At 39.4% G+C, this 288,358-nt stretch overlaps 2 protein-coding genes across 2 annotated transcripts in view; one reads left to right on the top strand and one right to left on the bottom strand.

Moving 5' to 3' along the window:
• Positions 1-106,812: 106,812 nt before the first annotated feature.
• Positions 106,813-266,450, bottom strand: TMEM135 (transmembrane protein 135). Its single transcript, XM_059838523.1, has 15 exons — positions 266,222-266,450; positions 256,016-256,143; positions 250,485-250,577; positions 231,285-231,318; positions 197,991-198,056; positions 166,057-166,103; positions 125,110-125,151; positions 123,726-123,872; positions 121,512-121,581; positions 117,426-117,593; positions 114,746-114,809; positions 113,967-114,043; positions 112,286-112,384; positions 110,769-110,836; positions 106,813-109,226 (listed from the first exon to the last, which is right to left on the bottom strand). The coding sequence occupies exons 1-15, from the start codon at positions 266,360-266,362 to the stop codon at positions 109,094-109,096; spliced, it is 1,377 nt and encodes a 458-aa protein (XP_059694506.1). The 5' UTR covers positions 266,363-266,450; the 3' UTR covers positions 106,813-109,093.
• An 18,874-nt stretch (positions 266,451-285,324) lies between these two features.
• FZD4 (frizzled class receptor 4) overlaps positions 285,325-288,358 on the top strand; it is a 6,087-nt gene continuing 3,053 nt past the window's right edge. The window contains exons 1-2 of the mRNA XM_059838522.1: positions 285,325-285,619; positions 286,866-288,358. The exon at positions 286,866-288,358 is cut by the window's right edge and continues 3,053 nt beyond it. Coding sequence (XP_059694505.1) covers positions 285,359-285,619; positions 286,866-288,194 — 1,590 coding nt within the window. The 5' untranslated portion in view covers positions 285,325-285,358 and the 3' untranslated portion in view covers positions 288,195-288,358. The remainder of the gene's footprint in view (positions 285,620-286,865) is intronic.

Genomic DNA, 288,358 nt, shown 5'->3' with positions numbered 1-288,358 from the left:
GCAGAAAAAAACCTGCTCATTGATGTAAAAGGGTTTTGTAAATAAGGCCAGAAGAAAAATAAAAAATCTTTTTCCTGAATATCAGTCATAGGGATCCAAATCAGAGTTAGTGAAATTTGAACCTTTTCATCCCTATCCAAGAGGAATAAATGCAGGACAGCTTTGCTAGCTACTCCTGCCAGCCAGACATGCCAGAGCAAGGACATAAAAGCTAACAGAAACAAAACGCACACCAGTGTATTTCATAGATCTAGGGAAGAAATGTGCTGCTAGGAAATTATTATTATAAATAATAATTCCAGCTTCTCAAAATTTCATTTCACATCTTGGTATTAATCTGGTTTATAAAATTTTCCAAATTTTTGATTTCCCTAGAATTTTTACTTTCCTTATCTCCTACAGCTTTTGTTTTGTTTGTGGGGTTTTTTTTAAGGAGCAAATATTTGTATTTAGAATTTAAAATGGTACATAAATCTCTTAAACATTGTTAACAACTGCAATAAGACAATTTGTTCAGTCCTGTTAATTAAACTTGGAGCTCATTACACCTGACAGAAATGGTATCTGGAATCTACAGAGGTTTATTTGAGATTACCGTGAAGAAGAAAGATTGTCCAAAACCTGGATTATTACCCTGCATTTCAGATGACAGATTCAGATCCTCAAAGTACACAGGATTCAGACAGGCTGATACAAAGGTATTCAAAGAGAGGACTTACTTTGAAACTTAAGACAAAAAATAGTTATACTTCATCTGGCAAAACTGACCTTAATTGACTCTGACAGGCAATTCTGCAGTTTTTGAGACTTCTTCAAATGAGCATTCGCACAGATGAGGAGTGTTCACCAATCTTCCAGTGAACACTATTCCACCAATTTCATAGGGTGGGATCTCATTTAACTGTCTCACTTATTTGTTTTGCAAGCATCTTGTCATGTGCTGGTTTTAAGAAAAAAGAAAAACAAGGGGTTTTTTTGACATGATTCACCTGAGCATTATTTAAAAATTATTTTGCAGGAGATCAGGAGAGCAATTCCTCTCCACTCATAGAATCACAGAATCACAGAATGATTTCAGTAGGAAGGGACTTTAAAGTCACCTAGATCCAAACTCCCTGACATGAGTGGTACCCTCCACTAGGAGAGGTTGCTCAAAGCCCCATCCAACCTGGCCTTGAACACTTCCAGGGATGAAGTATCCACACTGTCTCACACTGGGAAATGCACCAATGCCTCACCACCCTCATGGTGAAGAATTTCTTTCTTAGATCTAATCTCAACATACCTCTTATAGTTTAAAGGTCATTCCCCCATATGCTATCACTCATGCCCTTGTCAAAAGTCCTTCCAGCTCTCTTGTATTCCCTCTAGGTGCTGGAAGATGCTGGTTCTCTTCTCTAGGCCGAACAGTCCCAACTCTCTCAGCCAGTCTCAATAGGAGAAGTACTCCAGCCTCTAAGCATCCTCCTGGTCTTTACTTCCTCCAACAGGTCCGTGTCCTTCTTACACTGGGGCTCCCAGAGCTGGATGCAGCATTCCAGGTGGGGTCTCACCAGCACAGAGCAGAGGGACAGAGTCCCCTCCGTCACCCTGCTGACCACGCTGCTTTGGATACAGCTCAGGACAGGGGTGGCTTTGTGAGCTGCAGTTGCACATTGCTGGGACATGCTGAGCCTCTCCTGAGCCAACAGCCCCAGGTCTTTATCCCCAGGGCTGCTCTCAAAACCTCCTCTGCATGTTTGCTTGGGATTGTCCCAACCCACACGCAGGACCTGGCACTTGCCCTTCTATTGAACTGTTGAACTTCATGAGATTCACACAGGCTCACCTTTCAAGCCTGTCCAGGTCCCTCTTGAAGGCATCTCTTCCCTCCACTGTGTCAGCTGCACCACAGAGCTTGGTGTGGTTGGCAAAGCTGCTGAGGGTGCCCTCAATCCACTGTTCACGTCAACGACAAAGACGTTAAAGAGCACCAGTCCCAATAATAATTCCCAAGGAATTCCACTTGTCACTAATGTCCACTTGAACATCAAGATATTAAACACAACTCTGAGTGTGATTTGCCCTCAGAGAAAGCTGTGTGTTTCTTGCTGTTCCAGTTCAGGAAAGGGCTCTTCAATTCAAAACAAAATGATGCATTGTGTCAGTCTTCCAGACCCAGATCCCTAACCATAATGTGCAAGTGACACTACCATCCATGCATTTGCACTCTTAAAAAGACACCATATAAGCCAGCTCATACTGAACCAGCACAAGGTAAAGAGAGGGAGGTGTACTGATGGGCAAGAGGGAATTAAGAGCAAAGAATGGGAAAAATACCCTAAGATTACAACTTGCAGCAATGGGAAATGGGATATATACTCTGTAAGAAAAGCTGTATCAATACTGGTCAGTAAAAGACCCTCAAGTCACTTTGAGAGTCATGTCTCTTTTATCCTTAACTAAGAAATAATTCCTCTAGTGTCTCTTCTATTTTCTATGTGTTCAAGAGTCCTTTTGAAACCTGCCTTGGAAGGCAGCCAACAAGTCTCTGCCACTGTGCAGAGGATCTGCAGCTGAATACCAATTGATTTCACTGTGTAATACACTGAGGCTTGATCTATCCACCCAATGCAGAAGAGGAGACTGAACTCTTAGTAACTTGCTTTGATAAAGTGAACATCATGAAGTAGAAGACTGGGACTAGTTGATATGAATTATCTTTGCCATCCAAATGGCACAACTCAGACATCCTGAGAGAGCTCTGGTAGCTCTGTTATTGTCCTTATAGTTATAGTGTAGTTCAAACCAGCAAAAAATTTTGTCTCTCACAATCAGAGGGCTGCAATACATAGCAGATTGTAGAAAAGATCCTATAAAACATAGGAAACGGTAGGCTGTAGATAAGGGACAGGGGAAAAAGTCCTTCAGCTACCTTTGCTTCTTCAGTTTATCATGGAAATTTTCTTGCCTGAGTAGCAAACTCACCTTCTAATAACACTGTCATGTGAGATATAAATGTGCCATGCTGAGACCACAGGCCATCTTCTCCTTTTGTAAGATCAAGGCTTTCTGACAGACTTCTGCAAGTTCATACAGAGCCAGGTATCACTCAGCCACATTCAACCACAGAGCAAGGGAAAAGACAACAGAGCATTCTTGTTCCATTGTAGGTTCAATCTACATGTCAGCTACATAATGTCTTGCAGCCAGGGGTTGTCTGTGAATAAAAATCCAAATGAAAAGAGAACATAGGGAAGTAGAAGGTCACTCTTGGGTCAACAGGCACAGTCTAAGCTCATAGACCTTTTTGCACCTCAATTTGGATATCTAAGCATAGTATTTCTCCACCTCAGAAGGGTGCTGGAGTGAAGAGCACAGAGAAGGATGCAGCTGGAGCAAGGTGCACACAGACAAGCCCTGCTACCTTGAGGAAGTCTTAAACAGGAGCTTGACCACTCATTAATCATCATTAGTCTTCACTGGGGACTTTATAGTTTCTCAGATTTTGTTGAATGTTCTGCTAGCATTTCCTCCAAAATCACTAACATACAACTTTCAGTTATAGAATTAGTTGAGCCACATTCTCTCATTTGCAATTATTTGAGAGTCAACAATATCTATTCATCCTGGAATGTGCTCAGATAATAATTATCATTCTTGATTAGTTTAAAATCTGACATGCAACTCTAAATGAAAACCATCATCCATTTTGTCCATAATAGATGTGAGATGCAATAAAGAAAAGCAGTTTGCAGAAATGAACACAGACAATTTCAAACTTCAACCCCAAATGTCTTGCATGTTATTCTGGCAGGAGAAAAAAAAGACCAAAAAAAAATTGGAAACTTTTAAAAAAAAAATGGTAGACGCAAGTTCCCAAGGAAAAGTAAAGAGCATTCCATCCTATTGTAGATCACTTACAGAAATTCCTAAAGTGAGCCTCATATTTCTCATATTTATGCAACACCAAGAGTTTCCCTGCTCTTCATCATTCCAGTATGTCAGAATGTTAGGGTATTTTATAGAAAGTGACTGGCTGACCTGTGCTTTCCTTTGGGTTTATCAGGAAACAGGATTTCTTCTTCTTTTCAAGGCTGCCTAAGGTAGTTCCTAAGTGACACAGGGATTTCCCAGTGGCTCATCTCAGTCTGCATGCTACAGATCTGGTGTAAGAATCCCAGGCAATACAGTCCCGGAGAAAAGAATGGTGGAGAGCAGATTTGCATCAAAGCCTTCTCCAAGCTCAAGAGTGGTCCAACCCAACATGCAAAAAGCCAGTCAAAAATATAATAGGAGGCCTGAACAAGGAGCTCCTGACCAAAGTTCAACATAGAAAGGAAGCATTCAAGCAGCATCAGATCAACCAGGAGGAATATTCAGATACTGCCCAGACACACAGATAAGGATTGAGAAAAACTAAAGCTGGAGCTGAATCTGGCAAAGGACAAGAAGAACAGTAAGAAAAGTTTCTACAGCTCTATAAACAGCAGAAGAAAGATTATGGAAAACTTGTGCTTCAGTATTTACTGGTAGAAGTGGACTTTGGGAATCTCAGACCCTGAGACAAAATAAATAATCTAGATAAGGCAAGACCCTCAATGGAGGGGAAACAGGTCAGGTAACACTTAAACTGGACATACATAAGTCCATGGAAACTAATGATAGCTGAGAAGCCCTTTGATGATATTGTGAGGCTGCTCCTGCTGTGGTAGTCCAGGCAACTGGAGGAATTTCTTAAGGACTGGCGGAAAGCAAATGTCACTCCTATCTTCAAGAACAGCAAGAAGGAGGATCCAGAGAAGTACAGACAGTCAGCCTCACTTTGATCCTTGGGAAGGTGATGGAGCACTTCCAAATTTGTTTAGCACAAGTAGGTGACTGTGAGTTGTCAGCACAAATTTATGAAGGGAAAATCGTGCCTGAACAAAAAGAGCCTTCCATAAGAAGATGAGTATCTTAGAGGATAAGGGGAGAGCAGTGTATATTCTTCATTTTGATTCTAGCAAAACCAAGCCTCCTATAACTTAGTGACAGATGAACAGATGAAGCATAGACTAGACAAATGGACAGCAACGTGGGCAGAAAACTGTTATCAAGTGCCAGGCTGAAAATGTTATGGTCATCAGGATGGTGTCCACTGGAGGCCGCATATTATTGGTGTACCTCAGGGCTGGTACTGAAGCAAAAACTGATCACCATCTTCACAAATGACCCATAAAATGGGACAGACTGCATCCTCAGCAGGTTTTTAGGGGATTCAAAAATGGAAGGAGCATTTGATGCACTGGAAGGTTGTGCTTCCATGCAGAGAGGCCTCAACAAGGTGGAGAAATTGCCCAATATGTAACAGGGTGAAATGCAGCTTTGCAGAGGCAAGACATTGAATATGAACCAGAATTGGGCAGTTGTGACAAAGAAAATCAACAGCATAATGTGATGCTTTAGGTAGAGCATTACCAGAAGGTGAAGGGAGGGGATCTTCCCCTGCTACTCAGCACTGGTAAGACACTTGGAGTACTGGATCCAGGGGTCCTCAACACAACAAAGACTGGAGTAAGGTTAGTAAAAGTCTTTCAGGAATTGGAGCACCTGCCATGCAAGGAGACATCAAGAGAGCTGGGACTGTTCAGCCTGTAAAACAGAAGGCTCTGGGGCATCTTTTCAGTGTCTATAAATAACTGATGGAGTGGAACAATGAAGATGCAATCAACCTCTCCTCAGTGAGGACCAGTTACAGGACAAGAGGCAATGGGTACAAATTAAAAATAAGGAAAATTCAATCTAAGCATATTTTTTAATTTTTTTTTACTTTGAGGAGAGAAAAGCACTAGTACATGTTGCCCAGGCAGTCTGTGTTTGAATAATACTTTGGGAGATCCTTTGTTTCTTACTGTACATGGTTCTGTCCAAGCTGTTCCACTTGACCTTACTTTGAGCAGAGGGTAGGGCAAGGCGATCTGCAGAAGTCACTTCCTACATCAGCAATTTTTCAACTCTGTAATTCTATATGAAGTCATATTCACACCACCAGGTTTTCAAGGCATTACATGTCTGTCCCTAACAACACAAGGCCAAGCAGTTTTCACAAGTACCAGTACAATACAAAACCTGCTATGCCCTTGGAAAAAATCAGGCTCACATCTCCCCAGACAGGAGGGAAGTGAACCCAGCTTTTCCACATCCTATGTGGTTTCCTAACAGATGGGCCAGAAGGTTAGTGCCAACGCAGGAAATTGAACATAGAGTTTATTCCCAAGCCTATTTCTTTGTGTCCTTCTAAGTGGAAAGAGCTGGACTCTGGAGGGTGATGGAGAGCAATGGTAAACAAGCTGTTGCTGTGCATTGCCCTCTGAAAAAGTGTATTTTTAAGAATAGTTCTGCTCTGTCCCCAGTAGTACATGAGGTACTTTAATGAGGCTTTCCAAGAGCTATTGTTTCTGCCAAGCTTCATGTCCTACATTTGCATACCCTGGCATTTACAATGCTTTGAAAATTAAGAAGTAAAAAGTACTGCCCTTTGCAAATCCTAAATCTGGCTATACACTAACAGCTTTCAGCCTGCAGGCTCACAGCACTGTCATGGACAGAAATAGCCAAGACAAGTAGCACCCTGATCATTTAGAGAAGAGGCAAATCTGATGAGCTGCAAGGAAGAATCAGGTGCTTGATGGGCTTTTGGGTGCTGTTGAGCTGATGGATGACAAACTGATTCTACAGCAGAGGCATTAGGGGAGGTGGAGTAAGGAAAAGAGGGAGGAAATTCTGCAGCATGGGACTGTGACCATATTGGTGACTATGCAAAAAAATGTTGGTTGAGATTTCTATAACCTTTTTCTCTTCTCTGGCCATAGAAGGTAGAGGAAGGGCAAAAGGAAATGAATTCTTCAGTTATAAATAAAAACAGAAAGGTAGCATGAAGATTACATTACTCCAAGGTAAAATTAAATTATCTACCGTGTTCTTACTGAATAGGGTGTTCTAATATAGAGCCCTGACTCAGATTTTAAAAGCAGCTTGTACCAAAAAGAAGGAAGATAGCAGTCAATGATTTTACAAGGTCATTATAGAAAGACTTGGAAATACCATTAAGCTTCAAATGAAAACAAAGAAGTAATTTAGAAGATTGCTTTCTTTCTTGTTGTTCTTTTAAATGCATGCTGTTGGGAAACCTCATCATGCACTGGCGGTGTTATAAAGGTGATAAACAGGCCAGATTACCCTGAGGCTTCTGCTGGATTTCACAGGCACCAAAGGAAAATTCCTTCACTTTCCACAGACCTTGTAACACTTTACCTAAGCTTCAAATGGATTTTTGAACACTGCTTTTCCACAAGAATTTGGATGAGCTGAAGAGATTTTAAAGGATCTCAGTGAGAATGATCTGTTGGATTGGTCAGTTGTCCTCAAATACATGTGAAAGAACTACAAATCAGACGAATTGCTGAATGAAAGAATGAATCTCAGAATGGTTTGAGTCAGAAGGGACCTTAAAGATCATCTAGGTGCATCCCTCTATGGTATGGGCAGGGCCACATTCCGTTAGACCAGGTTGCTCAAAACCCCATCCAACCCAGCAGAACACTGCCAGCAGTGGGGAGACCCAATTTCTCTAAGCAACCCGTTCCACTATTCTCATGGTAAAGAATTTTTTCCCAATATCTATTCCAAATCTACACTCTTTCAGTTTAAGCCTTTCTTACATGATCTAAGTCTTCTTCATGTCCCCTATGGATAAAACAAAACAATATTTTTCCCCCTCCCCCTGCAGGCATTTTCACACGCGACAAAATTTAAAAGTAGCATTTAGTTCACAGACCAGGGAGAAAACTTCAAAATGCAATTCTGTAAACCAGACCTTAATTTCCCCGTAAGATCTTGTTCTCTACATTATCTGCATATGAACCCTGAAAGCAGTCTGATGTTCACCATTGCTAAACCAGATGATACCAGCAGAGTCAGCTCAATGCCACCAAATCCAGTGAACTCAGATAATACACACAGGAAATATTTTTCAATTTTAAATTATGATACAAAAGTTATTCAGAATGTTTTATCCAGTTCTCTGGCAGCCTATTTTGATCTTTTCCACCTCATCCTAATGCATCAAGATTTAAATGACTAAAAGGAGATTTAAGCTGTTAGCAGACCCACCAGACAAATGTTCATTAAGCCATGGAGGATTTAAGGCGTGGCTATCTTCCATGGACAAAAATGTAACAGGATGATGAATTATCCTGCTCAGGGGTTTGCATTTGTTTTCCCAATGAACACGCTTTAAATTGCTGGTAGGAGAAGGTTTTGCTGAAACAGACAGGTGACATTAACACAACAGAATATTACTGTCAGTGGTGGAAATTTTTGTCTTTATCTTTGTACTCTATTCCTGCATATATGTATAGGGGTTTTTTCTTCTTTAAGAAGCTTTAAACTTTAAGGAGTTTAGGAAACTCTTTAAGTTTTAACTAAAACAAGTGTTGTATTAAATAAATATTTCAACAGGTTGTGGAGTAGTAACCTTAAGAAACTCTTACAGTATTTTGGTTTTACCTTCACTGCATAAAAAAATTTGCCATGGCATCATTTTCCCTACCTAAAATTTAAATGAACTTTCCACCACAAAGTGGAAAGGCTCTGCATTATCAGGAATAAAAGAGGGCTTTGTTCACTTTTTCCAACCAGATAATTAGATGGGAGTTTTTTAATCAGCTCCTCTTCACCTTCTTACAGCACCTTCATTGCCTATGCTGGACACAGTTCAGCCTCATTTCTCAGCCAAACTCTGGCCTGATGCCTCAGCACAGCCCTTTGGGCAGCTCACTGCCACCCTCAAAGATCCTCCCAACATTCCACACAGGCTCACACTAAGGCAATATGAAACAACTTCTGTCTCATTAAAAAGGCTGCTGCAAATAGAAATTATGCACTTATTGTAACATAAAATCCCATCATTATAAACTTGTATGGTGTGTCTACTGAAGCACACCTGAAACCTTAAAAATATTGTCTTCTCGCCAGAGTAGCACTTTATGACCTGCTGCAAGCTGGGTGTCTTTAAAAAACTGTTTGAACTTTTAGAAACTGTTTGAACTTTTTTTTGAACTGTTTGAAACATTTAGAGAACTATGTCTCTCTTGCCTGGATTATTTGAACTATACTCTCCTTACAGGAAAGCATGCCTGCTACTGTGCTATTGTTCAGTGCCTAGCAAAACAGGCACCCCCGTGTGCCACAGGGTTGAACTCTGTATTCAGCTGCTCCTTGTCAAGGCACAGTCTACATGTTGAACTGCTACAGCACTGAAAGAGGCTCTTTAGTGCCACAGGCACAACTCAAAACAAACAGAGGCTGAACTGTCCCCCACAGGGTTTGTGCTTTATGGCTCTGTGCATCATTTTGGCTAAACTGTTGACTGGAAAATATTTCTGAGCCTTCAAGATTCCCCTGACATGCTTTTTAAAAATAAACTAACTAGAACTCATGATCTTTCCTCACAGCACAAAGCCCTTCACTTTAAAATGCAGCCTACAAACAATACTAAAAGATACTTTTTTCAGGTGAGATGTACAATCAGCTGGGAGTTGTCAATTTATTTGATTTGCTTCCACCACTTGGTATATTCAGGTGCAAGCCTGAGCATAGGTCATCTTTACGATCATATTTTAAAAATGATTGAATTTGACTCAGAATTTTTAACAGATGTAGTTTTGGTAAAATCCCAGGAAAATATCCTGTAGTTTGCTGAGTGAGAGCTAGTCCATGCCATGGTTTGTGCCTCTACTAACCCCTATTCTCCATCCCACCCTTTTGTTATTCCTTTAAATTGAAAAAGACACAACTTCAATTGCCCAGTGGAAGAGGACCTGATAAGCATATTATTTCAAGAAGAAAGTGACCCCAAGAAGGTCTCTCCAGTCTTAATGAGGAAAGAAGGGTACCCTAGCTCCATGGAACCCATAGCTCAAAGAAACTCCCTACAGAATTTTTACTCCTGAGGTGGAATTGGTGTGGTGATACACAATATTTCAAAAGGCAGTTGGGCTAACTGCATTCACAGGCTCCTTTTACTAAATTTGGTAGAATTTATCTCAAAATTTGATTAGAAAGAAGGATAAATAGGCCTTCTTCCCCTAATCATATCAACATGAGAGTCACAAAACTCTCCATTCCTGTTTGTGGGTAGAGTTTGCCCTTACACTTTGCCATAATTTTAACAATTTGCAGTTCATTCTAAATGAAAGAAAAAAGAAGAAGTAGTCCAATGTATTTGGACACAAAGTGGATTTTTATAGTTCCCAGGTAGCTTGAGTATTACCCAGAGCAGAGGGCAATCGCTTATGGTTTTATGGTCCAAACAAACCTTTAAATAAGACCAAAAATAGAAGATACTTTTATTGTATGTCCTCTACTGATTCCTTACAGTAGCATTTTCAAAAGGACCTATGTTTGTTCAGCAGCTCTGAGAACACTGGAGACTCATTCACATTTCTTCTGATCCTCAGTCATAGTATAACATCTCCAATATTACAGAACGCTTTCTATTTGAGCCTTGCTCACCTTCTAGATCACTATTTCAAAAGAGCAATGTCAGGGTGAATTTTTCCAGATCAAAACCTGTTACTGTGTCCTTACAGCCACAAAAAGAAGGCCTGGATATCATACACCATGATTACAGTGTCAGCCTCAAACTGCAAGGAGTCTTGTAGCAAAGTAAAAGGGATGCTCTTAACCCCTGAAATGCTGTGCTGTGGGTCAGAAGCACTCTCCAAACTACTTGGAGAGCTCTCAGTTCCTCCCTGTTCCTGGGGAATAGAAAACATGGGCACTGCTTCATATACACCAAAGAAAAAGCTATTCTATTCCAGCAAGGACAAGAGAAAATACAAAGCTGCAAAATACACATAGGCAAGGAAACAAAGGTAAAATGAGAAACCTTAGGAGATACCACCCATTGTTGAGGTTTTCTTCAAACAGCTGAATGAAGAAAGTTCTTCTTACCAACACCCTTCTGTATGTAGCTCTCTGGAAGAGACCAGGGAGGGTGGCCAGTGACCACAGACATGGTTACTCACCTGATTCACAGAGCATCTCTCTGTCCTCTATGTACATCTTTTTTAAGGTCCTACTCTCTTTTGATCTACTGTGTCCCTGGGATATTGGAAACGATGGAAGTTACATTGATAAATCTTAGTGGAGACTTGCCTTCCTTTCCTTTTCCAGTTAAATCCAGTAGTAAACAACCCTTGTATATCCAGGCTGCTAATCCAGACCTTTACCTGGACTGAACAGCTGTGTAACAGTGACTTGGGAAGGCAAATGTCATAACTCTGAATGTCTCCCCATTCCTTTTATTCTTTCCCCGGCTCTATATGCTGAGCATGGTGCAATACGGTATGGAGCATCCCTGTACTCCAGGGGGATCTCAAACCCAGTCAGTGGGGGTCAGCTATCCCAGCTGTGTCCCCTCCCAACTCCTTGTGCACGCCCAGCCTCCTCACTGGTGGGGTGGGGTGAGGAGCAGAAAAGATTTTGTATCCATGTAAAAACGGCTCAGCAGTAATGTAAATATCCCTGTGTTATCAACATTGTTTCCAACACGAATCCAAATCATAGTAGCAGAGCAGCTACTATGGAAAAAAAATAGCCCTATCCTAGCCAAACTAGCACACTAAATTACACATTTTCCTTTAGTTTGCCATATGTATGTATAACTTCTCTAGTGCTCAGATAGGCACAGGAAAAGGGTAAAATGCACACATACATCCTAACAGCTAAGTAAACTCAGAGACAAGCCAGAAGAACATAAGAACAGTAATACAGAAGGCAGATAATGTTTCAACATCTCTAAGACAAATAAAGTTTTGGAGATCATCTCCTAAAATCAACCTTATCCTTCAAATCTGCTTATAAAAGCAAAGAGAACAAGATTTTTCATTCCAAGAGGCGTTGAAATTACACAGTGCCCAGCAACTTAAAAAAAAGGAAAACAGTTGTGTCTGAATTCTAGTCTCTTTACAAGACTAAGCCCTGAAAATACAGTGACAAAATGCTGCCAAATATCTGTGGGGGTTTTAGCCTTAACCTGGTAACTGCAGGCTGTTTCAAAGCAGCACATGCTCAAAACTGCGAGAAGGGGATGGAGGATTAGATCTTCACTCAGCTCATACCCACTGAGATGTCCTGGACAGGCAAGCAAAAAGAAATGAACAGTCTCAGAAAGGTGCAGCTCCAAATCCATTGAAGATGTTACACCAGTCTACAGTACATGGCACTGGTTCAGTCTTTCAAGTTTCTTCACTGTCTCCCCTCAACACGAAAGCAAACTCCTTCCCATGACTCACTGGGCTGCTACCTTGGGATGTGAGGGTTTCTTCGTATCTATTAAGCCTGACCTGAGGGGTAGTGCAAGTAGAAAGTTTACTTTGCTTTCTTTAGGATTTTGGATAGTCTCTTGTAGCTCACTTTTTCCAGTCACAGAACTTGGCCTCAGGCTCACAACAGAACAAGTTTCCTTGACAAACTCTATATGTCTTGGATGTATATATATAAAATAGAATCTATTTTTTCTTCCTTACAGAAGCATGAAATGCCTGTTTTAATTACTAAAGAGGTCTGGTAGGCCAGAATACATTAAAATGAACCTTGGACTTTACACTAGAACATTCCAACTGTGTCCCACAGGTCCATGGTGCATTGCACCAGTGCTACTGGCAGAACTTTGACAATGGCTATTGGAGTAGTCACATTTCTGCCAGTCCATTTAGCTGGTCTTTCTGCCACTTGCTCTCACCCTTGCCTCTTCCAGGCACAGAGCACTAAGACTCATTTTTTCTCTCAAGTCAAAACTCATTCCCCAAAGTAGAAAATACAAAAACTCTCTCCTAGACTGAGGGTCTGGAAAATCGCAGAATTTCAGTTTGTCACTAAGTATCTTTGTAGAAACTTTGATCAAGAGTTGTTATCAGTCACTTTTTAGAATCACAGAGTCACAGACTGCTTGGAGTTGGAAGGGATCTTAAAGGTCATCTAGTTCCAAACCTCCAGCTGTGGACAGGGATGCCACTCATGCAGGGCCCCATCCAACCTGGGCCTTGAACACTTCAGGAATGGGGCATCCAACACCTTTCTTTTAGACATGGACACAAATCTTTCTGCCCTAAAATCCCACCACAGTCAGATCAACAACAGCATTCAGATTTTACCTCTCTACTTTAAGGAAATGCTAACACGCAGTAGCATAGGGTGCCCTGCAGCAAGACAGTGGTATCCATGGGATCAATTTTCCATGCTCCAACCATGTGCTGAGAAAATTCATTCAGTTCACTGTAAAAGCACCCTGTGAAATTAGGATTGAAAGCTCATGTCAAGACGCCCTACACATTCCCAGGCATCTGGGAAATCATAGATGCCCACAAACTCTGGGACATTGGAGCAACTGTGTTGTGTAACACACCATTTGATAGACTGCTTTTACTGAGCTACACGGCAATTTCTACCATAACTGCACCAGCAAGGCTCCTGCTGTGTCTCTGCTGTGGCTATCCACTCTCCTCAGCTGTTAGCCTTGGCTTGTAGTCTGGCCCACGCCAGCCAACACTCTTCCAGACATATGCAGGATGTAGTTTGGGGAATAGCACAGGACAGGGTCTGTACCCAGTGGGGAGCAGATAGGTTTTTATTCTGCTCTGGACAAAAGAGGAAAGAAGACATGCCATAACTCTTGTTTCCAGGACTTGAGACAGGATCCTGGTTCATTTTATTTTAAGCATGAGACCATGTGTGCATGGACCAAGCGTAAAGCTTGGTACAAATTGTTCCAAATTTACTCAGAAAGAAGCCATCTATGCAGTCCAATCTCAGTACTTCTCCTGTAGCCAAAGAAGGCCATGTCATAAAGTACCTAGAAAATGAGATTTTTATCTTTCTCAAAAGCAGAACAGCAAAACACACCTGATAACCATTTCGCACAACCACACATTTCTGTTCATATCAGCTGAGGCTCTGCCTTTTTTAACAAATCTCATTAAAATTAGAACTTCAAGCATATTTCACTTGTGACTGGCCGTGTCTTATGGTCACTTCACCTTCTTTGTTCCAGAAGTGTTGTCTACAGTGCTTGGTATGATCCTCTCTCTCTCTCAGTATGCAAAAACCATCCAATACTGGACCTACTCTGGTTATTGACACATCTATATTGACAAAGAGGCCTTTCTTCCCAGACAGTCTCTTTTGGAACCAAAACTGAAGTTTTATCAGCCACCATCCCAGGCCCTTTTATTCCAAAATTTCACTAGCAAAATACTTTCTTGAAAGTGCCCTTTCATGTCTCCACATAGAATCATAGAATAGGCCACACTGGAAGAGACCTCGAAGGATAATTTCATCCAATCCTTTGTGGGAAAGGAAGCCTAGTTGAGATTATCTACTGCCTTGTCCAATCATGTCTTGAAAATGTCCAGTGAAATACATGGGACAAGAAGACCAGGCTAAATGATCAAAATCTTTCCCCTATCCTTAAAAATAATCTAAATTCCACGAAGCATCTTAGGGGAAGTTTTCCCACAGAAAAGCCCTAGAAATCTGTTGTAACACACTGCAGGATCTCCCAAAGAACTGCACTGTAATTCAAGGCTGTAGGAAGCCAGGCCCTTGTAGCCTGTCTCTGGAACTGTTTTTTCCACCACAGCAGCCCAGAACCACGGAAACACAAAATTATCACCTTCCCTTTGTTGTCTTTTAGCAGCAGCATAGATTCTGCCTAAATATCTGCTTACATACAAACCTCCAGTAAAAGAACAGCAGCAAAATATTTATGACTCTCTGGTATAAAGTTAATTAGCCATTTGTCTGCCATTCTATAACTCCCTAATTTAACACCATTTCTTTGGGTGATGATTTGGGACAATATTAACTGGATAGCCCATAAGCCTTTTGTGAATTATCTGGTGCAAGCACTTAGCTAATATGTTTTACCTCTAACTCAGTTAGGTCTCCATAGTAATTGCTGTTTACACAGTATGTTTGCTAACTCAGGATAATATTCTTTTCATGTGATTCTTCAAAATTAGGCTAATATGATACCAAGATTATTAATTTTCATTGAAATGCTACAAAAAGCCTATTAAAGCACTGGACATCAGCCTAATAGCAATAATATATATTCCTTTGCTCTCTCAGGATCTGAAGTGGACAAAATGGCCATTGATAATAGATGCTCTATTCAGATGAATAACTGAATGGGGCAGTCTTTTAAATACAAGAGAAATCTGAAGTGATACAAGTGTTTTATTCATTACCATAAGGGCTGGATTTCTATCCAAGTGGCACTACTAAAAGGAGAACAGAAATCACGATAGACTGCCTCCAGCAATGTGATATCCACCTGGATCTGACCTCTGTGGACAAGGAGCTGCACCATCTGACTGCTGCTGAGGTCTGAGGTTCTGAGCACTCATTTAAAATAAAATATTACCTACTACACAGAGGCTCAGCTGTGGCCTGACCCTGCTACTCAAGACCCTCTACCAGCCCAGAGCTGGAATAACTCTTGTCCAGAGGCCAAGATGGAAAAGGTATAAATAGCTTGGAGCTCCTTCTGCCCTTAACTGGTTCAAGTTCAATGAAGTTAATGGTAAATGGATTTATATCTGAGGATGACCTGGCCCTGAGAATCTTAGAAAGTCACACACACCCTATCTAGACACAATGAATTATCTGGTTTTCTCAGACATTTTGTTTGGTATGGATAGCCACAGTTGTGTTCACTCTGCCTTTAGATTAAAAGTTGTTCAGGCAAGGACACAAGGACTTTGCCATCAGTTCAGGCCCACTGAGAGGAAATAAAACAGCTTAGATTGCTAAAGAACAAAATAAAACTGCAAGGGACAAGGCCCAAGTGACTGTATTGTGAGCCTGGAGAATACCTTAAGGGAGAGTTCCAGGGATGGCACAAAGGAAGCCCCAAGAAGAGGCCTGGTGTTACTTTCCTTAATTTTCTAGAGCCTCAACCACTCCTGAAACCAGAATGAGACAAGGCTCCTAAAGCTGTTGTTTTCAACAACCCACATATTTTAATGGAACCTCGTGAAATAGTTTTATATTTCAAGAAGACTGTTTATTTTGATCTTTGAAGCAAGAGATTAGTCAACAGAATTTACTGCTGGGTAAGTTGACTTCATCAGATATTGCTACTTTTATTTCCAGCCTTCACAAACAAGCCAGCAATAGTTTAATTTATGCACATAGATATTTGTTTTCTATCCTTTAAATCTTATATAGAATTTCTGAAAGGATTGCCTACAGTCGTGAAAGCTTGAAAAACAGCCCTTTTTGCATGGGCATGTAGCATAAGAGTAAAAACTAAGTGCCTCAGTAAAAAGCATGGATCATTTTTATTGATTTTAAAAATGGAAAAACCTCAAAAACTGACTGCATAGGGCTTGTTATATATAAAGATGTACAATAAAAATATTTAATTTGTTATTACTGTCTATTATTACATACTCATTACTTATATTCATAACAAATATTTTTCCAAGTCATCCACTCTCTTTAATGTGCTTCTCCAAAACAGTTTTGTATACACTTAGTCAGCTATAGTGTCAGTGTATAGTCAGTGTATACTCAGTCACTTCCCTTTTTTTAATCATTTATTTTTAAATGTGTTAATTTATTTTTAAATAGAGGATTACGGTTTTTAGCAGACTCTGAAAGATGTGGTTTCACTGGGGCTGTGGGACAACTAAAGCAATAGATTCAATAAGGGTAGAGTGGTGAGATACCTACCAGAGTTCTCTAGGTACAGACCTGGTGCATGTTGAAGAAAAAGATCAGTCCATTTCCTTTTATGACCCCTTTCCAGCTTCATTCTGTTTCCGTAGGTGCATAGTTAAATAGAAAAGGAATGTTGCGTGACTTAATTTAAGGAAATTATCAGGTATTTGTCTCTAACCTCAGCAAGAATGGAATGAGTATAGAGCTCCTGGTGTGTGCCCTTCCTGCAAACACCCAAACTCTCTACAGATTTTCCTTCTCAAGATCTTTTCACATAAGTAGATTTTCAGATTGTTTCTTTCCTCTTGTGACTTGCCTTAGGCAAGGAGCATTTTCAGATATTCAGAGGCTTCAACAGCAGAACAGAGATTTCCTATTTATTTATTGCCTTTATAAGCACAGATACATAATCTCAGCTCCCTTATCTTAACATCTTGATTAATCCCTTTTTCTTATTTAAGGGGCTCTAATCCGCAATCTGAGAAATAATTAGTCCGTCCAGGAGCCGCTTTCTGAGAAGGTGCACTTTGGAGTTCTATCTCGTGTTGCAGCCTCCTTCTGGCTCTGTCGTGTAGAGTCCTAACAACAGCTCTGTGTGCTTTGGATACACATACATTTCTACACCGTTGGGGTTTCTTTCTCAAGAGAGTCACAACAAAAGAAAGCCTGTTTTCAGACAGGGATTTCTCAAAATTTAGGGAAAACTATAAAAACGGACTTCTTAATTTCTAGGAATCCAAAGCAGAGGTTAGAATAAAGCCTAGTTTTTCAAATTTGCATTTAAAAAAGGAGAAAAAATCACAACAAATAATTCCCTTGTCACATTAGATGCTAGTTAAAATGCAGAGTGTGCAGTTCCAAAGTGTTGGCATTATTTGTATTTTTTCTTGTATAAATTCCCCTTAGGCAATTCATTACAAGGTTTGGTATTCACTTTTTAAAATGCTGTGCAAGTTTATGCTGCCATTATACTAAATGTTGCTATGCAGCTTAAAAAGCATACCTTGAAAGCATGAGAAGTTCTGTCCTACCAGCTGCAAGCTAGCAGAAAATGCTACATCATCTCCCTAATTATCAGCTATGCTCTAGGCTGCCCTTGGAGACTGCAGCTGAGATGGGCTATATGATGCCCAAGCCTTACACCTCATGGGCAATTTTTTCAGCTAACAAGCCACTTGTAAAGTATTTGAGGGAAAGGGTCTGTCCTTACCTCTTGTGGCAGCTGTCTGTTTTTAATCTGAATTTCAGTTCTGGAGGGTCTCGTGCCTGCTGAGAGGTGCCTGGCACTTGCTGAGGAAGATGACTGGACCCAGCTGCAAGGGAGTGACAAAGGTCAAAGGAGTTTAGGTAAGCTTAGTAAATCTCTAACCCCTCCAGTGTGAGAAACTCTGTTTAAGCTTAGGGAAGGACACAAGGTGCATAGGAAATCTTCTGATCAGGTTGGGAAGTGTGCAGTGATTTTAGAGTACAAAAATCACAAAATTAAGTAGGAGTTGAGAAGTCTTTCAGTTTCTTTAGCATCAGTTTGGTCATAGACACCTACTCTGTCTTCAGAAATCAGTCCAGCCCTCTGCAGTGCAGTCTCAAAGCATCCCTTTGCTTTGAAGTCAGACCCTGAGGGGAAGGGTGGCTAAAAAACCTGCAGAAAGACGAGGCCATCTCTCTCATTTTTAGTAGCTTAGCAGTAAGGGAACTTGCCAAGATAAGGAGTGTGGTTATTATCCCAGTCTGTCTTCAAGGATTTGAAATTTTCACCTTCTAGGCAACTGTTCTTATCGCTGGGATAAACCTTACCTGCAGAATTTGCCAAAACCCTCTAGCAGATTGTTTCACTTTGATGATTCTATAAGTGCACATTAAAGAGAGAAACGGTGTGACATAAATTACACATTTGCTACATCTGTAAATAAAACTTCTCTTCCCCCCATCCCCAGGTGACGCTTCTCCACAAGGCAATAACCTAGCTCATGCTTCTCTAGCTCATTAAATATCAAACTACTCTACTAAAGTAAAATAGTTTTTATAGACTGGATAGGAAAAAAAAACCCTTTGGTGCACAAGGCTGTGGCTCAGGTTGCTGGTGATACTGCTTCCTATCCTCTGAGGCCAGAAAATATCAAAATCACACATCCTCATTACTTAGCACGGTGAGAAAATTCCATCTTGCAGCCACCTCCTCTTGCAGCTGGCAAGCCTGACCCAGTCTCCCAGTATGCATCCAAATCCTTATGAGTGAAGTGGATTTCATAGGTGTATTCCCCCAGCTGGTGGTAGGCTCAGACATTTTCCTCTTTACAGGGCTGGCTCTGGTGGGATATCACATCTTCTCATGCAGCTTCCACCAGGTTAAAAGGCTGATGAAAGCAGCAGAGTAGTGCTTACCAAGTTGCAGTGTAATTCCTCTTGCAGATGTAAGTTCTGCCAGGATCCCTTCTGCATTTTGGTCTTACCAATGAAATCTGCAATCTGTTCCAAAAGCACCCCAGGTTTTACCAGACCTAATCAGTGGTCTGTGTCTGGTATCTAATGTACCTCGTTCATTCCCTTTCCTCTTATCAGGATGCTGCTCTGAATACTTTCAAGACCATAAATTTCATGGAGGATACAGATGATTGTATAAAACCATCTGGACTTGCCAGGTGGTAGAGTATACATTAATCAGCTAAAGAGAGTAGTTTCTTTATGACCATTGTCACTTATCAGGAAACTTCAGATTCATCATATTTTATCAAATAAAATTTCTGTAATTCTATTCCTTAATCCTAATGCTTAGTTTGAAAGGTCTACAGGAATAGTCACAAAAAACAGCATAAAAGCCAGGATTAAAATTGACTGTGAAATTGAAATTCATCTCTTTATGACTTTGTTGAGTCTCTAACACAAAACTTACATTATTTTTTTTTCACCTATATCTCATCTGCTGGCTGCTATGTACAGCACTCCTTAATCAGATATTTAATGGTCTATTTTTTCTTTGCTCTGGAAGGTAAGCAGTCCCATGAATGCTTTGCTTTCAGATCACAGAGCACTTTAAACTAAAGAAAACTCTACTTCTCAGCTGAGCTTGAGCAGCTGGCAGACAGAAGTTATGGAGACAGCAGCAGTTTTCCTGGAGGGCAGTGTCAATAAAAAAAAAGAGCAGGATATTGTTTCCCAATAAACAAGCCCACAAATAAAGATGACTTAAGTTCCCATTTCAGCCTCCCTCATACCTTCTTCTGCTTCAACCACTGCTTTGACCAGCAAAAGTCAAGAGCGTGGGCACTATTGGTAGATAAATCCACTGGGAATGATGCAAATCGAAAACAGGACATTCATTATGGAAATCATGGAGCTACAAAGCTACTTGTACACTGGAGGGCTGCTACCACTCAGGCAAAAAGGTAAAACTTCTTGATTAGATAGATCTCTTGATTGCTGTTCTTGATTAGATAGCTGGGGGGAGAGGGGGGAGGAAAAAGCAAATTTTTTTTCTCAACTCAGGGCTATCTGGGCTCTCCTTATCCCAGTGTTTATGAACAGCTGTTACCTAGCTCTATCCTAGCTAGCCACAATGCCTTAGCTAATGCAAGGTAGTCTTTTATTAAATTGGGGGATATTTTCCTATAGACCATAATATCTTTCTACCATTTCTCTCAAAAAGCAAAATCTCAGAACCAAAAAGGCAAGGTGCCACCTTCTCAGCTCCCAGGACAGTTTGATCAAGGATTGCACACACCCAGCTTCTGCCTGTTTTGTTCCTATCAGTATTCTGGGGTACATGCACCAAAAACAGACACACAAGCCTGCAGAAAAAGGTATGCATGCCAAGATAGTATGGCTAGGAGCATGGAAGCTGATATTCCTTGGTGGCCAGCTTCACACAGACTTCAATTACTACTGATGATCTGCATGCACCGTTTGCACCAGCAGGGATCTGCTTACAAATTAATGGTGTTCAGGTTGCCTTAGGAGGCAATCTAGAGTAAGGATATGAGACACTGAGAACCCACTTGGTTCTCCACAAGATCATCCTTGAAGGTATGTGCTATCCCTTACAAATCCTTTAGAAACTTCCCCATGTTTCCTTACCCTGAAAGTGGGTTTTCTCCCAGAAAGGAATATGGAAGAATTATTCCTTTGAGAAGTGGTTCTGTTTGAAGAAATCTACAATTCTGACAATTTGAGCTGAATGTAACTGGCTGGAAATATGAGAAATGCGAACTTAAGATGACTTTGGCAATTAGAACCCACTGGCTTCTAAGGACACATGCTACTGAGAATAAAATTTCTGCTTTGGGTGTTGCATGTACCTATTCTCTTGAGTGTGCCATGGGTTTACTGTATGCTTTGATAGCCTTGAAGACTGAACGTCTTTCATCCAATTTCACATCTAACTGAAACACCATCAGTCCAGAGGCACAGTGAGAACTGAAATGTTTCTGAACTCCTCTCCTGCAGAGGACAGAAAAGGTTTGATGAAGGTCTTCACAAATTCCAAAAGGCAAGACAGTCTGCTTGAAAAGAAGCCTTTGCTTGAGATATTGGTTTTATTTTGAGTTTGTTGGTTTTTTGGATTTTATTTTTGCTGCAGCAGACAGAAAAAGACAAGTTTTTCCAGAAGGAAAGTTTTGTCGACAGAAACAATATATTTTATTAAGCCAAATGTTATAGCTAGAAAAAAAAAGGCAAGCACATTTCAGGAGTACGAAGAACTGAAGAAAGTTTATGTACCTTAAAGCTTGCCATCTGTTCTAATAGAAGATATTTCATCTCCTTACAATCCTTCTCTTGTTTATAACCTTGGAGCATCATAAGCATGCAAAAATTTATATTTATTTGATATGAAAAATCTCTCTGTAATAGAATAGCCAGTAGGCCTCTGGGAAATAAGCTGAATTGATTTATAGAGAAAAAGTTAATGCTTTTTTTTATTATTATTTACAGAACTAACTTGGGCCCAGGATCTAGCTATTTGCTTGGTTGGTTGATATTTTACAGTGGAATGCTTGCTCTTTCTATGATGTTAGAGTCAAATCTACTCAAGGTTGGAGTTATCACCCATTAAAACCCTGCCACAAAAGTTGCTTTCTCACAAATAGATGATTTTCTAAAATCAACATTTTTCTGACCAAAAGGAATCTCTCTCAAAAAAATTTCATCCAACTCTTTGTCTGTCTGTGGAGGGAGACAAAAATTATTAATAATACCAAAAAAAAAAAAAAAAAAACAGAAAGCTGGAGAAAAGATAATGCTAGAAACAAAGCATTGTGATGCACATAATAATTTCTGTCAGCCTGGACTAGGGAGTGGGAAGAAAGATTTAAGAAAAAGTAGAAAAACAGCTCTCATTAGTGAGTAGGCAATTTCCAGAATAAAGGGCTCTTGAAAACAGCTGTGAAGGGTTGACCCTGGCTGGACACCATGTGCCCACCAGCATTGCTCTGTCCCTCCTTGGCATGGTAGGGGAAAAAAATAAAACTAAATTCACAAGGATGGAGATAAGGACAGGGAGAGGTCACTCACCAATTACCATCATGGGCAAAACAGACTCGACTTTAGCTCAATTCATTGCCAATAAAATCGGAGTAAGGTAACAAAAAATAACAGCTAAATCTTAAAAACATCTTTCCTAAAAACTCCTCCCCTGCAGCAGCTCAGGGGCACAGGGAGTGGGGGCTGTGGTCAGTCCATCACACATTGTCTCTGCTGCTCCTCTCTCAGGAGAGGATTCCTTCCACTCTTCCCCTGCTCCAGCTTCAGCTCCCTCCCACAGGAGACAGTCCTCAACACACTGCTCCAGTGTGAGTCTCACAAGCTTCCCAAGGGGTCACAGCCTCCTTCAAGTTTCCACTTGCTCCAGCATGGGATGCTCCAGGGGCTGCAGGTGGATCCCTGCTCCACCCTGCACCTCCATAGGCTACAGGGGGATCTCAGCTCCAGCACCTGGAGCACCTCCTGCCCCTCCCTTCTGCACTGACCTCAGGGTCTGCAGGGCTGTTCCTGTGATACATTCTCATTCCTCTGCTCTGGCTGCTGTTGCCCAGAAATTTTTCCCCCTTCTTAAGTCTGTTACCTCAGAGTGCTTCCACCGTTGGTGCTGGGCTCAGCCTTGGCCTGTGGTGGGTCTGTCCTGGATCTGGCTGGCATCAGACAAGAGAGAAGTTTCCAGCAGCTCCTCACAGAAGACACTTCTGCAGTCCCACACTACCAAAACCCAATCTAATACCTGGCTTGAATTAAAAGGGGAAAAGGGGATTTAAATCAGATCATGACTATAGAGTTCTCTCATAAAGGATGTAATTGCATAAGGCTGTTGTAAGGTGATGAGAAGCATAAGAGAATATTGGCTAAATTTTTAAAATAGAAGGAAAAACCACACCAAACATAAAAAGTGGGATTTAGCCCTTCAACAGACATCTTAAAGAGACTCCAAGTTAACTCTTAGAATCTCCTTTCCTCCATGGCTCTGAAGAACAATTTCACTTTCTTTTCAAGAATGCAGAAAATAAAAACTGCACTGTCCCACATTGTTTAGATACCTGTAAGAACTCTTCCATCTGCTGCCAAGTTTTCCCTGATGAGTCGCCTTCATAAATCAGCCTCATTTTTCATTTGACTTTTCACCTGTCTGATCGTGACAATAAGCTGCATCTGTTTTTACAGCTGCTGCCAGGTGCCACAGAGGTACAGCTCTACCCCTGACTGGGTGGGGAGTACTTTGGGGGTCAGATGATGAGACTAAGCTTTCAGGTCCAGGCAATTTGCTTTGACATTCCTGTCATTAAAATGAGAATACAGAATAAAAAAAGGAGGGGAGGCTGCAGAAGTGGAAGGGATGTGACAATGACACAAAATTTCCTGAGGATACAAAGGGAGGAATTAGAAGAGCCAACCACAGCTAAGGGGAAAGGAGGTGCTCAGGCACCCCAAAGACTGCAGTCCTAGCATGCAGCCATGCTGAAAACATGACTTTTGCCAGGTATCATTTCTTTTCCTTAACTTTGAGTACCAAGATGTTTTAAGCAGCATGATTCCCTATGGTCAGAGGGATAAAAAAAATTAACTTCTTACCTTTGACTTGGAACTAGGACAATTTTCCTGAATTATCAAAGTCTCTATGAAGTTTCCCTGTTTATTCTGTCTCTCTCTGTAACTGACTCTAGACCCTAAGTCCCTTGTGTGTGGTTCACACTGATAAAATTATTTTATATAGTTTTATTTAGCAATGATGAAAGCTTGTTTTTATCCCAATATTTGCCCTTAGCAGACATCAAGCCCAGTACACTTAGCCTTGATTCCAGGGCAAATTTCAGGAAGTGAAGCTGCAGCTGGCTGTTTCCACATACCCCATGCTGCTGCTGAGTGCAAGGTGGCAGCTATGGAGAAATGTGTGGGTCAGGTAGTGTCACTTCTCCATGTCTTCTCTGTCCACTTGACCCCTTTTTCCCTTACAGTGACAATTTCCTCTCCAGCAGGTTAGTCCTGGGGAGTTTTGAATGTCACCAAGAGCTTTATGGAATACTGCACATTTTGATGCACCCGTGCAGTACAAGGAGCCTCTTCCCATCTGAGGTCAGGCTGATTCCCTTACACATTTCACAGGAAATTCTCCTAATTACTGAAATTCTTTTGGTCTGTTTTTTACTGGGTGGTTTTTTTTTTTTTTGGGGGGGGTGGTTTTTTTTGCTTTTCAAGTCTGTTATTTGAATTTTAGGTATTGGTTGGAAAACATTCCAGAAGATTTTTAGTTGCCCCCCCTCTCCTTTTATTGCTCACTGAAATGTAAATGGCAAGAAACACCAGCCTGTCATATAGAACAAGACATCCCAGCTTATGTCTCCTCTTGACTCCTTATTATCTGGCATCCCACAGGCTGGAAGCCTTTTCTGCTATTCCAGTCTGTTGTAGAGGTTGCATCTTCATTATTATTTTGACTTTTTATCTGCATTTTCTCTCCACAAGCTCAAACTGACAAGTTATTTCTGAATATAAAAATATGGCATATGAATATGCTTATTTTAACACATAGATTTCTTTAACTATTTCTTTTCTCTTTTCCCTTCTTTTATTTTTTTTTTTTATTTCATAGGATTCATCCTCACATTAGCTGGCAAGATACTTCTGTAAATTTTCTTTACAGGTAAGAGAAGGAGATGACAGTTTTTTCCATGCAAGCACAGACTCCTGTTCAGCCCTCACTTATTCTGTATGGATTACAGGGAGAGCTGATTCAGCCAGCTCAGTCTACATGTCTGACTCTCAGACTGCTAATGTTAAATGCATCTCACTCTCTTCCTGGTAAAACTAATCTCCAAAACTGAAAAATCAACACTTACTAATTTTTTTTTTTTTAGTTAAATTTTATCTCCACTGGGGTTTTTCGATTATTATTTTTTTTAGTGCAAGTCTAAGGATGCATATGGATAAGGATTCGATTTGGATGAGTTCTTTGCTTAAGCAGGAGCTTAGGTACTATTCCAACAGAGCCACAAGTACTTGCATAGCTGCAATAGGATGAACATTGTCTCTTTAGCTGCTGCTGATAGAGATCAAGAACACCACTGTCTGATTGACTGTTTTTGAAAACAGGCTGCAACCAAAAAAAGTAAAGCAGAAGAGGCTTTACTCAGTGTTCCTATTACCAACATCTAATTCTAATAATCTTCAAAATAATCATCAAGGTTGAAACAGTAGTTTAAGTTCCTTCTACACCTGACAGAGATGCCTGACAGGTATCTCCATAGAACATTTTTCCAGCACTAGTCTTAGGAAGAGATGGCATGGCCCTCATACACTTTTGCTTTTCTTCCTCAACTGCAGAAGGAAGCACAACAGCTTCTTCAGGCAAGCTATCCAATTTTTAAGTAACTAAAGTTAGATAAGACAAATTTTAGTTTAACTAGCAGGCATAGTCCATTAGCTATACTTTCATTAAAAAGTATTTACTTAATTCCCTTAGTGCAGCATCTCATAATCCATGTCACCGTTTTGGACAGACCATGTGAGCAACAGCAAAAGGAGAGCTCAGGCATCAAACACGACTGAATGGATTCTGTGGCAAATAAACTCAGAAAATGCCCTTGTACAATAAGCAACCTGAGACAGTGACACAGTCCTAGGGTGTTGAGCATCACAGCAATGTCTCCCATACGTTTCAGTGGGATTGGGATATTTTCACTTCAATGTATTCAACTTTAAAGTGAGAGTACCTAAAAGAGCTGATGGTTGGAGCATGTTGCTCAACAATAATTTACCTCACACAGAATTATTGCTGTGTGGAATAGCGCACAAAAATACCTAAGTCGCTGCAGTTTCAGAAGGCTTGAGAGAAATCTGCTCTTTTTGGGGAAATTGCGACATCTGCTGGTTTTGAAGGACAAACCCAGAAATGCTTCATCATTACCGCTTTCAGAAGAGGCACACTGTGTGAGGGACGGCACAGATGTGACTTTGGAGACACAAACAGTGGTGACAGCGTTGCAAGGCATCAAGACGGGAGTTGAGATTTTGCAAACACAGTAAAGTCATCAAGGGTTAATAAAAATTGAAGATCAGCTTCACAAAAAGGTTTCACAAAACATCACAGATCACTGGAGTCTGACAGAATTACTCTCAAGACATCGGAAGTCAATACTCAGAAAGAAAGTTTAAGTTCAATTTTCTGTGTTTTCTGTTGTTCTCCTACAATTGCACACATAAATATAATTTAACACTGCATTCAAAACATAAACTCTTCAGTTCTGCAGTGAGAAGAAAAATCTTGCAGGGAGAAGTAATAGAAAGCAACCAATGGCTAACAACTTTTGCCAGTAGATATTTACTAATTAGAAAAACGATATCACAATGCACTAGGAGTGCTGGCCTGTTCTCAGGTGCCTGTTTTTAAATAAATGGTAAAAACCAGAACAATCATGAATGCAATCTTTAAAGATATGTTACTTTTCACAAGTAAGGGAGTATGAGTTTGACAGGCTCTGAATTATTCTGCAGAACTCTATTTACACTTGCACATCTCCCAGCATCTGCTGCTTTATTTCAAACGTGTGTGGAGCAATCTATTCATAAACTGTGTGCACAGTCATAATAATAAACCACTTTTGAACATTTACAGTGAGAGATGGCAAATAAAGACAAGAGGAAGTTGAATTTTTAAGTATGGAAATTAACACTGGAAATAAAAGTTTTCCCTTCCCCTTGACAGCCTAAAATCTGGACCATTCTTCTCAGCTTAGAATTAAACTTAAATAGTGTTCAGTGCTTTTTAAGTTGACCTCCAGATTGCTTTATATTTGAAGTATAATATATCCAACATGGCAAAGAGGAGTCAGGTACAGTCATGGTTGCAGGAAAATAGATTATTTTCTTATCCATTCAGGGTATAATGAACAAAAGTATGTTTGTCACCCTCGGCAATGTGCCTAGAGCTGGGGTCCTTAAGGAACAGAGGGCTTGTGCAAAATCTGCTACTGTTTAACAGACCTCAGCAGCACTGATTTCTAAACCAGAAAATTAACAGAAGGCTGCAAAGAATGAAATGTCTCCAACTGTATCCATCAAGCATTCCAATAAATTTGTCAGCATATTCTTGACATAGACCAGATAAAACATAAAGTTGACAGTGACAGAGTGCCAGCACCTGAGACACCAAAACAGGGGGTTTTTTTCTGCATTCTTTTCAGCAGTTTGTTTTAAAGAAACCCTGCAACAGGAGGAGAAAATAAGAAAGACTAGAGAAAAAACTTCAAAATGTCAGTACCCAGAATTATGCCCAGATGTTCAATAGGAAACCAGTCACTAAAAACGTGGAATTGGCACCATTGTATTTTGATATACAGCAGAGAAACACTTCCAAGGCAGAGCTGGCAAAGGACTAGCATCTGCTACATGCTAATTAACACTTTGAACACAGCATTGCAGGTGGCTGAAACAGAGCAATGCAAACCTGGAGCATACAGCATGCTGAGCCTCGCTCCACTGGGAGGGATCTTGCTCCCTCCCTCCCTCCTCGCTGCAGAATCCATTCCAGAGCTGCCTGCAGTCTTTTGCATTTGTCTGCTTCTTCACTGCCTTGACAGCCAGTATTATAGTTATTTAGATGTTGTGTAACTGTATTACTTAATGTTTGCACAGTGCTTTGAATATGTGAATTGCTATCCAGCTATTCAGTGTTATTATTTCCATTAGGATGAACCATAAAAGCATACTGAAAAAGACAGTGCTTAAGTTTAATAACCTCCTTTAAAAAGGAAGAGCAAATCCATGAGGTCTTGTCAAGATGTTCCACTACCTAAATATTTGAAATTGTACCTGCATTTGCATTACACACACACACACACTTGGACATGCTATTTCAAAGGTCATATACTGGTTTAACTAGTCCTTTGGTTTATTACAATCAAAGAGAAAATATAAAACCCTACACCATTGATATAATAAAGATTTAATTAAGTTAAAATTTAATAGCATATCTTAATGACAGTATTAAGAACACTAACTTTGGAAATCAAAATTAATGACATTCTTTGATGTTGCTCTGTCTTGACTTTGTATTTTGTACAGGTCAGACTAGTTTTATCAATTCAGGGAAATAAGGCAGAAAGGTTGTTCAAATGTAATCATGCTATTAACATTTTAAAGACAAAAATTGTAATGTGTATACTGTAACCAAAGTAAAACTACTTTTCTAATTCCAGGATAATTGTTAAAAAGAGTAATGCCTCTCAGTTTAAAACTAAGCATATGATGAATTGCATCAGTAGGACTACAGTAGTATAGACTAATATTTCATGGCAGCTTGACTTGCTATATCAAGAATTCTGTGGGTTTGAAAAGCTGCATAGTCAATCAATTAAAAAAAAAAAAACCCAAACAAAACACCACAAACAACTGTTTTCTGGCCATATGGGCATAGATAATTCCAGTCCTCCCAGAGATTTATCTCAAAAATAAACACTAGCTAGAATAAAGTTTCCTAATTCCTAATTTCCTAATTAAAAGTAATTAGGACGGAATTAATTGAAAAGACACTCCAAAGAAGACTGGTAATAGTTGTGGTGGATACAGAAGCATCTATGTTTGCACAGAGAGTTTTTTATAATGAATGGGAAAAAAGAACAAACCTACTTGCTAGAAGCCGGTCCATTTCTCCCAGCTGTAGCTTTTAATTTAATGAGTTATCTTTCTCTTTACAATGCATGCCTCATTTAAAAAGATTGATAGATTAATATTACTGCAGTGATAGCTTCAAAGAACATGTCACATCTGATGACAAGGTATGTTTTCTTTAAAGATGAAATCAAATGAAACATTTGCTTTTTAACACACAATCTGAGGGTCTCAGTTCACATTTGTTGGTTCAGAGGAAGTCTGGAAGTACCCATGGGTTGAGCATTCTAACAAAATGTCAGGCAAGATAGAGATTGTGAAAAAAAAGTTGGGTTTCATCAGTATATAGTCCAAATTTTTTGGACTATGGGCTTAGAGAATTAATCAATGTTTGAGAAAAAGGATTAATCTGAGACTCATGTTGGTACCTCCATCCTGCTGAACCAGTCACTAGAGTCTCTGTTACAGCCAATAAAGGAAAATGGGCACTCTTAGAGATAATTTATCCCAACGTAGATTGCAAAATGAAATAGACAGACCTCCATATGGAGAGACTGGAATGAATAGTAAAATTATGAGACTAATAGATTCCACATTGGCTCTAATACTGTTACCACTAATTAATTGTCATGGTTGTGTGTCTAGAAGAGAAAACAAAACATCTTGAACATTTCTGTGTTGCCTTCCTCTCACCACCTCAGTTAACAGAAAGAACAGTCTTTGAAGAGGAAAGGCAAGGACCTTAAATCCCTGCATGAGGCTATCTTGGTGGCTGTAAATTTATTCAGGAAATAGAAACTGCAGTTTAACATCCCATCCCTGGCTCTCCCAGCTCTCCTCGCTTAGCTACTTGGCATTTCCCTAGGCCAAGAACCCTTGGGAAAATGCCCTGGCTAAGGGAAGACATCCAGGAGAACAGAACAGCTTCTCCTCTTTCATCATTTTGAAGGAAATAGGGAAAAAAATTTCCCTAAAGGTCAAAGCAAAAATAATTTATAAAAACCCAAACCCAAACACACAGAAAAAGAGCTCTGTAGTGAGCAGAATCTTCAGATTTGCTCCTCCAGCCTCGCCTCTGAAGCTTCCTTTCATCAGATCAATGAGATGGCTGATACATAAACACCATTGCTGCCTCTATCCTTGGATCCTTCAGCCTCCATTCTCCTTCTGTTATCGCCCTGTTTGTCAGATTTGTTCATTGAACACATCCAGAAGGAAAGACAGGGTGAATGAAGCCTGAGCCATTATGAGGCTGTTTCCAGCCACCCTCTTCACTCAGCTTGTTAGCTCTGCTTTCTGGACCTCCCCTTGTGTTTCTTCCCTAATCACTCTGTTGGCCTCTGGGCGTGGACTGGCTCTCACAAGTGAAATCCCTGTTGTTGGACAAAAGGGTAGAATGGGGAAAGCTCAAACCCTGGACCTGTAAACATCCACATCACCTACTATTTACTCCTGATTCTTACCTTCCTTTCAGTAGCAATGTAGATGTGAGCACAGTGTCCATGAAATCCTTGGTATGACAATATAGATTGCTTCATAAGCTCTGCCTGAACAAATATTCCATGCAGGGAATTCTGAAGAGCTCGTCCTTCCTTGCAGAGCCTTACATGTTCACTTCTAAATGAAACCCTTGGCAGCCTTGCATATCTGCCAGAGAATCTCTGCACAGCAAAAAGCACATTGTGGTTCCTCCCATGGCTGAAGGTCACACCTCAACTGGTTAAGGAAGAGAAGTATGTTCTTCCAGATGCTTTTCATCCACAATTTCAGTATGGGCTGAGGAAACCTCTGTCTTTTTCTTAGACTAAATTCTCTGAAACAGCAATAAGCTGTTGAAATTCAAGTCAGAACTTCTATCAAAGATATGACTTCAGCGTGCTCAAGACACTGTCTGGGGACAGCCAAAAAGGACGAGTATTTTGCTGCTCTTCTGGCACCTCCAGGAAGACTAATGAATCCATCATGGGAAGGTCAGAAAAGGCAGCACCGTATCACTTCCAAGTCACTGCCACAGCAACACAGTAATTATTTTAATCTCAAAATTTCTCCTTCAGCTTTTTAATTGATTGAGCAGCTGCCCCTGGCAGCCATGCAAGAGAGGTTTGGGTTGAAATAATTTAGCAATGTGGAAGGATGGAGCAAAGCAAGTGGAGGGAGAGATGAAGGGGGAAGCTGTAGTTTAAAGTATATAAAGTTACACACTTTATTTCCTCCACACCCATGATTGGAGGAAGTTAGAAGGAACATCCTTGTTGCAGAAAGAGTTCCTCTGAGAACAGATAATCAGAGAAAGCTGTCATTTATCAAGTCACTCTGGCTGTCACTGTGCTGCTATTAACTCTGACTCAGTTCTAGCATTTCTGCACCAAATTATATTATCACCAACCCTGTGGAAATTATCGTTTCTCTGTCATATCAAAAAATTATCAAATACATGTTATTCCTTTTTTCTAAATAGTTTCTGCTATTTGGTTTAGAAGCAAGCAGGAAATAAAGAAGCAGGAGGGAGACAGTTCTGAGAGCACTGAACTGCAAACACAAATGTTTGTTGTAGAGAGATGCTTATGTAGGGTGGGCAGGTATGAAGAAAAAGTGACATTTATAAAAAAGCACTGATGGTCAACTTGAAGATGCCCATTGCAGAGGGGTTGGACTAGATGATCTTAAAGGTTCCTTCCAACCCAAGCCATGCAAGTATTCTGTGATCAGTCAGGTGGTTCTGAGGTAGCCCTGAGGTGGCACATTTTGCAATGCCCATTTTACTTTTAAGGCAAAATGAAGGAATGGTGTCCAATTACCCCTTTCTACAAACTGTCCCTAAGGAGAGTTGTACCTCTGCTTTCAGAGTAGGGAAATATTCTCAACAGCAACATAATCTCCAACATTTCGGGGCTCAGTAAAGTGAAATGCATTTTTCACTAGGTAACAGTAGGATTGGAATAAATATACCAGTTTCTTCTCAGCATGCCCGTGTGAGTTGAAGCATAAGACAGATTCTGCCTAGATTCTGACTCTGAAATGTATATTAAAACTCTTTAGATGTCATCAGTAACTAATATAAATGTTAAGCCAATGATTGGTATAGAGAGCTTTAAAATCTTAATTCATAAAGCAGATTATTGCAGCAATTAGCCTACAAACAAATTTTGTAGTGAAGAATCAGCCAGGTATTCTTCCAACTACCGATAAGGTTAAGGTCCAAAGAACATGATGAAAGGTTTCCTGGTGAGGCAGAGTCAAAGTTCAGATTGTTGAATGACAGCTGTGCAAGCTGTTTTTTACACTAGCTCTGCAGAGGAAAGTACTAGACAAGTACAATGCCAAAATTTGGAAGGTATGTATCAGCCAATCTCCTACCTTTGTAGATTGCTGCTCCAAATATCTCCCTGAGGCTACTGTTCTTCTCTTATTTCCCATTCTTATTGCTGCACCCTAGTACCTCTAGTTCAACCCTGTCTATGAGCTACAAGAACCAGAGATTTTCAAATTCCAAGGTGCATCAGAAAGCTGCAATTATGCAGTGATGCCTAGGACACTGCCAGTGCAAAAGAAATCGTATTCTCTTTGAAGGGCTGCTGAAGGAGAAATACAGTCCTTTATCACACAGAAATGCACTAAGCTGTCTCCTGGCAGCCCATTGCTTTACATTGGATGTTGCATCATTAGTCTTGTCTTCTCAAAACACTCAGAAAGCAGAAAGAGTGAATTCCGCAGTATCCTAAGGAATTTTACAGACAAGCAATTGACCTGTTATTATTGTGATGGCATGGAGCTTTACGTCCCACCGGACACATGGTTGTCAGTAGGTCTTAGCAGGAGAGCAGCTGCTGTCTCCTTTGGAGCTGGCACACCATGCCCTCTCCTGGAGCCCAGAGTACTCCTTTGCTCCTGAAAGAAATTATTTCACTTCTGTCAGCTGGCTAGGATGAGAAAATAGTTAGGAATATGGTGGGTGTTTCACCACATATTTGGTTCGTATGAGATATTTCCGTATAGAGGGAAAAAACATGGCTTAACATAGAATCTATAAAAGAAGGTTATATAACCTTCCCACCAATACAACAGTTCATTTTATCTATTTTCAGGCTTAAGAGAAATACTTTTGTTCCTTATCATTCATGTCTCTCTATAAATTTGTCAGTGGGAATGTGACAGTGTCACTCACTCAAAGGCAGCACTATCCCAAGGAACATTTTGCAAATGTTACATCACAGGAAAAATAAGTACCTGACAAACCCCATCCTTAGAGAGGTCACTCGCTGTGTAGAAGCAGAGACACCTTCCAATGCAATCAGTTGTCTAAGGATTTTTCCAGAAATAAGTCTCACAGAGCCCTGACAACGTTTGGTGCTGTACAGCTGAGGCCTAAGATGCAGTCTATGTCTAAAATCATTAAGGAACTTTGAGATAAAAGTTGTGTTCAACACTTAATGCTTCATAGTTCTGGACAATCTTGAGCCCTATGGTATATTTTCGTATTTCATTTTGAATGTATTTAATTTATTTAAATAATAATGCTGCTACTTAGCATATGTGTGTACACACATATTGATATATATGCATATATATGAGTATATATATAGGGTGTGTTGGTACTGACTACTGACTTGCTGAGAATCCTTCCTCAGCATGTTATGATTTTAGCAAAGGCTGTGAAAGAAAGACAAAAAGATGGAGTGACAAAATCTCATGTCAAAGAATTTTCTTTTGTAGGATTGAAAGGACGGGGAGTAGATTATTATAAAGACTGGAAACAGAATTTAAAATAAAATAGAAAGAAAGGGATAGGAAATTAGATTTTTGAGCTAAATATGCTGTCTCCTTTTCCTTAAAGGCTATCAAAAAGTTCACAAGATGGATGGTTTATATTTCAGACAGTAACACTTTTAACAGTTTCTCCAAAATACATCTCTACCCCGAAGCGTACATTTTCTCTCTCTTTTATTCAAATAGGAAACAAAATTGATTCTGACTGCATGACTAGAAGATGACTGCAGTGAAAAACTCCAGTGACAGTAAAACAGCAACCTTTAAGTGCCTCAACATATTAGTGAACTCACAGATTTGAATCGGTCTCTTTGCTATTACTTGCATTTAAAGAGTTTCATGGTCATTTTTCAAAGCAAAAAATGGGTCCTGAGCACTGTTATATCCCATAACCCCAACACTGAAACAATAAAAGAGATTTCTGAAACAGCTAAGTGCCTGCTCAAGGAACTAGGAGATTAAGACCATAATCCAGCGTGCAGATGGTTCTTAATTCTGACAAAGCTGTAATTTCCATGTTCCTTTCTCCTCTGGTGATCTTAGGGCATTTTTGAGGGGGGAGTGCCATCCCCTTCTCCACCTTTTACACATCTGGCTGCAGTTCAGGGCAGTTTTGCAGAAAGCCCATCTGCCTGTTTCTAAGTAAAAACATATTTCCATGTCCTTTCATGATAATTTAAGGGTGTTGAGCAACACTCCCTATATCTTATCCCTGCCTACATTTCCAGTTACAACACACGTATCCAGAAAGAGACACCTGTTAGCATAGTTAAACTGCATGCAGCAGTAGACTGGAACTAGCTCTACTAGAAAGCTACTTGAGGGAAATTCCTTATTCCTGCCCCAAATTGCTCCTTTGTCCAGAATTAATTTACATAAAATTGGAAAATCATCTGGGGAGAGCCTTCATAAACATTTTGGTTAAAAACCTTTATCTTCACTGATGGCGTATTCAAACTTCCAGTAATGTTTGGCTCACACCTTTGATAAGAACTTTAATAGAAAGACCTTTCACATAATGTGTTTGAGTCACAAAGAGAGAAATGAAGCATTTACAGGGCAAACAATAATACATATTTTTCACTGTACTTACTGTATATTTAACATTTTCTGTCATTGTTTGTAAAACTCACAGTACCAGGGCTGTTCCAACAGTTGAACTTTACTCAATGACTTTGTCAACTTCATTGTCTTTCAGCACTAGTCAAATATTCTCAATTAATTTTAGAGTAATGGGAATTTTGGAAAGCAAAGATTGTGGTGAATATTTGATGAAGTAATGGTATGTCAACAGTCTAAGCATGGCTTGATTATGGAAATGAAATTTAGGGAGGGAATTAAACTATTAAAGCAGAAAATGTCTAATTAAATGGAAACCATGCATTAACTTCACTTACTCTTTACACAAGAAGTATTTTTCAAGTCCTATTTAAGTAGTATTATACACCAACATATAATTAAAAATCGAATACAACCTTCAAATTATAAAAGGCATCCCACTTTCAACAGGAAATAGCAGCCCACTTTTAACAGAAAAAACAACATATGTGGGTGATTTCTATTAACTGAAACAAATATTTTCACTTCCAAAATGTATTTGATGTTTTGTGTTCAGCATACAGAACACAGAACAGACTTCAAGGAAAAAGTGAAAGCAATAAGAAAATGCATTCACAACTGTATGAAGTATTTACAATCTTCTAGATAGCAGAGGAAATGCCTTCAGCTCCTGAATGTTTCATAAACATCAGCATGCATATTCTGTAAAGTTTATACCCAAAAGCTCATCATCTGCATCATCACTGAGTCATTTACTGGATGCCACTCTCCCAGTTAACACATTTCAATAATTCAGTCCCAAATCAGGAACAATTGGACAAGATTTGCATTTACAAAGGATCCTGAATAGAAGAAAGTCAGTCTGCAGATAGCTCGGGCACTGATGGCAATGCTTGCCAGCCCCTAATGCCAGTGACAGGGATGACAGATTGGCCACCTTGTTTTCCAGCAGAAGATCATAGAATCATAGAATTTTAGAATCAAAGAAGCCTAGAACGGTTTGGGTTGGAAGGGACCTTAAAGACCATCTCATTCCAACACCCCTGCCTAGGGTGGGGATACCCTTCAGCAGACCAGGTTGCTCAGAGCCCCATCCAGCCTGCCCAGCCAGGGATGGGGCATCCACAGCTTCCCTGGGCAACTGTGCCAGTGCCTCACCACCCTCTGATGGATTCCTCACGATATACATTGCACCCCTGTATGTTAGGTTGCTTCATCCTGATGCCCAGTTTTGTCCTGAAACGAGACAAACAATTCAAATATTCTATCAGCAGTCCTTGTGCCACTGTAACGTCCCAGAGGCCGAATGGCAGTATAGGATGGTGGTGAGGCTGATCAAACAAAGAACAGAGACAGGTTCCCTGTCTCATCCTGTTTTTGATCACTGAAAGAAAAACACAGGGATTGTTTATTTCATTAGGAATAATTTTTCCAAGGAGAAAAAAACCTTTGTTCACATTTGATAAGTGATTTCAGGTGTAAAAAGATCCCTGAAAATAAAAGAAAATTAATTGTTTCTTCTTTTTTTAGGTGAAGAAATGTGATGTTTTCAATTTAAAACCCTTTTTAAAAATTCTATTTTTGTTTTTATATGTCATTTTATTACCAAGTGGAAAACTTGATTGCGTGAATATCAAAGCAAAAATTCTGTTAGAATTACATATTTTTCATCTGCTTACAATCTAACTACCACACAGGCCACTCAGACTAGCTAAAGATGGGAGACAGCTAGTCAGCAATTGCAGTTTTCTAGCATTTTAAATTTTCCCAGGCTAATTTCCAAGCATGAACACAAGTGATTGAAAAGATCTTAAGAGTGAGACCTCTGACCACATCATGAACATGTCCTACCCAAATCTGACACGCCTGAGGGACACCTCAAAAGAATTTGCTTGAAAATTTAACACTTGCTGCAAAAAGGTTTTCAATGTTTAAGTTCAATTAATTTCTGACTGGTTGTTTGGTAATTTCATGCATCATCCTAAATAGCCTGACAATACTATATTCTTGTTAAAACTACCTGGAACTCATCCCACAGCACACACAGAAACAAAAGCTGACGGCAAATTCTTCTCAGAACACCTGTAAAATCAGGAACATGAATAACTAAACATCAGAATAGCACCATTATTTTTAAAATTGTTCTAGCTGGCTAGTATAATTACCCGTGTCACCACAAACCAATTTTTCCAGTGGAGTTTGCATCTCCAGATCAGCACTAAAGTGCTGAGTATAGCTAACACATTTGGGACATCAGGGAATTTAAAGACTGAGAAAAGCTGTTGAGGAGAGAAAGTAATGGTGTTTAATACCAAATGAGATCAAAAGAAACCCATCAGTATGAAATGGGCTGTGTAGAATATCTCCCAGTATGGCAATTGCATTAATGAGTAGGCAGTTTCATGAAGCCAAGTTGTTACAGACACTGGACTGTGATACTAATTGCACCCTATGAAATATAAACAACTCAGAAATGTAGGAAAGCTGCTCTAAATCCTGCAGCCAGCTAACATGTAGATTCTGATTCACTAGGAAGATAATGGTGTGAATTTCCTTGCTCCCCAGGTTCTGACACGGGAGAGTTAACATGCATGGATGAACAAGAAAAGGGGTCAGTGAAATACCTTTGCTAATGTGGGGAAGAGTTCTTCAGCTCTGGAGCAGAAAGCCAGGTCAATCATGCACGATTCAGGACATCTTATGATGGTAAAAGGACCTGAACACAGGAAATTCAGACCTAGGATTTGGCAAGATACAGGTAGGAACTGCAATTCACTCTCTGCGAGCTGTAAGAGACTTTCTGACTCTTAACACCTCTGTACATGGCCTGTGCAACATCTGCAAAACAAACCAAATCTATCCAAAAACTTCTTCTGTGAGCATAACACACTTCCAGCAGCACATGGGTGAAGCTGTTACAACTGCATGGTCTCAGCATAGCCAGACTGAGGAAAGATTGTTACTCCCTTAGACCCTTCTTTTGTGGCACTTTGAAGTCCCAGTAGACCTTTGCTCTTGCCTCTTAGAGACTGACACATGGTTTCTGAGACCTACAGGATAGGGAAATTGTTTTAAATTAAAACAGGGTCAATTTAGACTAGATATGAGGGAGAGGTCTTTTGTAATGAGGCCAGCACACATTGCCCAGGGAATGCTGGATATCCCATCCCTGAAAACATTCAAAGTCATGTTGGACTGGGTCCTGAGTAACCTCTTCTAGTTGAAGATGTCTCTGCTCCTGGCAGGGAAGTTGAACAACATGGTCTTTAAAGGCCCCTTCCAACCCAAACTATTGTGTGATTCTATGATTCTACGTTGCTGCAGATCTGTTTTCAGCTGCTTGAGCTCAACAAGTACACAAGGACGCCACCAGCAGAACTAAAAAACTGTTCAGGACAAGGAGTCAAGCCAGAGGAGATCAGGAAGGAGGAAGACTAGGATTTCTCTAGAATTACTCTGTCACAGTTCATTCTGACCTGAGGCCACAATTTTCTCCCTTTCTTGTCATTATATTAGTTTTGCTGGTTATTTTTATGGAGCAAATTTCTTCCTTGCCCATTGAAATGATTGGCAAAGTATATGTAGCCTGTAAGGAGACTCCATCTCCATTCACTTCCCCTTTTTGGAAAGGAACACATCACCTGCTTTCTCTTTGCATTGCAACAAAAATGCTGTAGGAAAATGCAAAGGGAAAAGAAGAATCTTCTCTGGATAAATGTCCATATTGCATCCTTAATATGACATATGAAATACTGTGTATATAATTGATGGCTCTAAAAGCTACCCCTACATTTCAGTATTGTCTTGCTGTTGCCAAGGAGCCTTCTTGTAAATGCTTGCTTTTGGAAAATGTAGTGACAAGACACTTTCCAGGTTTCCATGACTGCTGCAGTGTTTAATTTATTTTGATTAATTCTGTGTTTACATCTTTTGTGACCCCTCCTCTGAGAATCCACCTAGCCTATGCTGATCTCCAAAATCTGATTGGGAATTTCATGTTACAGTATTTGTCTAAAGAAAAAAAAAAAAGTGGGGGGAAGGGGGGGGGGCATTTGATTTTGTCATTCTTCCCCCTGAAAGATTTGTGAAGTACAGGATATAACTATAGCAGATGTGAATAAGAAACAGAGCTCCCAAGTCAGCTATGTTGTACAGTTATTTCACTGGAATAAGAGGAGCTTTTCCTTTCATTGCCTCATCATAGTTTGTTCCAGCTCTTGGCTAGTATTTCCTGTAAACCTCATAGACCCAAATGAACCACAGAAGAAAAGACAGACAGTTTTCCCCTCCATTCAGCAAAACACAGAGAGCCCTTAGTGCTAACAAAATTAAAACCTGTGATTCAATTCCTTTGAACAACTTTCTCAAATTTATCTTCTCACTTCATGTCTTCCCTTTCATATTTGACATTTGACATTCTTTTAGTTGTAGCTCTAATTTCAACTACATGGCTAAAACACTGGGTGTGTCTTTTTAATCATCCTTAGTCATGAACCAGCTGAAAAGATTCCTACAATGGGTGAACCACACAAAACTTACACCTGCAAAAATGCTTGTTCATTGCAGATTTCCTCTCTGGTCACGTGTGTGAGTACAAACCCATGTTAGCAGATGTTGTCCCTGACAGCCACGTAGTTTGAAAGCTGCTTGAGATTTCCTAAGAGCATTTTCTTCAAAGTAAAAAAAATAAAAGTAGAAGCAAAGAGAAGTCTGTTGTCTTCCTCTCCAGTCTGTTTTCAAAGGCCATGACACTCAACTATTCCTGCACTGAAGCATAGTAATGAGGAGGCTTCTCCCATCTGGCCTTAGCTGATTCAGACATATCTTTCCGTCTTCTGGCTTTTCACCCCAGCTCATTACATGAGAAGAGGAAGTTGTGCAGGTTACTAACTTTCCAGTCTGATTTTTGTGTGAACTTTGACAATGGATAAGGATCTGCCTAGGCTTTAAAATTGACTGGAAAAGTCCATTCTCCTGTGAAGAGAACCAGCCTTTGCCCCTTCTATGCATTTTTACAATGACTTTTGGGGACATATAATTCAGAAGGAATCAATTCATTGATTTTTACAAAATTTTTGCTGTTTTAAATAGAAGCTCATTTGAAAGGCAAAATATGCATAGTTGCAGTGATTTCTGGTTTTCCTCTTTACTACTTCTGGGTTTCTTCCTTTACTGCTGTGTCTCCTCCATTTCCTATGTCCCTCTGTTTAAATATGAAGTTAAATAGTTTCCAGATGCAATTTTACTGCTCCCTTACCCACATATTGAAAACTAAAAGACACTGTAGAATCCCTGTTGAGGCACCACTATCAATAAGTTTGGCAAATAACTGCCATAAAGCTTTTTTATTGCTCTGCTGATTTAAAAAGTAAGTCATGGAGAACCAAATGATGTGCAATTATGGTTTAGTAGTAATAGATTCACTTTGGGGGTGTCGTGATATGTCTTGAGAACCTTTGTTTAAAATGTTCATAAAAGCACACAGGATACAGTTTGGCAAGTGAAACCTTTCATGGGCTGTAAAGTCTGTGCCTTAATCCAGTTATATTTGTGTGATAAACAAGGCTGCTGAGAAAAATCACACCATGTTTATTCCTAAAGCAAAATACTTGTACAAATTTACTTTGATTTTCTTTAACCTTTCAGTAAAGTCAGTTTGCACCTTTTTGGTTTGTAATAACAAGATAAAAAAAAAAAACCTTCCAGATTTTGCATTTCATGTTGAAGCTAATTTGATGCCTCTGTCAGAGATTATTTACACCTAGAACTCAGAGTAAAATGACAGACTCTCAAAGGCTTAAATGAAAGAGTTTATCTTTCTAATTCTAAATTTTAAATGCAGGAAAAGTTTAAGATTCAAAGTCACCTATGTCAATCTGTCTAACAAATTGTTAGTCTCTCTCATAGTTTTTTTCCATAACAACTTTATTCCTCCCTTTAAACAAAATGGAAAAGAATTTGGATTTTATGGTCCAGACACACTATATTTTTACTGGATATCAAATATTCTTGAAGCTTACCTTGGACCAGGTAAGGCTTTTGGAAACAGAGTATGAACCATAATACCAAAATGGATGGAAAACATTAATTTCTGCATGCAAAATTTTTCATGTAAACCCCATATTTCTGCATGTATTCTTAGAATGGTAACAAGTACACCTGATCAGTGTAAATGAGGTCAGAACTCAGGTCAGGGAGTAAACCAGTTCCCTTCAAAACCATGCAGTACATCGGGATTTGCATAGATGAAGAAGATTATATTGGGCAAGTAATTTTCAAAACCAGGGGAAAGTAAGAATGATCTAAACATGAGGTTTTAAAAGGAAAAAAAAAATTACTAGAAATTGGCAAACTGGTAAAAAAACCATTTAGTAACAACTTCAGCCCTCCTAAAATCCCCATCTGTGTGCCCAAGGAAGGGCAGAGGAAGCCAGTTACCTGCCCACAGCTCCTCCTCAGGAAGGTTGCTCTCTAGACCTGCACTCCAGACCTCTTGCCTTGCACAGTTTTGCCCCAGGCAGGACATGGCAGCCCCTTGGCCCCCAGCTTCACTCATACAAGAGCATATAACCTGAAAAGTCCAGATTTTTGCCTTTCCCTTTTATTGCTTCTTCAATTCACTTTTTTCCACACTCAGCCCAGTCTCAGGTCACTGCAACAGTTGAGCCATTCCTTATTCTCCAGATGAACACCAACTCTTGCTGTATGACACCAGCTGGATTCTCCCTTAACAAGACCATGGTCACATGGCATCCACTTATTTTGCAGTGCAAGTTCAATCAGCACTGGCTTGACCCAAGGTGAAAATTGTAGCAAAAGCCTGTAGCTGCTGTCAGAGAAGTATTTCTGCTATGTCAATGATGCTTTTGCTACTTGCTATCAGGAAGGATCAAAAAAAATCCCTTCTCTTCAGTCTGAAACCCTTCACTTCAGCAGCTTTTGCCTTCCCTTTTGCTATTGCACTCAAAAATGCTCAGTTTTTTAAAGAAAGGACTCCTTTTCCTTGGAAACACATTCCTAGCCTCCCCAAACACTCCTGATTTTCTCATTTGCAGTCATTTGAATGAAATTAGCCACTGCTACAGGAATCTTTCAACATCTGGCATTTAAGGAAAATAGCATAGCAGGAGACAGAAAACACTTTTACAATTTCTTTTAGAGTAGAAAACTCTGGTCTTTGAAAGAAGTGCTTACCATGTTGAAGATCAGATGAGGTCTCAGCTTCCAGTACAAGTCACATCCTTTACACTGGGATTATAGAGACCTGTCTTAAAGTCTAGATGCTGCCATGGAAACTGTCTACATTCTTCTACTCAGTGGGAAAAGTATTCGGCAAAAATTTCTGTTCCAAACATATTTTTATTCTATCTCAACCCATTGAGGCTATAAAATGGAATGGGCACAGCTCCTTGAGATGGTCATGAGGAGTTGCAGTAGCAGGATGCAACCTGCTTAGGCCACCTCCCATAGTGAGATGTGGAGACACATGCATTTGATGACATCATTTTGCACATAGATGTCTATATGAATAAGTCACTAACAAATGATGTAATGAGAGAGGCAGGATCACAAAATACTCACATGGTTTGTAATAAATTACAAAATTCGTATGTAGGGCCAGGTGGAGATTTCCCAATTGGACCATTAAACGTGTTTGTCCTGATAGTCCCAAGTCAGACCACAGTAGAACACAGGTGAGAAGAACACCTTCTCATTTCTCATCCATCAAGGCCCGTGAAATTAGAAGAAATAACATAGTGCAATAGATAAAAAAGCTATTAATAGTCCACAAGAGAGAAACTCACATTGCTGAGTGGACAGTTTGGCATAAATATTCTTTTCAATCTCGAATTCCTGGGAGCCTGTGGAAAAAGCTATTGACTAGATAGAGATGAAGTATAAGTAATTTCATTATGTACAATTTTATGCTTAGCATCTGGAGATTATTCTGTCTCCAAAGTAAGAAACTCATATATGACAACAATGAACAGTGAATCTGATTCTCATCTTCATTAAATTATGTCTTCATTGCTATAATTTCAGTCTATTTTTTCTCCTGATATTCAGTCATACTAATATCAGCTGATTCAGGATGTGAATAGCTAATTAGATTTGCACGACTTCATGCATCTTAAAGAGGGAGCTGAAATTTGCCTGAATTTCTCTTAAAATAAAAAAAAGTAATGCTAAAAGAGTCGAGATGTACTGCTCTGTAAATAAAGCTTGTTTTCATATTCTAATCAAGTGGAATAGACAGTTTTGTGCCTCCTGAGTAACTGTATGATTTAGGTTACTGACTGGTTTCATTAAAGGTCAAGAGACAACTTCCTTTTGTGGCACTGAAATATTAGAGAAGTTAATTTGTGAATCACAGTCTTTGGTCTGATAGCCTCCATCACCATACATGTGGAGCAGCTAGAGGTGTTATCTTCTACAGATACTTGTCCAGCTATCCCACCACCCCATTGTATAAAATCTCTTGTCTGTCTTGCTGATCAGGGTCTATTAAAAATACTGAATGACAGCAATTTGAATCAGAATTAAGCATTTGGAGTGACAAGGCAAAGTTGGTTTGGACCTCAAGGTATACAGTGAATGTTGAATACCACTGCCAGGTCAGACAAACAAATGCTTTAATCTGCTAACTCAAGATATATGGCAGTGAATAGGTCAGGCCATACACAGAGTGAGTTTCATTCTGTTTCTGTCTCCCTCTCTGAAGTTTCAGGAGTACTTGTTTTCTTTCCAGCCAACTCACCTCAAAGCTTGTAGTCAAAGCAAGTACCGAACTCACAGAAGTTTGCACTAATTTGCCTTGAAGGGTGGTATAAATTTAATTGAAAACAAAGACTTTTTGGAAACATTTATCATAGAATCATAGATCTGTTAAATTTGGGAAAGATCTCCAAGATCATAGAGTCCAACTTCTATTTTCTGAAAACACTGTCTTTCCTTGAGATGGGATAAGGATTTGTCATTAGTTCTGTTCACCACAGACCTTAAGATTTGTATCATTGCTAATTGTGTGAACATAAGACCTTCTGCAATTGTATCAGCATCATAATTTAGCTACTTTGTTCTCACACAGACAAGAATCTAATTTTAAGAACAGGTGTTCCAATTACCGTATAATTTATGTGATGACACTTCAACATTATTTTGGATTATAGCAATTAAGTTACAATCCTAGTCCTTCCAGTGGTCACAGCGGTAATACCACTGACATCAACAGAAGTCAGATGAGATCCAAAGGGAGTGGCAGAGCCTTGTTTGCCTGGGCATCACTTCTACCAAGAGAAGTTTTCATACTCATGCCTAATTCATTTCCTGTAAACAGTCAAACTCCAAGTACATAGGCAAAATGGAAAAGTTCCTGATTCCGTTTACTGGTGTGGTTTGAAGGTGAATTGACTGCATTTAAACTGGTGTAAGATCCATCCAGGGCCCATTTCTTCATTACCTGGACTGTTCCCCCTCCACAAGCCTAGTACCCTCTACACTACACCATTCCTTCTTTTGAGATGCAGTGACAAGGGACACGTTGTGCCAGCTCAGCCATCCTGCTGCCCATTATCATAGGCTGAGCTGTGGCTGAATGTCTCAGCCTTCCCATTTCTGATTTACAGTGCATCCCCTAGGTCTGCAACCTGACAGTCATAAATAAGAAGTCAAAAATAAATAAGTCAATATCAGTCAAAACATATTTCAGTTTCTAGTCGCATATATCATTCCCTCAGCCATCTTCTTCCCCACATTTCCCCTACTAATTTTTCCTGAATTGAGATTGCACACAGCTGTAATGCTAATGTCACTTCAGACTAACCTCAGTCCATTCCCCAAAGATCTTGCTTGTTCCTTCCCTGTCAAGGTTGACATTACACAAAAATGGTAGGCCTGAATAAGACTGAAGGTTCATCTCTCTGACACCCTGACAGGTACATGGCCTCCAACAATTTCTGAGATTTTTTTGACATTCAGGTTCCTAAATATGAGTGCCTGCTGCTACTTCAGATCCCTGTGTGCGTTCTTCTTGGCAACCAGCTGTTTCTTCAGGAGGTCACTGCTCTTCCACAGATCCTGTGGCATATTTTTCAACTCCAGGCAGATGTGTCATGTATTTTAAGGTATCTATTTCTCACAATAAATCCCAGAAGTCATGCCTCTGTGTTCAATGATCTTTGATAAATTTCTGGCCTATGTATTAGTCTACTCTTTTTAATTACACAGTTTTAACCCTAATCTCTAGGAGGTTCACAAGTTTTAAGAAAAATTGCATGCTTTTGTTGGTTATGAATTTGCTATTGCAGTTAATCTAAGCTGAAGCAAAGGTCTCTTGCAGCCATAGGACAGATGCACACGGGTATAGTTAATGCTTGCTTGCCTTAAACCCATACCTAGCCACACTAAAATACCATCACCATCCTCAACAAAGCATATTGTCACATAGCAGTGTATTACAAGGCAAGTTAAAATTTAAATAATAGCCATAACTGCAAAAAAACAGTGGTGACTTGAGATAAGGCTTCAACAATGGGATGCACAAAAAAACACGTGCAAGAACTAAAATCTACAAGAGGAGAACTAAGGATGTACAGTGGGCAGGAAGGGTATCCAATAGAACTAGAATTCCTGTACAATAAGCAAAACTCCAACAAGACTTCATCCCAAAACCAAAATATCAAGATGAGAACATCTCCCTTTTCGTTTTGGGCATGGAGCAGAAAAACCTCAAACTTCAAGGATGGATGAGATAAAACAGGAAACACAGCCCACTTCCATTCTGGCTTTCCACATCAGAGAGCTTTAAGGATCATCAGAAACTGTAGCCATCAAACTGAAACAGCACCAGTTCTGCATGTATACTCACAGCTATAGCTCAGGATAAGCTTATAAGAAAATTTTGTTCTAGATGTGGTGATAATGAAATTCTTTTCAATGTCATTGATGATTATACAGACCTCCCACTCTTGTCTATGTTTAAAGAGCTCCTGCCTATTTATCTGTTCAAAATATGGAGGAAAATTTTTAATTTTAAGCATCTACAACTTTTCCTAAGCATGTTTCAGTTCTACTACAGCCTTTTAAGGTGGAGGAAATAGAATTGCTAAAATTTCAACTCACCATGGCCCAAGTAGAGACATAACAACATCCATAGCTACCCATTCTGTTATTTCCTTCCTAATTCCTAACAGCTGACTCGCTGTTTTGGCTGCTTACAGTGTTTCTTGCGGCCAAGGCAGAACAGGCTTTTCTGTGTGGCACTGTGAAGTTAATTGCTGCTGTTTCACAGGGTTTGTATATCATATTGCATGGACACCTCCAATACACAGATGAAGTTAAGATTTTTTTTTTTTTTTTTTTTTTTTTGTGTAGGATTAACCTACACAAACCTTCAGTTGCAAGTAAATTAAAACGTGATTTTTGCTTAATTAAATCACTATTAGAGCTCAGTTATTCTCCCTGAACTTGACTATAATGGAGGGAGAAAGAAAAGAGATATTTAGAAAGGACCATAACTTTTTGAGAGTGTTCATATAACACTACAGAGAAAAAGGGGCTTGGGCTTTTTAAATATCATTCTGGCTGTATTTTGGGATACAAACAGTACCATAGCCCCTTACAATGAAAAAGTAATTCATGTAAGTGAGACCAAGAGGTGTATTTATGTTCCTTTTCATTGCTGGTTTTAATACACAGTTCCTTTTGGGGTTTGCTTGGTTTCTTTGAGTCTCAGTTCTCCACAGGATTCCCAGGATTCAGCACTCTGTTATAGCTTACTTTATTATTCTTCCCACTGCTCTGCTGGCTGTAGGAGTTCAATACTGCTAAGTTCTAAATTACTGTTCATTATGGAAAATGTGTGAAGAAAAAAAAAACCAGAAAAACCTGGTCACAACAGAGGTTGTAGAATTCTGCATGCACAATCTATCAATTCCAATAATAGTATATTCTTGCCCTTGATAGCCACCATGATATGAAGTTACTCTGGATTTCCTTTTTCTCTGGTGTCTTTGCAGTGTTACAAATTTAGAGTTTTAGATACCTAGAATTAAGATTTTTTTTCCTATCTTTATGCTTCTGCAGGACTAAGAAGTATTGGTACCTTGTGCTTAACTTAATTTTAGATATTTTGAAGGTTTATTTAGCAACAGCAATAAAAAGGTATACGTAGATATGTCAAGATTGTAATCAAACATTAGGGATACTCATGAGTGTAGAGATTTTATGGATCAAGTGATATAAATATATGTAATGAAAGGATACTGTGGAAATTGAGTTTAAACAGCCTGTTTCTCCTAGAGCATAAATTGCTGCTATTCAAGCTGAGTAAAAAAGGAAGATATCAATCCCTAATGAAAAAATTCATCAGTTCTTCAGGATCTTATTAGCACAATTTAGGTTTCAATTCTATGAGACTTCAGGAAGATTTAGATAAAATATCACACAGTAAGTTCCCTGAAATGTAAATATTTCTACAGTATTTGTTTTGCTTCTCTTTACCAAAGATGAAAATCAGTTTATCTGCAATATTTGAGTGGAGTAGTTTATCACCTTGCTCCCTGAGCCAGACAGTCACTGACATTCTCATTTTCCCATAGCTGACAATAATTTACCACATTTGTCACTCCCGCTGATTTTACTAGCTGTGGATCTAATATTTCCACCTTGATACAAGCAGAAATCCTCCAGGTCACCCAAGTAATGACTGATAAACAGAGCCCTCCATAACTTCAGGCGTAAACAGGTTTTTATTCTATAAATAGTCATATATAAATATACAAAATATTATATACATACATACATCCCCATATTTTACTGAAAATTGTCATTTTTCTCTTATGTATCTATTTCACTACCAATCAGCCTCCTGGCTACAACAAACCAATTCCCTTTGCCTCCTAGCATTTGTTTTCAGGGGCACAGAACAGCTCTGTGCTGCTGGGAGTGCACTGACGTGCTTGCAATGTGCATATTTAGCTCAGTTCAGCACAGTCAGTGTAGCCCAGCTGGGTGCCTTGTGCCTTGAGCAGCCCTAAGCACACAGCAAGAACTTCAGCCATTATCTTAGAGTTTGATTATTTTATTGACTTTTTTTTGGTGCCTTGAAGAAGGTTCTTTGATGTGGGAGATCAGGGGAATGCATGGATTGCTGCCGAGGGTGGGCCATGAGCCAGTTTTTATTCTGTCAGAATGGACAATCCCTGGTGAAAGCTGCCCAGAGAGGCTCCATCCTTGGAGATACCAGAACCTGTCAAGACACAGCTCTATATGACCCTACCTAGAGCAGAGGGTGGTTTGGACTAGACAATCTGAAGAAGTATTTCATCAACAATTCTGTGGTGCTATTAAATGTTCTACAACAGCCATCCCCAAAAGAGCTACTGCACCACGGAGTGCACTCTGGAGTTGGGGTTTATATTCCTATCCTTACTCCCAGGAAGGGAAAACATCTGATGGAGCTGGATGGAAGAAGTACCACAACACCACACCAGGTGCTGTTAAACACTGCTCACTGTCATAACTCAGACCACAGTAATTTTTTGAAGGGAAATGAGATTTTTTCAAACAATTCAGGATCTGACTCCGACTGAAAGCAACAGGAAGAAAGTTCTTTCCTTCTCTTTGGGAATTAATTCTCACCATAAAATAGAGTGAGTGGAAACACTTCAGATCAGGTTGTAGATACCTAACATCTTAGTCTCATCTCTGTGTTTAGCCTGTGCCTTTATCCTTACATCTGTGCAACAGTTCTAAGACACAAGGAGCTCTGAATAACGTAGTCTTTGCCAGATGACAGAAGAACAGTGGGTTTTTCTGCCTTCAGATGCTGCAGTCCCGTTCTGCAGCATCACACAATATTCATCTCGTGTCTGAACAGCACCTCACCCAATCCAAAACTGTCAGGTTAAAACCCTGATTTTTGAACCATCAACATCTACCCAACATCTCTTCACAACCTCTTCTCTCCAAACTTGACTTTTTCATGTTAACGCAGGAACAGGACACTTAGAACTATCTACCAGCATCAACTGCTGTTACCCTAGAGATGGTGCCTTATGGTAGCAACATAAATGTGACACAACACCGATGGCACTGCTGCCCTCCAGTCATGTCTTTGTAGATATGCAGCACCCACTGACCCAATTTCCATAGCTTTGGCTTTGTCTTGGGCACCCTGTCTATACACAGGAAGGTCATTTCAGTAATGACAATGAAATGTCTTCACACTTCAGGAAGCTGGGAAGATTTGGAGAACCCTGTGTTCTCTCTTGCTTCTGCTTTTGGGGTTGGTTGGTGCAGGTAAAGCAAGAAGAACTCCTTCATCATGCCTTTCATGGGTAAGCTAAGCTGTTTCCCTTTCATGCTGATGGGAACTGAGGTAGTGAGTGAAGGAAAACTTGTCTCTCTTGTTCACAGATGAACAACACATGCACGTCCTGTGTTTGAGTATTTTCAAGCTCTTTCTAAAAATAAGTGATAAAACAAAACAACTTGCTTACTTGCCTTAAGATTAAACACAGGCACAACCAGAATTTCACAAAAAATTATTCATACCATCAATTTTTAACTGAGATTAATTGACCTTTCAGTACTGTGAACTAGTAAGGCTTTCAAAGAACGGTACAGTATTAATTAGAAAGGGGAGCTCTCAATGGTTGCTAAGAAACAAGTATATATTTGTGATCACTTTTTTACCCTTGGCAGCAAGGCCTTGTCATAGATTCAAGAATGTTTCTCAGAACAAATCCCTGTTGTTTTCAATTAGCAGGCTAAGAATTTAAAATCTAGTTGCTGATTAGTATAACAAGACAGGAGGAGGTATGTCTGCTGAAGTAAAGATATAGAATCACAAGTTCTATCTATATTAAAGGTTTAAACATGACATGCAGGTCCAGGCATGCTGAATTAGCAGGTCCACAGCATGGTTTTCATCTAGGTCTGCTAACAATCTCACAGGGAAAAGCAAGGCATGGATATAGGGGTACCATGACCAAGCAACTCTTCCAGCATGCAGCTCAGATTCAATCACCCTCCTTTAGGACATCCAAGACAGCTTTGTCATGCTGACTGGCTTCTGGGCTAGCAATGGTCACCAGCCTGCTCCAGCTGCAGCTACAGGATAGCCATAGAAATCTGAAAAAGTCAAAGAATAGATAACAATCAAAAACCAAATAAACTATTGAAAGATGAGACACTTTAACACCTTTACAATTTTACCTCAAAAATTACTCTTTAATTTTTTTTCAAATGACATCTCAGATATGATTGTCTTTGTGGTGTGCAATTGCACTTCTGTATCTTAAATGTTCCCTAGTCTATTGCAATGAAAACAACCCCTTCAAATCCTGCACAGCATTCTGTTTATGTGAATTGTTGCCTTTACTGCCATGTAGCCACTTCCCATGGGTGAAGTTAGGAATGTGCTGAAGCATTTACAGAACTTAATGGACTACATAGGAATATGGGAAATCAACTGCATCCAGAGCACTTCCAAAACGTGAAGACTAATAAAACTAAAAAACCCTAGAGATCTCTTTTTTTATTTTCCTTGGAAAGGCTTGCAAGTAACAAAAGAGCAAGATTTTTAAACAAAAACATGACATTCATAATAACGTTCCTTTTAAAACAGTCTCTGCATTTAAAGAATGACCTTCAGCTTTTATGAAAGATATTTTTTTCAGGGCCCTGCGCAGATTGATTTTTGATACAGAACCAAAAAATCCAAAGTTTGAAGCTAAACTGAAAATAAGCAAGTTATAAATCACACAGGAAGGTGGTGAGAGGGAAGTACCTGGATCATTTGGGAAGCTGATCTCAAAGAATCACAGAAGTTTGAGAACAATCTTAAAGACAGTGATTCAGGACCTTGCCCTGGTTAACTTAGTGATAAAAATACCAGAGAGATTCCTTAATCAGAGGCTGGGAAAATGTGTATTTTTAAATAACTGGAATTTCTTAGGAGCATAGAAAAAGTTTTGTTATTGTCTACTGATTGCATCTGGGTTTGCCATATTTACATAATGGATTTATTTTTGTCTCAATGCACAGGTTATTTTCAGGAATGGAAGAGAAGTGTTGCCTTCCTCTGAGGCAACAGAAGAAGTAGCATAATTAGTTATGCTGAGATGGATCACAGCTAGGAACAAGGGATTGTGCCTCAGCAGATCTTGTCCCAAGGTTAAACGCTCTATCAGATCTGTCAGGATTGAAATTTTACTTGAATAAGTCTGGCAGTTTGTTTTTCTAGGATTTCTTCTAAAGCACAGGATCTAGGTCATCTTGGAGACTCTATTTATTTGTTTTACATAAATGTGGTTGAGGGAGGATCACAGGTCTTTGTCTTTCTTGCTGTCTTCCTCTTCAATTTACAGAAACAGATGCTCTATGTGGGATGTCCATCTATGATACAGCTCCCAAAGACCTCAGAGATCTGAATGATCATGATCTCATGATTTGCTAGTCCGGGAATAATTTCCCATCCCATGCTTTCTTTTTCTTAAGTATTTGGGAATAAGACATTGACTCTTCAATATAACAGAAAAAATATGCTTCAGAGGGTAAAATGGAAAGTAAACTATTTCAGATTAGAATTAAGATAATTTTTTCCCTAATATAAGAATACTTAACTTATTGGAACAGCTTTCCCTGAGCTGCTATAGATACCCTTTTAAAGCCACCTTTTAGCATATAGTCTTTTAAAACTTGAAAAGGAGGGAACTTAGGGTGGCTGGATTGGCTGTGCATGGCAAGGAAACATGGCAACAGGCACCTATTCTCATTTTATAACTTCTTGCATTTTTATCTTGTGAAATTATAGACATAACAAACCCAGCCTAGGGGGAGGTGTAAAATAAACACTTTTTTTTTTTTTTTTTGCATTCTCTTATGTCTTTTGATGTATTCTTATAAAACCAGGTAATGTCAAGGCATAACTATAGCTTTTCTGGGCTAATCAGATTTTCAAAGATAGGAAAATATCCTTGCTACCTACATGGAGATCATCATGGCTTGGAAGAACAGTCTGGCACCTGATCAGCAGAGCAGCATCTTCCTGAAGCAGCAGTCACTCCCTGACTCCAGTACAACCCCAAAGTCATACACTTGGTTCTTCTGTGTAAAAGTCCAGATATTTTTTCTGTTATCCTACGCAATTTGATTCTTTGAAGGTTAATATTAGAAATTATTTCTATAACAAAATTTCTGAAGAAGTATTTTTTGTGGTTAATTATTAGCCAAGAAAAATATTAACCACCATCTATTATTATCTCAGACTATGACTCCTATTTCAACATTAAGAACTTGGAAACATGTCTGTACTCCCTAATCAGCCCTCCTTTATTCTCCTACCATCACAGAGACATGGTATTAGTCCTGTTATCTACTTCCTCAATTGATTAATCTTTGCTTGTGAAAGAGAAGCTTAACGGAAACATCTTGCTAATTTTGGAGAAAAACTGAGTAGGTAACATTTTTTGTCCTTTGAAAGGGAAGCTTCTATTAAGCAAAGTCATTCCTCATCTACCTCATTATTTCACACTTCTTGTGAAGAACATCTTGAGCAGATAAAGAAAATGTGAGTCTATTAAAGTCAGTATGCTTATTGATGGGATACCTAACTTACCTGTGTAGTTAAGACCACAGGTTTCTTTTTTAGCTTCTAATGTAACCCATAAAAGCATCCTCAAAACTCCTCAAAAAAAAAAAAAATTAGCAGATGGCAACTTTTTCCTTTACATAAGTCTTTCATTTTCCATTTAAGTTCTGAACCTTCTCCAAGAATTTCTTCTGGTTCCTTCCCATTCCTATCTCAGTGAAAATCCTCAAAAGAATAATCTTTAACTACTGGGATACCAGACACTTTTTTTTTTACTAAGCTCTCTTTCCTAGTGGCCATTTCTCTTCACTATTCAGCCACCTTCTTGAGTCACAGGGTAGCTTCCACTCAAGGATGCAGAGAGGCCAGGGATATACAGGGAGTACAGCATCTGCTCAGATGCAGGAAATCACTCCTAAGCATGCCCATCAGAGGGACACCTGAGAGCAGCAGTGAAAAGCCAGCATCAGGGGTATACTCAAGTTCAAGAGAATGGTGATAACTGCTAGTCTCTCAACACCCAAAGCAGAAGTTGATCAAATACAGCTTTGGACTGGACAGTGAGGCATGTCCCATTCACAGTGTGTAGGATGCTGGTGGCCCACTGGAGCAGACCCTGCACCTGCTCCTGCCTGTCCAGAGCAGGAGTTGTGAGTCTATCCCTTCATCCTGTTGTGAGGACATGCTTGTCCAAGTTGTGAGTACATCCTTTTCCCCTCTGCTAGGCATTCATGAGTCTCACAATCTCATGCAGGAAAGCAAATAGTATGTGGGCACCTCTTTCATGCCACAGCTTCTGCTGCACTCCAGAACAGTTGTCTGGCACCTGGAGCTGCTAAAGAGATGCTGCTTCTGGTCATCTTTTTTTTTGTTTGTTTTGCCAAAGACCTAACAGCCCAAGTCAGATCCAGCTGCACATTGAGAGCCAGGTGGGTCTGTGTTGTTCAGAGGAACTTTCTGGCCCTAATCATGGGGACCATAGCCTTCTCTCAGAAAGTCCCTAGACACATGCAAGATACACTCAATTATGCACATGAGGTTTTTTCTCAGGATACCTCTGTTCTGATGACACTCAATGAACAGCTATTAGCAAGAAAAGCCTGAAGTGAGAGGTTTGCCATGCCATGACAGCCACATCACATTTACACCACTGCTTTATGGGAGCAGAGTATAAAAGACCAAGACAGTTGTGATGTCCTTATGACATCACAAGTAAGGTGGTCCATGAAATTCTGTCTTGGCTTTCCTACCCTCTCTTCCAGAGAGTCTGTTCAAAAGCAGGTCTTGAAATACTCGTTTTTTGCAAGAATCAAAGGACTGCCTTTCCCAAAGACATAGTGGATAGCTTTTATATGAATGTCATAGTGGCTCAGGTCACCCTAAAAAAGGTTACAGCAAATCATGCTCTAATGTTGGTATTCAACCTACTGCGTTCCACAGATGTCATGTTAAAAATTTAGAAACTCTGCTAGATTAATATTGCAGTTATCTTGAAGCATACTGAAACTAATACTAAAACACAGAGACATTTTTTAAAAGCATCCTATTTCTTATTGCATTTTATTACACCCTTTTCAGCTTTGTGGAATTTACTGTCAATACTAATGTAGAGTACTGTCTTTTTTCTAAAGCTCTGTCATGGTTCAGGAATAGCACTCCCCAATTCAGTGCCCCTGCCAAGGCTCACACCAACCAGATGTCACTAGCTCATTCCCTCCTCCTTTCCTCCCTCTTTCCCACTCCAGGGATGGGGTTTAGATTTGGAGGCACGAGGGTGAAAATTACAGTTGGGATAAGAACAATTTGCTGGAAGCAGCAACGAGATAAGAAAAGGAACAGTAACAGCTACAATGCTAATAACAAAATGTATAAGACAAAGAAACTATTTACACAGAAAGAGAACAATCTCCTTCACCTCCCAACCTCCCATGATTTCTCCAAAGACACCTTTACTCACAACCCTGGCAACTGATGAGATGGTATCAAATAACAGCAGGATCTGGCCGTGTCCCCTTCCCTGTTACTGTAAAAATCTCACCCTCTTCTGGCCAAAACCAGGACACTCTCACTAAATATGCTGACAAAATTGTTGTTAACCAGGACAACAGGAGAAAAAACAGGTACAACAAGCAATTCTTTAAAAAATGGCTGTCATCTTCTCTCCTCTAACCAATCCTTTCCATGCCCTTACCAACCCAGCAGCAAATTCAGCAGAGAGGGTGAAGTAGGTAGGGATAGGCAGGTATTAAGATCTGTGTAAACCATCTACAAAACTGCTGTAAAATACTGTGACCACAGCTATTATTTTGTTGTTTTAGCAGTAACTGAGTGGAAAAGTCATTTCCTAGCAATCAATGAACATAACTTTGCCAGAACAATCAATCACTGTTCCAGAATCCATTATTTAGAAGGGGAAGTGTTTACAAGAAAATTCCTGTGAGTGGTTTGGAAGCTAAACTGAGAAAAGGAGTTGCCAAGGGCCATCTTCTCAATGGATATGTATTATCCACTTAAGAAGCTCATGGCTCAGCATCACCTTATACCTTACAGCTGAGATTAGAGATGCATAGGCTGAAAAACTGGGGAAAAACCTCTCCCTGCCACAGGCACAATGGTCCATCACAGGCATTTAACCTAACAAGCCATAACTTCTCCATAAAATGTGGATATCACTTGGAGTAATTCACCAAGTTTCTAACATTTTCACATTACCTCTCATATAAATCTGCATTCCTGTCAAAGCAAATTGTACTTCAAAGGCCAGAATTAGATTTCTTGTTATTGAAACACAAACCTTTCTATCCAAGCAGGTTTCTTATTCTCACAGGGCAGCATTTTGATCCCCAAAAGAGCCCAGTGAATGGACTTCTACAAAAAAAGTAGATGTGTAATCAGGACCCACGGGGGATGGGAGATTCCACAATGCCATATTTAGAAGTCAAGTATTGAACTCAGAAGTCAGGTGTTCAGCTTAAGAGTTAGCCAAGTTAGACACCCTGAACACTGCATTGGAAGGAAAGGCTCTGACTTCTCCACCCCCAGCAGCACTGGGATGCCCTCATGCCTGAGAGAAAACATCACAGAAACACAAACCATCAGCTGGACACACATCCTCAAAACTGAGCCTAGCACATCTGCAAAATAGGGATTTAGAGCCTCAAATAATGTTTACCTTCCTATCAGTACCTTAGTGGTACAATCCTTTGCCAGGTAAAGAGAGTTTAAAGTAGGATTCAGAGTACCAAATGGCTCCATTAACATATTCCACTGTCTTCAGCAGAGAAGGGCAGCAGAGTGGAGTCTCTTGTAATGGTGTGCACAATACAGCTTTATAAAGTTCAGTGAAATATTAAAGAGGCTTTCCTGAACCATCTGTCCCTGGCATATCACAGGCAGCCACAAGGTATAGTCTTTCACATATAGTCATAGAATTAAACAAAGTCTATCCTTGACAGAGTATCTTATTCTCTTTACAACAAGAAAGTTGTAAAATCTTAAATCTTTTTCTAACTAAACCAAAAACCAAATTCATGGAAAATTAGGTTATACCCATTTGTTCTTGTGCCAAGATTGGCCTTTAACTGAAACACCTAAACTCACTCGGACATGCTTGCACTCCTGCACTGCTTGTTGAGAGAAATATATCTTCTCTTAATCCTGGTTATTCTCAAGTCATTAAGTCAAAATCTGTTGTGTGAGGAGACATGAATGCCTCCTTCCTTTCTGTAGAACTTGGAGTTGCTCTCTTTGTAAGACTTTTGGCTTCAAAGCTCTTTTTTCTTGATGGCAACTATTTTAACTGTATCCCCCATGCAAACTGCTCAGGACCTTGGGCACTTTCTACCTAAAGTCCCTCTGTTCACAGGCCCAAAACTCACATTTACCTTTTTCACAATTTATTTTTATTCATGCCATAGCCATTCTGTTACAGGGAGACATTTTTTTTTCCTTTCCACTATTTGTTTCAGCTGCTAAGTTCCCCTTTTTGGTTTGTAAGGATTTCATTAGCTCAGCCCAGGTCTCCTGTTCTTACCCTGCTCACCATACACCTTTTCCTGTGTGACACTCCAGATTCCATGTACTTCCAACAGCTCTGTGACAGATTTACTACTGAATTCTAGCAAGATTTGAGACATTGCATTTCCACTGACTTCATGCTCCAGCTGTACCTGTGTAGAAGGGTACAAAATCATGACATATTTGATGATGATAGAGGGGGCACATACTGCTTATTATTAGTGTTAAGCTTCTTTATTCCTTTCTTTGTTTTCTGTAGTTCCTATAGCAATTTGTTAGCTTTATGATATTTCAATTTCTGTCTCTTTGCCTGTCTGTGGGATTATTGAGCCCACTTCAGCCATTCACAGTTGTGGGGCAAACTGGGGTCACTCATAGAACAGCTGCACCGAGGGGAAAAAAATCACACAAGAAAAAATAGAGAAGTCAATAAAAGGAAAACATGAGTAAAACCTTGGTAAGTGGTGCATCATGACACAGAAAATGGAAAACCATTAATGATATATTTTCTTAATTTCTTGTTGCACACGCCTGTGTCGCTCAAGAATTTCAAATAAGGCCTATCACCACCTGAGCTGAATGGAAAGAGAATGGCTAAGCATTCAAAGGCTCCTCATAATTTAGCACTAAGAGCAAAGGGCTCACCTTGATACACATAGAAAAATTCATGCTCCAAAACATGCTGGCTATGTCCATGCTTCTTTCTGCAGGAGAGTCACAGGCCTGGATTATCTCTCACTTTCTCATGGGTTAAAACCATACCAAAAAACCATGCTAGTGACTAAACCACTGCCTGCCAGTCTTTTAGCTGCATTTTTGACTGACACAATCTAAGGAGTCAGCTCTGTCCCTGGCTCTGTTTTGTATTCCTGCAAATTCAAAGGCAAATTGCTCCAGAGCTGACTCTGCTCCATTAAAAAGCCTATGGTTTTAACAGGGATGAGCTCTCCACATCTCAGTTCTGTAGCTGAAAATGGTAAGTGTTGGCAGGAATGGATAGAAGTGGAAGACTGGCAAGGAGGACTGTAAATCATTTGAGTGACTCTTGATAATCTTGTGTGGACAGCAGGCCAGGCATGAACCAGGTTTAATGGTGCCTGTGTCTCCACCTGAGTACTCCTGTCCATGCATTGCCTTGGGGTCTCCTGCTTCACATGGCAACGGAAATAAATTTACTCCATGTCCTAGACACAAGTTTGTGGTTGTCCCAGGTTTCTGCCTGTGTCAATTCACACAGCAGCTCCTACTCTAGCGTTTGAGATAAAAAAATAGAAGACCTTTAAAACATAATATGTCCCTTTTTCTAGAGGATGGGTGTTGGGGAACGTGAATTACTTTCTTCTGCACTTCAAATTCTGTTTCTAATGAATCATGAACACATCTGAGTTCATGATGCCAGAAGATTCCCTTCTGGAACACTATGAGCATAAGAATAATTGAGGTATAAGCCAGTGAATAAATCTGTATCACATTTTTTTCTTTTTGCTTTTTGTCCTTCTTTCAGTTCCTATTTATGAGGATCTTATTTATCACCTGAGACTTGAGAAAGCCGTTTCCACTATGAAATGCAGATAGGGGGTGACACCCATACTTATGTTACTCCAGTTTTCATTTGCAGATACTGACCATCTGTCCAAACAGGCTGGAGTTAGAATAGAGAATGAAAACTTGCAAATTAAAGTCATCCCAATGTCAAAATATAATCAAATTTTGAAGAGTCAGGAATGTTGTAAAGCACTAACAATTTTTTTAGGGATATTGTACTCAGCAGACTAATATTTTACAAAGCATTGTGTGCCTGGATGAACACATCTCTGATATTCACTCCCTCCCCCAACCTGGTTTCCACACTTTGCAAGCAATTAGCCATGTCAGGTGGAACTTTGAATAACTGAGGCTTTTTCTCATAACAAGTAATTCCACAATGCCCAAAGGTTTTCTATTAAAAAAAAAAAAAGGTAACAAAACTGAGAAAAATAGTTTTTCAAAATTAAAAATTTAAAAAAAAAAAAAAAAAAAAAAAAGAAAATTGTAGTACCTGAGGAAAAGAAGTCGGAGATTTTAAACCACTTTTTCCCTCACTGTCTGTACCCTCACAGGTGGGTGGTCTCCTCCTACATGTGGTTGCAGCCAGTTAAGTGCATCTGGCAGCAAACTCTGATCAGTCCCCATTGGCACTAAGAAATTCTCTGATTGCATTTGTATCCTGGTTTCTTACTCTCCATTTTTGGCTGGGTTTTGGCTGTGTCTACATCAGCTCCACCCTGTCACCTCCTCCCCACTCACTTCACATCCTCTGAAACCTGTTCAGCCTCAGCAGCTCCCTCAAGCATGACACAATCACCCCTCCCAAAGTTCTCCTCTTGGCCCAGACACCAGACACACATTTTTGGGAGGAAAGAAGCAAGATCAATCTGCTCTGGACACGTGGCTATGTTTTACCTTCCCTGGACAGTGAGCAGCTGTGCCTGTGCTGTTCCACCTGCACCCACCCTGGTGCTACAAATAAATATCACAGAATGCCACAGAACACTCTGAGTTGGAAGGGACCCACAGGGACCTTTGAGTCCAGCTCTTAAGGGAACAGCCCGTATATGGACTGGGCCCACAACCTTGGTGATATTAGCACCAAGCTCTAACCAGCTGAGCTATAAAATTTCACTAACCAGCCCAGAAACTGGCTGATGGGATGGTTTGCATAGGAATTGCTGCAGAGAACGTTTTCTCAAAGTCCAGAACATTCCTTGGCTGTGCTGAAATTCTGAGCTCCTCATCTGCCTAATTCCCTGAGAAAAGAAGGGGAGCTCTTCAGCCCTGACCCATCCCCAAAGCTGCCCTTGGATACTGCCCCAGCCCTTGAGGAAGGTTTGCTTCCAGCCTGCCTCCAAGCTGCCCACAAAGCTATTTGCTGTGGTGGCTGGCAGCCACAGGACCCCACTAAACAGCAGAAGGGAAGAAATTCCTCCAGAGGACAATTTGCAGAAGGAACATGCCTTGCATGCACAAATTGCCTGTTGGAGGATATCTTTTCCCTCTGTTGACTATGTGAGGAGCCTGGGGAGATCAGCCTTCTGACTCAAATGCTGCATTTAGATGCTTGAAGTTCAGTAGCATTTCACAGGATTGCTAAGCACATATAACCTTCTAGGTTTACAACAGACAAGAGATGTAACTACATTTTGAAGCATGTAATAAAATGCTGGAGGTAGAGGGAAGTCCTAATCAGTCATCAAGTACATCCTTCACCAAAACTAGATTTTCATTTAATTGGCAAATTTTATTACATTTTACAGTTTGATTTTTGCGACCCATATAAGCCCTTCTACTGATAAAGGAACCAGAGCAGACAGTGGTTTTGTGTCTGCTACAGACCAGCAGGACAATTTCTGGGGCTGTGTATAGAATCACAGCAAATTATTTGCATATGTCTGTTCAAGAAGCCAGATTGTCCCAAGGACCTTAGGGAAAGCCTTTACAGAGACTGAAGGGACAGACAGCTACCAAGTGCTCCCAATCCAGCGCTTGATTAGTGCAGTCACACAGCACTGAACACCGAGCTGAGCATTAACATCTCCTCAGGAAAAGACAGAAATGGAGTTCTCCTATACCCAAATGAAAACTCTCACCTATCAGTCACATCAAACACCTTTGTCCTGCTCAGCCCTGGAAAGGCTTCAGCTGCCTGTGAAAACCTGCTGCTTCTTTGCTTTACCAAGTCCCTGCCCAGTGCAGCAGTGCCCAAAGCACTGTGTCCCAGAGCAGGGGCACTCTGGAGCAAAAGAGCCAGTTCAGCTCTTCAAACTTATTCCCACTTGACAGGAGAGGAAGGCAGAAAGAAAAGGCTCTGACAGCTCCCAGCCAAGTACAAACCATAAAAGAATTTCCCTGCATACTCAGTTCTTCATAAGTTAGCTAACAAAGATGGTGAGCACTGTGTTGTCAGCAAAAGCAATGATTTTCAGCTACCAGAAGCAGAAAAGATGCACGTGTTTCTGCTCAGCCACAGAAGTCTTTAACACGATGATGGCTCGTTTTCACCTTTTTTTTTTCACACCTCAAATGCTATAATTCCTCAAGGACCTTATGACAATTGAGGTGTGTTTTGCAGTGACTAGAGTCGTTGCATAATTGTGAACAAAATGACACATATTTCTTTTATCTCATTATCTTAATCTGAGTAGACCAAGTGAGTCATAGAGACAAGAATACATGCTAACATCCGAGAAAAAAAAAAATATAATTTTAGATATGATAAAAAAGAAATGGATGACTCTAACTGTTATATAACATGGACCTTTATATCCTCCTGTGTCCCAGATACAGGTACAGACCTGAAATACCACAAATTCCCCAAGAACAGACCAGGTTAAAGAACCTGCCCCCCTCTGTCCCAGACATGCAGCCCCACAAAAAAAGCAAAAAGATATCAGGGAAGCTTAGTACCCACGCTGGCTCTCAGTGAAATAAACAACTAGCAGGAGGGAGCAAACAGCAAACTCACTGAATACTTCATTAACCATTTCAATTCTTTTGTTCCCTAAGGGAGTTTGTAGAGCAAAAGCACTCTTACACTCTCTAATCCAGTCCTCAAACTTATAATCACTTTGAGATAGGAAAGGCAATTTGCAGGGAGTTCATGGTAACTGACTGGCATTTCCCAGTGATTTTATGCACTTGGCCACTGTACTTCTGCTGCAGGCAGGAGATCTACGTGGGTTTATGTGGCACAAGGATCTGCCTCCATTAACAACCTGTCTGCAAGGGTGGTATCAGTCACCAGGAACCACACACTTGAGAAGGCCTCATTAGACAGCTGAAACCAAATCACAAGTGCTAAACAGAAAGAAAAAAAGGGCCAGCTTCTTCTCCTTGCATAAGTGAAGGAGCGAAAGGTAACTTCCCTAAGACCTGTACCTCAGCCCCATGCAAAGGGCTTTGGTTCCCTTCAGTCTATCCTCTGTGGTTCCCTTGAGTCTACCCTCTGTGCCAGCCCATGGCTTCTCTTGTCCCAGAAAGCTGCTCTAAGCACTTTGACATCTCAACTAACAGGCACAACCTGCCAGTAGAATGATTCTCATGCTCTGCTACCATATTCAGTGAAGTTACTCAAGATGAAAATAATCCAAATCAAGTCATCAGCCACCCAGGGGATAGGAGTGTGCAGAGGATGGTCCTGTCCCTCCCCTTCTCATCCCTGAGGGAACCACTGGAGAGATTAAAACCACAGATGTATCCTGTCCCAGAGGAAAACAAGTGTTCACCACTCCTCTCCGAGCAGTCCTTCTCCAGTCTGGGGGATATTCAGCTGGCAGGAGATGGTATTCGTGATTCCCTACAACAAATAAACAGGAATCCTCAGATGCATCTGGTTCTAACAGTGTCTGCTCCTACAAGAGGGAATCCAATTCTCAAAAGGCTGTGCCAGAAGTAGGGATGCTGCCTGGGTAGGAATGGGCCTCAAGGGCAGGAGGCAAGCCGGGACCAAAGACACATGGGAGTGGACTCATGGATTTCTCCCAAGAAGGTCTTGTGGGAAAAGGAAAAATTATAATATTGATGAGGAAGAGAAACAAATAAAACTAACAGAAAGGAATGTGGTAAATGTGAGAAAGATGCTGTACAAACATTCAAGCTGTGGGTGGGGTGTCATGAGTCCAGAGAAAAATACACAAGAGGTTCAGTGGGAGGGTGGAGTCCCAGCGTCTCTGAGGACATCTGCAAGCCAAGCTTAGCAGCTGGGAATGCCCATTAGGACAGAGAGAAACCACAATACTGTCTCTCCTGATCATGGAGTAAGGGGGGAAAGGACCCAAACCACAACATTTTGGAGATCAAAATGAAGGTGTGTGGGCTGACTCTGCAGCAGAGAAACAAGTAAACATCTGTGATACACCAAATGTTTGAGGACAGGATTATTCTATTTAAAACAGAGCTCTATTCCCTGACTTTGGGTTTCATCAAGATAAGCCCTCACATGATGTATAGATGCTCCTCTTCCCTGGTTTTATAGCCAACTTTTTTGCCTTACTTTAAATAAAAAGGGAATGCAACCATTGGAATTTTATGGACCCTCCAGGGGACGCCCTTGCCAGAACAGAATTTACTGCAAGCATCCTTAGCTTCCACAAGACAGAAATACTTATTAGATCAGTATGGATGAGAGAATTTTCAAATCTAACACCAGGGTATAAAAATTTTGTGCATAAAAAAGGCAAATTAGGTTTTTGCTCTGGAGAGAAATATTCATAAATCAATCAGTGGATGGTATAATGCAGGAAGCAATGTGAGGCAAGAGGCACAAGAAAAAAGAGAAATTAGGACAATCATTTCAGAAACTTGAACTAGAAGGAGTAATTTTGATTATTAAGTTTAAAATCCAGTAACTCATTTAGCATAAAAAGTGGGGGTGGTGTGGGGAGGGGAGAATTTTTAAGACTCAGAGAGGCCACTGGTTTTCAGGAGGAGTGACAGCTATTTTGAATACCCAGAAGAAACTAAGTGGGAGAATAGAAAGTTCAGCTTCACTCCTGGAAATCTGCTTGTTTGTTGTTAATATGAAATGTAAAGAAATGTCACAGAGGCTGGTTTTCTGCAAAATTCTATTGTTCCATATAATTTAAAAACAAACGAAATGGTCTTTAGGATGTTTGTTTAGAGTTGACATTTAAAAGTAGGATTTATTATTTATAGGGTTCTTCATACAGTTTGTCCTTTAGCTATGCTTGAGGGATATGGCTTCAAAACATAAGTCATGGTTAAATAAGATTGCTGTGAAAAAGAAAGAGATAAGACAGGAGATAATTCAGGTGTGTCTCTTCAAGAACAATTCTTGGTCATGGTAGAAGCTTGAAAAAATGTGAGCTTAAAACATCAACAAGCTGGAGCTCCATGCCTTTTGGTACTAACCATTTTTTACATCCAGACCATTGTCTTTAACTGAGGACATTTATCAATTTTCAAGACAAGTCCTGTAAATTACTAGCCACTTGTAATGTCATATGGAAAAATCAAGCCATAATTTATTATTTACTGTAAGCCAGGAAAATCCTGTGAATTTCATCTTTCTATTCAAATTTTGTAAAATAACTACCATGTTTCCTCAGAAAAACAAGCATAATGGATTTTCCCCAATTTGCTTTTAGATGGCCAAGCTGCTGGATTTAATTTGCAGTCAGTCTCTCCTAAGACTTTACATCGAATGCAGGGTTTTATCAAAAACAGTGGAACTGCTGTTTGAACAAGGATTAGAGGAACAGGTTGTAGGTTGGGTAATTTAAGGGATTCTTCTTCCAAGCAGACAAATTTCTAGACTCCATGAATATCAGTGTTAGTTTTTCAAACCACTCTTAAAATTAGCGAATTGGTTCAGGCCAATTAAACAATGTGCATAGCTGGCATATGTGATTGTAAGCAATATTGTAGCCACCCTGCCAGATCATGGGACCATAAAGGAAAGGAGTTGAAAATTTAGGTCACTTAGGTCTTAAAAAGAAAAGCCTCCCTATCTCCTCATAGTACAAATCATTATTCTGGCTAATTAGCCACCAAGTTTTTCCCAGTCTACTGCAATGCCACATATTGCTTCAGACCACATTTTCCATTCTTGAAGACAGCCCATTACTGATAGGAATTGAGCGCAGCATAAGAAAAAAAGGAATCATTCCACAACATTTGTCTTTTCCTAACTTGTTCACAAAGTATTAATCTTCATTCGGAGCCGTGAGATCAATGTTCAAAGGATCATGTTCTCTAAGAACAGTTTAATTCCAAGACTTCATAATCTGCTCTAGTATATTCCCAAAGGAAAAAATATGCCTGAAACAGATTATTCTGTTTTTTCCAAGGGTTTAGAACAAATTCTTTACAAGTACCAAACCATTCAGCACTGTCATACCACTCTTGTCCTACAATTCTACCATGAAGGTCACACATTGCTTTGTTCTGAGATCCACAGGGATCATTTCAAATGAGGAATAAAAGAACACACATTCATACTGAATGGTGTTATAAGGATACAATTTTGATAAGCTTCAGACAGATTCCCCCCCTCCTAAGGCATGGCTGAGTGCCCTGCCCTCAAGGCACCTGAAAACACAAATAAAGGGGCTGGTTTTAAGGCATCAGTGGTCACGTACATTTTCATGAATGATCTTTGCAAATTTGGTGAGAGATTTTTGTGTTGCAATTCAGCAGTGCCACTGTCTGGCCCTGGGAAACTGAGTTCTGCAACAGGAACCGGGGCCTCACTCCAGCTCTTGGGCCAGCCAGGAGAGCTGTGTGAGCTGTGTTGTGTGAGCTGAGTGCTTTTGCTGCTCAGCATGGTGTTTGGCATGTGTCTCACCCTTGTAGCCATTTTCTATCCACACAGCCATGAGTTCTTCCTCTGAACACTGATGTTGGGGTCCTGAGTCCTCTTTTCAGAGTGACAACCCAATATCCAAGGTTTACACTTCAAGACTGAGCAACTGGTTTTGGCCTGGACCCACAGTTCCCTCCTGTTTTCCATGTTGTTCTGCCTAGATCTTGATCCCTCATCTTTCCCACAGACATCAATTTAAAAACAGCATCGATTTTTCTGACATCAAGCCCTGGCTTCTATTTCTTACCATACCTGACTGCCACCCTCATCCTGAAGTCCATCCAGTAGTCACTGTTGTGTGGGGCTTCCCATGTCTGTGGTGTGTCCCTAGTGGCTGCAGCTACAGAACATCCTAAACTGCCCTGACTGTTAAAGATTTTGTTTACTTAAAGCTTGACAAGGTACAGTGCAAGCAAACTCTCAGGTATTTAAATTTTAAGAGCAAGAGCCCAGGCATGAGTACTCTGACAGTTTTTCTGACTAACAACAGCATTATTATTTTGTTCAGTGATTCTGCTCTTTCCACCACTAGTACATTTCCTTTTGATTGGCTTGAAAGAACATTCAGTCTGAGGAAAAGCAGATGCCAATGCTCCCCGTGTGTTCCCTAGTGTGTCCCTGCGGGCCAACATTATCAACACCTTAACCAACCCATGAAAGCGGCCCTCAGTCCTCCTCCTTTTCATGACTTATTAATAGGCAAGTCTTTCCTTCAAGCTAGTCTTTCCTCTATTATTAAAGTGGTTTTTGATTGTGAGCATGTCTGGAAGCAAAGAAGTTGAAACTCCCCTGGCTCAGTTGTATCTGCGAAGTAGAAGTGTGTACCTGAGATCGTCATACACTCCTTCTCCATATTCTCATCAACAGGTTCTTCCAAACCTGGATTTCTACCTAAGGATTAAAACTCTGGAACTTAAACTGCACTCATGTCTACTCTATAGCATCTAACACTGAGAGAGATGAGGAGTGCTTGAAGCCTGTCCAAAAAAATTAACAATGCCGGGTTTTTCACAAGCAGCAAACCTCACTTTTGACAATACATAAACTCACCTCCACCAACATAACAGTTGTGAGTTAATGGTCACTGCCTAAAGACCTTCATGCTCCTCGTTGCCAGAAGCACCTGGGGATGTTAATATGGTTCACACAGATCATGTATCTAATTAATGGCAATACATGTTATGGCTAATTGAGACCACAGGTACAAGGGATTTTCCTATCAACTCCATAGCAAATGTGCAGAGGACATGGTCTGAACTGAATCTACCATTAGGCTGTGCAGGCTTATGGAAAAAGACTTCCTGTCCAAGATGGAAAAAACAGTAACTGCCAGCTGTGGCTAATTGTTTCAGAGACCTAGCTGACACCTGAAGATTTGCCAAAAGAATTTAGCCTTCTGTGAACAATTCTTCCGTGACCACAGGGAATCTGCCTTCTTCTTGTGCTTAGGTAAGTGAAAGCACTTCCTTTGGACCATATTCACAATGTGATCAAAGATGCTGGAAAAACTGAGGAATGATAGGAAACAAAACAATGCAAAACACCTCTGAGGTATGGGGTTTGCCATCCTAATATCTGTGAAAGCTGTTATCTGTGCAAAATTAGTGTAAAAGACAACAGACGTGAGTTTTGAACAAAGTATGAGTGGCTATCCATCAGAAAGGGGGAAGAAAGATGAGATGGGGGAAAATATCTTTCACAAAGTCAGTTAAATCTCCTGTTGAAAGCCATTCTAAAGTCTCTTACATCACTTGCTTCCTCTGGACTGAAGAGAATATGCTCTACTTCACCATTTAAAAGTATTCCTTATCTTTAACTTTAGAAGGTTGATTCTATTAATCAGAACAGAGGAGAATGTGACAGCTAGAAGGGGAACTAGTGGAGAGCTGGGAATATTTATTGCAGCCTTTTGGGGCTCAGGGTATCTGAGTCTTATTTAATATTTTGACACATTGAACACTAAGCAATTTTTTTTATCATCACCACTCAGCTCTGATACATAAATACAGGCATCTATTAATTATAGTGGCAGATAATATGTATGAAAATGCCTACTTAGCTTCCACTTTTGAGAAAATGCATTACACTCATCAGGGCTGCCCCAAGGGCATGAGTGACTCGTCCTTGTGAAGACATTCTTGGTCCCCCAATTAAAATCCTGAGCAGAAAGCATCCACCTTTCTCATGAGACAGCTACTTCTGACAGGCATCAAAAAGTACCTTTCCTTAGCCTCAGGGTATAGGGGTCAGAACAAGCCAAGAATTAAAGTATTGTAATGAGAGTGGATTTTCACTGCTCATGAAAATATTTCCTGCATAGTAAACATAGCTGTTACTTGATATGCAGCAGCCAGAGCTCAAGTTGTGTCTTAAGATGGAATTTAAAATGGCAGCACAGGAGGAAACACCCTCCTTTTCAAGCCCAGGGGCACAGCACATCAGGAGCAAGCAGGGACATACTTGAATCACAACTTGATGCCTAGCTACAAAATAGTATCCTGGAACTGAGCGGGGCAGGGATCCAGTAGAATTCCCTAAGATGTACTGGGGGAGCAAAACCAACTTCGTGTGTTTATGGTTGTCTTTGTTTAATTTTTTCTGACCATCTGCCAGCTACAGGTTTCCCAAAGTGAGAAATTATGTCCCTGAATAAGGCTCATCTCACGGCCCAAAATTGAAGTCCCTGACTGATTATTGCTACCACAGTTAAGAGTTAGACTGGTACAATGAGCTGACCCACAGCAGCTCAATGCTTCCAGGGTCCTGGCTACTGCCAAATCTGGACTGCAGGCAGCTACCTGGCATTTCCATGGAAGGTGAGATATAAACACTTATCTACAGGGGGCTGAACCTATTTCCAAGCCTGAAGAGAAGCAAATCAGATCCCTCAGTGGTTTAAACCAGCATGTGTTAACTGGCTCCACTCGAGGTTAGCCACATCCTGGTTGTAACCTTTTCTTTCTGTGAAGACTCTTCTAAGACTTCCTAGAGGCAATTCCAGCTTTAAGTAGATAATGATTTCATTTTGGAAAAAACCTTCGAAGTCCCACCCCTTCCCCACAGCACCCCCCCCCCCCAAAAAAACCAAAAAAAAACCAGCAGTGAAATGAAACTCATCCATGCCTAACTGTTCTCATAGTTAATACAGTCCCAAAATTGGAATTCAGGTCCTGGATCTCAGAGTAACATTTTCTGCTAGTCTGGTAGTCATCTGTTACCAACATTTTTTCCCTGAGCAACTTCTTTTCAGAGTATTGTAATCACAATTTGTTCATATTCTGTTCTTAGCCTGATTTGCAAATGGCTATAATATAAAATGTGTAAGCACAAAGTGTGTTTTTCACGTGTTCACAAATTAATTTTGGGAGTGAATTCTTTCTGCAAGAGACTACAATACTCCCATATCAAGAGACTACAATACTCCTATATCAGATTACCACAAAAAAAAAATCTTTAAACAGGTGAGTCCAGTTCATCTAGTCTGCTGCATACTAAGTTTATTTTTTATGGGAAATAGAACTTTTGAATTGGTGGTACAACCTTGAATAGACTTTTCAAAGTCAAATACTACCTGGCTTTACAGTCTTAATATCAGAAGAGATGATAAGCAGCAATGATATTAATAATAAATAGTCTCAAAATTGAGATGCAGAACCTGAGTGCAGAATGAGATACAGCTTTCCTCAATACACATATCTGTAGAAATCTAATCAAGGCTGATCTTATATTCAGAGCCTGAGTGTCTCAGGTGGACTGGAGGCAGGAAAATGGCAACAAGCTGTTACTTCTTGTAATCCTGGACAAGGATAAGAGAATGAATAATTAAAGTCCCCTTGCTCAACAAGGAACTAAAGAAAATGTCAAAAAAGCAATGCAGAAGACCTCTTTGAGAAGAAAATAAATTCCAACTATCCCTGAAGTCACCATTGTTTTATGTACAACATGAAATATTCAGATGCTGAAGAGCTGAAAACTGAATTCTGATGGAGTTCATTGTTGACTCACTTGCCCTAAGAACTTCATCCTCATATTTTCCACAAGCACCTGCCTACAACCAGGACAAGGCTTGCTGTAGACATCGTCTCTTTCTGCCCAGCTTTTCTAGAGCCATGAAACATGAGCTGTGTCTGTGCCTCCCTGACTCTGCATCAGGGATACAGAATCCCTACATGGGGCTTTTGAAAGTTCACTGAAGTTCTAAACAAAGAGAAATAAAGAGAGAGAGAGAGAGAGATGATGTTTTTACAATACTGAAGATTCCCAGAACAGTAAGTTTTACTCTATGCACCTCTGATTATACTCCCCCACTTTGATCATCATCAGAGAATAACTGAATATAGGAGGAGATTTTGTAACCCATAGTGATTTATGACTTTTCTTCAGATTTTGCCTTCTCCAGAAATGCTTATTGCTCTGTTTTGCTATGAACTCAGTTTGGCACCCAAGCAATCACTCACATTTCCTTGGTTCAGGCAGACTGGCCACAAGCAAAGCAGTGAAACCCTGTCCCACCACAGCCAGTGGAACACTCAGCCAAATTTACAGGGTCCCCTTTCTGCATACTTCATGTTCTAATACATTATGTAATATATATTTGTCACATGTCACAAACAATTTTTGCATGGATGGGTGTCTATACACACACACTTTTCCCCACCTGCTCCTTTTCATCCTGTACAACAATTGCCATCCATTCCAGGGGCCTGACAAGTACATTCTTGGTGTTGGGGACTAATTAGTGTATCTGTCATTATGACCAAGTCCAGCTCAGTTTGGAGGAATTAGAGGCTTCTGTCAACTGCTACCAGCCTTCAGTATTTGATGTGGCCAGCAGTATTTATCAATCCCACCTCAGCACAGGTTTCCTATAATAGCTGACAGCTTCTTTCATTAGCTGTCACTCAAAAATTTGCTGAACCTGCCCCAGGCCTGGCCCGTTACCTGTATTTTCAAAGAATAACATCTCATACAAAATGCAAGCAAAGCCATCTCACTCTGCAGAAGGTATCAGCTTTCAGCAGCCATTTGTTATGCACACAGTCAAATGCCCTCCCATGGTCTCCCACATCACCTTTCACTGACAGAAGCTTCTCACAGCCCCACAAACTTGCTCAGGCTGAATTCCTCCAAAATCCACTGTGCTTAGACATTCTGGGACTCTGTTGTGTGAGTGACAAGTGCCATCATTTCCCTGCTGCTTTGCTCTCCTCACAGCTTCCTGCCTCTAGGCTTACACTGAGCTTTCTGTAGTGGTCACAGCACCAGCTGGAGTCTCACATTTGAAAATGCAACAAGGGGCACTCTCAAGGTCTATTTGGGATTTTCTTTTTATTGAATTTGACGTCTTTGACCAATAATAATAAATATCTCCAAGTGGATTGTAAGTAAAGAAATGATACACACCAACAACAATTCTGTTAAAATGTGGAACTTTGCCAGACTCAGGAAGATCTGCAGCACTTGGCAGCAGACTGAAATATATAAGTGCAACCAGGGAAATATTGTGAGTTTACTATCCTCAAAAAGTTTACTGTCCTAGAAAATTGTTATTGTACAGAACACATGCCAAGTTAATATTGTAATGGATTTTATGGCTTGGAACAGCAGTTAGTTGGTGTTTGTAGCCAGAGGGCTATATCCTCAGATGGTGTAAAAGAAGTGAATGTGGAGGCAATCACAGATTTATCAGGAACAGATTTTTAAATGCGGTACAGCTGGCCAGAGAATAAACCTGTGGTTGCAAACCTCTTACAGAAATTGATTCTGTGATTTTGTGTGATTGTGAACATAACAAATGTATAACTTCTAATAAATTTGGAGGAAGAGAGATGTGTAAAGTCTTGAAGACAGATTGATTAAATCTAATAAAGCAGTCTAAGAATTTCTGTCTAATAATAGAAGACAATTATTCCTTGTTGATGCACATGGGACTATTGTGCCTATGGTTATGATTACCTGAACCCACAGAAAAACCTTTGTTGCTCCTACCTGCTTCTTGCAGAGGTGCTGCAGGATGTAAGAAAACAGCTGAAGTGGAGAGAGACGAGCACACACCAAGCTGTTGCAGAATGGCTTCACCTTGTATTGCTCAGGTCCTTGGCTTTGCAGTTCTGTAGTCTGTTTTCCACTTGAAGGCCTGTTAGCTTTCACCAAAGCTGCTTCATTATTTTTAACCTTTCTCCTGCTGTTGTTTTCGTGCTGCTATTCACATGGTGTTGCACCTGCAAATTCTTATCTCAGATTTCTCATGGGAAGAAATTTCACCAGAGTAAGAATGACTTCTTCCTTCCCCTTGCTCTTCCCCACTCTTTCTTTTATAGCTTGAAGTTTACATTAAAGGAAAAGCATAAATTAGTCAACAACATGGCTAACAGAGACTTGAACCTCCAGTTGGACCTATATACCCAAGCTCCCTGTGACACACTTGGGCTCATTCAGAGCAAACTGTTTCAAGCAGGAATATCCAGACGGGAATTTGAATAGGTCACAATGAGAGGCAAATGGTCACTAAGGAAAAACATGGAGGAAAGTCATCATCATTAGCATCACCTGGAGAGGATCACCAGAAGATACCTTCATTGGAGATTGTGCTGCACCTCTTTTTGGCCATCCTCAGGGGAAAGCTTTTGTTTTCCCTGTTCTCATTCTTTCTCTCCTTGGTATTTTTCCCAACAGGAACTTTAGAGTGGGTGTGTGCCAGCAGCTACAGACTCCATGAATAAAACTTTAAATATTTAAGTCTGTCTCAGCATCCTTTGTGTGATCCTTTCTACCTATCTCAACATCATACGACCAACCTTATCTTGCCTAGGGCTTAAAAAACTTCCTTTTGTGCTAGGCTTGACACTGACTTAGCATGGAACTTTTTGCAGCTATTCCAGCCTAGCTGCTGTCTCCCACAGCAGTGATGTGCCTGTAGCAACTAATCCATGAGTTCTGTCCCATCTCACCCATGGAGAAACTCACAGTGCAACCCAGACATGGCCTGAGTGGACTTCAGTCTCCCTCTACAAACATCTCTGTCTTGGTATGTAAAAACTCTCCCCTGGATTCTTCTATAGCTTCATCTAATACAGAGGCAATCTGAAAATTGCTTTCTCAGTTAAAGCTGAAAATAGCTGTGTGTAGGAGTCCATGCTTTATTTCTCCCATATCTCAGTTCCTCAGCTGTAAAGCACCCTGTGGTGTGGACTCCATATCCCACAACACAAAAACCTTTTTCAGAGGCTCGCGTGGAATTATGGCACAAATTGCATCAATGAAGTCACTGATGGCATGTCTGAGACTACATCTGTGTAAAATATATTAATATATTTGTAAGTTAAAGAGTTGCACAGAAGGCTCAGCAGTGGAAATTAATGGTCTGCACTGTAAATTTGCAGTATTAAATTATTCCAGTGAAGTTTGGGCCATGTCACATGGCTTTGACCCTCTCCAAAAGACTCTCTGGAAGAGCCTGAGAGCTAGAATGGGCCAGGGACACTCACAGGCAGTTCATATGCAACCTCTATTTTGGAGGGTCAGAGAGTTAAACAATGCATTTTGGGACAGTTGTGTAACAGCAGGTCCCACTGCTCCTGGGTGAAAAAAACCCTGGAGAACTAAGTGACAGTATATATTCCAATTAATCATGCTGTGCAACACATTTAATCCCCAAAGATGCCATTCCCCATTCCAAAGGGTAAAGCCACTTTCAGAAAGGTCATTAATGCATAAAAAAAATCTGCCCAGTATTACTACTTTGAAAAGTCAAAGCCTTCCTGCTTACAGTTTCAAAATCAATATTTAGTCCCCTTAGCAGATGTGGTTTAAGCTCTCATTTTTGTTTAGCACCTGTCGCCCTTGAACACTGGACTCTGAAAGAGCTCAACACTTCTTAAAAAGAAGACATTTTAGTCAGCTCCTGGATAATGGAGCTGAAGCAGAAGAGACCAATTCCCTTCAATTTTCTAAGCATGGTAATGAAGGAAACTCTTCTTCTAAGCAATGACCTAATTTGAAGGCAAACTTAACTGCTGTGCATTCAGAACAGATGTTCATTCACTAAGATTCTTAATGTTTTTGCATGGAAATACAAAAATGAAACGTTGCATTCTCATTTTTGAAGGAACAATGAAGTTGTGAAAAGAAGCAAAAATGTTATAAAATCAATTCTTCCTGCCAGCTTTGGAATAATCTGAAATATCTAGAAGTGATCTGCTTGTATGACTTTTCAGTATCGTGCAAAGCTGATTAAATGAGTTCACCAAAAAGAAAGATAGTATCATAAAATGGTTTAGGTTGGAAAAGATCTCTAAGATCATAGAGTCCAACTTTTAATTCAGCACTGTCAGGTCCACCACTAAACCATGTCTATAAGCACCTACCTGCACATCCTTTAAACACCTTCAGGGATGGTAACTCCACCACTTTCCTTGGAGAGCCTATTCCAGTGCTTGACAGTCCTTGCCAGAAAGAAACTTTTCTGAATGTCCAATCTAAACCTCTTCTGGCACAACTTGAAACCATTTTCTCTTGTCTGTTTTTTGTTACTTGGGAAAAGAGACCTCCCCCATCTCAATACCTCTTCCTTTCAAGTATTTGTAGAGAGCAAGAGCAAATCATCACAGACCCAAGAGAAATTTTCCTATTTAAGCTTGAAAACTTCAAAATGAACACAACAAAGAAATTAAAGGATTCAAACAGAAAGTTTAGCCTTCAGAGGAACCAGGGCTTTCATGATGCCAGAAAAGGTTCACACAACAAACACTGAATAGAAAATCAGTGCAGAAAATATTCAAAGACTGTTCAGCAGTGTGCATTCTGGGGCAGGTGAAAACATGCAAAACCACAAGTAACCATGTGGGTGAGCTATGTGCTGTGAACTTGCATGTGAATTGAGCTTCCTATTTGGTCTATACTTACTTGCTCAGACTCTGTATAGCATCATAACCATTTATAGGTTCTAACAACAATTACCTTTAGTTGTATTTAGAATAATGGAGAATATGCATGTCATATTCAGCTTTCAATTCTATTCATGTAATCTGTGAATGGACCAGCAAAGGAAATACACAAATATATACCTATAAAATAGAAAGAACACCATTTTTCTACTGTCTCTGCTTTAATGTCCTCCTCCTTGTACTCCTATTCACACAGAGTAGTACCTTTCTTTTCAAGCAGCCTCACTGATTTTAAGTTGCTGCGAGGGAGAGTCAAACTCTATTCAGAATATGTAAGAGACCCTTGTGGGCACAGTGAAAGAAGAAGGTTGGCACAAGATATGTGAAGGAGGAAGATGTTTAATGCAAAGCACTTGGTCAGTTCTCATCTGAAACATGAAGAGCATTTTATTAAATGTTTAGCAATAGCCTTTGTCCTTCTCTTGTATCTATTAAAATGAGAAACCAGGCTCAACAAATAAATTCCAAGGAATACTGGAAGATAAAGAACACTGGTTTTTTGGATTTAGGTTTTTTTTTGGGGGGAAGGGGTTTTCTTGGGGTCACTGTAGGGGTTTGCAGGGATTTTTCACAGTTAATCTCAGTAACGATTTTTAACAGAATATATAAAATTATTCTTAACGTGGACTAAAGATTTAATTCTGCACAAGTTTATATTGCAGCTGACACTTTAAAAATCTCAGGATTAGATACATTTTAACTATGTTTCTTGCCTTCCCACTTTAGAACAAAATTTGATACTAAACTGAATTTCATCTGTGATAATATTAGAATCATAACTTGCTATCAGGGACATTAAACAGTAGTAGATTTGTAAGTGAGCCACATTTTGCTGGTTAATGTTCAACCTAAATCCTAATGACATCCTAAAATTTATATTAATTCTGTGTTTTATATTGGGCATCCTTGGTTTATGGGCTTCATCTTCATTTTGCAGAACCCTGCAAGACTGACTCCATTTAGCTAAATGTTATTACACTGTGTTACGAGGCCCTGTGTGAATCCATGCCTTTTTGAAACATCTTGCAATGACAATTGGCTTCCTTTGTTGTTCCCTGATATATTAGAGTTATGAAGCTCCACAGTGGCACATTTAACCATTGGGTTTCCTTCCAGAGTTGAGCATTATCAGAGAAAGACTGAGGGCAAAGAATTGAATGAAAAGTCATGCATCAGTACAGGGTCTTTTTCCTTAACTTAATTTGATGAAACATGCACTGCTGTCAATTCTGCAGCCTTTCTGTGAGCAGGACTCTCCTGATCAACAGATGTGGATATTGAATGATTGCAAGATTATGCCAGCCAAATGAAAAATGCACTCGGTCCCTGAAGTGTGTATTTATTCTACAATGGAAAAGTTATTCTTTCTCTGCAGCTAACAGCCATTCACCAGGCCCAGTTTCCCTTTAATTATATATTTCTACAGCTTTCCAGGACCTTGGAGCTTTTCTTTTGTTGTTTGTTCTCTCTTTTAAAAGATCTTTACTATTCCTCCCAGTGTTGATAACTCGATAGCATTCATCTGAGCCAGAACAAAAGTTCACTAAGCCTGTGTTTTAAGCATGGCTGGGCAGGGCACATCCCTGAACTTCATGAGAGCAGCAGGAGCAAGTTACTCCACCCTTGGTAACAAGTCAGACCCTCTGCTTGAACTTGCCTGAACTTGCACTCTGAGATCTGCTTGTAGAGGTCCTGAGCCTTAGTTGAAGTCATCTCTACTTACTCCCAAGAATTTACGTAAAAATTCTGCAGAAAGGAAAGCCCTAAGGATTCAAATGTTATTTTAGCAAAAGCATGTCTGTTAGGTGATTTAGCCCCAGAGAAAAGTTCAACTAGGGAAGTTTCTTGTAGTAGGGCTGGATAAGGTAAGTGCCATTATTTTACAGGCTATAAAATTTCACTCTAAAAACTTCAGTTATACTGAAAAGGCAGATAATTAATTGCCTTCTCTAATACAATACCTGAATTTAATGAAATTGAGAAGTTAGGATATTTTTGTGTTCAGCCTAGTTTCCATTTTTCTTGATTGTCACTTCCACAGCCCTAAAATAGCCTTAAAGAGATATAGAGACAAAGACAGAGGAACCAGAGGCAGTTTCTCCATACTAACCTTCCAAAAGACTGAATTGGTAAAGATGGGAAAAGCATGAAGAGAAAGGAAAGGACTCCTGCTGTTTTAGAACTAGTTGAGCAAACAGGGACTCTTGGCTACTACCACTGGCTATGAGGAGCAGTTGCTGAGCCAGGTGATAATTTCTAGGGAAGAGCACTGGCTTCCTTCAGCCAACCTCTGGAACAGCTAACATCTGGCAGACACTTGTACCCTGACAGCAGGGGGGCTTCCCTCCCTCTCTTCACTGCTCTCACAGAAAAGTCAGTCAGCGCTGGCTGAAGTGTGCTCTGGAGCACGTCTCCACCCCTGGGGTGCCGTGCTCAGTGCAGCAGGATGAGTTGAAGGAATTCAGGAACTGGCTCATTTGTGTATGGGAGGGAAAGTGCCACCACCACCCCTGGGTTTGGGAAACAACCAGGACTTCTGGAGTGGTGATGATGGTTTCACTCTGTCCCATGGGGTGCAAGGAAGATGGCTTCAGTACTTCTTTTGTCATGAGCATCCTCCTACCTCAGAGAGAAAACAAATCTTCCTATTTCCCTTTCCCCTGTCAGTGCTCAAACGAAAGGTCAAGGAGCCCTACTTTAAAAACAAATCATGATTATCTTGTATTCTTATGGTGCCAGGAAAGGGGACACAGTCTGTCTGTAAGGGATCTGTCCCCAAACCTCTGTTTACTTACAGAACCGATGTTGTTCAGTCACACTGACCTTCATTGGTTCCACTGTGGTCTCAGTAGATCTCAAGATTTCAGATAACAGCTTCAGTGTCTCACCAATAAGTGGTGCTCATGTGAAGCCAGGCAACACCACGTTAATATTTATGTTGACAGATATATCCCATCCATAAGGCTTTTTTCTTTTTTTTCTGATAAAATGTACCCACTTGGGAATGGTGTACAACCTCATGAGAATTTTTTCCAGGTGTGGGACAGATTTTTGATTATACAAGGAAAGACCCTATCAGTTGCAAAACGCTGGTGCTATTCCCAGCACTGGGAATACTGTCCTTTGCATCACAGGCTTATGCTCCAGTACCCACCCATAAGCAGATGCTGAAACACTCTTATTTTCATTACTTCAAATATACCTCAGTTTGCTTGTAAATCAGAGCACGATGAAAGAGATAGAATGTCAACAGGCAGTTTGGCAGCCATTAAGAACACCCAGGAGGAACAAAATTTGTTGTTGAAGCTTTAATAGACCCCACAAATCTGCACCAGCGTGAACTAAACCTTTTTCCTGTATTTCATTTTATTCTCTTCAGCTATCAAACACAGATCCTTCAATAATTACTGTTACATCATCCAAGCAAGCCTCCTGTGAGTCCTGCTCTATTAAGTTTACCTGGTTGTATCTGCTCTTGGAATGAGAACCTTGTATTTAATAACAAGGTTGTTCATGTTTGGCTAAACCAGGTTTCCTGGGAGTACAGTGAAAGACATATCAAGTGCTGGTTAATCTGCCAACACTAAAACACTGGTGTTTTGTCATTTGAATTATCTTGCTTCCATTTCTGATGTTTAAATTCTTCTTTTCCTCCTGAAGAGCTTTTTTAGTGCCTGTTGTCTCCTTTCCACAGAGGCACTTGACCACTGTAGCAAAGCCACCCTTCAGCCTTTCTTTTCAAACAGATTGAACTGAGTGCAATCCACTGACCCTGGAGTATTTTCCTCAGCTTTCATGTAATTTCACAGATTCACAGGCTAGCTCAGGGGAAGGCATCTCTGGAGACCATCTGCTCAAAACAGGGTCACCCAGAGAAGGCTGCTCAGGACTCTGTCTAAACAGGTTTGGAAAAAATATCAAACAATAACATAAATAAATAATTATTCAAGTTGCATGGATCTATGTTCAGCATTCCACTCAGAGGGTGGAATGGTAAAACAGAGTTGGTTGAAAGGGATCTGCAGTGGTCTGCTCTATTTCCCCACACTCAAGGCAAATGCAGCACCCAAGTGGGATCATATTGCTCCAATCAGGTTTGGAAAACTTCTAAAAACATCCCCATAAGTTCACCGGGGTGCTGTTGCAAAACTTCAGCACGCTTATGGTGAAGACTTGACTTCTTGTGTCCAGGTGAAATTTACCTGGCCTCATGTCTCCCTGGTGCTTGCTGTCTATGCATTGGGCACTGCTGTGTTCAAATACTCCATCAGCCCTGGAATTTTTAAGTCCACTATGGTCCTATGCATTCTTGCTTTTTAAAGCAAATAAAAATATTTTAAAAGTGGTTTGATTTATGTGCTCATCCAAGCTAGCCATAATCACCTAGGAGACAAATAAAGTTTCCATGCTTGGATGCTCTAGACTAAAAACCTCAGACCTCACACCAAAATGTTAGACAAGAGCTTTATAAATAACAGGAAAATGTGACTTTTTTTTTTTAAATTGTGTTCTAATCAGCTTTTAACCAAGACTAAATCTTTCCAACACAGTATGCAGGCCATGTGGAATAAAACTTCAGATCAACAATTTGTTTTGGTACAGAACTGGAATTCTGTATAGGAATAGTCTAAGAACAACTAGAATATAGAACTTGAGATCAAAATTAATTAAGTGGTTTAGTTTCACCCTATTTTGCTATTCTTGACTCTAGTATGTGTTTGGGGCACTGCAGTAAGAGCCTGTCCGACAGGGTTGTTACCTACAGCTGCAGAGTGGTGGTGAAGAACCTGTATGTCCATGCTATATATTTTCTTCTTTCAGATCCTCCCCTCCACCTGAATATCTCTACCCAGGTCCCATCCATGTTCTCAGGTAATGTCCCGTGGCTACAGTCCCACAGAATGTCCTTCCCAAAAGCAGTTCAGGTGCAGCAGCTGAGCCAGCATACACCCAGAGGCAGGGAGCTGATAAGTCCCCAAAATTTCCAGGTATGGAAGGCCATGAGGCAGAAGAAGATTTGAGGGTGTATAAGATGTCCATGAGATTTAAAGGTGTACCTCCATATAATCTGGTACATTTAAGGACCCTATAATGGGTTAGGGAGGAACATTTACAAAAGTATTTTCCCTACCATCATCATTTAAGAGCAAAATATTAAACGCTTTCCTACAGAATAAATACCACTGTGCATGGGGAATTTCAGTATCTGGCATCTGTTAGGAGCATGTAACATACATTGAGTAAGGAACCTGATCCCTGGATAGCTCATTTACTCAGTAAGTACAGGCAAAGTCTTTGCTCATTTCCTCCTGCTAGGGCACTGAGGGGGCAGTCTCACTACTCAGCTACCCAGACAAAGCTTTTAACCCTTAGCCCCAAGGCCAGCATGTAGGCTTTGAATTTGCTGCTCAGCTGGCCCTGTAATAGTCCAGCCTCATTGTGGAGTGTAGTGTGCCTGCGGTGTGCCAGGTTATCTCTGAGCACCGTGCTTATGTTCAGAGAACAAACTCATTAATAATGTCATATTGTTCAGAAGTCACCCTTGCGCATCATGTCATTCACTGTGTGTTTTGGCAACAGAAAAATAGCCTGTCTGAAGATGCATTCATTCTTGAAACACTGAAGAATAATCTATAATTCTAGCACACCTCATTCCAGACGTGCAGAAGTAACCACTGAAGCTTGATTACTTAAACAGAAATGTATGGAATTGAAGAAACGTAGAAACATAGAATGGTTGACTTGGAAAAGATCTTAAAAATCATCTTGTTCCAGCCCCCCTGCCATGAGCAGGGACACCTTCCACTAGAACAGGGGGCTCAAAGCCCTGTTCAAGCCCAGCTTTGAACATTTCCAGGGATAGGGCATCCACAGCTTCTCTGGGCAACTTGTTCCAGTGCCTGATCACTCTCACAGTAAATAATTTCTTTCTAGTATCCCATCCAAACCTACCCTCTTTCAGTTTATATGTGTGTGTGCATGTATATATATGCACACCATACAGAAATAGTCCTGCTTTGGAAGCAATCCCATTCATCGGAATTGCTGCCCTTACCCATTAGCCACTCAAGCCCACAGCTGAACAATATGCCCTGGAAAAGTAATTATTCAGTCCTTACAGGTTGTGTGCATCCCTTTTAAAAGGAATAGGTTTTAAAATTAGGGCAAAATGCTCCCCAGAACGGACTTGGAGCCAGCAATGCAGTTACATGCATATTCAACTTCAAAATTGCAGGCTGTAGTACAGCCACTTATTAACTGCACCTCTGCAGAGCTACCAGCAAGCCACCAATGTATTTCTCTCTGGGTAATTTATCTATGCAAGACACGTCCATACCCTATTAAACAAATCAAGAAAGTATATTGAGAAATCTCATATGGATAAACAGATGCCAGAGCCTGAACTGCAGAAACTTTACTGCAGAATGACTTGGAGGACATCTCTGTTAGGCAGTCACTTATATCTCCCGAGCATGTTGGAAATATAAAACAAAATGAACTAATTTATTTCAGGGAAGTAAAGCAACTCTGCTTCTCAGCAGTAAGCCACAGAGCCACACTTACTCATTTTCTCACAGACATATGTACATGCTATTAAACTGCAAATCTTTGAGAGTTAGAAGAATATAAAACTATCTCCACGAAATAAAAGCAATAGAATATATGTTGAAAAAGAAATCTCCAAGATGTGCCATCAGTAATAGCTAATGAATAAAACAGCATTTTGGAATTAACATGAAATAATAATAATAATAATAATAATAATAATAATTATTATTATTATTATTATTATTATTATTATTATTATTATTATTATTACTAGAACAACACCACTATAACTAAAACAAAGGCAAAATTTTGACCAAGAAAATAAGGTAAGAAGGAAATTATCGTGTTTCTGCAGAAATTATTGCTGTAGATGGAAAAGCTTCATATTACTGAAGACCTGGCTTTAGAAGAAAAAAGTGTTGTCTGGCTTTTCTCATTCCAAGACTGACACTCCCGTGGCAAACACTCTGATGAGATTTCCTGTGGAGGTGGGTGGAGAGGGAATAAGGTAAACAATCAAAGGATGAAGTGTTATCCCACAGCACACAGCTGGACATTGCAAGCTAAGGAAAGCTGACAAGCATTGGATGATATAAATTCTATCCCAGAGATCTGCAGGAAGCCACAAGGGACAAGAGAAAGCCTTAGAAGGAGCCTCTCTTTTACATAATGCTTTGCATGGAGGAGGAAGAATTAAGTAACAGAGCCAAGCATAATTAATTGGGATCATGGTAAAAGTTCTAGTGGAAGGTTGAAAAAGCAGTTACACGTGGAGAGGGAGGAACAAGGGCCATGGTAAAGAGGTTATCTCAAACTTACTTGAGATTCTTAGCCCTTAGAGGGAGGCATCCATGCACTGAGTTTCTTGAGCAAGAATGGCCTGAAGTAGAGACTGTGAATTTAGGAATAAAAAGCTGCCATTACCCAAATGGCTGTCCCTGCTGAAGCTGTGGATTTCAGTTTGCTGGTCAGCAACACACAGATGGGCACTGAGCAGGCAGGGGCACAGAAGCAACACATCCGTGATGGTGACAGTGACAAGCAGTTGCAACATCAAACTTCAGATGCTGCTCTGTCTGGAAAGTTCATAATCTAGAACAAAGATTGCAGGAGATCCTGAGGTAGACTACCATGGTGTGGTGGACTGGGCTGGAGGAAGAGACTCCCCTCTTTTGGCAAGCCCATGCATCATGTGAAGATATCAGATATCAGCCTGAAGAAGAGAAGGCTCCAGGGAGATGTTCTACCAGCCTTCCAGAACCTAAAGAGGTCTACAAATAAGTTAGAGGCACACTTTTTGCAAGGACATGAAGTGAGAGGACAAGGGATATTGGTTTCAGACAGAAAGAGGGTAGCTTTATATTGGATTAGGAATAAATTCTTAACTGTGAAGATGCTAAAACACTGGAGCAGGTTGCCTAGAGAAATGGTGTATGCCCTGTCTCTGGAAGTGCTCAAGGCCAGTCTGGATGGGGCTTGGAGCAACATGGTCCAGTGGAAGGTGTCCCTGCCCATGGGCAGGGGCTGGAGCTAAATGATCTATAAGGTCCCTTCCAAAACAACCCATTCTATGATTCTGTATTTTGGGTTCTAAGACACATGGGGAGAAGAACAGGGTTTTGACAAGAGAGAACAGTTTTTGGCAAGCTGGAAAAGAGGGCAGGATTAAGAATGTCCTTAAGGACACCATTAGGGTCTGCAGTGATGTTGAGAGGCAGCCAAGCCCTCACTGAGATGAGGCATAGATGCCTGGGGTATATTGCACCGTTGATAACACAATATTCCTAGAGTCCCATACAGGAACTGTCTTATGCAATTTACATGGGAAAAGTGTGCTCAACATTTGGCAGAAATTGAGCCCTCAAGGAATTATTGCTCTGGTCTCCACATGTCCTCTGGCTGCCCCCAGCACGACACACAGCAAATCTGACAGAGCAACAGAGACAAATGTTGATGACTGTGAGGATAAATACCCTATGCCACGTGTGGACACTGCAAGACTTCCCAGACCAGACCCAGCTAATTTAAGAATTTATTCATCATTCATTGCTCTGCCTGAAATAATTTTGTGAGCTAAAAATGACATCATTTTAAAACACAGCAATTACATTTGTTTGGGATAGGTTTTTACGTTTCCATTTCCTTATTTTTAGCTAAATGTGCATCTAGTTTTGTCTGAGCATTGTCCAAATCTCTTCTAATGAAACTAGCTTAGTGCAGGTCACAAGCCAGATCTCAGCAATGTCTGTAATCAGAATTCAAGCTAAGTGCATGCTGAAGGGCAGCCAGGATAGAACTAGTCTTAGTATTTTCATTTTAAATTGAATTAAGAGTGCACAGACCTTACTTTATCAGAACAGCTACTATTTTCTCCTGAGAAAACCTATGTACATTATTTTTGTAAGGTTAGAGATATTTTTTGCTCAGCTTCAGGAAGGTAAATGAAAACAGTTGGACTGAAACAAAAGAAAACATCTACAGGATCTTGGAAAAATCTGGTGTTTATGCCTCTGGGCTCCCATCTTCTAACACATACATGTGCCTTGTCAATCATAGCGGATTCAATGCCAAAATTTACAGGGCAAGGCCAGTTTTGCACAAGAAAATTTTAGGTTTAAATATTTAAAACTTTAACAGAGGGCAGGACAAGCAATAAGCACTCCAAAATGATCTGCTTAACTGATACTCTGCCTGCTGCTCTTAAAATCCATCTGGTTTATTCTAATTGTCCTGAGAATACCAAAAAGCACTCAGCAGCCATCTATTCTGCTCAGGCCAGCAGCAGTGAAATCCCAGCTCCCTTCGAATATCATTTTTCATCTTGTTTATAAAGTCTGCCAAGTTCCTGAGGAATTAAGGTCTTACTCAGCTTTGCCCTGATTGTAAACAGATAGGGAAGAGCATGGACAGCAAGGAGTCCATATCTGTTTGCATCAAAAGTTCTTGTGTGGGCACAGAATATCAAGAGGCTCCTTCACTCATCCATCCAATCACTTGGGTCTGAAAGATTAATTCTGTCCATGCTGCAAGGGCAGAGAAGGAGAATTTTTTAGCAGTGACCATCTCTACTGACTTGCTTCTACTAGCGTGACACTGGAATAAATTCCTTTAGTGAGTGAATTCAATGAATCTAAGTAACTAGCAGGGATGCTAAAAATACTTTGGGATATATATTCCATGCACACACACATATATAGACACATATATAGATATATGTAAATGTATATGTGTCTATATATGTGTGTGTGTGTATATATATATAAATCAGAATGTCATTCGGATCTTGAATTTTTGAGGGAAAATTTTTAAGCAACCATCAACTGCCTGAAGGCACAGAAGAGTGAGTTACAGTAATAATCAATTGTTCTCCATTATTAGTTAAAACTCATCTTAAACTGTATCTTACCAGACACCACAGCAAATCATTAAGGGACTTCTTATCTGTGAAATCTCCCTTCACACACAGCAGCCTGACAGAAACAGAATAATAACTGTGTTGGTTCTTCCAACTCCTTCTGTCATTTTAGAAGGTATTTATCAAAAGGGAACAGTGTTTCTGCCAAAGGTAATATTAACATAACTTAACATGAATTCCTGCAATCACATCTCCCTGAGAAACAGGGTTTTCTTCAGTGGTTTAAATCCAAAACACAGACATCTGAAAGCAAATCTGACTGCAAAGAAAGGTGACAAACCACTTGGTTTCCATTCTCTAAAGAGGGAAAACAGCATTAAACAATTATGAAATTGGTCCAGCCCAAAAGAATGGAAAAAGAAAAAAATCTTACATACTTACTTCAGTGATGATACACTGAAGGGAGGGGGGGTTTCTAACTGGTGAGGGCGAGGGCAGGTTGGTTATGGATCTGCAGGTGAGCCTAAGGCTCACCAACAGAGAGCCAACCTACACCAGCCTCCTAGAACACATATTTTTTATTTGGGAAGAAGACATTTGAGATCCCATCTCCCAGCCAAGACAGTTGTTTTCACTTGCTCTAAAATCAGATTATAAAATAAAGCCCCATCCAAAACCACAAAACTCTCCTGGTTTTGTGTTACAACTGGATGAAGCCTCCACTCAGCTTTACGTGGTTTCCACACAAAAATATAAATTATACACGGGTTTGGCAATAAGAAGAGCCATTCCCCATTCAGGGTTAAAATTAAATGAAACAAAATGAAATGAATGAAAGCTGCATGCTTATGGGCTTCTTCATAAAGCTGTTTCACAGCTGTATCTGTTTTAGAAATAGAACCAGTCAAATTAGTTGTACAGTAATATCCATTACAAAAGCATTTCTACTGTATTTTCCACCAATTCATCTTTTTTTTTTTTTTTTTAAATAAAGATTGGCTCTTTGTTTTGGAAGTTTTTGTCAATGTCTTGTTTGAGCACTTGTACAGTAAAATCCCAGATTCTTTCCAAATGGCCAATGTGATTATTCATTGTTTTTTGCATGTCAGTAACTACAAAATCATAGAGTATTGTCTCCACTCAGTGAGTGGCAATGGAAGTACCAGAAGCTAAGGGAGACTAGGCTATGACCACTTTTCTGGGGGGTTACTTTCTGGATTAATTATTCTTGCAAAAATCCACAAAACCTTCAGGATTTTTAAATGTTTTCAACTACACAAAGCAGTTTTTCCAGTATTCACAAATAAAAATAATTTTTTTAAAGCAAATCTTGGTATCATTATTTGGAAGATAGTAAGCTATTTTTTCTACTATAAATTAATCCTACACACAATTGTGTTTATTCCTTAAACCTCAAAAATATTGCATAGTATCCTCTGACAGTTATAGTATTATAAAAGCTATTTTAAAGTTTTTACTATACTCCTTCAAACTGTAATTGTAAATAGAGAAAATGAGGGAACAGGGGGATAGCACTTTTTAGCTAAAAATAGCAGGAATAGGGGAATAGTAAGAGATTCAGCAAGTTGACCTAGAAATGAAGAAACTACACTGCATTCAAGCTGAATAATGTAGCTACACAGAGCTGAGGTTTGAGGTAAGGATCTCAGCATTGCATTAGCCTTGAGGTCACCCATTTCTCTCTCTGAGTGACAAGCAAGGTGGAGAAAACAGCTCCCACTCAAAGGGGACCAGCCAAAAGGCCACATGAATGCCTCCAGATCTCACAGTGGCTGCCAGAGCCAGGATCTGCTTGGTTCAGATGACATACCAGACCTTGAGATCCCTTGACTGCAAGCCATCTGAGAAATGTGTCAGTGCCAAGGAGAGAACCAGCCTTTACTGAGAGTATGTAGAGACCTGAGTGGGAGGGCACCTTCTGAGAGCTGGCAGAACCCAGCCCTACAGCCAGCATTTTTCTTTCTCTTCAAGGAAGAGGTGTAAGTTAGTCTCCAGGTGCAAAGATCAAAGGAGTTGCCCGAAAGAAGCCACAGAGGAAGGACACTCCAAGTGACCCAAAATGCCTCTCTCACTCACAAGCAATGAGACAGGGAAGGGATTAAACCTGAATAAAAGAAGAAAAGGAAGAAGAAATAGGTCCTTTAATAGGTCCTGTCTATTGTAATAACAATGTTTGCTGAGCCATGATTTGATTTGCTCTCCATATAGCCACAGCTATTTAAGAGCCCAGGCTGTTGCGCTGCAAATTCCACAGATGCAGAGTAGTGGAGTGCTCATAGGCCTCTATGCACAGGATGGATTAAATGCTCAAGAAATTAATAATGACTGAGAGAACTACCATAATTTTTCAGGGCAGCAACAGCTGTGGAAATGACATTTATGTAACATGCTCCCCACACAACTATTTGATGGGAAAGTTAAAACACTCCCATATGTATTTTTTTTTCCCCAAAAAGACTTCTCTGAGGTCTGAGGTCCTACACAAGAGTTTGATAACCTCAAAGGTCAGCACAACAGGTCTGTAAATAAAGAAAGAGGAACTTCTCTCTGGGTCATATTCTGTCCATAGTGTTGTCTCTGGAGTCTGCTACAAGACAAAAACTCCACCAGAGAGAGTTCAGGGCTCAGGAACACCAAGGAAAGGTGGCTCCTGGCAGGAATAGCTCTCATCAGTAAAGCATTGTGAATGCCCCCTTGGTGGGATGAAGGATCACCAAGCCAGTAGAGCAGGGATGGCCATAAAGGAGGCAAGAACCAAGTCAGAGAACAGGGTTTGGTGAGAGACCACCAGCCCAAGCCAGAGGTGGGTGAAAAAGGACACTCACCAGTGAGTAGTACTCACACAGGTGTTGTGGGTGCACACAGAGGGCACAGCAGAGCAGTTGTTCATAATGGGCTATGACTAATTATTTTCATTCACCAGCACATTTGGAACCTTATTTCTCAAACAGTAACTTCATGAATGGTAACGAGACCCCAGGGTATTTACCACACCACTCATCTGTCATTAGAGCACGCTGCTAATGTGTCTGTGGGAAGCTGAACATTAGCTGGGGGGCTGGAATAAAAGGGCATTCAAATGCCAAGAAAAATTAATTATGTAAAAGCACAAAACAGTGATGAATCAATCAAACACCAGCACACTAACAGAGACAAGATAGGCAGGTCAGCTGCAGCAGGCATCCACCCTTCAAACACTGTCTGGATCTAGGGGTCAGAATTAAACTCCTGCTCCTTAGGGTCCTCTCTGTCTGAATCCTCCCACTCACAGGATGCAATGGCATGGCCAGACATGCTGTGCTGCCATGGCTTAAGAGATTACAGTCCCAGCATGTCCCTGGCCTCTTGCCCCACCTTTCCCTCCCACTTTTGATGCCAGTTATTATCCGCTAGCAAAAACCATGCTTGTATCCAGGGTTGTGTCTAAGAGGTTTTAGTGCATTTTGCTTGTTCAGATCTTTCAAGAGGACATTTTGGCAGCCTGAATCTTGGAAAAACCACATCAGCAGAACTTTGGGGGAGGTGAGGAGGACTGGTCATCAGTGTGGTGGGCTGAGCGCTTCTACACCAGCTGAGCTATGGCCAAATCAGCCTGATGGACTGCAGAAGAAAACAGGGAAACTCTACTTACAGCATCAGCCAAGGGAGGTGACATTGCACTTTTTGTCAAGATTTGGGCCAAATTCTGCCCAACCAGGGACACAGATCATTTCTCCATTACTGTATTGGGCAACCCAGAATGTCAACACTCTTCTTCCATTCCTCCCAACAAGAGGAAGGCATGGAATCCAGGGGGTTTTGAGTGGACCTACAAGCAGCAAGATATCTTGCGCAGAAATCCAGGAGAAGAGGCAGTTTTAAGATGTGGTATACACAGGTGGCACTTGTGACATGGAGACTGTGCAGAAGAGGATCTCCTCTAGAGCCACAAATGTCCTTCACTGATCAATCACCCACAGAAGATCCAACGTGGGAAGCACATGTCAGAGTCAGGACAGTGTGACAGTGCTGTCAAAGCTGCTGCTGCACAAGGCTTGGCAGCCCTTGAGCTGAATGCTTTGAGACACTCTCTTGTATTCCACTCCACTCCAGCACTTGAAAAATAAATCCAGAAGCAGAACTAGCTATGAGCAGAGGGCATACAATATCAGAAATTTTTTTTTTGGGACCTACCATGCAGATCTGGGGGACAGGAAGCTGTGTCTGTGCCAGCCTGCTGGGAGGACTGATATCACCCAGAAATCAGGACAAATGTGGTGGCAGAACCCAAGCAGAGCATGAACCTGCTGCAATGCACCACATGGCCAGGACTGCTGCAGGGAACTCAGCACTGTACACAGATTTCTGTGGGCACTTGCAAATCATACAACCCACAGAGGGTCCTGAGAAGGCTCCATTTTGCATTGTAAATGTATCAAACATGTTTTCACTGCATGTTTAAGAGGACCTGATGTTTGATTTGAAGAATGGTATCTTCAAATAGTGACTAAAATGTTACTACTCTTTATCCAATCACACACATACTCACATATGCCAGCACTACTGACAGTTGGTGATTTGATTCAAAACTCAGTGTCAAAATAAAAATATCCTCCAGATCATCAGCAACTGGTTTTATCTGATGAACTTCATAGGAAATATCTTTTCTTGCATGTTAAAGCTAGGAGGAAACATGACACTCAGAGATCTGAGGCCATGAGGACTACTCAAAAGGCCCAGATCCCCTCTTTAGAAATTGTGTGAAAAATTCCATTATCAATCCTGAAAACAAGGCTGGTTAATTTGTCTTCTCTGTGCCGAAGGAAATTAATTTCAAATGAGCAGCTTAAAAATGCAGTTGAGCACCCTCACTTTCCTTGCCAGAGTTTCCACCCCTTGCAGCAGTTATAGCTTCAGTCTTTGACTCTGCTCAGGAGGTAAAATATTTCCTGGGGAGCAGAGGTAGAATAAATGATAAATGCTAAGAAGAAGGGGGGAAAAGGTTGGTAGATCTGCAGGTTCATGCAAGGGCCCTGTTCCTCAAGTCCCAACTGTGATCTGGGAGGTTTCTGCCCTGCACCTTTCCTTCTCTGCTCTTCAGTTGTACCAAGGGCCAGAAAAGCTGTTCCTGCACCCTTGCAGAAAAGTGATGATTGCAAGGGAAAAAGCAACCTCTTAAAGCATTACTGACAAGATATTTCAGCTATGAATTCTGATTTTTTATTTTTTAAAGTACTAAGCCGGTTACCGTGTAACATCCCTATTTCAAAGTAAACCAAGGGAAAGAAAAATACATTCATGAACACCCGTGAATTATTATTTTGCTTGATGAGCAGGCAATATGTCGATGTTTGCTCAAAACAGCCCCAGGAGGTTCTGTATCAGTTATTGCAGTTAAAGACAACAGCTTAAGACCCTCAAAAAAGACAGAAACAACATCCCACAGGCAGAAAGGAATCCAAATTTGCCATATAAATGAGTTATTGTGAATTTTTGGCTCAGCTCTGCAAGGCAGATTAGCATTCGACCGAGCAGTCACCTTCCATATGTCCGAAACCGTGCGACGTCGGTCCTTGTCCGTGCAATGCAGCAACCACCGACCTGCAGGTTGAACAAATACTTTCCACAGTTGCAAAGAACAGATGTTGCACCATTCACTCTGGCTATGAAAGATTGAAATAATTGGTCTTTGTGCTAATATACTTTTATGGCTTCTATTGCCCCATGATCTCAACACTCTCTCATGTCCCTACTGTCTCTTATGAAATGGGAACAATGACCCATTAACACAACCAGACAGGCTGCATTGGTCAAAAATGCATCAGGAGAGGACAGGCAAACACAGGAGACTTTTCCTTGGCCAGTTCAATTGCTAATGTCTGTTAGCTCTTGCAGCATTCAATTTTCCTCCAGAGAGCATGACTGAATTAGAGCTTTAAAGTATAACAGTAAAAAGTAATTAGGCTGTTCTACAGGGTTCAGCTTAACTAGATGATTTTTTTTTTTTTTTTTAATTTTGGAACATGTATTTGAAAGATACCAAAATTGACCATGAGAAAAACAACCCTTATTTTAAAAGAAATAACTTCAACCAGCCCTATTCCCTAAAAATTTCTAGAAGATCACTTCTGCTTTTGCACTGCCCATGTGAACCTCCTCCCATGTGAGCAGGGCCATCAAGATAGCTTGGTCTGCTTCTGTAGGTCCCTCAGAGTAAGCAAGGATGGTTTTCTTTTAAACACATTGCAAATTCCTAGCCACAATCCCCACACTTGTTTGTTTAGGTTGCATGCATCTGCAGTGGGGTGAGTCCCAGGAAGCCTGCTGCTTTAAGTGTGTAAAGACAAATTTCCCATGTTTAGCAGCAGTACTACTAACACAGCATGGCAGCTCAGTTATCAGTGGTATCATTTTCTTAGCCACAAAACCTTAAAATATTTCTTGTGTGAAATCACCGCAGTACAAGAAAGTATCAGAAATGTATTAAATGCCTAAAGCCATTTTTTTGACTCTTACACACTCCAGCATTTCCAAGTATTTATATGCCAGCCTGTAGCTATAAACACAGCTCTGACCATAACCAAAATGAGACTTCTCTTTTTCCCCAGGCTGCACACACATCTGCCACTTGTGTCCCTGACTAACAGGACAACAGTTTGGAGGCAGTCCTGCAGGGCACAGAGCACTCTGTCCTGTCCAAAATTTTCACAGATGCTTGTGAAACTGGAGGCTTGAGCTACAGGCTCAACCCTAAGCGAGGCCAGCAGAGAAGGTGCTGCTCACAAAATCACAGAATATTTGAGATAGGAAGGGATGTCTTGGAGATTGCTCAGTCCAAGCCTTTGCACAAAGCAAGGGTCATCAGGAGCAGGTTGCTAGGGGCCAAGTACAGCTGGATTTTTAATATCTCCATGGTCTTCATGCTGGTGTTCAGAGTGCTTTTACCTCCGCAGTTCAGTCAGTTTCATCTGCCCTATATTTCATCAGTTTGCCTATGAGGATGCTACAGAACAGTGTCAAAAGCCATATGGGCTCTCCTTATCCACTGAACTCATCATTTCTTTCTAGAAGGCTCTTGGTTTTGCCAGGCAAGACTCTCCTTTCTTTAACCTGTGCTGACTGCTCCCAATCACCTTCTGGAATTTAATGAGTTTGGAAATGGTGTTCAGGAGTATTGCCTTCTCAAGGAGAGGCTGAGCAGCCTGGAGTTCTCAAATCCAACTTCTTGCTCATCTGAAGTGACACTCATCTGGGTGACAGGAGTGACACTGGGTGAAAGAAATGCAAAACCTTAACTGAGAGAGCATGATCACCCAAGGCAGCCATCCAGTTTTGCTCATCACCAAGGTTTGCTGCTGACCTTTCTCATTACTGTAAAAATAAGAGCTGTCCCAGATAAGCAAAGTGAAGTATATTTCTGCTTTTCCTTTTTTTTTTCCCCTGCCATGGACACAGTTGGGCACTGATGTCTACTTAGGACACCTACAACTCATTTATCTGCTGATTGTCCCTCCAGGAGACATCAAAGGACTTAAAGTTCCCAATGAAGATCAGGACTTGGATTGTGAGACTTCTTCCATCTGTCTGAAGAAGATCTCAACTAGTTTTACTTCATCAGGTGGGCTGTAGCAGGAATCTGCAACAACATCACCAACTCCCAATCCTGACCCACAAGGTCTGTGTTTATGGCTTATCCCTCACACCAAGGCAGAGCTTGACAAGTTCCCAATGCTCTCTCTCATATAGGGCAGCTCCCTCTCCTTACCTCCTTCTTTTGGAGCCTCTAGCCAACCTTTAGGGCACTCCAGTCGTGTGAAATATCCCACCATGATCCTAAAGAGGTCGTGGCCCTGCTGTTGCACAGAGACCTCTAACTCCTTCTGTTTGTTGTGCTGCACTGTTGGAGTGCCAGCACTTCAGGGAGATGTCCTGCTATAATGATTTCCCAGAAGAGGCATGACAACTTTCCTAGGTTTTGACCAGGTTGTTGAAGACTCCAGTGTGTTGACCCAGTCAGTTTTGCATGGGTTCATCAGAACCCATTTCCCTTGTAGCAGTCAAGCTGATGAAGTTCCCCAAGTCCTGAATCTGCCCAGAAGGGCTGAGAAACGAAGAGGATTTGTTTTCCTGCTTTGTACCCTTTATTCAGCACTAGTCCAAGTTCTGAACAGATGTAAAATTTTGCTAATTCCAAGAAAAAGTTTCACCTGATGCCTTTAAAGAATTGCATCTTTCTGCACACCCCAGTTTTACCAAGCCAGCTGAGTAACTTCACACTGCAGATACCCAAAAATCTCCCACCATTTACAAAGCAGGTTCATTTCCCCCTGCTACTTGTGTGACCTATCAACATCCTCTTGTTTGGTATTATCAGTATTTCAATCCCTTTTACACAAAGGGGGGATGTTCACACAGTCCTGCTGTGATCCTTCAGAGGGACAGCCTACCTCACAAGTGTTCATAAATACAAGTAGGCAAAATTTATTTCAGAAGAGGAATGCTGAGGGGAGATCCACAGAAACTCATTGACCACCTTGGAATGAAACCAGTCATACTCTAACCTGCTCACAAAAGATAAGTAGCCATGAAGCTGGAATTTATTCTCTTTTATATTCTAGAAGATAACTGTTGTTCAGGAATAAATATCATATGTAAATAAAAGATTGTGAGCTGTAGATTTTCAGTAGCAGATAAAACCATAAGACTTAGCTTGTCACTAGACTCCATGCATTCCAATAATGCTAAATATCAGACTGCAATGACCAGAGAACAAAAATTAGTGAACAAATCCCACACATTTCAATGAGTTTTATAGCTTATAGCTTCTTTGAAACAGAAAAAGTGCAAGATTTTATATGTATTTATACAATGCCACCTAGTGTCGTATTCACCAACACTTTTTAAAACAGAGATCTCCCAGTATTTTTTAAAAATCAGTGTTTGCTGGCACATTGTCACCAAAATGCTTTTCAAATACTGAAAACCAGCAGTCAGATTACATGGCCAGACTTCATTCTTTATCTCCATTTTTCCTGTGTTGTTCTTTACAATGCATGCAGGAATGTGACTTATTTCTTACTATTCCTAATTTGCAGCTATTTTATAAGGCCTGATGTCACACACCACCAAAAAAAAAAAAAAATTTTTTTCTTAATAGCACTCCTGTATCTAGATCAGCTTTGCAGCCACTGGAGAAAACCAGGCACTTTGAGGGACTATGTCATTTAACCCTAAAACCAATATATAAGGTAGGGCAGATGAATTACAGTCCCAAAGTTTGTCTTTCTCTCTGCTGGCTGTCTCTGCTATTCTGCAGTAGAGAAGCAGGCAGTGTCTACCTCCCACTAGTGAAGCAAACAAAATTTCTGGAGAAGGGGAAAAGGGGAAGCCAGTGAATTCTGGCATCAGGGTGAAGAGCTCACCTAAGGGCTTAGCACTGTCACCACCATCAAAGATGAAGGGGGAACAGATGTGCCTACAAGTAAAAGGCACACAATACTCCAGGTGAGACAATCCCCTGCCTTGCCCAGCTGGCCATGCTGTGCCTGATGCCCCCCAGGGCACGCTTGGCTCTCCTGGCTGCCAGGGCACTGCTAACTCATGTTCAGCTTGCCCCTGATCAGGAACCCCAGGTCCCTTTTTGGCACTGCTTTCCAACCTCTCATTTCCCTGTACACACACCAAGGGTTGCCCCATCCCAAGTGTAGGATCCACCTCCTTCCCCGTGTGCTGGTGTCAGTGACAGGGGTTTGGGTCCTGTGGCCATGGGACACTGTCTGCAGAGTAGCATCTGCTTGGAAGATGCTTGCTAAGCAGAGAGAAGTCATTTTCATCATGACAGCTGACCTCATAAAGAGGGCTTTAAATTCAGGAAAATGAAGGGTAGATAACTAGCAGTCTTGTGAAGGAGAGATGGATAGAATCACCGAGCAAAGGGTACGAGGAGTGATGTCATGGAAGGGATCACAAAGTCAGCAAAATGAGGCTTAAAATCTCCAGCATCTGGGCAAGGAAGTGCCTGCAAGGCTCAGTTATGGAGAAATCTTCCAAACCATCTCCAGAAATTCAGGGTCCTGGGTGAGCTCTTTGAAGTGCCTGTACAGTCCTGCTGTAGTAAGGGGCACACACAAAAGCACAGAAATACTACCTGAACATCAGGAGACACTTTGTTCATGTGAGGGAGCACCAGCACAGGTTGTCTAGAGTGCTTGTGGCCTCAGTCCTCTGGGGTATTTCAAAGCCATCTGGACAACTGGCTCAAGGTAGCCCTGTGTGGGGGATAATTAAAGTCAAGGGATAATTAAAGTCAAGAGCTAAAACTGTGTCTTATCTAAGGTACATAGCATTCAGGGAGTTGGACTTCTCTCAGGAGATAATGGACTTTCTTACATGAGTATAATGCAGAGCATCTATGCTGTCTCTTTTTATACAAATAGTGGATAGAGTGCTTCATGTCCTAAAACAGGGTCTCCTGAAAGAGGAATCACCAGGCTAACAAGAGGTTGTTAGTGCTGTTTCTCAGTATTCAATGGGGGCACCAAGCCAGGTTAGTGCTTTTATTTCCCTCTTGCCCTATATCCCATTAAATTCAGGATTGCCATTACTATAAAAGACCACAGCTTTCATTCTTTCTCTGCAAGGCCTCAGGACTTGCCAGGCTTTGTTCAAACATGTCTTGGCTTGCCTAAAGTTTTGCTTTAGCTCGCTCAGCTCTAACAGCAGTTTTTCTAGAGACCGCGGCCATTATTGCCTCATTTGTTTTCTTTGTTACAATGATGTGGTAAAACTGTATTTTTTTATATAGACAACACTTACTCTGCGCTAAATGCAACATTTCTGACCCCGGGATAATGATACATTGTATGGGGAAAGCAAGGCTGATGTGATAGCAGAGGCCTTGAGAACGGGGACACGGGATGCAGGGCAAGCAGGCAGAGGGTGACAGAGACATTCATTAGCCCTGGAGACTCCCCCAAGGCCATAAACATCCCACCAAAATGGGCTGTTAAGGGAGTGCACACCTGTAGCTGAGCAAAACAGCTTCAGGGACAACAGGAGGACCAAAGAAGTTGTCTTTGCACTGGAGCCTCATGGATAGCTGGAATTCTCACCAGCTCTCCTGGGCGTTGATCTGGTAAAGCTGTCAAGCCCATGCTTAACTGGAAAGAGCACTAATGGAACTCAAAGCTTGAAGCAAACAGGACTTAGGCTGAAGTTAAAGTAGCTGTCTGCACTGAATGGGTTGTTTGTATTAAAGTATTACAGCTCTGAGAAGCTGAGCAAAGTTTTCCAGTTTCCTCATGATGAAGTAATATTACAAATACAAGAAGAATTACATTACTAAAATGTATGTATATTTGTGAGCACAAACTTATAGATATTTTCTTATTTACTCAGGGAATGATCTGTCTTCAATGTTACATTTTTTGCTATATACCTACTCAAAATTTTATAGTCTTAGTCTAAATGTTTATGATTTAAAAATCACATGGTTTAAACATTAGTGACAAGGGCAAGCTAGGATCTTAGAGAAGGGCTGTTTTCTCCCCCACCCTTATCAGTACAGCTGTGTAACTTCACTAGTATGAATCATGCTCTTGCACCAGGCACTGCCCCACTGAAATGCTGCTAAAGTCAATATTTATGGGTGTGAATTGCATAGAAATGTGGTGAGAATCTGACTGATTTCAGTAGCTCTGACCTACTGAAAACTGCAGGGAAATCCAGGGCTGCAGTTTTCTAAGCCTTCATATCAAGATAACCAGCATCAAGTTGTTGCCTGTGCTCAGACAGAGAGTATTCAACTCAAAAATTCCCGATTTTTACCTGCTGAGAGTTGGGTCCAGAAGCACCAATGCCCTGTGATGACAAAAGAGACCACAGATCCATTAGACTGGGTCACTGGTGGTTGGCTTAGCTGTAAATTCATAGAATCATAGAATAGTTTGGATGAGAAGGGGCCTTTCTAAAGGGCATCTAGTCCAGTTCTCTCTGCTGTGAGCAGGCACATCTTCAAAAAGACCAGGTTGCTCAAAACTCCATCTAACCTGACCTTGAGCACTTGCAGGAACAGGGTGTCCACAACTTCTCTGGTCAACATGTTCCTGTGTTTCATCACTCTCATTGTAAAAAAAAAAAAAAATTAGTTCTTACAAGTGTTCCAAATCATCCCTCCTTCAGTTTAAAGCCATTACCCCTCTCCTTCCACAACAGACAGTCCCCATCTTTCTTATAGGCCCCCTTCAAGTGGGGGAAAGTCCACAAACTCAGCTGTTATTGGAGTGGAATGGTGCTGGGTGGGGAGGGAATTGGGCAGCCTTTGGGGCTCTTTCCCATGTGGGTGTGAATTATGCAGCACTTACCTTTGAGCTCTTTCTGGTACTCCTCTACCAACATGAGAGGACATCTTGCTCTCCTGCTCCTCTGGCTGAGGTAATTTCAGGGCACCAATCAGCAGTGGGCTGACAATGATCAGGAGACCTGAGAACTCATCTCTCACAGGCCAAGGATGAATTCTGTGTAGCTGACCAAGCCCAGAAAAGTAGATGAATTCTGTCTAGGCCATATTAAGAACAGGACAACCCTCATGAACTATGTCTGGCTCTGACCACACTGTTACTCGCACTGCCATTCTTCTCCCAATCTCAAAAATACCTATTTCAACCTGCATAAAGTAAAGGAGACTAAAGTCTGACCAGAAACAGAGCAGAACATTTATTGCCACTGGGAAAACTTCGTGGTCATCCAATGACCAGATCCAAGCAGGGAGCGGGGCCAGACGACCTCCCACAGTCCCTTCAGAAAGCACATCACTCTGTGATGCCCTGACAGTAGAAACTTCCTCTATTGTACAACTGCAGATTGAAAGATCATCTTGATCCACAACCCATATGTTTACAAGCTAAAATGTTCTCTTTTTCCATTCAGTCCCAGACAGGTCATGATGGACGTGGAGTGAAAGATGGAACAACAGACAGACATTGAACAGCTTGGCCCAATGTCATAGAATAGACTGAAAGCAGAAATGGAAATAAAACACTGTGTGTAAGTCCAAATAAAGAAGGAAATGGGAGTTTTGAATCACTAAATCAAGGAAGATCGAGGAACATGACTGCTGAGGAGGGAAGATTTCCAGAAATAGCATGCTGCATACAACAATTATTCCCTAATGCTGCCTTCCAGACATGTGTACAAAATCCCCTCAAAATCCCCATCTCCCCTGAGACAAGGACTGTGCCCTCGTGACTAATGGTGGCTTAAGACCTCAACACGTGTTGCAGAACTCACAGACAGCCCTGGCTGAGGGGAAAACCCACCTGACTGCTCAGCAGGCAGAAAGCAGAGAGAGGGGCACACATGCTGCTAATTTGAATGAATTTTTCTGCTGTCTGCTTAAGCCAGGATACTCTGGAGAGTGGAGCTGGGGACCACACTCACCTCAGTAAACAGGAGGAGCTATGCCTGCTCCCTGTGGCTCCTCTTCCAGCAGCTGCATTTCCACACTAGCCTGGAGCCCCAGCAGCCTGCTCAGAGATGCTGGTGCCCAGCACAGCCCTGGGGGAGCCCAGTGCCTCCCAGCAGCACCCAGCAGCACAGGGCAGGCTGGAGTCTGAGCCAACATGCACTGTGAGTGTTTCAAATCCTCTGTGGCAGGTCTGCATTGCTGGCTTCCCACTTCTTCTCCATGGAGAGGTGTGAAGATGCTCCCATGGGAAGGTGTTTGGTGTTGCTGCTTGCCCAGGTACCTGTAATAAATATCTCATTTAACTTGATTTCTTTCTTAAGAAAAAAAAAATGTAATTACCTGAAATCTTTTCCATTTCCAAACTTTGCCACTTCTGTGACAACAAAGAAAAAGGTGCAAAATCATGTCTTTTAAGAAAAATGTGTTCAGCAAAAATAATGAAAGGAGAACTGAAGCTCTTCCTAAGAAGAAGAGGAGACAGGAACTGTCAGGAAGCCTTGTGCAGCTTCCCATGGTCCTGTGACTCAGAGGACTGCTGTCCCAGTGATCTGAGAGGATGTTCTCAGCTGTCATCCATGACCCTCTCACCTGCTACAGTGCAAGAACATTTATTGCATAAACCTTTCCAGAGAGAAACGTGTCAAACACTTCAAAACAAAACCAATGCATCAAAGAGCAGCGCCCAAGAAGGAAAACACAGCTACATCAGTCCTGCAAGTGGAAGGGGTTCTGCTTTCTGACAGAGCACAGCATGTCTCAGATGCTGCAGGGAGCAACTTGGGTTTCCCCTGGTTCACCCGTAGGGCAAGGATGGAGGGCAAGGAGCAGGGCAAGGATGCCTGGAACAGGCTAAAATAGACAAGTCAGCTCAGCTGCTCTTCCAGCCCACATGCTCCTGGCCTGGGCTGTAACCTGGCACTCAGGGTCTTCTCAGAATAGATGGGACTGACAGCAACTGGCACAGAGTATGCCAGCTAACATTCCTATGGGAACCAAGAAATAAAATCTTTCCAATTCTTTCCAGGTTCTATTGACTTTTTATTTAGTGATTTTAAAAATGTTGTTTTGCTGGGTTTGGTTTGCCACAGTGCTAGAGTGTCTGAACATCTCTTTCTTCCCTCTCTGTCAGCAGCAGGCTTGCTCGCATCTAGCCTGTCTGGTCTTGCTCACCAAAGACAGAGAGCAAAGAAGTGCTCTATTTCTATTTCTATTTCTATTTCTATTTCTATTTCTATTTCTATTTCTATTTCTATTTCATTTCTGCCAGTTATTTGTTTCTTTATTTCCTTTCTCCTTTACTACAGTCACATGAACACGAGCCAGCAGAGTGCCCAGGTGGCCAAGAAGGCCAATGGCACCCTGGCCTGGATCAGCACTGGTGTGGCCAGCAGGAGCAGGGCAGTGACTGTCCCCTGTACTGGGCACTGCTGAGGCCACAGCTCCAATCCTGTGCTCAGTTCTGGCCCCTCACTGCAGCCCGTGGGTGAGAGCCCATGGATGCAGCCTGTGTGGAGCAGTCCCGTGTCAGGGCTCGGGTTTGCCTCAGCACTCTGTCATGATGAGGTAAGAGAAGCTCATCTTGTACAAAACCTCCCAAATGAAGTGCAGCATAGCAGACACAGGCCTCAGAAACATTTCTTGGGTACTTTTGTTCCCATGTGAACTCCAGCTCAGGGGTGCATCCCGCAAAACAAACAAACTCCTCTCCCTCCTCCAGGGATGACACTTCACTTTTGGATCAGTGCATCCCTGCCATGGGCAACCCAGGGCTTACCAACCCAGGTCATGGGGGCTCACTTCAATGGGGGTTCAGGAAGAGAAAATGTGGCACTCACTGGGGCACTGAGAAATGGCCCAAGATCCACCAGCACCCACCTGCACCCCAGTACCCTCTGGTGGGAAACCATCTGGTGAGAGCCTCTGTCCTGCCCCTGACAGCACTCACTGACAAACTGCATCCAGGCTAGTCACCTGAAAGTGAGCATAGGCATCAAATGAGAGCTCTGATTTCTGGTGTGTTATCAACAGCTGCAAATCGTGAATTTATTACGGTCATCACAGAGTGAGAGTGAAGATTTCTGAAGTGACTTGTGGGCTCCAGGTGCAGCTCATGCACTTGACAGACTCCAGCTCCCACTGGACTGAAGACTTCTGCAAGTGCATCAGGCAAAGCTACATCCAGAGCAAACCCTATTTCAGACTTCTTTGTTCATCTAGAGACAACCCAAAAATCAGAAGGCAAAATTTTGGCCCCAGGGAATTCAAATACTTCAATAGGACTGGATTTCATGCAAAAAAATCTGTTTACAGAGGAGGGACAAGGAACCAGCCATGTATTGATGGGAGAAATTAGTTTGACCACCATATATTTGTTAGATATAATTTAGATCAATAGTTTTATTTTTTTATGGTTCGTTTGTAATAAAAGTACCATTACCAGGAAAAGATTGGCATTAACCCTCAGCAACAGAGGTTTTATAAAGCATTTATAGGAGAGAAATACATACACACTTCATCTCTATTAAAATGTTTCCTTTGAATTCTCCTTTGATTAAAAAAGAAATTCAAATGTCAATTCTCACTGTAGCATCAAATTAAACCACATGAAATAAAACTAAGCAAAGTGCCAAACTTTTTTGTACCCTGTGCTGTGTTCATCTGCACGTGTGTGTTCCTGTGGGTGTATTTTTATATCAGCCTAAACTGTCTCATGGCATCAGGGCAAGTAGGGATGTGAGGGATTCCTGGGTGCTGAGGTTTGGAAACATGGTTATTGATAGGGAGGTATTTCTCACCTTGGCATCTGAGCACTCGTCATCTTCCATGGGGGAAGCTCAAGAAGGAACCAGGGCTAGATCTGAGTGTTCATGACAGTCATGCAGGCAAGGGCTGTGTGGCTGGAGAGTACAAGCAACTGTGTCTGTAAGAAGCAGGAGTATTTTCTTCAGTTCTTTAAAAGCTCTAAAAGGAGATGAGAGCAGAGGACAAACCCCATGGCATGGAACAGACATGTTGCAGGTTTGATGGGCAAACTTCTCCCATAGGCTATACATGAGAGACAAGTGATTTCCTCTAAAAAAGGGCAATTTCTCAGACACAGGAATGGCAGGAGAGTAGGAACCTGCCTACCAGTCTGCTGAGGTCCCCTGATCTGCTCAAAAGGTGCCATATTCATGTGCTGATCCTACAGGAGCAGAGCTGCTTGGTTCCACACTCACTGCCTACCCCATAAAACAGATCTGCTTTTTCATTCACAGTGTCAGAGCTTATTAGACAAATTAAAATTAAACCTGAGGAGCAACATTTCATCTGCTTCATATGCCCCTGCACAAGGAGGAACTTAGGAATGCCAAATGCCTACAAACAACACGCAGTTGGACTACCTCTCCTCTCCTCTCCTCTCCTCTCCTCTCCTCTCCTCTCCTCTCCTCTCCTCTCCTCTCCTCTCCTCTCCTCTCCTCTCCTCTCCTCTCCTCTCCTCTCCTCTCCTCTCCTCTCCTCTCCTCTCCTCTCCTCTCCTCTCCTCTCCTCTCCTCTCCTCTCCTCTCCTCTCCTCTCCTCTCCTCTCCTCTCCTCTCCTCTCCTCTCCTCTCCCTCTCCCTCTCCCTCTCCCTCTCCCTCTCCCTCTCCCTCTCCCTCTCCCTCTCCCTCTCCCTCTCCCTCTCCCTCTCCCTCTCCCTCTCCCTCTCCCTCTCCCTCTCCCTCTCCCTCTCCCTCTCCCTCTCCTCTCCATTTTTATGGCCTCATGGCTTTGTTGGCACAAAGTGTACTGTCTTCCCTGTGGAGTTTGGCGCAGATTCACATAGCTTTTCAGAAATTTTGCACATCTCATGAGGGGCTGCTTTTCCTCACATGGTAGTTACTTGTTTTCCTCCTTCATTTCTTTACTTCCTAGTGAATTCACAGTGATTGCCGGGGAAGGACAAAGGGGGGAGCAAGAGGAAACAGGCACATCCATCCCTGCTCTCCTGCTTTGTCCGTGCAGTAAATTTTGGAGGTTAAAGCTATAAAATGCACATCACCCTGTCTGACCCCAGCCTTGGCAAAGCAGCACCGCTCCCTCCCACAACGACTGCCCACAGGAGAAATGTGTTTATGTGCATTACTGGTTCAGGCAATTAATTTGCAGCCACGATAATGAATCTGAGACCTTTTTGCCTGGTTTCTCCCTCGCTGGCTGTCTGGGCAGTCCCTAGTAAGTCATTTCCCTGCATATCTCCTCAGGCCAATAGGAAACTCCATGAGTCACTTTCCTCCCTTTTAACAGCAGTAAGCGACAACTGGGAATCAGAAACTTCCTGTGAAAACAAAGGCACAAAGCCTTGCCTTGACAAGTCTAAATCACAACTAAAACTTTGTCAGTCCTCCAGCTAAGGCTGTCGTGCCTCTCCTCCCACTGCTCTGCTCTGTGCAGCAGCAGCCCCTTGGCAGCGCTGGAGGTGTGGGAAGCCCTGTCCCTCCTCAAAGAATCATGTAATGATTAAGGTTGGAAAAGACCACCAGGATCACTGAGTCCAACAGTTAACCCAGCACTGCCAGGTCCACCACTAAACCATGACCCTAAGCAACACACCAACATGCACTTTGAACACTTCCAGGGACAGTGATTCATTCCACTGCCTTTTTCCACAGCTTGTTCCAATGCTTGACCACCCTTTCTGTGAAGAAATTTTCCTAATATCCAATCTAAACCTCCCTTTATACAGCTTGAGGCCTTTCCTTCTTGTTCCATTGCTTTTTACCTGTGAGAAGAGACTGACTTCCCCCCTGGCTGCTGCCTCCCTTCAGGCAATTATGGAATGTGAGAAGGTCCCCCTGAGCCTCCTTTTCCAGGATAAACACTCCCATCTTTCTCAGCCAATCCTCTTCAGGTTTTGTGCTCCAGACCCTTCCCCAGCTCTGTTGCCCTTCTCTGGGCACGCTCCAGCCCCTCAATGTCCTTCTTGCAGTGAGGGGCCCAGAACTGAGCACAGGATTTGAGCTGTGGCCTCAGCAGTGCTGAGCACAGGGGGACAGACTGCCCTGCTCCTGCTGGCCACACCCTGGCTGATCCAGGCCAGGATGCCATTTGCCTTCTTGGCCACCTGGGCACTGCTGGCTCATGTTCAGCTGCTGTCACCAGCACCCCAGGGCCTTTTCCACTGGGCAGCTTTCCACCCATGCATCAATGCCACATCCATACCTCTAGAGTGAAGGGTGCCAGGGGATGTTGCTAGGACAGAAAAGGTGAGCTCTCAGAGCTAATTTGTTTGTTGACAAATTGACATTTGTTGGCCAGCACCAACCAGTACACAGCCAGCAGGTCTTGGGACATAGCCAGGAGTTTACATGGGCCAGACCTCATTCCCTCTGGTCAGTGGCTGCCCTAGGGGACTGGCCTTGGCAAAGGGACCCTTGCATCCCTGTGGTCATGTGGGAGGCAGAAGGCTTCCCAGCATTATCACAGCTCACAAAATCCATCCAGAAGTGGCAGCACAGATGGTCCTTGGAGGTTTTCACAACTGAAAGGAGCACACTACTGTCAAGTTAAACTGAACCTCAGGTGGATTTTGAGAATCACGACTTGAAGCTGAACTTCCAAAAATGGAGACTGATACTCCTAAGTCACTAGTCTGTGCTCTCAACTACTGCAGGAGGGAGTGTACAGGAGGGGAGGAAGTTCTTGCTTATACATGATAGTATAAAGTGCTTTTATTGTCAAGTCTTGGGCAGCATTGCCCAACACAGCCAGCAAAAGGTCACTCTTCCCTTATTAAACAGCAAACTCTTAAGAATGAAGAGCTCAAAGAAAGATTTGTTCCAAGGTTCTGAGCTAACGTCTGAAAACATGGCCTCAGCCCCCCCAGATTCCCAGGAAAAGCACTTCGCATTGCTACACACGCTGTTTTATTTGGACTCAGTCTCATCTTTGTGAGAATATTCTCCTCCCACTCTAACTTATTACAGGAAAATAATTTTAAACTAACTCATGGAATCAAAAATTAATCCCATGCTGAGTGGTATTATGATTGCTGGAGCAAGCAATAATTTCTGCTCAGCACCCTTGTCTGTGTACAGATCAAAGCCAGCATTAAAGCCAAACACATCCTCAGCTAAGAAGGGCAGCCCCACTACTGCTGTTCCTGGCTGAGCAAAAAGGCTGAGCTCTCCCTCTTGGATCATCTTTGGAGCGTACATGCCCTGGAGCTGGGATGCAGATAATCTTCATCAGCTGTAGGTTACCGTGGGGTCGAATGAGGACCTTGCAGCTGAAGGGGGACAGACAGGTGAGCAGAACTCCAGCTGAGGTGAGCAAGACTTCAGCATTCAGCTGCCCACAGGGGCACTGTGAAGGCTGTTATCCAGGCTCCCTCTTTCCCAGAGACACATGAAGCCTGAAGTCATGCTCACAAACAGCTGACCATCAGAGACTGCACAGAGCTGAGTTCCCAGGCAGGCCAGCATGGGAAGGGCACCATCAAAGGGGAGGTTTTCCATCAGAGCAGCTTTGTTCTGCATGTTGCACATGGCGGGGAGCCGCTGGGCACAGCTCTGATGGCAGCAGCCAGTCTGGCTCGGTCCCCTTTGCTGGGACTGCTCTAATCTGCCCAGTCCCTGGCTGACTCCAGCAGGGACTTGAGAAACCGCCTCCAAGGCATCAGAGGAAGCCTGTGGTGGTGAGTGGCCTTGGGCTTAACAATCTCAAGTTTGTTCTTGTGGCCACTGGTTTCCTGCCTGGCTTCCAGCAGGCTGTGTCTGGGCAGATGAAGTTGGTTCCACACAGAAAAACCCATATGACAGGTGATGTCTTTGGTCCTTGTTAGCCTGCAAGCATGAAGTAGAGCTATCAGGGCACATACCAGCTTTTTCATTTCCTGACATCTCCTACATGAGCAACACTGCTTTGTTTTGGGGATCCACAGCAGTTTGTGTTTCACTGACGGTTGCAGGACAGAGCCCCTGACTGAACAGGACACCTGCTGATTTCCAGGACACCTCCTTGCTGTCCCTGTGATCTTGCAAAGGATTAAGCTGTACTGTTATAGACACCAACTGGATTTCCTCATTGCCCCTGCTAAGTGAGCTGGGAAATCAAGGACATTGTGCCTTCAAAGATGACTTTTGTCCAAGTGACTGTCCCTCGTTGCACACTGCCCACAGCTCCTCTAGGTGAACATAATGCACAGATAATACTGTCTCAAACCCAGGCGGCAGTGATGGCAATGGGTTAAGGACTGCACCACAGGAGCCAATGTCTGTTTTAAGCCTTAGGGTATAGTTAGAGCTGACATTTTGGTCACTTTTTCAACTAATGTAAATGGTTAAAGGAAAGGAGTTTCCCAGTTGAGTTACATGTCATGGTGAGAGGAAAAATTTCTTTTCTTTTTCATTTGTTTTACAGCCAATAGACAAAGAGCAAACCAACACGTCTGGGTTCTTTAGAACTAGGTTTTTTATGTTTGGATCAATGCAGTGCAATCAGCAGCACTTCAAGGTGGGACTCTCACCTCAGATCTGTTCATCCCAGCCCAATTTGCCCTTTCTTGCAAGTTTTTATTGCCTGTAATGTGAAAGTAGGCTTTCACTCTAAAATACTAGGAAAATACAGAAAAAAAGCCTTGCCTTTGTTCCTGACCCTGTGTGATCAGGTCTTCTGTAAACTTCAAGCAGGCCTGGGAACAGTCTCATCAGCTCCTGCTCAACAGCCAGCAGCATTTTTTATGTCTCCATTGTGGCAGATGAAGGGAAAAAACATCCACTGTATTCCACCAGCATGAGGAGATTAACCATTCGCCTGGATTTCCAACCAGACTCCTCTACCCTGCATAAAATTTTGGCAGTAATGTTTAAAATTCTTCTGACTGTTCTCCGTTTTAATTAGCGAGTGGAAATCTCCCTGGCCTGTGCCAGGGAAAAAAAAAAATAGTCCTTGAGATTAAAGTGTGCTCTGATTCACATTTCTGCTTGCCATATTCAAAGTAGCATGTTGGTGAAGTGGGTGTCCTGTTTGATGGAGATGGAAGGACATAATCCATCTGCTGCAAAAGGTGAGTGCTGTGTCTGGAGAGAAGTGATCCCATTTCAGTGTGGCTAGAGGCAAGGAAGAGCACTGGGTGCTTTTGCCAGTATATCCACAATGGCAATTTAAAGCTTCTTATGGGGGAAAAAATATTGCCTTAAATATTACTGTTATCTACAGGATAAATAAAACATCCAGGATCTGCTACTAAATAGTAAGAAAACCCATGCAACCGTGTAGCTTAAGGAAAAGTGTCATATTTTTCTGTTGCATTCTCAAAGGTGTGAGAGAAAATGTATTGGTTTTGTCAAAGGAAGTGACTTGTGAGGCACCCTCCCCCTGGAAATTGAGAGAAAAACCAATCTGGAAATGGAAACCTCCGGACCAATATTTAGGCACAAAGCTACAGCCACCAAAATGACTTCACTGACCCGAAGTGCATTTTGCTACATCCCTCTAGTCCTGTGCTTTTGCACCACAGCAAGGACTCATGACACTAGTGTAGAATCACGTAAGTTGATAAAGACCTCTTAAACCATTGAGTCCAGACACAGAAAGCCTGGGCCCTGCCTCCTCCTCCATGTCAAATGTAGTGGTGTAAAAAAACATCCTCAAAATAGTAAAACCTCAGTATAATCCTCACAGATATTCTTGCTACCTTTTTGTTCCTCGTCAGTGCACACAAACTCAAGGACCATTTGTCCAGAAATATTTGTTCAGTGCACACAAACTCAAGGACCATTTGTCCAGAAATATTTGTCTCTGACAGAGCTGGCAACTGAAGCTGTTCTGAATCTGAGCATAAGGCTGGGCTCAGACCACAGCAGACTCTTCTACCTGAGATGTCATCAGGAATCTGGAAAAAACCTTTCCCATGTCCTCAAACATAGGCAAAAGCACAGCGGCTTGGAAAAAAGGAAGGGAAACTCGCAAAGGGGAATGACCCAACACTGGGATAAGCAAAGGTGAGGGAGGGATGAAGAATTAAGCCATAGGCCATGCCTGTTTCTGGGAGCCACGGGTGAAGAAGCAGCAGCCTCCTGAGATGCCTGCAGGGAGCCAAGCACTGTTGCCCTGAGCAGATTCCCTAAGGACACCCAAACCTCTACTGCAGAACTGGGACATTCCAGGTTGACCCACCACTTCCTACCAACTCCTGCGCAAGCCTACGCCTGCATTCCTCTTTGCAAAAAGAACTTTTGCAGGAAGTTTGATGTCATCAAAGAGACACCATCAGATGGTGTCTGTTTGATGAGGACCATCAGGAGGTGGAAAGCGCTGGCCTTTCAGTCACATGCAGCCCGACTGTCACATAGCAGGCAGAGCTCAGGCTGTGCGGCTCTTCCCTGCCCACACATCAGGACATGTGGTTTGAAAAAGAAACAGTAACATCACCTCACCTCATTACCCACGGAAGTGCATGATGAAGTTGCCAGCTGAACAGCTCTGCTGTTACCTCTTCACTGACATTGCATTAAGACTTTATTTTGCAACAAATTGAAACGCATGGTCACATTCCCGGCATTCCTTCACCGCCAAGAATCACTTCCAGGGCTAATGCCTGCAAACTGAAGGAGAGCCCACTTGGATTAGATACAGAAAGAAGCTTTTTACAAGGAGGGTGGTGAGGCACTGGCACAGGTTGCCCAGAGAGATGGTGGTTGCCCCATCCCTGGAAACATGCAAGGCCAGGTTGGATGGGGCTCTGAGCTCCTGGTCTAGCGGAAGGTGTCCCTGCCCATGGCAGGGAGCTTTGGAACTAGACTGCCTTTCCTTCCAACCCAAACCATTGTATGATCCTATGACTTCATTTCACTTACAACTCCAGAGAGCTAATTAACAACATGGCCAAAAAAAGTCACTTTTTAAAGCAGCAACTGTTTATTATTGGGAAGAACATTAGGACTTTATTTTTTTTTTTCTCTTACATATATTCAATTTGAATAAAAATAATTTAAATCTTTTAAATTTCTCTTTATATTACATGAAAATAACTTGAAACAACTGTGAATTTTGGAAGCAAGAAACATAGACAAAACTGTTACTTAGCTGCTGAGATGTAGTTCTTGGTTTTTTTTTTCCCAAAAAAACCCTCATATAGAGAAACAATCCCAATTGTCATTCCAGTGGAGAAACTTAATCCATCTATAAAATATCTTTAAGTTTGAGAATGGTATATTGTTACACTAGAAAGTATTCATAATATATTGTGTGAGTTCTAATATACCACCTAAAATATATAACTTCTCAGACTTTACAAGGTCAAATACTTTAGACCATATTCCAGTGGAAAAACACTACAAATCTCTTACAATCCTTTTAAAGTTCTTGTTCAATTAACTTTTATTTCCTTTTGAGGAAATCTAATATAATTCCAAGCAACAAAATATTGCATACAAACTAGCTTGCAGAACTTTATTCACACTAAATTGGACAACCACTGTTTAAAAGGATGAAGCACCTTTAGTAACAGTGACAAAACATCACTGTTGGTGTAGCTGATGAAGAAGCAGATTTTGTGCACAGATTTGTAAAACTATCATGACAATATATTTGATAAAAATGACTGTATGTTCGATATTAAGAAATTCAGCTAATTGGAATTAAAATATGCTTATGGCTGGGGTAGGATTACAGAGTTACAAGACAAAGAGTCTACTAATTAGTCCAGTTCATATATCTGATAAAGACTTCCAATAAAACACTGATTTCTTCTTGTTTTTGTTGTTGTTTTTAAAATACATGCAACCTGCTGCAATTTCCCTGGATCATCTTGCTTCTTTTCAGTTTTTTCAACTGAATGTTAATATAGTTCATCTTCTCATTAACTTCTAGGGTAACGAACACCACTGAGCACCACCTGAATGGGTTATAATTTAAGAAGCTCAAAAAAGCAAAGGGAAAAAAAAAGAGAAATTAGCATGTCACGGTTTCACTTTGGAACACAAATCTGCAGAAATATGTACAGTAAAAATGAGATGGACTTTGTGTAGGTAGTTGCTTGCATTGAGTACCATATAAAATTTAATGTAACTGTGCCAGTCATGAGTCTGAGCCCAGTGGAAAAGCACTCTTCACCAATTAGAAGGAAAAAAGACTATTAATCTGATTGTCAAAACTGTTCTCTGCAACAGCCTAACCTCAGGGGTCAGTTCTCTTCCAAAGAAATGCTTGAAATGCTGGCTGGTGCTGCAGCCCAACAAACAACCCGATGCCATCTAAGGTGACAATGTCAAACCCTTTCAAAAATAAACATTTTGCTTCAGTATATTTTATCTGGGGAGGGGGGAGGTGGGTGTGTGTTTTGCTTTGTTTTGTTTTGTTCTTGGCTTTTTTTATTTTTGTAACTGTCTGCTGTTTCCAGCATCATCTCAGAGGCTGGAACATTTCATTCTTTCCTCTGCCAGTTGTGTCCTTTTCCACTTGGCAGATGCTGACCACCACACCCGCGCTCCTCGGCACACAGCAGCCACCGGAACTGCCTTCTTGTTTTCCTTGCCTGTTATCTGTGTCATCAGAGGAATTTACAGCCCTGGAATGTGATTTCTGAATCAATATGCGTTTTCTTTTCCTAAGGAATGCCTTATTTTGCAACCACAGCTGTGAAAAAATACCCTAATTTTAACTAATGAGGGGGTGGTGGCTCTTTTGAGACAAATTAGTGACGCAATTTGAAAAACCAGGGAGGCATTTTCACCAGAGTGCAATATTTTTAAGATCAGGTAAAATTTTGGACCTAAACTATGCCAATTGTCTTCATTTCTAAATTAAGAATTACTTTTAGTTTTACCAAGAAATATTCTATTGGCATGAACTATGAAATTTTTGAAATTATCAAGCATATTTATGTTTTACTTCTCTTCTCTAAATATATTACTCATTTGTGTTTAATTCATTCAGGATTCTACCACACTGTCAACCAACTACAGCAATCCAGAAATGTTTTCTGCTTATGGAAGGGGCTTAATCACTAAGCCACACCTCCCTGCAAAGCTTCAGTATTTCTGATTGGTAAAAAGCTTTTCTCATTGAAGTAATACTGAAGTGGAGCCCTAGTCCTCCTCCATATATACGACTGTCAAGTTAATTAACATTTCAGGACAAAATGCTGATCACATTCAATGACGAGCCACACTGTTGTGTTCAAGACAGCTCCAGTGGTAACTCTGGTGGCACAACTGTGTATCTTGGGTCAAGTTTAGGCGTGAAATCCTTGAAGTTCTTAGATGCTTCAGTACCAAACACATCTAAAACTTTCCTATTCATGAGAGCAAACCTGAAAAAGAAAAGACAAGATAGCATGAATGCATAACTCACTTACTTATGAAAAAATAAAATTATTTCACATCATGAAAGTTTACCAAAATCTCTGACATATAGGCTTCAACCTGCACTGCTCAGATATTGAAAGTTTTTCACCTCAGGCAACAAAGATTTTTTTTAAAATTGCATTTGAAAAATGTGGCTAACAGTGTTTGTGTTAGTGTATTTCAAAAATGCAACTTATGAAAAAGGGGAAGGGTCTCCTTCTACTTTTAATTCCACAAAAAAAAAGGTCAAACCAAAATATACTACTGTTCTCTCTCACTCCAGAGCAAACCGTGGCCTTGCCTGCTGAAGTCTGGATGCCATTTTTATGGGTGTTACAACCTATTTCCATTTTGTTGTTCTTCACAATTATAGAATGAAAAGCATATGAAATGTCAAAAGAAACTGTCTTTATGGAGAGAGTGTCAAAATTACTATTAGAGAGATTTGCTTCAGATAAAATAAATGAGCAGAATAGAACTTGTGTTCCTTCCCCTCCTTCAATTAAGGCAAGCCTAGGATTAGTACAAAATGAAAGAATGCAGCCAAAATTGGACATCTGCACTGACATCATTCCCTGTATCATGTTTGTATGGCCCCAGAGGTTGCCTGAGGACTTCCTCCAGGCATCCCAAGGAAAGCTTCCCACTAAATCTTGCAATGTATTCAATCACCTCGTGTGTACTGTGCCACAGGGAGTGTAGGTTCAACATGCTCCACGGACTGGCCTCTGATTTCACTTCTATTTTTACAGCCTGGAGAGCTCGTTGTCACAAGAAACATTACCTTTTATAACCCCATTCATAAACTGATCAAGATTTGGATGCCTTGTTCCTGCCACACACTGCACCAGTGTAACAGTGTACACTTCACTAAACTGTATTCTTGTAAGTCAGTTACAGCAAGATCTATTTTTAAAAGAAAGTTTTTTAGATTCCTGCAGCAAATAGGAAAAACATCCACTATGATATTACAGTGTATATTTATGATTATGACCAGTGAAAATTTTTCATTAGCTTTCCAAGAAAAAAAAAAATCCTTTTCCAACTGAAACAGTTACAAAAAAAGAACTGAAACTTTCCAGTATTCTTAAGAGATATTCTGACATTTCCAGTAATGCTTTTAAACCCACAGTAATACCATGTTGTCAATCACTGTACATACTGATTTCTTCAACACGTACAGCTGTTTACTGGATTTTCATGTTCCAATGGAACTTGAAAGCATCCCACCCTCCAAGTGAACTAAAAAGGCTTCCAGTAAAACACTCATCTGCTAAATAGTCTTCACTAGAGCAGTCTGCTCCTGTCATTACACTAAGCCCAGCAATGTTACTTCAGCAGCAAAGAACTTCAAGAGTACTGGAAACCATTTGAAAAGCAAAGTAAATCCACAGGAAATTAGCCCTCATGTACTTGTAGCACTCTGCTGCTGGCAGTGAATGACACAGAAAGCTGAGTGTGATCAATGACAAGTTTAGACAAGCCATAACACATCCCTGAGTACATACCTGCCCTTTGTTAGTCGTAAAAGAAATTTCCAGTATGAAGGTCTCAGGTTCTGAACTTCCATGACAGCCTGCAAGGAGAGGATTCTGTCAGAGCCAGCTGACAGTGTCAGGCAAAAGCTTCATCTGCTACATTAGGTTGCCAAAATCAGCAAAAGGATTGTTATGGAACTCATTTTTACTGCTCTCTGCTGAATTCAATGCTTGCATGACCACCACCAGCACAGACTGATATTCCCAGAATACAATATTTTACCAGTGGTGACAATTAACTTACATCTCATTGCAGAGAAAGCAACAACAATCATTATTCCTACGTACATGACTTTGGACTAGTGGATGCCAAATTTACTTCCTACTTAATTCCCTATTCATTCTGCATTTTGTGATCCACCATTTCTTGTAGTCATATTAATATTTCATGCTACATTATCTTAAATAATGTCATACATCCAAAATCCATGTCTTCTCTCTATTCCATTACTTTTCTGGGTCACTTAGAAATATAGAGAATAACAAACATCTCAGCGTAGATAATTTTTCTAATTTCTCCTTCCTTCTTCCTGCTAAACCTAGCCATTTGTTTCTAGTCTTAGATTAGTTTTCCAACTAGTTATTAAGTAACCAAAAAACCCTTCTTTTCTCATTTGAACTTTCTGTCTGTTAGTCTCACACAATTGTCCCTGACAGGAGTATTTTGGAGACCTTTAGGCACATCCCAAGCACCAAAATATCAATTCACTTTGATACTAGACTTAGAGCTATTCCCAAGTACATGGGAAGAATGAGGAGGAGGAGCGTCTCTTAATCGTCCTGTTAAGCACAAGACTGCAGAAGATTGCTTTAGGGTCATTTGATATTCTCTTTATTGGGGAGCACAAAAAATAAAAATAGTTATGGTCCAGAGAATATGCAGGGATATTTCAGCAGAAGGTCTAGAAACCGTGAGATGTAGTAGAATAGTAGAGCTATTTGGGTAGCACTGAAAAGTTGATTTTCTAGCTGATGCAGACAATAAAACGACTGAGATTAAAGGCATGTAGCTAACTTGAGAAGTACAAAAAATAGTATTACTGCTTGTGTCAAATGTAACACTTCAGGGTTTTCACTGTTTTTTGCAGATTTTTTCAATTAGGCAATATTTATTTAAGTGAGTATAAACTTTCAGTTGACTTTAAAAAACATAAAATATTGTATTATACTGTTTGCCTCCTTGAAAAACTGTCCTTTCACATGCTCATGGTAGTTCATACATTAATGCTCATCTTCTGGGTGGGTGCATTTTAATATTCTTTCCAAAGAATTCACTGCTTTATATAATGTATTCAGTTACAAGCACAGGAGAAACTGAGTCCTAGAAATGATCTTCCCCCAGTGACACTCAAAACCAGGATACAGGAGCATGATGCTGTGAATCACTACATCTCACCATCTTTTCTACAGAACTATCTCCCTGTGCTCCTCTTTTCATTCAACATTTGATGTAAAGAACTTCATGCTGCGTTAGAGAACATACTTACTGCCTGAAAGCATATTGATGTAGAAATGGCATAGATGATGCTGTCTGCATGAGGAAAATAGGGAACCTTCCCTGCTTCAATGCCTTTGAAGTATATAGTCTATAAAAATAAACACAAAGTGTTGAATGAAACAAAATCAAAGTATCTTTTTACTTTTTTGTTTTACCTTTTTAAAAAAACACGTCAACTTTCTATTTTTTTATATGCCCAAAAATGTGGTGTTGATTAAAACAGATTATAGATGATGCACAAGATCAATCTAATAAGAGGCTATTAGTGCACAGAACAAGACTAGCAACAGCTTGGGTGTTACAGAACCTAAAGATAAAAAGGGGAAAGTTTGCTCTGTTAAATTCTCCATTTTAAAAAAGCAAAAGAACAATGCAATAACTATTCCAACAAAGTGAATATTCACTGTTCTTAAACAGCTTGAAATCACATACTTTACTTTCTGAGAAAACATGTACAGTTTATTTTCCTGAGCACAGCCTGACCTTGCAAAGCAGCACACGCCTCTTTGGTCAGTTACCCTTGGCTTGCATAAGATGATAAAAGTAGTAAAAAAAGAAATAAAAAAAAGAACACACAGCGCTTTTCTTATTTCACCATAGCCAAGATGTCTCAATGTCCAGAGAAAACCATCAGCAATACAAGATAATACTGGTTTTTTACAACTGGAGTTCTACAAGTCATTATGGATAACTCAGATTTGCCTTTATATGACCAATATGTGAACTGCCTTCAGAGCTTCGTCTGGGATAACGAGGAGGACAAACAGAGAGTATCTTCCCTTTTTATGTTTCATTTTATGTGTAACAAAAAAAAAAGTTTCTTCTTTTTATGTTCTTTAAAATTAATTCTGCTCTGGTAATAGAGGTGGATAAATATCACTAGAGAACAAGGCCTTCAAGTTCTGCAGGGGAAATTAGTGATTCATGTATGATGCATAGTGAGAGAACCTTATCAACTGGTTCCAGTGGTGGTGTTGGGGAATTAACCATGACTAAGTCTCCATTTTCTGGAAAAACCACAGTAAGAAATCAAATGCTGGTTAGAAAAGCATAATCAACATACCCAAACTCTGTAAGTATTTTTTTCCTGGGCTCCTAATTTTAACAAGTTCAGAGAAATAGTTCAAGCCTGAAGAATAGTAATCAGAACAAAGTTCATTCCAAAGCTGGGAATTCAATCAGCTGTAGTACAGTGACAAACAACTTCAGCTATAGACCAAAACCTAAGCTATTTTGAGTTATCTTGGACTGTTGAATGCCAAAATAAGGGAACAAAGGCAGGAAGTTAAGCTGCAGCTTTTGGCAATAAATCTGCAATTAAAGACTAGGTCTGATTTCTGTTTCTGGCCGAAGAGACATTCTTGGAACTTTCTGATTTAAAAAAATCTGCAAAAACTACAAAGCAAAGGGTTGTCAGGAGATTAAAAAAATTCACGGAGAATATACATGAAGACTAGTGTATAAAGGACACTTAAAATTAGTCAAAGAAAAGAAAGTAGGAAAGACATGAGTAGCATTGCCTCTTGGCACACATGTACTGAAACACCATCACCATACAACTCTCTATTTTACTGGAATTGCCTGATAAAACCCCTGACATTCATTTTCTTTTCTTCTGCCTTGAAAAAATAGATGAAATGAAGACCTCCTTTAGGAGGATAATAACTTACCTCTACTAATTTAGACACCAGATACATAGAGATAGTTGTACTTTTGTAAAACATCATAGAAATTCCTGCTAGACACCCTGTAACAATTAGAAAAGCATTGTTAAGGTTGTGATTTATGTTGTTAAGGTCACTGTTGTGTGTCAGCCCAACAAACACTGCACAGGACTATTTATTTCTGATGCTACAGACAGCACAGTTCAGGGATGTTCTTTTGCTGCCCATTCAAATATAGTTTGTATCACTAAAAAGAGAAAGTCTCAGAAAGCTGAAACAAATCTGTACTTGAGTGCTCAGGAGCACACTGTCAAATTTCTCAGGTTTTTGTGGGACAAGAGATCTCTGTGGTTCCAACATGTGAGAGATGCACATGAGGAAAGGGCCTCACCACCACACAAATTTCATGGTAAAAGCATCTTTCTTTGTACCCAGTGGAGCTCAATGTGTATTCTGTCACATATGGAAGAGTGAGTACTTTCATCTCACATGTCTACAGCTGCAAATTAAAGGACAAGTTTATATTTATGCACACCATAATATACTGTCCTTGGAGCTGACCAAAAACTCCACATTTGACTGAATTTGCCTTACAATTTTAATTACAACTCTTCCCTTGACCCTACTTGAAACATCACTGTCACTTTGACACAACCTTGATGTACACAGCAATAGGAACAAAATCCTATTTTCATCACAGAAGTCTGAAAATGGGATGGGAGGACAGACAAGAGGAATACTTGCAGAGTCCCAACACAAGCAACACAAACTTTCCATGGACTCACCAGCGACAAGTGCATGAAGCTCATCATCTAGGTTTCGGACCCAGCGCAGGAAGCAACTTGTTCCCTGTAGGTGAAGAGAATGCAGGCTTAGCCCTACTTATTTCTTACAACACAGAGACTGCAGGTATTCCTTATAAGCTAGTCATATAGCACACAGTATGAATGAAGAATGTAGTGTGATAATACCCATAATCACGGAGTCATAAAATGGTTTGGGTTGGAAGGGACCTTAAAGACCATCTCATTCCATCTCCCCTGCCATGGGCTGGGACACCTTCCACTACAGCAGGTTGCTCAGAGCCACATCCAGACTGGCCTTGAACACTTCCAGGGATAATGCATTCTTCTTCTTGGTAAGGTTGTTACAATAAAAGGCAATTTAATTGATAAGTGAGCAGGCAAACTTTCCCATTTTAAGAGTCTTGTAAAGGAAATGTAAAATCACATTGCAATTTCTTAGGAGCTGTAGAAACTTTCACTATTGAGATACGTTATGTCTGATTAGGTAATCTTTACCTAATTAGGTAATCAAGAAACACTAAATTACATCAACAAAACCACAAGAAATCAACAAAACTAAAGAACAAGCTTTTTAAAAACACTGGTGATACTAAAATCTAGAGAGTTGGACACAGTACCCATAACATTTCAGCGTCTCAAATTTTCAATTTACTGCTGCCATTTCTTTCAAAATTGGAGAGCAGATTATATGAATTCCAATCTAATACCAAAGCTAATCTTGAATTAATGTCATCCTCATTTGTTGTACTTGCTAGACTCTTTCCCATGATAAAGGTTTTTTTCAACTACATACCAAACCTCCAGAGATTTTCTCATGCATCCAATAAATTCTGGAACTCGGAAAACACATTAATTTGAAAAAGCAGAACTGCATATCCCTTGGATCCAAAATGCACCAAGCACTTAATTTTTTTTTTGCCATTGTCTAATTTTTTTGAGTGACTAGAATCTTTGCTGCCCTACATGCCTATTTAGACTGAAAGAAAAATAAAATGCAACCCAAATTTGTGTAAGTTGTGAAATGCAAACAGTAACATACAGTAGATCATAGAATTGGAGGATCATTTAGCCTGGAAAGGGCATTCAAGATCAATTTCAACTGTTAACCTAGTGTCCACCAAGTCCACCACTAAAACAAATTCCTAAGTGCCACACCCACACACCTTTTGAACACTTCCAGAGACAGCAATTCCACCACTTCCCTGGATATCCTCTTGCAGTGCCTGACAACTCTTTACGTGAAGGAAGATTTCCTACTATCAAATCTAAACCTCCCCTGGGCAACGTGAGGCCAATTCCTCTTGTCCTGTCCCTTGCTACCTGGGAGAAGAGACTGACCTACACCTGGCTGCACCTTCCTTCCAGGCAGTTGTAGAGAGTAGTAAGGTCACCCCTGAGCCTCCTCTTCTCCAAGCTAAACTCCCAACTCCCTCAGCCACTCCTCACCAGGCTTGTGCTCCAGACCTCTCCCCAGCTCTGCTGCCCTTCCCTGGACACGCTCCAGCCCCTCAATGTCCTTCTTGCAGTGAGGGGCCCAGAACTGAGCACAGGATTGGAGCTCTGGCCTCACCAGTGCCGAGTATGTACTTAAAAAATGGTAAATAAAGGTCAGAATATGTCGCCCTCATTTTATGAGTATCCACTGGGCTGAATTGCACCTCTCAATTGAAGCTTTAAACACATCAAAATCATTTTAGCTATTGCAATTTAAATTCTTTTCTTCTCTAAAGGTTTTTTTCTTAAAGTTTAAGAAAAAATTTAATTTTCAAGCAAACTCTGAACAGCTCATTTGCATTTTGCTATCAAAAAATTTAGACTCTGTAACCTACAAATTATTGTCTCTCAATTTAATTACCAATCAAGTGAAGTGCTGTTTTACTTATCTTTAAGACTTCCTTTTTTATTTTTCAGTAAATAACGTTTACCCCGAATAATACAGCATGAGCTTGAATTTGTAGAGCAAATAAAGTGGCAGTTGAAAAAGCCATGTGATTAAGAATACAAAAGTGCAAAAGACACTTCAGCACTGCACTGTGCTGAAGTGCTATTCTGCATTAGGGCAGGTGCTTTGCCTCTTTTGGCATACATAAACATAATTTGATTAATTCCAACAGTGCTGTATGAATGCATATCAGTTCACAATCTGTCATCTTATAATGGGGTAGAAAGGATACACTTGCAAGCAGTTAAGTGCAATGTCTCCTCAGCTACATGCTGTATGTTCTGCAGTCTCCTGCTATTCAGTGTCAAGCAAGAATTCCAGATATGTGAACCAACAAAATCTGCACATGGCTTCTCTCTGGCAACACAGACACTACTGCAGTCACTACTTGTGCCTGCATGAAAATGCTTTTGTGTAGCAGCAAATCCCTCTGAAATCTGAATTCACTATCTCTGAAGTACTCTCTATCTCCTGATCTTGAAAACAAGATGCAAAATCCATCAGGTTTTTTTAGAAATTACAGAAAAAACACAAAGAATGGAAGAATAGCTTTCTATTTACAATTTGATTACTGCAATAGTATAAAATTTGTCAGTAACATGTTGTAGGAAACAGCACCAGTACCATTAAGCAGCTTGACTTTTCAGCTCTTTGAGATATTCTGAAAAGTGAAATAAAAAACAGAGCATTTGTTATTTCTGTATGCTATAAACTTACTTTGTATATACTGACAAAAGATCCCAGAAAAGCTCCAAGCTGGAAATTTTCCTTGTTGTAGAAGAGGGAAAGTAGCCGTGATGGTTGTGTAAGCAGATGCCGGAAGGTGGAAGGAATCCGAAGGCAACACTGGATCAGGTAACCAATGCTAAACATCCTAATGAAGCCCTAGAGAAAAGAAATAGAGATCTTCTGGTAAGAAACCACAAATTCTGGAAAAGGAAAAGCAAAAGCTTCTACAGGAGGTTTTATTTTTGACATCAAATAGTTTAAAACCCACTCTGAAGGTAATATGTAAAACACATAAATGTATCCTCTCCCCACCTTCTAACTCAAGAGTTTTCTTTTTCCCAGTTACCCTGTAAAATAGCAAAAGCAGTAAAATCACAGACAATTGACACTTCTTTAATTTCTATGAATTTCTGAAAGGTCTCAAGAAAGAGCCTTCTATTCTACTCCAAAATTCTGTCCTTTGAAATAATCCTGATGACTTCATTTCGAGGTTACTGACCAGCTTTTAACCACAAATGGGTTTATAGAGGAACGCAATGCAGTGGAAAAAAATGAACACTTCTGTACTCAAATGTCTCAAGAAAACAGTAAGGAGGAAAAAGTCCACCAAAAATAAATTTCAGAAAGTGTGAGAATTAGAAGTTAACCCTGGTGGCTTGGCACACGCTCATGGACTTTTCCTCAGCCAAACATGAGGTTGTGGCATTCCTGCAGCAAGGGAAAGGGAGAAACTGGAAGGGACTTCATGTGCAGAGCTACTGAGAAGGGATAAAATGGGTTCCAAAGAATTTACTTACTATTCCACCTTGGATAGGGATCTGTTTTTTTTTTTTAAACATGACACAAAACCACACTCAATTTTTTTTCCAAATTATTCTCCCTCGTTTCTTCTAACTTCCTCCCATGCTTCCTACCATTATTTTTACCTTAAGGTGAACCTTTTTAAATAATTCTGAATAAATTTTACCCAGTTTTTGTCTGGAAGATTCTTTGTGTGAAAACTATTTCTGCACTCACCTGCAAATAACGCAGGCACCTTATTCAATTACAGGGATACAATTCTAGTGACAAGGAACTCTGGCAGAGGGTTTGACTGAGAAACCTTTCAGACTCAGAAACTCAAGCCATTTTTGCCTCCTAAAGAACTTTATATTACATCATAAAGATCATAAAATTTTATTGTGGTTAAACATCCAGTCATAAACTCTTCCTGAATAAATTACTCTTCCTGCTACTCAAGAAGTGGTTTATGAGAATCAAGTGGAAGAAAATAAGTCATCCAACAATACAACAGCATTTTTTTTGATCGAAAAAATTCCATTCCTTCATGCCATTATAAAAAAAAAAGAAGAAAATGTCCTAAACCCAGCAGTGATGAACAAAGCCCAAAACAAGAAACAACAGAATGGTGTGTTTGATGTTTTAACAGAGCAAAGGTGACTTCAGTGGGGTGAAGAAACATATAAATTACAACTGGTTAAACACTCAAACACATCCCTGGTTTTATTCCTGTTAGTAGCCAAATTAGAAGTGCTGAACCACAGCACTGAAGTTTAGTGTTGATGCCCATGAAATACCAAGTGTTGTGCAAAATCTCTCTATTTAGCTTGTTACTTCAACCAGGTGAAATCATATCACACCTACGGGTGTTTTTTCACAGTCACAGGAAGCATTGTATCTTATAATCAATGTACAGTATTGTAACCTTTATCTTCCATAAAAAGACATCCAATAAGAATGGATGTAGTACACAGCAGAGCATACACAGGACACTGTAATAAACACAAGTGACCCAAAAAAACTCTGCTAAGAGCCATTTCTCTACAGAGATTTTGAGTTGGAGCTTGGATCAGCCAGAAGTAGTAGCACAGTGTAATGACATATCTCCAGAATTTGTTAAATAAACCTTTCTTTTTGCTTTTGAGAAAAAAATTTCTTAATACATGCAAGATACTTGCTATAACTCAAATTCAAAAAAGCATATGTGCATATAAAAAGAGTTCAGAAACATACCAAAAACTCAGTCAACCTGTTGCAATATATTAGGAATTAGTTAAGATAGTTAAAATCAATTAATTAAGATATTTAATATTTATTCTGGGTATACAGTAGCCCACGTTCCTTCAAGAGACAGAACTTTGAGACTACAATCACAGAAAATAATCTCAGAGAAGTAATGGATACCCCATTCCTGAATCTGCTCAAGGTCAGGTTGGATGGGGCTTTGAGTAACCTGGGCTAGTGGAAGGTGTCCCTGCCCATGGCAGGGGGGCTGGAATGAGATGGTCTTTAAGGTCCCTTCCAACTCACACCATTGCATGATCCTATGACCTTCTTTGAGGTCACCCTAGTCACCAGAAAATTTGGAGAGTTATCTGGTCCTGTCTGCAGCACCAGCAGAAGAAACAGACACCTGGACTTCTACTGCTGGCTAATGGCTCCTCACTGTAAACAAGGAGAATCCTAAAGAGGAAAAATATTGTTCTACTGCTTCTGTCACGGTTCTTTTGAGACATTTACAGGAACAAAGCATTTCAAGTATTTAAAGTCTGAAGGGAAGTCAATGAACTCAGGTGGTATGGCACTACTGAATGCTACATCATGTAAGAGCCATGATGCTGTCAATGAGCTAATGTGCATTTAAATGTGAAGCAGGAGAAGAAGAGCATGCAAATGGCAGTTAAAGCACAGATGTGTTAATGAGAAGAAAACTTGTTCAAGGGTAAGGGAAAACAGCACTGAGGGGAAGTTTTGGCAATAAGCAGCTCATCACATTGTTATCAGATTTGAAAGCTCCATTACAGTAAAGGAATTGCAAAAACATGCTCAAATCATGTCAGCTGACAGCTGTTACTGGTCAACTCCCGGAACAGTCAGAGAACTGAACTTCGAGAATTTTGGATCTTTAAAAATATAAATACGTAAAAATAAATTTTTTCACTCATGTTTTAATTTAAATAAAAAGTCACAGAACAGAGAGGAAATTGGAGGATCTGACTGCCACTTCAGCCATATTTTCCCCACTAGGTTATTGTAGTCAAGAATAACTTACACCAAAATACTACAGAGGACAGGTCCAAGAATGAAATATATTTCAAATGCACAACTGTCTTCTCTAAAGAGAGAACAGCCTCATAAAAATTTCTTTCTGAAATTTACTTTTTGTCAGGTCAAGTCTTTATTCAGCTTCATTATCAGTTAGGTTTTTTCCTTCCCTCATTCCATTTAAGGATATATCAAACAAAACAAAATTATGCTAAATCAATAAGTGAAAAGGATGTGTGTTCCTGAATATCCACTTTCCTCCCCACCCTCGGGTTCCTTTAACATTTTAAAAAGTTATTTTTGAAAGTAATATACATTAAAAGCATCTGAAGATACTCAAATTTTTGCTACTCCATATATAAAACCTGGTCAACTATTAAAGGTTTGGGAATTCTGGAGCCTTACCAGCTCCCAAAACAGGCACAGCAGGTGGTACCACCTGTGCCAACCCAATGCCAGCTAATACAAATTTCTGCACAGCAATTCTCTGGAAAAAAAAAAAAATGCACTGATCACATTAATAATGGAGGATGAATTATACCACCAGAGATAAACAGCTCTTCCTGGGAGTAGCAACTGTGACCAATCTCCCATTACCCCGAGCCCTTAAAATAAACAACTGGAGGAGTGCACCCGGTGCCCAGCAGCGACGTTCCAGAGCGGTGCAGCTGCACGGCAACCAGGGCTGCCTGCCACAGCAGCACATTCCAGGTGCTTTATTTAGGGGGGAGTCACAAGTGGGCTCAGCCGTGAAGTGCATCACATAGTTAAACAAGTTCCTTGCTTGCTAGGCCATTTTTTCCCACACATTTTATGTTACTCATTCACTACAGCTAATCTGAAAGACCAGAGAACTTTAACCCTACCACCGCCCCATCCTAAATTGAGAAAATCTGTTTTCTGGCTTGTCACATTTTCAATAGAAAAGAATGAGTAACAGGCTCATTTCTCACTTCCTAAGCATATGCTTTTCCTGACTTTTACCCCTTCTTTGCCAGAGTTTGCCAATCCAACTTTTTCTGCACTTACTTTAATACAGTATGAGATGCAATTATCTCCATAGTGTTTACAGCATCTATGCCTTGGGCCATGTTTGCACCTGCAAAAAGCATAATGAAACACGTATTAACTCGTAGCTGTTTTCAGCAACAGGAGACTTCATAAATTTTTCTTGCCTAAAAATACATAAAGTGCTATTTGCCCAGCACTCATTCTCCCCATTACCCAGTGAAGGGCACTGTGAACTTTTATGATGCCATAAAAGGACAATAAAAACTAACAATACTTTAGTTGTACACCAAGAAAAAAGTGTCTGCACACTTATTTGGATTCAACCTCTTGCCATGCTACACATAAAATGCTAAATTAAAGAACAAATTTTCTGCCGTGGACAACAAGAAGTGATGTGACCTTTCCTGGTTTGTCTCTGCTCCATGGTTCTTGAAGGATATTTGAGCAAGCATCTGTTGCCTGTGCCCTTTCATCTTTCACACCACTGTAAGGGTCACTAAAAGGCAATACAGATCATACTAATGCACACCCTGTAAGACTTCTCTCAATTACAAGCCTCTCACTTTTGGGCTATTTCTTCTGCAGTGTAGATTTTTATGTAGCTCTTCCTTTGGACTGAGATTTGACCTTGAGTATTTAAAACAGGCTGGCTTGGGCTGGAGGGATGTGTGGATTGTACAGTTTCTAGCCCTGCATTATGTAGAATTAAAATAAGTAATTCATACTGGGTCTGAACATTGTATTTTGCTATATCCAAGTTTTTAAGATTTAATGTAAAATAAATTACACAATTTATATACTATGTCAAATATCTTGGAAGTTTTGAATCCTGTACTATAAAGTTTAATGGCCATAAATCATCTGTGAGGTCAGTTTATGTAGCAAAATTGTAATGAGAATGTGCTCAGGTTACAGGCATTTAGACTCAATTATATTGAAAAGAACCATATGGAAGAGAAACCAGTGGGAGCATAAAAACTCCATATTGAAAGTTTGCTGAATGTCTGAGTTGGGAGTTTCAAAACCTTAAAATAATTGTTCTTCTCCATCTCCAATCCTAGTATTTAATCAACAACAGAAGAGCAATGAACTATCTCCAGCAATGAGTTACAGGTATTTAAGACAAAACAGGTATAAGCAATTCAGGTAAAAGCATTTGATTATGGCTGGAGGTGTCTTTTCCTTGTAGGTCTTTTGCTGTCGAATCCAGTCATGCCTGAAAAACTACTGATGACGTCCCTCATCTTTTTCAACTAAAACCCACAGCAAATCATAGGAAGCCACCATGTGATGGGGATCAATTCATGTTTGTTCATCATCTGAGCAAGTAAAATAAGCCACTACTTTGAGTACACAACGCACTTGGAAGACTCCCTGCTGCATGAGAGCAGGCAGAGATTTGGTCATAAAACTGCTCTGGAAGAGGTCAGCAGAAGTGAAGATTCATAGGTGTCATGTGAATATACCCCCAACCCATTTTTTACTCCATCTTCCCTGTAAATGAATGACTCCTCGTGGTATCCAGTGTGCCTGTAGCAGAGGAATCAGTCAGAGCAGAAGTAAGTCATGTGAGCATATCAGACTGAAAAGCTCACTGCTCTCCCTTCTTTAAGCTCATACAAAAAGACAGTGAATTGGATCCTGTAGATAGGGGGACATCCACCTTGTCTAACTTCAGATGTCTAGATCTGACCTCGTGTAAAACAGCTTTAGACTCACTCTTTGCTTTGCAATTTCCTATCTCCAGACAGCAGAGGCAGCCCACGTGCCATCGATCCTCTTTTAGGTAGTTCTCCTTTATGCAAAACAGGGATGTAGGTCCCCCAAAAGACTATGGTACAGTCACTTATGGTGACATAAGGAAGATCTGCTGCTGTGAAATTTTTCTCCTTCATAGTATCACTACTTCCAGCAGAACTATGCCATGAACTGATTTTGCTGAAAACTGCAGAAAAAGCAACACCATCCTGCACTCATCATGGGCTGAATTTGCTCTCCCTTGTTAGACAACTGCATGTTGCAAGGTCATACAGGTCTTCAAGTTTTGCTTTCACCAGAGTCCATCATTTGCCACTATTAACTACCTAGTAAAAATGAAATAGAAAAACACTGAAATGAAAAGTAGAAGCATTACAAAACATTGTCAAATACAACATAACAGACATTAAAGTGCTCTATATAACAATGATTCAAATTTTTTTTTGTTTTTCTTTTGGGTTTTTTTTTACTCACACTTTCTCCATGAGCTTTTTTGTTAGCGCCAGTATGTTCATTGGCTGTGATACTTTTTCACTGTGCTTGATTTTTCTATCTGTTTTTGAAAATGCTGCTTCAGGTGAAAAAGAATGGGTGGGGATTTCTTCTTTCCCTACAATAAACCTGAAAGAAAAAAGCAAAGCAGAACAAAGCAATTACATAACTCAAAGAAATACAAGAAGTCCTGTATAAGCCTCTAAGTCTTAGACCAGATTGCAGTTACTCTCAGGTCTGTAAAAACCCATCTTATACAGCTGCCAAACCTCATACTTCCTTAGAGAAGATCAATCCACTGACATATATTTAAAGATATACTTCAGCTAGAGGATACAATTGATGCTGAGAATTTTTTTAAAATTAAAACCAAAAACATTAAGAGGGAAGACCACCTCTCAGACAAAGGAAGAGCACTAAGTAGGAATATAAAAAGGCACTTAAAATATCTCAATTCTCTCCAGCAAAATAGGGTTACATAAAGGTTCATAATTACTACAATATCTATTTTGGAGAATCTTCAAAATGTTTTCGCTCCCAATAAAAGCACCAACTTTGGCCTCATCTTAAGCCTTCTTTCTTCACCCAGAAGTTGATATTGTCAATATACTGGCTCATCTTAGATGTAGAATTACTACATATCAATGACAAGGGAGGACACAATGGCAAAATGTTTCCTAAAACCATGCACTATAATCCAAGCTGTACTGTACCTTGGCAGTCTTGGCAGTCTAGCCAAGGGTAAAGAAGATATAAAAACTTTGTCATTATGTAATGCAGCAAATAAGATCCAGGTAAAAACACAGCAGCCATTTGCTTCCAGGAAAATATGGGTTATCATGAATCCCAGTCTTAGAAAAACAGAAGATAAGTGCTCCTTCTCAAACATGCAATCATATGTCTGCGTTTCCTTTAGTAACAGTCCCAAATATAAGGGGACTTCTCTCTTGCTAGCACACAAAGAGGAAACTGCCTCAAGGTACACCAGAGCAGGTTTAGATTGGATATTAGAAAAATTTCTTCACTGAAACAATTGTCCAGCATTGGAACAGGCTGCCAAGGAAGTGGTGGAGCCACTGTCACTGGAAGTATTTAAAAGACATGTAGATGTGGCATCTGGGGACATGGTTTAGTGGTGGACCTGGCAGTGTTGGGTTAAAGGTTGGACTGGATGACCTTAGAAGTCTTTTCTAACCCAAATGATTCTATGATTATGCCTTCTTCAAAATCTGTTGTATACCCAAAAGTTGGAGAAATTTTAGAGCAGCATGATTTTTCTAAGGAATAATCTTTTCTTACAGTGCAGTTGCCACTGTGCATGATTCCTCAAAATCTTGGCTTCCATGGTCACAGAAACTTTACTTACTTTAGTGCAGAGTATGTAAATCCTTTCAAGCCATCTTTGCACCTGAAAGACAAAACCAAAAGATTTCTCTATAATGGGTTGCTGGCAATATAACGTGTAACAGATTACATATGGCACAGAAGGGCTGTGGAGGAACACCAGCTTTTCATTAACAAAAAACAGCATGTTTGCAACAACCCTGTGGTTATCCTTGATTCCCAGTTGTCACCACAGCCTTGGGACATCTCTGAAACAAAGGACATAGCATCAAATGCCAGTGCTTCTCTTTTTTATCCAAACCAAGAGTGGAGAAATTTTTAAAGGATGGTAACAGAACCACTAGGGCAACAATGCAAGATGACAAAGAACTGTTGTTTTACGAAAAAGTAGTCATGATGAGTTTAACAAAACAGAAGTTTTACTGTAAGGAGAGAAAGGAGGATTGGATCTCAATGAAACACCCACCCTTCTTGTGAAAAGCTGCAGGGAATAGTTTCTCTGACTTGGAGATAAACTGTTGTACTTTGCAAAGTGCTGATCTCTGCAGCTTCTTACTTTAAGAAGTCTCTTAATCTCAAAGTCCCAGTTTTTAAATTATACAGTCAGTGGTTGCTCTGATTCTGAGCTTGATAGTATGTATATATATAATATATATCTGTTCTCACCAACTATAGGGTTCCCTTTTTGAAGAATGACCACAGCAAGGAGCCCATATTTGGCTGTGGAAGATTTGGGTTATTGACCTTCTTTTCTGTCCAGGATACAATGAAAGGAACTGAAGCTTGCAGCTGCTACTGATTCCTCCTGAAAAACCATGTGGATAACATAGGAGAGAGAAGATATTTGTGTTTTCTCTCCTTTTCTTCTTGTAGAATTGTATTGGGAATATGTGATGGTAAAAATGCATTCCTGACACAGTACCCAAAGCAGAAACTGGTAACTTATCAACACCACCATTTCAAGAGCATACCTTCTCTAAGGGAAGGCAGGACAGAAGTCACAAAAGCTTTGTAAACAGAAGCAGCTGATGACAAACCCTTTGCCTTCCACCTGCAGAGTCCACATTGTCCCTGCAAGTGCTGTGCCCACACCCTTCAAGAGCAGGTGACACCATCTCCCAAAAAGGTTCCATGCATGGGTCAACATGTACTACCAATGGTTGGATACACGCAAACAGCAGGAAAAACATCAAATCAAAGATGTTCACAAATGAAGAAAGTCTTGCTTTGTCCTGGCAGGTGCCTGGTGCAGAGCTGGTAAGACATCACAGCACTAAACACTCCTGGGAAATTCTTCCCAAGGTTACGACCTTCAATAGATGTTTCCAAGGACTTGGTTTTGTCAGCATGTGCACAGTTACACACAGCACCAAAAAAAATCATTGCAAAGAGTTTGTCTTTTAAAATGACTGCAGTTAAAACATTGTGATGTATATTGATTGTATATATTATGACATATTTATGATGTATAGGGGTTCAAGGTAAGTACATAAAAATGAAATTGCTCATTGTTTCTTTAATTAACACAGAACTTTGAAACCAAAGACATGTAGTAATTTTAATTGTGATTCTTTATGCATACATACAATTCAGAAGCTGAAACACTATCACAGCACTTTTACAGAACGACGGACTCAAAGATGGGTTGAAAAGTAAATGATAGACTGAAAAAATCAGCTTAGCCCAGAGATCACAGTGAACCACTGGCAGAAGTCCGGAGTCCAAATGCACAGGTTTAATATATACCCCACTTCATCCACAGTACCACAGTCCAGTTTGATTTGAAACCTGCAGCTGACTGTAAGTTAAATGCCCTTTGAGTGAAGGGTGTCCAACACATAATGCCTGCAAGCTGCCAGCTCATGAATAGGGCTTTAGTTTCTACTTTTCCAGTAAATTAAAACCATATACAAACTGCAATCTGAACATGCACATAAGTGTTTCTAGAATAATATCAGAACAGAAAAGTAATCACAGTATAGTCATAATTATGTTTTCTCCTTAATCATTCCAATGTAACTGCACTTCCAGTTGCAAGTGTTCAATGATTCCTTTACTGCACCACCAGATGTCCCTGCCCAGCTGTGCTCGAAGCATCCTGATGGATGCTATCCTACAACTCATTTCCTTTAAACTGACCTCAAAGAAAATCTCAAATCCTTTCTTCACTAATACTGAAAATCAGAAGACATCTGAACCACCAAAAGAGAAAACAGCACTCCAACCCCCTAATTTTTTCCTCCAAGAAACAAAAGATATTTCTAATGCCTATTCTAATTACACAAAAAAGTAAATTCTATTCAGAAAGTATTTAGTGCATTGGAATTTATTAGCTATGCTTACTTTTCTTATTTTTTTAGTTGTTCTGTGTATTTGGAGCTACAGCTATGAATCTCCCTGAAAAAGACATCAAGTTAAATGAGTAGTTCAGTAAGGAAGTGACACTAAAGACACAATTAGAATTTTTTCCCCCTAACTTCCTCTTTAATTTTTAAAAAATAAAAAGTGCAAATAAGCTTTTAAATAAAATTTAATTAGCGTTGCTTGCTGTCTAAACTCTCTCCTGTAAAACCATTCTGCAAAACTAATGGGTGTATGGGAAAATTGTTTATTAAGGATTTTATAAACAGGAGTCCCAGTGAAATAATACTTGCAGTCAAGAGTAATTTGTACTGTAACTCCCCTTCTCTAGCATGGCCATTTTGCTCTTAAAAATGAAGAGGCAACCAACAACAAAACTGAAATTCTAATTTTTTGTTTTATATCATGGATTATAAATTCATTATTTTTAAGGTTTCAGAATGCTGGGCTAGAGATTGAAATGACCTTTTTTATTCACTCACTAGGTACACAACACTGGCAGCAACCAAAAAAGCTCTACACACTGACTTCAAGCACACTTTTTTTGGGGGGGAGTGTTGGGGCGAGATTGTGACAACCCCCTTGCAAAGACATCACAAATTCAGTGACTGGCCTCAACAGTGACTGCTGAGGTACAACACTGGCTGCACATGGCACGTTTCACAAACACCTGGCTGCTAATAACTGAACCAAGAGTAATGACTTGCTTCATGCAGCCACTAATTGGTAATAAGAATGCCACCACTAATTGGTTATAATAACTTTTACTCAATGCTTCATTGCTCAAGGGGTGAAAAAGCCTGCACTCTGCTGCTGACCCCCACAAACTACTCAAGCTTCAAATGAGCCTAGTACAATATGTTACATGTGCCCAGCACTGCAGACACCCCTGAGAGGGGAAAAATCTAAATAGTGAATTGTAAGGGGTTTTTTTTTAGGGTACTATTCAACTTGCAGAGTTATATGGCATCAGAGGGACTCAGTGTATCTCACCTACCCTTCTGCAAGGGCATGAAGAGATAAGACAAGGACAGGCTTTAAACTGAGGGGGCAGGTTTAGATTAGATATTAGGAAGAAACTCTTCGCTGTGAGGGTGATGAGGCACAGGCTGCCCAGAGAAACTATGGATGCCCCATCCCTGGCAGCGTTCAAGGGCAGCTTGGACAGGTCTTTGAACAACCTCATCTAGTGGAATGTGTCCCAGCCTGACCTTAATGACAATCATTAGGGTTCCTTCCAAACCAAAACATTCTACTGCTCTATGTTTCCCACAACCCTGAATGTCCCAGGGACCAAATCCCATTCTGCAGGAGGGCAACACTGTTTTCTGCCCAGCAAGCAGTAATTTAAATGGCACATAATTTGGCTACATTCTCCCATCAGATGGGGACTGTCCCTGGTACAAAGCCAAGAGTGCCAGTGACTTTGCCAGCTGTCCCTGCTGGCACCATGTACCTGATCACACAGCAGAAATGCTCTGCTCCGTTCCAGCTTTTGTTTGGCCAGAGCTTGTGTTTGGTTGGAGCCAAAGGAGCAGAAGAATCAAGGAGCCAAAGCAATAAATTTGGATTCTCAAAATTCCCCTGCTGGGACTATTCTGGCACATGAGCAAATAGGGTTGATTTTAATCGTGCATATTTATAAGATAAATTTAACTTACGGCCACACACATTTATTTTTTCATAAAGAAAACAGCAAAAGTGGAATAGAGCCAAGGCTTGATACAAACTATACTTCCAACAAGACATGAACTAATTGTAATTATGTTTGTATATGTAAAGAGGTGCTGTACATGAGTTAACTGTACTCTCCCTCCATCCTGCGGGAAAAATTTCCCACACTGAACTGCAAGCCTGGATGCCAGCAATTATATTTTGGGGGTTTTTATTGGTATGTGTGTTTGGGGGGTTTTTATTACTATGTCTTGTCACAGCTCTTCTGAAGACTTCCTCTGTGACCAATAAATATATACTACACAAGAAACCTTTGAGGTCACTTTTCACCCACGGAACTGGTAAGCAGAAAGCAGCTCACAGTAGTAACAACATGCCATGTTTAACAACATCCCCACAGTGCTTACGGTGTCCTTCAGAGTAAGAGTAAATTAGAAACTCCTACAAGCAGAGCTTTCATTTTGGCCACGTGGGAAGGAAGCACTTCAAGCACAGGACATGTGTTAGTATTCTACTGCAGCACCTCTGCCTGTGAAGACTGGTCGGGGGGACCACATTTCCATGTTAAGATGTCCTCTTTATGGAGAAGGGAAGATCATATTCATGAAATGTGACTGTGTCTGAACATGCCAGCTATACCTCTTGCTACTAAATCCCTTGCTTTTAGGAATTAAAGGCTATCTACAGTATTTTGGGACCCTATGCTGATCTCTAGAGGATAACCCATTTTCTGTTTTAAGTTGCTTAGAGAGGTTACTGTATTTCCCTCCTTCTGTTTTTCAGCTGGACTCCATAATCTTAAATTATTAATTCCTCATTCTCTCCCCAGTGTTAAAAGTCAACAGCAACAGGTGCCGTTTTTCTGAGATGTCTTCTGTATCTTTCTCTTCCTACTTTTCCATCTTCTCTTTTGCCCTTTTTCCTACAAGTTGAGCTGCTCTTCCACATTTCCCCCCAACTGTCCTTTAAATGTTATTCTTGAAAGCTCATTTATTTTTCTTAAGAAAAAGTGCACTGAGGAAATCCAGACATAAATTTATGGGAAAAAAATGATTCATACCCAGATTCTCTCTTCTGTGAATTTCCGCTTTTATAGATTAAACATACATTTTCTTTCTATTTTTAAACACAGGTCTTACCTATTCAAGCCAGAACTGTGAGAAAAAATATAAGGTGCAATTATAAGCCAAAAATCTAATCTCCTACCCCATGGACAACATGCAGCTTTTGGAAAACATGTCAGAAATCACATTAAAAACAATTGAAATCAGAGGAGTTCTAGTTTATAAAAATTATACTTCAAACTTTTAAATGTGCAAATGGAACCGGGATCAAAATTCAGTCAAAAGTCTCATAACTTGTGCTTCCAAATCAGATAGCTAACATCTGTGTGTTTAACTAAAACACTAAAGAATGTATCCATGGCATTTCTTTTAGTTGTGCCTGAAGTATAAAATGATCTTTTGAAAAGGCCATGGTTTTGCAATCATTACATGCAGTGAATGTAAAAATCATATTTTACAAAAAAGTAAAATGAACAGAGAAATAGTAAACAGGGGCATCATTCAAGGAGAAGGATGAGATTAGCACCATGGAGGACATACATTATTTTTTTCTTGACCCAAGTTGAATGCATCATTTCCAATACTTGGAAAGAAAAGGTGCCTGGAAATGACAAACCACTTAGTCAGCAGTGACCTATGGTCCCATTAAGCTCTCATGTAAATCCAGGGAATTACATTTTAGAACAAACATACTGCAATTCTGTGAAGAATGTGACACCACAATTAAAAAGAAAGCTGTTTATATTGAAGTTAAATTACAATACTGGATTCAGAGTTGTAAACGAAAGTTGCTATCAATCAACTTCACATCTGATTGTTAATCAAGTTTTCTGCATTATTATCAAATTGAAATCAGATTTCTAGTGATGCTAATTATCCTACTACTTACAACACTCATTTCTTCAGAGGTTAGCACTTTCTGAAATGTGCAAGTAACTGCAATTTCAGTTAGTCAGATTTCTCTTAAAAGATCTTGTAAATGACAACAAAATTTCATTATTTTAGCTGGATGCAGATGTTCCATATCTTTTTGTACCAACAATGCTGTGCTGTGGGCTCAGGAGCAACAACTGAATCATTCAGGTGGCCACATTCCCATCTCAAAATCCTTCATCAAAGCCCCTGCCTCACACAGCTAATAGAAGAAGCACACATAGAACCACAGAACAGTATGGGGCGAAGGTACCTTGAAAGATCCTCTAATCCAACACCCCTGCCAAGGGTAAGGACACCCTCCACTGGAACAGGTTCCTTAGAGCCCCATTCAGGCTGGCTTTGAATGTTTTCAGCAATGGGACACCTCCCACCTTCCTGGGCAACTTCTGCCAGTGTCTCACCACCCTTATAATAAAACATTTCTTTCTTATATCCAGTCTAAATCTACCCTTTTAGTTTAAAACCATTAACTCTAGCCCTGTCACTACAGGTTCTATTAAAAAGTCTGTCCCTACCTTTCTTATAAATCCCCTTTAGATACTGGAAGGTGCTCTAAGGTCTCCCAGGAGCCCTCTCTTCTCCAGGCTGAAAAACCCTAACTCAGCTTGCCACAGGAAAGGTGTCCAGCCCTCTGATCATCTTTGTGGCCTCTTCTGAACCTGCTTCAACAGGTACATGTCTTTCCTGTGCTGAGGACTTCAGAGCTAAATATAGCTCTCTAAGCAATTAAAAAAGCTGACTAAACAATGAAGTTAAGGATTTATCTGCTTAGTTCAATTGATTTGTTGAATTTTGCAAAGTGATGTAATTTTTCCACTATTCAATTTTGACCTTTTTCTTACAAGTGTTTTAACAAAATACAGCAACCTTCTGTTAAAGCAAAATCCAAACACTCTCTCCAAATCAGGCACAGAACAAAAATAGGAAATGGAAAAAACCCCTGGAGACATGAAGATGGGAAGTCAAATAGTCTCTAGAGGCATGAGGACACAGAGAAATGGACCTCGACACGTGTTCAAAGCCACGTCCACCTCAGGAGCCAGGGCTGCACTGATGCAGTCTCATTGTTGTTAGAACAATGAGTCAGCCACTAAAGGGACATGCTGTTACAAGATTACAAAACAAATAATCCTTAAACCCACAACGGGTTTTGCTCATTATGAAATAATAGTGGCACCTGCAGTGATTCTATCTTAGAAGGAGACTTGTGCTAAATTTATCTACTGCCAAATTTTCCTCTGGTTTTTTCTTATGGCTCTTTGCAAATGGAAAAAAAGAAAAAGAGAAAAGAAAAACTAGGAGGCTAAATTTGCTGGAACTGTTTTTTGTAAACATACTTAATGCTCTTTGCAAATGATTCAAAATTGTAGTGAGCTAAACCTCTCTCATTGATTGATTAATTCACGCATTCAAGAGAAATGGATACAATATCTGATTTTCCCAAATGACCCCCTAACTGGATTTGAGGGAAAGGTTTGGCTGTTTGCTTTGTTTCAATTTGGGAAAAATATGATTTAAAGAAGAAAATCCATTTATATTTTTGCATTTATGAATCCTATCTCTGACATTTAATAACATTTATGATCAGGATAAATTTATAATGAAATGAAAAGCTACAAAAATATTTTAAAGAAATTAGCAGTCATTCTGAATGTGCCCAGGCTATTGCTGAGCTAGAATAGAGAGTGAAGATCAGTGAGTTATTTTTAGTACATTAACTTGAATTGAGATCTTCACTCTATTATTCAGAAATATTTTTAATTCCATATAATGCAAAATGTTGCCAAAATCATCAAGATTGTTACAAGTATTTAGCCATAAGCATTAGGACAACACCAGCCGGTTGTTACACAGAAACTAAATGACTATCTTGCAAAGTTTGTTGAAATTCAACTTCTATTTCTTTGTGATGATGACTGCCCCAGCAGATTTACCCGCTGACCCAGAGTTCACACCCACATCTCCAAGAAGAATGCTGTGGTATTTGCCTCTGATGCTTGTAAGTACCACTGAAAATCTTGAAATGAAATTAAAATGTAAAATCTGCTCTGGAAGAACCACATGGTGAATAAAGTGTTTGTGCACAGCCTCAAGAAAACACTATTTTGAAAACCAAATATCAGGGCAACCACAGAAATCCACTCCTGAGTAACTCCCTTGCTGGCTTATACCTCAGCAAGAGACCACATTTTACTCTAACATAACAGTTTTATTTTAAATTACTACAGTGCTGGTCAATTAGATCGTATTTTTAGTGCTGCACATCCAGGTGCAGTATTTGGAATAGAAAGTTGCATCACCAAAAAAACCCAAAAAAACCCAAAAAGACCAACTTGAGAAAATGAAGTGAGCTGACACAAAGCCCAAGCCTACAGGTCACATTCAGAGGGAGGATGTGTCACTGCTGTGATGGACAATGCTCATTCTTTCTTCTTCTAATAATCACATAAATGTGACTTCTGAACATCTGTAATTGCTTCCAAGTTTGATATTTTGAAAAAACAATTTTTAAGAAAAAATTACCTCCATACCAAGAATGTATATAATCATCTAGATAAAACACAAGATTTCCTCCAAAATATGAAGATAATAAAATTGTTTTACACTGACTACTTGCTGCAGTTAACTAATTTAAGCAAGAACATGGTATTTATGAAAATAATCTACCAAAAATAATTGCTGGGAAGTAAAATGCTGTTGGTATCTTTGAGGAGATCAGTAGAATCTCCCACAATTATTTCACTTGTGGTATATAATGTGGTATTTTGTAAATATACCACATCTGCTTTTGTCAGCTACAAAGTATGTAGCATAATCTGCATTATCCTGACATTCCTAGAGAAGGCCAGGTACAGACTGATTGTGAGCCACTAAAGTGATCTTAATAGTGAGAAAGCTACATAACTGTGGGATGTTTAGTTATTTTTAGAAAGACAGTGCTACTCACTAACTATGGCAGTGTCTGGGAAAGGAGGAATTAGACAAAACTGCAATTCAACTGGCTTCCTAAGGAGGAAGGCTGTACATAAACAGACCCTTTAAGCACCTGGAAGACAACCACAAGGACATGACTAACAATGAATACACACTTATTAAAAAAAATCCTTGTAACATGGGGTCTCATTTCATGACTAGGAATGCAAAGCGATATGTGGCATATGCTATTGACTTAATTCAGGCTTTGGACCTAAAGCATGTGACATTTTCTTACAATAACAACCACAGAAGCATAATCTAATGGAAGATAGCCAGAATGAATACAAAAGTGGTTAGACAAGAGTAGTGAGAGAACAGCTGTCAATGGCTTGCTGACAATTACTCTTAGGACAAGAGGTAGTAAATTTAAACTGATAGCAGGTTTAGATTAAATATTAGGAAAAAATTTTCCTGTGAGCACGGTGAGACTCTGTCACAGGTTGCCCAGAGGAGCTGTGGATGCCTCATCCCTGAAAGTGTTCAAAGTCAAGCTGAATGGGGCTCTGAGCAGCCTAGTTTAGTGGCAAGTGTCCCTGCCTATGGCAGGGAGGCAGGAACTGGACGATCTTTAAGACTCTTTTCAACCCAAACCATTCTGTGATTCTATGATTTTATGAAGTGGAAGACATTGGCTCAGGAAAAAAACCTAGGATGTTATTCATCAACTGCTTGTGCACTATGTGTATGGAGAAACAATCAACTACACAAATACAGCATAAGAACTGTGAAGCATTAAAAAGCAAAAGCTGATTTGGGATGCAAAAGAAAGGCTACAATTTACAAAACACTGAATTGTCTTGCTCTATTGTATTTATCAAGCTTTATCAGCTGAAATAAATTATCTTGTGCATCACAAAATAGGGAAGAGGGAGACAAGGGGGAGAAAAATATAGCAGTATGTCATAAATCTTTGCTACTAAAGTTTGCTACAAAGTAAAGCAAATAATCTATTTCACTCATGTTTGTGGATGAGAGAAGAAGGAAAAGACCAATATTGTACCAAGATATATTCAATTAGACTCTGTAAAACTCTTATTCAAAAAAATGGCTAAGAATAGATTGCTTAAGGATGTCACGGACTCTCCATTACTGAAGACTTTAAAGAAAAATACAAGTCAGATATTTGACATGAATGGGGAGAAAATAGGACAATCTCTAGCGAATTCAAGTATTTTTATTCTACCTTAAAAGACTGAAAAATAGAGCCAACTCTTACCATAATTGTCCTCACATATCCAAATTTTAAACCAACGGCATAACCTTACTATGGAGGGAATGGAAAGTGGAGATTCTCTAAAGCTGTTCTGAAAGCTTCTTTGTCCTTGATAACAAAGTATCACTGCAGTGAATGAAAAACCAGAAGGCATCAGCCCATGATCAACCCTTGGTTCCTTCAGCTGAAAAAACCCTCAAAAATAGTAAACAAGAGCTAGAATATCTGATTTTAACTTTGAATTCATCTGTTTCACATGGGAATTTTCATTCACTTTGAATTTTCAAGTCACAAATGTAACCATTTGTCCTCCTAGAATAAAACTAATCTTGCCCTCATTTCACATTTAGCCAGCAAGCTCAATGCGCTTTGCTGCTATTGAAAACATAAAGCTATATAAAAATGGTTTTGTAAACAAAACTTCATGTGACTGTAGTCCCAGCAGGCCTGGGAATGGAAGGTGTTGCATTATGTTTGTCATTTAAAAGTAAAGGTCAGTTTTGGAGCTTAACTTCATGAGGAAAAGCAGTGCTAGTCAGTTATCAGCCCAAGGAAGAGGCACAGCCAGGTAAATAAATCCACATGGACAAAATCCACATCTGGAGAAGCAACACAACTGGCTTGGCTATGGAACACAACTCTGAGACAGCTGCAGGAAGGCCAGAAAGCACATCTGCCACTACTTCTGTGTTTGATACAAATGTGCAGCCAACTGGAATTAACTGTTCTACTGGTCTGTGCCAGGCTCTTTTTTCAAAGTCAATATTTTGTAAGAAACAATGTCAAGTGTGACTGGTAGACCAAGGACTCAGTATGAAACTGTGGGCAGTGATGGGTACAGACCCATCCAGTTAAGCTGGCCAACCTTCTCTCCATTTTCTGTGAGTTTTCTTGTACAGAGTGCTTCAGGAGAGATCTTATGTTTCTGTCTTATTTCTAAGACGTGTACCCTTTATAAAGGTTTAGTTAGAATAAAATAGTGATCACCGATGACAAACCTTCTTAATTCCAAGAGAAGCACCAAACTAAAAATGGCAAAGTAAAGAAAGAGGGTAGTATGCAAAGGAAATTTTTGGCCCACTTGACTTGCTAATACTACACATTTTAACAGGAAAGGAAGAAAATCAGCAGACAAAAGATTTGCACCATGTTCCTTCAGCTCTGAGAGCTTTCCAGTGAGAAAGTTTAGAGTAATAGCCAGGACATTTGGACTGTTTTCTTCAGGGGATTACATTCCTCCATCTATCTCTTCCCAAGCCAGAACATGTATTTTTCTAACTGCACCTGATGCTGACTCATGGACTGCTCTGGACACTGCAAAGCCATGAAAGCAGATTAGACAAGGCTGCCTAATTTTTAATTTGCAGTCATTAGGTGGAGAGGAATCCAAGTTCTAGTGGCATTTTCTTGGTGGTTTTTTACTACTTTAATATACTCATCTACGTTATGTAAACAGTGTTCCTAACTTCATATGGCAGATGTTAATTCTTGGACCTATATAATTTTAATTGTTTATAATAAAGTTATAAAAACTAGCCAGCTGAAAAGATCATTATGGTTTCAGAATTTTACTTGTAATCCAGCAAGAAACTACAGCAAAAGTTTTACTTTCATATGGCAACCACAGTTCAACAAAACTACATTGAAGTCAAGTTATTAACAAATATGTAAACCAGGCAGTACGTAGCAGCTTCATGGTCTTTCATTATATCCATTACTTGCTAAAGTCAACTTAAAATCATTATTTTCCACTGGCTACAAGAAATTTAACATTTTTTAAAAACAGAATTACCCAAAATACACTGATAGTTGAAGGTAAAAAATATAAGCACTAGTAAAAGTGGAAGAAATGGAAGATTTATGAAATTAGGTAGTTGCATGAATGTGCAGATTCACCGTTCAAATTTTACTATATGCACAGAAAACAAGTTTTGAAATAAATGAAAATAAATGACACTTTAACAGGATTTAGGAAACCCCCAGCACTTGTGAAAAGAGATGATTAGCACTGTATGCAACCAAGAGCTGACTTTAAAAAAAAAAATGTGAAGAAGCCATGTTTTGAATTGATGTGTTTCAGTCTACGATGCTGAGAATAAGGAAAGGATTCATAGCAAGGATTAGGATGCTACAAATCATATGGAACATATGAATAGGAGTCTGTTTCCATGTATCAATAGGGGTTTAATTTCTGAATGAGAAGCTTAAGCAAGGGCACATTCTTTTGTAAAATATCCCACGGGTTTCCTAGAATACACAGATGTAGTGACATCCTCACTTCTAACTTTACTCAATAGGTTCTTATAAATCCTGATGAATGTTTAATTTAATTCCTAAAAAAGTAACATATTGGAAATTGCTTTTTGAGAAGGATAATAAAAATAGAAATAAAGTCCATGACAGAGAAAAAACTACATTCCCTCAACCTAAGATGTATTTATTAAGGAGAATTGCTTATAATTTCCCCAAGTTTGCTACTCTGACTGCTATCTGAAACCATGATTTCCCAGGGAAAAAAAAAACCTCAAACCAAAACAGCTGGAACACATCCTAGAGATAAAAAATAAATCACTTGCAAGTGAATTCCACACTCAGAAGCCCCAGTCAGTACTCTATACAAACAACAAAACAAACAAAGCCCAGAAGGAGCATTAACATCCCTGGTAACTGGTGTCTACTAATTGCAGAGCATCAGGACAGCTTCAGTGGAAAAGCAGAGCCTGAATAGGACTGTCTGATAAATCTACTACCCTCAAACACTCCACATAGTATTCTTGACCCTGTAGGTCGCAACCTTTTGCTCCCAAGTCACTCATGCCAAAGGGAATAAAGAGGCTTATCCCATTCTGTTGAGTCCCCGTAATTATTTGTTACAGTTTTAAGTCATCTAGTATTATGTACATAGCAGTTTGGTGAATCACACATGCTCTTTTCAAACAAAAATTCAACAGACAAAATGGGTGTAATGTAAAAACCTGTAAAGTTGCCCAAAACTTTACAAGTTTAATTACTTTTATATTTACCTAGTAAGAATTCTATGTAGCAAACAATTTGTAGCAGACAAATTAGATGTAATAGCCTCCAATTATGTCTAAACCAAACAAATGTGAATTAATTCACAATAGAAGAAGGTTAGACATTTATCTAAAGCTTAGCTTCACATAGATGGGAAAAACACATACTGACCACAATTGGGTAAGAAAAACAGGGTACCATCAGAGAGCAGCATAGTCATAAGTAAGTCTTCAGATAGTTTTCATTCTCAAATTTCACATCGCTAACAGTTTGCTGTCAAATATAATATTTCTTTTATGGTGCAATTTGGCTGGAGTCTGCCAAATGCACTGTATAAAAATGATTACTTCACCTTATGAATCACTTTTCATCAGCATACTTTTAAATACAGCTGTGAACTTTTGTTCTAGAGAAAAACAACAATTTTACACTGTTGATTTATCTGTGATGGAGAAAAGGGTGGAGCCTGGGGATTTATGATGTTTTGAGGTTTTATATATTAACTTATTTGTTCTGTATTTTAAGTACAACTACTTTTATAAATAGATTTCAAAATACATAAAAATATGTGCATTGTTAGCTTGCAAAACAACATTATATGGCATTCAGAGATTAATGTGTTTCATAACATGCTTGCGAAAAATTGACCTGGGGAATGCAGCCAAGAGAGTTTTGGGGGTCACACTGCAGTCTGGAATATCACTTTGGACTCCATTAGGAAGAAGATTTTAGCCATATTGCTAATCCTACTAGTAATGGTAAGGTCTAAATGCCCTAGAGCCATGTCCTCTTTAAGGGCCACATCCTGCAAAACATGCAGATGTATCTAAAACTGGCAGTTTGAAAGGACAAAGTAATCAATGCCTGTCTTACTCATGTCAAATCCCAGTAAGAGTACTTCATTAATTCTTTTCTCATTTTTGGATTCATGATCCATCCCTATGGGCCAGAAGAAAACACGTGCAGGAAAGTTTAACATATAAGGAGCAAAGGAAAGTTGATTACAAGCAATCTGCACCAGGAATAGCAGTAGTGTTTTCAACAGTGTTTCAGAAAAAGTTTCCATAGAGATTTTTTGGTGTTTGTTTATAATGTGCACAGAATTACATTATTAAATTAATCTCTGGAAGGTTATCCTCCAAAATGTTGTGTATTCCTATTATCAGTGCAAATATTCCAGAATTAGACTTCTTGATAGAGGCAAGCCTCACTGATGTCCAGACAACTAATGAACCCTGTAGCTACAACCTTGACAAAGCAGCATGTGCCTTGACATTTCAGAATATTTATGTAGTCAAGTCACAGAGGCTCCACAGAGCACTTGGTGACATACATTTTAGCTCTCCCTTGGTAAATTGATACAGTTTGATCTAGACTCGGTTCCAGACCTTCTTATGCCTTGCAAATGGGTAACAGGGGCTGCAGAACACCTTTCCTCACATGGAGGACTCATCAAGATGCAAGAGGCCGTGTAGTGGTGGCGTCAAATAAAAAGAGAGAGTAATGCTGCACCTCTTCATTAAGCCTACTGGTTTGCCAGGAGAGATTTCCACAGAGGAGGAGCGTACGTACAAGTCTGCTGGTGTTTTGTATATTGAAGAAAGAGAGAGAGAGGCCATGGGGAAAAGACATCTTTTCCCAGATTTATCTTGCCCTCCTGGAGGATTCAGACTCTCTTACCAGACATGTATATTACCCAGTTTGTTTTTTGAGGTTTGTATATGGTTTTTTTTCTTGTTGTTCCATCAATACACAATTTGCACGGTTACAAACAGTAACAACTTTAAAAGTTATATGGAAATTGTGTCCCAAATTAATTTAAACTAAAAATTAACAATCATAGAATTAAAGAATTCTTTGTATCCGAAGATACCTTATATCTTATCTAGTTCATACTCCTCTATTATAGGCAGGGACACCTACTAAACCAGGTTGCTCAGAGCCCCATTCAACCTGGCCTTGAACATTTCCAGGGATGGAACAGTAACAGCTTCTCTGGGAAACCTGTGCCAGTGCCTCACCACTCTCATAATAAAGAATTTCTTCCTTATATCTAACTAAATCCATTCTCTTTCAGTGTAAAGCCATTCCCCCTTGTCCTATCATTACACGCCCTTGTAAGAAGTCCCTGGAAGGTGCTGTAAGCTCTCTCTGGAGCCTCCTCTTCTCCAAGATGAACAACCCCATCTCTCTCAGCCTGTCTTCACAGGAGAGGTGCTCCAGCCCTTTGATCATCTCTATGACTCCTCTCTGGATTCTCTCCAACAGGTTCACATCTTTCCTGTGCTGGGACCCCAGAGCTGGACACAGCACTGCAGAGCACAGCTGAGGGGCAGAATCCCCTGCCTTGCCCTGCTGCCCACACTGCTTTGGATAGTTGGCGTTCTGGGCTGTAAGTGCACATTGCCAGGACATGTTGAGCTTCTTGGCAAACAATATTCATCAACTTTTTGTTCTGATACATCAAAGCCATGTCTTACACAACTCAGATTTTGAGAATCTGCACACAGTAAGCATTTTTATTGCTACTTTATCTAACTTGCCAGCACATCAAACCATAACTTGATGAACTTCTCTGCCTTCCCGGGCTTTTTTTTTTTTTCAAAAATGTAGTTTTCCTTTTTTTGCTACTAATAGTTTTTAAAAAATAATATATACTGAGAAGAGTGCACATAAACAGTTACTCTTTTAGAGACAAGAAAAAACCAGACTTTTAAATACTGTTCATTATTGATTAGACAGGGGGTTTTATTGATCATCCTCATTCAACTTCAACAGGACAGTGGCAAAGTTGTTTAAAACCTGTTAGGCTAAATCAATTTTGTCTTTTTCATGAACAGTTAAAGCAACAATTTCTTCCAGGAGCAAATGAATTTACAGAGCCTGATTTCCAGGAAATGTGCAGAGCAAGCGTATTCCATGAGCGCAACACCCTCACGCACTTCTCTGAGGTCGACAAAGGACCAGGTTCATCCAGGAGCATGTGATCACCAGCACAGCTGTCTTGTCTGCACAACTGCTTATTGATATAAAAAAAGCAGAATTTTCTGCTTGTATCTTTGGGACCTTTATGATTTTACAAAATTGACCAAAACTGCCTCTAAGGTTCAAAGCTTCCTTAGGAAAGAGACCAGCAGAAACACAAGGGAGTGCCGTGGGTAACATCCTTTAAAAACCAGGTGAAACACAGGATTCACGACTAATACTAATGAGGTCTTATAGTTGTCTCCCCTGACAGAAATGAAGTCTATCAGGCTAACCTGAAAAAGATACACTTAAGAAAAACAAACTTTCCCTGACTCTTATCTTTTTCACATCTCGTCATCTGTTTTTGTGGGAAGTTTCTATTAACATATGTTCACAATATGAATTTCAAAAGTCACATATTAAATTCAATCCATTATATTTTGAAATTGAGATTCTCATATATCACTTTTTTAACTTTTTCTGCCCTCAGATTGCCTCATTCCGCCAGCATAAAGCAGCTCAAATTTAAAATCCACAATGAATTTGAAAATGACACCATTTGTTGCTTAAAATCTCATTAAACGAGCAGTTTTAAAATTTACCTGAATTTTTCTAAACAGATTTACCACAGCTACAGTGTCTCCTCTTTTGCAAAACATTCAAGGAAACACCACAAAATTATATGAATCACAAAAAGCATCATAGTTTGTTTGCCACAGATTGCCTTAATCAATGCTTTAATGAATTGTGATTATTTGAGCTGTGCTTTACAAAGAAAACCCACACTCCATAATACATTCATGCAAAAATCTAACTGTGGATGTTTATATAAATCAAATATAATGTACATTATAAATTACTCCTCAGATCCCAGTGTTAGTTGAAAAACTGAAATATTGCACCAGCTTGCACATCAATGTCTAACAGAATAAATTCATACATGTATGTCAAAAGAATTATTCACTTTACTGGCAAAAACTGACTTATTTCTCCAAGATGGTTACCAATAAAATTTCAGAAAATGTAATAGTGGAAAATCTGCTGTTGGATGCTGGTTCTTTGGTATCATTCGGATAAAGGATTATTCTCAAGGTTAGCTGAGAAAGAGCCTGTCAGTGACTGCAGCCATCACAACATAAAAGCAAACATTATGAAGAACATATTTCATTTGCAGATAAGAGCAGAATGAAACAGTAAAGATTACAATTTGGGGCATTCACATTTTTCTCATTCCTAAATGAGGTTCCCAATATCAGAGAAACCTACCTTTTTTACCAGTTGGTATTTTTTTTAATGGTGTTTTTTAAACTGGAGAACATCTGGTGGGCCACCCTACCATTCAACAGGGCATGCCAGAAAGGCATGGTATTTCATTGAATTTTGTCAAACTCCTTTATGAAACAAAGTCACCAATGATACACATATATAATATACACACACTTTTTTTTTTTTTTGTCTTGTCCTCTAGTAGAGGTACCTGTATTCAGGGATACAATTTGTCAGATGCTGTGCCCATACCGTGGCAACACAGAGACATGGCTGGAAGGAGACTGTACTGCAGGATCACGCCCATTACTTAGAGTAAGTAAACTTAATTGTCAGCAAGGAACCATACTTCTGATAAGCCAATCTTCTTTTTTCAAAAACTCATCAGACTTATTTGCTGTGAAGACTTTCACTAAGGAAGATGTGAAAAGAAAGGGAAATTGAAAGATGGATTTTCCTTTCCTAAGCATTCTGCTGGCCTCAGCAGGCAGCTCAATGCTCAGTTGAATCTATTTAGATTTCAGAGACATAAAACATGGCTTCAGATCTGGGTGGTCTGTGCAATGTCCAAGAATATATGAATTGGCTCACCTTCAAAATAATATTTTGCTGCTTTCTTTTCCTCAAACAATAAATTACATCCACTTTTGCAATAAAATCACGGGGTAGTATCTAACAATACTGTTCCTCCACATCTATTGCTGGATGTGTATCGCTGACATCCAGCTGCCTCTTACATTTAAAATAGCAGATCACTTCAGTAAAACTATTATTACAACTGGATGAGCAAATATAAAGTCAGAAGGTGCTGGTTTTATACAGTTTCATAAACAGATCAAAACTCTTTTCTTCATCATGCCCGAAGGGAGAAAAAAAAGGCAGCTTTCCCTCTGTAAAATGAGCTATGTGCAAGGTGTAGCCAGAACTCTGCTGAAGCCAGGAAAAATCTGACAAGGAAGAAAAGAGCCATGAAACTGAGTCGTGCCATAAATTGCTGAAGTCAACATATCAAGCTACTACCTTCTGTAAGACATTTTCTGTTATAAAATCATATTTTTAATAATATGAACATCTGTGTAGTGCTTCAATCATCTTCACAGCACCTCAGGCTTATTTAACACTACATGAGCTCCTAAGGGTAATCAAAAATTAACATTCCATCCAATCCAATCTTGCAAAGTCATACCACACCTCTAATTATGTGTTTTATAAACACACTGGTTTTAATTTTTATTTTATATTTCATAGTTCCCAATTCTAACTAATTTTTACACAGGAAACAATTTTGAACTCCTAGTAAGCATTAAGAGAATATTTTATCCTTCTGTATTACTGTCATTTCAAAAGTAAATCTGCTAAATAGAGTATTTAATTTTCTGAGACCAAAACCCACATTATGTCACCCTTAACTGTGTGGTAAGTATCCATATTAAACCATTAAAATCCCATGCTGCCTGACAACCACCAGTCAAACATTTTATTTAAAAAAACACTGTCACAGACATACAGTTTAAAAAATAGTATTTCATTTAAGGATGGGGAATTTACCTAAAATCTGCTATTTCCTACAAGTATGTCAACAACACTTAAATTTTCTGGCACTGGCATCCACTAACAGGTTAATTTCACCCTACGCTTTTCAAACAGCTTTGAAACCCAAACAACTTAAATTTAAATGCACTAGAACAGTGCCTGCTCTGAGATCCAACCCACATGTATCAATAGCACTGCTGGGTATTCACCCACCATGCCATTGCCAGAGACCACAGCAGGACATGTGCTGTTCATGAGAGACTCCAGTTGAGCCTAACAGAGGGCTCTGTGGATGCTGTGACCTCCACTCACAGCATCACCAACACTCACTTCTTCAATACTGAGGAATTTCCCAGCCCTGAAAGGGACAGGGTAACCCTGCAGAAAGGCTTCTACATGGCTTCCTCTCTATTTCCTCAACCTGCAGCAGTCAGGCTTTAAATAAGTTAATCACATTTTCTCCTGATTGCTTCCAAGATGGAAAGGGAAATTCCTTCTCTTCCATCCCCCAAAGAAGGATTCAGAACCTTCACGCCATGGACTATTCAGGAACCAGCTCTGTCACATCTGAACAGATGCTACATCCAACTGTAGATCCTACATGTATATCCTAGGTTCATGACCAACCATACACCCAACCGTTATCAGACTGGTTTACACATGACAGGGCCACATACAAAGGCTGCTCCTGTTCCTTGTGGCTACAGCAGATCCCTGGGGGTTGGTTTGCACCTTCACAAGACACGCTCCACCCTGTAAGTGCCATACTCTGCCATTTAGAAGGCACCACTTCAGCATCTTCCTCCAAGGAATGGGGCAAGTGCTTGTTTTATTTGCAGAACTGAAACACATAATGACCTTAACAAAACAGCGGTTCGACGTACGTTGTCCCCCTGCCACCAACTACACTAACTATCATTTTTCCATCTTACAAGACTCTGCAGAGATAGGAGAACAAGGAGCTATGTCCTTGGCTCTGGGGAAGGAAGGCAGGTCAGTACAGAAGGCCTGTGGCATAGACCTGGCTCTAACAGGCACCCCAGCCACACAGTCCCACCTTGCAAGTAAGAGCAAGGGCTCACAAGCAGTGTCCTCCCAGAAGACCATGAGGGATTTTGCTGCAAGTACCTTCTAGCACTGAGACTTTAACTCAATGAAGGAATGAGACCTCCTGTGGGGCAGAAAGATGGTGGTGGGGGGAGATCAGTCACCCATGATTTGCACTCTGCTGCCAGGTCTCCAGCTGGGTTAAGCATCGTGTGACAGACCTGAAATCCTGATCAAGTCCTTGATTTATGTTCTGGCATGCTTCACCAGTGCTTCTCAGCAGGACTAGATGAATCATTGATCTGTTCCAGTACAATGATTTCTATGTCTGCTCATAACCTTGGAAGAATCTGTGTAACATTTGAACACGTATTTAGCTTGCTCAGTGCTCAGTTTTAAACTCTGAATTTTATTCAAGTTGCACACTTACATTGTTGCTGCCTATGTCTGAACATTTTAAAAAACTAATTTTAGAAAAAAATACAAATATTTTAGAAAAAAATATAATCACCTCTTAGATCTTTAGGTCTGAATTTAAACATTTTGTGAGATAAATGGTTCATAAATTAACTGTATCAGACAATGTTACTCTTATAAAATCCTTGACCCCAGAAAAGCTTGATTTAATTACTGAATAAAATTAACGTAGCAAGAGAGACAGCTAGTCCTTGAGCATTCTTCCAGAATTCTGTCTCAACCATGCTCATGCAGGTCAGACACAGACAGACAGTCATACACAACTGAAAGTAACTAAAACTGCCAATGCTCAGAGAGCTCGAATAACTCTCTACCCTTGCACAGCCAGGAGCCCACTGACATCACCTTTTAAAACAAATGCAAAAGAATAGAAAAAATTACAATGATCTAAAGAAATTTCCTGTTATTCTGCTCTAGAGAAAGCCCCTATCCCATGTCCTTCATATATGGTGGAGAGCATCAGCATTTTCCAGGCTTAGGACTCGGGGCATATTTTCTTAAAGAGCATTACAGACAGATTTCCAAAGCTGTAACTTAGGAGGCCTTTGAAGCACCAGGAGCTCCAGACTCCTTCGGGGTCCCTGACCTCCTCTTCACAGGTGGGTGCCACAAGGCTGAGGACCAGAGCAGAGCAGCTCTGCTTCCCACCTGCCACCTCACTGACTCTGGAAACACTGAGTTTGCAGCCCTACTTCCCCTTTGGTTTCCTCAAATTAGGCTCAATTTGATCCTTACAGCTCCATTTCATGTCTAATGTACCACCTTGAGCAACTCTGGCAGTTAGTATAAAGGACAGACAATTACCCAGTTACAGAAATACTATACACAATGCAAACAATTCTTTCCTCTATATCCAAGAATGCCTGAGGTTTTATAGGGTGTTACTTAGGAAATATTCATTACACAATTATGCAAAGAAAACAATGAATATTTTGTTTTACTGAGTCTTGCTCAAGCTGAGGAGCACCAACGTATTCACCATCAACTACCAACTTACTCGATTGTAAAAACTAAGCAACTTCTTCCTCTTTGTTAAATATCCCCATCAGAAACCACCCAAGATTATATTAGATTAAATGTCCAATTCCCAAGTGTTACTTTTAAAACACCAGGCAAAATAATTCAGGCAATATTCCATTTCAATAATTTTTTTAATCAATAAATCTAAAAAAGTGCTTATCTATTATTCCAACAAGTAACAGCAAAGAATATTTTAACTAAAAAGAAAATTAAAATAATTATTTCTCTTCCCGTGACTTTTTTTTTTTTAGTTGCTAGCATACTCAAGATCACAAAAGTTCTAAAAAATCAGGAAATGTCATTGTAGAACTACAACATCTGATATATAAAAAGAAAAAGGAATTTAATTCTTTAAAAAATCCTAAATGAACCTTAAGTGGCAATGCCTTCTAAAGCACTTTCATGCAATGGCACTAAACTACAGATGCAGATTATTAAACTTTCTTTGTCTTTCACGCGTCCTTATCTTTTAAGCTGCAATTCTCACACAGTATGAAATAAATGACACAAAAATTGCAACTTGAAAAGGAAATTTGAGTGCACATTTTAAAGTAATGGTACCTTCAAAACTTTCAGGTACCGAGGAGATTTCTGGAAAACCTTTGTCAATATAAAAATGCAGATGAGGCTCTCTACCTTCTACCTACCTAGATATCTAAAACAAGATATCTGCACCAAATTAGATGTGACATAAGATGAAAAGAGCAAAGCACAGGCCAAGAGATGTTAAGCAGAACAGGGAAGGTGTTGGGTTCTTGAGATGAATGTCAAGTATGCCAGGTAATCATTTCCAGCTAAGTGAAAGAAGGAAAAAAAAGGCTATTACTGAGCAGACAGTTACTGAAAGAGAAATTCTCCAAAAGCTCACTCTTACGGTGGCAGAGTAAGAGCTATGTGTAAATAGCACCCTGAGGTTTACCAGCAGATTGGTGGCACACAGTATGCCAAGTAGCACTTGTACAAGTGAGAAATTATCCCACATTGCACACATCATAAAGCCCTTCAGACCTGAATTGACTTTATCTCTACATTATCAGACACCTTCTGAAATGCTAAAGGGTGTGTGGGTTTTTTCTTCATTCCCTGCTTTTGCAAATAAAATAAAATAAAATGACAGAAAAATCACAAGCCTAGCAGATCACCTCATTTGGGGGAAGGAAACCTCCAGGACTGATCGAATGGGCATAGGTTAGGATATCCTGTACAGAATTAAGGGTTAAACATTTCCAGTTTCCTGAAAAGAAAAGCCCATCTAAATAGATGATTTCTTTATGTGTAATCTACAGAACAGAGAAGAAAAGACCTCAAACTTAAGTATTTGCAAATCTCATCTTGGTGCTCTGACAATTTTAAACACCAAATCTTCCCTGACATGGAATAACTTCAGTTATTTCAAGTAATAGAGGGCTTCTGAATATATATACACACATATACACAATATATAGTATTTATCTACAAACTAGTTTTGCTCAAAGTCCAAAGAATAGTTTCAGCTGAAGTTGTACTTTACAAGGAAGAATAGAGAGGTACCAATTAGAGGGCAAATAACAGAAATGCACATTTTAAATTTAATTTAGCAGAAGGCAGTCAACCAAATAGTTCCTAGATCCTAAAACATACCATCATAGCTTTGGTTGTTTTCCAAAGTATTGTTTACTTTATATTAAATTAATATAGTAATATAAATTAAAGTCTAAAAATATAAACTAAAGTCTAAAATGCATTTCAAGATCAAATGCCAGAGAACTTCTTTAAAATTAGAATTGAAATGGACCTGAAAGTGCAGGCATTTCCACCTTTGAGTACACTATTTAATGAGACTAAGAATATTCAAAAGAAAATTGACTTCATATCCATTTTCTCTCTCCTGAGAAATGCTACATTTTTCTTTAATGCCTCTCATTGAAACCTAGATAACTGCTTGTCAACGAATACATGTGAGCACAAATGTGCATATCACTCACAGTGTTATCTATAATTCTGAGTACCAGGTGGCATGTTCAACATTCTATTAATTGCTGCTACGCCACTTGATCGCAAGGGCACTTTAAAGAGGGATATGCACAAAATTATGCATAAAATTAGTCTTTTATATTTTTAAAATTAATAGTAGCTGCCTGTGAATCGAATGTGTCTGAAATAAGGACACACTGAGAGGCTGAGAGTGCAACAAAGAACCACCAGACTGCTTTGGTAAATCACAAGAATAACTCCTGGGTAAGTCACTCTATGCTTCCCAAAGTCAATTGACAGCAGATTAACAGTGAACCTACTGTAAATGATCACATTTTCAACTTCAGCTTATCAAACATAAAACGCAAGCAAATGAGCAAATGCTTCTTATACTGCCAAAGAGAAAAGCATGGATATTGGTTAAGAAACTCAAATAATTTATTCCTGCACTTTCCCTTTATGTTCATCGCTTCTTAAAACACACATTCAAGCCCTTTATAACACCCAATAAACTATTTTGACAGCAGTCTAGAGCAGTCAATGGTTTTACATTTTAATCAATATGGTTTACATTGCATTTCTAATGTGACTCTTTAGACTAGAACTGCTTGGGTGGGTCGTGCTGGTATAACTCAATCTGACACTGCTCTGTCACCTACTCACAGCACACTCAGTACAGTGAAAACATTCACACTCTTATCAGAAGCCACAAATAAAGCTCCAGACCTCTTAAATGATTTGAAAGCTTTGCTTTCAGCACAAGGCTTACCCTTTGTTTGTCCCTGTGAGAAGAGGTGCATCATCAGCAAGAAATTATCAGTAACCTGTCAGTCTTTATTACAGAGTGACAACAGAGGATAAGTTAAATTCCAATTTCATTAAGTAAGTTTTGGAAGGTGACACATGCTGAAAACCTAATAGTGCAACCTTTTAGTTGTGTCTAATATTTAACTTTTCTAAAAGACAGGGACAAATCAAATCATTTTCTTATTTTATCAACTGATCTTTACAAAATTAGAAGAATGAGCTTGAAGCAGAATTCCAGAAAGAGGCTTTTCTATTTATTTACACATTCTGGTTTCAAGCATTTTATGACTTCAGTGTTTCCTCAAGTGCTATAGGCAGTTATCTCTTCAGTTAATTCTTCATGAAGCAACAGAGAGAGAAAAGATATTCTAAACCAGGAAATGAATAATTGGAAAAAGCTGAAGTTCCTTGGTATTTCCATCGCACAACTGATGAGATTTTGAGATTTCAAAAGCCTTTTACAGCAGCTGCTAAATAAAGACCTGAGCTACAATCATGTATCCTTTCTTTCTTTCTTCAAGAGAACTTGCACCTGGAAGAAATGCATACAAGCATGAATAGAGACTCAGCCTATGACAGCTACCACTCGTTTACATTGCATGAAGTCACAAAGGTGCTCCAGCACATCAAAGGTGTCCTCAACACATCATCTTCCTCTCTACAGCTGATCTTTGTTGCTTCAGTGACATATTTATTTTGCCAGTAGTCCTTCCTCAGAAATTCTCCCACTAAATACAATCTACTGTTCTTTGGCACCTAGGAGGTACACACCAGAGTATTTCCAACAGATGCTCTTTTAGGAGTGATGGTTCATGCCTTATGCAGGAACAGTTCCTGCAGGGAACAGAAATCACTATTTTTTAAAAATTCAATATAAGTATCAAACTTTCCATGTTACTTTGACACCAGCCATTTAGCCTCCATGTATGAATGCCAGCCCCCTTGAGTTCTCCTGTGCTTAGAATCAACATGCACTCTCAGAGACAGGGTCATAATCACACTTAAATTTGACCACTTAAATTTAGAGGTTATATAGAATAATGACATAAAATTACAGAAGAAATTTCAAATAGTCACTTCTCCATCAAAAACAAGGACTGCAGCTCTACCCTTCATGTCAACCGTGGTCATCAAACCATCCCTCACTATTCAATGAGTGTTAATATAAGAAAGTTTCTAAAATATAATTATTTCTAATCCATGTCTTGACCCTCCAATTTTAGACTATTTCTTTTGCTTTTTACCCAAAAGAGAGTCCTTTATTCTTGTCCTCATTACAGAAGTACTGCACACATGAGAGACTATTATCAGCTTAACATCTTTCTAGAGTAAACAAAACATTTCAAGTAATTTCAAGTTCCTCAAACAATATGGTCCATAAATGTCTGATCACTCCCATTCTGCTCCCACTCTCCACAATGTGTCCATGTATAGATGAATTTTGTTACTGCAGCTGACATTACTGACACTAAGGAGAGACCAGTGGTAACTTAGCATGCTTTGTATGCTGTACTCTTATTTATATCACCATAGAATCAGAGAATGTTTTGGCCTGAAAGGGACTTTAAAGATTGTCTAGTTCCAACGTCACTACCATGGGAGGGGACATCTTCAATTAGACCAGGTCGCTCAAAGTCCCATCCAGCCTGGCCTGGAACACTTCCAGGGATGAAAGTGCACTCAGTCTCACTGTCTGTACCATTGATGAAGACCACTAACAGAGCTCCATTCCAAGACAGAGCTGTGAGGAACACCACTCATCACCAGCCTCCACCTGGACACAGAGCCACTGATGACAACTTTCTGGCTGTGTCCATCCAGCTACATACACCCTATTACAATTGCTGTTTTCCACATCTCAGTCCTTTGACTCATGTCCAGGTGGCCATCTAATCCTACACACTGCCATGAAGACCTGTGAACCACGAATAGGTTCCAAATTCTCCATCTGTACAGTTGATTCTTTTTTCAAAAGTGCAGAAACTTCCATCAATTTGCACTGTATATTTTGGGAGTATTTTCCAATTTGCCAAATTGCTCTGAATGACATATTCATTAAACCTGTGGAAAAAGCCAGACATCTTGGAAGACAGGTTTGGTCTCACTGTTCAACAACTTTAATAATGATCAGGATGATTACTTAGAGGTTGATATTAAATCTGTGGATGGAACCAATTATCCCTTCCACTCCGATGGTAAATTCAGCACTCGGGTTTTTCAGCCAGTTTTAAGTAGGAGGGTTTTTTTCTACGGTCTACTTTCTGGCCTTTCCTATGAAAATGTCACATGAGAGTCTGTCTAAAGATTTACTGAAGATATATGATATCCTCTATTACTTCTGAATCAACGAAGCCTCTAATCTTCACAGAGGGAAGCCAGATTGACTTGACACAATTCATTCTTCATCAATAACTGTGCACACTGTTATTCACCTCCTTGCTTCTTCTAAGTGTCTTCAAAGAGTTTATTTGAGGAATCATGCCTGAATTTTTGACATTTGCATGATCCTGGGCTAAACACTGCTGTAATGTCTCATTGAAAAAAACCAAATACGTTTTCATTCAAATTTATAGAGAAAAAACCTCTGTCATATCACAAAATTACTATTTAAAACACCTAAGGTATCCCACCTACTTTACAAAACAGACTTAAATCTAAAATGCACTAATCTTACTCCTTTCAGCAAATACTCAAATATGACTGTTCTAACTTAATTTTTTTTTCCAGGATTTTCCTCACTTACTGTCTATTTACATTATCTTATTAATATAAGATTAACTTATTTCTTAATTATCTTATTTACACCATTAGTGAAATCCAAGGTTTTTTACAAGTTAATTAAAATGTACCATAGTTTCACCTGATGATGAGAACCATGGTTTGGTATTAATGTAAGAGCAGAGTCAGAATCTGAATTAGAGCTTATTATTATATTAATCAGATCTGGTTTGTTCATGGTAAGGTTTATTTAGGAAAAAAATTTCAAGACTAGAAACCTTTCCTCAGTATGGTTTCTAGTCAATGTATCAAACATATGAAAGAGAATAAAGAATGTCTCATTCTTTAGAGTATTTGAAATGGCCCATAAAGTCTCAGTTTCACAGAAGAAACTGGTTTTTCTTGCAGCAGTTTCTTTTTCTGTGAAATTGAGACTTTATGAACTGAAGCATGTCTGTGAAAATCATCTATGACATAATTTATATTCTTCCAACCAAATAAGCAGATGGTAAAATGAAGAACGATGTAAATCAATGTTTATAAAGTAGCAGACATTTGACAGGCTTCAAATTATGTCCAGGGTACACTGATAGATGCCATTATCCATTACTGTGCTTTCTCTGACATTTTATCTAAGGGCCAAAAGCCAAGAGAAAGACCACAAGCATCTAACCACAAAGTAGCCCTTATTTTCCTATTCTAGTCAGCAATCAGCTCACAGGAACAGAATTTCAAGTATTTCCAATGCCTGTAGTTAAAAATATGCCTTTTTATAAAATGAAATACAAATGTCATATGCTAAAAGCCATATTTGGGGCTGCAGTCTTTGGACTACAAATATATATTCAATTTGCACAGTAGTTACATGTAAAATATACATGTGCAACCCTTACACAAACAGAAGGACTATTTATTTTAAAAATATATACCAAAATATGTAGGCTCTAATGTAATGGAATTGCCTTCTGCTTTTCATGAAACGGAGATTTTCTGCCCTGTCTGCTATCAAATCAGAAACATGTGATGAGTGTGAGTTACCAGTTCAGGACTTCTATTTCATGACCACACTGGTGTCTGCAACAACTCAGTCTCGCCACAAAGGATTGTAGCAATCAAATAGACACAGGTAAGATTCAAATGACAAGCAGGGATTTCTGAACTCTAAATCCATCTTCTAAAAATTATAGTTCATTTCTTGGTATGACTCTCTCTTCATAGGTAGGTGGATTTTGTCAATACATAGATGGTTCTTCAATTTTTCCTAACTGCTGCTTGAAGGGATCTCTCTTTAATGTCAGGAGCCAATTTTCTTTTCTAATTTAAACAAGCAACTACACAGACCCCTCAGCTCAGGAAAACTAGGTAACTATTTTTAAGAGAGCATCAGCAGCAAAACCAGAAGAACTGACAGGCAACAAATGGGCAAATGAAATTAAGCTGAGCTGGGATAGCAAAGAAAACAAGAGGAGTAAAGAGTACAGAATGCGTTGATGGTAACTTCCTTCTCCAAGTGATAGAACAAGACCACGAGGACAGGAGCCATGCTGCACTGCTCTCACCAAAACAGGGCTGGTGGGGCATGTGAAGCTCAAGGGCAGCCTGGGCTGCTGTGGCCATGAAGTAGTGGGGTTCAAGATCCCTATGGCTGCAAGGAGGACACACAGCAAGCTCAGTGCCCTTCAGGAGAGTAGACTTTGGTCTCTTCAGGGAGCTGTCTGGTGTATTACCATGGGATAGGGCCCTGGAGGCCTCAAGAAATCTGGTTGATACTCAAGGATAATATCCTTCAACTTCAGGAGTTATGCATGCCAAAGAGGAAGTTCAGCAAAAATGCCTGAAGAGTGCATGGATGAACAATGTGCTCCTAGGCAAACTCAAACAAACAAACAAACAAAAAGCCTGCAGAGGATGGCAGCAAGGACAGGTAGCCTGAAAGAAATACAGAGAAATTGCTTGAGCAGCCAGGGATGAGGTTAGGAAAGCGAAACCCCTAAGAGAATTAAATCTGGCCAGAGACACCAGGGGCAACAAGAAAACTGTAGGTACACCGGCAATAAAAAGAAATCAAGGGGAAATGCTGGCCCTCTCTAGAATGAAATGAGAGACATGGTTACATGGGATTTGGAGAAAAATGAGGTACTCAGTGACCTTTTTGCCTTAGTCTTCATCATCAAGTGCTCCAGCAACACCACCTGAGTTGCACAAAGAAAAGTCAGGGACCAGGAGATGGAAGAACCATCTGGTATAGGAAAAGATCAATTTCAAGATCATCTTTGGAATCTGAAGGTGCACAAACCCATAGAACCTGAGGAGATGCATCCACAGATCCCAAAGAAAACTGACAGATGAAGTAGCTAAGCCACTTTCTATCCTTTCTGAGCACTTGTAGCAGACCAATGAAGTTCCCAGTGACTGGAAAAGGGGAAACAAAATTCTCACTTTTAAAAAAGAAAAAAACAAAGACCCAGGGAACACAAGCCAGCCAGTCTCACCGAAGTGCCTGGCAAAATCATGGAGGAGATCCTCCAGGAAACTATGCTAAGGTACATGGAAAACAAGGCAGTGATTGCTGACAGCAAACATGGCTTCACTAATCATGCCTGACAAATCTGGGGGCCTTTCACAATAGGGTTACAGTGGTGGTGGATAAAGTAAGAGTGAGTGATGTCACCTGCCTGGACTTGTGCAAAGCATTCAGCACTATCCTGCACAATATCCTTGTCTCTTGCCTCTTTCTATGGTTCTGAATAGTTGTTTATATACTACTTTCTACCTAATTCTCTGACAGCAATTCTGTACCCTGCCCCACTTTTCAAAGTTAAATTATGTCCTGTAACAAGAATGCAGGAGAGATAGTCTCGTGATTTAAGAAGTGGACTGGAACTCTATGGCTTCAAGGCACACAAATTTTGTCTCTGACCTTCGGCAGGGTACTTAAATCTTCTCCTTTAGTACTCCGTATGTAAAATGTAAAGTGCCTCAAATGTATGCGAAAGGGTAGAGTCAATTAGCTGCCAAATCTTTATTATGCAGTACAGACATAAGAAAAGGCATACAGAAAAATAATTTTAAATAAGGAAGAAAAAAACCTAGTTGCTTGTAGTGCTGGAAAAAACATAAATAAAATACATTTAACAGTTTTGAAATCCTGCAAAAATACAAGAGAATCCCTACATCCTGTGAATGGCTCTTTTTAGCAGTGGGATTAAAGCAACCAGAAATCTTGTCTGCACTGTACTTCCACTCACAGAGCTTGGTACTTTAATGCCAGGATCAAAGACAGAAATCGAATCTGTGAACCTCAATTGCTTTTTCATCATCTGACTTGTAATATCAGCCTTGTTCTGGCCAGTGCCTGGGAGCTACAGGGGTGATGTGAGATAGTGCCAGTGATCAGATCCCCACAGAAGGCATTCCAGGGCAGCTGGGATGCCGAGGTCCCCAGCAGCCACAAGCAGTTTATTCTCAAAGCCTGAGAACCAGAAACTATTTCCTTTCTTTTATTTTGCATTTAAGGATGACAGGAAGATGATAAACAGCCAAAGCCCAGACACATCAATATACTAGCAGTACAAAAGCCCTTTGTGATTGACTGACAAAACCTAAAGAAGGGGAGGAGACCCTCTTTTTCTTCCACTGGGGATGGCTCTGGACAGAGACGCCTGAAATTTTAGCCCTCAAAAGCTTCTCCTGTTACCACCAGATCACCTTGCAGGTAAACACTTTCCTGGTTCACTGAGTCACTGTTACGTATCTGAAAAAGAATCTCCACTGAAAAGTGATAATGGTGGAAAAATACTCCCTATTGTACAGCCGTAATTCTTGTGCTGCTTGTCTGCAGGCAATGCATTTCCTCTCTTGAGGAGGCTGTGCAACTGGATCCAGCTACATGTAAAGCAATCTGTTAAAACGAGGACAAGATTTACTGTTGGAAAGAAAAAGTTTAAATACATTCCAGGAACCTATGTACCATATGGCTAAAAGCGACTAAACATAGTAAATTAAATTTAATCTCTTCACATTACATTCAAAAGTTTGTATTTTTCTATACAAGAGCAAACTTACTGATTTAGCAAATGCAATGGACTATTTGTAATAACTGGTATTCCATTTTAACTCCTAAAGAAATAAATTATTTTTGTAGGCTAACTAGGTAAACTTTTAATAGTGTATGCACAACACTAAAATCCCAATTTCACTTACTTCCTAGCATGCGAATTGGCATATGTACCATGCAATGTGGCAATAGAAAGCATGATGCTTTTATCAAAATTTTTCCTATCTTCCCCTACAGCTGTAAAATCATTGGTACTACTTGATCCACAGGAAACAATTAAGCAAGACTTTTGAATTTATGGTAAGAGGGGTTTTGTTTCTTTTAAAAGCAGTGAAGCCCAACAAAAGAGAAGTCACATGCTTTAAAGATTCTTTAAAGAATGTTCTTGCCTTTTGACACATGTATTACTATTGAACAGATGCACCAGCATAGCTCAATATGAAAAACTACAACCACAAAAAAAGATAGGAAAGACAGGAACGAAACAGAACATAATTTTCCTCCCTCACTGGCAGCTGAAAAAGCCTACTCTGCAGCCTTTTTGCAGACTGCAGGAATCTGGAGCAGCATGATTTAACATAGGGAAAATGAAAACTAACCCAAGTTCAGCCCACACATTTGATACTTCTCATTTGGACCTGACCTAACCACAGCTCATGCCCTGAAGAACAGAGCTAGTTTGAAGACAAGGGTATAATACAACCATAAAATACTTGCCTAGTCATTTCAACCCACTGTTAGCTTCCAAACTTGAAAGACAAAGTGAAAAATAGTACATACTGGGACTGGCAAACTTTCTATAACAAGAAAGGTGGTTCAAGGGATTGGAGGCAGTATCCGTCCTTTGTAAAAACCCAAAAGGACAATGATCACCTTTATTCTGAGCTATTATTTGATACAGATAACATTTAGGTACTGCTTAGGCATATAAAAACAGAGCTGTAGAAAGCACGCTGCAAAAGCATGTAATGCTTCTGTGTTAGACCAAGAGACAGAAACAAAAAAAGGAAAAAAATGACCTGATGACTTGCAAATTACTTACTTTTATGACCCACTATGCTTTTAAACAAATGCTTTATCTGAAGAGCTTTGGTAAACCCAAAGACAAAAAGCTGCACTACAGCCCTAATAATGCAACCACCCATGTTCTCCTACTCCTTTAATTACAGCTGGATCATGGCTGGTCAAAGCTCTGTCCTGCTTGGTTTCTTACTCCTTCACTGTGGATACTGTGCCAACTCTCCTCCTCACATTTCTCTTTTCTTCTCTGGACAAGCATCTGATACCAGGAGTAGGTCAATGGGAAACAGCCAGTTTTGAAAGTCAGTTTAATCCATCAGTCACCCTCAAGAGGATCCAAAGAAAAAAATATTTTGAAAGGCACTCAAGAGGAGCATTTGTTTTCCCACCACACATAGCCCCGTACGGAGCCTCCTCCCAGTCCCTTCCCTCCCCTAGGCTCCCACCACCACTGCTCCCAAACTATCACAACTCTGGGAGAGCAATGCTAATCATCTGTCTCTGCTGATAGTGACACTGTCACTGTGACTCTATCTCACCTTTCCTACACTCTCACCTGCTTTTCAGGAGACTGCAGAGCTGCCGGCTCGGACGGGGGGCAGGGAGAGATGCCACTCGCACGGCTCAGCACCAGGTAACAGCTGCTTTGATCTTACTACCAGATGGAGTGTTTGAAATACTGTAAATATATTTATGCTTATCCATTTGAACACCTAAATCTTGCTGTATGGACTCTCAGGTTTGGTTTAGTTTCCTATGGTGCACATGGACATGCACTCTGCACCTTTTCTGGGAGTAGACACAGACACGGTGACATTGCTTGGCTTGGCATGACAGCCACACCACAGCTGAATAAAATAACCAGTACAAGGATTAAAGGCTGATGTGGTGTGCATTTCCTAGGGAGAAACTGTAAATGCAACAGGCATCACTCAATCAACAACCATTATCAAAATGTCAGAAGTTTTTTCTCGAGGTATTTTCAGGAAATTAGTCCAATAACTCCTGGTATCTTAAGACTAAGTCTGTTCTAGTAACATTTCAGTATCACAACCACATATATTTGGAAGGCAAACATAAATATTAAATGCTACATTCTAATCACTAAACTAAATATATTGTTAACACATTCTTTCTCAAGAAAAGCTACTCGAAAAAAACTTCATCTAATGAACATTACATGACAAGTCTCTAATTTAAAGCAATACTTTACATACTGTTACCAAATTGGCATGTACATTTTGAAAGACAGAAATAAATAATGGCAAATTTAAACCTTTCCAGTTCCAAAGATGCATCTCTAGGACACAAAAACAGCATTAATACTTTCACTTTTTCCTCTTGACAGGATCTAAAGAGATCACAGAGTTTATTGAAGTTTTGAACTTTATATTACTGTAAAAATTACAATAATTCTGTTTAGAACTTAAAAGGATATTTTTAAGTGTTTGACATATTTTTTTCCAAGGAGAAGAGCAGTTTGTTCTATGCTGTCCTTTTCCTGTAATTTCCATCCAAAAACTTTGGCAATAACCCCTGAAAATCAATACTTAAACAAATACTTTTATTAAACATGTCCTTTTCAAGGTTTTTTTGCTTTTATTAGCAGAACAAAGTGTAAATTTTTTTCATCTCAAAGCCAAGAAATGGAAAGACGATATGGGCCATGTATGCAGAATATGTTAGAAAAAAACTTAAAATCATAGTATTTCAGGATTTCATTAATTCCAAACACTTACCATCCCTCAGAATAATTTAACAGGATCTCTAGGTAACTTTTAAGAAAAATGTTAACCAAGATGTACTCCACCTCAACATGAGTTAAACCTACACAAGATGAGAACTGCCTTTGCTTTGCCCATTTTTCCCTCCTATTTCCTAACTTACATCAGATAGGTACCTAAAGCTGAAGATGACTCCTGGAAAGAGGCCCTAGAGACATGGTAAAGATCTAATTGTAAGGTTCTCTTTAACGTTATTTTGGGGATCAAAATGGATTTCTTCTAATTTTATGAATACCACTCTTGTCTTCTTCCTCCAGTACCTCCCAAATGAAAAGGTGAAAAGTAATGATTCGCAGTTGAAAACACAAGAACACAAAAAATTGCAAAAGTGGGATTTGCTCATGGATGTTGTATAGCAGCCACTGCAAACAATGAAGGTGCAAGAGTGTCAGGAGAGGCTCACAAACCAACTAGAGATGCCCCCCTTAATTCTGCTGGACACTGCAATTTTCCACCCTAAATATACTTTTTTTGGGTAAAATCTCCAGGTCCAGATATTCTTCTTACTTGTATGAAAATCTAAAAATCTCAAATTCCTGCAGTAATAAAAACATGCCTAAGATGCATTTTTATCATTTCTGAACTACACGTGTGTGTCCAGCATTAACCCGAGGAGATCAGTTTCCCTCTTCTGTGAATGCAGCACTTTGGATCAGAGCTCCACAAAATTCAGCAATCCACAAAATTCCCCTGCAAACCAAATCCAAAAGTACTATATGGTATAGCAAAACTTAAGAGACAAAAAAAAAGAAACAGAAAAAAAAATGCAGTGGAAGCCTGCTAAAAGACTATGAGAGAACAAAAAATATGTTTCATCAAAAGAAAATGAGTAAAAATCCTTTTTCATTTTTTATTCTATTGGTAGATAAACAGAACATGGATTATCTCACCTTTTACCCATATTTATATTTGAACCCAGTCTGTGCAAGCCCAACAGCAGGTCTCTGGGGGGCATTTTTAGTTGATTTGTGAGCCTCTCCAGAAGTGCCTGAGTTAACCCAGAAGGTTATCTTCTCATCCCCAACCCCCTCCTGCAATCCATGTTCTACTTTTGCTCACACTAAATAAAGCAAACTGGTATTTATAGCATTTCTTAGGAGGCTGAATGTTTTCATCTACTCACCAGGTCATCCAAAATACCTCAGAAATCAAGTTTCATGACATTTACCAAAACAATGCTTTGAATCACTAACTTTGAGATGTTTATATAAGGATAGTAAAAAACATATAAACATGGAAAAAAAATCCTCATCTGTTTTTTTCTTCTGATTTATTACATAATAATTCAACAGCAGAGGGCTTTTAATGCACTCCTGTAACTCTACAGCAAATGGAAAAGGCTCCAACATAATCTTTATAAGAAAGGGGAAGCTTATTTAATATTAAATCCATATAACAGCAACTCCGACCGTTAAGCTTGCTGATTCTACTGCAGCAGGAAAGTAGAATTATAAGGCAAAAATATCTTTTAAGCACTTGTTTCAGCACAGAAAGCAGTTTAGGTGATTAAACAAGAGACTAACATGGCACTGGTACCACACATTTTTAAAAGAAAATAAAGGCACTTTGAAATATCATGTCGAAAATACTGAATAAATTACAGGATATGTGTTTCACAGAGAAAGAAGAGCAAATAGCTGTAATTTGGGGGGCTAGAATTTCCTTAATGAGATAGCATAAAGGGCTCTGCAAACAAAAGGACCTTTCTCAAAGGTTTTCAGTGTCTTTACACAAGTTTCAGTACTCTAGTAGCAGTATATGACACAGCATCTGCATTTCTCAGGTGTTTTTTTTCACTAACCATTTTTAATCAGCACATAACATACAAAAGGAATTAAGAGATCAAGAGCTTTCTCTTGTGAGCTATGCAAATCCTGAGTTATGAAAAACACGTTGTCCTGCTCTGTGAAATCACAGCAGTAACTTCAGATTGTCTGAAATTACTGTTTCAGAAAATAACACTTTAGCATTTATCTCTAGAGAAGGCAGCCTTCATCCTCAACTCATGATCAATCAATCATCAGAAACATTCAGCCTTCCTTAATAGCTGGTTTCAGCTCATAGGTGGGGCTCTGCTTTCTAAGGTTCAGAGCAGATGAATTAACATGTGCATATTATAAGCTGGTGGTATATGGTCTAAAGATTAACTACTATAGCAACCAGTACTGTAGTCTGCCAACACACATTCACCCAAATTGCTGGATTTTCTAAGTTTATATGGATAGGATTTCTATGTAGGTGTTCATTTATTTTACAGAGATTGCAAGTTTTATATTAGTTTTATATTAAGTTGATTTCTTCAAGCACAAAAAATGCACAGCCATCGCATCACCCTTCCAAAAAAATCTCTTGTGCATTATTCAAAATGAAACTGCTACTAAAAAAACAATTGCACTGAGTTTTACAAATATTTACTTTACACATTGTAGGATCCCTCATGCTTCTTCATTTCATTCTATCCAATTACTCTAGAAGAGTATTCTGGACAGTACCATGAATTATTCAAACTGAAATAAGCTGGCATGAAACCATGGTATAATCAAAACCTTTCCACCCACAAACTTAATTCCATGCAAACTGCAATTTAAAAAACAATTAAAAGCATTAAAGAAAAGTGTACTTTTACTATAAGACACTTTAAGAACAGTCTCTGGGGACTGATCAAGTGACCTCTCTGCTGTCTCTTCTCCTTGAAGGGAACTAGAGTTGACTAGACTGTACATATCCAGAGATATTTTCACCCAGACCCCTCTATACCTGGTTTCTTTAGGAATGCAGCACACTGTGAAGAAGTCCTACTCACAACACATCAGATGACACCACTGAGTACTGGGCTTTTTGAGTAAGTGGTGAACATTCAGACCCAGTGGACTTCAACATCACCTAAAAATTAATTCCTACAGATAATACCCTACAGATATAAGAACATTCCTTTCCCCAGACACACTTCTGCATCTAAGATTCTTAGGCAAATATGGGAGGAAGGGGGACAATCCTGTTTCAACTGTGGTTGCCTATATGTATGAATTAAATATACATGTATCAGATTCTGCTACACTGTGTATACTACAGCTATCTACAAATGAGTTATGCATCTTAATTTCATCACTTCCAGTGGAGTGGAGCAGAAGCATTTTGAGAAAAAACAGAAGTCCAAGTTAGAAGAAAAGTACCACAAGATGAGGATGGAAGAGAAGAAATAAAAAAGTACTGCACTAAAATATGCTTCCTCTGAGTGTAAATATAACTCTGTTACTTGTAAACCTATCATCTGCATTTCAGCTGCTTTTTTCCTAGTATATTCTTCTATTTTTTCCTGTCTCCTTACATGACCTTTTTTCTTCCCTCTTTGGACACTCTCCTACCTTCTTCCTACTGTTTTCCTTTGTATGCTGCTCTTCTGAATTTACCTTTCACTCTGACTCTCCTCACTTTTTCTATTCTGTAGTAATTATTCCTGGTTTTTCCTTCTAACATTTCAGTTCTATAACCTCACTTCTTTACTCCTGAGATTTAGCACCTTCTTTTTCTTGTCCTGTAGCAGATGCAATAATGCCTGAACAGTCCAAAAGAATTTGGGGAAAACTCCAGTAATAAATATCAAGGCTGCTTGGTGAAGTTTTCAATTAGTATGAAACACCTGCCTCATTAACAGACCATTATTACAGAATTTGTTTAGAAAACAATACAAGACAGAGATTATAGCAAGATACTGAAGACAATCAAAATACTAGAAAAGGAAATATTCAAATAAATCAAGAAGAACAACATCTATACTTCCACAGACCAAGACTCATGCATCTGTTCCAGCAGTATTTCCTGCAACAGTAGGCAGTAGGTAGGAAGACACCCACCTCAAGGGAGAGGTATGATGATCATGTTGTAATTAAGTGCAATATTTTTTTTTCTCTTTTAATGGATGACTATCAACCAGAGCACTGGCCTTCCAGAAGCAACACTAAGCAAACTCAACTTTACAGGCTGCTGTTAACCCAGCAACCTGAAAGCTACCCTGGAAGCTGTGTGATGTAAAGAACATATCTCAATTCTTCCACATAGAAAACAGTTTTGAACTTTCCAACTCAAATAACTTTTAATTTCCTAGATTCAGCTAAGATCACCTAAAGTCATGCTCATATGCAGTTACTTAAAAATGACCAAAGTCCATGTGAATACTGTGGAGCATCTGTGCTCTCCGTGCTTTCCCAATCAGCACCATTGGCTCAATCCAATGCAGCTACCGTGCACCATAGTACAAGCTGTGCAAGGAAATTATTCAGCTCAAAACTACCCAGAGCAGAAAAAGCAGCCAAATTTAGTTAAATCTGGAGCTGTTAGGAATGTAGCTCCAACCTCCTAAAAGGCAAGGCTACCTTTTAGGGACAGTAATAAATCTTAAGATCAGAGAACCTGATAACTTCAGATAAGGCAGTTTAAATTAACTCAGAAAATAAAAAACTACTTTGCTTTTATTCTGTGCAACGTTTGACTTCCAAGCATCAGTCAGACTTTCACAGCATAGAGGTAGACTTAGATTAAATCTCTTTTTAGAAAAGTTTTAAGCTTCAAATTACACCATATAGATATTAGGATTTTATCTTTAATAATGAAAGACATTTTATATGATCTTGGTGACCATGACTGCTACTGCTCTCTGTACCTTTGCTGACATTTTAGTTGGGTGGAGAGGACAAAAAGCCACTCTGGAAACAAGGTAAGTAAAATGCGAAAGAGTATTTTCTAGTTTTCAGGTCAGTGAATGCTTATTAAGAGTTAACAGTGTTTTATAGTCAACAGGAATATATTCTACAAGCCAAACAGATCTCACTTTGAATAAGGTATTTATTCCAAAAGTATGAATGTGATTTCGCCAGTTTGATCCACTTATGATTAAGAAAAAGGCTGAAACTATTTTGAGCCATTAAATAGGAAATGTAATTTAATGACTCTCCCAATTACTTTCTGCATTAGATGACAACAGAGACAAGAAGATTGCCTTCCCTAGGACTCCATACAGGATTTTTCCAAGGGCTGTCCAAAATCTTACTGAAGGACATCAATGGTTTATTCACTTATCAATTCAGACAGCAACCAGCTCACAATTACAGCCAGTCCAGACAAATGGACAACTCTGAGGCCTGATTAGGTGACCTCTCTGCTGTCTCTTCTCCCTGAGCAATTGACCAGACTCTGTTCATACCCCAAAGATATTTTCACCTAGACCCTTTTATACCTGGTTTCTTTAGGAAAGTATGTGAAGAAGTCTTCACACAAAACAAGACTCATAAAACTGATTATACCGAGAAAGGAAAAAAAAAAACCCACCTAAAAAACTAGTTTGTGCCAATTATTTTTGACAAATTTGTCTTAGTACATTCATTGGTTTTTACAAATAGATTTTTTTCCCCCAATAATTAAACTAAACTTGAGCCTCTATTTTAATTCTGCTGTTAAAACACAAAGACGAAAGGAATTAAATTTTGTTGATGATTGCTCAACAGGATATTCCATCAGCCTTGGCATGGAGTCACTATTTTAGAAGAGAAAGTGGTTTGGAGACCATTCAACTGCCAGTGTTTCTGTGTCAGGTCAAGGAAAAATTCACCAAATACGCCTGGGCTCTGTGTCAGTTCCCACCTCTAGAGAGGCCAGAGGAAAGCTGGAGAGGGACTTTTTACACGGGCAGGCAGTGACAGGACGAGGTATTGGCCTCAAACTGAAAGAGGGTAGCTTAGATTTGATATTAAGAAGAAATTCTTTACTGTGACATACCATGTGGTGGTGAGTCACCAGAATGGTTTCCCAGACAAGCTGTGGATGTCTTGTTTCTGAGAAGTGTTCAAGGCCAGACTGGATGGGGCTTTGAGCACTGGTGCAGTGGAACATGTCCCGGCTCATACCTGGGGGGTTGGAACTAGGTGACCTTGAAGTTCCTTTTCAGACCAAACTATTCTAGGATTCTGTGATTTAACTTGCAGGCTCTCTCTAAAACACTATTTCATTACCAAAGACATAGGTAGGAAACAATTCGCTTTCCCCAAGATCATACAACATTTATGGTTTTGACCAGAATTTTAGCACTCTGAGTTCGTTTAACCAGCATGCATGCAGACAGGTGTCTAACCTCAACACTACAAGTCAAATTTTCTGAGGTTGTTATGGCTTAACTCAGAGACGTAGAAGAAAATAAAGCAAGAAGACCGCTAATGCAAGGCTCTTAATAGGTTATAGATGAAAGGAGGAATGCTTCTTTGAATCCCCTAAATTAACAGCCCTCTTCTATCCACAGACTGTTCTTGGCCAATATCCGTAAGTAATGGAATTATGAAAAACAAGCTGCAGCTTCCAGAGTTTTGCAATTACCAGGGGATCATACAGCTTGACGAACCATAGATGGCTGCACGCCGCAGAAAATTCTAAGCCAAAGGGTTGTAGTCAAAGGTTACATTAAAATGCAACTTTCCAATTTGAGTTATAATGAAGAACATTTGAAAGGTCTGGTATTTAAATGGAAATAAGATAAATGACATACATCTATATTGCAAACTGAGAGATAAACAAGCCATTAAAATGAGTGTCTCATCTACCTCCCACCATTGTAAGTTTTAAAACATGGATATAATTCATAACTTGTGAAAACATGTGAAACAAGTTTATTCCAAAATTGAAAGAAGGTAGTTACACCCGCACACAAGTCAAATATTTGGCATTATTTAAGACCGCAAAATTTGATTTTCCTGTTCTCCTCTATTTTTGCCAGAAGAGAAAATGCGATCTTCCTGCTCTGAGCTCTTAAAAGGAGCCATAAAAAGCAGATTTCAGTTGTTTTCACACTAGGTTATATCTCCAGGGTCTTACTTAGGAGATGAAACTCCTTAAGTAATCAGTGTATTTTCCAGAAGACTCAACATTTCCTTTTTTAGCCCAATTATGATCACAGCACTGGGTGATGCCACTGAAGCACTCCAGTCAATTCATCTTGAGCGAAGAATATACAGAGGAACTCCAAAAAAGCAGTAAGCTCTAAGAAACACTGTTCAAAACAATTTTTACAACATAAATAGATACATCAGCAACATACCTGAAGAAGAACATGAACAGAGCAGCTGTAATGCAGAACAAAAGGACCTACAAAAAGGAGAAAGAGTGTTATTACATAGCACACTACTACTGCATGCATGTTCTGGATCATGAAGATATCATAACTTTTACTATAAAAGCTACACTTTATTTATATGCTGGAGGGGCCAGAATGAAAGCTTGTCTGAGTCCACCAAAAAGGATTGCCTAGTTTCTAGTGGACTTTGAATGATTCCTGTAGAAGCTTAAAAAATTGAAACCTAAACCAGGATAGTGGGACAACAGACACAGCAAATGGTACCACTTAAAAGCATCTGTAATAAAAGATCAAGTAATACAATAATTATAAAACAACTGAATTTAAACAATAAAATATTAGAACTGGAAATTAAACACCATATTTTACCAGTCTTTGCTTTTGTGATTTATTGAAACATCATACTGCTAGTCCCAGTTTAAAAGGCACAGTGTATAAAACATCTGTATTGACAGTTGCTTGTCCTGAACTGCTTTCCAGCAAGTTTGAAAGTAAACAATTCTATTCCAAATTAACAATACCCTTTCTAGTAGTGTAGCTTAGTGCTAAACTCACTTGGAACAATCCCATCTTGCTCTGTATCATCAATGTGCTCATACAAGAGTGGTTGAACAAACTTAGCAGCTCTCCAGCACTGAGAGGGGAATGTCCTATTTCCTCCTGCTATCCTCTCTGCTGGGGCTTAGAGCTGTTACCTCCTCCTTATCACCTGCACAGGGACTCACAAGTACTGAAGAACACCTGCCTTAACCAAATCCATCTTTGCCAGGTACACCTCACAAGTGAGAAAATTTTATTTTGTTCTAGATATAATGGCCCATATTCATACCATCATTTAGGAGGCAAAATCCTTACAGAAACATTGCAAGTCTTTCAGAAAATATCTGCACCTATTTTCAAGGGCTGAAGAAGTTTTCATCATGAGAGGATACAGACATCTTATGTGAAAAGAAATGGAAAAGGTGGCAGAGGTGTAAATGAGAAGGTTATGAACACAAAGAATGTGAGGCTGCTGCCTGTTAGATCAGAAAGTGTGAGAAATATTTGCAAAGGAAATCTTTACAATGACTTTCAGAGAAAAAAAAATCTTACAAATGACACCATTTCCCTTTTCTAAGTTCCTCTGTCTGTGACTTAAAACTAGGTTACACGAGACATTAAAATATCTGCTGTGTAAACTACCCATTTTTTCCTTTTCCTTCATCAGTACTATCATACTTTATTAACTGGCATAAAAAATGTGAACATCTGAAATCTTTTTATACAAAATCATTAGGGCAAAGGTATATTTCATGAGGGCAATTGAATATTTCATTTCAAACTAGCAGCAAAAGCAGACAAGCAGACTTGTTTTTAAACTCGAATTCTACTCAATAAGATCTGCCCTATTCCTCTAAAGTTCAAAATGTATTCGATCAGTCAACCAACCAACAATTCTCTGGAGGTTATTCTGGAGACACAGGGAGAAGGCAGCTAGACAGCCTGAGCAACAATATTGGGAAATAAGTGAGATATGGCAAAGAACCAGTTTTCTGGATGCTGTGGGGGGGACGGGGGAAGACAAAACAAAATAAAAAAAAACCAAAACCAAAACAAAACAACAAAAAAACCCACAACAAAAAAAGAGTATGCTTTTGCATACTAAAAATACTTTACTAAACTGTCTTTTTCTTTCCCTTTTTTCTTTTATTCCTTTTTTACCTATTTTTTTTTCCCAGTAAATTTGATAATAATCTAATGAGTATTTTATAAAGTACATCTAACAATCTATATGTATAATTAAGATTCCCTCAGAGCTCTTTCTACTCCAGGCTAAAGCCCAGCAGCTTTCTCAGTTTGGGAAACCCAGCACTGGACACAACACTACAGACGTGTCTCAGCAGCACTGAGCAAGGGGGAAAGATCACCTCGTTCAGCCTGCTGGCAGTGGCCTCCTCTGCTGGAAGGGGCTTTTGCTGGCTCATGTTCAGCTTGGTGCTCACCAGGACCCCCAATTTATTTTTTGAAAAGCTGCCTTCCAATGCCATGGGGATATACTGGTGCCATTCCTTACCAGAGCCACAGCTCATCCCTTTGTTGAACATCCTGACCACCACTATTAAAGAAAAGCATGGACAAAACAAGGCAGTCCTGATGAAGATCATAACAGGAATAAAAGGCCTGTGGGGAACAACTGTTGGAAAACTGCTCAAACTATAAAAGTAGTACTTAGTGATGAATATGACAACTATCTTCGTGTAATTATTGTTTACTGAGAAATCTGTCTCATCAAGCAGAGAAGGAAGAAGGCAGAGTTATATCTACAGCAAATAAAGCATTGATTAGATAATAGAAAGCTCTCCAGGGTAGTGATACACCAAACCAAGATGTCTGTGAGATTGTGCAAAGATGCTTAAGATCAGTAAAGGCAAACATATCCAAGAAATGCTGTGGGCATGTTTGACAGGGTTTCTCCAATATACTCAACTGAAGGACAGCAAGACATGTGGCTAAACCAGACCCAGACTCTTCTACATGAAATTCATGGCCCCACATGGAAAGTCCAGAGACTGCCTTACCATAGCACAAATAAGGCAGAAACCGAAGAAAAATTGTCACTGTGCTCCAAATCTAAGCTACTTTCAAAATAAGCCTTTTTTAAACCTTCTCTCCATTCTAGAATTTTTGTAATATCTTCAGTACAATATGCAGTACCTATTTTAGTTTTTAAAATAATATCTTAAAGAAAAGGAAAAAACACTAAGGCCTACAGAAATAGAATTCTAAATATTAAGTGAATAAGACTTCTATTCTAGTGAGCAGGAAGTCTCACTTGGGATTTTTCTTGCAGAGTCCATTACTTTTTGATTTACAACAGAAGACCAACACAACGTACTTGGCAAAATACAGACCTTGAAACTTTCCAGCTGAAGAAACAGATATAAGCAGAAAACCTGCATGTTGCTAATGAGAATTATATGCCCTAAAGATTCTAACATCTATGAAGAGATGCCTGTAGGTTACAAGGAAAAATCTTTATGCTCCAGGAAAGGTTAGCATATTTGGTATGTGAGTAATTTAATTGATTACATTATACTTCACTGTACTATGCTAAACCTTAATAAAAAATAATAAATAAAAAGAAATTTGCTGACAAAACTGAAAAGGTACTTTTTTCTAAATCTCTGTTGGCTGACAAATCCAGTATTTATTTTTTTCCAAGAAAGTTCAGCCCTCATACAATCAGCAACAGGAAGTGACATCTGGCAGTACCCAGCACTGAGCACAAAACAAAAAGCTCTGGGTGAACGTGGTTACCACTTGCCCTGGTGGCAGCACTAGACCCAGTAACACCAGTAGAAGTAGCTCACAAATGACCTTCCCTCACAGCCAGATAAAAATCTTGGCCCAAAGAAAGGAAAAAATAACACTGCTAAAACCATCAAAACTACTTGAGTCTTGTGTATTCAGGCTTTTCCCGCACCTTACTCAGTCCTGAGGTTATGTGCATTTTCTTTAAGCATTTCCATTATAGTCAGATTTCCTGGGGTACAAAAGGTCTCTGATTGGAGGCTGCTCTCCTACAGCCAGAATAAAGAGTAGAACAGAAGTCTGTGATAAAGGAACACAGAGCTATTAACTAAAAAGAAAAGCAATGAAGCTACTCATAATCTATTTAATGAAGACAGGAGGAGGTAAATGTGCAGATCAGTTGATATTAGCTGTTAGAAGCACCCAGTGCTGGAGCTACACTTCAACACTACATAGTGCTACTACCAGCTCACAGAAGACCTAAGGCAGCTTCAAAAACTGGCCTGTATCACTTGAATTCCAGTGTATTCATAAAGCCTGAAAACCATCATCTTCCTGATCAATCACTTTGCAATGTATGCGAGACCTACAGCTACACCTGATAAAAACAAAGTTACTACTACTGCTCCTAGAGCCTGGAAGCTGCATGCTACAGAAAACTGAACTGTCAGCTAAACTCTGTCTAAAGGAAGGCTTAGTGGTAAAAACCACAGAAAATTAAAAACCCAGTTTAAATAAGCCCCTTCAGTAATTAGTACTTGAGCCAATTTATTCCCAAATTACAAGATATATAACTGGGATATATATAACTAGGAGCTTTGTACAGTTGGTTAAAATTTTTACTCCTAAAATATATGATGGAGAAAACCCCAACTATTTTGCATATTTTTTATTCTTTAAAATAAAGACATTCATCCACAGAAGAGTTTACTGCTGCCTCTGCTGCTAGAGGTTATAACCGCCTCTCACCTTTATACACACAGTTGAATAGCAGCATAGTAGTTCTACTATCTATTATTATACCAGGGATCACAGAAGATGTTCCATGGGACTTTTGACTACACAATCTATTTTTCTAATTTACCCCTACTTCAGACATGAAGAATGATTTGTTGCACCCAAAAGCCATTCTGGATTTTTCCATATTAATTACTCTAATAAAAACAAAAGCATCGTTAACAGTAAGCCCCCAAAGCTACACATGCTTGCAGTTTCTAAATTTTATTTCAAGATGTGTTATTGCCCTTATTAAAATGTTTTATACAGTTCTTATCACTAAGATTCTTATCACTAGTGATAAGAACTACAGTTCTTATCACTAAGCAAACCCCCTTCTAACAAAAATACAACAAAACAAATTAAAATAATGGAACTAGCCATGCAGATTAATGTAATGGTCTTGTACTCCATGACCCAGGAAATACATATGTATGGAATATCTCTTTTCCACCTGCACATTGTATAACATCCTAATCAATGAACTGTCTTTATAAAATGCATTGGTTAATCTTTTCCAATAACAAAATAGCTAGTTTAAAAACCAAGCAATTTTCTGTACTTCTCTAGTAGTTAAAAGGGATGGAAATCACAGTCTAAGTAACTAGACAAAGATACCAGAAGTCATATCAAAAGACACCAAAGACAACAAAAAGAACTTACATAAAAGCAGGAGCCATGTTACTTTACATCCAGCCTCTTAAAATCTGATCTGATCACTCTTATTAATATAAATAGTTATTTTTAACCATTATTTAATGCCTCAGGCAAGAAATTACCACAGTAAACAATTACCTGATGGAATCAGTCACCATTAACTGAGACAGCAGTTCCTATGTGACAGTTACATCACCACCTATATGGGACTAAAAGGGAGAACTTCAGCCCTAAACCCAGGAGGTGCCAAGAGCATCAGCTGTACCTCTGAGATCACTGCCATGAACAGCACTTACACAGACACGGTGCAAAGGAGGGCCAATACAGCCACTTAACACTAGATTATATCATCAGTGGGTTTGGCAAGGGGTTTTCCTGGGCACTGAACTAGTCCTGAACTAGTTCTGGGGGGAAGAGGAGAACTATTAACTGTTCTATCTATCTATCTATATCTATCTATCTATCTATCTACTAAGAGTAAGTAAAAATCACTCGGAGAGGTCACTCGTCCCCCACTTCCTAGACTGATGTTCTTTTTGGGCAAGTTCAGCAGGTTCTCCAGAGCACATTTCCACTCCCACCAGTCAGTGAGCTAAACAACACCAGGAAAGGCAGATGCAAAAAGCAATTCAATGCCCAGGTTACACTACTCACTATGAAACTAAAGCTGCCAGTATTTTAATGCCTTCGGCTTATTCAAGAGAGGACAGGAAGGCGGCTGGAGTAGCAGCCTGCGGGAATAAAAACAATTCCATAATTTGGTAGAAAAAACTCAAATGACAGCTAGAACCTGAAGGCTTGTCAAACTCAGACTAGTAAAATGGCAACTTTTTCTATGATTATTTAATGATTGATTTTCTAAGATTAATTAATGAAATGTGATTAGACTGGTTGGTGTACACTTGATGCAGTTTGTGGTGAGATTCACCAGCCACTACTGATCAGTATCCAACTGGATGATTTTATGGTCTCCTGTGGCATGAACATTCATAAAAATAGTATTACTGATGAATGTCTCTAAAACAAATGCATTATAAATACTAAAACATGTATTTCCACACATTTTAGCAAAAGCTTCTGAATCTGTTATTTTTATTTAAATTTCAGTATTGAATAAAATATTTACTTCAGGTCTGTCAAATGACTTATTAATACTCTATTGAAAATATAGTGAAGACTGAAGGGAAAACAAACTCTCAAATCCTGCAGCAGCTCCGGCCTTACTACAACCCCCAGCTTTTTGTGTCCGAGTCCCTTGCTCCTCCCTCCAAGGCCAGTGGTGTGTTACAGATGACCCCTCAGAGCACCAAGCAATGCCTTAGACAAGGCCAGGGTGTTTTCAATGACCATTTCTACATTTAACCACAAGCTCCTTATTTCTCGATCCTCCAGGGAGAGAGAAGGAGCCAAGGGGGAACGCAAAGCTCCCTGAGTTTCTTTAGGCACGTACAGATCTGGAACAACCGAGACTCTGAGTCCAAGATCCAACAGCTGTAACAGAATGCATGCAACCACCATCAAACATTACTGTCTGTACCTGCTGAGTTGGCACTGTCTAGTTACTGTGAAGTCATATAATATCTCTTCTCTTTTACATACTAATCAGAAATTGTGTTTTACTTTTTATTTTCTAATATCCATTTTAATCTCTTTTTAATAGCCCTTATTTTTCCATTAGGAGCACTCCTCAATTCCTAAGAATTGCAGCAAGCAGCAAAAATGAGCTATTCCTTCTCAGAGTTGCCACTGCTTATTAAAGAAGTCACACAGTTCCTGTACAGAAATGTCATTAATGAAGTTTTTAAAACGAAGATATTTTACAATGAAAACGGGTTACCTGGTTTTGTATGAAAGCATAAGGACTTAGGGAAAATGGTGGTTTTCCTTCACCAAGCTCAAACTTCTAGTAATCCTAAAAGACATATTCTAATTGGAAATCCTGAAATGGAACCATATCTCCCTGGTACTTTCAAACAATGCAACGTTTTACCTTCTTTCACTGGCTGATCCTGTCAAATGGAAATTTTTGTAAGACCTTATCTCCATCTCTAATTGAAATGCAGCATATCTGGGAAGAACTTATGAGCTATCAAAAGTAATGGCGAAAACTCTTGTCATACCCGTGGTCATCCACATAATGCTTATCTTCCTAGCTGAAATTAAATAACTTTTGAAGCAAAATTGCGGCTGCTTTAAAATTGACAGGCTTTATGAAAACGCAGAAAACAATTTGTCAGATACTTATTGGGCACAGGGCCAGTTCAGCTACACCTACAACACTCAGCTGTTAGAGGCTCCTGATTTTTTTTCTGCCAGCAAGTCTGAAGCAACCTCTGAGCTGATAAGATCAAAAGAAACACTAGTGTGTGTTATTAAACAAGAGATTATATAGATTCTTGTTAAAGCACTGTTGTTGGATCATGATTAAAAGATTACAACTGGCAAATGCAGACAGTAACTGAGCCAAGACTGGGAGCACCTGCCAATCCCAGAACAGTAATGAATAAAAAAAAAAAATAGCTAAACCTCTGATTTTCTAGTTCACAAATTCTGTGTGTGTGTATATATATATATAATATATATACACACATGCATACCTGTAATGCTGAGCATTTCAGCATTCTTCATTTGTTTTCTCAAAAAACCACTTGTCAAGTTTCTTCCCCCATTTTTCATATTCTACTAGCCATAGCAAACAGAGATACAACATACACTGACAGAGCCACCGAATATCCTTTCTGGAAGCTTCTCAGGAAAGTCCACTGCCTTCAAGAATGCATAAGGGTTGAGAGACTGAAGCACTAAAAAAGTAGTTGCCAAATGATACCGTAGTTTCATCACCAACATAAACAAAAGTTGTGGGTTATACCACTGGAGTGTACTGAGTTCAATTTAAAAATCTACACTTCAAATCCAAATTTAAAAATCTCGGACTGGGTCACTATGATCCTTCTACAACCTGACATGTTCCTCATGATGGCTACACATCTCGCCGTGCAGGTTTGCCCATTGCTGGGCCATGCACACAGCTTGAGTTGAAACTACAAAATACTTTCAGGCAACATGAACATACATAGTCATCAATCCTCCTCCAGCACCTTTTTTTTGATGATTTTTGATGATTGATGTGTCTTCTGCTGGCACAGAGATACACAGAAGAACAAATCTTAGATGTGACCCACCTGAAAGCAACTATTTTCTGCTCTCAAGGACTGAACAGGGGCAGGGCCAGACAGCTTAAACCACACCCAGATCAAAACATAGCCTGATACTAACAACATAGTAAATTCAACCAGCACTATTTGAACCTCCCTCCATTACAATTTTGACAAATAAATGTGAATTAGTTGTGAATTGTTCAAATTATATTGAAAAGGCAGAATTAGTGATATACTTGAAATACAACACTGCAAATGAAAACTACAAAAACACTAACATCTCTAAGTATTAAATCCATATGTAAGCTGAAATTTAAATCTGGTTACTTATCCTACAAGAGCTTTACAAATGTAGTAAATACTAAAAACCCAATAAATTTTCTTAGTAGTCTGTGCAGATGTCTCGTATTAGGCTTCTGAACATAACTGCTTAGCTCATGTTACAATCATCCAAGATTTCATCTCTACCATGAGAATTTCTGCTTATCTGTCTCTTCTTCTTCCAGAGCTCACAATCACTGAAGAATTACAAGGTTTGATATTACCTTAGTATCCAAAAAGGAACTGCAAGTTATTAATCTTTAAAAGCTTACTTTAAAAGGCATTGAAATAATACCTTTTTAATACTTCAAAAGGTATTGAAATAATTTTGTTGCTGTGAAGCACATGTATTAATAGTATAAGAGCAACACTTTGCAAGGCAGCATCATGAAAGCCACTGTATCCAGTAACGATTCCTACTGGTGAAATTTCTGAAAAGTAGAAGGTAAATGTGAATCAGTAGAGTGTGATGGATTTCTGATATGCATTAAAAGCTAGTAAAGGGACAGGGTTAAAGAGGTAGAAAAAATTATCTATTTTGATAATTCAGACATAAAAAGCAGGGTTTTCCCACTATTGCAACCATTTAACTATTATCTATGTATTTGATAATTGAAGTCAGTTAGGTGGACAAATTTAAAAATTACTAAAAATTTTGGCATGCTCAGATTTATTTTAAGTTGACTAGAACAGACAAATAGTTATCTTTTGGGCTCAAGAGCTTCCTACCCCACATGCCCACACCCATAGCTGCCCCCTCTGTTCTGCTGGTTGTGACTGTGGGCGTGCAAAGAAGAGGCTGAGGAAACCAATGGAGCAGGCAGGAGAAATACACATTAAAGAATGTGCTCAGAAACTCTGCATTTCTTTTCTTAAAAATCCTGTACAACTAGCAGACACAAATGCTATTTCTATATATACATATAAAGCAATATTTTGATGTTTACTAACTGAGGAAAAATGTTTAAAATTGATGATAATTATGTTTGTACATAAATCCTGGTACCTTGTATATGATGTCATTTAACATTCCTGTATCTCTCCACAATTTTGGCTGAGTTTTCATTAACATTCTGAACTACATGCATTGCAAGTAAGAGCCCCCTTGAGAACGTGAGGAGGGGGAATAGCTAAATTGATAAGCTAAAATGCCTCTCACATTTCCCCAGATAGGAGCCTCCACAATGTACAGCTGACACGGGCTGTCATCATGAGACACAGGCAGCTCCTCAGGAGAACAAGGACTCTTGAAAAGTAACATTTATGTGAGCATGTAAGGAAAGAGAATCAGACCTGACTGGAAGGGGGTGAAAGCACTGATTGTGTTATCTGTTGAACGGAGGAGTTCATGCTGCGATGGAATTACTTTACAGTGAATTTTCCTGAGAGAGTACAGATACTCTTGAGGCATGTGAAAGGAAGGACTTGAGTTCTTGTCACAGATGTCTACTCCATCCCACTGCTGCAGGTTCCTTCTCCCTCAGCACTCACATCACTGCAGTAAGCCAGGGAAGGGGCTCAGGCTGCTGGTGATGGCTGTGCTTCAGAGACCAACTCCTTTTGAAGAGCCCCTCTGGTGGCCTTTTCAACCACCTCCGACATGGAGACTGAGTGGAAAGATGAGATGCTAAGCAGAAGCTCATGAAGCACTATTATAAACTGTTCTAGCTTGATTCACAGTGCCTCTCCCTAGCTTTTTATTAAGCTATAGTATTCTTAGACCTAAGATAGAGAAGCTGATAACTAATACAGAAATCAGTGGAAAAATAATGGTGTTTTACTAAAGTACTTAATTTTTAAAGATTACACAGCAAAAGCCCACACACCAATAGCAAACACCCATTCTTCCTCCATTACAGAACACCTTGCTTAAGATAAACAGTATAGATCATATTATGCTTCTCTTTCTCCCAACAGTTGAAATTTATTCTTGTTTGTTTTACCAACCATCACTTTAGTGTTAGAAGATCTGTCACCCACTTCTCCATACAACACCTAAAGGTTCAGGAAAAAGTCTTGGCACCAGCAGAGAATGCTACTGAGAAGGCAGATTAATTTTTATTCCTTCAGCTATTGTTACTACCACCACAACACAGAAAAAAATAAGATCAAAACAACACAAGCAAATTGAAACAAGGTTAACATAAGATTATGCCCTTTGGTCATTGTTTAACTATTCTCTTAGATATTTAAAAGTTGGTGTGAATGTTTATTCATGCCTAGAGGTATTACTCTGTTGCTGATCCAAAACCAGAATACAACATTTTACAACTGGTATGTAACAAAACAACTAAAATGGTCACAATTTCATTTATATTACACCCCTGCCATATTCTACTCTGCACCCTCACCTCTCTCACCCCTTCCTGTCCTCTGGGAAAGGAGGATGGCTGCCTGCACACAGCTTCTCCTGCCACGAGCTGGAGAAGGAGGGCTGCCACAAAGGCAGACCCTCAAACTATGTCTTTCATGGCATCCGCCATGATGAATAAAATTCCCAATGGCAAACTACATCCATACAGTGGTATCAGACCAGTAGGAAAAGGGGATAGGAAAGAAAAGCAGAAGGGACAGATATATGGTTTACCTGCTATACCAAATCTCCTGAGTCTGCTCTTGGAGAACTTCAAAAGTATTGTGGTACTTGGTAATAACGTGATTTTAATTTTTTTGTAACTTTAAAAATATAAATGAGGACACATTCAAATAGTGTCACAACTGGGCACAAAACACTCAAAGAAAGAAGTCACCTTGATAAAGAGAGTTTAAAAACCCTTGAAAAGCATGTAATTAGCAAAGAGCTGGTTATCAAAATCTAAACCAATTCATCTGCAAAGATTATTTTCATTTAGCAGTATTAATCATTACCATGAAAATTAATGAAAATCCAATTCTAGAAAACAGCTGTTCAATCCACTGTGGTAAGTGCAGACAAGACCCATGCCCAAGACTATGGTGTTGTGCCCTGAAAATTACTGGGAACCTGAAAAGGTCACAATAGGGAGATTAGCTGCATTTGTAACTGACCACACAGCTAAATTTACTGGGCTCTTCACACTGCTGCAGTGTTTCCACACCCAGTTGTTTCAAATTCCTGGACACATTTTAGGAAGCTACTCAAAAATTTCAAGTTGTTCATTATTTTAGGCAAATAATGTCAAATACTACATGACCACGCACTGTCTCCTGTTAGCCAAGGGCTATGGATTTACTTTATTTTAGCTCTCCTCCATCTAGACTCTCCCTACTCAGCAAGAGGACACTCGGCAAGCACTCCTGAGTGTAAGAAGATCAAATGAGAAAACCTTTCAGCAGCTAAACCTGAGAGAGAAGTCTGATCTTTCTTGCAACACTTTCTCTCACTCATATCTTTTCCAGTCTTTACCTCAAAGCCATCAAGCACTGTATCGCCGCTTTTTCAAATACATAATACATTGACTAATAGCTAAAAATAGTGTTAAAGAGATTATACCACAACCAAGATGTTTAAACCAAATTTTGAACTGCTGCTAACTGTGGCTTTTTTTACCTGTTTCACACTTGATTTTGCTGCAGAAACACAGCTAACATTGAGTAAAAGTACCAGGTCTATGCAAAGCACACTCACAGCATGGGTGAGTTCGACTCTTTTCTAATATGCATGTTCCAAATTTCAGTGCAGCACAAAACAATTATCCCATGAGAAAAACTTACATCTGAAAAATGTCTTACTCCACTAATAACTTAAAATAAATTCCTAAATGGATTTTCGTTTATGGAAAAATAAGGTAACTTAATTTAAATTATTTTTAAAAATGTAAAGGCTTATCAGATGTATGATTTTTACCTACAGGAGAAAAGAGAATATTATTTAACCACTTTTATTAATGAAACATCTTCATTTAATACAATTGATTACTCCTCTGAAAGACACCATCAATTATATTTTTTCATGTAAAATTAGTACTATAGATTTGAATCTTCAAAAACATCATTCAAAGTGTTTTTGAAACATCAAAAACATTTTCGAAGTGTTATGAGATTATTTTTTCCCCACAAATATTGCATTCAAAAAAGTCTTAGCCCCAAATTATTCCTAAATGTCACCAGAGTCTACTTCTCCTTGGCTTGACCAGGGAGCCACAACACAAGTACATTTGAGAGACCTGTCTGATTTGGCTGACCGCAAAGGATGAAGAACAAGTGCAAGAATTCTGGAAAGATTTCTTGTGATAAGAGAAAAAGTGAAGGAAACCACATCATGAGTTCATTCAGTTCACTGAACTGTGTAAAATGACCCGACATGAACATCTTCAAATACAAGAGCAAAGAGCTCAACTGATTCCCTCCTGCTCTCCAGAACACACCTGCTGCCCTTTTGAACTGTCTCATTAAATACTTCTCTGAAGCACATGGGCGAGCTTCAGCTAGTGAAGATTATAGGGCTCCACACATCACTCTTTCAGGAATCAATTTAATTCTCTGTCTTCTGCACCTGCAGATGCACCACAAATGGTGCAGAAGACCAGATGATTTGGTTAAGATCCCCAAATTAAAGGCTTTTTGATTATAGAACAGGGACTCTGAAAGCAGTACAGCAAAAGGTGAAATGTATCCATAGGTCGTGAAATATTCGCTCTATTAAACTGATTCAAGTTTTCCAAGTCACCACTGAGAAACTCAGTATTCCCCCAGCCAAGGTGTGAGTAGATGAACTCCCAGAAAATGAAATAAAATGGCATTCAAAACAGGATTATACAAAAAACCCCAACTATTTAAACTTCAAAGACAATGGATGATTATAATGTAATCATAATGTAACACCCTTGGGTTCAGAGATGACCAGCTGAAAACATCTTTTCATCTCTCAGCCACTCCCAGACAAGTTTTTACAGAAAAACAGGACTAAGAAAAAATTGTGGGGCCAGTTCCCTATTGCACCAAAAAATGCTACCTTAGTTGTACTCAAAAGCATAACTGAGCTATGAGAACATCCAAATACAATGCAACAACACTAGAATCTTCCCTCTCCAACCACAACTTTAACATTTTTATGTCTTTAATGCTGAAGAGCTAAACAAAGTGCCACAACTATGGTTAACACAAGGGGTTAATAAATTCAAACCCAGAAAAATGTAAACTCAAAGTAAAATTTCCTTCCTGCCAATTGCAGCAATGGAACTGAAATTAAACTGCATTTAGTTTAAATCCTATTATCACTGGAAATTCTTTTTTAAAAGTCAGCAGCTTTGGCATCATTATGTTTCTGGCCTGTTTCCTCAACAGTCTCAAAAGACTTTCCTGTAAAACAGCTTAAGTGCACATCCTACTCTGTAAAATGACAGAATGCATAATATCAGGGTATCCATCACATTTAGATGTGCCTTTTTTCCCCAACAGAGCACATAAGAACAAATCAATCAAACAAAAGAAGACTTGAGAATATCTTAATGAAAGTATCCTGAAACAAAGACTTCTTTCTGCTAACTTAATAACAAAGACAACTGAGGTAAAAGAAGATGACACATAAGGTTATCTCATCAAATTTCATTATTCCATATTTAAGGGAATGCTTTCACAAATTCTCCTGAAATCTTTGAGTAAACTGTTATATCCCAATATCCAGGGATTTCAGAGATTTTAGTAATTTCTCTGAATCCAAGGCAGAAACAAAAGGATTTAATTTTTATTTTGTTTCTGTTTTATTTTATTTTGGCTGTTTAATAGCAGCCTCAACAGCCCAGCAATACCCAGCACCACAGCCCCCTGCACTCACCTCTGCATGGACAAAGGGCTCTCTGGGGGAGGCCAAGAACTCCTTATATTCCACCAGCCAACAACAGCTGTTCATTCAGAGTATAAGCAGATGCCTATAATCTTGCAATTTAGAATAGGCTTATTAAAAAGCTGGAAAAAAAGGGAGTTTTGTTGTTGCTGTTGATATTTTTTTAATAACTTGCCCGCCTTGCTACCTCTTCTGGCACTGTTACTAATAATATTAAATAACTTTTTAGCATCAGCTGGTGGAGAGAGACATTTTTTGAGCTTTCAAATCACTCACATGTATACAAAAGGTATTTCTAGCCTAGAGCCATCTCTTTTTTTTGGAATGCATAAGAAAATGTTTTGTATTCACTTCATGCACTCTCACTGTCATCAGGGACTGAAATTATTCCTTAGTGGGACCAGTTTCCTTTTCATGCTACCCAGGTTCAGGTGGTGGTTAAATAGAAACAGTTCTGGCAACACAAAAGCCCTAAAAGTAAAGAAATAAAATACATACAAAACATGAAAAAAAAACAAACTCAGAGACAGAAGATTTCCAACCATGCTCCATATACAGAATTTTTTTAAAAAGCAAAACACAAAAGGGGGTTGGGAACAGGAGCATACTCAGAGATTCAAATCTGAACCTAAAGATAAACCAAACTTCATGCAACATCCTTGCAAGCTGCTCACAAATCCCTAGCCTCTAAATTAAATACAGGAAACACCATGTAACCCCCCCATATTTGTCATTATCTCCACTGTTATCACTATCTGCAAGGTATGGTTGACCTCACATGAACCTTAATGTTCACGGACTGCAGGGAATCATTAAAGAAGTGAAAACTAGGGAGACAAAAGCAGAGTGGAGTCAAGCAGGCAGCACATGCCCCAGAACAGCCAAAATTCAGACATATAGATCAGGTTACACAAACTCAAGCAAGTACATACCAGTGTAAAACAGGAACCAATAGTTTCAGCTATCAAATTACAGGAAAAAAAACCCTTGTAGAAATGCAATACCAATATAGATAAAATGTTACTCTGGACAATATTTAATAGATTAATACTTTAGAGATTACTTATGTTACAGATATTTGGTTGAAAGTCAGAAAATAAATATAATAATTCTGGTAAACAAAAATTAACTATTGTGCTCACATTACTATTTTTAAAGAAACATCTTGCAAATAATAATTTTCAGATACTTCATTCGTGCAATCCAAATTATGCTATCACATAATAACAGAGGGTATTAATGTTTTTGACATTTTAGATGACCTGCTTAGTATCAATTTCAGCCCCCACTGAGAATAAAAGAAATATTGAAAAAAAAACCCTCAACATATTTAAAACTGAAGCAGGTAAAACCTGGGTATATTATCTTTGTTGAAATGGTACTGTCCATAGAAACAATAAGGGATTCACACAGAGAACAGACATAAAGTAAAAGCATCAGCCTTCCCAGCCTTTAAAACTTTCTGGAGGGAGAATTAAAAACAACTTCTTTCCCAGCTGGGTTGGACTCTTCCCCCACAGAACAAGCAATAGAACAAGAGGAGAAAGCCTAAAGCTGTAGCCAAGAGAGGTTTGTTTTAGCTATTACAAAAAAAAAAATAAATTCACCTAAAGGGTTGCCAAGCATTGGAAGAGGCTGCTCAGAGAAACGGTCGAGTGATCACCCTTGGAAGAATTTAAAAGATGAGTGAAAGTGGCACTTGGGGACAGTTTAGTGGTGGACCTGGCAGTGCCAGGTTATAGTTAATCTTAGGGTCTTTTCCAAACTTAACTATTCTGTGATTCTACTCCACTTTTCCAATTTCTGCAGCGACCAGGGCCTGAGTAACATCTAGTCCTTACCATTACTAAGATATTTGAGATGTCAGAAAGGGGGAATATAACATGCTTAATATTTCAGTTCATGAGTTTGTGTCTTCGAGGTATTTGCCTCCATCATTCTTGGTGTGCACCCATATGCTCTATCAGGTTTCTGGCTTTTTTTTCTGAAATACAATTTCTTTGAGCAAAGTGCTACTTTCAGAACAATCACTAATTTTCCATTTCAGCTGTAGTAATAGCAAAGCTTTCAAGTGAGAGACTGTTTCAAGTGGGAGTCTGGAGCACCAGGTGAGTTCAGAATACACCCAAGGCTGTCCTCTTGCACAGCTTACTGCATTTGCTGCACTCACTGATGCTGTTTTGGTCTTCTGTAATTCAGTTGCTTCTGTTACAAGGATAACAGAGCTTGGACAAAAGTCTGTTGATCATAAGACCAGTTCATGAAGACTCAGTAAAATACATCAACTATTCTGATTCACATAGTAATCTGTTTTGTTCTCCCATTATGTAAGTTTGTATGTTTTTTTCCTCTACCTACTCACACAGAAGTAGGTTTGCTGGCATTTTTTTAGCCAGGACTATGCTCTCCTCACTTTTCTGTGCCCTACCTCCTTATCACTTGCCATAAATCAAATGCTGTTGAGGAATTATGTTTTTGCTGAATTATGCTATTCATCCACTGGAAAAAGTGAAACTGACAATATGCATCTTTCCTCATTCCTTGAGAAATAACCAAGCCAAGCAGTACACAAGCAGAAGTTATCTATCAGATAAGATGAATCACTCAGTGATGGGATAAAAACAGTATAGCTCTTATAATATACAAAACACTAATATAACACTATATTAAAAATGGTTGACAGGTAGGCAGAAAAGGAGAAAAAAATTCTAATTTTTGTGGAAATTATAAAAGAGGATCATTTTGGTAGGCGGTTTGGTCTTTGTATAAATCAGCTACTCCCTTGCCAGTGAGTGACATGAAAAATGTGCTTCCTGAAGCAAAGGGGAAAAAGGAAATAACAGTGGAGACATTGATGGAGACAATATGGAAAAGTTCAGCATGTTGAGTTATTTTAAGTTTAGAAAAAATGCCAGGAACCCAGGAAAGAAAAAATATTACATGAGGGAAGGAATTTTACTTCCATTTTTAAAAATGTGTTAGAAAGAAAGTTATAATCTAACTTTATGAGAAAATATTGCAGCCAGTAAAGCTGATTTAAACCCTCTAAACTGCAGCCAGGATGATGATCAGGGAATTAAAAAACCACTCATGAGAAGTAAAGGAAATGTCTTATTGGCTTATCTACAATTAAGTAAAACACAGGTTACCTGAGGAAGAATAATTCATTAGTACAACTCACAAAAAAAATGAAACAAAATAAAAGGAAGAGTTTTATCGCTGCCCAATCATCAATGGAACTGGTCAATTTTGGGCTAGTCATCAGTCTATTCACTGATACTTAGGAATAATTAAACCTGTCAGGACAAGGAAGAGGAATAAATTAGTACACCATTAAGAGTCCTTTTCAACCCTAATTACAAGCTGCCTTTTGTCAAAAAAAAAAAAAAAACAACCAAAAACCAACAACAGAAAATACATTAGGGGGTTTCTGTTGCTGCCTTTGTGTTCAAGAGCTTTACTTTAAACTGCAAAACCAAGAAACTAAACGGAGCCTTGCACGAGGTCCTAAGCTTGGTACCCCTGCACAAATATTTCAACATCAAAGCAATTCTCAGATTGCATCCAGAGCTTCTGGCAGTGTTTCATACTATTCCTAGAACACCTACTTCACTACTGAGGCAGTGAAATGCTTCTTCAAACACTGACCAATACTGTGCTCATTACCAAGGGAGAAGCACACATAAAAATATTGTTTGGGAGGAAAATCACAGACCCTTATTACCATTCAACTTCTTAAAACAAAAAATTAAATTCACAACACATACACATCACATAAAAAGTGAATGAGGGCTTAATACTAGCAGATTTAATGTAAGAAGCCTTTATAAATCTGACCTGAGGTCCCCATGCTTTTGAGGAAAAACAAATCCAAGACAGAAAATTAAACAACAGAAAAATTCAACAGCTCAAAAATAAAAAAGAAATATTTGAGAATTAAATTCTGTTATCTTCTGGTTCTCTTGAAAATGTGTCTTTCATTGGAAAGCTTTGATATTTAAATTAGGAGCTTTCTCAGGTCTTACCTATAATAAGCACTGAATCTTAAGCAAAGAGTTTTTGCTTCCAATTAAAAAATAAATGTTCACACCTGAAAGGTTTTGATTAATAATAAGACAGCCTTACACAACTGGATAAACATGCTTGTATATTCTGTAAGGGTATAACTCTGCTAAATCTACAGACATTAAAGAAAAAATGGTTAAATTAAAAAAAACTTTTGAAGTATTTTCTCTCCTCCAAGTACAGCACCATTTTTATCTGCTTGCTAGGTCACCTGAGCAGAAACTACTTTAGAATCATGTAACACATGACAAATCAGTCCTTATCTTCAAAGGTGGTGGTGGGAAAACCCAAAGGAATTTCAAACTCCTGAGATACCAATAAAGAATTCAATTATTAAGTGATTTACTACAGTATTTTGATACTATAATCTGCCTACAATACAGGAATGGGTCAAAGAAAAATTGAAGCAACTCTGGTTCATTACTGTATCCTTAAATGTTTAATGTGTATATTTTCAAAAGTTTAGTATTATGCCAGATAAGAACATAAGAAACAGAAATACTATTCTTTCTTTTTTAGAGATCTTGCATAAAATTCTTTAAGATACCCTGAGGGAATTAATGGAGACAAATCTGAACTCTCATCTATACTGGGAAAATGACTGAATGAGGTATTTCAGCAATAAAAGCAGCTTTGTCTAAGTTTAACTCTCCTAAAATCCCTTCTTAGGGAACCTTTCACATTCAGCGCTGTGGGACTGGAGACATCTTAATAGCAGGCAGCACAGAAATTATGTTGTAACTCACAGACAACCTTTCACACAGTCTTCTGATCAGATGGTGACACCAGTCCAAAGAGTCCCCCTTCAACAGGCTGGCCCAGTTCTCCCAGCACCACTCCAGCAACAACCACATTTTTCTGACACAGCTCTCACTCTGGGGATGAAGCTGAAAATGTGCTCTAGAAAGGCTCTTTCTACTTACTGTTAGAAAAGACTTAGTCTTGATAGCACCTTCAAAAAACCGATTGTTAAATACTGGAGAAAACAAAAATGGGGAAGGGTGAAGATGCAAAGAGATAACTTTCAAATGCACAAACTACTCTGTCTGCTTTAGACATAAGTACAGCATTTGAAATGCTAAACAGGTGTCACTTTTCACTCCAGAATTAGTAATATAACCTCAAATTGTAATTTTTTTGGCATAAAAATGCATTGAGATAAGGGACCAAGGCAGGAACCTTTTCATAGCCAGCTATTTGTCACCATGTCCATTGTTGAGCAGCACTTTAATAGCTTTAAAATAATGCACTGGTATTTTAATATACATCAAAATATTTATTAGTCAATAGAATCAAATATCTTTATTTCTGTCCTTTGTAAACTAAGTTCCACTACCTAGAATGGTATTTCCCATATTGACACATTAAAAAAATAAAAATATTTTGTGCATCTCAATGCCAAATGCTTTTTGTAGAAACTGCATACACTGGAACTGAAATAATTTATATTGGGAGTACAAAATAATACTCATTTAAGCCAGTTTCACAAGTACAGTTCACTGCTGGAAGAACGTACTTTGGAAAATAAGACATCTCACACAGGAATTACTTCTTGATAATCACCGCCTCAGAAAACATTGGTCACCAGCTGTTACTTTTAAATGGCTCTCTGTTATTCAAGATGAAACAAGAGAATGAACTTAAGGATCTTTGGTGGCCAAGAACATAGAAAGAGATATAAGTCAATCTTTCCTTTAAACATCACCACTAGCATTCAAATGAAGTGAAGAGCACTTTCTTTAAGTCTGATAAACAGGTCCAGGGTCAGACCTGATTACATAAAAATTCTGAGCTCCAGCAACTTAAAAGCTTTTTTTTTTAAAAAAAAAAAAAACAAAAAAAACAAAAAAAACACTCACATTTTTTCAAACATATGTGAACACTTTCAAATGTCAGGAATTCCAAGCACTTTCCTTATGACTGGAAAATTGTACCCACTCGTGGTCTCTTCACATAGTCATTTCAAAGTGAAACTGAGTTCAAGGACACGCAGATGACACAGGGAAATTTATTTGTCTACATTTTTGTCCTAAATTTACGTGAAGTCCGAGGAGCTGTACTGAACACCACAGAGAGGAGTACATTGTGTACAAAATAATTTACTGAAAAGAAATATTTCCACATCTGTCTCGGTTCAGTTCCATCCTGCACAGATCGCAAAATGACAGCTCAGTGCAAATTCAGAGAAGTAAATTTTACGTAAGTGTTGAACTCTTCTTACAAACAAGTAACAGAGATTTAAAATCCAACATGAAAGGGAGTCAAAGCACCCGCCAGAAAGGAGCTCTGTAAAGAATACAATGCATCTCTCCCTTTGCTATAAACACTTCAGCAATGAACAAAAGGAGGCAGCAAGGCTGTTACTGTTAACCCAATAAAAGAGTTTCTTCTAATTAGGTGTGAAACTTAGCTTACAAGCTTTAGCAAAATTCAAGAGGTAGACAAAGAGTATGATTTATCTTATATCCCAACAATATTATTAGTCCTAAATTTTTAGCATGAAGTTTCCAGGGCAGCCTGAGCATCACCTTATATCCCTGGATGGTTGAAAAGAACAGAGGCTGCCAAGCCAGTGGACCCATCTCCACCAGAACCTAAAACTGCAGGAGACCACGTGGTTATTAAGACCATCTTTCACTGCAGGTAACCCCATTAATTAGTTTATGATAGGAATTAAGTACATCTGCTGCATGACCTATTGCAAAATAAGGAGTGGCATTTTGCCTATATAATGAAGAGAGCAAAAGCTTACTTTTCACGTGTACTTGTCGGACTCCCAGGCAGTCACTTACCTATCCCAAGCCTCTCAAGGAGATGTTAATACTCATTTTTTTCCCAGCCTCTTCCCAAGTTTATTCAGGTAGTTTACTGTCCAAGGCAAGTGTCCCTTACAGAGTTCAGGTAGTTCCTGATAGACATTGCTGGTGCAACTGTAATTCAGGTCTCTGGTCCATCTCTCATTACTTTGTCACATGATGGATTTTGTGAAAGACTTTGTTCCTCCTTCATGAAAGGAGGAAAACTGACATTGCATAGTACAGATGGGAACCACCATCCTCATTACTCCAGAAAATGTTAGCCTGAGAAGCTCAAACTTTAAAAAAATTGGTATATATATAACACAATATAATAAATATAAGCCAAGGTTGGTAACCATTCCAGAGATTCTAAATATAAGGCTAAAACAGTGATGATTCCAATGAATCTTTCAATGCTCTGACCTAAGATAAAAAAGTAAAATTTAAATAAAGAACCCTTCAAATACATGCTTAAATTATTATTTCCTGCCTAGCAAGAAGCTTAAGTCGCTTGTTTGGTTAAATACTGTTAAAATCAAGGAGACCTATACACACTCTTAAATTCATTTCCCACTGAGTAAAGCACTAGAGCATGTGCTAAACATGCCCTTGGGAATTAGTGTCTCATGCTGCACCCTCTTGCAAATATTTCGGCATGTGTTTGTTTTGTTACCATGAATATTTCCATTGATAAATATGTCCAGAGCTGTTAACAGGAAAAAGACCTGGAGCATTACTAAGGAGGAAATTTATCTAATAAATTACAACTGCAATACTGCGTATTTTTGTAAATTACAATCTTAGAGGCGAAGGAGAAATTTCTCTGCATGAAGAGATAAGAGTAAGGGAGTCAAACCTCTTAAGGTGAAAAATATACTACAGAAATAAAGCAAGTCATTGGCACAGCAAACTAACAGAAAAATTAATTTTCTTTGCTCCACTTCCACATCTTTTCCATACTCACAGTTCTTTAATATGGCACATAAATTCCAAAACAGCATAGTATTTGCATGTTTAATCCCACATAATTAATGAGCACTTTTCCCTCTTACTTCAATCAGAACCCCCATATAGGAAAATACAAGCCAATTGATGCCATATGTCCCTCTGAATTGTTATTCCAGATGTATTCCTTGTATTCCTTGGAGTCACAGAATTAAAGTTCCTGTTTCCTTGAAAAATAACACATTCCTAAAAACTCAAATGAAGCAATTTTGGGTATAAGGTAGTTTATTAATATGATTCTTTATTTTGGTAATGTTCATTTCCTACAGAATTTTTTCCTGTAACCTCAGTACAAAATAAAGGAACAATTTACCTATAACATATTGAATTGTCAAGAAGCACAAATGCATTTACCTTTATCTTTTAGCTTAAGATTTCTCTGGCCAGAATGGTTAACTAACACTTAAGCATTTGAGAACTAAGGTTTAAGTTTTCATTTCCATTAGCAGAGAATACCTTCACCCATAGTCTGAAGCAGTGGGATTCGATCAGAATGCTTGCTTTTAAAACACTGCAATGTTTCATTATCTTTTTATTTAGCCTTGCAACAAAAAAAGAAATAAAAATGCACCGATTTTGTGGGAATATTTGCTTAACTGAAGGTTAACTGTGCTTTAAGTACTACAAACAGAAAATCAGAAGTGGGGAAGGGAGTTGCAGCAATAGCTTTCCCACACTGCCCTGCCAACAACCTCAACCTTGTTGAGCCATTTTCTCTAAGGGCTAGAAGTAATTAAGTTTCATTGCTAAATCAGTCTTGAGGCTGTCTTGAGCAGAAAAATCACTTATGCTTAATTGCATGCGGTGATGTGGTGAGCAGTCCATTAGGCAGACTGCAGATACCGGTTTACTTTTTGCAGCTCTGCAGGATACTTATAAATGAAAAGTCATTATTTTATCCAAGCAGTCACTTGTATAATACATATTTCCTACAGAAAACAGTGGTACTTCAAAAAAGGTTCATATTTGAGTTTTTGCTACGTAGTTCTACTAAATATTATTTTGAGGGTTGTTGGGTTTAAAAGCTTGAGTTTCTGAAACTTAAGAACAATAAAACTGAATATTCACTCTACCATAATAAGCATATATTTAATAATTATTATTTTATCAATCATAATACAAATATTTAAAAACCAGTTTTTTTAAAAAGCAGAACTGCCCATCATTTTTAATATAGGAAGATAAATATGTAACATAAATAATATGTGTAGTCACACACATCTGAACACATGCACATGGCCAGAGGAATGTTCTCCATGACCAAGAAACTCTACAGACTCTTTGCTAATCAGAACCATATATTTTTCACCTGATTCCATCAACAAAGAATTAGTTTCCATAAAATTGTAGCTGCCAGGAACAGATTGGTTTCATGGTTCAGAGTGGGAGAATTGTTCCAGCAGTTCATGCACCCTATCATTCCTGCTGCTGGCAGACCAGATTTTCACCCATCACAATCACCTTGCACTGAGATATCAGTCAAGAAATACAATACAATCCTTCCTAACTGATTAAATATTGTAAAAATATTACAATAGGTTATTACAATGAAACAGTGCAGACTATTACTACAGAACTTTACCAATGTTAATTTCCATTAACATCCACTATTCCCGATTCTTGAGTACCCTCTCCTGAGCAGTGAGCAACAGCATTTGATCTTGCCCATAACAATAACTTCCTTAACAATCATAAAGATATCTAAATATGTCAGGCTAGACTGTTCTCCTGTTCTCATGCTGTTATTTAGGTGGTCTCAGGGATGGTCTCACAGGGCAAATGCATAGAAGTTTTTAAAAAGAAGGAAGTACGCCTAAGATTAAGTTTTAAATAATTTCAGATCACTGGAATATACTACCAGCATTACAGTGTCCAAAAAAGCCAGCTGTGCTCACCCATAACCTGTCACGTGATGGAAATGCTCCAGAGTCTCTTCCCCCTGCCACCAAATAATGTCACACCAGAAATACCTTAGTTTTGTTACCAGTTCCCAATCCTAGTAGTAAACCTCCCTATCAACAGTATTTTCCCATATCTTCACATTTTGGAAAGAACAATAAAACCCTTAGCCTTTATAAGCAGGAACTGCTTACCCTTGGTATTGTAATATGATTTTTCTACAGCTTAAGAGAAATGTATGTAAATTTTAACTTTTATATAATATTAATCAAGTATATGCCAAATAAAAGTAGGATCATTCTAGTTTTATACCTACAGAAAAATGTTTGAAAATTTAGATCTTTAAACATAGAGTAGCATGCAGAATCACAAGACTATTGTCTAGGTGGGATGGAATGGAAAAAGCTTTCTCACTGACTATAGGCACATTCATCTTTTTTTCAGAAACCCAAAAAATGACATTTCTAACCGCATTTTGATTTATGCAATCTGTTAACATACAGGACAATTAAAAGTTACCAAATATGACTATTACTTCTTGTTTCAACACTACTTTAGTAATTCTAACACATGGACAAGAAGCATAAAATAACTTGAATTGAATAAGAACACTGTTTTACATTTAATTAGCTGAAAATCATTGAATGTAACTAACATTTACACTAAAATTAAGACACTCATCCTTCAAAGTGACTGTTCATCCTAGAGAAGCAAAGGTTGCATGGAGACCTCATACCAACCATCTGCATCTGAAGGGGGCCTATAAGGAAGCCAAGAGGGATTTCTTCACCAGGCACTGTAGTGATAGGACAAGGGAGAATGGCTTCAAACTGAGAGTACATTTGGATAAGATGTTAGAAAGAAATTCTTTACTGTGAGGGTGGTAAGATACTGGCACAGGTTGCCCAGAGAAGCAGTGGATGCCCCATCTCTGGAACTGTTCAAGGCCAGGCTGGATGCAGCTTTGAGCAACCTGGTCAGTGGAAGGTGACCCTGCCCATGACGGGGGGGAGACAGAATTAGATGTTCCTCAAAGTCCCTTCCAACCCAAACCATTCTATATTCTGTGACTGTCCATACAGCAGTGATTTAATTGACTCGCATATATATTTACACTGCAAAGTGTTAGTGAAAATGGTGAGCACTTAGACACGGGCAAATTCTTCCAACAACTTGCACAAAAACTAAGAATTAGTTACATGTATCCTTTAGTAACACTCAGCATTCTTAAGTGTAAGAAGTTCTTAAATGCTGAGTGTTTCTAAAGGAATGTGAACAAATTCTTAGCTTTATCAGGTTAAGTATCTTCCTGCAGTTGCCTATTTCTTCAACTCGATGAATGAATTAACATACAACAGTATCGATACCACCAAAGTGAGAAAGGAGCATTATTCAAGCACCAAGCTCCAGCAGCACCTACTCTGCCTTTCCTCATGTACAGGAGTAAAAATCTCCCTACACGTGATCTTTTGTCGAGAACAATGGAGAACAATGGAGTTGCAGGGGGCAATTTTGGGGACAGATTTGAAGTATAAAGCAAAATGACAGCCTCATTCCAAGGCCCTGACATAGAAGTCTAAAAAAAACTAGATTGGGAGCTAAATACATTTCCTTACATTTAGCTTTGTTGCCATAATTTTTTATTGTCTACTTTTACCATGCACTAGCTGCTTTGTTGATGCAAAAGAGTAAGAAATCTGAAATACATAGGCAAGTACTAAAGAAGGGAAAAAAAGATAATTCTTTAAAATAGGTAACTCCCCCCCTTACTTTACTCCCTGCCAATACTTTCGTGGTGAAACACACTTGGCGAATACCTAAGGACATATTTTAATTTACTTTTTAGCCTGGTGTTTCACTTCATTAAGGGAAGCTAAGACTATTCTAAGACAAATACATACCATGAGCTTGAACTAAAGAAAATTACAATGATAATAATGCCCAGCATAATATGCTAAATGCTTAAAGTACTAAATTCTATTGTTCCACCCCATGAAAAGTAGACAGACTATATTTTCTAATTTTCAGACTATACACTTAAAAGAAAACTACAAAGCATGAGTTACCTAGATATTATTTCACTTCTGTTATGAAATTCAAGTTCTCTGAGTTTCCAAACTTGTGTGCTACCTTTCTTCAGTGGCACCTCTCCATATTCTGAAATATAACCACTGAAATGTAACCACTCTCTTATTTACAGATATTTCTACCTTAAATTTACACCAGACATGATTCCTACAGTGCGTTAATTTTTCACATTCCCTAACAAACTAACTCCATCACAACACTTTAAAGTTATTTAGGGCAGGTCAATACTCTGTCAAGGCTTGAGATGATTTTTAGTAAGTAACAGATTATCTCGAGGCAAATGGCATTTTAGAAGAGCAGAACAGTTCTTCATATTCAACTATGGTTTTAAAACAAATTTTCCTTCCTCTTCGTGACTAAAACTTAATTAAAAACCCATAGACCACTTAAAATGGATAACCCAGGGCAAGCTAGACAAATAACACCTTCACACAACTGAACACATGGCAAAAACAGCACTGGAACACTGTACACTAGAACACCTCCAAGGCAATCTGCTGGTTTCCCTCCCCAGGGTTCAATGGCATTCTCAACCTCTGTCTCTCTGTGTCTCTCTCTCTGCAATCAAGCTTTAGTTTTCACTGCATTTAATCAGAAGAATTATTTACTTCTGACTTACTTCCAGATAACATAGATAAGGTATGCCAGTCTTTGGCAATTAAATTACCTTTGAACTGTTACCCATTGTGACCTGCCAGAAGAATTTTCCAGATCCCAGTACTATTTTAAAATACTTCTGACACATATGCCCCAAACCAAAACCTTAAGCCAAAGGATTATAAAACAGATCTATTCTTGAGGATACATTTTATCCATAGCTTCTTCTTCACAAGAAGTTATAAAAGACAGGCTCCATACTACTTCCAAAATAGATTTCACTAATGAGAAAGGTATAACTATGTATGCCAGTAATTTGAGCTGTCAATCGATGGTTCAGAACCCTCTTATAGGATACCTTTTCAATTTTAATTTTTTTAAAGACATTTCTTTTGAAAAAGCTAAAAATTAAAGATTATTTTCTTAGGACAGAGAGAAGGGACCTCACTTTAGATGAACAGGCACTCACCTGTCTGCAACCAAACCCTTTCTTTTAGTTTTGCAAATACCTTTCAAATATAAGGGGGTAATTTTATATGAGAAATTAATACTGAAACCTACTGGCACTTTGGATCTTACAGAATATTCAGAAATACAATTTGGTTAAATTAAATTTACACTTTTTGCAACATATTACATTTAAAAAACACACATGTTTTCTGTGTGTTTTTTACAACAACCCTTAACCAGGACAGGAAAAACCCAGAGGATAAGATTCAAGAGACTAACAATCCTTTATATGGAGGAGATTATCATTTAATGAATACTTAGTTCCATGTCATCTTCACATTACACAACTAAATATGATGACAAGTGTCATAATATCTCTTTTGAATCACTCCATTGACAAAATTAAGAAGTTCCTTCTCATGAAGAAAGTAATCACAGTTTCTGTTAATAATACAAAAGGTTCACATCTATATGACTATAATTCCACAAGTGAGTTCCCAGGAGTCTACACTGCACTCTCATCTGGTACAGTGAACTGGGAAGAAAGAGGGCAAGGAAAACCTGAGCTGGCAGTAATGTCACTTTGACTATGTACCCTCCTGTCCAAGGTTCTTTCAGTATGCCTGTAGAACGAAAAGCAGTGCTGCATGAAGGAGTGTTTCATATTGCTGTTCCCACTGTTATGCATCCACTTGTACAAATATTAAAGAAATCACACTTCAAAGATCCTTACTGATCCCCCTGTTCAACGTTTTGCTAAGTGTGGTATCACAAACACATCCCTGGTATTAACTATGAAAACAAATCCACAGAAATTACGTTTTACTGCTATCTAGGCTAAATTCATAAAACTTCACAATTCACATTACGGAATTTATAGAAAACACAAAGAATGGTGAAATCTCTTTAAAATTGCTTTAAACAAAAACAAAAACTTGTCTCCTTTCAACAAAATCCTCTTTCAAGCATGGGTATGTACTGCCATAGCAATGCATACAGTTGCATGTATTACACTGCAAGGCAGTAAGCCATTTTAGGCTAGAAAAGCTTACATTTTTATGCTAACAGCCACAAAGGTCATGCATGGCTAGTACCAGTTGTGGTTCTCTGGGAATCATAACTCTACCATTAGATCTGTTGGCTCTGTCAGCCTATGTATTTCATGCATTTTTTTCCATTTAAGGCTTCCACCCTCTCAGTTTATCCCCCTGCTCCTTCTCTGTGTGGATCCATTTCCCTCATCTACAGGGCCTGAGACCATCAATGACCTGTGAGCTCATTGCCCTAACTAGATCTCTCCTTCCTGTTCAGCATCACCACAGGATATCCACATCCTACGTGACACACTGGTTCTGGTATATCATCGGCACAACGTGAATAAAATTGGTCATTTCCAGTAAAATTCTGGAAGTTCTCTCTCTCTGTATAGTCACTGAACTGATCTCAGCTTGTGCCAAATGTATTCTATCCTGCTACCATGCACCCAGCCACTCCTCACAGCCCATTGCTGCCAACCCTTACTCCTCCTTACAGCTCTCCTTTGGGGACAGCACACTGCAGTAGAGGCTTCAGGAATGCAGAACTGGAAAGCACAAAAAGTCACCTCTGAAGCAGGAGCCTCCTTGTATTCCTCTTGTCATCATTTCAGCAGGCAGGCTGGTGCTGCTCTTGTTTCCTCAATCCCATCACTGTTGCCCTATCAGCCAGCACAGAGAGCAGGCCTGTCTGGCAGAGACTGGACACTGAGAGGAACTGATGGCAGCAGATCTGAGCCTCTTGCATGAAGACCAGAAGCAGAAGAAAGAGCTGGAGAGGCTCTCTAGGTGGTGCCAGGTCCAGGCTCCCCAAATGCACAGCTCTCGGCTGTGCCAACCACAGTCTGTCTGCCTTGTGTTATTAATGAAATGCATATTAAGATTCCCAGAGAGAAGCACAGCCATGGGATTTGGTGTGATCACATTTGCTCCCACAATTTTTGGATCATTTAGGCATCAGCTAGAAGTGGTAACAGAAATGAATACGGCTCTGCCTCATGTGCCACCCCCACAACAAAATAACTGACAGGAATAACTAATTCACATAGACAACAACATATTAAATCCTGAGAATGAATTACTTCTGGGTTTGATTCCCTCCCAAGTATGCTACTACACTTAAACCCTCCCAGGAGCAAGAGAACTGCTGAAAAGATTCCTCAGGAACCTCTATGATGAATATTCCACAGTTAAATAATTTTTGGCACTATGCACCCAATTTTTATAATTAGTTTTGGCAGCATAATTATACAAACTCTTTAACAGTGATTTTATAAATCACATGCAAAAGTAGAAAGACCAAATCTATACATCCTCATTTTTCAATTTCTTCAAGGAAAATAAATGAAAAACATAAAAATTCTATATGCATAAGGACTTATAAGGCCAAATGAATGAGGAAATGTTGAAAGGAGAAATAAAAGGGACTGCAGTGGACATTCAATATTATTACTTATAAATCCACCTGGGGATGACAACTGGATCATAATGGACAGCTTTTCATGCATCCTGTGTTGCCTGTAGAAGAAATGTTTGCACAATAATCTGTTCAGTGGTATAGAAAGAACATTGCCATTTTTTTATTAATTTAAAACAAATAGGTATGACTTGCCTTCTAGCAGTGAACAGTTTCACCCTCTCTCAAATTTTAAATGGTGTTACACTTTTAAGTGCTGATGTGAAAGCTGAACAGAACTTTTGCACATTTGGATTGCTGCCTAAGTATTTTGAAATTTCCATTTAAAAACTTTCTCTGTTTTGACTTTCACTGCCAAATTCACACTTCTCAAACAGAATACAGTCAACTTTAGCTCATATTCAACTTTTTTCCTGGCTCACTTTCTACTTATGTGTGCAAACATCCAGCAATTTCTTGGAAGAGCAAAAAAAATTTTTAGTCTGACTTGATAACTATATATTTCTACTGGAAAAATTAGCTTTATTTAAATAAAATAATTTCTCATTTTCAGACTAAGTAAATTATAATTACACAATGGAATTTAATGAAAATATTTCCCTTGAGAGAAAATATTTCCTGCTGCATAAAGTCCAATAAAAATACAAGAGAGAAAAAGGTATTTTCTTGTTTCTCCCACTGCCTTCTTACACAAAAAGCCAATTCTGGACCATTATTACATGTTTTATCTATAAATTATCTGCATTTCCACCGAGGCTCCAGGAATACCTCAGAAAAAATATCACAGGACACCATACACCAACATGAAGTTGACTATCTCACACTACCTTTCTAGTAACCATGGTTACATCTTTTCACCACTTATGTTACTGCTTCTCCTCTACTCCTCTCCAGCCTTTGAGGTGGTTTAACGGATAAAAAAATCAGAGAGAATATCTGAAGAAAAAATTAAATTTTTTTCTACCTTATCAGTGAGCTAAACTGGCCCAACAGAAGATGTATCAGATTCAGAAATTACTAATATTATTCACAATAGACATCATTACATCTGTGGTTGTCCCAGTATTTTGGATTGCAAACAGTACAATTAGTTACTCTTTAAGAAAACCAATAATTTTCTTTTTCTATAATTCACACCACTGACTGGGTAACTACATAAACCTTTTGAGCAACTTAGTCATTAAAACATAGAAAATTAAATACCTCTCACTGGAAAAAAAAAAAACTAACCAGGGAATTTGGAAAGGATGCACATATTAGGTAACTAACACTTCTGTAGAAAATAGCAGTTCCTCTGTAGAAAATAGCAGCACACAAAATTCAGAGAGGACCCATATATTCAGAAAAGCTAAAACTACAGACAATGGCAGGACATGATATCTCAGGTACATCTTCAGACACTGACGCAGAAATACATTATTTTGTCACATAAAAGAGATTAAGGCAACCTCTTCAGCATAAGGAACATTTTAGGGCACAGCTGGGACTCCAGAGTCAGTGTAGGTCAAGATTCCAGACTGAACAGTGTGTCCCTGTAAGAGCTTTTTGCAAACTTATTAGGAATTTTATCAAAATAATATTACCATGAAAAGACACTGATGTTTCTAACACTGAAAAACCCCACACACTGTAGCACTCAGCTGTGGCAATGCCCAGATCATTCCTCATTTCCAGCATCATGACTGACTGTAGTATTTTATTTTTAAAATTAAATTCAACCTAAGTATAAATGGCACCAACTCGTATTAGAGATATTTAATCATCAACGTTCAAAACCATGTTGACCAGATATAAAACTGTACAAGGAAGGGAAAAAAAAATGTTCACCACAAACAGAAGCATGTATGAGCAACATAATATTCAAAAACATTTATCCTCTCTGGAATAATTGATGCATTAGTACTTTGTATATTACATGAAGTTACTACTTCTCAAAAGGAACAAAAGATGAAGTAACCTCTCCATAGCTATCCAGTAATAAATATTGACCTCCTGTGAATTTCTCTAGATTTGACCATCTTTAATAGAGAAAATTCAGTGAAAAACTGGAGCCCAGCCCTTGGCAAAGCAGCTGAAAGGCTCTCTTGAGCCACTTCTATCATACGGCTAAGTAATGACTGAAGCAAAGAGAAGCATAGAGCATTCTTTGAAAAATACTTCATTTCTTAACAGGCAGTATTTAAGTTCCTGTTCTCCTTTAAAACAATACTGGAATGTAGGTATGCGAGTTTTATGTGGTCCAGCTCTCTTCACTTACCTGAAGACAGTATGACTTCCAGGTATTTATAAAACACTATATTAATAAAGCATTATTTTACACATAAATAAGAAACAAAAAATAGATATACTTAGCCTTACTTCTCCATGTCTTAGAGGTGTGATAGCTCCTCTTGCTACCGCCATTCGGAACAATGTTTCTGTGGCCTGCATCAACAAACACACAGAAAAATTAGTTTTTAAAAAACAGACAGCACAGCTCATGATGATTTGTTTCAACTTTTATAACATTTTTTATATTTTCTGCTACCTTCTAGCAACTAATTTACAATTGAATTGCTCCAGTAATTCCTTTAGAACAATCTGCACAGTTTAGGGAAGGCAAGACATATTGAGGATTTTGGTCTCAGCCTAAGTAACAGTACATGATCCCTCAGGCAACATCACAGCTGTTCCAGAAGACTCTTTGAGCAGGTCAGAGATGCTCAGCTCCAGATAATTGTCCTCCAGAAGCTGTAAGGAACTTCTTGTTGGAAATTGTAAGGAAGTTATAAGGAACATAGTTAGGGTACTGTGGAAAAAATAGCTATATGGCATTTCATGACTCATGAAACTTAATTTCAAAATTGCTGTTTAATAATACACACTTAAACTGACAAATGAGTATGAAAAATAGCATGATGCAGTGCTTTTCTTAAAGCACCCGAGCTCTTCCTAACTCTCAGTAATGTTGGGATTATAAAACACAACATGTCATGTGCAAATGGCAGGGAACACAAATTTGGGGAAATCTCCTATCTTTAATTAGGTTGAATACCTTTCTGTGTCAGTTGCCCTCTCTTTTCTTTAATCCAGTGAGACAATAGGCACATACCTCTGATACAGATATAGGTTACTGGCTTAATACAGACTATAATAAGTTCTGCACCACCTATCTTTCTACAAGCTGGTTGAAAAAAGGCATGAAAAAAACTGCAAGTTACATAAATTCATGGATTGGCACAACAGCATACACATGAACAGATTTGTTTTAAAAACTTGTTTCCATAGCAAACAGTGAAGCTGGTTTCAATTTCAACTGCAAAAAAACATGGTTTTAATATCTGGTTCTAATTTAAAAAATACCCTGACATTTAAGGATCTATGTTAAGGAGTAGTTAGCAGGCTGTTCGGGGGGAAAAAAAAACCAACAACAACTACATTTAGAAAGTTTATAAATAAAAGCAGTTTGCAGTAGCTGATCAGCTTTCCCAACAGTGATTTGGAAAAAAAACATCTCAGTGTTTCCATGCTCACACAACTTGCTGGGATCCCACTTAAGACAGCTGTATCTCAATACCTTAAGACAGCTATATCTCAATAAATGCGGTATCAAAGACCTCTCTTGAGATGAATTCCTCAGTCTTCCAAGAGACAGATTAAGTAAAATTTACTCTTACATCCATAATTTTCTGCAGAAAATAACTTAGATATTTTAATTACCTCATGTTCTCCCCTCACACCTGTAAATGAATGTGTACACTCCAGAACACTGGGCTACAAAATCTACTACTTCATTTACACCCACAAGGATGCAGGGCAGTGCTCCACTGTGATTCTGCTTCTCGAACCTTTCTTCTCTGAGAGATGAAGAGAACCTCACACAGCCTTTTGTAGTTCACAGAACTGGCTTCTTTCACCAACATTTTTAGGGATGTTTCAACCAAACTGAGCATTCTGTCAATACAGTTAAGCTGTTTTTGTTTCTTTTGAAAACCACTTGTGTGTGTGACTTTCTTTTTACATCTACTAGTAAGAGATCTCTCTTAGTACACTTGCACTTACCTTGTTAATGCCAGATGTCAAAACCATTCAGAAACAAGGAAAAATCACATCAATAGCAAATGCAACATCACAGATGTGTTCCAGTAGGCCACCCTTGACTAAGAAGATTAGCCCTACAAACACAGTTTCCCACACAAACTGCATGGTGGGGATGAGGCCACCTATAGCCTTTGACTGGCAATGACAAGGCTGGAGAAAGAGCTGTTGGGAGTTTCGGTGTGCAAAATCCAAGAAGAGGCTTAAAGAAGTTCATCCTTCAGAACAGTACTCAGCCCAGGCCTATTGTTGGTGTAAGCTTTAAGGTGAAGAAGGTGGACACGGGCAGTAAATAGTTCAGGTCTGCATTCTTTTGACAAAGCAAACTAGGTATGTGGAGATGCAGTAAGGCAATGTCTTGCAAGGTAGAAGAGCATGATGCAACCATTCAGCGTATTTTAACACCTTTACTGTCCTATAACATCACAAAGACAATGATAAAAGTAATCAGCTAGCAAAATTTTGCCAGCCTTAAAATGTACATTTATCTGTAACACTGCTGGTTTTTTAAAGCTTCCACACTGTCTTCAATGTCTATCTTTTTCCCTTCTGCCCTGCAAAAGCAGAAACGAACAGAATCATACTAGACCATGTCCAAGGAAGTGTAGCAGACCTGGGAAAAGGTCTGGAACACAAGTCTTATGAAGGGCAGCTGAAGGAGCTGGGGGTGTTTAGTCTGGGGAAAAGAAGCTCAGAGAGGACCTTATCCCACTCTGCAACTGCCTGAAAGGAGGTGGTAACCAGGTGAGGGTCAGTCTCTTCTCCCGGGTAACAAGTGACAGGACAAGAAGAAATAGCTGCAATTTACACTGGGGAACAAGTTTAGATTGGATATTCGGAAATGTTTCTTCCTGGAAAGGGTTGTAAAGCACTTGAACACAGGCTGCTGTGGGAAGTGTTTGAGCCATCATCCCTGGAGGTATTTAAAAGCATTTGGGGACATGGTTTAGCGGTGGACTTGGCAGTGCTGGATTAATGGATGACTCCATGACCTTAAAGGCTTTTTTCAACCTTAACAACTCCATGATTCTCTCTGATCCTGTTCAAGTTCCCTTGAACCAGCTTGTCTAGGCCCATTTTCAGCATCTCAAAGATTGGAGGTCTCACGACCTCTCTGATCAACATGTTTCAACATTTCAAAACAACATTTTAAGTGACATGCCCACAAAACAAAAATGCAATTCACAGACGACCTGTAAATTCCTTCTGCTCTCCAAAGAAACACAGCCCAATTCCTCAAATTCTCTCTGAGTGGTGGAAATGCTTTGTGCCAGCCAAGTGGAAGGCTATCCTGCAGTTTCTAGCTGTGACAAGCCAAGACACAAGGAAATCCAAAAACACAGAACATCCTGCAAGCATTTGAGCTGCACATGTTGGATATGAAAGAATAAGCATAAGGGTGGAGAAAGTCAAAGTATACATGGACTGTATTTTTTTTGAATGTTAAAGACAAACTTCATCATACTTAATGCTCCATAAAGAAAAAAAAGATAAAGGAAAAAGGATAAAGGATTCTTGCACGCCTCATATACTTTCTAAAAATCTATTTATGATAATACCTTGCTGAGAGTAAAAGGATTCCTACAGGACACCAAATCTACTTTGACTAAAAATCAAGTTTATTGAACACATCTTGCCTGACATATCCTTGGTATGTAATTTCAAATCTACCAAAGTTACCAGCATAATAATAGTCAATATTCATGCTGCAAAATATTTGCATACAACTTATTTCAATACTGACTAAATCTATTAAAGACATTTGAGTTCTAAGGATTTACTTTTAAATAATGTGTTAAAAGATACAAAGTATATTGAAACAGCAAGTTTATTTCATTGTATTAAATCTGCTAAAAATATGCAGAGTATGGCTCTATCACAAACCAAACTTGGCATAACTGTCTATTTAAGAAATACGAATACTATTCTCAAAGAAACTGCTGACTAAGAATTTAGCTAATTTTTAACTGTTTTTCACTGACTATTACAATATGATCGGATATTTTAGAAAGCTGTAAAAACTTGAGATTTATTTGCATTCAATTCACTGTGAATAAGCCTTCTACTCAGCCATGGGAGTCAGAGGTTTGTAAGAAAGCAAACTGTCAACATATGGTTTTAGAGATCTCAGTGTGAAATAAATGCGTTGCCAAGATGACTGTTACTGAATCCTAAAATTGTTGCTCATTACAAAGAACGAGTAGTGTGTCCCATTATACCGAGGTGAAATGGCAGCCTGAGGTATGCTACCACTCTGCAACGCCGTGCAAGCTCTAACGTCATCTCCGGACAAAGATGATCAACAGTTCCCCCTCCAACAAAGCAGTTTCTTCTGATCAAATTCTTTGCAAGTGGGTTAAAAAAATAAAGAGAAATCACTTGTATGAACCAGAACTAAAGTGGAAGATAATTGTGCATTATTGATGGAAATGGTAGGAAAAACAGAAACATTGCACTAGATTCCAGATATCTTGAATTTTCTAGGTATGCAAAAACCAAAATGGTCTCACATAATACTCCATCAGAATAGTTACTGTTTTACCAAAGTTAAAACTGCAAATGCAAGCAGTGAAGAGATTGATCACACAAGTTAATGAATTTTTAAATGCATGCTTTTTAATCACCTGACAAATTTTGGCATCTACTTCTATATGTACATTAAAAAAACCAAAATGAAACAGAAAAAAAAACCCTAACTGAATTAAAATTATAATTATGCAAATTTTTTATAAGAATAAAAAAGGATAGAATATCACAAAAGACATTTTTTCTCTCCTATTAGGTTTGCTGATCTTGGATACAATAGCTAGCTGACAGCTCTGGCCTGTAAAATTTGAGCTTCTTCGTGAAAAGCAAATTATATGGAAAAAGGGTTTTGACAGTTCTATCCAAAATCATTAATAACAATCTTTCAACCAGATTATAAAAGAACTATTGTTATAGCCCTTATTAGCTAACCATCACACAACTTTCGAAAACAAGAAGGAGTGCTAGATAAAAAAGAACTGGTGAGATTCAGAAGCAATAATGACTAGGAAAACACAGAAGAAGTTTTTGAATTTTTTGTCCTGAATTCTGTCCACAAAAAGTCAAATGTAAAGCAATTGTGTGCATTTAAACCTTACTCAAGATGACAGATTTAACTGAGGAGCTTAATTTTTGTTACAACTTTTAATGAAATAACCACAAAAGCAAAATAGAATGTGTTGCCATTATATATACTTTAGAGATCTAAAATATTTTTAAATATGTTAAAATACAATACTGAAGCTGAACTGAAGCTTTTAAAAAGACAGATATATAAATTCCTTCTCTCTGAAAAACCATTAAAAGTTCAATTAATTCCACCATACAGATATGAATTCCATATACCTCCATCTTTTACTTTGTTGAATGACTCTGAAAGTCTCTGCCTTTGTTACTGAACTATTGGAACCTTATTTGTACAATGCATAGATCAGCCTAGATTTGACATCTGCAAGACACAAGCTCTTTCCAGTCACCCATTAATAGACCAAATAATATCCTACCTTTACTTTCAATAAAAGTAACTTAACTGTGAACTCTCTAAAGACTAAACAATTTAAACCCCATGATAAAGTATATTTTACAGAGTTTATGAAATCCTTGTATCCATTTTCTAAAACATCTCCAATTTTTTTCCCAAATTTAGCTTCCAGAATGTGTTGCACCAAACACCCACCTTTGCATCCCATAACACTTGATCTCTCTCTCCTCTGGTTACTTAACCAACATTTGTGCAAACAAAGCTCACATCTGGCCATGCACCTTATAAGTACTGGAAATGTTCTTCTTTCTTAAATAATAAACATGTGTTGATGCCCTAACTAGAGGTTTGGAGACATGCAAAACACATCACTAAAATAGCACAAATAAATCAGTATTAAAACTAACAAGACAAACAGCACCGTAACTTTGAGTTGTCTTGCTCATTCCTGAGAGCATTTGCAGATGTGTCATGTAAACATAGGTTCAAATTTGCACACAGTTCAGCGTAGCTTCTATTCCATTTACAAATTCTGTTTGCTCATTGACCTGAATGTGCACTTTCAGGGTTAATAAACTACCTTATGAACTAATTTATCTCTACCCTCTACCTAACTAAACTATGCTGATCTGCTTCCCTGCTGCAGTCCTGCTCAGGAACCTCAGCCTCATCTTGAAGAGCTTTATAATTTAAAATTGCAGAACACACATTCAACAAATGAACCAAGCATGGAAATAATCATACAATATAAGCTGCTAAGAGGATGAAATAAAAAACATTTGTATGTATTTATGTATTTATCTTAATCTGAAGCTAGTAGTTTGCAGTTGTGGTATTTGTAACATTTGCCAAGATCATGATAATTGCTTTTCTTCCCCTGACTTCTCTTCTACCTGTTTCTCTCCCTTTCCTTCCTCCCAGCCCCCTCCCAAAAAATGTTTGGTATTTACATTGAGATTCCTGGTCCCAGCCTGTAACTGACTTTCACTTTTTTCTAGTTTTTTCTGCACAAAGGATTGAAGGGCTCAACATTGCAATTAACTAAGTATCAGGAAGCCAGAAAAAAAAAATAAATCCAGCAGTATAATGCTCATGAACTGAATTACCCACAAACCAGGCCAGCAGCCAGCATGGGAAACTAGAGAAACAGGCCATTTAATCTCCCCTGCCTTGACAGAAATGCCAGAGAAAGGAGGTCCAAGCAAGCCAGCCCCACCATCATCATGGAGCAGAGGTTTCTGCACTGAGAAATGATCCACTGAAGCCAACTAAAACCTTCCTTTTTTCCAATCACACAGCAGAAGGACAGCAAACAGCTGCAAGCCAGCCTGCAGAAAGCACATGACAACTGTCAAACCTGGTTTTGATTAGTAATGCTGCCAGAGCAGAAAAGACAGTGGCCAAAAGACCAGTCTGGCCAGACCAGGAATATACAAGCACATTTGCTTGTACAGTCAGTGACAGGATTTAGGGGCAGCACAGCACAGTCTACAGATTTTCAGCTCCAAAATGGTGAGAAGGAGCACTCATCATGCTCCATCTCCCTCTATCCCATTTAAAACTGATCCATGGAGAACTTTGCTGCTGCCTGGCCAAAGGCTGCTGAAGGAACAACATGCAGAAACAGCAGGTCTGACAGGGCTTGATGTAGTCACCAAGTTCTCAGGATAAAACAGCAACACTGCCCTGAGTCCAGAGCTGTAATGAACTCCAACACTATACAGAATTATTGAATGCTTTGGCTTGGACAGGACCTCTAAAAACCACCTAGTCCAACTCCCCTGCCATGGCATGGACCCCCTCCCCTGGACCAGGCTGCTCAAAGCCCCATTCAATCTGGTCTTAAACAATTCCATGGAAGGGGGCAGCCACATCTCGGGACAAACTGTTCCAGTGCCTCACCACCCTCACAGTAAAGAATTTCTTTCTTGTATATAATCTAAACCTGCCTTCTTTCAGTTCAAAACCATTGACCCCAGTCCTATCACCACAGACACTTCTAAAATGCTTGTCCCCATCTTTCTCTTAAGTCCACTTCAAGTACTGAAAAACTGCAGTGAGGTCTCCCTGGAATCTTTTCCAGGCTGAACAACCACAACTCTCCCAGTCTGTCTTCATAAGAGAGGTGCTCCAGCCCTCTCATCATCTTTGCGGATATGCTCCAACAGGTCCATATCCTTTTTATACTGGGGACTCCACAGCTGGACACAGCACTCCAGGTAGGTTCTCATGAGAGCCAAGCAGAGGGACAGAATCCCCCTCCCTCACTCTGCTGCCCACACTGCTTTGGATGCAGCCCAGGATGAGGTCAGCTTTCTGGGCTGTGAGTGCACATTCCCAGGTCATCTTCTGAGCTTCTCATTCACCAGCAGCCCCAAGTTCTTCTCTCCAGGGCTGCTCTCAACCCATTCTCTGCTCAATCTGTATTTGTGCTTGGGCTTGCCCCAGTCCAAGTACAGCATCTTACACTTGGCCTTGTTGATCATTCTACACTTATTACTACATTTTTGCCTGGCCATCCACCCATTTTGATTCTTTGCTGTGAGTTAGTAGCACCACAACCCCCCCATCTTAAGAGCACTGGTGAAAGAAGTACAACAGAAGAGAAGACAGGGTGTGTGACATCACAACAGGCACCAGGATGTTCCTGTAGAATTAATTCTCAAGCTATTATAAGTAAGTGAAGTCAAATTCTGCTGGCCCACAAGTTAAAGAAGACTGAGGTAAGCTTTCATGGTCCACCTGTAGTTCCTTGGTGAGTTATTGGGACAACAGAGAGCAAAATCAAAAGATCCTTGATCTCTCTTTTTCACTCTAACCCCTGAAAAATGGCAGATATACCAGCAAGCAATTCCAGCAGCCTTGGATCTTGTATCAGACATTCACTATGACTGGTAAATTAATGAGAGCTGCATATTTAGACAGCTTTATTTCATATTATCCAAGCACATGTTCTGGAATTCCAGACTAATTTAAACAGTCATTTACAATTCCTTTATCTGCCCTCATTGACCAGAATTTCTTGTTAGTGTGAACTCTGAGCGGGTTCAATTCAGTGTTTCAGTACATTCCCTACAAGTTTTACAAGACTTATATTTAATGTGTTTCCCAACCAGTGCCCTTTTTCTTTAGGGGATTACCTCACCTTTTACATTTCCCACTGGTAGCAATTTTAAGTAGTAGCTCTCTGTATTTGCAAATGGAACAGAAATTTCTTTGTCTCAATTGGTTTGTTTCCATGTATTGTGATTTATTCACAGTGTTATGTGCTAAACTAATTAATTTAATCAAAAAAAAATTTAAATTAGTGATTTATCATGACCATGGTGTAAACAGTACAATAGTTTACATCAGCTTTGCATGAGACCCTTAACTCACTTCCCAAACTCGTTGTTTAAACACATATATGTCACATACTCTTTCAGAACTAATTAGAAACAGAGCACACAGGTTAACACTACTTCATTCTTGGGGCAGCTTATAAAAAAGTTTTACTGATGGTAGACAACAGCTAAATTGCTTTTGAGGAAGAATATGTCTGTTCTGGTGATGACCTAATAAAAAACTGTGATTTATCATATGCTCTTATCCATAAAACACTTAACTAAATCAGATGTTGATTGTGATGGAAAGCACTTAATACAAAATAATTAGCAAGAAAATTCAGAAAGCCATATACTATGTAGGAAATGGTAATTAACTACCAACGTAATGTAGTGCTCTGAAGCATTTTTTAATCAACTTTTTTTCTTTTTAGGAGAGCTAAAAATTTCATTGCTTAAAACAGTATTTTGAGAACTGGCAGAAACACTGGTCAAATGCTTCCTGTTCTCAAGAAAGCTGTTCTTATTTTGGCCATGAGTAACTAAGAGAAACCCTCACTTATGGGCTGCACAACACTTAGAGTTTGCAAGTGAAGCCATTTCAGACAAACTAAATTAGCAAGAATTCTTATTCCCAAGCATTTTTCCTCAAAATTGACAGGACAACAGTCCCTCCAGCATCTAAGAATCATCTCTCTCTGCCAAGCAGTGCAAAGCATGCACTCATGCTGTTTTCTCTTTTTGAGAAAAGCAGGAAACTTTTATCACAAGACTAGTCTCAGGAGGAAGCCACACTTATCCTTCACATACACCATCAGAAGGGCCATGTCTACTTTCAACATTAAGGCTGTTGACAGAAGCCATGGTGCAGCTGTACTCCGCAAGCCCTGCTGCATTACGCACATGTACAACAGCGAAAAGTAGTAAAATCTGTCGAATCTGCTCAAATAAAAGGCATGAGAACTCACCACCTCTAATTTTGTAGCTAAAGAATTCCTAATGTACAAATCTGTAGGATTTACCCAGAAGTCTAAAACACTTCCCCCTTCTGTTTCTCTGTCATGCCAGATGGATTCTCCTTCTTGCTCCTGACTGTTTTCCACGAAGGGAAGGGAGCTGGCCTAACCCTGCAATGGATGAATTACTGCATCCAGCCCAGCCACATGACCAGAGGACAAACAGCAAATGTCAAAGCAGAAGAAAGCACCTCTAACAAGCTGAACTAGTAAAATGCCCTTAAAAAAACAAGGCATGAGCCAGACTCGGACTCAAGCCGCCTGAAATGAAGTTGGCCACGACCTCCATATCCTGAAACTCATTAGATCCAGAGAGGCTTTCAGTCAGAACTGCTCAAGAACACTGCAGACACCAAAATTACTGTAGTGAATTGACTTCAATACTATGGAATATTCTTGCCTAGTGTATCATGGTTTGGTAATTGCTGCCAACTAATTTTGTCAACCTAACAATAATCATTTTGTATAGGGAAAAAAGCATAGCCTACTCTAACTCAAGAAATATGGGACTTGATTTCTATCTTCATGTGTGGGTTGTCTCAGGGGATATGTGACTTTCATCAAAATTCAGATGGTTGCTATAGACAGTGGTAAAAGAAGGAAAAGAAGGAAATGAAGCTACATGGCAATCAGTGCCAGGTCTTTCTCTAAAACTTGGAAGACAAATCACAAGGAAACACAATGAGATTACTGGAAAAACAAGTGGAGTGCAGAAAGGAGAGCCAGATTCCAGCTTTTGTTTTTCTTATCTGACATCAAGGCAGGACAATTGAAACACAGAGGGTTCTTCTGTAAACAAGTAATGTGGTCTTCTTTCCCAAGGTGGGGAGACCCTCAATCAAGAGATCCTAAAAATCTGCTCCTGATGATGGTACTACCATGGCAATTCCTCATCCAAAAGAAGAGTAATACTTTTCATTTACCTCCCAAAAGTCATAAAGAATATTGACTTAGTTATTTTCATACACTGCCTTGAGAACATACAGAACAATTACAATTTCAATGTGGTAAAATATGTAACCAAAGAAATTTGGAAGTAGTCAAGGACAAATGCCTCAGCTTTCTAACACTGAATCACACCAAGTTATTGAATACTTTTCAAACTCAATCCAAATAAATAATTCTATGATTCTACTTCTCATACAAAAAATGGTTACTGAACACTCTGAACACTCAGAGTTCACTCATGAGAATAAATTTTAAGAGACTGTGAAGTATTTACAGACTGCAGGTGGGAAGCATAAGAGAAAAGCCACTGGAGGAACTGATAACCTGTATTTTATGGAAGTTTTGAACATACCAATAGTTATAGTTATGAAACTGAGCAGCTACTAATCTGCAAGACCTTTAATTGGGAATGGGCAATGTTCCCAAGGAAAAAACAGTGACTGCACAGTTAAAGGCCACTGATTCAGATCACAGGAGGCACTATCAGTACATCTACTGCTACATTTACCAAATCAGAAATTGCAGCAGGGCCCTAAGCTAGTCCAAGTGATGTAAAGCTGTATCACAATGTTGAGAAGGTAACGAGGAGACTTAAAGTTCAGTTCAAATATAGCTCAAAGTCTTGCTTGCTTCCAGCCTCAGGGACAGACAAACAGAATCTCTTCACCAGATGAGTTTATTCACACTATATTTACCTATTCTCTTTATTTAAAACATGTAATGAACTCAACAAAACTATAGAGAGTTTAAGATTTACAGCAAACACTTTGACCAAGATCAAAATAACAAGAAAGAAGATCTTTGACAGGGAACAAAATGTACAGTTATTCCTGGCAAGATTTAATGGTACCAAATACATGTAGTGGGTCTGTTCCATAAACTGCACTGGATTGCACAGACAGGTTTATTTAACCACTCTGTACATTAGCACAGCCAAATAATAGCTCACACTTCTTAAGAAAAAAGTACATAAATTACAACAAGTAGACCATTACAGAACAAAGAATTGTCTAAGGAATATAGCAACACTGAAAACAATTTAGAAACCACACCAGACAATCAAGTGAGCCTAAAACACACAGTGCTCCCCATCAAATGAGCAAATTAATCCTGATAAGTGCAAAAATGTCAAACAAGAACATAAATCAGAAGCTTTCAGTTGGGCTCACTCTTCAGAAAGCTTTCAGAATATGGCTTACAAAAGGATGCCTGTTTTGCAAACAGAGTAGCTAACACCACGACAGGTTTAAGTACCATATGTCAGGATATGTCAGGTCAGGTCTTCACTACAAGTTTTCCCCTCTCATCTATCAGATATTTAAGGTCTCATCTCTTCACTTACAGAATATACAACAACCAAAAAAAAAACACAAACAAACAAACAAACAAACAAAAAAAATGGTGCTGAAATTGATGGGCTTTATTGGCCCTTAAAGAACTTGCATAATCAAAACACCAGAAAAACTGTCAGCATGAACTGTCAACAGTAAGATGCTCCTCCAAGACAGCTTTGTTCCATGCTTTATGCTCACACAAGTATCTATACAGAAACACTTTCTGATAGCACCCAAATCCTTCACTCAGAAGAAAATGAGAAGGATGAATTACCATTTCACAAAAGCCTACAAATAAAACAACTTCAACTAAAGCAGTGAGGTATGGATTTGTTGTTTCAAATACACATCTTACCAAAGCAATTAGCCAACGCTTATCTTTCTTAAGTCTGGATTTAAATGCACAGTAGCTGTTCAAAAATAAGTTACCAACTACAAGTGTCCAACAAAGGCTAATGTGAAAGATTTGTCAGCAAGCTGGAAGAGGGCTGTCATCAAACTAGCCTGTAAATCATAATGACTAGCACAGGCTACAAGTAAATCCTACTCCAAAAATTGATCCATCGCCTTCGTAACTAATAAAGACTCTCTGTGGAAGGACTCAGAATAATTTAAAATAAAACATTAAAAGGCACATCCTTTTTTGGGAGGGAAGTGTGTGTGCATGTGTATGTAGAAAGGGCTAAAGGGCCATTCTCAATCCTTTCCTATACACTCATTTCCAGAACATACTACAGATACAGTTGCAGAGCAACACATGGTCATGAACAGCCAGACCTTATTACAGCTTCCAAAATGCAAGTGCCACAGAAACATGGAGAAGTGACTTGGGATTAGGCTTCAGAAATTGCTGGAGTCTCTGTGGCTGGCACCCACAGAGCCAGAAAGGCAGAATGAATGGATCCCTCAGTGGTTTATAGTAATTAGGCACATTTCTGAAACTGGTGCTGGGATTGCCTCGTCTGCACTAATTGAGCACAATGCAAAGCAGTGCTCTGAAATGCCAAATGGCACATTTAACAGCCTTATAAAGGAGCCAGGAGTACAGATTCCTTCTTTTTTTTTTCCTTAATAAAAACAAAAAAAAAAGCACTGGCCTAACTTGTTGCTGCACAATACAGAGAGCTGGAAAAGTGCCCCAAACTGCTCTGTAAGTGTTGTTTTATTAGCTTGAGACTGTTAATAAATATATTGTAAATGAACTTACACTTGCTTGGGTGAACATAAAGAAAGAATTGTATTACTGTTCTTACAATGTTTGCAATTTACTCTAGTTCTTCACTTTTTTTAATCCTAGTTACACTGTTTCTATACTAGTTTACCTTAGCAACTGACATTTATTTGGGCCATAAATTACTCTAATGCAGTTTAGCACTCTTTCATAAATTTTACTAACACAACACTTACAGAACATAGACTTATATTAATTAAACCCATGCCTACACAAATCAAACATTTCCTTTTAACATTTTTACTTACTGCTAATTCTGGAAAACATACAAAAGGACAAAGGCTTTCTCTTCTCTTTCACCAGGTGTGAATACACATATACATAAATACACATGTAAAATGTGGGGGTTTGAATGTGTATCTTATTGCCAGTGTGTCACAGCTGATAACTGACAATCTCTGAGAAGAAAAAGACTGTCTTCCAAGAACTTGGCATACTGAGCTACAAATTAGATCCTTTCATTAAGAGAAACTTAATTCACTCTTAGCAATTTCCAATTTTGACTTTACTACTGCAAGACTTACATTACTTGTCAGAAACAGCTTTAGCAATTTCAAACCCTAAATGTTGAAAGTCTGTCAAGATTAACACTCTAGTCCTGTAATAGAAATTTAAGAAATTTGAAAAAGTCTTGTTTCCTACAGGAACAAAAAAAGGCTTGAGAACATATTGATAAGATAGGAACAGTAAATACTAAGGTAATTTTGGTTTTGTAATGCTTTTCATGCCCAACTTTAGTTTTAAAATGGAAAAAATAAAGCCTCTGTTATGCAATATCTGCATTTGAATTTTCAATAAATATTCTGAATAACTATAGCAGTAGAGTACACTACAATACAGGAAGACACATGACAAATATATGACAACGTGTGTAATATGCACTTAAGATGCTACTTTGCCACATTTGTCTCCTATTTGCAAATATTTGAAAATGTGATGTATTTTGTACAGAAAATACATCATACCAAATCAAAAGCAGAACAGCCTGAGGTGCTGCACCCCCTGTCCTGGGCTCCTGCTTCCCTCAGGCAAAGCCCCTGGCTCCCGACACATGGAACTTGAGGTGAACAGCAAAACAATCCCACCACTGACATACCCAAGACCTCACAGAACGTCTACAACCACAAAGCACTCAGACAGACTGCCCCTGTGTAAGGCAGCATCTGCTCTACTGGAAGCGAAGCATGAAACCCCAGGTTTTGTGTTTAGCCTGCTCTGGTCACTCACTCACTACAAGAGTAAGGGCAGGTCTGTGTGCCCTCAGCTGCACACACACACCAATCCCACCCCAGACAGCAGGAAGCATTGCTCCCAGGCACACATAAACTCTACAGAGGCATTTAATCCGACATGACATATTTGTGAACAATTTAAGCTAACACAGCAGCACTTACGCCACAGTAAAACCTTAGAGATACGATAAATAATTTACAAGAGCAGGGCAGTCACCACCAGTGTTTGTTTTCTCAGTGGTCTTTATTAAACCAAATCACTGGGATTAAAGCTACTACAACAAAAACTGGAGACAGACATGAGTGGGTTGACAACTCTTCTGTTTGTTCAAGCCTCCTTACTGAGAAGACTCGAGTTAAATATGACCAGAAATAAATTTGTCACAATACAATTTCAATTCTCAAATATCTGGAACCAATTAACTTTGGGAAAGTTTCAAAAGGGCCACCCAGCGACACACACAAAATCATTTGTGTCTGCTGTCTTGTTTGTGATAATTTTTTTTATTGCTACCTCAGTTTCAGATGTCAGAGTAATGACTTCCACATTCCGATAAAAATGTGAATTGAATCCATATGGAAAAGATGCTCAAGCCCATCAAAATCAAAAGAGCTCCCTTATTTCTAAGTTTTTATACAAAGAATTTTATAAAGCCTAACATTTCGACCATTCCCAATAAAAACTAAGGAATTTTTAATATTCTCAAAGAATCAGATATGTCTTTCTGTGACATAACTATTACTTAAGGGAAACATTAATGTAATCTATTTTACTGAAAAGTCTCCAGCTAAAATTAGCATGTAACCCTTCAAAAGATGCAGCAGCCCTAATTGCCAAATAATTCTATTTCCTGTTAAAATTATTTAGGAAATACACATTATTATGATTATTTAATGTTCCACACATTCAAATATTTACATCAAAGATTCCATATACAGCATATTTATCTTCCCACTGAAAAATAACCTGAGGAAATTGCCAAGACTCAAAAGAAGACTGTAAAAGAAGCTATCTCCTCCTTCTTCAGTCACAAAGTCAACATCTTTTCCACCCTTCCAGCTTGAAAAAAGAAATACCTCACCACTCCTCTAGGAGTTTGTTTCTCCTAGATAACAGAGAATAAACAGAGTTACAGGCAGAACTCTCTACACAGCTCTCTAAAACCATCCAGTACATCTTTAAAAAATATCACTTCTGGCCATATTTTCTATGACAATTAAAGAGTCCAAGTGCTTTTAAAGTGGTGAGGAGGGAAGAGGAAGAGATCTGCTTTATCTGACAAGGTCAAGCAAAACTATGGAATCAATGTTAGAGAAGCCTTTCTAATCACACAGCTAAAAGCTCCCCCCATCCATCCATTGGAACAGGAACTCCCACATTTGCCAGGGACACAAGCTAAGGTGAAAAGAGCACTCTCCCCATCTGTATACACTAACAGAGCGTTTGGTAAGATACATCCGCCCAAGCACACACCACCTCTGAGTAACCAGGTGAATAACACTGTTTGTCCAGGGATTCCACCACACACACTCTGAAGTACCAAATGCCATGGGACTTCCCTGCATTTTCTTTAGCGCCTGTTTCACCTGGCTTTTTTTACATAAGGTAAAAAGAATTAAGAATTAGGCCTAGAGAGAAAATCCCCCTTAGGTGTCCTCAATTAATTATTCCATGGGCAGTTAGGAGAATGAAAAATAAATACACAGTTAAGAGCCTAAACACCATGAGGCAGTGGGAAGGGGAGGGATGTGCTTCAGCAAGCTCTGCACAGGACTCCTGAAGTCCAGTCACCCCACTAACTGTGGGAATCGTTCCTCAGCTTACCCAGATGGCAAAATGCCTTCCTGCTGTTGGAACAGAACTGGCCTGAGGTGCAAGACCTGCCTCGCCAGATGTAGGCGTACAAAGCCTTTGAATTCCCACTCCACAGGCCAAAGGAGAAACGTCTGCATTAGATCCCAGAGCACAGGTCCACAAAGAAGAGATCCACAGCACAGCTAGCACAATTCCTGGATTTGAAAAACCACCAACAACAAGTGCCTGAAAAAAAACCTTCCCTGACATACAGTGAAGGAAATTCCAGGGCACAGCTGCCAAAACAACATATAGGATTGCCATATGTGATTGCCCTAATGAATTATTTTTCCCACAATTTCTCCTGCAGCCCACAAGAAAGCTTTTGGCATCTTAATTGTCCCGTGTAGCTTCGCATCTGTGTGCATCAGTTTGTTTTGAACTGCTAACAGTTTTCTTTGGCATCCCTTCATTCCTGTATTACAAGTAAATAATTCATCACCATTCTCCCTCTCCATACAAACACGATTTCACATTTCTTGTCTCCTACTCATTCTCCCCCAGGCTAAGTTTGCTAAACTTAGCTCCTCCACTTACACATGTTCTTCAACACCTTTGCATCTTTATTTTTCCACAAGGTACTTTCTCTACTTCTATTACACTTTAAAGAGGACCAAAACTGCAGACAGCAGTAAACCTGTCAGCACACCCATGATTTACATAGAGGCATGATAATGATTTTTCAGTTTTATCCTCTACTCCTTTCCCAATCATCCTAAATATCAAATTGAAGGGAATAGGGAAAATGGGTGTGTTTTATAGCTACAAAATGTAGAACTGTCATTTTCCTCATATTTTTGACTTTGTGTCTGAGTGAAGAATCATATTCCAACACTGTACGTATAAAAGAGGAGTTTTCTCCCCACATGCACTGCATTACTGCCACTTCATCAGTGGCACAGTGTTACAAGGCTTTAGAACCAGCTCTCATTTTTACAATCTTGGACAAACTATAAATAGCAAAAACTTGTCTTCTCAGTTTCCTCTTTCCCAGAGCACTTATGACAATGACAACAGGTGCTCTTCCCCATTACCTAGTGTTTGGCCATATTTGCATGATCCTCACTTTTGCAGTGTCAAGCCGAAATTCTGTGGCTGAATTTAAAGCACTAAAATTGGAGTTGGTGAACATGGATGCCTGAAAATTATCAATATGAAGAAATTTGAAAAATACAAAATTCTGTGCTTCTAAGTTCATAATAAAAATATATACAATTTCTCTGTATTTGTTTTCTACCTGCACAACAGGAATATTTTATCAATTCTTTAACCAAGCAATCTTGGCATTCTCTTACCAAGGGGTTAATTACTCTCCTTTTACAGACCAATCTATTTTTCCACTTTTCTTCTGATGACACATCTTATGAGTCTAAACTTTCTAGATTGCTTTATGAAAAGAAAATCTATCCATACTAAAAATTCCTAAATTCTGTTATTTTAAATAAAAGCCCCACATTTTTGAGATAAGCACACAAAGTGTACTTTTCCCTTAGTCTTAGCTTCCATTTTCTTCTTTAACCATTACATAATACATTGAAAAGTTCATAGGAATCTGGTTCTGCTTGTTTTTTTTTTTTCTGCACCTATGCCCCTGCTTGCCAATCCAGCATCAAAAGGAGTCAACTATCAACTTTGCTCAGTGACAACTTGCACAGAACAACAGCTCATCTTCACTCCTTGTAGCCTCACTACTTACAGCACTGTTTGTAATCTCAAAATATATTTACACCAGGTTGCATCTGGTTGTAAGCAATTAAGTTGCTATTTAAGACTTGAACATTAATCTCAAGGATCATCATGTGTCATGACCTAAACATTCAGCAATCTAATTTCAATAGCCAGGCTAAAAATGCTTCATGAGAAAAGAAAATGGCACAGTAACTGCCAGAGTTAATGTGTTTTAGTGAGATGAACTTCCTCTCATTATTTTATTAATCTAATACATATTGGGTGATTATTTAAAAATACTCCAGGACCTACCAATCATGTTTTTTTGTGCCCTCAAAATTCAGTATTAACACTATTACTAAATGTGACATGTATTTTTTCTCCAAATCACCTGTTCAAGTGATCTGTAAACTCCTGGTTAACCCGTAAAAGTTTAATGATTTGTATAGGGAATGCAAATATACTCTGCAAATTTGCTTTCATTAACAAAAGAAGACCTATAATCAGGGAGATGTCCTGTTTTATCTGACTTTTCTTATTTGAGGAACATGTAAGTAATCAGTGAAGTAACAGAATAATTAATTAATCTTCTCCATTTGAAATTACAAGTCCAAATTCAAAGCAATGATTTGAACATTGCTATAATATAAATAGTAAGCAATTGAGTACAAAAAGTGACCACAGACCAGTGGAGAATCATTACATTTGCAAATACTTGAAAATACTTCAGTACAGTGCATTGAAGTCCGTGCAGAAGATTTGGCAGGTTGAAAGAGTGAAAATAATCACATCTGTACTACAGCCAAAAAAAAATACACGGTCTTATGACTTAATTTGGAAATGCCCATAGTGTGAGACCCAGATGTACAATCAGCTCAGCTGGTCAGAACACAGCCCTAATTTAGTAACATCAAGGCTGTGGGTTCAATCCCTGTATGGGCCATTCACTGAAGGGTTGGACTCTGATCCTTGTGGGTCCCCTCCAAGTGAGAGTATTCTGTTAAAGAATCTCTTGATTGTGCACAAAAGATGACCCATGAACTGAAAAAATTTGTTAAAAATACAAACATGAACAACAACTACAGGTTTTGTTTCTTAGGATATTGCAAAACACCAACTTATTTTCTTCATTTTAGTGCCTAACAGTTTGTTTGATCTTTTGTTTTTAGTAAGTCTCTAGTAATCAATCACCTACTTTTGCTGAAGGTCACGATGCTCATCAACAGACTGTTATGCTGGCCCTTCCTCTTAACCCAGTGGTAAAATTCCTGTAGCTGAGTCTTCTACTACAGCTCACACCAGCTTTTTATTTTCAATTCACTGCACAGGTTTAAGGTTTTCCATACCCCTGACCTGTGACTGAAGCTTCCTTTCACCCCCACCTCACATGAGTGAATACTGTTTAACACAAATCAATTTGACTTTGGTTTGAATTACCGCTCAAAGGACAGACTGCAGTAACTCCATTCAGTTAAATTCCAAATATAATCCTTCCAGCCTGACACACATTCTTTATGCACAATACACAGGCTACTTTGCAGAGAAGCCAAAATTATGAGAGAAAAATTACATATTTGTGTCCATTAGTAAAGCTTTCCTAACAATCAGTGAGAGGCCTTACTCTAAAATTCGTCAAAGCAGAAACCTCTTCAACTTCTGGTTCATTCAGATTCAGAAGTGCCATACAAGCAACGAATCAGGAAATCCAGTAGGAAAACCTATACAGACTTTCTTTTGGGGAGAGGAGGGCGAGATCCAAGAGCTTCATTATTTATGACCATGGCAAAGTACTCCAGCAAGGTTATTTATATCAGTGAATTCCCATTACATCTTGCTTTGCCTAAGGCCACTGACTTACTGTGATTTGCAAGCATTAGCAAACAACGCCCATATTCAAGTTCGGTGTATCCATTTTGACACAAAATGGTTGATATTGTGCACTAGAGTCCTGCTCAGGACTCAAGGGGCCAGTTTGAACAGCTTAATGTGCTCAGGAACATGGTTCAGCTCCCAGCAGTCTTAACTAGGCCAGGAATAAGTAAGAGACATGATGAACATCACGGTTTAAATGTAAAGTAAAAGGGTTATTCAAAAAATCATTTCTTGCACAGCAGAGAACTGCAGTGTGTTACAAGCACTGTTGTGACCAAAACCAACTTTATATTTTTACATAGGACAATGACCATAATTTGTAAAGCTCCTCCTGGTTAATAAAAACAGAAAGAGTAAAATAGAGACAAAGACAGTGCATGCATGGATGCACGCATCCATGTGTGTGTGTCACGAAGGAGGGAAGGTTTTTATACTTCTTAAACAAAAAAATTCCTATACAAGCATCTGAAGAATTTAAAATTTTCAAATATTCAAAACAAATACAATTGTTTATGAAATGTTTATAAGTAGCTAGTGTAAGCATGAGCTTACACATATAAAAAGTGTGTATTTCCAATCCAACTGTACAATCCGCTCTTTGAAAATTTTTGTAATATGACTGATATTTAAAGATCTTTTATTCAACATAGTGATCTGCAAAACACATCAAATTATTTAAGTTAAATATTCCAAATAGAATTTTGTCTCAGAAACTGTACCAGCACATTTGTGTAAGAGTGAAGCCAACAGTTACTTTATTCAAGGTTACCGACACACATGATTTTACATAAACAAAACCAACTTTTCAAGAAGAAATTTGCAACTGAAAAATAGTACAATCATTAACACTTTAAAATATTCAAATAACAATTATGAAGTTTGATTTTGGAGGAGTTTTAAGCAAATTCAGGATACTTTTAATGAAGTTATTTACTTTCTACGAATTTTAAATCTAACACATCTTACTGAAAACTATGTCTATATTTTTTAACCCAGACTATGGTAGGTATACTTTACAAAATTCAGAAACACGTGAAACACTGGCATATGTGCCAGTTTATTCAATGTTCTGTCAACATAAGTCAGGTATTAAAGTTGAGAAACTTATGTTCTTAAATATATGGTGGTCAGCCCCTCTTTTTGATTCCCACTTCAGATCACTCTTCTCCCTAGAAACACTGGACCAGGAACTTCTATTTCCAGACTTATTTCAATTGAGTCTGCAAAAATCTCCTGCAGTTCTCAAGATGTGAGGAGAGCAGCAGCTATTGAGGCACCCCATTGCATCTGAGCAGAGAGAGGAGTTACTGAACCAGAAAGAAACTCCTTAAAGAATCACACAGCTCACGTTACAAAAACATTAATAGTTCACATGGAAGTGACCACACGAGATCAATCTCAAACGATGCAGTTCCTCAGGAATAACCCCACTCAGCAGAATACTGTAGTAAGATACAGTAACTGATGCACTATTGTAACTTCCATAGTCACTAATGGTCTGATTTACTGATCCATTGTGTGGAAAGGGTAGAAAAGAGAGAGGAGCAGATTCAGAAAAGATCCTAATGTCACACTCATCGCTGGATTTTCTACAGGACACTAGCTGGCAAGTTTCACACACAAATAGTACTCAAACCAAGGCAAAAATCTGCCTTAGAAAAACCAGTCAGATTTAGATGTCGATAAAATTAATCTTATTCTTTCTTTTCTCACAATTAACAGATGTGGATTGGTATGTTAGAATTACTTCCTTCTGCTATACCAAGAAATTCTACATTTTCTTTACCAATGTTTCCTTGCTAGAGCTCAGCTTTTTTCCTTTCATTTTCCAACACCAATATAGTTTTCAAGCTGACCTGTCTTCCATCCAGACTGACATTTACAAGCTGTGCTAGAAGCTGTCCTCCTCCACTTTTCTAACCTTCTTAGAGGCAAAAGGAGCATATCACAGAGACAAGATTTCAAATGAACCACCTCCCCCTGAATGCCAAACCACTGACTGTTTAGACAATTAAAAAACTTTGTCTCAGCACTGTTTAAAAATCTACGTATCCTGTAACAGCATCATGTAAAGAACTTCAGCAGCCACATGTTAACATTTGCCATACACCAGCACATCCATGGTATCTGACTATAAACATAAGCAAAAACATTTACTCTTTCACAAAAAGACCTTTAAAACCATTTTATACATAGCACGAGAAATATTTTTTAACACAGAAAAGTGTAGAAGTGAAAAAGAGACCATTATTTTTGACTGTATGTGCAAAGGTATAGTTTTTGTTTTGCATCACAGAGATCATTAAAATGGAGAAATTAACTGCAATATTTTTGAAAACAACTCATTTTTGTAAGGAAAAAAAAGTTACAATTTTTGGTTACAATTATTATTACTTTTAGACCAAACTGGTTTTGCTCCAAAACTTTCTGTGGAACTCTGTTTAAGGAATGCAAATGCACAATTGACTTTTATTTTGACAACTTAGCATTTTCAAAAGGAGCAGAATGATTTCTGGGCTGAAACTGCTGCTCTGTTTAATTACCATCCCATAAATGATGTCAGGAACAGTATCAGACTAGAACTGGCACTAATATACTATAAATGGATATAGGCAATTAAAACATGAAGGATTTAATTTCAACTGAAACATATGGAGCACAGAAAATAATAATTAAATGTAATATGCAGTTAATCAGAAAGAATGCCTGCTCATTCCACTGGCCAGCTCTATGGCAAGATTACCAATGTGTTTAAAAAAAAAATCAAATCAAAAACCAGCCGAATAAACTTAAACTTGGCAAACTTTTGCCCTCTTAGAAACACCTTCATTCTGCATATTTTGAAAACAGAATTGAAGATTTCTTCTTTTACAAAATGAAATCTGTACTCCATGACTAGTTTTCATAATACCTGAACCATCCGAGAAGCCATAAAGAAGCAGCTTGTCAACAACTACCATCAACACAATAACTCAATGATTTTAAGTAGGACTGACAAAACCTCAAAAAATAGATTCCACATTCTATACATTACAATTTTTGTTAGAATGCAGCGGATGTTTACAGATTCATCCAATGCACTCAGTTAACAGTTATGCTGATGCACAGACTTCTGTATCTTTGACTACACAAAACCACCTTTACCCTATTTCTTTTGCGCTCTACAACAAGAGGGAGCCAAACAAAGTTTAGTGTGTTCTTGGTAAATCTGGTATCTGACACAAGGTCCTTACAACTGCTCCCCAAAACCATTCCCCATCAGCAGCTTGCAGAGAATCCAGCTCAAGAACTTTTCCTCTATTCTTCACGCCTGAGCTCACCACTGGACAAAGTAGAGACATTAAAAACCTTCTGCCTCAAGCACACTCTTGCCATGCTTCACTCCAATGGATCATTTTTATTTTCAAGCTTTAGCAGAGGACTCTAGGTTTGTGGTAGCACAGGAGCAACAAACCTGTAGCAGCATTTCACCTGCTTCACTGAACACTCAGAGCATGCCCGCCTGCAGCCGCACCTGGACCCTGAGCATTGTTCCAAAGCAGATGGAGATGCAAATGGGAAATACCGCTGGAAATGGAAAAAAATCCCTCCCTTCCAAAGAAGTTTCTGTATCTACACTTCACTATGTACAGAATATATAAGTATTCCTTTTGCTTAAGGTCCCAACTTTTTCAGTCCCCAGACTGCATCTTCACCTCACTTCCCCCAGAGCAGGGCCATTTGCCCTTCCTCCCAAACCTAACAAACTAAGAAGCACGAGAGGGCAGCAGAAACTGCCAGGTAACAGGGAGTGAAGCTGGAAAAAGGAGAATAATGCCTGTGTTTTTCAAAGGCTTGAGGAAGATAACAGGACTGCCTGATGATGTGACGATCTGAGAGAAGGGAAGAAGACTGCTAAGATTGTCATGAAATAGAAAAAACAGGAGATTCTTGCTCTCACAACTTTTACTAAAAGACCTCTGAAAACCCTTTCCTCCCACCAGGAAAATCCTCAACCATCTTGAAACACTACTTGGATTTGCCCTGCTGGGAAGTTTTAAATTCTCTCTTGGCCCATTTTTCTCCTCTATCAAATCACTGCCCACAGCAATTCTTATAATCAGAAATGCTACATGCACTGCAGATAGGTGTCTGGAGCTCTTCAGAATCTGAAGCTACCCATTATTTTCAATTCCACTACTGACTAGCAAGGAGTTAATCATAAAAGTCAACTACTTTTCTTTAGCTGGTATACTTCTTATAGGAAATTCTGCATAAGCTATCAGCTGTGGCTAAGAGGTAAGTCTCAAAACTGAATTGTAATATTGACACTTTTGCTAATTCTAGAAAGTCAAGTGGATTGCTATTCCTTATAGAAGATCATGTTAAAGGAGCATAATGATGAGTATTACATGGAGTTTCTAATGAGACACATAGGAAAGCTCAAGATGCAAAGCAGCTTTGCACAGAAAGCAAGAGACAAAGTATTAAATGTTTTCTCTGACTCTCGCCAAAAGTCCTGCTCTGAATTGATGGATGAGGTTTCCTGAGGTTAATATGCCAAAGCCAATTAGCCATGTCAATCCACAAGAATGCCAGCTGCCAGGATCTAACTTTATTACAGTATTACTTAAAAGTGAAGACATCAGCAATGTTTAAGTTCACATGACTCCTAATTTTAAAACCTGCCTTTTTTAGATTTAGGGTGGGGGCAGTGACAATGACCTTAAGTTTCAACCTACTGAAATCCTCACTGAGTGCCATGATTACCCATAATTTAATTATGTAAAGCATTCGGTTAATCAAATTAGACTACATTATGCACTATTCAAAAGAAAGTAAGACTTCAGCTTATTTCCCTCCTCATATGAATTCTATGTAATGTTTATATTTAAAAGTAGCAATTTATTTCAATAGTGCCTGTTTCAGTTGCCAAGCTGCATATCCCACAGAACATGATACGTGTAAAGTATATAGCTTACCCATTTATGACATCTAATTCTGAATTCCAAAATAAAATTTTTGGAAAGTGTCTTGAGTATTTGTCGACTAGAATAAAGCATGTCCAAGTCTTTGATTATTTGAAAACATCTGCATTTAATTTCTAAGCAAGGAGTTTGGAAATGTTGATCTTACAATACACTTCCCTGCACATTCACCACAGTAAACTCAATCATTCCATGAAAGGGTAAAATTTTTCTTCTGTTTAGGTGCCTATGAAATAAATCTGAACATTACTGTCAAGCAACAAAAAGCACCCATTTCCAAGCACCCATTTCTTTGGAATAACATCCATATTCCTGCAAACTTCTCAGAAAACTCTGTGTACTTCAAGTAGTCTATATTAACTTTATTGACATCTTAATTAAAAGTTTGGCTTTTTGCTACTACTACATTTTTACTGCCTTTACTTTACCACCCCAGTATACAACTGGCAGTTTGGAGAGCATGAGACTAAAGCAGAGAAGTATAACAAAGTTAAAGAACAGTTGCAAGTCTTCTGGCAGAAAAATCAAGCTTTCTTTCTTTTCTAGATTCTTATCCAAAACTGGGCTTAGTTTTAATCATTTCTTGGCTGGATAGTTTTTGTTTCTGCAGACACATGCTTATACACAACTAGATATACAGCAAATAAGAACCATTATCAAATAAGTAAGAGCTTAAAATCAATAAAAGTTTGTTCTCAACTCTCAGTTTAATCTGTCAAAGGAAAAAGAGATCGGAATGAGTGACCAGCATATTCTAGTTACTCAGATCTTTGACTCTGTAAATCCTGTTTCATTCGGCTTTATTTCCATCCTTTGAGATCTTTCTGAAAGATAACTCTGTAATGTAAGTGCCATCAAGTATCTAAGAAGGCTATATTTTGTTACCATTTATAGAGAATTAAGATTTGCCTACTGAAATGACATGAAAAAAAAAATCCTATTTCTCATTCCAGTACACTGTCTTCAAGTGTAAACTAACATGATTAGCTTTCTCAAATTGCCCTTTAAAATCTAAAGGATAAAGATTCATTGATCTCAGTTCTTGTTCCTGAGTTTCATAAGACAGATTACTGTCACTGTCACCAAGTGCTTCTGTGATGCCTGACTGTCCACGCTGTGACACCAGCCATATCCCAAGTGTCACTCTGAGAACAAGGAGCTGACTCCACCTGGCTTTAAACAATGAGGCAGCACAAAGGTGAAGGCCATGTATAAAGGCCATGTATTATATGAGCTCCATCTGAGTATGCTTCCATGAAATGGGAAAGATATGAGCTCTTTGTTTTCTACCTTATTTTTCCACTAAGATCCAGGCAGTAATGGAGCAGAAGCCACAGAAGATTCTCTCCTCCTAAACCCAGACAACAAAATAGGAGAAAAAAAAAACATCCCACAACAGGAGATAGGACTTCCCAAGGAACATCACATGACCTGATAAAAGAAGAAGCAACCAAGTCTTGACAAAATCCCATGCTACAATGTGGACCAAAACAGTTGTAAAAATGCCTCTGTTAGAAGCAGGGATCCAGGACTCTCTGTTGAGCTTCAAACTCGAAACGTGTTATATTAGCACTATAGCCCCAGGTAAAACACTACTGAGTTGATTTCAATGTCTGAATTGATACCTGACAAGACTTGGTTTCTTGCTGGCACTAAAATTAAAGACTTAACTTGTGACAGAACTACAAAAATTACCAACCACAGCAAATGGCAAGACATCACCTGAGAGAGTTTGTCCATGCAAAAGCAGAAATTCTGCCACAAGTGACTACTTCAGACTTCTTTCCAGCCAGGACTAAATTATGCCCTTTTTGCTCTTCCCTCACCCAGGCAGCAATGACTCAGTGCTGGATGCCTCCCTATGAGAATCAGGACATGCTTCAGAACACTGGCCCAAAATTTTAGAAAGAGACCAGAAAGAGAGACACAGAGAGATGATATTGTTGGTGTCCTGGAAATGGAAGTGGGGGAAATTGTCGGCAGTTGTGCCTGGACAGAGTTTACAGAGAAATATGAGGATCTTGAATCTTATTTATTCCTGTGTGGATGTTGGGTCATCAGTGCATCTGCTGTTTATGAAATACTGCACTCAGGTCCTCATACACAGAGGAAGAAATACTACTTAGACAAGTATGGAACGAGTTGATCAGTGGCATCCCATTGGGTGATGCCCTGCTTCTTTGCCCTCTACAAGGCTTTACAATCCTGAGCTTCAGTTTAACACAGTTTCCAAGAAGGAAAATCTTTCCCTCTGAGCTTTCAAATTTTCACAGAATCACAAAATTGTTTAGGCTGTGAAAGAGCCTTAAGATCATCAGCTCTGACCGCTAATCCAGCACTGTCAAGTCCACCGCTAAAGCATGTCCCCAAGTGCCACATGTACACACCTTTTAAATTCCTCCAGGCTCGGTGACTCCATCACATTCCTGGGCAGCCTGTTCCAGTGCTTGACAACCCTTTTGGTGAAGAAATTTTTCCTAGTATCCAATCTAAACCAAATATCAAAGTACTTCTGCTATTCCAACAGTAACTTAAAACACCACTTACTATTCAAACAAAACAAAAGTAGCTTAGTACTTAAGGCTTTTTTGTATGAAAGAAGGAACTAAGCAACAGTTTTACCTTAACTAGCACGCTATCAGCTTAAAAGGTGACAATACAAGGAATGAACAGGGAATCTGGACATCATCAGATAATAAATATATATTTCCTGACAGCTGCTGCTGTAATCAAAGCCACTGTCACGCCAGAAGAGGGGTGACAAAAACAGTGACAAAGCAATCCTGGAAGACAAGTGTCTCAAGCATTTACTTGATGCACTTTCAGTTATGGAGATTACTTCTGAAATGTTAGAAAAATTTTTAAAAACCGTTAATTTCTATCTGGCTAATATGCTAAAAGAATAGCGTCTTACATCCTGACAGTCCTTGTATAATGTTAGTACTAAGGATTACATGGAAGCACACAACAAAATTTTAATTATCTAAAAAGACAAGGCAGGACTGGTAAAATTCATTTTACTACAACTGAAAGGTTCAAAATATTTAAAAACGTGCATTTGGAAAATTTAAATCCACCTGTCCTTCGTCATTTTGGATTCTCTCCAGGTTTTTACTAAGATGAAACTTCCCAATGGAGAAGAAAAGGTGGCAACAAGCCCTGTTTATGAAATGTCAGTTTAGTAAGTTCAAACAGAAAACATTTTCCTGTGCTATGATGAATAAACTGTGTAGCCAAATATAATGCTTTGCTGAAACAAATGAGATGTGTTAAATACCTGTTACTTCACAGAGTTACCAAGAAGTGACACTGTTCTTTTTTTCATTTTAAAGGATATTTTTGAATTGGTACACAATGTTTTATAGCATGTAGCAGCACTGGGAGATAATTTCTCTGAGTTGCAGCTCATACTAATGACAAATGATTGTGCATTACTGTAAAAACTCCACAAAACAAAAACACCCTTCCACCTACATTATTCATTGTATCCTCCCTCATTTAATTGTAACTGGCACAAGGTAATTCTTGAGACATCTGTAACAACTCAGATACATCAGCAATTTTGTACAGAAAGCATTCAATAGGCTGGTAAGAAAATCACTTAGGAAGGCTCAGTGCTAGAGCGTTTCTTGCATGCAAGTACCTTCCTTTACAATACTACAAGTTTGCCTTCAGCAAAAAGTTAAAACTACAGGATCAGCAAAATCTCAGATTAGAAGTGGCTGTTGTTCTTTATTCTCTTGCCACAACAAGTCTCATTCCTCTTTCTTTCATCCATCCACCTATCACCCTCAAAAGGCATGAAACAATAACAAATTTAGTGTATATGGAAAGTTAAATTGGAGGGCTCTTGGCCTCAAATATTTGAACCATGTCCTATATTGTGCCATATCTCTGTAAAGCTTGGTATTTACTTGGCTCTCTGTGTGTGTGCCAGATATCTAAAATTAGGCTAATAGCTTTTTAAAATATTTTTTTAATATTACACAGCATGAAAATTTTGTGGTATTTTGAGTCACTATGACTTCCACCCTGTAAAAAAAAAATCATACAACTATCTGGAATTAAAGCTGACTGAAGAGCAATGGATACTCATTTCTCCATTAGATCCTGAGGCATTTATTTTTGAGTCTGGGTTTCAGCATTTCTGCACTCTTCTAGACCAAACAGTTCAAGCTTTAAGAGTGCAACTTACATGCAACCTTCACACTTGACTAGTTGGAATAAACAAAGATACAGCCAAAATGAACCCAGATTTAGCCATTTTATGCAACTGAAAAACAAGTCAACTGTGAAACTGCTTGGACTACTTTAAAACAGAAAAAAACTCTGCTCAGCTGTGTTACTTTATCACATACAGAAGTAGAGCATCACCCAATGGGATGCCACTGATCAACTCGTTCCATACTTGTCTATGTAGTATTTCTTCCTCTGTGTATGAGGACCTGAGTGCAGTATTTCATAAACAGCAGATGCACTGATGACCCAACATCCACACAGGAATAAATAAGATTCAAGATCCTTAGATTTCTCTGTAAACTCTGTCCAGGCACAACTGCTGACAATTTCCCCCACTTCCATTTCCAGGACACCAACAATATCATCTCTATGTGTCTCTCTTTCTGGTATCTTTCTAAAATTTTCTTAATATTAATTAATAATTAAATTAATACAATCCTTTTGTGGCAAACTCATGATTTTTTTGTCACCTGCTCTCTGCTTTACCTAGAATAAACTCTACATTTTCTCATCTTTTTTCCACTTGTTTTACCTCTAACATTCCCACACATCAACTCCCACTATGTCAGTCCAGCTCCATGTCTCTTGCCACAATAAATTTTTGGGTTTTACCTGTAGATTGTGCTTCTTTACCTCCTTTCTTCCTATCTTTCTTATCTTCCCTTTCAAATTTATAACTTTCTACTCAGTAATGTTTCCTCTATGGCTGAAACAAACCCCTACACTTCTTCCTCACATCACTCTCAAGAAACAGCCCTCAACAGCACCACTCTGCCTTTTGCATCCAGCTGCTTCACCTTGTGCTAAAGCTTTATATCATTTAATCCGTGTCCCTCAAGAGCCTCTTATTAACATTTCCAACTCTCTAAGTAGCCCACCATACACCACAAGTCCTGGTAGAGAATGAATAAAGACTTTGATGTAGTGATGCACAGTTTGAATTTCAAACATAGCATGCAGCTCAGCACATGCTAGGATAACTGCCTCCTCTCTGGTGTAGCGTATCAATGACAACATACCAATTTTTCTCAAGTTTTGTTTCTCAAAGAAGCTTGATATCAAGTCAGTTCTAGTTCAGATTAGTCTCTTCCTATCCTGCATTTTGAAGGCAGCCTTTGTTTGTTTTATTTTCAACGGTAGAAAAGCCAAACCCTAACCCAAAGACACAGTTTCTTCAATGTAAAAGCAATAACTCAACTGTTGGGCTGTTCACAACAAAGTGTGCCTCAAGTGTCTGGAAACATAAGAGCTATAGGTTGTCTTCATGGACAGTCATTAATATCATCTACTGTTCTAGATAAAAATAACTGAAAGATTACATTTCACTTTCCACCTTTTGCTGGAATCTTGGGGATCCTTTTGATCTCAAATTATCCATGAAGGATCATCTTATATGTTGACTATCAATGCATCTCTTATGATCCTAGAAATGTTGTAACTTTAATACATGCAATCCAAAATAGAACTTGAAAGCTCCATGGCTCTGTGTGTCCACAGCACTGATTACCACTACTCTGTTCTGGGCTATTACAGAAACCTTAGGTCTCAAACCCACATGTTAAGGAATGTTAGGACTTAGGCATACTAACTTAGTTCCAAAATCTTCAAATGACTTCCAGTGGGAAGCTAAGAAATTGATTCTAGACTCTGCACATTAAAATTAAAGCTACAAATGCTTCAGTCCCATGCTTATTTCTAATTCCTACCTCAAAAAAAGAAAAAAATCCAAATCCAAAAGTACATTCTTATATAGCTTCAATTTAGCAGCAAATTAGTCTGAAAAAAACATTTTTATTCCATTTTTCCATAGATCATATATAGCCTAAATATCTTATTTTTAATTTGTCATGTTAACATGTAAGCAGCAAGGAAATGCAGCTAGGGAGTTCAGGTTCACATAAATCTATAATCACTGACTTATTTAAAATAAACCAGGACACTTATTCACATGTTTCCATTCACAAGTTTCTAGTAGCTCCAGATTAAAAAAAAACAATAAAAATGTCACATTTAGAACAAGAGTCCTTAGACCCCACTACCTTTCATGTTCTACTGCATTTAACTTGCTGAAATGAAAAACAGCTACCATGCATAAAGATTTAACACACCTTTCCACTAAGTAAATTCATCTCCGAGGACAAATTGCCACATACTGCCAACTAGACACCAGGACTTAAATCTTCTGATTTAAAAGCCCTAATCTGGCAATAAAAATTCAGTGCAGCAATAGTCATGATAATCACTTTTAATAACCAACAGTAATTACAGTTACCTCCTGCCTACCTGGGCAAATGCACATATGAAGATTCACAAGAAAAGCTTTAATTATTATTGCTCAGGCTGCAAAACCCAGTGTGGCAAAACTTGAAACAAAACAAAGGAATACAATTAGTTCCATTAACATCTTAACAGGTCCTGACATGAATTTTACAGAATGCAAGAAATGCAGGCTTATTTCACAATCTATCTGCCATCAATAATGATTAAAATGTGACAGCTTTCAAAATGGGACATGCTGCAATTTAAAGCTAACAGACATAAATGTTTCAAAGGCTTAGTAACTTTATAAGTGAATCTTATAAAAGCATATAAAGTTCTAAGCCAAATATAAGCAACACAAACAGGGAAACATTTACTGTGATTACAGGGCTTGCTAACAAGGTATCACATGATCACAAGTTTAAAGAGCAAACCCTGGCAGCTCTGTAAAGTCTTTGGCTTCACCAAAGATTTGTGACTAAAATAAGCCGTTGTGCTGAAGAGAATATCCATGCCGAATGGTATCCATAAAAGGTAACTGCATAGCTGACTTTTCCCTTACAGCTCTGTCCAACACCAGGTGACCTGTGTGGTACTTCATCCTTACAGCCATGAATACAATGACAGCTTCCTCAGAATCTTGATACTCAGAGGTGCTGCTATTTAAGCACACCTATTGCCCCCTTCTCTTGGAAAGTCTATTCTAAAGGAGTAATAGTATGTTCAACTAAATACCACCATCCTTATATCTCTGTTCCCTGAATGAGGAATTTCTACACAGTGCCCTTCTGAATTCAAGGAAAACTTCCAAGGTGAAGATTTCCTTGCAGGAGTCAAACCTTGTTCCCATGCATTACTGGGACCCTTAACAGCTAATTAATTGAATTTCAAAAGGAGAATTTGTCACCTTTTCAAATCAGGTTAAAAACTTCATAAAGAAAAGGAATCCTAAAGGACAGAGTATGAGTCATACAAATCAGGAAGCTATAAAAGTTACAATGGTACTTCAACAATAATAAAGTGAAAAGCAAAAATTAATTTCTTCTCTTCTGAAGTCTGTAGGTTCCCCTCATGAGTCTGTCTGTAAAGACAGAGTCTATGAATACAGAACAACCCAAGACACAATTTCTGCCTAAAAGAACTTGTTAAGCACCACAGTTTGAGAGAGAACTATATAATGGGTTTGGTAAATGCATAAAGGGACTTTCCAGGATATTTACCTGCTAACACATGTCATGATATCAGCTCCTTCCAAAAGCTCTGCCCCCACAAAATACTCAGAATTATGAGTCATCAACAATGATTGTACAAGGACGGAAGAGAACCTATTAATTTTATCACCCTAATCTGTACTATGATACATTGCCTTTGTCTCACCCCTTTTAGTCATTAATCTCATCATCACCATCAGATTTCAACTCATGCACAGCTCCACTGAGGCCCCAGCAAGCTCTCTCAGTAGTCTGAACACAATTCTTGGGTTGTTTTTTTTTTGTAGTTTCTGTGACTACTTTGCAACTCAAACTGTGCAAAAACTTTACGTAATTCCTTTGGCTAAGTAAGATGTTTCCTAAAGGAGTATGATCAAGTAACAGAAATATTTTATATTTGGAAAAAGTTAATGCACAAAGCATAAGTTAGATAAATGTTATTTATTTGAAGGAGAGTAAAAGAAATATGACTCAAGATTTCAATTGACACAATCGTGGTAAAAATGTTTGCATGCACAACTGACACAAGTTGTGAAATTATTAATTGCAAAACTGAAGTATATGGTGCTGGATTTCTCATCTGCAAAATAATGATCATTTAAGTACCAGATGCTATTCTATCATGGAAGAGAAATACAAAATCACCATCTTCTTGGGGCTACAATACAAAAAACTTTGAGCATAGTACAATGAACCACATTTCAGCCTCTGCTTTACAGCTCATTCTGAAAGACCTCTGATCACAATTTGCTCATAAGGGAGTTTTAGTTATCTAATTATGCATAATTCTTAAAGAAAAATCCTGCAACAATTTAGAAATGCAATGAATCTCAGCATCTCTCAACTCTAAGCAAGACATTTCCCATGGATCTTACATGTTTTTATTCTTTATTGAAATAAAGGACTACTTACTTGATTAGCCATGTATATTGTGAGAAGACCTCTCCTATAAACAGAAAAGATAAAATAAGTGGATGAAACAAATATTTTTTTCAGACTGAAGAAAAACACTTTAATCATTAAGAATATTTTATTTAAAAACAGGATTTAAAAAACAGATTGACGGAGGATGAATCATTATCACCGTATAGAAAAATAAGTGCAAACATAAAAATAGCATCTTGATAGCACAGTATCCAAAGCAGTTAGGAATTACAGGAACCAAGTTATATATAGAAACTGGCTACTCCACATGAGTCCTGAAGCTGTCAGAAGGAGCAAAGCACCTTGAATTACACACAGCACTTATCACAACTTAAGCTTACACATGAGCCAGAACATAAGCATGCAAGCAATGACCTAAGCCTAAGTTAAATTGTGAATTTGCAGCAAAATGCTCGTGTGCTAACTTCTGTTTTGTAATTGGTGCTATGCAACTCCAGGCGCCTTAGCCCTTCTGCCTACAATATCAGGAAATGTTTTCTGCTGAGACTGATGCACAAATCTTGGCTCAAGCCAGTTGAAAGTCACAGTGCCAACAGTCCCCTGGAACAGTGGCCACCACCTTCTCTTCTAACTTTTATCTACTTTTTTTTCCACTCCTATTTTTTAATCTGTCTCAGCCCACAGCTCACACTGTTCTTTAAAGGACAAGTATAAACTTGGGCTCAAGCTCACATTTTTGTTGATTCTATTGCAGCACAAGATGAAAACTGAACTTGACTACATAGGTATGAGCTACTCCAGCAACCGACTGCACTGTACGGTCCAGATGAAATTAAAATTATTTCCTATACATCAGTCACAAGCCACTATCACCCTTGAGAAAGTGGAAGACATTACCACTGGAGGTATGCGCTGCCTGGAATTATTCCTCCTCTTCTGCAAAGATTTCATTAGAATCTGTGGGCAAAGGCTGGAACAGTTTCAGTATTCCTACTGGTCTGGTGTTCTTATCTTCTTGAGTTTACTATCAGCCTTATAGTATTTGGGATTTTTCTCAATGACTCCATGGTCTTCCACAAAAAACCTAAAAATTTTTGTGAAGGCACCACACGTTCAAATAGGTAAGTTTCTCAGTATGGAAGCTAGTTTATAACCTGAATCCATATTTTTCTCCATGTCATTTAGGATTTTTTTTTTTAATAATATTGCTACTACAGAAGGTAATATATAACTGAAGGTTTAACCCAGGCTTGTATGCTCCATTTTGTCATGACGTTTTAAATTTCTAAGCATTCACAGAGTGATTAAGAGAGACATGTGTTAACAGAACATATCCTGCTACCAGTTCAGTTAAAGAAGTGAACAAAACAAAAGCACAGATAGCAGGAAATAAATCTGTATTGCACAGCTCTCAAGCTTGATTCATCCAAAAAGTTTACTCAGTATTTACTAACCCCCATGTTTACATGTCCACAACTTTGTCAAACTACGCATCCAGATTAAGGTTTTTCACAGCAGCCATCTAAGCTACAGGGATACATTCCACTCAAAAGCTTTATTGCTTCCACATCACACTGAAGTTGTGGAAAGCAGTAACACAGCATACTGACTTCCACAAGTTGCTCTCTACTCACAGAGAAGATTTAAATTTGGCTTAAGTTCAAAACTTTGACTAGCAACATCAGTCTGTTTCAGGTTTTTTTTTTAAAAAAAGCAGAATTACAAATCTGCTCTCTGAATACCTTCTCTACCCAGTACCACCCTGTGCCAGGTACTAGAAACAAGACTCTAGCATGAAAGCCTAAGGAAAAAAAGCCTGAATCTGAAGATTTGATGAGGATGAGGCATACAAGAAAAAAAAGACAAATTGTAGGGAATATGGTCAATCAGTATTTAAGTAAAATAGCCCCTACAATTTGCAATGAAGTATCAAAATATTGTAAGACATTTCTGAACATGAAGGGGTAAAAATTCACCTGATGCAATAGATAAATTCAACTCTCAGGCTGGTCTGCAAACATTCACTGAGTCTCAGTTCACTAGCTCAAGTGATAAAACAATATTGGTGCCTCAACCCTCCTGAGCAGCAAACTGCCAGATAATACACAGTTCTGTGTACTGTAAATCATATTTTGATTTGTTCTCAAGAAAAAATACTGGATATTTCCTGTTTCTTAGATTTTCTTTTTACCCCTGTAATAGCACTACAAATTTATGATAAACATCCAAACACTCAGCCATTTGGAAACACAGAGATAAACCTACCCATAAGAGCTAACCTGGTAACTCAATTCACTTTGAGTATTCTGGAAAATGTAAGAACATCAAAAACATCCTGCAGTAACACACCCGTGAGAAGACTCAACCAGCAACTGAGCGACAGATGCAGCTTTCAGAGTACACTCTGTGTATTCACAGTTGTAGATTCTACAGTGGGCATGAAGCAGGATGGTCATTGTTATGTGCACGTAACTTACTTAGTGGATTCTCCCCTGCAATCTCTCTGTCATGCAGGCAGGGCTTTTTAGCCTCCCACTGAAATTTATTTAGTCCTTTTTAAAATACTAACAAACGAAGAACTAAATGAGTTTTAGTTTCTATTGTAGTCCCATTGGGGGTAAAATGCAACTCACCAACCACAAAGACAAAGAAAGGAAAAGGGGCTAGAGAAGAGGAAGGAAAGAACTCAGAAGCTGCAGTGCAGCTGCAGCAAGGCCAGTGTGAGAAGTAGGTGGCTGGGAGGAGACAAAATGCGCAGATAATAAATTTGTGCAAGGAAGTAACTTCCGGAACTGAAAACACAGCAAGTTGTTGGATGACATCATCTCCAATTGCCTGCAACAAACCCGGCTGTGAGGCCCAGGCTAACTCCAAGCAGAAAGAGTTTTCTTACTCCAAATTAATTCTGTGACTGTTTAAAAAAAAAAAAAATAGTCCTATGTTTCCATGGAAAAGGGAAAAAAAAGGGGAAGGGGAAAGGGAATTCTTCCTGGCCCTGTGCAAATGTGATCCAACAAGCCTAACCCAAACCTGAACTCTGCTGTTAAAAAGCAGTTGGAAGTTCAGAAAATGTTGCACTATTTTGTAGCAATGACAGCTGACAGAAAACAGGACAGAAAGATGGAGGTAGGCCAAGTAAAAGGGTCACTAGTACAACCCAAGGACTGTATTAAAACTGCAGCTGGTAAATAGGGGGAGAATATAATTAGGAAATGGTATTAGGAGAGCAGGAAATTATTAAACAATAAAAATAATTAGTCAGCCATGTCTAATCACATGCTTTGGGGAGGTTTAAAGATACTAATAAACAGCTTACATTTCACTGCTAAAGTCCCTGAACCAGCGCTGAATGCTAATCTTGGCAACACCAACACCAGCAGGTGGCTACAGCAGTGACAGTCTGGCAAGGTCACCACGGGAAAGCCCGACCAGACACACACAGATCCCTACTGCCAGCTCTTCCTCCATGGTTTCTGTCTTAGGCCATTTTCTCCAAAGCCTGCTTTCATAAATATCTTCATTGCGGCTTCCCACTGACTCCCAGTCACCTCTTCAACTGACAGTCTCTCCCATACCCAGCTCTGTTTCTAATGACATCTGTGATCCTTAACTCAGGACGGAAAAACATGAGCTAGGGGTAACCTTAAATTCAAGAGCAGTAGACCAAGGTCCATCCTACCAGTTTCTTGTACTAAAAAATATCTTACTGAAAAAATGTTAACAAGACAGGTCTCCTTCACCTGAAAAAGGAGGCTTGCATAAAAGTAGTCGTGTTTTAATTGCTCTTAAATTCAAGTCTCAAAGAGAAGTAATGTTTAGTATACTTTTCACTTTGTTTCTCCTCCTTTTTTTTCTCCTAATTCACACTTTTAAATGAATTTTCTAACATGCTTGATAGAGACCTGAGTAGGCAAAGTCTCAGAGTTTATCCAACACAGGTCACATTATCTACACCTGAATAATTTCAATCTTGCAGATTCCACATTTAAATTACAAAAGACCACAGGCTTCTAGAAGATAATTCTCTTGTTCATTTATACCTTCCTCAAAGAAAAGTTTAACTCGATAAAATTTGCTTTTTGGACAACTTGGGAACATTCAGACCAAATTATAATAGCAATAGCTCTTGAACTATGACCTATAAACCTCAACGGAGAACCACATATTTTTGTTATTGCACTGCCCAGAGGAAAGAGTCTAAAATAACTGCTAAAAACCCCAAAAAGCTACAGGATAAAAATAACAAGGAAATCTAGCAGTGTACTGGGCTGTATTACCAGAAGTTTAGGTAGGAGGTCAAGGGAAATGATCACTCCCATTTACTTGGCACTCACTGCACCACAGAGCCCCATGCCTGGTTGTGGTCCCCAATTCAAGCAGGCATTGATCAGCTGGCATGGGGGACCAGCAGCATGGCTGGGCAGACTCCCACCTGACTGAAGGAAACAGCATTTTCTCCAGCAAAACACGAGAGCACTGGAACAGGGACTCAGAGGTTTGCAAGGCTGACCAGAACAATCCCCAAGCAAGCTGGATTGAATTCAGTGCCAGCCCTGCTCCAAGCAGGAAGCTGCACTAGCTGAAGTCCCAAGACTTACCTGAGCAATTCTATTATTCTACAGAAAAAGGTGGAAAGCAACTTCAAAATATCGTCAATAATTATTTTCACTGATTATAAAATCAGAAGAGATTAAAGTGTTAAACAATCTGTTTTCCTAATGAATACAAAACACAAACTCTTCTTTAATGAATTAGCCATTTACTTAAAAGATCAAATTTGTCTTTTACGTATTTCCAATCACCACAATCACAAATACATTATTTTATGGGTACTTATCTCTACAGTTTGCACCCTAAGACAAGAATCAGTCTGGTCTCTGGAAATAGTTACATCTTTACCTCCCCTGTAACATTACCCCCTCCAATCAAGTCCCCCTCAATACCATTTCTTAAATAAGAACTGCACTTCTTCCATTTTTTCACTATGTTCCCTAAGTTTTTAATCATACTTATAGCTTTTTGCTAAAACTGTCCCACTTTTTCAAAATTCTCAAATGAAAATATAGGAAATATAAACCAGATTTAAGTTCTCCTATCTTTTGTTTAAACAAAAGTATTTTAATGTCTAAAAATCATTGGGTGCTGCTCTCAGACTTTGCATTTGCCTGTAAGCAAGGTATTTACATCTTCTTGTAAGTGCAGTAAACTCTGGAAAACTTATTTGATTGAGGCCAAAGTCCAATTTCCCTTACACGTGAGTAAAAGTTCTATTTGTGCCAATAGAAGCAGCAACTGTCCAAATCTGCATGCCAACATTGCTGAAGAATGTTTTCTTACTCAGCTTGATGGGCTATAAAATTTAAAAAATAACTATTTTCACAAGCAGCATAAGCTCTTGCTTCATATAATAGTAAATCATACAAAATACCAATCTTTAAATACAACCAAGATTGTTTTTTCCTACAAAACTCATTGCCAGTTCTCTCTCATTTATGGTTTTCCTTCAATTTATTTATGGTTTCCCTTAAATACAGAGTTGTTGCTAAGCTAAAAAAAAAAAAAACAAAAAAAAAAAAAAAAAAAAAAAAAAAAAAACAACACAACAGCACCATCCGCACACACAAACAAAAAAACCAAACCAACCAACCTTGCCAGAAGGTGGGATGAATCCTTAGAAAGTACTTATGGAAGTACTCATGGAAATTTTACCATGAATTAATTATTGCAACCACAGAAGCCCTCAAAGAAAATTTCCAACAGAAAGCACACACCTTCTCTTTTTCTAAAAAGCCACAGAAGAGAGGAAGCACATGTCATTTTTAATCTATATCTTTCTCAATGTTTATTCTTCCTTCTGAATATTTCTTTCTTTCATACATTTTGCCTTGCTCTGCCCATCTTTTGTGTCTAATAGCAGCACTCCAGTTCCTAGAATTTCCTCACAAAAAACTGGTTTTGGTGATACGAAGCTTAAGAATTGTTTTCTCTATTGCCTTGTTTCAGTTTAACCACAAACCTTTCTGAGTGGACATCCTGAAATCTAAACATTCACTGCAATTAATTAAACTTATTTGAACTACTATAACTGCTCTTTTTCACCAGTATTGTGATTCTTATGATTGCTTTTTTTTTTTTTTTTTGTCTTGCTCAAAACTAAAGGGGAAATCAGCTAGCTAGTCAGAAATAACAGGAAATAACTACAGCAAGCTGAATACCACTGTGTACAGAATGAACACAAAATGACTGAACAGGCACCTCCGTCAGTGAGAACAGCCCTAGGTGTGAGCTATAAGAGGGAGACCCCAAATTCACCCCCAGGGCAAGGGACACACCAGGGCAGTTACACCCAGGCCCCATCCCTGCAACAGCTGCCACAACCCAACACCAGCAGCAGCAGTCAGCAGCACAGGGGGATAGAAGGAGCCTGAAGATGGATATAGCACCATGTTAAAAATCTTCATGCATGCAATTAAGAGAACAGGTTCTCTGATTAAACATCTAATCGATGGATTATATTTCTCCACATATGCAATAAATTTAAACAGCTGGTGGGGTAAACACCCACAAAATAAAAATATCCAACTCATTGCTAGGAAAAGAGCAGTTCTGCCTTTGCTATAAAGCTTTCTAACTTCATCTCCAGACCAAAACTTCAAATTCCTGATATCTGTTTTTCAAAAGCTCTCCATGGTGACAAACCAAGATGACTTGACACAAGAAGAAGCAGGTACTAGAGTCAAACTCACCTTTCCTTTTAGCCTGTACAACAAAATCTGAACTCCACATGACTTTTTTCACCACTTTTTCCATAAATTCATTATATTAGTTCCCTACCAAATCAAGTCTGAATTTTATATGAATGTCACTGTTCACTGAATCTGCTGCATATTCTGACACTTATCACTGTATTTTAACTATGTATTATTATTTTTTACAAGTCTAAGAAATCACAAATAAAACTACTTTTACAAGAATCTCTGGATTCAAAGGCAGATATGGGGTGGAATGTTAAACAAAGGTAAAGAGTATAAAACTTTTGCTGTACTCACTTATTACAGCTAAACAGTAATTTTTAGTGATAAATATTTTCATATATATGCATATATAATATAAATCTACATAGATTTTAATTACATATGTATATATATATATATATATATATATATATATATATATATATATATATATATATATATTTTAGTAAATGGCAAAACTTAAGAACATTGGTCCTCTTTGAGTTTAAAAGAAAAAAGAAAGAACAAGAAAGATTCAAAAAGAGTTAACTTTGGCTTTAATTTCTGAACATAAACTAAGAAGCTAACATAATAGTTTGTAATGACTCCCCAGACAGGACTCACAGTCTGCAAAAACAGGAAGAATTCCTCCCATCAGCTTCAATCCCTTCCCCCCCACTGTAAAACACCCCTTTATAACCTGCACAATTAAGTCAAATACACAAATCACAGGTTTCCCTGAAATGAAAGAAGTTAAAATGAAGAGGTAAGAGGTAGGGTTTTCTCTGCTTTACAGCAGCTTGACACCACAAGCAAACCCAGCATAGATGTGGAATTGTGATTGCATCCCTGTAATAACACAAGCACTACAGATTATGTTTAGGGTATCGTTAATCTCTCACACCCACCAATTTCCTACTGACAGCTGGAGGTCAGCAGCAAAGTCCTGGTGCAAAAGTTCACTTAAAATCAGCAGGAACAGAGAAGCTTTCAAAATAATGATGAAAATTATGAAAACAGACCTAAGCAGTGAATTTTCAAAATAGAACATGGTAACTTTTTAGCTTAGTAAAGACCAGTAGGTAAGTCTTTAGCACAAAAATAATGTTCAGAACTTCATCCCAAAAACATATATAGTTTAAGGACTCATGACCCAGTTTTTTTTAAAGGAATTTCCTTCAATATTTTGGGTTGTTTAAAGTGGGAAATTGACACTTTGCAAGCTGGAGTAATTGGAATTGCTCAAAACTAAATCAGTAATTCTTGCTTGGAGCACATTACATGTTAAGCAAAATGGTTTTATGCAAATACTCAGAATTTGTTGTTCTTAAAAGGAAATAAAACAAACTCAACATGTTCTATGATTTGAAAACATGCCAAAGAAAGGGTATGAGAAAACTGGAATGGGAGAGAAGCCAAAAATAAAATATATCTACAGTAATACATTCCAGTTAAATTAGTACCGATAATTCCTACAGAGTTTCCAGAAAGTGCAACACAAGATAACATCTATAGTTCAATTTTTTAAAACTCCTTTATGCTCTATTTTATAAAGATTTTTCGTTCACTATTCCCTCCCTCTTCCTTCTCTCTGAATTTCTCTATGATATCTACAGAGCAAAAACAAACGTTGACCTACAGAGGGGAAAAAAAACCTCTTAATTAAAGTGTGATTTAACCTCACAAGATTCCATGAAGAGATAAAGAGATTCCAAAAAGCTTATTAGTATTATAGAATGACTGACCGGGAGATAACAGAAGAAAAACAAATTAATCAAACCTCAAGAAAATAAATGAAGGGTTTCAGGATTTTTTAAATTATTCACATTCTTGGTACAGAAGGTCTATCTAGTGTTAAGTAAGGCCCCAAATAACAATTTCTTTGGACTGTTGATAGTAACACTGAACTGTTTTTAATCAGCTCAGTCAATCACAAAGAAAACACTTGCTTCTTTCTGGGCATGGGCTGTTTGGCCACTCTGTCTGAAAGGTATGACCATAGGGCACAAAAGCAAATACTTCTAAACAAAACTGCTTTGGAGACTTGCAGCAGCAGCAGGTCATTGTTTAATGTATTCTGTTGGCAATCACTACCACTCCAAAGTAAAATACAACACTATGGACAGAACGGTTAATAAAAATTAGGAAGAGCAGGACAGGGCATGGAAAAAATTCAGAGTTGAAAATATGTCCAGTATTCACTGGCCTTGGACATATACTCAGTGTATTTTGAGAGTGAGAAGGCAGGAAGGAGAAAAAATTTGTCACATAAGGTCACTCCTTCAGTTGACAGCTTGGGGCTGTCCCAATACCAGCTGAAATTTATCCAGTATTTGACCTATTATTCTCAACCTCTACCCTCTAGCCCTCCTCAAGTAAAGAGCCCTTCAACCACACCCTACCTGCATATCCCAAAACCAGCTCACAGCAGCTGAGCAAGAAGTTTACAAGTCAGCTGACAAGTTTTTTGACAAGCTGCTCAAATCATCAGTTATTTAATCTATTTCAAAAGACTTAAGCAGCCTGATACTGTTTTTCAAATCTGCTACACTAACAGCTATTGTAGTGTTTGCATGTTTAGAACTAATTTTCTCTTTAGAGTCATAAGGTTTTCATGTTACATTTGTGATAGGATTATACTGTTAGGAAAGCACCTGAAACAATTTGTAAAAAAAAGAAAGCTATTTGATTTGACAAGTCAATCTAACTCCAACAAGTAACTAAGTATTGAAGCTTTTCACATGGTGTGACTAACTTCTAAATGCCCTTGTATTCAGCAACAGCAGACTAGCACTTCCAAGGGAAATAGCGTATGGAGTTAGACTTGTCAACATACAGTGACATTTGCTTTTTCCCCTTCCTTTAGACCCTCTAATGACAGCCTAATAAGTAATTTTTAAAACAGGCTTTAGATCCAATTAGGAACTATTCATTTCATCACTCAGAAGACAGATGAAGAATGTGCCTACATCCATAATGGGGGTCCCACAAGGGGTCCCAAGGAACAGCAGCAGCAGAAATCAATGTGAACCTTCTCTAGAAAGGCAAGCAAACCACACAAAGTTTGACTGAGTGTCATTTCAACACATCCCTATTGACTGAGAAGCCAGTGTCTGGCAGGACATCAATACTGGATGATGAACTGTGCCAGATACTCCAGACAGACGTTAATGAGACATTTCACCTACCAAAGAGAGAAATAAACCATTGCCAAGTTCAGTTTGAACCTACTATTTTCTGGCATTAAGCTCAAACATCCAAACTGCCAACAGTTGATATTGGAACATTTTTGCTAGTTCCTCAGTCCATTGCTCAGAAGGAATGAATAACAGACACTGAAGAGCTTAAAAGGAAAAACATATCACTGAAACAGCAAGATGGAGCCCATATAAATTCCTTCACGTAGATCAAATTATGCTGTACTACCTGACAGTCCATATTGTTTCAGTCTTTCACCAAAGCCGGAGTAGTCTGGATTGCAATAACAGGTAATGGCCCAAATTCATGAAACCTGCTTAATACCAGGCTTGCCTTGGACACTGTTTGGTCCTGCTTCTTAGACAGACTGTCTTTAGGAGAAGGTTTTAATGGCATACACTCACTTTATCAAAAAAGATTCAATCTGGAATAGAGGTCATTAGATTACAAGAAACACTACAACACACAGTGTTTTATTTCCTTACCAAATGAAATAAAAACATGTCATTTTTTGTCCCAGGATGTGGAGGGGAGAGGCCAGGAAGGGGAAGTAAGATGTTTGACCTAAGAATAGTGCTGTAATCTTTGCCACAGAAAAGCTTTGTGCGATTACTATAGCAAATCATTACCATTCTAGGTCTTTACCTCCACACTTTTCCTGCTGCAGGAGCTAACCACGACCTTAATTCCTTGGGAACAATGAGGGTCCAGAAAAGACAGTTCTTTTATAGAGGGTTTATAGGTGTGGCTTGCATGGAAACAAATACTTAAGCTGCTCATCTACAGTATGTAAAAACAATATCCTACAAGCAGACCTGAGGAACACAGTGCTGAAAATTTCCCTCCAAGACCACCAGCCATTGCACTAGAGGCAAGCTAGGCATGGATATTATCTTGCCAGGTAAATGTCAGCACTCAAGCCAGCTCACCTAAGCAGCATCTGAAGTTTATTCTATACTAGCAGAGTATTTATTATTCCCCCTCTGGGAGCTACATGTTACACACAAGCATTCAGACACAGAAGATATATTAAGTGGTTGCTTAAGCCAAGGAAGTCCAAATGAGTGTGTCCTGGATGCTAGTGCTGAGCCGACAGGAGAGAGTAATTAATTCACTGTTTGTGCCATTTGAATTTAAGTCAGACTCACAAAATAGTCCAATGTTCAGTAGCAGTCTGAATTTTAACATTTTATCTTTCAGCATTTCAACAGGACTGTAAGTTTTACAAATTTTGGTGTGGTTTTTTATGATTAGTGATGAAAAACAAAGAATACAAAATTACACTACTATGCAGATGACTAAACCATTTTTACTTAAGTTTTCAGCCTACAAAGTGAACATTTCAGAAACAGATTTGCCAAAAGTGGTTCTTGAAATCATTTTTAAAAATCAAACTTTAATCAAGTCTCAGTTACTCATGGAGCCATGCAGAAAGACAGGAAGGTATCTGCACAGTCACCCGGGATCTATCAGAGCTTGCTGCTTGACCTTAGTACTCACTGCTCTTTGTTCACCCAGGCTGGCCCCATGTGCACTGACAGAGTAGGCCAGAGTTTAATGGGTGCTGCCAGAGATGCCTTTACATTCATGAAGCAGCCACACAGCTGGTGCTGAGCCTATGCTGGTAAATCCTTCTGAACCACAAGAGATGTGGAGGCCACTGAGCAACTGCAACCAAATAGTCCTGCAGGATCCATCTCAGCCCTGACTCTAACAACACAGAGGGAAAATAAACCCAGTCTCTACAGACTCATCCAGATGCTCCAATGCATTCTGCAGTGTCTCCAGAATCACAGGTATATACTTCACATGGGAACTTCCAGTATTCTTCCCTGTCTGCCTGTGTTATCCTTGAAAATGAATTGTCAACTATAAAGCTGTAGCTGCTCTGCTGCTCTTCATCTTGTGCAAGACTTCAGTTACCACACAAGAAAGCTGAACCAAATTTTTACAGCATTCAAATGCTGCAGTCCAAATGTTAAACTTGGTTACTGAATACTTATGCAGAAACAGCAAAGCTTTTCAGAATCCTGGACTGTTTATAACCTGGACTGACTGACTACACATGTATGAAACTGTAGTCACTGATTCCCAATAAACCTTCTTGCTCTGTTCACAAGTAAAGAATTGACCTTGCCAAACTTTTGGCATCTCAAGTGGATGAAATCTAGTTTAAGACAGTTATCTTAGACAGTAATGAGACACAGAATGGTGAATCATGCAAATGGTGGGAAAGGAATGACCAGTATGAAATAGAAACATACATTTCAGACAGGAAAGTCCAAGTGATGAGTGTAACCACTTCTTTTATCCAAAAGTATAAGGATTATACCCATATCTTATGTGCACACACAGAATCACAAGGAGTAAAGGGCAGCAATGAAGGATATAGACTTACTGAAGGAATAATTAAGAACACCATACAGGAAAGAAGATCTTTCTCACACAGTAAACCAAGTGGTTTCCGCAGTTCATATAAATGAAGCAAATTTTACTCTGCAGCTACTTTTACAAAAAGAGCAGACAGTTTATACCACACCAGTAACACAGCAACTTTCTATGACCCACAGAGGACATCCTTCTCCTTCACACAGGACAGCCTCACAATATGGCTACAATTTAAATGACAGTCTTTCCCTCATCCACTAGATGGGTGACCTGGTCACAGAAGGACATCAAATAAGTTAAAAAGGACTTGCACTTTGTGAACTCATGCTACCTGTGCCTGGTGATCGTTCCTTTAAATGCCTTTCAATATTACCCATAATAATCTTCAGAATAATCTCAGAAACTGAGGTTAGACCAACAGGTCTATCTATAGCTTACTGGGTTTTTCTTCAGACCCTTCCTGTACACAGAGTAACACTGAGAGGGGTCCTGTTGCAACACCCAATAACTCCTTCAGAACTCTGGCATAAATCCCATCAGGCCCCATGGACTTGTGAACATCCAGCTGATACAACTGGTTCCTTACAATTTTGGTGTCTGCAAATGGATTGTACTGACATGCATGGTCCTCCAAATCAAAGAAATGAGCAGCCCAAGGTCTATCAATGTTATCAAAGATGGAAGCAAAAAACAGTCTCTGCTCTTTCTACATGTGTATTAGTCAGGCGACCACCTTCAACAAGTATCAATGTGTTTTCTTTAGACTTTTCCTCACTATTAATGTGCTTTGAAAAGCCCTTCCCTGTTATCAGATATAGCACTGACCAGTTTCAACACTGAGTTTTTGCCCTTTCAAATCTTCTACCTCCATATTCAAACCACAGCTCCTTCTATGATGCCTGACCTCATTTCCAGAGATCACAGAGTTTCCTTCTACTCTTGAGCTCCATGAGGAGTTCACTGTTCAGCCAAACAGATCTTCTGGCCCACTTGCTGGACTTACAACATGCTGCAATTGCCTGCTCCTGCACATAGAAAAGGCAGTTCTTAAAAACTGACTTTATTAATATTGAATTAACTGAACAGTTTAAAAAACTCCAGAAACTGTTTCTAGAATTAATACATGATTCAATAATAGTAAGACAAACAGAAAACTCTCTGAATATATCAACAAAGTTATGACTGCCAGGGATATACCTTAGAGAGAGCATCAATTCTTCTAGTTTCAAATACTAGCCTATTGCAGGTTTTTCCATGAAAATATCCCAAGAGCTGCCTATCCTAAGCTACCTGCCATTCACAATGTTGCCTCCATCTCAGCATCTTTCAGATTGACTTCTGCACTCCCAGCCTTGAATGATCAGTTTTCCCTTCTTCTGATAACTGTTAAAGCAATCTGTTTTTGTGGAACTGTCCCTGTCCATGGCAGGCACGTTGGAACTAGACAAGCTTTTATGTCCCTTCCAATCCAAAGCATTTTATGAGATGGTTCTAGAACTACAGCACAGTAGCAGCCCTCCAAGCATGCAGCAAAACTTGTTCAAATGTTTATGCACTGTTACTATAAAAACATAAATCCTCAAACATTGGCTTTCACCAAGGCAGTTGCTGAAGTACAATGAAATTTAACATATTTTGGTTTAGAAACAGAAAGCTTTCCCAGTAACTTCTACAGCCTGGCTCCATATTCCACAGCAATAATCACTCTAGAGGAGTACAAGTCCAAAAAATTTGTTTCCCTGCTAGGTCTCCTTACCAGATTACACCACAAAATACTCATGTCAGTGATCCAAACTCCTGAATTTTTTCACTACAAGAAAAAGAATATGCAAAAAATCACCCCTCAACATGGCTTGCTTTCTCAATTTCTTACCTGTATCAAGTATAACTAAAGCGTACAAAAACGCTTGCTGTGTTAAAAGAGTTTATTCACTTGTTTTGATTACTCACCCCACCAAAATGGTGATTTATCTGTTTCCCTAAAATATGTTAAACTCAATAACCACAAAACATTTTTGAGAAAGGAGATTATCACCTCAAGTCTAAATATACTATACTACTATAAAGAATATATATCAACAAATTTGTATTTGAATGTTACAAAGTTACAAAATTCATGTATTTCTTTACAGCGTATACTTTTAACAATTACAGTGCTGCCATATTCCTCCTTTATAATGTGTTTAGACTAATGGCAGTTATGGCAAGCAAATAATCCTAACAGCACTGACTGTTTCATCAGAACAAACATACAGTGTAAAAATTCCACATTGTTCTCACACAAATGTTTCTGTCACTTTTCCAAGCAATACATAGTAATACTTTGTTTCCAAGAACACTAAATATACGTGTATATCCAGATCTCTTTTATAACATGCACTGTTCCTCTGCTTTACTTTTTAAATGCATGTGCTTTAAATATTTTTCTAAGAGTTCAGCACACTGATTTTTTTTTTTTTATGAAAAACACCCAAAGTTTTCAACTAAAACATATTACAAATACTTGCCCAGAGCACGATTTTACAACCAAATTATAAAAGCCCTAAATCTCAAGTTTTATAACACCATCAGTGACAGAGCTGTAACTGTAGCGACGAGACAGGCGCCGCTATAATGTTAACAGCCAGTATGTAAACACTAATGCAGCCTAAGGGAGGAGCAGGGGCAACCCCACAAGTGTCCCTTCACAAATGCCACAGAAATTTTAGGTGGCTGTAGTTAAACTTTCTCTAGCTTAATTAGTTACAAAAGGCAGAGGGACAAAATCCAAAACAGCCAAGCAACGAGACAATTAATTTAATTAAAACTGGAATTGCATCCCCTCTTAAAGCTTTATAGCTCTTGAAATACATTAATACACGATTTCCCAAATAAAATGAAGTTTGCCATTTAGCTACTAGTAAAACACAACTTAAAATTGTTTTGAAATATCAGCACATTTACAAAACACTTAGAGAACACATTTTTTTCCTAGAAAGTAATCACAGAGGACTTAAATTCAGGCTCTCCACCAAGCTATGGTACTTCATTGTCTTAGAAGTCAGCAAGGTACAACTGATCTAATCAGATTTCCAGTAACAGGCTGGCTTCAGCCAAGTCTCAAATCACATTTTAACATCTTGACTCACAACAATTTTAACAAGTACATTCAGTTACTTCCTTGCTTTCTAACAGTTTCAGTACTTCTAGAACGAGGCAGTGCCACGTCTTTCACTCCAAGCCGCATATCTCCTCCTTACTGTACGTTCAATTCTTGGTAATACTATTTAATAGACGTTGAAAGAAATGACAGGAGACTGTAACTTGGAATTACAAACAGAAGCCAAAAGACCTAAGCAAAACATGCTTTTTTAAAAATTATAAATCAAATTGCTTCTTATCACCAGTTGGAAACACCTCCTGTAGGAACCAACAAGGACTGTATGGTTAAACAACTCTATACAAAAGTTAATAAAATGAATGCAATGATTTCCTAAGGAAACTCAATGAAATTAAAGGTACTGAATCATCTCTATTTTTGAGGAGACATTAACACAGCCTCTAGTGTCTAATAGTACAAAACTGAATTCTGTGACAAAACACTTGCACAGTGCACACTTTTCTTTAATAGAAGATGTAAAACAGGCTAAACTGCAAAGAACATTATAGTCTTTTAAGTATAATCATGCAACTGCACCTATTAGAAGCTTGCTTATTATTATATAGCCATAGCTATTGTGACAATATAAAGAATGACTAAAATATTAACAATTAAAACAAATTAGAGCCAGTAAAAATGTTTCCTCCTAACCCTAAAGCGCAATACACAAAGCTTGAGAGCACTAGAAAAAGGGAAAAATTCTGAGTTCCTCCTAGTGGAGTAAGGGACAAAAGGCATAAAATATGTGCTTGCAATGTGCAGATTCATAATCTCCATGTTTATTTAACCAAATCCAACTCTTATCTAAGAAATAATTTTTATCAAAACATTACTTAATCATAAAAATGTGACCAGTTCTCTTTCAATAATCTCACAGAACATTTATGGATACATATACAAAAAAGAAGAGGTGTTTTTATTCCTTGACCCTTTTTACAGATCCTGATAAAGTAGTTTTCATAGACAGGACAACTATATTTTATGGCCACCACGCAGAATACACACAGACATATTAATGTGCCATTTATATCTTTATAGACCTGCAAGAGCATAATATAGTGCAGAGCATTTCCTGAGTCTGTTTGAAGTGTCTATGCAATGTCACCTCCCCTCCTCATTGCCAGTGTCCTGCAAATCTGTAATTACATATAACACAGATAAAATCTACAATCAAACTAATTCTGTCACACCGTAGAAACCATGTTCCTCCTCAGAATTATAATGTGCCTAACCAAGCTATCAATCTCTTTTTCCCATTCATCCATACAAATTACATACTACAAGGCTGGCACACATGAACAGCAACACTTGGAAGAAAATCTGATTTATAAGCCTGCTGTTCCCAAGTTCAGGACTGACAAGGACACTGCGCAAGCAAATGCCAGTGAGGTACTTAAAATAGGGTATTCACTTGGGAAGAGATTAAGTGATTAAGTTCAACGCTGCTGCCAGCTGCTAGTAGCAATTTGAAGGACTGGAGATACATTTATGAACTCAAATCAGGACTTTTTCCCACTTCCCTGATTTTTCACTACAATTTGTTCTAAGCTGCTCAGCAGATAACTGAAAATGCCCCTGTGTCTCCATGTGAAACATCAGTTTCCTAAGGGACTGTGAGTCTATAAAATTTGATTTTGCCTGTAACAGAAGCTAACAGGCAAACAGATGTGAAATCAGAAAGTCATATTTCACTGTCAGCAGCAGCATTTTGCACATAATACATAGTTGCCATCTGAGAACATACAAAACAACTTCATATTTTAAAAAAACCTTAAATTTCAAATACCTCTTGACATCCTTTAACAATTTCTTTTGCTGAGAACCACGACTCCAAATTTTCGTATATGTGTTATGACGCAACACCAAGATTTCCTTCTTTCCTTTAACTGATCCAACATGATGTGAATTTTTAGACAAAATATCTCAGGCCACACATCATGGATTCTGATGGAAAGGGGAATAACCCTACTGAAATTAAGTATTCTAGCATCATTCATTGCATACATGCTGTACCAATATACTTTTGTCATTTCCACATACATCTATTTCAACTTCCATTTCTTTCAAATTTCAGATGCTAAACAGAATCCTGTTAACATGTCAGAGCTTCCATACATTGCCACAAACAAGTCTAGAAAAACCTATTTAATATAACATTTGTTTGCCTACTTTTTCTGTTACTCTTAAGAAGTGTAGCTTCCTCATAGTTGTTTTGGTGTTATATGAAAACCTTGTACAGGTTCGGCCGCATAAGCAGTTTCAACTCTCCACTCACAAATATTCTGAAAGGTACAAGAAGGTCACAGACTGACAACCAGCCTGACTTCTTACTCTTTAATGTTACCTAGAAATATTAGAAGTTTGGCACAGAAAAACCTCGCATTGTAACATGTCTGTAGGAAAAGTTAAGCCCGTGTAACCACTGATAAAAGGGAGAGAATACATTTGCTCTCACCCCAAAATGATACTCTGATGCCAACAGCAGCACTGGAGTCTAAGTAACTAGATAAAGTTCTACTAAAATGTATCATCTCTTACAAGTAATTACTACAAGATGAAAATCACTCAGCTAAAGAGAACATGAAAAAGATAATTAACTCATTTGGAAACTTGATTATGATTATTTGGTAACTTAATTATGATTATTTTCCCTATAATTACGTTAAACAAAGTGATTTAGAAGTGCTCCCATATTTCCAGAAACTCTTACATATCCTAAATCTTCAAAAACAATGGCTCTAATGCATTCCTTTAAAAGGACAGAACTTTGACATACATAAAACTTGGCATGGGATTTGCTTACTCCACAACTGAAGTTCAGGAAAGGGGCCTGACAGGGAGTCAACAACATAATGATACATATTTGCTATTATTTTTAAATGACTGCTTAAGAAAGTTTCAGACATTCACAGTAATCTAAAGTGCATTCACACGACCTCTAGTACCTCCTTCACTATCTTTTTGAAAAGAGTAATCCTTTACCTTTCTTTTACCTTCTCTTCTTTAAATTAAACTTACTACCTAGATGCCTAAAGCATCTCACTCCACAGTAAGTTAAGACAGTATTGTTAACTGACACTATTTATAAAAGCTACCAACATAAGTTGAATTTCCAACAATAAAACCTTACAAGCCAGGATTTCATCTGCCATCCTCCTGGGCACATTACAAATGGTAGCTTTGGGCTATCCTTGGGTTACTTAAAGTTTTCTTCCTCCTCTCAATACTTTCACAATGAACTTACCTCTGACAGACGAACTTCAGCACCTTGCCTTAAGTGAAAGGCTTTGCTTTCTGTACCACTACATTTCAACCAATCTGAATTATTTCAACTCATCCACAATTTTCTCCACAACACCCTGTAATTCCTCCATCTTAACTAATATCAAGATGTTAACTCAAGCCATCAGCATTCTCCTTCTCTGTGACTAATTACAAACATAGTTCAAATTATATTTTAAAAAACAAAACAAAACCATAGTTTCATTAGGAAGCCCTAAGCAACCAAGTTTTATCAGGCAATCCTGAGCAATGCAATTGCACGTTAAACAAAACAAACCACAAACACAAAACTGAACGTTCATAAAGTGTTTTTTCACTGTAGCTTTCTAGATTTAAATTTAATGTTGCAAAAAACCACCATTTCAGATGAACTATATTTCCAGCACTCTGAAATAAGCCCACTGAACTGTCAAATGTCAATCATCAAATGACCAAAACAAGAAACATGATTATATTAAGCTGAAAATCCATAAACACAAACCCTACCTGCTTTTCCTTTCAATGAGAATAGCCATGTAAGAAGCAGGTAAAGCTGCACCAAAGCCAGGAGACCAAAAGTAGAATTTTCCAAGTATCTTCCTGAAAAAGTAATTCAGACACATATTACATGCAAATGGAACATTCAGGCACCTCACTGTATTTTATCTGTATTACAAAATTACAAATGATTTATTAATTTTGTCTTCTTACATTAATCTGTACTTACTAACAAACACTAATCATTGTATTTTTACAGCTGGAGAATTCTCAGAGGAGTTCCCAAAGTGCTTCCTAAATACCTGAAACACTTCATTAATGTTTTCATTTCATTTAAGTGGCTACTTTTCTTGCAGGAAATCAGGGTCTTCCAATACATATTTTTTCATTAGTATCTGAAAAGTTGCAGATACTAATGAGAAAAAAATCTTCTAAAAGACCTTATAGCCACTCATCTCTTTGCTACTTGTCCAAATACAAGTAGGATGCTCAGGAAGATCTGCCTTGTGGAACGCAGCAACGCAGTCAGTGAGACAGAAATCAAGTCAAATAATTATAATATATGCTAACTCCAAACAGACATTCCACTGATGCTAAAAACAGGAAAATGCACATTTACAGTAAGCCAAGGAATCAGTCTCTACATTACAAATGGAAGCAACAGTGAATTCCCAGTCCTATTAAGCTGGGATGGCTCTTATTTTTGGCAGCTAGATCTGGATTTCTTTTAGAGTTCACACAATTTCAACTGCCAAAACTCCTTCAACAATAAGAATTTGAAAAAAAAAAAAAAAGAGTTACACAAATGGCAATATCAAAGAAAATCTTTCTATAAATTGGTCATTATTAAGGGAAGAAAGCCAAACTGCATGTCAGACACAATGTCACCCACCATGTTTGGTCTGGTCAGAAGACCAGGAGAGCTGCAACTTCAAATTTATTCAGGCCAATCATAGGCAAACAAGAGTCAGAGTTGTGACCTTTGGTAGCATGATAATAAACATACTTTGATTATACCAATGCTGCTCAGCTGACAAACACTACCAGTGAGAAAACAAAGCATTACAATGGAGTCTACCCTTCTAAAAACACAGCAAACAAAATAAACAAACAAAATGGTAAACATACACGGTAGAAGAAGACACTTTCTTAGACAAAATTTCACACTGACAAGACAGAAGAAAGAACAAAGATAATTAATCAACACCATCTGATTAGCTCACTTTCATTCTTGCCGTCAAAGGCATGAGCAGCCTCATCTCATACTTCTGCAAAAATAACATTACCAGCGAGCAATGCCAGCTTATGTTCGTAAGTGAAAAGAGAGCCAGTGTATCAGCAGCAAGTGATGTAATGGCAATTACACACACTGCTCATTCCCACGGCTGCAAAAGGATAATTTCTCAGGATGACAATGCCAAATGCTGCAGGAGCTAAAGTTCATTATTAGGACTCTCTCAGAAAGTAATTACTGTATGAAGTTTCAGGGAAGTCATTTTAAGCATCTTAATAAGTATGAACACATCTTACCAGACACACCTGTTAAGTAACAGAACAAATGCCTTTTCTGTGGGAAAGAAACAGTAATTTGTTCTTTTGGCATGGTTTAGAATCCTTTTACGAATGCTTGCATGTTTGGTTTGATAAGACTTCGGAAACAACAGTAACACATTTTACATAATAAAGTTCAGTGGACATAAAAATGTACAGTCACTAACTGAAACATTTAAACTTCTCCTAAAGTAAATGAAAATTAGGTTTTGTTATTACTTGCATGGTTATTTTCATATATTCTGTGGATAGAAATTGGACTAAGAATGAGGAGTTCTTTCAGGTCACGCACCTAATTCCTCAATGCACAAGATGTACATGGACAAACTTAATTACTCTACTTGATAGACTAACAGAACCATGTCTTTGTGAGGTTTTACATGTAATTGAACCATAAACCTAAAAATCACACCTTTCATTTAACAGATGTGATGCCTGTCAACACAGGAACTCAGCACTTCCATCTGAAGCCCAGACAGATGTAGTCTGCTGGATCTCACCAGTGGAAGAGATTACAACCCCCAGCTGGACTGTCACACATCCTTAACAGAGATCATCACTCTCACTGCTCTGCCAACAGAGCAGCCTGTACACAGACCCTAATTCACCACACAAAAAAAAAAAAAAAAAAACCAGGAGCTAAAAGAAAGTCAGTCAAGTTAGCCTGGCAATCTCTTCCAAAACAAAAACATCTTCCCAAAGCGCCTAAGTCATTGCTGACATTGGATTTAAATATTTTTGACATTTTACCCACCTGTAAAATGGTAAGAGTATTAAACAATGCCTGCAATAATTTTAATTGCACATTCTTGTCCAAAGTTCACATCCTTGAGAATATTTTCATCATTTTCAATTCTGGTAGTTTTTCCCAGCTGATAGGAAGAAACTACCAAGAATATGAATTAACATGTCCAGCTACAAACCCTTACTCCATTGCTTTGGTCTAGAACTCCAGGAGGGCAAGAGCAATCAACTGCACAGGGCTTGCTGGGCAATTCTGCTTCTGAGTTACTGCTGCTGCTAGAATATACCTTTCAAGCAAAAACAGATATGAAAACTGCAGCATATATCCTATAGTAAAAATCTATCACATCCAATTTCTCATCACTATCTAGAACCAGATGGAGAGCATCTAGATCTTCACAGCCTCAAACAATCTCTTTCCTTGGTTGCATATCAACTCTAGAAATACTCAAGCCAGTTATGCAGAAACAGAGGTACTGGTATTTCTTTGATGGTTTAAAATGTTTCTGGCCTAGATAATCACATACCATTACTCTTGCCGTCAGGGGCTACTGAAGGAAGTACACTTTATCACACAGCAATAAGTTCAAAGAATAATACAACTTCAATCAAAACATTAAGAAAACATAAACATTAAAAAAGACACAAAGTGGTTAAAAATAAAGGACTGAAATCTCACATTGCTATCCTCCATGAATCACCCAAGAACAGGCGAGAGAAGCAAGTTTATATGACTCAAGCTGCAAGACAAGTATATTAAATACAAGATATTAAGTACATTTCAAGTGAATGGCTTTTCAACAGTATGATCTTAGGAGAAGCTCTTAAAAAGGCATACAGAGCTCAGTTTGTAAAGGTGTCATGTACTCATTCAGCTTCCTGGTGCAGTCTCATATTTTCTCCAAACACCACTCACACAGCTCCTTGACCATATTCAAGTGCCAAAGTGACTTGTTCAAAGAACCTACCCATAATGATCCTCAGACACCTTCCTGATAAGTAGCAGCTAGTTTAAAGCCCATCCCTGAGTAAGGACAGAGCTGCTTTTTTACTTTGCACTTTCTCTATCAAATTTCATAAGTGATTTTAAGCAACAGATCTTCCTGAAATGGATGAGAGTCAGTTTTAGCTTTCTGTACCCTAAATAATCTTACACAATCTCTCATACTAGTGTTCAGCCCCTCTTCCAGATTCCTTAGGTATTTCCAAAACAAAGGACATAACAGGAACTTCACTGGCAACTTATTTCTACTATACAATCCAATTATTTATACCTTGTTTTGTTTCACATATATTAACTACTTGCTAATCATTTACTAATTCCTGGAAGACAGAGCACCTTTCTTCTTGATGAATCCTAGCAAGCATTCTTGTCACAGGCACCTGGAAATACATGGAAAACGCACTATATAGATCATCACCAGGTATGTACTCATTCTTCAAAGGGTACAAGTATGGAAAGTATTTCTTCTCTGACACATAACATGGATAACAATCATGTTATCCATTGTTTTCTGAAATGTCATTTAATAGCTCTTACACAACCTTATCACTTAATTGCTGAGGCTCTGAATTTCATTTTGGACAGAAAAGCTGCAAAATTCTCACTATATCTGGACATTCATGTACTTCAACAGGCACCATTACCATGGCTGCCTTAAACACTTGTTTTCCCTCTATTAGTGATTTCAGTTCACCAGTTTCAATCAGCACTCTAGCCAACAACTTTTCAGTGGCAAGTCCTGCAATTGCAGGTGGTGGGCAGTGTGCAGAGACTCTACAGCAAGGATTCTGTGGCAGCTGTTTACTCCTCAGGGGCATCCCTTTGCATGAGAAAAAGCACGTACACCTCCCAAGATGCTGGTTATACAGCTGTATAAATGGCAGGGTAAGCACGTACATGTTTCTTGTCACATTTAATCACTGGAACTGTCCTTTACCCAAACAATGCTTCAAGGAGACTTGGAGGGCACGTGGGCTAGGCAGCACTTCCATTACCCAGTCTGAATCTGGCCATGCTGTTCTGGAGGTCAGAACAGCTTAAACTGCTATGCCTACATAGGCAAAAGTGATGCTTATACCAGAGTAAGACACTAATCTCTTACCTACTTCACTGACCAGCACAGGCATGGTCATGGATCTGTTAGATGGCTAATATCCTCTTACAGAGGATCTGCTGAAAACCATACAACTTAAAACCATAGCAGCTTAATTTAGAGAATAACATTTAACTACAGCATTGGAATAAAGCACTGCAGGCAAATCCATGGCAGAATAAGGAACAGCACTCTGCAGTTCAGAGGAATAAAGATGAATCGATAGTAATATAACCCAGATTGCTAGAAAACATCATATTCTTTACAGCTCATTACTTATAGATTCACTTTGACCTTTGAGAATTATTTACTTGAAAAGCATTCCATGGCTCCTCAGCCAACTCCTTGTCTCTGCCTTCTCCTCCACCTCTGAAGGAAAGTTGAGAGGCCTCTAAACAGATTTAGAAGTAGGGCATAAGGGGTTTATCTTTTAGAGGGGCTGGTGAGTATGCTGTGAGTTAACTTTCAAACATTCATAGCTACTGTAGGCTTTACATGCCTATGTGTAACATCTCCTACAATAAATGCATAATCATATTAATAAAAAGCAACTTTTAATTTTTCATTATCCTGATAGTTACTTGAAATAAATGCTGGAAACAGAATACAGAGATGTCTTTTATGCTCATTTTTCAGAGCAAGTCTGTATCTTACAGAATCCCAGAGGCTGTGCTGGGATTTCCTTCATTTATGATCATAAGGAAAAGTACAAACTTGGATGGCTGGATAAAGTTCAGTATAATTAAAAGTTACCACAGCCTCTGCATGAGGAAAATAGAAACCAATATCAAAGTTCATCAATTATTTCTACAAAAAACAGATTAGGCCTTTTTAACTCCCCTCAAGAAATTATCTGAATTTCCTGCAACAATGTATTTTGAATCTGTAAAACAGAGAAAAAGAAGCAAAGTGGATACCTTGACTTGTTTACTCATTTAGAAGATTACAAAAATGAGAATAAAGTAATTTTTAAAAAGCAAAGCTTCATATTCAAATGGTAAAATCAGAAATCAAGATGATTGCTGTAGCTTTTCTTATTTCAAAGCACTACAAACAACCCAATTACAAAAAGAGAAAAAGTATTATACAAATTGAAAAGTTGCACAAAAATTGCTTTATTATATTTCATTTTTAGGATAGTATACCAACCTTAAAATGCAAAAGCAAACAATATACAAGGTCCCATTTGCTGTCAGAAAGGAAGTTGACTGCAAGATCTCAGGTAGCAGTTTGTACAAATAATAGTCAAGCTTTCGTTTCCTGAGAATAGCTGCAACCTGAGGGAGAAGGGAAGAAAAAAAAATGGAAGACAGACATTAATTCAGTTAGGCACTTTCTGCACATGGTAAAGAAATAGAAAAACAGAAAATAAGGCATACCCACTTAAGTAGTAAAACGAAGCCTATTAAACTTTATGGACAATACCACAAAGATTTGCTTTGAACTTGTTCCAGCCCTTACAATATTTATACCAGGAAATACATCAAGCAATATGAAATGGGAAGTATAGGAAGAATTTTATTACCTTGTTAACATTGGCCATAATTGTCAGAAACATTGTCTGCCAGATATCAAAACTTTTAAGATGTTGACATACAGAGTTCTATCTTTGAGACAACTGGACAATCACACAATTATAGTCAGAGTATCACTAAAGTAATCCAAATACATGCCTTACACAGTGCCTGTGAAGTGGTGATGTATTTTTAAAGGCTTTCTGCTTCAATTAAATAACTGCAAGTCCTCAATAAATGTTCACCATCTTCTGGGAGAACAACACATTCCTGACATACTTCACAGAATTGGTATATTACCTAAAAAACTGTCTATAGCAGAAAACAGGCTCAATCTAAAGAATAAACATTCTTTTTGTTCAGTTTAATGTATGTCCCAGGTATTATAAAGAATAGCTTATTTCATGACTCAAACACTAAAGGTCTTCAAACCTTTTTTGTCTACAGAAATTCTGCAACTAGCTAACAGGAAGATGTAGCAAACCAGGCTTGTCTCAGAGGTACCCAGGGCTAAGACAAGAGGCAACAGACAAGCTCAAGTATGGGAAACTCTGGTTAGATCTAAAGAAAAAAAGTTTTCATTTGAGAGTGGCTGAATACTGGAGGAGATTGCTGAAAATTATTGTGGACTCTCCACCCTGAAGACCCTTGAAACTTAACTAGAAAAGTCCTCAAGCAACCTCAGGGCCTCCCAAGGTCCCTTCAGCCTATGTGCTCTTATGACTCCATGAAAGTGTACTTTGAGTGCACCACGAGACAATTTTTCATTCTACTAGGATTATTATCTGTAAGATTGATCTCTAATGCAATACAACAATTATCTTTAGCTGCACTGATCTCCCCCGGAGTCTCAAAACTGGAGGGAGTTTTTGATCAGTGCTTAGAGAAACAGAGCAAGCTTCATATTGCTAGTGCTGATGAGAAGAAAGAAAGACATCCTGTCAAATCCATACTGCCAGCACATCTCAAAGGCTAGGTTGTGAGAGGGAGATATTCTTCCCAAACGTTGTCCACTGAATAGCAAGTAGATGTTTTAGAATCAGAGATAGCTGAGGATTCCACTAAAACTAACCATGGGAAAGTTCTGCCAAAAATCTTGTTTCCAAAATGAAGCTTGAACTAAGGATTAAGAAGAAATCCACGCATGAACAGACCTCTGAAAACAGATTTACACATTACTTAATCAAGTATCAAGACTGCTTTGAGCATAATGGATTAGGCAATAATGCAATCCAGATAATTTTTCTGCTGAAGGAAAGTCTTAACGTAGTCCAAGTGCCAGATAACTAGTTCCTACCCACTCAGCTATTTCTAGCACATTGTAGGAAGAACATGAACATTGGAACAAAATAATTTTTTTGTTTGTTTTAAGAACACAGCCCTTATACCAAAGCATGAAGCCTTGCTCCCTCAGACCAAAGTGTAAGAAGTGCACCACAGAAAGATTGGTATCTTATAAATTAATGTCAAATCAAATTCAAAAGTTTATTTCTGTAATGTCTCCAGGAAGTTTTAGATTAATGTAAATTTCTGCTTTCCCTTCTATTCACTAAGCTACTCCCAAATGAAAAACAGAAAAAAAACAGAAACAATAACACACAAATCATTCCAAAGAAAATTACCCGCACTAATTGAGAGAGAAATATGTGTGAGAGCAATAGAGCTTCATGCACACACACACAAAAAAAAAGCTTATAAAAGCTTAAATTTTCTAACTGCTTTATAGACATCAACAAAGCTAAATATTGTGTAGGGCTGAAAGCAGGCAAGAGCAGACTATAGAGTTCTTCTACTCTTCTACAACCAGTGATGTGATTACATGGAAAAATTACCAGATATTTCAGGATACCACTTTGCTGTCCCTATCAGTGCCTCACATTTCAGATAAGTATTATTAAAGTGCAGAAAGATTATGAAATCTGATGTCAGAATGCAGCAGTTCATGGCTTCCACTGGGATACACTTCACTCAAGTCAGCTGGGAGGACATTGTGATGAGAACCAAATTCTTAAATGCACTGGTCAAGGCTTAGCAGTGGATGTGAACAGCAGAAAGAATGGAAGGAGAGGGCAGCGGGACATCCAGTAGATACTTCCTTGGCAAAATAATAATCTCCATAAAGAGACTAACAGATACATTGAAAAAAAAAAAAAAAACCTTGTCAGTATTAATAAAGAAACAGGCAGGAAAAATATTTTCTAGCATTAACTGTAGAATTCACACAACTGCATTTTGACTCTCCAAAATAAAAAATGTAATTATAAAAAATCAGTCCACCAGCTTCAGGGTACCTGAGTTTGTGGACATTCCTCAAGTCCTTTTTTTTTTTTAATTTAGTCTTTATATGCAAATGCTAAGCCCCATAGATCTAAAAATAATCAGAATTTATTTATTGTGTCCTAACCATGGAAAGAATATACACAATTCCAATGCCATCCCGAAACCACAGCTACCTAGTCTACTGCAAGATTAGAGCTAGGCTGTTGGTGTTCCAGCAGAAAAAAAACACAAGACTCAAACCCAAGCATGATCTGAGGCACCAGCCAAGCCTGATTATTTTCACAATGTGTCATGTAACGCCTACAAGTATTCATCACCCAACCACAATAACCTCAGCTTCACCTCCAGTATCCTTAATCCTCACCTATATCCCTGAACTACGCATTCCACAAGAGGCACTGCACACAAAGGATAGTTTGATTTAATTAACGTACTAATTGGCTGGCCAACATACAGTTACACAGCAGGCTAAAAACACCACAGGCTTTCTGCCAATTCTGCTGTCCTGTGTACAACATTTTTGTCTCTCCCTCCTCCATCCTCCCTCCTTAACTATGTTCTAAGTTTGTACAAAGTGCATGACTTCAAGGACTACCCCTCCATCAAAATTTGGTGGAATTACACAACACATACTACACTGACTGATGTAAAATGGAAACGAGCACTACCATCTCTCATTCCTTCACTGCATCCAGCTGAAATCAACTGCATCATAACAAATTTTTATTAAAGAAAAAGAGGAAAAAAATAAAGAATTTTTAAAACCCTATAGAAATATGTAAACACTTAGCCAAACCCTTAGGAAAGCAGAGGTCAATAGTATTTTTAAGCACAACTATCTGACACATTGAGGCACCTTTAAAATGAAAATTTTGAGATTACCAATACAACAGTGCACATGGTTTATATAATCCCTATGCTGCAAGTCATTAAAAAAACCCAAGGAAAAATTTATAAATTAAGTCACATGATAAAAGCAAAGTAATCTCCACTATTTAAAACAGTTAAGAAAATACCTCAGATTACTCAAACGGTGTAGCAGAGCTACAGACTTCTTTCAAAATTATATTCACTTATTTATATGTTCTTTTAGAACCATTTGCAATTTTTAACAAATTTTACAACAACATTACTCCTTTGTTTTATAAAAATAAATTTTAAGTGCTTTGGAGTAACTGAATCTCAAAATGCCCTCAGGTAACACTTGGGTTTTGAAAGAGACTTGTTCAAATAAGCAACTTCTTTCTCATGTGTCCTCTGAAACACTCAGATTTGTTTTTCTTTAGTTAGCTCATCCCCTCCTGATTTCACAGATTACAAAACCTGGCCTGCACATTGTTTAATTTCATAACTCAGTTCCTGCAATACTCTGAGGAAGAAGAATGTGCCTCCTGCTCTCTGAGTTGCCCTGTTTCATGCGAGATGCTATATGAGGATCACCATTAGTGGGCTGAGTTGTTTTGATTTGGATTTTTTTAAATTTTCCATATCATCCAACCAACTAAAAACAGTACTCACATATTCTTTAATGACATCTAAATTACCTTCAAGCCTGAAATCACTCTCATTTCATGACAACTTATCTTTACTATTTGTTTTTCTTCTACTGAAATGAGTTGGAGACTGCATTTCATTCCCCTTAAAATGTCTAACTCAGCATAATTTTCAAGGATTGTCCTCCTACCCTGAAATTCCTGCACTCTACTGTAAAGCTGCACCAACTAAAGAGAACAGATTTATTCCTTGATAAACAGTCCCTGCTAGTTCTCAATATTTGTAGCATCTTTACCAAGATCTTTGCTCAGTCAGTCAAGGCTGAGGCTTTCCCTGATTTCCAACATTACCGTGATGCAGGCTCCTGGTTACCCCTTGCATCTTTGAGCATAAATTTTTCAGTTCAAGTGAATTCATTATATGTTTTTTTTTTAAATTCTCAGCATATCTCAGCAAAAGATTCCTTTTGTTTATTTTCAATTTATGAAAGAATTTTTATAGCGTGGCTCAAAATCCACCTGAACAGAGTGGAATGATCACAGCCTGGAATGAAGAAGTCACAGATTCTTAGTTTAGTATCATCTAGGCTAATTTTAGTCATATTTAACCCATCTTCCAGAAGAATCTAAAGGCAAAAAGACAGTGTCCTACATGTCATTCATAACATAGCAGAGAAACACAGGACACTGCCCAGTACTAAGATGAACAGATATCCAAAAGAAGGCAATCCCATACCATCATCACAGCAACTCTAGGTACTGGATCAGACAGAAGAAAGATTACTGACAGCCTACCCCAGAGATCCAAGCTGGCATCCAGAAGCATATCCCACAAACACCATCATCCTCCATAGTCTCCCCACCCTACTTTTAAATACACAATGGTTTGCAGCACAAACAAGGAAAAATCACATTTTAATATACCCAGCAATTCCAGAGTACTCTAGAATACAGTCTGGGGAGTGCAGCCTTCTTGCACTCCTCAGAAAGATGACATATGACAATTCTATCTATGCTGGCAGATAAGAGAGGATCCACTTTAGTGTTGCTCAGGACCAGTTCAAACAGCTCTCCCAAGGGAAGCTGTGTGCAAAGCAAACATGAAGCAGTAGCAGCCAATGTGCACCATCCATCCTTGGGAACAAACTCTGGCCCAATCCTACAGCAATGTCCATACAGACAGGAAAGTGATGTGAGACTCACACTTCGGCTTAATCTTTGGCTTGTGATTCTGTCCCACCTACAACCATTTTCAAAATAATTCCTTAGCACAGTAAGAGTTGTTCTTGCTGTTGCTGCCTCAAGTCAAACAGTGATTTACCTGTGAAGTGACCTGCCAGCTGCCACAGGCTGCTTACACTGCAGCTCCCTGGCCCATCCTGTACTCATACCAATGTCCCTCCCACTGATATTGCAGAGGAAGGAAAAGCACTGCATATTTATACAATAGCTGACAGCATTTGTGTCTCTGACAATATGATATCCAATGCTATCCCTACAGAATAAGAATAGAGATTAAGATAGAGAATACAGTTATTGATGGGTCAAAGAGGGCTCAGGAAGACAACAGCACTGCAATCCTAAGTAGAAAAAAAATCCTTCTGACAGAGAAAGGGAAAGAAGCAACTGGCATCTAAAAACCTGAAGATTATTCTAGGCACAGGAAGAAGTAGACATGACACAAGTAGGAAGAAATATTAGAAGTGAAACCAAAATGAGAATCAAAAGTAAGAAAATGAGCATGAAAAGAGTATGAGAAGAAATTAAGAAAAAAAAAATCAATAAAATAGGGCAAGTACTGAGGATCATTAAAATCTGCACTGGAGCAGCAGACTCCGGTTACATATGTTCTAAGGAGTTGGCTCAACCACCCCTCAGTGCAGAGGACATGTGAAACAGACCCACTGGCACACACACTGCCCTAGGCCTGCTGCTCCTCTCCTCTATGCCAGCAGATCAGTGGGGGAGAGGTGTCTGCAGTCAGAGCCAGGAGTAAGCCAAGAGTCAGCTTGGGCCAGTGCTCAAACAAGGATGTGCTCTGGCTGTGCCCTTTAGCAGCAGGAAGGAAGGGCAGCAGATAGAGGGGAGGAAGGGGGTGGTGCTGGGAAGGAAGGGCAGGAGATGTAGGTGGGGAGAGGAAGACCTGGGTTTAAAAGGGAAAAGGGCAGGACAGAAGTCAGGTTGGAAAGTGAGGGAGGGAGCCTGTCTTAAATTAGGTGGAGAGTAGACAATCAGACTAAGAGAAAGGAAAGGTAAATGGCATGACTGACTCTTGCCATCCCATAGGCAAAAGGTTAGAGGAATGAGTTCTAGAATTGCTACCACGAAGTAGCAAACAAACAATTTTTACCTTATTCAGATTATGTGAAAATGTTACCTGATCAGGTTATCTCTGATACACTACAAAGACTTCATACAAATAACTGAGCACATTTATCTCCTGTGCACTATCAGCAAACAAATGTCTAAAACGCACAAACCCCCAGGAAAAGAGAACTTTGCTCTAATGCATGTGATGAATAGAACTTTACCCATGTGAAATCAACAGAATCTTGGGAAACGGAAGCTGAGACAACTCAAAGCCAGTATTCCAGCCTTTTCCTAGCTTCATGCAATTTCCCTGTTAAATCCTTTTCTTCTCCTCACCTCTGTGAATTTCTAGAAGTCTGACTTCTCCAGCTTCGAAAACACAACATGACACTTTCCCATTTTGTTTAGCTTTGACTAGTGTAAAAACAAAGTATAGATGGAAGAAAATACAGAAAATTCTGAGGAAGGACTTTTTCATTGAAGCTTCAAGAATAAGGCAAATAGTTTTCAAAAAGTATAATTACAAGGTTTATGAAAGACTGTTTAGGGATTCTTCCACAGGTATAGATGCTAAGCAACTTTTTTTTTTAAGTGAGTCTCATAAGACTTGCATATGGAGACATTTGGTTTGTGAAAACACAAGCAGCCTTAATTACAAAACAGGCATTCATGTCAGCAACTTCATATGGGGAGAGACAATTCAATGTAGATGTGAAGCCCATTTTCACTAAAGCAATCCATTTGTACTGGAGCAAAACTAAAGACAGTGCAAGTATGGTGCCTCAAGGATATATTTTTTCCCAACTAAAAAAATATTCAAGCACAATTACTAAAAAGAGAAGGAAAAAAAAAACAAACAACAACTAAACAAAGAGTACAGCACTACTTAAAAGCAAAGACTCTATACAGTCACTTACTGACAGCCAATATTTCACTTACTAACACCACTTAATTCAGCTCCATCAGTCTCCCACAGACCAAAGAGAAACAAAGCCTTTGAGAGATGTGGGGTGAAGCTGTTATGAGTTTGGACTCTGGATTGTAACTGTCCCTAACCATGTTCTCCCAGGGAACAACCTCTGGTTATTTATTCATTCACATTCATTTCTACACAAGCTTTTGTGAAAGGAAACTCTTTCATCTCCTTTCCTTAGTTATTAGCTTGTAGCAACAGGAGGAACAATCAGAAGCCATTTTACAGGCTTGACATAGAAAAATGAAGTGCATTTTTTGTTGCTGAGCTCTACAAAGGACTGGGACTAAGTACTACCAGAAACATTCTGAACACACACTGATATAACTATAAAGACAAAATAACTTAAGACCCTCCTCTTATGTGAACCTTAACATTTCTGCTGTACACCTGTGGTATTTCATTTAAATTAAAAGGTTTTCAAGCACAGCTGTAAGTCCAGCAAAGAATGACTTTTGTGATGACTCTCTCAATTCAAGACTGTTCTTTCCCTGCCAGGCTACTTAACTTGCAAAGCTTCTGCTTCCTCCTCTGCAGCCCACATTGCACGCTTTTCCTCTTTACCTTACACTTGTTCTGGTGCTCATCAAATCCTGCTCAATAATCCAAATCAAGACATTACTGCATCTGAAAATGACCCCAGCTAAAAGCAGGGTAAGTAACCTCTTCTGGGTTAGCTCATGGAGAGATGAGGTCCAGAACCACACAAAGAAAAAGTACAATTATGTATGGGAAGCAGAGACTGGCAAGTGCTTCCTCTCTCTTTAGACAGGATCTGAGAGCAACTCAGCTTTAGATTACTCTGGCAGGTCAAGTTAAACACTCTCAACAAAAACCTAAGAGAAACTAAACCGAACTGCAAAGGAGACAGTGCAAAAAGTGAGGCAGAAGTTTTACAATATTGCATGACATTGGTTGAGAAGGCTCCCACTTCACTTTGGGTTTGTGACAAGATGGAACCGTTTATGGGGTCACAATACAAATCACGTCAGGAAAACATTTTGTATTTTCAGATTTGTTTTCCTTTTCAAAGAAATAAAAAGTGGGAGCTTTTCCCCAAACCCATGACTGCACAACTGAGTGAACCATAACAGAGCTATGAGCAGGAAATCTCTTGACCAGGTTTGGCTGTTGGGGATTTTCGATTTAATTACAGAACTGTTTAAGCTGCTTTATACTTAGCCAGACCTGAAAGATCACCACTACACCTCTCATGGCTCACTTCAGAACCATGCTCTGCTGGTACAAGTATTTATGCTCCTACAGAGCAAACTAGATAGAAAATAGACACAAAGAAAATAGTACTGGTTAAAGGTAGAGGAGAAGAGAGAATGTTCTCTGTGTTAGTTTCATGATACAGCTCACTGTAAGCTCCCACCAACAGCTGCCACTCCTGTCTGTGGCAGTTCAGAGTGAAAATGCTCACTGTCAGACACGACAACTCCTTAGGTTCACAGAGCTACCGGTTACTATTTTATCATATAAATGGATGTCATCACAATTTTCACTCAAGAAACCCTTCAATAGGAGCTTAACCTAATGATGTCAGGATGCTGCAGTCCCACTCCTTTCCTTTTCTTTATTACATAGCTCAATAATTTTGTTGCACCATCACTGGCTGGTTCAGACTCAGTGACTTGTGCTTCTTTCTGTCCAGCTAGCTTGGGGCAGCTCGGTGGCCAGCTCACTCCTCATTCCCCAAGGACCACTAGGGAGAAGCACTAGGGAAGTGGGGACAGAAGCGCTCACCTGCAGCGATTCCAACTTAGATCGGCTTCCAGGGTATGTTTACACAGGTGATGCAAACACATCCCAGCTCTTCTATCTACACCCTAATTTGCTGGAAATGTGCCAGCTGAGGTGATATAACCAAGTCTAATTGCACAGTAGCACTAAGATACCTCACCTGTAGGATACTCTCTGAATGCTCAGACTCCTTTAGCCTTCATAAATTTTTTTAGTCTTGCTTCATTATGCAATGGAATCTCCTTGATCTTAAAGCACTGATTACGAAGGAGTCACCAACACACGTGCATTACACTTGCTACTGCCAAAGACACAATGCTAGCCTCCCAGGCAAACACTAAGGCTTTTCATTCAGGTATCACAGGTATCGGAAGATGACAAGAATACAATGTTCAGGCATGTGCCCATGCCCCTCAATCCACCAGCACCAATCCGCTCACAGTATGTTATGCCTCCAGATGCCACCACCCCCTATGCCGTTCTTCTGCCCTACTTGGCCCAGATTCAACATATTCTCCTTGTCATGCCTTTCCCCCTCAAACATCAGGTTCTCCCCACCACACAACCCTCCAGCCCTTACACCAAACGGCCCCACCACCATGCCTCTCATCCCCAGCACCAGACTCCACACCAAACCATACTATTTGCGATTCCTTCCCTTCACTCCAGGGTCAGGCTGCCCCTTGACTTGTCTCCTACCCTTTGCCTCGACCATAACCCTCTCCCGCCACCCCAGACGAGCTTCCCGTCCTCAATATGCTTTATGTCCTTCCCCACCACCCCAAGCCAGACTCCCCTCGCCATGGCACCGCCTGCGCCCTCCCCAAAAACAGCCCTATGCCCTTCCCCCTCCGCTCAGGCCAGGCTCTCACCACGTCCTTTATAGCCCCCTTCCACTCCAGGCCAGGCTCCCCCCTGCGCCCTAGAATCCACCCAAAACCAAGGCCAGGCTCCCCCCTCTCTGATACCCCTCCTGCCCTTGTCGTCTGAGGCCAGGCCCCCCCTTAAGCAGGGCTGCCGCACAAACACACACACCCACCAGGTAGAGGGTGCCATAGATGCGGAGGGACTCTGCCAGGGCGCTCTGGGTGACGTGCAGCACAGCCCAGGAGCACTTCGGGTGCCAGGTATGCCCGATCTCGTAGCAGCTGTGGGGGATGGACTTGCTCAGCGCCGCCATCTTTGCAGCGCGCGCGCGGAGGGAGGGGGCGCGGGGCGCGCGCGGCCGCCGCGTCACCGCCGGTGCCGGGGGAAGAGGTCGCGCGGGGCGCTGCGCGCGCCGGGGTTACTCTCGGGCACAGCCGCTCTTCCCACGCCCCCCGCCCCGCGCGCGCGCGCGCGCGCCGCTCGCGTGAGGCCCGCAGCCAATCCGCGGCCGCCGGGGAGCGGCCGGGGCCGGGGGTGGCGCGAGCCGCGGGGCGGGGGAAGGGGGGGCCGGCGGCGCGGGGCCGCGCTGAGGGCGTCTGTGTGTCCCTCGTGTGTGTCCCGTGCCCTTGGGTGTCCCCTCTGTGTGTCCCGTGCGTCCTGTGTATCCCGTGTCCGTCCCGAATGTGTCCCCTGTGTCCCGCGTGTGTCCCCTTCTTGTGTCCTGTGTGCGTCCCCTGTTCTGTCCCACACCCGTGGCGGCACGGGCACGTATGTGCCTGTACGACGCTATGTTTCTGTACTTGGTGTGGTGAGAATCGCAGCCGTACGGATTTTGGGATGTCTGCGGCGAGAGCCGCTCGCACGACTTGGCTGATTCTCGTCGTGGTGGTGATGGGAGGCTTCAGTGCAGGGCGAGGAGTCTGAGCCGCTCAGAATTAAAGGTCATGTCGCAGTTTGCTCGCCGCCTGTGGCGGCAGCGACATCTCCTTCTGCTCGCTCCACCCGCGCAGCCCTGTTCCCTCTGGTTTTCATGTCATCCCGCTTCTCCTGAGCCCCTGCATAATGTCAAACACTGTTTCCTGTCTTAATTGGTGTGGCCTCCTCACACGCTTAGAAGTCTGTCTCCTGTGCTTAGAGTGTTTGCTGGCTGGCTGGAAAGTTTTGTAAACTTGCTGGGAAGTAGATTGGCCTGTGCGTGAGAACACGTGCAGAACTGTGTATTAAGTGCAAAGTCTTCTTAAAAAAAAAACGAAAAACGCTTTAATTATGAGCACAGTGATAATGAAAAAATGCACACATGCTCACTCACACACACACACAACGTCCCGCGTGTCCCTTGTGTCCTGTCGTTCCCCCCCCCCCCCCGCAGTGGAAGAGCATAGGAAGTGGCTCCCAGTGCCAGAGCAGTGATGGGATGGCCAGCCAGGGAAATAGTTAACTAAGGTTTAAAGGGACCACTGGAGGTCATCTCGTCCAAGCTCCCTCCTTAAGCAGCATCCCCTGAAGCACGTCACTCAGGATTGTTTCCAAGCAGCTTCTGGCTATCTCAAAAGTGAGGGAGACTCCACAACCTCTCTGGGCTCCAGTGCTTGGTCACCTACACAGTAAAGTTCTTCCTCATGTTCAGCTGGACCTTTCTGTGCATCGGTTTCTACTCATTGCTTCATGTCCTCTTGCTTGGCACCACCAAGAGCCTGGCTCCATCCTCTTGACACCCTTCTTTCAGATGCTGACAGACATTGGTGAGGTCCCCTCTCAGTTTTCTCCATTTGAAATAGTCCCAGGTCCCTCAGCCTTTCCTCATACCTCAGTCCCCTAATCGCCTTTGGACATGGTAGAGTTTTCACAAAACCACGGAGGCCATGACTGATGACACAGTTACAGCTCAATTGCAAAACTGGCATCTGGATCCAGCTTGAAATTTTGCTAATTTAGGGACCAAAAGGGCAGTGTGTATCAGGACTTGAGGATTTTATCTGTGTCTCTGTTAAACAGCAGTTCACAAACACTCTGTCCTGATGAAGCAAGTACACTCAGTATGTCCTGTGCTGAGGTCGAGTCTAGAAGAGATTGTTTCAAGACCTAGGTGAGACATACATCCTGAAGTCCATAGGAAGATCAGCAAAGTAACCTGCAGTGAAATGCAGAGTTAGAACAAATCCACAGCAGGAAAATTCCGTCCTCTTACAGCCTGGCTCCAAACAGAACTGTTGAAGAGTTCACCTCGCTGATCAGACTTGAGACCATCCTGTACCATTCACAAAAAGATAGAACCAATTTGTCACTGATTTTGCAAACTCTTTTGCTGTTCCTCCAAAGGAGCTTGCTGTGGGTGCAAGAACATACTTGCATTTCAATTTTAGCAGCCCAGAGATGAGTAGGTTGGATGGTTCACAGAACTTGGGGCCACTGAGAGACTGTTTGCAGACTCAAAACAAATCTGCAGTAGGAGATCTTTGGCCTAAATAGTTCAATTATGTTATTTCAGTCAGCGTGTCTGACCAACCAGCCCTCTTCAGGTAGAATTCTGCCTATGACAGTTTGTATTTAAAATCTAGTAGAAGGCCCTAGAGATAAATTTTTTTTAAGTTCAGCTTTAGTGCTGGGGTACAGCTCCCCTACAGCTGCAGCTGCAGCTGTGTGGCAGCCTCAGGGAGGGAATATTGCTGTGTGCTGAGCCTCATAGGGAAGCAGCCTTGGCAATATAACCTGCTGCAGTGCTGTCTGGACTTTGGCTTGGACCTAGTGCATTGCTTGCAGTTTTTGTGGTACTCTGTAAAACACTGCTTGTGGGCAGAAAAGGCAATTATTGCCTAAGTTATGGATTCTGGCTCTCTTTGCTTGCATGTTTTGGCTTTGATAATATTCTGGGCTTAAGTCTTGCTTGCTGCCTTGTATTTGTAGGCAGAGAACTATGGCACATACAATAGTAATTGCACAAGCTGATGATTTCACCTCTGATACACGTTTTTGCAGACAGTTCTAATTTTGGGACCACTTGCTCAGCTCAAGTTAAGCAAAACTGGCAGAGAAAAATCCAACAAGATACTTTGTTCATTTGTGCAGCACCCCTGATGAGGCTGAGAGTTGCCTGCTCAGAACTGCAGGCTTTTGCATGTCTCCTCTTGGGTCAGCTGAAGAAGACTCTGATGTTGCACTGATAAAGAAAGCAGCAGGGTCCTGACCTTGCTCCAGGGCTCTTTTCTGTGGGGTTGCAGTACTCTGAGAAGAAGCCCTGGGGGTGAAGCCACGCTGATGGCCCAATTGGCGTTGGATGCCACCCCAGGCTACTCTGTCCCTGGAAACCTACCCTTGATTGGAATAGGGACAAAAAGGTTTCAGAAATGGATGGAATCTCATGAATTAAAAAAAAACATTGAAGACCTTTACTTTTGGCCCATAAGTACCTAGGGTTTTAAGGAATGCTCCTTTCTGCGTGAACAAGCCGCTATACTGGGAATAGCAGGGTGTGTCCATAATGTTGCTTAAACAAACACTCGTGGTGAATCCTGTGGCATAAAGCCAAGTGATGTGACACACACGGTTCAGAGCTTGCTCTGTAATATCCAGGTGCCTTGGAGAGAGCTACCCAGAGCAGAACCGAAATCAGAGTCAGGGAGAGAGCTAATTGCTAAGCAACATTAATGGTGGGGGAGTTGAGACTGCTCAGCTTGGTCCCTTGGTCAAATACACCAATGTGTGTAGGCTGACAAAAATATAAGCCTCATTTAGACTAGGACAGCAATGATGTCCCAGGCTTCATGCCTTCTGTCACAGAAGGGAGTGATGTGGCAGCATCTCACTGCATTGAGTCTCTGTTCCTGTTGCCCATGTTAACAAAGTGCAGCTTTCAGCACAAGTCCCTGGCCAGACTCACTCTTTGGGAAGGTACCTTAACTGATGGACAGCACTGCAATCCTTTAGTTTACCCATGCAGATGATAACTGATAGTATTAGGGAGGCAGATGGCTTGAGTAGCAATTGCTGAATGAAGGAAAGTAGTCCCTTCCTTTCCAGGTTTTAGTGAGTCTCACAGTTTAGAACATTCTCTGCTGCTATCATCAGCATCTGCTAAGAGTGGTATCTACAAATAAGTTACACATCTCATCCCATGAGGGTAACTGGAGGGGTGAAGATTTTTCTCTTGCCTTCACACTGAACAGTTATCAGTGTTAGAAAGTGGCCTAGCGGGGAATCCATGGCAGAGCATTTAACTAATTAGAACAAAATCAGGCAGAAAAAAATAAACTGATGAAAAAAGCCAAACAGGGGACTTGACCTTTTAGGAGGCTCTGCCTTCCAGATGCATTGGGATCTGGTAAATCTTCTTTCTAAATATTTTTCAATATCAGAACAATCTGGAAACATTTTAGCTTGGAAGAAATGTTATGCTTTGCCCTCTCCATTCCCTCTTGTTGCTTTCCAGCTTGTGTGCTTTGGGGTTTTTCTGTTGTTTGTTTTCTCCCTTGGGACAAGGGATCCAACTTTTCCCTGCTACTCATGCTGTTCTCAGTGTGTGATTTTGGTTCTGGAAGTAGCTTCTCTTGTCTGATAAGAGCTGCTCTTTCCACCAGTTGGTTGTTTTTTTTCCACTCACTAATTTTTCTGCTTTTCCCATTCTTCCACTTTCATTGTTATTATCCCTCAGCTTGTTTTCCTGCCATCTGTGCAATTGTCTCATGCCTCCATCATAAAGTTTATGAAATCCAGACTGAAAAGTATTCTGCTGCTAAAAAAACTAGGGATTAAATTCATTCTTCTCCTCAGGTCAGTGGTGACAATGTGTGCACACAGATATCTACTCCCCTCAGTAAACTGCATAGAAACATGGAGATATTGCTCCAATCTCCATTTCTTCACAAAATCCAGGAGAAATGGTGGGTACAATATATTATTAGTTTATTTAGAAACAAACCACAATCTCGTGACATACATCACTAGTACATGAAATGGCTGTATTGAATGGGAGTAAATGGCCATTAATTGAGTGGATTTATTTTCCTCCAAGAAGAAAAGGGCTCTTTAAGAACTTTTTTTCACCCTTGTGCCTGAAACTACTTCGGCATTTAACTTGACCCATTTTGCATTACTTAAAGAGAGATTCTCTTCTGGCTTGCAACCATGAATGCTACTTGTTCAGTTTTTAGCAGGGGATAAGCTCAAAATACCCTTATGTTTGCTGATATTTCAAGGTAAAGGAATTATCTGGAAGTTTTCCCATTTTCCAAGATGTAGTAATGTCCAAACTAAATATGGGATGGACTGTGGGATAATACCCTCTGAACACTTTAATATACACAATAATATCCTCATGTTTATACAAGTACAGATTTTTTTCCAGATCTAAATATTGCAGTCTTTCTTACAGAGGTACCAAGGATTAAACGAAGAAAACAAAACCATAACATTCACCACACTAACTCTGTGGGCCAAACCAAGAGATGACATACTAAGCCATATTCATGCTACTGGCATCAGCTGAATTGTACTTGAACTGTATTTAGCCTATGGTGTTGCTGTTCCTGGAGACAGTGATTTCTCCTTTCTAAATCAGGTGACAGAATTGGTCATTAAAGGCTAAATTAAGCCACTGCTTTCACTACAGAAGGAATGAGAGGCAGTGCATGTGGACACACCATCCCAAGAGCAGCCTGAAACAGCAACTGTGACCCTGCTGCTTTTTCTCTGCTCTCCTGCTTTCCAGGAGAGTGCTTTCTTTAGGTCTGGAAAGAATGCAAAAATCAGTCCTGCATCATCCGGGTACCTCAGCGTGCTCCTGTGCTTGAAACTCCCTTGTCCAGTCCCCTACCTTTGTTTGACTGGAACCACTACAACACAGCTTTACATCGCCCAAATCTAAATCTTTCCTGGTGCTATCAAAAGGTATGCCTGCCTGTGCTCTAAGTCACAGTACTGTGTCTGGAGTTCATGTCCTTCCTCTGCCATCCTCTTATCTTGCTGTTCACCAAATTGAGCAGTCAGGAAAGACCTGTCCCACCTAGCTTCGACGTCCTTCATTCCTGCCTACCAGGTGGGGGCAGCAGCCTTCAAACATGCAGGTGATAATCGCCTTTCCAAGACCATGAGTGGGAAGGGTGGGAGCAGCTGGGATTTCACCCTGCTGCACACAGCGAGCTCAGGGGCAGCATCAGATGGGTCTCCACTCCTAAAGAGCTCTAAGAACTGAAGTAGAGCTCTGCACCTCTATTGTCTGTGAGACCTGATAGCTAATTCACTCTCTGGCACTTTTTTGGGGCCTTTCAAATGATATCTGAGATCAATATGTTATAGAGTGGTCTGGCCCTAAGTAGGATAGATACCAGCCAGTCATTTTGTCATTTGCCTGCAGGAGCAGCAGTGAGTGGTGGGCTGTTTTTCAGCAGCATCAATGCCAAGGATCTTTCAGAAAAAAAGAGAGAAAAAGGAGACAGGAGTGAATGATGATATTCTCAAACAAAACCTTTTGTTTGCCATTCCCAACTTTTTTGAGGTCATTATTAGGATTTTATTTATTCTTCCAACACAAGCATTTTTCAGTCATGACCTTAACAAAATACTCAGAAGGTGCCATTTTTTTTTTCTTTTGGAGTTTCTAGTGTGCTTAAAGCTTCTGTAATAAAACTCTCTGTCCATCAAGTTGGGCTGCTGAGGCCACAGACAGAAATGTAATTATTCTAAAGCAATTGAGCACCCAACAGCTCCTTTGAAAATTAATGATAGCTTCTAAGAACTCAGCACTTTTGAAAAGACTTTCAATTTAAGCCTGATTTTCTTTTTTTCCAGAAGAATAATGAACAGTAAATTTCAGCTATGTAGTTGTCAAATGCTCATGTTGAAATAGCCTCAGGACTCTGATCACTCGTGCTGCCAGCACTTGGACGTCACAGCAGTAGAATTCAGCAGCCTAAGCAGCAGCTGCTGACCTACTTCATTTTTCAGGTTTATATTTTCAAATAGGTAATGATTTTATGTTATCCAGGGTAATGAACTACATTGTCCTTCAGCAGGACTGTGGATATCCAAAGCTGTGAGCAGAGTGAGTGGCTCAGAGGAGGCTCTTTGAAGCAAGCTGCTCCCTTTGCCTTTATTTTCCAACTTTGCTGCCAGTTGTCTTAAAAGTGCTTTAAACTGCAAATTAAAGAAACAGCACACCCATGATTACTATTAGATTTTGAAGTATTGTGTTTAGGGGGCAGATGTTGCTTTAGACATCCATATTTGGACCTCCTGTCAAAAATCAAAGCAGTGTAGAAAACAATTGTGGATTTGATGGGACTGCAACATCAACTCTTGGTTGGTTGGTTCCTCTCTGCTAGAATAAGGTTTGTCAGTGCATATGAACAAGAATCAAGGGAATAAGTTGAAGAAAACTAGTTAAAACTCTCAACATTTTTTAAACATAGAAGCATTCAGAAGACAAAACCTTCTTTTCAGCACCTCTGGCTCATTCCTAGAAGCCATTTCTAACTTTTCTGCTCAATTAATTGAGAAAGTCACTAAAGCATAGCAACATCACAGGAAAAAAAGCACCAAAGAGCCTTGAGAAAGCTCTGAATAATGCAGAAAGCAAGAACAAATGTTTTATATATGTGGTATTGTTAAAACCCTCAAGCGGCATAAATACAACAAACAATAGCAAAGAATAGGATATTTCTGTTTGTTTCCCCACACTTGAGATGACCTAACCTACCTCAAGCATGGTTCCACTTTGGGACTTATGAGTTATTTGATCGGTCCAAACTTGTGAAAATAAACACTATTATTCTACTGTTTTACATTCTTTTGTTCTCTGTAAATAGACTGAGAACTAGCAAAGAAAATTATAATAAAATACAAATCAAACTAAAAACTGCCGATAAAGCAGAAACAACACAAGGAGGAAAAAAAATGTAATAAACACAGAAATAATGAGGTTAAATACTCATCACTGAGAACACGTCCATGTGCACCAGATGATTTTGTCACTGTTTTATGATTGAGCTCTGATCTCATTCACAGATATCTCCTGCAGGGACTTCCTGCATGCTAACCCTGGCATGGCCAAGAGAAAGACCTAACACCTTGGGGTCAGTATTTTCAAAACCCCTGTGGAGTTAGATGTTCAGGTTTCATTGGATTTCAGTGCAGGTTGAATACCTAACTTTGTGTCTCTGAAAAAAATCCCCTTAGAAAGTAATAGGTAATTTCTTTGGCCCTACCTATATTGTCTTCCAGACAGTATTTTCCAGTGTTTTTTCTTGTTGTAAGCAAATGCTGTGGGGGCTATATAGTATCTGTGGACCCAGCTAGAAGAGATAAACTTGACTGTAAATTCTTTTTTTAATAAAGAGGTTTGCTCTCTGGGCCCTAGGTCCAAAACTCCATCCATGCCTCTGTGTGGCAGTGACATCTTGAAGGTATGTCTGGCAGATCATTTAATGTCCAGATTTGTGCACATTGTGTGTTAATAATTACTATTGTTCGTAACATCAATGATAGGGTTTTCATCACTCCCTGGGAGAAGTGATTTTGCAGCCTGATATATGTCACTGTTGAAAGGCTTCTCTTGATATTTTTATATTGGGTTTTTTGCACTGAAAGACTCTGAAGATAGAGAGCAGAAAGCTCACAGCATTGGCTAGAGCTCAGTATGCATGTGCATATGCCTGTGCATAGAGATGAGGTAACTGGTCAGACATGGTATCATTTTACATTCCCCTCCCACACCAGAAAAGCACCTTCCTTCTTTATCCTATTTATAGAAAATAGAAGAATTTACTTGGCTCTTTTTTTGGACAAGAACTGTAATGTTAATGTTTTATACAGATCTCTTCAGTCAAAAGCCCAGGAGGGAATCGATACAGCCCTGGCTGGGAGAGTGTGCTGCCCCTAAAAAGAAGGTAGTAAGGGTGGTTAATGACCTGGTGTCCACAAAGGCCCAAATTCTGTCACAATGCCAAAAAAAGGATTAACCCAAATGATATAGTTCAAGTAAGTTCCCTCATAGAAGAACTTAAGCAAGCTTCACATGGGAGATCATAATGTATGCAAGAAATTATACCTCCTCCTGGCACTTCCACACCCACTGAACTGCATCCATCTCTGCTTAGAGAGAAAAATGTAAAAATAGAACAGAAAAGCATATTTTCAGATGATGAAGTGAAATTTTAAGTTAGCTAAATAGCCCAGTTTAAAAGAGTATGCAGCTTTTACCAATGTATGAAGGAGTTATAATTACTGATGATCCAAAAAAAGAGATCTATGAGTTTACAGGCTTACCAAAAGCTCATTGTCACAAAACAAATGTCATTTAACATTCTACATCTAAGTTTGGTTTAGCTGAAGAAAGTAAATCCATCTCTTACCAATACAACTTTCCAGAAGGAAAAAGTTGAAAAAGGGATTTTTGAAATCTTCTTTTCCCTTGTGTCTACTTAACAAATTATCTCTGGAAATGCTGGCTATTTGCTTGCAGAAATCATGTTCTTAGGACCCAGTTCATCCTTTCATAATTCAAAGGCTGGAGGGGCATGGTATTACATTTTATGTGCGAGTCTTACAATTAAGATGTTAAAATGATCCTCTAGTCAGGCTGAAGAATATTTATCCTACAGTCATGCACTGTTGCCCAAGGGTTCTTGTATAAATTCTTCCTTAATTCTCATTCCCCTATTTAATTTGAGCCTGTGTTAGCTCCTCTTCCCTTCACCCAGCTGCCTGAAGGAGCTAAGGAATTAGATACACATACTGAGCTCCTTTGGTAGTCAAGGGAGAGTGAAGCATCTCCAGTGCAGTCACCATAGATCTGAATTGGACTTAAAATTACCTTCTCTGTCTGCCTTGCCCACATGGTATTCAATGGAGACAAACCTAGCACCCTCAAAACTTATCAAAATTATATCCCTAGATCAGGTGTGCACGAAGGAGAGGCAGGCTTTGGGGCAGGACAGAGAGGGTCACTGGCCTTGGCAGTGGTTTCCTTCCACTGCAGTCATCTTGGCATGGTAGCAGAGAGAGCCTTTGAGAGCCTTTCCTCCAGGCTTAAAACATGGAGGGGTCACTCCACACCAGCCTCAGGAACCAGCTGCACCTCACAAGAGTGGCTTTTGTCTAAATTTGGCACCTAGTTCTTCCCTGCTTTGCCCCGTATGATGAGAGAAAAGGGGTTTGTTTGTGTGTTGATGTTCTTTTCAACTAATTTCTTCATATATCTGAAGTGGTTTTAGGTCAAAAATTGAATAATAACCTTGCCTCTCAATACAGCATCATGCCCAGTTGTAGCCTAAAATTTTCATATTTGAGAAATAATTTGCTGTAGTTTTACTTGGGGAATATTTAGGTTAGATGGCAGCTTTCATCTGTTTTTTATGCACAGTTTTAGGAGTTTTCTTTTTATATTTGTCGTAATTCCCCGAGGATGTGTGTACAGTGTCAACAGTACTGAAAGATATGAACTTTTACTGTAAGAAAATGAAATATCATGTTAATATAGTTTTCATGGTAATTTGGCCCATGGAAGTCTCTCCCAGGAATAAAAATGCCTGAGAAAAATGGAATTCACATAAACTCTTATTATTTTCTAAGTTAATGTATGAGTCTATGGGGAAATAGATGAATTGTCAGCTTCCAAATATAAATTGCACTGGCCAAGAATGAAAGATCAGTACATACTCAAATTCCAGATCCAGTAATAATAAAAATAAAATTCAGCACTAGTTCCATTGATAACAAAACCTCAGTACAGTGCAAAAATACCACAGTGATCAGCACAGCATAAAAGAATAAGGGTGCGGTTCCCTCACGGTGGAAGCCAAACTAAGCTGATGTGTTTCCTTTCGTGGTCACACCACCCCTCCTTGTCATCACAGCACTATTTATTTTATTTTGTTAGTTTTCTAACAATTAGTATCTGGACCTACCCTGCCCTGCCAGGGAGCCAGAAGAAGAGAACATATGTATGAAGTGTAAGGTGGGTTGCACTCCACATAATCACCTGTATGCATGCAAGGAACACAAGGCAGATGTGGAATGGCAGCAAAGCCTTCTGCACAACAAGACAGAATGGGATTATTTCTGCTCAGACTAATTTGAAAGTCCATTGGTTTGTGTAACAGTAATCCATATGATTAATTTGCCAGCTTGGATCGAAATTAGGAAACCTGTTTGCCAAAGACTTGCCAAACCAGTCCTTCTCACTGTCTGGTATGATATTTATATGTTTGTCTTCCTGTGAATGTAACTCTGCTTTAAGTGTATAGGAATAGGCAAAGAAAAAGAAAAGTTATGAATGTCATATACAAATGGTTAATGGAAGAGCAGGCCTGTCTGTGTGAGAAAGGGGAATAATCTATCCTGGAAGAGAAAGTAGAATAAAGCGGATATCTTTTGCAATTATGTGCATGCTGGGTGTATAAATATATTAACAAAAACTCATCTCCTTAAATGAAATAATTACACAGCTCTCAAGCTGAATGCATTCATTTAAAGAGAAAAAAAGCACAAGTAAATTAAAATTTTTTGAAAGTTAGAAAAAAATAAAAGAATTGCAGTGGAGACAGGAATGTGGAAATAATTAGCACTCAGTAACTCTGTTTTAAATGGCCCACAAAGTGAAGAGTAGTGCCACTGTAAACTGGGCAGTCCAGCTAGAACTGGAAGGCTCAAGGATGGTTGCTTATTTTAAAGCTCTCTGTGACTCCATAAGGACCTGGAGGCAGTGGTGTGTATAACTTGAAGCCACTTTACTGGTGCGTGACGCAGCTCCAGGGCTGCCAGCAGCCCGTATCCTCACCGGGACAGGTTTCCCTCCTGTGTCCAGTTCCCCCTTTGTGTATTCACAGGCACCACAAAAGCAACGTGCATGCAGCAAACTTCACCTCTTGGCAGATGCTGAGTTTCTTTCCCAGGAGAGTGACCCCACTGCCTGCCTAACACAATACAAAGAAGGGTTTTTTTCCCCAGCCATGCCCTGCAAGTCAATACTCGCTGTTATGTAACTAAACACAGCATATCAGCTCACATAGCCTTTTTAATGGGGGAAAATAGTACGTTTTAAGATTTGTGGCCAGATTCATCACACGCCTGACAGCTCTGTGCTGCTCCAATGACACAGAACAGCTTTCAGCCTGCAATAACAGATTGATTAAACCAGCTCGTCATGGTGTCACTGAAGCAGTGCAAACCAGCTCAAGCATAACAGTAAACCTACAATCTCAGCTATGATTTTGAGGGATTTCTATCTCAGCTTGGTATAATTTCCAAAGACAAAAAACATAATGGATTAATTCATTAATGTCCATGCTCAAAAGCTTGATATTTACTTTTCTGGTAATAAGTAAGCTAATTTAAATATTTGAAATCTTTGTGTTTACTTTTTGGTTAATACATTTGAGGAGAAAGCACTATAGGATGATTTTTAAAAAATCTGTCCCCCTGTGTTCATAAGCACGTTTTTGTGATGTTGGTGACAGCTGGATGTGAAGAGCAGGGCTGAGTGCAACCTGGGTGAGTTAAGAGAAGTCATCTCAAAGTCTCCTGTAAGGCAGGAGTCCTTTTTCAGTCAGGTCCACTGAAATTTGCTTCACAGAATGTGCAAAATGACACCAAAAGCCAAGTACAATGTTGCTTATGGACAGCAAACACACAGGAAATAACCTCTGATGCTGCCATAGAGTTAAAGCAAAACAGGATGCAGAAAGGTTTAGTGGGAAAGATGACTCTGCAAAAAGGAAGCTAAGCCTTATTTATAAATCAAGACTCATGACCTCTCAGGGAGGGAGAACTCAGCCTGTCATTTTCTACCACGGCTAAATCACGCCACATGAGCAATCAGTCTATTATTTCCAAAGTTTTCAGGCTAGTTTGCTATTGTGAAATGAAATTTCTTTAAACACTACAAAAAGTGCATTCCTCCTTCAGGATTGTACCCTGCACATGCCAAATCTAAAGCTACAAACCCAAGCTGTTTTGGACTTAGCTGAGCATTTTATAAAAAGGGATCTCCGAACAATTTTCTAAGAAAACTGTTCATCAATTTCCAGAAAAAAATAATCATTTGGGCTGAGGTCAATGTGGATAAGGTCAACATTTTCAAGCCAAAATGTGAGTATAGAAGTAATGATGAGAAGCAGTTTAAACTGAAAGTCATTCTGAGAGACAAAAACACTAATTCCAAAGTTCATGCTGATTTTTGCCTCCACCATGGCAAAAAGTCTAATTTTCCTAAAGTCAGTCCTAAAGAAACTGGTCATGCTGTATCTCTGCAGCAGAGCTTTCCCGAGAAGTTTGTCAAAATCAGGCAAGGGAAGAGGGCAGGGTTTTTTAGACGGGATTTGTATTTTAGCACAAAATTTTATAAATGTGGATGCACTATGTCCATTCTGAAAAAATTTTTGTCTCTAGATACTGAGAGTGACTTTGCCTCACAGCTCCTTGCCTGTGCTGCTAAACTGGTTGGAGAGGTATGAATTATATGAGGAAAGAGGCTTTTGGAAAACTGTTTAATTTTTTTTTAAATTTAAGTTATTCTTAAAGTTAAAAAGAGAAACCCCTGTGTGGAAAAAAAAAGAATACTAACACATAGATGATGTGACCTATGTGGCCTTTATGTAGGCACCTTTCATTCTATGATTTTTATGGACAGCTTTTTTTTCCTGTTCCCCATAGAATATTGTGTGTGATACCTCTGTGCCACCTGGATTTCTAACCCCACCAATCATCTGAGAAATCCTCCTGTATTGTTGAATGTTTTGATGCTATCTAAAAACAAAGGATTTCTCAAAATAATGCATATTAAGTAGCACTGAAATTTCCTGTTTACAGTGCTATAAAACCAAATTCTGAGGTCTCTGTGCAAACCAAATATTGACTTTTAAGGGTCATGGAGCAGCTATTGACCCAAATTGGCATGCAAGGAATTACACATCTGAATCTAGATATGGGATCTCTGTCACAGCTCAGCTGCACCAAAGTACTTTAAAGAACTTACAGTCATAACTGCATGAAAACAGAGATTCACAACCTGTCAGGAGACTTGTACTCTAGAGACACTGCTGATATTCTCTGGGTCTCCTTTTGCACAGAGAGCTGGCCCACATGGAGACACCAATGGGTAGAAACTTAAACAGAGTAAGTATCCTGAGACTATCAGGAACCAAATCCCATTGGGTCAGGCCCAGAAGGCTTCTGCAGTGCACTGTGGCAGGAAAATTTGCACACAATACACATTTTATTTTTAAGTCTGAGACAAGTCCTGCCCCACTGAGATCAGTGTTGATTGATTCAACATCATTGAATATGAGTGCCACAATGTGCACCACCTCGTGCACTGGTGTCACCTGTATTATATCTGCTCTCCACAAGAAGAGTCAGTGTCACCTGGCACCAGGTGACACTGAAGCCACCTGGGGGGCAGTCTCTTCTCCCAGTGAACAACAGAACAAGAGGAAATGGCCTCAAGTTGCACCAGGGGAGGTTTAGATTAGATATCAGGGAAAATTGCTTTACTGAAGAGGTGATCAAGCGCTGGAACAGGCTGCTCAAGGAAGTGATGGAATCACCATTCCTGGAAGTGTTCAACAAACATGTAAATGTGGCACTTAAGGATGTGGTTTAGTGGTGGTTTTAGCTTGGCAGTGCTGGGTTAATGCTTGCATTTAATGATCTTCTCCAACTTTAATGTTTCTGTGATTCTATGAATACTTTACATATAAACCCCCAGATATTTGTGTGCATAAATATATTTGCATATCTATATATATACATGTGCAGCTCACTGCACTGGGTTTTTTTTCTGAGATTGCATAGAGCCATGTTCACTGGAAGTGTCATGACAATACCACTTCTTTCTGATTGTTACTGGACAATTGAAATGATGATGATAATGGATAAGTGCAAAGAGGGGAATATATGTATTTCCTGCTTTAGAAGAGTCAGCCTCATGAAGTACAGAATTAAGGGAGAAAAATTATTTTGAGCTTGTGAATGGCAATTAGGAAAATATTTAAAAGTTATTGCTAGATGCTTGCAAAGACATCATTGAATAAAGTAGGTGATTGATTTAGATTGATTTCGAGAAAGAAACTCCTGACTAAAAAAATGGAACTGGAATTCAGATGGAAATTTTTCTTTTAATTCTTTAATAAAATTTTAAAATTATAAAGTTAATTAAGTTTAATAAAAGCATAAATGTCAAAGAGTATGAAGGAAACATTGATTTGAATGAATAGAAATCCAAAAGGAATGACAAGAATGTGATAAAATATACAAAACAAAAAATTAATGGACAGATGTTCAAAAAAAATATTGTTTTATGTAAATTGAGAGTAAAAGAATGTCATTAATGGTAGAAGTCTGTTATTTGATAGAAGCTGTGGAATTGTCAGTAAACAAAACAGGTAATGCTAGGTCTAACAGTCATTTCTGTTGTATATTGAAAACATACATATGAGATGAGTTGTATCATAGAGATAACTAATAGTAATTAAGCCAGTCTTAAAATTTCAGTATCCCAAAACTGCTTTAGAAGCTACACATTTTAAAATCCTCATAAGTTTATTTGACATGTGTACAAGATCTTTAAAAGAACTCTCAGGAAGGTAATGTCAATATTCTCTGTCATCAGCTCCCAGGAGACTGGCTGGGAGGCAGGGACTGTTCTCATCCAGCACTAGACACCTCTTTGAGAGTTTTCATCTCTGGGCTGGTCATCCTACATTCCTTTTACAGCCAACTGAGAGAGAGAGGCATTTCTAGAACGAAATTCATCTGACTAAAAGCTGACATTTATGTTTGGTTAAAAGAATCACATCCTCATGTGGTATCCACATTTTTTTTTAGAAAACCAACAGGATGCCCAAAACTTTCTCAGATCTGCCTGCAAGGCATCAGCCCTGGCTCTCCTTGTGATGCAGTGGAAGACATCATGTCCTTGGAGGAGTAAGCAAGGTCGTCTTGTAGGACTGAGCTTTTGACATGAGTATCACTCCAGTGGGAAAACAGAGCTGAGAACTGAATGTTCTACCACTAGAGCTCAGGCAAATACTGAAAGTGTTCAGGGACAAGTTTAGAACCTTCCTGGATGCCCTACAAATCAGTGGAAGACTCAGAGATCATGGTAAGCATTATTTATTTTCGTAGTGTAAAAATACCCCCATGGCTTTAATAAATATGCAAAAAAAAAAAAAATACATACAACTAGAGGGGGGGGAGTACTAAAAACAAGATAATAATAAGTAGGAGTTTGTATTAATGTCATTCCTATTATGTAAGCTGCCTTCTGCAAGCTGTCTGTCCTGACTCTAAAGGGACCAAGGCGCTTCAACTACTAATTCAGACGCATCTATTTATACTGTAAAGGATGGTTTGGGCTGAAAGTGGTATTTAAACAGCAGGATAAAATTTTGCTCCTTTAAAATCAAAAGTATGCAAAAAGAATTGGGAAAAATGACTTATAATAAGAAACTCAGGAAGTTCAATCTATTTTGGTAACTAAAAAAGGCCAAAAGGTAACTTAATCACAGCCTGACATTACCTACAGGGTTAATCTCAATAATGACTTCTGAACCTGTCCAGTAAAGATAGAACAAAAGTCAGTGGCTGGAAGCTGAAGACAACTCAGACTAGAAACCAAACATAATTATGGCAGTGACAACAAATAACAATTGTAAGGGTGCCTGCCAATCCTTTAACTAAAGAACTCTCAAAATTAAATTTACAAAAAAAAAAAAAATGCTGCAAGTCAGGCAATCAATAATTGAGGAAGGAGTATAGCTTTTTCTATGCCAGATTCAGGCCAGTGTCTCACACTGCCCAGTAATCCAAGAATCTATAAATCCACTATCCAGGATTTTTCCTATTTTGATGTGTTAAATGAAAATTTTATCTACATGCTTATCATGGTGACATTGAATCACTGTTGCACGCATAAAGTTCAAAGCAGGTTAATTACCATTTTTTCCAATTCCAGCCTCTCATATGATTTGCCACTGCCTCTCACAGCACTCTTGTTTTCAAAACTAATTCCCATTATCTACAAGACTTTCCAAAGCAAACACAGCAGTGTAGCACTTTCTAATATTTATTTTGTATTCTCAAAGAAGAGGCAATATTGGTAGGAGTTTATTCGCCATGAGGAGTTCTGCTTCTACAAAGGTACTTGTGTCCACTGTAGTTTTACTTAGTCCAAGGACTAGGTTCATGGGCCAAGGGCTTTGCTTTATAATTTCTGAATATGCAGTAGGTAGTTTATTTCATGGGAATTATGTAAAGGCCTTATTCTAGCAGCAGCAAACTCTGCTTCAGCACCGAAATGCAGCAGGAGATGAAAAAGGGTTTCGTATATTAAGACAAAGATGCATAGTTTTAAGGTCACTATGATTCTCCCCCCAGCCTTCTTTCCTCGATAATTTGGGAAAAAACCAAACTCCAACCAAAACCTTCTCCCATGGAAGCCTGCCTCTTACTTTGATGTGTTTGACTGCATGGGGAGCACCCATCACCCATTCCCTGCTCTTGTGTGCTAGGGAAAGTAAACTTGGCAGTGCTGGGAACAGCTTGGTGGACATGTGCAGCACACCGTGTGCGTTCACAGCATTATCACCCACCCAGATTAGCAGCTGAGCACTGCTGGACACCAATGCCTGCAGGTAAATATGGGCTTTGTATGATATGGTTGAGTTGCTGACTCCATTGCTGGCTCTTTGACTGACCTTGGGACTGGAGCACTGTCTGCCTCTGTGTTTGAAAAGTTAAGATAATATTACTTGTCTGTCTCACAAGGATTTTGTGAGGTTAGAGACACTGTTTATTCAAGCTAGATGTAAAGTGTTGCAACAATGAGAGCTCTGTAAATACCTGCACTCACAAAACCTCAATTAAAGCACCATTTTGCTAGAGGAAAGCACGTTAATGCCCATCAGTCCCTGCAATGTCCCAGGACAGCTCACACACAGGTTCCCCCCTCTCTGAGGTAAAGAAACCCCACTGGCGATGGAGCCTCAGAGGGGAAACCTGCAGTGAGGGAGCACAGAGCACTTCATAGCATGGGTTTTGCTGTGATTTACAGACTTGTGCTTGGTAAGGAGCAATAGCTGAGGGGTGGCTTATGCCATTAGTCCCAGTCTTGGTTGACCAGTGGAGCAGCAAATGCCCTGAGGTGCACTCAGAGGCCTGGCTGCCTGTGACAGACACCTTCAGGAGCACATGCACATGCCACATGCTGCATGCACACAGAAGGAGGTTACTTAACCAGGGCTTTACAAATATTTTCAAAGTGCTTTACAAAGAATTCATTAATAGATGACATATTTTTGCTAAAGGCACAACCAGCTCAACTAGATTTTATTACAGGTGTAAATAATATCAAGGGAATTTAAGTGTGAGTCTTGTTTCTCCGCTCCTAATCCCTACTCCTGCTGACATGTTAAAGGTCTGCTTAATCATCCAGCCCTTTCCTCCTAAATTCACAAATGCTTCACCCACACTTACTTATTTTACAGGGATTTATACAAATGCCAGGAGGTACCTAGCAGTGCCCTACAGGTTTCATGACCCCAATGAAAAAACAAACAATGCTACAGCCCAGATGTGACCTAGTGGTGCAGTTTAACCCATTGAGAGGACAAAACAGCAGCTTAGAAAGCCACCCCGGATATTTTTAACCCCACAGTGGAAGAGCTGAGCACTTAGGGCTGAAAAAAGGCCAGAAATGAGGGGAGGATTGCGGCACGATGAGCCCAAACACATCTGCACGGGGGTCAGCCTACCCTGTTCTTGTGGAGTCGAACTTGGGGAGCCCCTAGGACCAACACTCATGGAGGGAACTCAGGGGATAGTGAGGATGTCTCCCAGGGGCACTGGCCACACGAGACAGACGGGGGGACCTGTTGTGGGGAGACGAGACACGGACGGGTATCCCCGGGGGTCTCTGAGGGGAATGCAGGCAGTGGGTCACCAAGGAGAAGGGGCCCCTGCGCGGAGCTGTGAGATGCAGCGTGTGGAAGTGCGCTCCTCGGGCTTGGGGGTGAGGGTCGGGGCTCCCCAGGGAGCGGGGGCGCAGGGGAACTCTCCGGTGCCAGGCTGAGGCGCAGGTAGGACCCTTGCCCTGCCCTGCCTCGCTCCGCACAGAGCCGCTGCGGGCGCTGCGCTGCGCGGGGCGGGCTCCCGCGGCGGGGGCGGTGGCGCCGGGAGGGCCGGGCCGGGAGGGGCGTCCCTCCCCTGGGCCGTTTCTCGGCGAGGCTGTTTAATAGCGGAGCCGCCCCCGGCCCGCCCCGTTGGAGCCGGCCCGTGCGGCACGGCGCGGCCGGGGCCGGGGCCGGGGCCGCTGCGGGCCATGGCGGGGGGCGGCGGGGGGACGGCCGGCCGCGCCCGGCTGCTGGCCGTGCTGCTGGCCGGGCTGCTCGGCGGGGCGCGGGGCTTCGGCGACGAGGAGGAGCGGCGCTGCGACGCCATCCGCATCGCCATGTGCCAGAACCTGGGCTACAATGTCACCAAGATGCCCAACCTGGTGGGGCACGAGCTACAGGCGGACGCGGAGCTGCAGCTCACCACCTTCACCCCCCTCATCCAGTACGGCTGCTCCAGCCAGCTCCAGGTGCGTCGGGGCTCCGGGGGGACCTGGGTGCTTGGGCGAGGTGGGGACGACACACGGCGGGGCCGTGCGGTCCCCGGGCCGGCCGCTGTCCCGCAGCACCCCATCCTCATCCCCATCCGCTCGGCTCATACTCATCCAACCCGAAAGTCGCGCCGCCTCGCAGGGTCGCTCCTGGCTGCCTGGGAAGAGCGCGCGGCTCACCTTGGGCGGAGGTGCGGTGTCCCGGCGGTGTCCCGGCGGTGTCCCGGCGGTGTCCCGGCGGTGTCCCGGCGGTGTCCCGGCGGTGTCCCGGCGGTGTCCCGGCGGTGTCCCGGCGGTGTCCCGGCGGTGTCCCGGCTGCCCGCGGTGAGGAGCGCCCGCCGCAGCGCGGTGCCCCCCGCCCGGCCGCTCGCGGAGGCTGCGGTGACTCCCGGAGCTTTCCCGGCCGCTGCCCTCCGTCCCGGCCATGTCCCAGGTGCCGCGCCCGATTCCGTGCGGAACGAGCGGAGCTGGCCGCGGCGAGTTGGGGCAGCTCGGGACCCCGCCGGCAGCTTCACCGCCAAAGTTTCTTTCCCAGGCGAATGGCAGGATCCCTGTCCTCCCCACGGGCATGGATTTCCTCAAACAAAACCCAGCCTTGTTTCTCGGGACAGAGTTCCCGAGTAAGCACGCAATTCCTCTCACGGTGTCGCGTCGCCGAATTACTATTATTCAAAAGACGAGAAAACTACAACATTTTATTGCTGTCGCAAATGCATACGTGAACTTATTGTAAAATAAAATTAAAAAAAAATTCCGGGAGGATCGTGAACCAAAGTATTTCAATAAGTGCTTTTTTCCTCCTGTTTGTTCCTTAGCTGAAATATCCAGGCAACGCTCAGAACAAATATATGTATTTGTTTAAACCCCTTTAATTTGGTTTTCTGCTTTCTTAAATTGTACCCTCGAGGTTTAAATCTGGCTAAATCCCACTCACTTCATTGGAACTGTTGGGCTAGGTTTACATGGAGCTAATCTAGGGAGTAAAATTTTCAGACTTTGGCTTTGGACTACATTTGAACTGAAAGAAGACATCATTGTTGGTTTTTTCTCTCTTTTGTTTTTATTGTTCTTGGTTTATTTGTTTTATGCTGCTTCCTGTTTTTTTTTTTTTCAGGCAAGGGACCAAATAATACTGCTAAAAAGTAAAAAAAAAAGAAAACTTGTTGTATTGCAACCTGTTTCATTTTCCCTCAACACACTTGTGATTTCTGTTTCTCTCTTCCAGTTCTTCCTGTGTTCAGTTTATGTGCCGATGTGCACAGAGAAGATTAACATCCCCATAGGTCCCTGTGGAGGCATGTGCCTCTCTGTCAAAAGAAGATGTGAACCTGTTTTAAAAGAATTTGGGTTTTTCTGGCCAGATGCCCTAAACTGCAGCAAATTCCCGCCCCAGAATGATCACAACCACATGTGCATGGAGGGCCCAGGAGACGAAGAGGTTCCCCTCCACAGCAAGACCTCCTTGCAGCCTGGAGAAGAGTGCCACGGCATGGGATCTAACTCAGAACAGTACATTTGGGTGAAGAGAAGCTTGAGCTGCGTCCTGAAGTGTGGCTACGATGCTGGTCTATACAGCAGGTCAGCTAAGGAATTCACAGATATCTGGATGGCCATATGGGCCAGTCTTTGCTTCATCTCGACTGCCTTCACAGTCCTGACCTTCCTGATTGATTCATCCAGATTTTCCTACCCGGAGCGGCCAATCATATTTTTGAGCATGTGCTACAATATTTATAGCATTGCTTATATTGTGAGGCTAACTGTGGGCCGGGAAAGGATATCCTGTGATTTTGAAGAGGCAGCAGAACCTGTTCTTATCCAAGAAGGTCTTAAGAACACAGGATGTGCGATAATTTTCTTGCTGATGTACTTTTTCGGGATGGCTAGCTCCATCTGGTGGGTTATTCTGACACTGACGTGGTTTCTGGCTGCGGGACTCAAGTGGGGCCACGAAGCAATCGAAATGCACAGCTCCTATTTCCACATCGCAGCCTGGGCCATCCCGGCGGTGAAGACCATCGTCATTTTGATTATGAGACTCGTAGATGCAGACGAGCTCACCGGCCTCTGCTATGTTGGGAACCAGAACCTGGATGCACTGACAGGCTTTGTTGTGGCTCCGCTTTTCACCTACCTGGTCATCGGGACTTTATTCATTGCAGCGGGACTCGTGGCCTTATTTAAAATCAGGTCTAATCTCCAGAAAGATGGAACTAAAACTGACAAACTGGAAAGACTGATGGTCAAAATTGGGGTCTTTTCAGTGTTGTACACCGTCCCAGCAACGTGTGTCATCGCCTGTTATTTCTACGAAATCTCCAACTGGGCCATTTTCCGCTATTCAGCAGATGATTCCAATATGGCAGTGGAGATGCTCAAAATTTTCATGTCCCTTCTGGTGGGTATTACATCAGGTATGTGGATCTGGTCAGCCAAAACTCTGCACACATGGCAGAAGTGCTCCAACAGACTGGTGAACTCAGGGAAAGTGAAACGGGAGAAGAGAGCGGACGGTTGGGTGAAACCCGGGAAAGGGAACGAGACCGTGGTATGAGAAAAGGACAACATCCCGCTGCTCTGACTGCTCTCCTGTGCAGGACTGATCATGTGCAAGCATTGCTGTGTAAATGTTGGAAGTAGAGTAGGGGGATGGTTACACAACCTGTCTCTGGGGATGGGAGAAAAAAAAAGCCTTAAAGAATAAACAGCAAGAGGATC

This window comes from Haemorhous mexicanus, chromosome 2 (genome assembly GCF_027477595.1).
Source record: "Haemorhous mexicanus isolate bHaeMex1 chromosome 2, bHaeMex1.pri, whole genome shotgun sequence".
In the NCBI taxonomy this organism is placed as follows: domain Eukaryota; kingdom Metazoa; phylum Chordata; class Aves; order Passeriformes; family Fringillidae; genus Haemorhous; species Haemorhous mexicanus.
This window is presented reverse-complemented; position numbering and strand designations above follow the sequence as displayed.

Excerpts from the sequence above, each read along its gene's own strand:
- TMEM135 (XM_059838523.1), bottom strand. The coding sequence starts at position 266,362 with ATGGCGGCGCTGAGCAAGTCCATCCCCCACAGCTGCTACGAGATCGGG. Across the intron at positions 198,057-231,284 it reads CAATATACATGGCTAATCAA|GCCACAGAAACATTGTTCCG; the intron begins GTAAGTAGTCCT and ends TTGTTGATGCAG. Across the intron at positions 166,104-197,990 it reads CACCTCTAAGACATGGAGAA|GTCCTTTTGTTCTGCATTAC; the intron begins GTAAGGCTAAGT and ends TCCTTTTTGTAG.